We start from the raw sequence: 223,497 nt of genomic DNA, 5'->3' as shown, positions 1-223,497 counted from the left end.
CCCCCGCCATATCATCCACCATCACTGATTTTAATCCACCCCTGCAACCACTCAAAGCGCAACTACCCCTCCCCCCTATTGGAAAAACCGGATATCATCCCCGGTGCAGTGGGTCAGTTCACCGGTACTTCCACCGTCATCCACGCCGGTAGCCGAACACCTACACACCTATGCTCACACGACACGACACGTAACGTACATCTCCTCCACGGCGCGGCTGGCACCGACGGGTTGGAATCTCCACGATCGGGCTTGAGTGGGGAATTCAAATTGGTTGACTACATACATAGTACTCCGTAAATCGATACCCATGTATTCGATTCATTAATATAAACGCCACTGGAGATTGTGAGGCAAAGAGTCGCTTGCGATCGTAGGACTGAGGCAATCTGGGTCTCAAAGTTGATAAACTACTTCTACTTCGGGGCGGACTCAAACACACGCAATGTGATGGTAGGATTCAAGGGGAGTGAGTAAGTTTCCGGATGAAATCTGAATAACATGCAGAAGAGCTTGATACTGCGGACCAACCAGTAAACAAGACGAAGCAAATATGACCCGACCCCCTTGTCGACTCGTCATGCGACCTGATTCGTCCCCTAAGTATCGTTCGGTGCATGTTTACATGTATGCAACATGCATGCAGGGATATGTGCATGCAAGGCCGATCCCCCTTCTAGAATGTTCGCCCCAGCAATCGGCCTAGCTGATTCCATGGACTCAAATGCAGCTTGATAGCCATGCGACGCCGTTAACACCCTACCCCCTATCCAGCGACCTCTATATAACTTCATACTCCTTACACTCCCGCCAACTCCCGCGACAACCCACTGCGCCGCCGAACCCACCACCCATACCGATAGAACACAAACGGGATCGGAATCAGCGCCACCTCCACCAGTCCCAGTAGCGTGCCCGTCCACGCGATCCCCACACTTGAATACAGCCGGCGGCCCGCCAACGGAAGCGCACCCGCAAAGACGTACCGAACCATCGCGTTGCCCGCCACCGCCGAGGCGGCGTAAATGGGGTAGCTCCCCGCCAGGTAATGGGCGGAGTAGATGAAGATGAGGGTATTGCCCATGCCGAAGGGGACGCCGGCCAGGATCGGATAGATCCAGTGCGTGTACGCGGGCGCACTGGTGGATTGAGTTGTGGTCGTTGTTGCTACCGCTGTCCACGAGAACCAGAATTCACCCATGGGGCTGAGAATGGCCCCGAGGCAGACGGCAATGATGGGGGCCTCGGGCGTGACTCGGCCTGTGCAGGGGTCCCGCGGGTGACTGGCGATGATGCGGCGGAGGACTCGCTGAGGACGGCGAGGACAACGCCGGTGCGAATACCACAGTAGCCTAGTCCTGCGATGCCGGGTGGCCAGCCGCGGTGCTCTTGGAAGGCAATCGGGTAGCCGATGAAGCACAGGAATAGAGTAGCATATATGACACCGACGTAGAGGTTCCAGAATAAGCTGGTCGGGCCGCAGATGTTAAGGGATCAGTGAGACTGTTCGGCAGACACTCACGCGTCGACGGAGCTTGGAGGTCAAAGGCGTATTAGACGGGCTCACACACGGCCATGATAATAGGTCTTACCACATGGCTTCGCACAAGGTCCCATCCCACTTTGGGGCTATCATAGCGACACCACCATCGCAAGTCCCCAGTCTGTTCCTGTTGCTTTCTGGTTCGTGCCCGCAGTATCGCAGGCTCATATGTCTCCTTGAACAAGAACAAAGCCACAGCTGATACTCCTGCCCAGCAAAGTATGATCCAGTTGATCCAGCGCCAGCCAAGATACTGGTAGACAAATCCGTCGAAAATGGGACCTGCACTTCTGTTAGTTCTGTGCAAGAAACCGAGAAGCTGTTCCCAGCACTCACTTAGTACCAACTACCGGGCCAGTCATCGCCTCAAGACTCCAAAGACTGAAAGCCAGCGCCCGGTACCTTCTGCTGGTCACGTCGTTGATTGTACCCGGACCGCCCGCAATAATCGCACTACCGAAGAATCCTCCAAGTGCTCTGCAGACAAGAATGGTATGTATATTCCGAGCCAGGGCCACGGGTATCACCGAGCAGGCGAAGGCGAGGGTGGTGATCAGGTACACCGGTCGACGACCGTACAGCTCCGACAACGAGGCGAACACAAGGCATCCGAATGCCAGACCGAGCATATAGGTAGTTAAGCCGAGCAACACAACAGTGTCCGATGCGATCTCAAACGATTCTTTGATCCCTGGATTACCTGGGGTATAAGATGTGGAATATGATATCCTCGGGGACAATCAGCGTTGCCATCGAGTCACTATTGGATATGTCTATAGGATACTTACGCGCAGGCACTTGACACAGATACCGCCCCGACAATGAAAGCCCTGTATGCGGCCGACCAAGTGCGCGGGTCCTCCTGATCATCTGTTTCTCAGTAGACTTCAAATCCGGCATCATTCGACAGAATGGCTTGTTGTGTTGCTTGACTCAAGCCCACCCGATGTTGGTCTGCTAGGTTTCACACAGGTCATCGGTCCGTTTTCGACACTGGACATAGTCGGCCATTGGTATTTCCAAGCAGTTGGATGTCGCATCGTAAGACCACAGAAAGATTCGGTGCACGGTCGGACTGGCTCAAAAATAAGCCGTCCTATTGCAGCCATAGACCCTGCCATCGCACGATCATCTCAAGAAGAGCGAGTAAGACAATGACAGGACCCCCTGACAATAGCAACATATTGCAACAGATAAGATACTTATAACCTCCACAGCGGGTCGTTGCCGACGCATACGGGTGCTAAAACTTGGCCCGACCTTGGTGATATTATACTTTGTTCGACGATGTCATCTTTTAACTCTGCCGAGGCCTTGGAATGGGAAGAAATGCGATTGACATCACAGGTCTGCAAAGGCGATGGTTAGACGTGCAACAGCCCAGAAGCCCGTCGGATCACCTGGATGCATGATGCAGATGTATATAGGTGGAGAAAGGTCAGGCAGGTCTGGCACTTGCAGCCGCCTGAAGGCGAATCACTATTCCCGATTCGGGTTTGCGTCTCTTCCTCCGCGCTGCATTGCAAGGAAGCCCCGTTCGCTTCTTGGATTCAGTCTTCCTTTGTGTTGTAGCTGTCTACATCTTTCCTTCCGAGAATAATCAGTGAAACTTACTGGCTGTATCGAGTCGCACTGTCTGCTCTCCGCAAGTCATGCAGCGCGATTGACCAAGGACAATAGGAGGATCAAACATCGAACCAGGTATCGGCGAAAATCGATCCTCGATTGCTCTGACTACAATGGTCAAACTGATATTAGATATCCGGGGAACAAAAAGTAGTTTACAAGGCAAGGATACCACAGGAAGTCCCTCCCTATCGCTGTCCACGAAAAAAAATACCCAACCTCAGCAATTACACCCACAGCAGCCTACAGTCAGGAAAGTATAGATTGTTTAAACGTTTGTCATTTCATAAACTAGAAAAAAAACATCCTTCACCACAAATCCGATCGAATCTATGCGAGGAGAGCCTTGATACCGGCCTCGAGAGCGGGAGGGTTGGCACCGACAACGTCCTTGACCTTCTCGCCGCCCTTGAACAGCATGAAGGTGGGCATGGCGCGGACACCGAGTTCGGCAGCGACATCAGAGAGCTCGTCGACGTCGATCAAGTAGAACTTGGCCTGGGGGTATTGTTCGCTGAAAGCGGCGACCTTGGGGGCGATGGCCTTGCAGGGACCGCACCACGTGGCGAAGCAGTCGAGGACAATGGCGTCCTGGGAGTTGGTGACCTTCTCTCTGAACTCCGCAGTGCTAGGCGAATGTTAGTATCACTGATGCGCAGCCGATCGCAGCCGAAGGTAGAATCTGAGTCAGGTGGGGGAGAGGGGAAACTCACGAAGTGATCTGGTGAACCTTGCCGTGGTCAGACATGTTGGATTGTGTGGGGTTGAATTTGGCGGAGTGAGATTGAGAGAAGGAGCGGTGGTACAGAGGACTCGCGGCGGGAAAGCGCTGGACGAAGGTGGAACGCAGGAAAGTGGAGGATGGAGTAGTAGAAAATCTAGCGGAGGAGAGAGAAGACAGGCGAGCGGATGGTTTAAGACTGGAGGAAGGTTAAGAAGAGAAGAGATTAGCTCGGAATGGTTGAAGAGGGGCTGAGGCCAAAAAGGAGGGGCTCAGTCCGCAGTTTTTATGGGTGGGCGCAAATGACGTTGCACCATGAGAGGAAGGGAGGGACTGGCTGCTGCCTCTGACTAATCACCGTGGTCGAAGCCTCTCGGAGGCGGTGGAAGGAGGGATTTGGATTGAAAGGGGGAAAGCTGAGAGATGATTCACAGGTAGGTAGGTAGGTAGCTTACCAAGATGTCACGCCGCGGGAGAGACGCAGCAGGTTAGAAGCATTTGTCAGGTTGACAGTCGACATCTTGCAAAATACTAATCAATTTAGAATATAATAGTATTGTATGAATAGTATGTGTAGTATGGAATGAGTGTTGGAAGCAATTGGTTCGCCGTTCGGGACGCACAAGGGTTGGGCTGGAAGACTGGAGTTTCAAAAGCCGGTGCATTATTATTATTATTATTCGGATGACGTGCTCCGTCGCTTATGAATAGCGAACGGTCTGGACAGAAGCTGCCGGGCGTATGCCTGAATTGTGCCTGAATTGTGCCTGAATTGTGCCTGAATTGTGCCTTAGCACGCGGCGTGCTGACTAACTACCTTGGTGCTCAACAAACAGCAGCCCGCTTCCTTTGGCTGACCATCAACTAACTATACTCTTTAGTGATCACTTCACCCATATACCAGTTTACGCAAATTTGTTCGGTTGTGCTCTACGAAATTATGCATCTTTACTCAAATAACTTAGTATTTACGGACAGATCGAATGCTCATACAGACATCAAACAATAGCCACGGTTGGAAATGGAAAGAGATACCATTGTGGGGTGACTGACACCAAACAAGGACAGTCACTATTCTATACGCCAATATGTGCATTGAACTGAAACGGGAGAGTGCTTCACCTCTAATGAAGACGTAGATCCGCACGAAAATCAAATAACAGCATTTGACCAGCGATCGAGGCAAACTCCTTCAAACTCTCGCTGATGTGGGGTATCAACAAATGCAAGAACAAAACCTGCCAGCAAGTCGGGGACGAAGACCGGGCTTGACGGGGCAGCGAAGGAAGAAAAACGGACGTGGCCACTTCGAGTGCCACCAGAACTAAAGGCGAAATCCATCAATATGGGAGGAAGGAATCGCAGTAGAAAAGTCAAGGGAGCGACAAAGGAAAGAAGAGCCAAAGGAATGACTAGGGTCAGCAGGGGAGAAGGGGATTATTACATGAAATTAGATAAACAGAGACTGGGCGACGCGAATTAGGTGCTTCTTTGTCTCATGAGAGGGGGAAAGGCCGTCAAAATATGACCCATTGGTCAAAGGGGTCGGGTGGACGCATGTCGCTCGTACGCAATGCAAATCACACGCTCAGAGGGCGCGCCCTCTATCGTAGTCTTCGTTTGTGTCGAACTCAAATTCAGCAGAGTGTTCTTCAATGGGGCTGAACTCCTCATCGGCAGATAGAATGGTTTTGAGAAGGCCTTCGTTTGACTTGGGACGGACTGCCGGATTCACCAGCACAGGACGCCTTGCAACTTGAGCATGCCAGGTTTCCTCTGCTGGGTCTTGTGTATGGTCCACGGTCATGGTACTATCTCGCTGAGCACCTGCGCCATATCCGACCCGCGGAGGCTCATCCTGCTCAGATCCAAATCTCACGAACGGTTCATTGAGTGGTATTTCATCACCTTTGGGGGAATCCTCGTGGCCTTCCTCCTCAAGCTTGTTCCTCGATGAACTGAGACTGGTCCGAAGGGGGTTACTTGTTTTTTTCTGAGAAATGCGACGAAGGAATTGCCCTGACATCCATGACCCCTCGGAATCGATCGACGCTAGAGACTGGGATAGCGGGACGTCATCCGGGTTACCATCCCAGCTTTCGCCTCCCCACGAGTCGTGATGGTTGTTGCGAGAATCCGGGACGTCGGAGGCAGAGCTTGGAATAGGATATTGAGTGACCATGTTAACATCAGAGGTATCATCGTCCCTCTCAAACTCGTCAGCCACTTCTGGTATATCAGGAGACTGAAGGCGTGAGTCAGGTGGTGATAAAGGTTCGTCACCGAAATGTTCCGTGAATTTCGATTGGGAGCGCTTGATCGTGCCCGTGCCAAGGAATGCCTTGGGCGGCACGTACGGCGCCGGACCGGACGAGGACTGTGTTTGAACTTTGAAAAAGGATTCATGCGACGGGTTCGACGGCTCGGGGCTCCGTTCATGGAAACGTTCTCGGTAGCTTCTCTTGAGGCGTGAGCTCCCACGTCGAAAGATTGAGGTCAGAGTGTTCACACGACCGCTGCTATTGTCTGACAGACGCCTATCCGAGTCGATTATCCTTGAGACATCCGATGTTGATTCTCGACCGAGACCATACAGGTGCGAAGAAGTCGGACTGTAAACCTCCCGCCTCGACGGTGAATGAGAGGGAGTCAGACTGCTGCGAGACATTCCCATCTCTGTGGACGGAGCGAAGCTACGCCGCGGGACAACCCTGCGTCCACGGATAGAGCTATCGTCAAGAGTGCCGATGGCATTAGCACTCTCTGGAGTTTCGCAGCCTTGTCGCTCAGAATCTTTGGAAACTCCTCTCAGCCATGACCCTGACGGGGGGGTACCACCCAGGAAAGTCTTGGTGTCTTCAGATCTAGTGACACCTTCGTCGAAAGAAACCGGTGTAGCCCGAATACCAGCACCAGGCCGGCCTCTTTGCGTTGTAGATGCATCTTCGGCTTCAGCCTGATGCTTTGGTGTGGAGAGGTCGGCAGTATCCTGTTCCAACGGGTGCTGCTGTTGCTGGTCAGCGGCTTGTTGCAACTTGCGTTGCAATTTCTCCTGATCCTCGGCCTGCTTTCTCTCCCTGCGCCGGCGATCTCTTTCCAATAACTCCCGTAGAGCACCGGCGTCCAGAGCATCAGCCAGGTCATTTACCTTCTTATTCGAATGAGCATTTTCGTCAGATGCAGCAAACGTTGGCACCTTGTCTTTCTTGCTCACTGTCTCGGGTGACTTCTGGCTTTTCGAAGTGGGGGGCTTGGGAGCTTCCACATAACGAATAATTGGGCGGGGTGTCCAAGCTGCGAAAGTGTTGACCTTGAACGTGTAGGACTCAAAGATGTCGGATAACGACGACTCAGCTGAGTCACGGACTGACAAACTGACGTCAGACAAGTGGCGGTCTGAACGACGACTTGGAGCCCTGAGGCCTTTGCGGGTTTCGATGGAGAAGTGCTCACTAGGGAGCGGGGATGGGCGACGAGGGATGTCAATCGGTGCGGAAGCCATCAATCTGATCTCTCGTTCCCTAGCAATCTCGTATGCCTTGCGCTTGCTAAGTTTCTTCTTCAGGACTGCTGGTCCGCTAACGCTTCTTTTCGACTTTAGGAGCGATCCTGATCGAGTCAAGGTAGGCTGGTCATAGCTTGTGTTAGAGTGAGAGGTGTAGCTATCGGAATGCTGCTGACCGAGCCGAAAGGACAGTTGCCGGGCTCCTCTTATTGAAGCTGGTTGCTCGCTGTGGGACATGGGCGGAGGATACTGGTTAGACTGAGAAGCTGGAAGGACATCGTGCAGAGAACTCGGGCAATCTTCAGTAGGCGTAATGTGTCGGTTCTTCTGACGTTTCGAGGATTTGCGAGAGGGCTTGCTGCCTAGCTTGCTGCCATCGAAGCTGTGGCGAGGGTCCTGCGGCGGAACCTCCGCCACCGCAGGAGCATCGAGCTGGATCGTGTGCCGCTTGCTCTTACGACCAAACGGCCATATCGCCATGGCGTCTGATGGATTGAAACTTCGTCCCGCTCACGAGTCAAGGTGGACAGTGAAGTTTTCGGAGGCGAAGTTGTAGCGGATGACTGGACTCATGAGGAATGACGGAATGAACTAGACACGCGACCACGGAGCCAAGTCTGAAGCTGAAGCCTAACGCAAGAATAGGAGAGTTCCAAAAAAGAAAGCGGGTGATGGAAAAAATGGCAGATGGGGGAAGAAGGGGGATAAGAATATTTAGAAAGAGGAAAAGAGGAGATAAAGAGGAATAGTCGAAATTTCACGATTGGGATTGACAGGTAGCGGAGGCGAACCGAGACATTCAGAGCGATGGGGGAGAAAGTGCCGGGAGCACAAGGCCGTTCTAGCGTCTGTACCTAAAGAAGGATGCCCCAGGCGGTGGATTTGATAGTTTGATACAGGTAAAGCGGTACGAAGTCGAGACCCGGGGGGGGGAGGGGTGTTGAGGGGGCTTTAGAGGGGAGGGGTGGTGGAGCGAGAGGGGGGTGAAAGGGATGTGACTATTGGTTTAGAACGAGCGGGTAGATCGGAGGACTGAAAGGTATGATGAGCGAGGATTGAGGAAATGATGGCAGTCACGGTTTCGTAGCAATGGTGTAAGTAGGTATGGAAGTCGCAGGACTTTTGACGTAGTAAAGAGTTAGTTAACTTTGGTAGTGAGACCCGGGGGAGCCACGCCACATGGAGTGGCGGAAAATGACCTCCGTGATCACTCCAAGTTATTAGAGGGAAGATGCCAAAGGGGATCAGGAAGGAGGACTGCAATCCTAAAAGAGAGCGATGGGAAAGAAAGGCAGTCCAAAAAAGGGCGAGGAAGTCGGAAAGAAAGGAGAGAAGGAGAAAAAGAGGAAGAGGGGAGAAGAAAGAAGGAGGAAGGGGGGAGATGAAGAAGAAAAAAAGAAGCAGCAACAGCAGCAGCAACAGCAGCAGCAACAGCAACAACAGTGACCGTAGCTTTGAGCCCGACTGGGGAAGAGAATAATAGACAGAGACAGAGAGACAACAGCCCAAAAAAGGACGATGGTCGATGAGGGTCGGCGAGGGACTGTGAGGGCCGAGACAAACAAGCCGCCCGTTTCTGAACCAGGGGAAAACTACGGAGTACTCGGTTGGTTACACACTTTTCTCGCCCTCTGGGGCCGTCGCCGGCCGTCACAACAGCTGTCTGTAACTATGGACTATGGAGCACTTACTCAGTAAGTTACTGCTGGTTAATGATAGATTATGGAGTCGCATGGTATCGAGGTATTATTGGACTCTGCCCTCTCCTCCTTCTCCCTCCCCCCTCCCCCCCTGCCCTCGATTGATTGATTGATTGATTCATTGATTGATCGATAGGATGGATCTGATTCGACTTTGCCTGCATCGTCCCGAATCTGTTCCCTCTCTCTCTCTTTTTCTCTTCCTCCTCATGGGTACAGCACATACATACATGCAGATGCCACCTCCAACCGCCTTGTCTGCCTTCTGACCGTTCTGTCTTGTGCTCCATACCTGGTGGGCAATGTGTCATGCGGGAACTAACGAAAATCACCATCACGGTACGTAGGAGAAAAAAAAAAGAAAACAAGAAAAATACAGAGAAAAAGAAAAACCTCAAAACGGAAAGATAATCATGAAGGAAAATCTCTTCAATTGTGGAGAAGAATCCACCTACGTCGAGAGAGTCAGAGGGAGGCAGGCCCAATCCGAATCATTATTATTGCTTCAAATTGGTGTTGACGAGGAAAGGAAGTGGAAGAAGTTCATTGGTACCTGCCTTAGAGTAACCGCCCAGTGCGTACTAGGTAGGTAGTAGTCATGTATCTGCCGGGTACTCCACATTAATCCACCCTCTCTCTCAGCATCCAGAATGTGGAAGACAAGCTAGGCAGGTAAACCGCTGAACCAGAGATGGGTAATTTACATACATTATACTACGTAGTACGTACTGTACATTGTTCATGCTTCTGATTTAGTTCTTGTTCAGTATCTAGCTACTGCACAACATAAATCTAGATGGCCCTACCGTGCAATTAATTATATGAAGTATGAGTACAGTACATACGTAGCAGTTTAATTCATGGCCATGGCTCGGACAACAGTCCTGTAGGAGAGGCGGCGCCGCGGCGGGCAAGGCGCTTTTCTCGGCCGTTGGAACCGATCATGGTAAATCAACGGGAGCTATGTTCACACTCATCTACATAGTGAACGTGTGCCAGAGCAAAGCAGTGATGCAACAGATACCCATACAATATAAGGGCAACCGCATTGAGCTACCTCGAGCCACAGTTGAGGCCCAAATATGCTCAGCACAATCCCTTCGTCATACTGAAGTCTAAGGCAGATGCAGCTTATTACTCCATCCCCTTCGGGACTCGAACTTAACCGAGACTCGAGGGCGTCGCTCGTGGTCCCTCCAGGGTCCTGGATCATGCAATGACGTTGAACCCTTTTTCTCGATCTTGTCCAGATGGTGAATGAGCATCCGAGCGCGCGGCACCTCTCCCTTGTACAGGCCGGGCGGGATTTTAAGGCGCTGGGCAACATCGACACCAGTATCACGATGATCACTAGGCCACCACGACCATCCACCACCAGTGCTGTGATGCGATGTAAAACTCAAGACGGTAACTAAAACGGGCGCACTCTTACTCATACGAGTAAAGACCCAAATTCATTGCCGCCCACTCCTTGGTGGGGCCTGTGACAAAACCGCAGCCCCAGAGTGTTCTAAGACTAAAGAAGAACGTCCAGAGGGGCCAAATGACGATGCAGTTGGGTTCCTACGGTGGGGACATCTGAACCATAAATGCGGCGCTAACTCTTAGCTCGCTGCCGAGTCAATAGAGGCCAGTCGAGGGATAAAAACATAAAAACACTGGAAAAGGACATACCGGCCGATACAGAGTCAAAATCGGACATGACGGCATGCATAAGAATCAACAGATGTGATGCATTTGCTGCCGACCTTACAGTTGGCAAAAGCACCTACTCAGATCAAACAGGATATTGACGGAACGCAGACAACCTTGTTGTGTGGTTTTCTGTCATGAGGTGGATCAGGACATGACACTTTCTCCCGACAGTGCTACTGCCTCGGTATACTGCCCGTACTGTGAAGAACGTCTTCATCGCGGGAGCTCATTTCCCGCCGTTCGGGCTGCTTATTGCTACGGAGAAGCTAAAAGTCGTTAATATCCCGCCCTGCCGGCCGTGACAGCGTATCATTGACAGGTCGAATGTGCTGTGGTCCAAGCGTGCAGAACCGTAACGAGAGCATACACCACAATTTTTGTAGCAGAGCTCAGCCTGCGAGAGGACAAGATATAGCCACTGTTCCGAGACTCTCTACATGTATAATCCTGCAAAAACACCAGGCATTCTCTTTACTGTAGAATGGTCTATGAGGTGTCGGTCAAGGTGGGAGTGTCCATCGTCTAACTTCCTTAACATCCTGAGAACCTTTCCCTAGATTGAGTCCTCGGCAACACCAACGTCGACTTGCGTCAGTGGCTCACTCGATTTACTTCACCGATCCTTTGGCGAGGGCTAAATTTCAATGACGCTAGGTATGAACAGACTCCTAGAGACTTTGAAATTGATTCCTATTCTCGCGAGTGGTGACTGGTGACGGAATCGATATCCACCTGCTGTTCAAGTCTACACGCCCGACCGCCCGACCGGTCCGTGATTATGCTCAATACCTCGTCATCACTTGAAGCCTAGAGCATGGAGTAGCTAATTGCCCACTCTGCTGCCAAAAAGTCCCCGAGTCAGATCGCGGGCTGACCAGCGGTAAGCCTGAAGGATCCGCTTATCGGAGCGGCGTTTCCACACTCCCTCAGGCTCTGCTGAGATCTTATCCAGTGCCGATTGTCCAGTACGAATTACTGTGCGCGCACCCTTCAAGTCGTCATGCCCATCTTCCTCATACGTACTAGAAATCCCGCCTCAATCATCAAGCAAAAGCAATCGAAATGGTAGTAACCTTAAGTGATAAGACAACCCCTCCTGTCAGAGGAAAGTCAAGGCACTGTATGTACGGAGTAGGTATCCCTCAATACATTCCCAACAGACCCCAGTCTCCGAACTTCCCCCCCGACGGCCAATGCTAATCAATCAATAGTAGATCACCGTTTTCCTGCATCTGAACCACATTACCATCCCCTTCCCCTCCCCAGAGCCAAAAAAAAGACCCGGCCAGATCCCAATCCGAAGGAAGGAACAGGTGAGACATTCCGTCTTACTAATCTTCCTTGTCCACCGTAAGAGAGGGGAGAAAGGAACGGACGGAAGGGGAGAGGATCAAGAGGGGAATGAGATACAGAAAAAGAGTAGAATCGCTGCAACCCGGCCGAGACGGTGTACTGTCGACTACGGGAGCGCAGCACGCACAGCACGCTGGTTAATCTCACTCACATTTTCACTTTTCCACCTTGCATGCTTGTGGTGGGAGAGACAGTCGGAAATTATCCCACCCGCCACAGAAAGCCTCTCATGGGCCGGGTAATTTTATTGTTGGATTGTTCGCCGAAGGGAAGGGGTAAAGGAGGGGGGAAAATGCCAAACCAAATTAGCATTCAGGAACGACACGCGGGAAAGTCTCCCAGGACCATGGTACGGAGCTTTTTATTTTGATCAATCAGTTCTTTAAGGCACTATCCGAGCCTTTCGTAATGCCGACCCCCCTCCCTCCCGGCTGGGTTCAGTCCGCGCGCGCGCGATCAATCTGATTTATCCCCCAGGCTCATGCATGTAATCCGTCACCTTGAAAAGTACGCACCCATAAGAAAGAGACCTCCATGAGAGATGACCCATTCATTGTGCGAGAATCATGAACGATTGCACATCAGTGCACTTGAGTACTAGGTAGTTAGTTGCCTCTCAGCCGCTAACAAAATTCTACCTCGAGTACTGTACCTTACACCAACCAAAAGTCACACTCGCACCCGACGCGATCATCGTTGATGATAGGCGGAGTAATTTTATCTTTTGGTTTTCGATCACCAGGTACAACCAAACTGTGGGCCACTTCTACGATTGAGATTCTCAGTCAAAACCAGAAAAAAAAAATAAAAACAAGCAGAAATCTTGTGATGGGTTTAGGTGTTGGCAGTTGCCCATCCCTCTTTTTGCTTTGGATCACAGATCTACTAGTTTTGTACTACAGAGGTCGGCAAGGGTATGTGCCTGTAGACCAGACAACCTTCTTTGCTTCGGTTCAGTAGCTCGTCTCATCTCCCAGCCGTTGCATGGGGTGAGTGGAATCAGTCTCTGGAGAGTATCTTATGACTAGGTAGCTTACACGCCGCTAAGTTAGTGACTTCATGCTGCAGCCCAATATGCGGGGAGGGTTGGCGGTGACAATGCCGTTGAGATGTATGTACATTTACATGTACCGTGTGGCGAAGAAGTGTCTAATTATGTGCATAGTGCATCGTGAAAACGAGGGTCCAGCTTATTGAAAAATATGGGGTTTCAAAGTCATTTTATTTTCCCGTGTGGGGAAATGTACAGTACTGTTATACCTTGCTTCAATGATAGAATTTGTTGGGGAAGAAGGGGGGGGGAGTGGAGGAGGGGAGGGGTCCAAAAAGTCAACTCAACGACAGCACTGCAGGACACCATCAGCCTAAGTTAAACGGGCTGATCTTCGCAGGGAATAAGGAAATCGGGCCCGGGGGGTTGTTTTGCCCTGTCCACGCAGGGACCCTCTCCCTCCCCTCCGCTAATGATCGAGCATGCGCCCAAATGTAGGGCAGAGGTTGTTGTGCTAGGCTTACAGCTGCAGATCACTTCGTACAGTACGTAACTGCGTTTAATTCTCCTTAGGTTTCTACGAGTATCAGAGTTTAGCTGGTTGATCTATAACCAGTACCATCTGAGAGTAGTACAATATCCTCATAGGTACTTCTCAATCTGAAAACCACCAGTACTGCACTACAAATGCAATACCGACCGTGTACACCCCATCAACTTTGAAATCTTTGATCTTCCATCCCTCAACGGCTGATCAACAACCCCCACTGCCTCCCTGGAATCACATGAAATCTACTGTGGCGATCCAGCACAGTGGCTCAGAACACAGGCAACAACAAAACAACCTCTCCACCAAAGACACGCCAGCATTAATGTGTATGCCTGGGCTGATTGGCTTACCAACCAGGAAACCCACCTGCGTACTCAGCCACCCTACAAAAGACACACAACACATAGCTTGATACTGAGTGCACAGTATTTCATATCTAGGATGTCGATCATTCCTCGCCCCGTTGGAAGCCAAGGGGATTCGCTTTCCCTCCTCAGCCACAAACCCGCCACGTGAGCTGTTGATCATTCCACACAATCAGCGCCAAATGTTATACTCTTACTTAGTGCACTCCGTCTTGGAGGGCACAGACAACCCAACAAAACCCAGACATCTAGTCTATTCTGGACTTGCCCGATGATCGGCACAGGGTCGGTACTGTACAGTAGCCCGCTCTTACTTGATTATTGCAGTATTTGAAAAAGATACGTGTGGGTTAGGTCTGTGGTCATGGTACGTGCGGGACTAGATATGGCAGACCGTATTTCGTTGTTCGCAAAAGCTCATGAGTAGCTAGCAATGGGTTTACGTCCGGAGTCAGGCTAAGCTTAAATTGCCGGGATGGGCTGTAGCGGACCACGTTGGATGGTGCGCTGGCATCCAGCATAACAAGGGTAAGGTAGTTGCTTGTGCCCCGTAGCCATGACTATAAGATGCCCCAATAAGATGCTTGCTGGGGATGCTTCGCGTGTTAGTCTGGTTGTGTAGCTGGATTCTTGCACTTTTCATTATAAGGAAAACCACCAACGCCATCGACCACCGTGACGCTAAAATCAGAATTAGAGCAGCTCTTGGAAAACCGTTCAAGCATCGGACGCCACGTCTTGGATTCGAGCGCCTTTCCCGACAGCATGCATACTCACTGGCTGGGCATCTTCTTGTACGCTGCTGGATCCGGATTCCTCGTCCGCACCACTCTGTGTATGGGCTCTCTCCCAAGACGTGGAGGCACACAGAATGAAAGAAGCTCGCACAGCGTCGAGACAACCCAAGCCAAAGGGCCACTCCAACTCACGCCTACCTACTAAATAATAGATAAGATAACCCCCCTCCCCCCGGGGATAACCCCAACCAATGACGTCAACATAATTTGCGGCAGTCAACTACTTAACCCCATTCGATATCCAAACCACCCTCAACCGACATGAATCAACACTGTTCGCACCAGCAAAGTGGTTACTGAAGACGCGCAGAGATCTAAAATATTCCAAACAAACCGAACTTGACCCCCCTTCCCAGAAAATCCCAGTCAAAGCCAGTAGAAACTCCGGATCTAAATGACCCAGAGTCTTCATGGAGATGCCCCGGGCCTCCCAAAAAACATCACTGCAATTTGAAGCTAACTTATCGGGTACATCGCTTCCGCAATCTATTTGGCTCCCCTTCCAGAACCCGATACCGACGACTCACGTGGCGGCTGAGGAACCGTTTTATGGACCACGAGTCGTGCGTGTCGTTCTTTTCACTAGCAGTAGCAGTAACAGTGGCAGCAGTGGCGTTGCCAGGATGGGAGCTCAACCCGAAAGAAGAGGACGACCCTTGCACTAGCCATCGGGTTTCGTCTCTTGGTTCTTCTTGTCGGAAGGATGTGCTGGTGCTGGTGCTGGTGCTGGCTGCTGCCATTGACGCTGCGCCCATTTGTCTGACTGTACACGCAGCAGGTTTCTGGCGATGTTGACGGGGACAATGGTGGACAATGGGTGGATTGATTTTGAACAATGATGACAATGGGGGCGGTGGCTTCCTCTTTTCCGGGGATGCGCTAATGAGTCCTCCGTGGGAAATAGGTTTGCATTTGCCAGAATAGTAGATTGGCTTGATCTAATCGAGTTATTTCAGGTGGAGAGTCATCTGGCTATGACTCGGACTGGAACAGCTTTGATGAGAAGCTGGGTCCGAAAATTGTACTCGTAGGCAACAACGAAGTATTCGATGGTGGCTGGTGGGCGGCGGCGGCGGCGGGCTTGGATGAATGGACTGGCCAGGTGCGCAATTATTGCTGGGTGGTGCTTAGTTGAGGACTCAAGTGGAGTTTGAAATTCCTAAAATAAGAGCAGTCTTTATTGGAGTGGTAAAATAGGGATTCAAATCCTGTCTCAAGCTGTTATTGAACTCGTTCACAATAGGATGGAAGGTAATTGCTTGCAGTAAATGCGGTAAGCCTCGGAGATACTGGCTCAGCTACGGGACAAGTCCGGTTTGCTTTTTTGATCGAGGTAAAGGTGTCAGTCATATGTTATGTAAGTGTAAGTATCTCACTGTAGGCCGACAGTCACATTGATGATTGGTGTCTTGGCTGGATATAATGAATCGAGTTTACATGTTACTCAGTATGTACTCTGGATTAACTTCGGAACCCTCGGAGGCAGGAACAATAGGCGGGACAGAAATAGAGAACCAAACCACGGTTCGAGGATGGGGACCTTCGCCCATGGTTTAATGAGCCACGCACGTGTTTGCCCCCGTCCGCTATTGTTGCGATTCAATACGAACCACTGGTGGAGATTTAAATCCATGTTCTAGAAGATTGCCTACCTTACCGTTTTGCTTAGTACTGTATATGTATGTACAGTAGCTGCAACTGGAGCGAGCCGGTGCTCATACAGTACTGTCGGTAGGTACTGGTGATCTCATAGCTGCAATCATATGATGTGGCCATGCAATATCCGACTTCTTCTGACCGGGCGCTTTTTCCACCGGTTCACTGTATGTATATAGTAGTAGTCACAATCGGTGCGGTTGACATTTGAACTCATTGGGTACATGCATCTGCTGACTTTTAACACGCCCCCGCCAGCTTCGACCGGTTGGAGGCGTAGTATCCCAGGCAAGGCTCTTACCAGCTGCCACCAAGCATGGTCATTGACAGGCACAGCCCTCCAGCTTCAGGCAGCTCTCTGGCCTCATGTTGGCCAGCTGATTGGTCTCCACCGATCGAAATGAGGGGATTGGAGGATCTAATATTCGCCTGTATTCGCCTCCAGGCTCCCACTCATACTTGATGGTACCTAGTCCGTCAAGATCTGAAAAGGGCAGCTACACCATCAACAACTTGCACCTTAATCTCATGGTTAGCCAGGAAGCATTTCTAGTTCGGGTCTCATATGCTTGACTCTTGGTAGCAAGTTCATACAAATCTGCTGACGCATTGCCTGTCTGGTGTATGGACCGTCAATCCAGCCGGAAGATGAGCAGCTACGTGGATCAGATACGGTTCACTGTGTAGGCTATTATACTGCACCAGTTCAAAAGCCTGGGATGTGGGAGGGTCATGGGAGCTTATGGTTGTGGTGTATCTTTTAGCCAAGGTAGTAGATTTTACGCCTGAAAGATGGGGGGGTGGCTTGCTGGATCAGGCCAACCAGCAACTGAGGTCTCCCGTATGTCCATCTCGACTACATGCTTTATGAACACCCTGCCTGCTGGTCAATAGGTCAACAACCCCCTTCTCTTCCAACGTATTTCCCATCCATATCAAAACCAGAATATCGCCCCCGAAGGGCACATTCGAGTATCAGGTCTTCATCTCGAATTCATGTACGGAGACATACACCATGTAACCATCAACGCCCAAATCCCCGATAACCACCACTAAAGGGTATATGGTACCTTACATTCCCAGAAACCCCATTTTCCATAAACCATCTCACATCATCTCCAACAGATCCATTCTACTATTGTAACACTTTCGCTACTATCAAAACTCAGACCCAAAATCCCACCCATTCGCAACGGACATCAATCCCCACTGCACCCACCTCCAGGCTATACCCAAATGCCAAACTCCCGCTACAACCGATCTACCCAATATCCCCGTATACATACATACCCTTTCCCAACCTCGCCCACGCAGCGCTATTCAGAATTTTGAAATGAACGACAAGAAGTTGCGACTAACTATCACTTTGTACTGCCATGTTTCGCAACACACATATGCAGACAGCCACAAATATCTACATCAACAACCGCGCGCGAAAGAGGGAGGGGGGGAGGGGAAAGGTGAATTCCGGCCTGGAATGAGGGGCAGGGCTTCGGTTTGTTCAACCTCTTTGCCTTGATGTACTGTTGCCTTGATGTACTGTTGCCTTGAAGGCGGGGAGGGTGGAAGAAGTCTTATCTTTGCGAACCCCCCCCTCTTCGTTCTTCCTTCTATGTCGGTCGTGGTCTCGGGCTGCGGATACGGGAAAATCGATGGGCTGGTTTGGAATTGGACTACGGGATAATGGACAATGGGATTGTTGTTTTGAGGGGCTGTGTGCGGAGGGGAGAAAGTTGGGCAGTGGATGCCGGATTGTAAGTGGAGGTGCAGGATAGCTACAGTATAGGTTTGGATTTGGGCTTTGCTGGGGGTTGGTGGGTGGTTGTGCTGTTTGTAGTGCTCTGGGTCTGTGTGTGTTTTGCTTTCACTCTTAGGGGCTGGTTTGGATGAGATGGAAGAAGGGTTGGGTAAACTCGATGGACTCTGGGGACTCGAGAGAGGGTTGGTGTGTTTTGTACTGCTGTAGGTTGGATGATGGGACAGAGGTTTCCCAATGGAATCAGACGAGGATGATGAAGTTGGTTTGATCTGAGGTTTGATCTGAGGTTTGATCTGTGGGTTGTAAGACTAAATAGTAGCATAGCACGCAAGACTATGGAAGACCCCTCTAGTTACCACTATTAATATGTATAGAGGACTATCCATGCTATTATAGTGAACAAGACGAGATTCAGATACACGTGCCGAAGTACGTATGGTATGCTAATTGAGAATGATAATTCAGATTGGGATGTAGCAGTATCCACAGTGGATTTCTTTGCTCTTTGTCCTTAGCATCGAGCCGAGTGCTCGTCATATTGTTGTCTTGCAAGCTCGTGGGGTGTCATTGCTCGAACAAGACCATCAACTCAGTCTAAAAGTCACCATGGGATGAGGGGTGGTATGATGGCAGCTTCTGATACCAGGCGAGCGGCTGACTGGGTGATAAGGCCTTCGCACGTCCAGATCACGTTACAGAAGAAAGACAAGGCAATACAACGTAGTCACAAATCTATTGTACTTTTTGTCTGATTAGAAACAACGAGACACACCATCTTTCCAAGCCGACAAACGCCTTGAGCGTTGGGATATATCATGACCTTAAGAACGCCAAAATCCGCTTCATTCAACTGATACCACAAGCCGCAACTCTCTTGATCGGGCACGGGAAGCATAAACTAGAACCAGATCTTAATCAACTCCTCACTCACCGCACTTGGCGTCAAGACGCCGCTGTCTGTGATCAGTGCGGATATCAGATGGGGAGGCGTGTAATCAACCACGTCCGAGCTGTCCGGCGACTTAACGTTGGGTGTGGGCTGTGCTTGTTGCTGCTGCTGCGTGGCTTCGTCGGCGACATCTTCTTCGGTCTTGAAGTCGATCACGCGCTGCTCAATGGGCAGGTCGTACTGTCCAAGCGGGTAGAGACGGACGAACTTGTGGCTCTCCGCCACGACGTAGAAAGGCTTGCCCATGGCCTTGGCCAGCAGACCGATCTGGTAGGTGCCCATTCTCGACACGATTCCGCCGTTCTCCACGACACCCTCCGCACCGACAATGACCACGTCGGCCTTGCCAAGCGAGTACGCGACGGCGGACTCCGGGATCGTGGCCACGGGGACACCCTTCTCACGCAGCGCGCGGACTGTCTCCATACCCTCGGGCTCCGCCGACGAGCCCTCGACATCGCCCTTGGCCGGGGACAGCACGTAGATCACCCGGAATCGAACGGCGGACGGGCCGCCCTTCTCACCAGCAGCCTGCTGTAGCAGCGAGGCCACGACTCTGGAGCCACCGTTCGTCAGGACCGTGCTTCCGTCCCGCACAAAGCCTCTTCCGAACGCCGCAATCTTGTCTCGGCTTTCCTTCGCACGTCTGATGAACAGCCGGCCGTTGGACAGCAGGTGCGCCCTGATGGCATTGAAGTCTCCGGCGGGTCCGAGCTGGCCCGGTCTCTGTAGCGTAGTGATCAGGTATCGCTGGAAAAGATCGGTTCCAGCGGAGAGGCCTATGGGGTTCGGGATCGACTGTTTTAAGTGTGCGGTGGATTTCTCCAGAAGATCGAGCGTCTCTGATATCGTCGAGGAGGGGGAGTGTGTGAGGAGTAGCACCAAGGCCTCGATAGCGGCGATTGGCATGGTCAGATCTGGATCGGAGCGGAGCAGCTCATTGTACGTCGCGACGATGCTGGCGACTGTTAGCAGCTTCCAAGGCCGCATGGGCTTTCCATGGCGTCGTCAGGTTTGACTACTTACTCGAACGGCTTCGCCGAGGTGGAAGTGGCAGCTGCCATGATGACTGATGATGCGCTGAACAGCTCTGGAGGAATGATGGATCGAAAAGTCCGTAGGAAGCTGTCGTGCAGCAATTATCCGTAACAATTATTGTCCCATGGTCGCTTCGCCGCAGAGTCATCGAAAAAGGGAAGCGTGGAGTAAGTTTGCATCGTTTGTATATACTGCCCCTCTTCTGGTGCGCTAGTCCGCTTCCGGTTGCCATGCGAGGCCCTTCACTGTAAACAATCAATCATAACATCCAGCCGAAACACGACAACCACGTTTGCATCACATCTTCTCCGACGAATAACTTAGGCGTCGCCTCGTGGAGAGGGCTCTTCTGCATCATGTCGTACGGTCATCGAATGAGTCAACAGTTCCACGGCTCCCAGCAGCACCACAACAGAGGCGGCCGCAAGAAAGAAGATGAAAACGATGCTCTGATGCGACTGGTGAGTACATATCACAAATCCGCGCACCCCGTCTGTGACTTCGTGCCCTGACACTTCCAGTAGCCAGATAAAGAGATTGCAGGATGTATCAACGACATCGGCATACCCTTCACCGCCGCCGACCTGATCAAACCGAACCCGCAGCAGATTCAGATGGTCTTCGAGTGGTTTGCGGAACTCCTGATGAACAACACCCGCGAAACGGTGGAACCAGCAATGCGCGCCGCGGCAGATGATGTTTGTGGCGACTATCCGGATATCGTGCCCACGGATACACGCAACTTGATGGGATTTTTCACCGGACTGCGGCGGTTGATGATGGAGGTACCGATCTTGCCCCCTCCCCCTCCCGGTTGTGACTTCTGACTGACTGTTGTGACTGCCAACCAGTGCGGTGTCAACGATTTTACTTTTACCGACCTGACCAAGCCGACCCACGACCGTCTCGTCAAGATCTTTTCCTATCTCATCAATTTCGTGCGCTTCCGCGAGTCGCAAACCCCCGTGATCGATGAGCATTTCAACAAGGCGGAGAAGACGAAAGCACGCATCGATACCCTCTACGGCGAGAATCAGGAGATGGAACAGCGTCTTGAGGAGATGCGCCGGACTCTGAAAGCCAACGAGGCGCAGGTCAAGGAGAAAGTCCGGAGGAACGATGAATTGAAAGCACGGCTCCTCGAATTGAGACGGAACCAGGAGCGAGTTGCGGAGACACTGGAGCGTGTCAAGGCGGACAAGGCCAGACGACAGGCACAGCTCGAGGAGAAGACAGAAAGGGTGGTGCGCACGCGGCAGGAGGTCGAGAAACTACGACCTTACGTGATGGACAGTCCCGCCTCGCTTCAGTCGTCCCTAGCTGAACTGTCTGAGAGTTTGTATCGTGAGAAAGCGCAGATTGATGCCATGGAGAAGCGGGCAAGAGCTCTGCAAACCTCGTCGGATACGTTCACTGTTGTCAGCAATGATGTACAGGCATGTGTGAAGCTCCTGGAGGATATATCCGTTGAGCTTCAGAAAGAGGAGGAAGAAGAGTCCAGAGCTTCTAGAAACAAAGAAGCTATTTCTGAAAGAGGTAACAATGTAAGGGAAGTGGAGCAGACAGAGAAACTGCTGCAGCGACAGTTGACGCGGTGGAACGAGAGAATCGAGGCTCTGCGGAAGAACGCGCAAGAAAAGGCCGAGGCAGCCCAGGCCCGCATGGAGGAGTTGCGGGAAATCCAGAAACAACTTCGCGAGGAGCGAGCAGACAAACAACGCGACATGGAGCGTCGGAGAATCCGCATTGAACAGACCGAAAAGAAGGTCAGTCATCACCTCTAACTGTCGCCGTGCTTAACTGACCGTTATCTAGATGGCCGATCTCAAAGAGAACATTGAAAGCGAGATCCAAGGCGCTCATGACGAATACCTGAAGCTGGAGTCGCATATCAAACTTTACATCACTGATATGGAAAAATGTTTATGATCTGAGGCAATTCTGTCAGGGGCGCGATTTCGGGAGTTTATGGATTGGTTCTAGGATACCCGTATGATTCAAATATTGCATTGTGGGAGTCTTTCATTACTGGGTATCATTGAAAATCTCTGTCCTCTTCTATCTCAGTGTGTGTTTGAGCATTACCCCGTGCATCATCCACGGTGCCTGCAGTGGCATAGTCTTTCTCAATGAACTCAAACCAACGTTCTGCGACTCGTTTCACAGGTACAGTTCGTCGAAAGAGGGCGGTTTCTTCTGAGACACGCACAGTACTATTCAGCATGGGCACCTGTGCATTCCACGGTAAGACTTCATGGTTCGTTGAGTCTTGGCATTCGCAGAGCACAAGGTCCATATCTGCTCTGAAGGAGGTTTCTGCCAGTGCTGCGAAGGTTCTGGACAGGCCTTGCGCGGAGAATTCCGTGGTTGGGGCATGGAGAGATAGGGAATCAAGGACCGCCAATAGAGGCCGTGCTTCGGTCTGCTCATGTGATTCCTTTTCATTCTGAGGGATACGTTGGGACCCTACTACCGACAAGCAAGCGCGTAGATTCTCCAGAGTTGGGCAGAATAATACTCTAACCCGGCTGGATCTAGACAATAGTCCGATGGTTTTGCCGTAGATGTGATGGCGCCCAGCGACTTCTCCCCTGGTTGGATGAGTAGCAGCGAGCAATCGGGTCAGAAATTGATCCCTGGTTGAGCATACAATCAGGGTTGTTGAGATAGAGTCATGTTGTAAAATTGATTGCAGGAAGTCGGGAGTAGAGCCGGTAGAATATACTTGTCTGGTTGAGCCCATGGCTGGGCCGACTGCTCTGTAAGTGCAGCCACTTAGACGAGGGCTTTGTTCCGCTTTGCTAGCACATAAGAGCTGAAGAGGCTGTTTTGACTGCCATATCACTTTGGCAATTGGTGAGTCAGACACCGATAGACGTCGAGCTGGGACGTTAATGTATGGAGTAGAGAGAGGGGATAAAGACCGGAATGAGGCACGGAGTAGGTACTAAGTATTTACTGACTTACTGTACGTGCGCGGGAAAGCTTGAAGGGTGGATCCACCCAATCGATAACTAACTGAAGTTACTTAACCCAAGCACGTTACCTCAAATCGTCATTTCGGCTTGCCCGCCAGAGAATCACCGAGCACCCAACTTCTCTCTAGCTCTGCGTCACGGAGCGTGTCCCCTTCCAAAAAGCCTCGTCTATTATCGCCTTCCCGTGACGGGCTTCGGAGGCAAAAATGGAGACCATTTCACGGATCTCGTCCATGCTGGAAACAGGTACTGTCCGCCCGAGTGTCATTCCGCCAATTGTCCTCGCTGCCTGAGTAGACTGACTGACCGGAATGTTGTGTCAACAGCCCGCGAGCTCACCCTCGAAGCAGCGCAGTCCGCAGCTTTGAATAGAGGCTCCAGCACGGGGGTATCTCCCCGCAACCTGACGGCCTCGCATATCAAGAAACTATTGGATAGTCGGAGTGACCGCGAAGTCCTCGATGGCATGCGACGGGTGATCACAGTACGGACCAGACCCTCCCCACCAGCCGCAATCACCGAAATAAATGACTAACCCTGTCCTTTGTGAGCACTCAAGTTGATGTACCGAGCTGAGCCATCACTGCCTTTCTTCTCCGCGGTTGTCAAAAATGTAGCAAGCGCCAACTTCGAGGTTAAGAAGCTGGTCTACATCTACCTGGTCCACCATGCGGAGACGGAACCGGACCTTGCGCTGCTGTCCATCAACGCCATCCAGAAGTCGCTTACAGACCAGAATCCGCATGCGCGCGCCATGGCGCTTCGTACAATGGCTGGGATCAGAGTCCCGGTCATCAGTCAGATTGTATCCCTTGCTATCAAGAGGGGATGCGGGGATATGAGCCCGCATGTGCGCAAGGCCGCGGCATTGGCCATTCCGAAGTGTTATCGCCTGGATCCAAACTCCCTGCCGCAGTTGGTTGGTTATATCATAACGTTGCTCGGGGACTCCCAGTACTTTGTCCTGGGGCCCGCTGTGGCCGCGTTCCTGGAGGTTTGCCCCGACCGGATTGACCTGATCCACAAGCACTACCGGACCCTTGTCAAGAAGCTGGTTGATATGGATGAGTGGAGCCAGCTTGCAACGCTGCGCCTTCTAACTTTCTACGCCCGGCAGTGCTTTCCTCGCAAAACCAAAAAAGTCAAGCGCGCGACAGAAACCAAGGGATTCTACGAAGATGACGACAATGGCGACGAGGTGACGGACGAGAACGAGGCCGATTTGGATGAGGTACCCGTCTTGGATCCGGACCTGGAACTTTTCCTGCGCGCTTGTCTGTTGCTGTTGCAGAATCGTAACTCAGCGGTGATCGTTAGTGTTGTCCGCTGTTTCCTTCATCTCGGCACGCCCGAGTACCTTCAAGCTGCTGTTGGTCCGCTCATCGCTCTGCTCAGAAGCCCCCAAGATGTGCAGCATGTTGCGCTCTACAATATTGTGGTCGTGGCTTTGAGACATCCCAAGCCATTCACGAAGTATGCCACGCATTTCTTGGTTCATGCCATCGATCCGCCTCATATATGGCGTCTGAAGCTCGAAGTGCTCACGATAATATTCCCCCACTGTGGACAACATCTAAAGAATGTGATCCTGAGCGAGCTCCAGCATTTCTCGCAAAGCACGAACCCGGAGATGGTCCGAGAAAGTGTACGCGCGATAGGACGTTGTGCGCAAGCTGATACCAGCGCTGCAAATCACTGCCTGCGAGTCTTGCTCAGCCAGATCACGAGCCAGGACGATAATCTGGTAGCGGAGTCATTGACCGTCATTCGTCATCTTATCCAGCAAGACCCTCCTTCGCACGAAAAGACGGTCATTCAGTTAGTAAAGCATCTGGGACTGACAAGCAATCCCGATGCAAGAGCTACGATTGTGTGGCTTGTCGGGGAATTTGCCGGTGCTGAACCCGAAAGGAATATTGCTCCCGATGTCCTGCGAATCCTGGTTCAGGACTTCGCCAACGAGGCCGAGGCCGTGAAGCAGCAGATTGTCCTTCTCGGCGCAAAGGTCTATCTCCATCATTTGCTACGGAACCCACCTAAGGAGGAGCCAGAGGCACAAATGCCACCGCCAGCTAAAACGGAGGAGGCAGTCGTCAATGAATGGGCCGACACTCCGAATGAGCAAGAGCCTGAAACCAATGGCCAGGAAGAGCACAAGAGTGAGCCCGAGGAGGACCAGATAGCCTTGCTTTGGCGGTATATCCTTCTTCTGGCCCGATACGACTCCTCCTACGATCTTCGCGACCGAGCACGACTTTACAAGGCTCTCCTTGCGTCTCCTTCGATGACGCAGTTGGCCAACCTACTTCTTCTCGCACCCAAACCTGTTCCCCATGCCCCCAGCCCGTCCGAGACGCGCAAGGATCTCTTGATAGGCTCCTCGACCCTTGTGATCGGGCCAGACGCGGGCATGCTCGGACTCAAGGGTTATGAGAACCTTCCTGACTGGGTCGCAGCCGGGCAAGAGCCCGACCCGCGCCTTCGCGAATCAGAGGTCAAGCCAGACCCCACCGGACGGGCATCGATGACGGCAGGCGAGCGGCTTGATCAGGCTCTCAAGGAGCATGAGCAGAGTGCCTCGTCTTCCAAGAAGGCACAGCTCGGTCGTCCAGGAGGGGCATCTTCGAAGGGCAAGACGTTGGACGAGTGGCTAGAGGAGCCGGAGTCTGAGAGCGAGGATGAAACGGAGTCAGAAGAGGAGGTAACTGACTCTGAGTATGAGACCGATGAGGAGGAGACGGAAGAAGAAGAGACTGAAGAGGACGAATCGGAAGAGGAAGAGGACGAGACCGATTCTGAAGACCAGGGGCAGACGACAGGACTCTTGAAACGGTGATGGCCGGTTTACTTTCTCCTGTAGTGATAGAGCTTACTTTTGTGAACATGTAGATACCATTCAAACCTTGCTTTCCATTCTGACATTCATTTTCCCTCTTGTCCCGCGAAGCACAACACAATTTCGGTAGCCAAACAAACCACGCTGATTTTAGCCAACTGGCGGGAAATACAACGACAACAAATCAGGCGGTGTCCTGCGGCAGAACGGCGGAAAGTGTGAATCCTCTCCCTCACAGCGAGGCTGAGACGGTTCTCAAGAGATCACATCACGCCTCAAACATCGGACCATTCGCTTTCAACTTCCTGGGATCCGTCTGGCTATGGCTGAAGCCAGCTGCGAGTGAGCTGATCGCACATCCCTGCCAATTTTTCCGCCTACCCGCGTCCAAGACTCCGAGTCGCTCGCCAGGTTGTGACCCGCGCGCGCTCCGTCCCCCTGCTGCTCTTCCAGTGGACTCAGCTGTCGGCCACGATGCGAGCTACTGCAGGAACCTCCCTCCAAAATCAACACATCCCTTCTTCGATCGACCTACCTATATCACAGTCTATGCGTCTTTCCTTCTGTGACCGTTACTGAGAACCGATCGTCCGAACCGACCATCCATTTACACCTAATCTTCGAGAGACGGACGCGAAACGACCACATCCGCCTCAGCCCTCCCTCCCTAACCACTTTACTTTCTCAAAACAAAAGACCCCGGCCTCGCCTCACCTTGGCTGTATAACCAGATAGACAAAAGAGAAAAGCTCCCGCCATCAGAAACGGGAACCCGACCTCCACGGGTCACCTGCTCCCAAAAATGCCTGGTTTACCGGGTAAGTCTTCCCCGCTGCTGCGCTTCTTGCGCTACGCCGCCACACCCAAAACCCTCCCGTGCCGAGGCAATTTCGCCTTTGTCCCCTCTAAACTGAATATCATACTCATATTTTTTAATTAATGTGTTCGTAGCGAGTATCGATCTAGATGAGTGCATCGAGAGACTCTATCGCAAAGAGTTACTGGCAGACTCCGTTATCGAGGCAATATGCGCCAAAGCGAAGGAGTTGTTGATGAAGGAGAGCAATGTTGTGCACATCGCGGCTCCGGTGACGGTCGTCGGAGACATCCACGGACAGTTTTTTGATATGATTGAGATTTTCAAGATCGGCGGGTTCTGTCCGAATACGAATTATTTGTTTTTAGGTGGGTTTTCCTTTTTTCCCTTTTCCCCGCGGGGGAGTTCGTGGGGGAAGAGAAGACAAAGGGGTTAGGGGATGATGAAGGCCTGGTGCAAAGAGAGGGATTCGCTGCAGTGCGGCGGTAGACGTTCGAAACAACTCGAATGGCAAGCTGACTTCGGACCCTTTCACCCTAGGCGACTACGTCGACCGGGGCCTCTTCAGCGTGGAGACGATCTCGCTGCTGGTGTGCCTGAAGCTGCGGTACCCGCAGCGCGTGCACCTGATCCGGGGCAACCACGAGTCGCGCGGGGTGACGCAGTCGTACGGGTTCTACACGGAGTGCGCGCGCAAGTACGGCAACGCGAACGTGTGGCACTACTTCACGGACATGTTCGACTTCCTGACGCTGAGCGTGGTGATCAACGACCAGATCTTCTGCGTGCACGGCGGGCTGTCGCCCTCGATCCACTCGATCGACCAGATCAAGATCATCGACCGCTTCCGCGAGATCCCCCACGAGGGGCCCATGGCCGACCTCGTCTGGTCCGACCCGGACACCGAGCGCGACGAGTTCTCCCTCTCCCCGCGCGGCGCCGGCTACACCTTCGGCGCCCAGGTCGTGCGCAAGTTCCTCGAGGTCAACAGCATGTCCCACATCCTGCGCGCCCACCAGCTCTGCCAGGAGGGGTACCAGGTGCTCTACGACGACCGCCTCAGCACCGTCTGGAGCGCCCCCAATTACTGCTACCGCTGCGGCAACCTGGCCAGCGTGCTCGAGGTCAGCGATACCGGCGAGCGCTACTTCAACATCTTCGACGCCGCGCCCGAGAACGACATCCACCGCGGCGAGCAGCAGGCGCAGCAGAATAAGGACGGCCAGAGCCCCGTAATTGATTACTTTCTGTGATGATACCCCCCTTTGTTTTGTCGTGTGTTTTTGTGGTGAGGTGTTGCTTGGTTTTGTCTAGTCTAAGAACATTTTGCTTCCTTTTTTTTTTCTTACGTTCTTGTTCTAACATATATCTATTCTGGGTTGTCCCCCACTCCCTTATCTCCTTTCTGTGCATTTATGATTTCTCAGGGGTGGGAAGTTGGGTAGATATCCAAGCATTTATAGACCGCTGTCAGGTGTTGTCATGTAAAAGAGAAATTTTAAGAGATATTGGATGGGTTGATACTGGAAGAAGAGGGCTTCAGAGGGGAGGGTTGCGAACAGTTCTATCAACAGTTGGGAAGCCAGTCTTAAAACCGACAGATCCTGCTACATACTACAAGTGACGTGGGTTATTACCAGCAACATCACACAACTTTTTACAAGTAGTTATATATATGGGCTAAAGATAGCTTATAGATCTGCATAAACCTCTTGGTGAGGTTACTGGTTCAAGTGCTAGTTACAAAAATTGTCAGATGAATCTTGAGAATAAGTTCTCAACTAGTTCAAATACCAATTGAAGATTACCCGCCAACTTCAACCTTCTTTCCACTATGTTGATTTCCAAGTCAGGTGTGCGTGTGTCCAATAAAGCAAATGGAGCTAGACGGAGACCGGGGAAGGTATGTGGGCCACAGGATCTCCACACTATTACCAACAGAAGGTTCGCATGCAACTCATATATGCAGATATATATATATTTTTGTAGTATAGTGTAGTCACTAAGTCCCAACCTCCCATCCAAAAAAAGCAAGAGAGGTTCTAGAAGAAAAGTAGAATTTATATATATGGAAAATCGGATAGATTTCTCTCAAATGATGTGTGCGAACAAATGCGTCCCAACGCTTGTAAATACTGGCAAGAAATAGTTATGCTGGCCCCATGGGACAAAAAAAAAGATGGGGTGGATCTTTGATCGTGGTTTCATAGGAAAAGAGAACACAGACGGGGGGGGAGGGGAAAGAAAACAGGAACGAAGATGATCTACCAGTCCTTGGCGATGTCAAATGACCACTCGAACTGGAGGTGAGTGTGGTCGTCGTCGTCGATGAACTTGGAGATGGCGTTGTAGTGGCCACGGTACAGCATTCCCGAGGGGGCTTCTTCGGCGGCGACTGTTTCATGAAAAGGTTAGTTGGTTATAGTAGTATGATGGGGAGGGGGTTTTAGCTGGCTCAACTTACACTTCTTCTCGTAGAACTGCTTGTCGGTGGTGTTGGGGGCGTAGCTTCCCTGTGACGAGTTATTAGGAAATTAGGGCGAGGAAGGGGAGGAGGAGGGGGGAAACTTACCAGCATCTCCTCATCCTTGCTGACCCGGACACCCTTGCGCTTGACGACCTGCAGGTACTTGAGGCCGCTGAGCACCTCGTGGTGCACCTGGAAGACGACCTTGATGTGGAAGGTGGAGCCCTCCTTGATCTTGAACGGCTGGTCCTTGAGCCCCTCCAGCGCGCCGGGGGCGGACAGGTCGATCACCACGTCGGACCGGCCCTCGACCTCCAGGGCCAGGGACTTGATGATGCACTTGCGGGGGTCGCTGGGGTCGCCAATCGGGGTGCCGGAGTTGAGGCCGAGCGAGGCCTTCCACCGGTTCAAGGCCTCGTCATCCTTATCTATGGTAAAGGAGAGAGGGATGGTTAGTAGGGGATAGAAACCATTGATGGCTTTGATGTTGTGGAGAAGCCTATAACAGCCGCGATGCAACTAGGTTTGTCTTCTGCATGGGGTAATTAAGCAAGGGGGAGGGGGAGCCGGCGTTAATGGCCACGAGGCAGAAGTAGAGGAAAGAAGAGGAGGGGGCGGAATGCTTGTGACAACAAAAGGGGGAGGAAGAGGGATACATCAAGAACAAATGATCACACATACCAAGCTCAGCATATTCGTTGATGGTCTTCTTCTCGCCGACCTTGAAGCCCTCGGTCTTGGTGGCAGTGAGATCGTCTTCGTGTTCAGGCATGGTGGTGGTGGTGATAGTGGTGGTGATGGTGTTGTTGATTTGGTTGTTTTGGTGGCTCTGGTGGGGTATTTGGATAGCGGATGGGAGAATGTGTCCAGAGGTAAATTGCTGGGGAAGATGCTCGCCTCACAGATGGCGGTTTTCTTGATTAGCCCAAGGACCAATTTAAGACCAAGAATCGAAGAGATTTCAAGTAGGGTCACTCACCGAGATTAAAATGAGGCCAGGAATTGCTGGGGGAGAGAATTGTTTTGGGATGTTTTGGAGTGGAAGGCCAATTGAACTACTAAAGGCCAAGTGGGGGGAAGGAAAAGGCGGTGGACAATCATGGCTATCAATGGATGGCCTTACAGGAGGGGGAGATTTAACTTATGAGTAGTTATCTCGGATGGGCCAGACTCATAGACTCATCACCATCACTAGCACTGGCACTGGCAGTGTGTACTGTACCTGATTGATCGATACCGAGTCATGGAATTGCTGGTCACGCAGTACTCGACCTCACACGAGAGAAGACGACTGCTTGACAAGGTGGCTGTTTACCAAATTGTACCTCGAAGGTGATCAGTCCTTTTTCTTGCCAGGCCATCAACATGAGGATTGCCCGGTCTTAGTCGAGGCTCCAGGAGTCCAGATGAGACATTTCTAGCCAAACATTACTCGCACTATGAAACCCCTGTCAAAATCAGCAACCAAGCTTGGACATGGGGCGCTGTTGGATCTTATCCGCTTCATGGTGGAAGCGCTTACTGTGTTTCTGCTCACTGTGTAGCTCTTCAGAGTGGGGTGAGTGTACAGTAACAGTGCCAGTACCTAGTACAGTACATGGCTCCTTTTCGAGTCGATCAACACTGGTGCTCCTCTAGTCTCAAACTAAATATACCCTTTGACTTCTCATAACATGTACCAGAAACCCTAGTACATATTTATAGAATGGTGTACTGTATATGTCATCTCTGGGTGTCGACTTCTCTACTTAATATCGTGAGTCCATGCCACTAAGGTCATCATCTTACGCCGCGCTAGGGGCCAGAAGGACCGTTCCAAGATCGTGATTGCCAGGTGCCAAGGTGCTCTTATCAAGAGCTACACACTGTGCAGACTATTGGAGGTATCTAATATCGAGGGAAAATATTCTCTGAGATCCTTGAAGCCTAGAGAACTTCATATACTCGCACTAATCGCTCTTCATACGGTCAGTCCAACATCCGAGGGTCATCAGTTGACTCAGAGACAATCGAGCTTTTCTACCCTGAGAATATACCAATCCAAGATTCAGTGTTTTGACAGTCCCCGTTGCCGAGGTTCCATATTTCCCGAGAGGTCTGCGAGTTCCATGTCCAAATGCGGCATTGTTCTGGAAGCGCGGACCAAGGTCTGTATCGAGGATGAAGCGGTGAGCATTGCAAATGTAAGAAAGATATTGCCTGCTGCTAAAAGAGTCCTAAGTTCCCGAAGGGAAGCAAGTAGATCAGCCATTCGAAGCCGTTACAAGAGTCTTCTACAGTGCTATTGGTGCGCATGGCTCGTGGACTGTCCTAAATCTGGTCTGCTTGACTGATAAGAACGAATCTCGCCCAAGCCAGTACTAGAGCGAAAGAGCGAACATATGGAGTAACTACTTGTCAGTTCCCCCAGACGGTAGTTAGTTAGGGAAGTTAGCGAAGTGTCAGCCCTGGCTCTGTGCATGTCTTTATGCATACCCCCATGTCCGGACTTCTGGCAAGGAATTTTGCTATCTAAAATTTTTCTTTGGTTCTTATCCCCTTCTTCTTTTTCAACGTGAGAATTGGGTAAATTCGAATGTGTTATAATCATGTATCCCGTAGCTCGATGACGAGTCGAAAACCCCCGCGACAAACTAAGGTGAGGCCCAACAAACCAAAACAAGAGAAGCGCGTCACGGGGACAACCGCGCTAGCTCAGGCGCCAAGGCATCAATACGTAGTGGGCGTTTCTCTGTAATCATTGATACCGGGGGATGAGCCGGCGGCGCTGGTACTTACTTTTCGGGTTAGAGGATGGGCCAATTGGTACGGATGACTGGTTGATTCAACGGTGATGCTGCAGTAGCGCCGTAACATTAGCCGGGCGGAACCGTCACGTAACCAGCGGAACATGCAATGATGGGAAGCGATTCGCCCGTCCTGTTTCGCTCGACTTTCATTCTCTGATTATTTTCCCTCCCCTACTCCCGAGTCTAGAGAAACCTAACCTTTTAGCGACTGCTGCTGCTGCTACTGCTTATCGACCGAGCGCCGCCTGGACTCCTCCCACACCCCCATTCCTGCCTTTATCATCTGGCTGGTTGTCGCGTATTTCCTTTCAAGCTTCACACCCCATCTACTGTCCGCCCGGTTTCCAAACCGTCGTGTTTGTCACCTGTGCGCTTTCGTCTTGGTGACGTCTTCTCTTCTCGCGATTTGTAGACAAGAGAGCGGCGACAAACGCGCCTGCAACGTGGCCGCCGCTTTGGTGTCGCATCCCCCCATCCATCATCCCACTCACCACCGTCCATCGCCCGAGTCTTTTCGAGTCTCTAAATTGATACCTCCCGCCCAATCCAATTCGTTCATCATGGTGCGCACCTTGCCGAGAAAGAACAACCCGCTCATCCTTAGCGATGAAGCGCCTGCTTGTAAGTTGTGCCTCTGCATCGGCAGCGTCGATTCCGATCTCGACCATTGCTATATCCACTCCACTCCGATCTGAGGTCGCGCCAGACTAACACGCACCTTGCTTCGTGCTTCTGCGATGACAGACGAAGAACTTCTTGCGCGCCGTCGCTTGGGAAAGACAAATCTTGCCGTGAAGCCCACCCAGATCGGCACCTCCAATGCGACCAAACCAGAGAACCTCGGCCCTTTTGAATATGCTCACTTGCGCGCTCCCTTGCCCAGTGATCTCAAAGGATCTGAAATCTTCCCTTCACATGCTCCTCAACAACACCCGGAGACGTACTTCTTGATGGTAAGTCGCGTCCTTCCAGGCCCTTAGCCTTTCGGAATCGGAACGTCACGGAACCATGGTTAACGGAGTGGGTTCCTTTGTCTCTTCCAGCGTCGTAGCAGAGACGGATACGTTAGCGCCACGGGCATGTTCAAGATCGCTTTCCCTTGGGCTAAGCTTGACGAAGAACGATCTGAGCGGGAGTACTTGAAAGCACGGTCTGAAACGAGCGAAGACGAGATTGCCGGCAACGTCTGGATCTCTCCTGTACTTGGTAAGTTCTTCGAACCACCTTACCTTCCCTGGCCTACCGCTCTGATACCGTTCCTCAGCTCTTGAGCTCGCCAAGGAGTATCAGATGTACGACTGGGTCCGAGCCTTGCTTGACCCCACCGATATTATCCAGAGCCCTTCCTCTGCAAAGAAGCAAATCACGCCTCCCCCCAGGTTCGATCTGCCTCCTATCGAGGCCCCGACCCTCCTCACTTCTACGACCCGTCTCAGACGAGGACGCTCGGCCTCCCCTAGCAAGAGACCTAGTTCGCCCCGGAAGCCTAGACAAACCCGAGCCATGAAGGAAGCGAACGCTGCCGCCACCAGCGCTGCAAATGCTACCCTACAGTCTTCTCTCGACTTGACCGCTTCGACCGTGGAAAGCGAGTCGGTGATCAGAGCCATCCAGCCCAGCGTGGAAGTTGATAGCGATCAGAAGCCTGCCCCCACTCCTAGAAAGTTGAAGACGCCCAGACCCTCCAAGATTGCGCGTCGGGTCATTCCTGAGGACAATGTCGAAGAAGAGCAAAAGGAGGAGCAAGAGGAGGAGCAAAAAGAGGAGGAGAAGGAACAGAAAGTGAAGGTCGACGTCGAGACCACCGCCAACACCTTCGACGATGTCAAGACCACCCAGACCACCGTCTCCGTGGAGTTGCCGGTTACTCTTCCCGAAGCACCCTCTGCAGCTGATACCGAGCAGATGATCGCCAAGGCCAAGGAAATGGTGGAAGAAGCTGTCAAGCTCCAGGCAGAGACCGCCGAGCCATCGTCAGCCAAGGCGGCCGTGAAACGCAAGACTGACGCTCTCAGCGACGATGAGGATGAGGAAGATGAGGAAGCCCGCACTCTCCGGACGAAGCGCGCCAAGGTCCTGGAAGAGAAGCTCAAGCAGGAGCGCGTCCGGAATCGTGCTCTTGTTGGTGTTACAGCTGCCTTTGCTCTTGCGTTAGTACCCCTCTACAATACCCGGTCTTTCATCGCACATTACTAACTGGACTATGCAGCGCCTCGATTCCTTACTTCTTCATCTAAAGAATTTAATACATTTCTCAATCACGAGTGGAGCCAAAGACGCACGAGGTCCTTCGTGATCTCAACCTACGCCCGCATCTGTAGTAACCGACACCTGTCTCCGCCATGATCATAGGTTCCGCAGCCTCTTTGACCGTATGTTCACAACTGCCATGGTCCCTGACGACTTTTGCCATGCAATGCCCGCGAGAAGCCTCTTTCCGTGCACTTTTGCTACCCTCGCTCAAATCCGAGTTCGGGCTTTGGTCGATTATCCCCTTGCCAATCACGATTCTTCCCCCAATCATGGTCATCTTGATGTTTACCGTATCTGAACCAGTTTATTTCCTTAGCAATGCTGTGCCTTTTGGTTGCGAGTGATGTGCGTCGAGGCGGGGGAGATTGGTCTGCACAGGTCCTGGAGATCAGAAAGAAAGCCTTGGGTTCGTTTCGTTCTTTACCTGCACCTTTTCATTATCCCCCTTCTTCCTGGATACCTGATATATGCCCCTATAATGTGGTTTTTCTTTTTCGTTTCTACACCAATTGCGCCGGGAAAGACCCCTGGTGTCGTGATGCAATCGGATGGCTTTGACTGGACTGTACTCGGGCGTTGTGCTATTGTTAGGGTAGATTCGGCAGACGACGCTACATGCAAGAATTTGAATGTTGATAAGTAGCGATGTTTATCTCCAGATTGTAGATTGGCGGTTCGGCCTTGTTTTTTTTGGGCATAGTGGGGTAATACCAAGTGAAATTGGCATTTGAGCTGGACTCCGCTGCAAACCAGCAAAACATCGTTATCGGCGGGTGGTTCTCTCTGCCTGACGTCTCCGAAGGTTTGTTTCTTCCATTCTTTGTTCTTCCTTTCAGACTTCTCTCTTACTGTGGTGCAAATAAAATCTACGAATCTACCATACCCATCCCTACGCTCATTGATCTCCTCAGCACCGTAATGCCATGTCTCTTCCGGGATTAGACCTTACACAGCCCTCCGGGGAGAAGGAGTTTGTCCCCGCACCGCCGACGCAAATCACTGTCGGCAAAGGTTCAGAATGGCGGTTTGAGGTCGCGTTCGGCACCGTCGTGCGCGTCAAGGTGAGCACAGCCTTCTCAAGAGGTTCTACAGCTCTCATGCTCGATGGATTTTTGTTTGATCCTCAATTGACCCCTCAGCAACTAACTGACTGATCCCGAGAGAACTAGCTCCTGACCGGCACCGCCGAATTCTTCGGTACGGAACTCGCCCCCTCCCAGACGTACACCTTCACCGGCACGAAAGCCGCGATCTACACATGGCACGGATGCATGCTCGAGGTCAGCGCCGGCGAGTCCTACGCGACACCGGACAGCCTTGCGCCTGGCGGCAACAACAGCAGCAGCAGCAACAGCAACAGCAACAGTAACGAACCACCCACGACGGGTGGCGGCGGCGGCGGCGGTCGCGGCCTGGGCGCCGGAGGCTGCCAGAGCGAGTACACGGCGGAGGAGACGCCGATGGTGGAATACGCGAACGTGCACTTTGCGCTGGAGACGATGCGGCGGCAGGCCAAGGCGCAGGGCAGGGACGGGCCGCGGGTGCTGATCCTGGGCTCGGAGGACGCGGGCAAGACGAGTCTGGCCAAGATCCTGACGGCGTACGCCACCAAGGTCGGGCGGCAGCCGGTGGTCGTCAACCTCGACCCCACGGAGGGGATGCTGAGCGTACCCGGGACGCTGACGGCCACCGCGTTCCGCACGATGATCGACGTCGAGGAAGGCTGGGGGTCCAGCCCCATGTCCGGCCCCAGTGCGGTGCCCGTCAAGGTGCCCCTGGTCTACTTTTACCCGATGGCCAACCCGCTCGAGGCCGAGGGGTCCGTGTACAAGGCGATCGTGTCGCGGCTGGCTGTCTCGGTCATGGGCCGCATGGCCGAGGATGAGGATGTCCGGGAGACGGGGATCATTGTCGACACACCGGGGATTCTCAGTCAGAGTAAGGCGGGGAATGTGGACTTGATCAAGCATATTGTGACGGAGTTTGCCAGTGAGTTTTGATTGATTTGTTGTCACGAGGTTTTAGGAGCATTTACTGACGTGATTTGGGGATGATACAGTTACGACGATTTTGGTGATCGGCTCCGAACGACTCTACAGTTCGATGATGAAGGAGTTTGATAACAAACCTACGGCCAGTGCGTCTGCCGTGGCGTCGGATGAGCGCATCTCCGTGATCAAGCTGTCCAAGTCCGGGGGATGCGTAGATCGGGACGCAGCGTTCATGAAGGCCGTCCGCGAGTCGCAGATCCGCACCTACTTCTTCGGTGACCAGATCCCTTCCGCCGCGTCAGGGGCGCTGCCGCTGTTGGCCGCCTCTTCCAAGAATGTGACGCTGTCGCCGCACGCGCAGCAGCTGGATCTCAGCACGCTGTCGATATACAATTACACCATCGCTACCCCGGAGGAGGACGAGGATGAATATGACCCGGCGTCATTTGGCACCGATTCGTTCCTCCCTGGCGGAGGCAACGAGGCGGGCTCGAACCACAATCAGCAGCAGCAGGAGGACAGTAGTGCAACGTCTGTCCTGCCCGGGTTCGGGAGTGCGCCGTCGAGTGCCACGGCGGAGACGGGCGGCGGCGCAAATGTGCCGTTGAAGAAGCTGCTCCCGCCGGCGCCCACGGGGCTGGCCAATTCGCTGCTGGCGATCACGCATGCGCCGACGACGGCCAGTGCGGCGGACGTGCGGGATGCGAGTATCATGGGGTTCTTGTATGTGGCGGATGTGAACAACGAGAGGGGAAAGATCCAGGTGTTGGCGCCGGTGGGGGGGCGAGTGCCTCCGCGGGCGTTGGTGTGGGGGAAGAAATGGCCGGGCGAGGTGGTCGGATTGGTGGGTTAGCACGGAGTAGTACTGAGTACATTAAAAGCGGTTAGTGTTGATTGATATGATAAGCCACTGGGCACCTACGGATACTCCGTACCTTCATCTCCTCCTCTCCATCAACAACCAACAACCATCCCATCCCAACCCAAACACTCTTTACTTTCTACTTGCTAGATCCATTCAACCGCAAAGACAATGGCCTAGATTATCTCTTGAAAGCTGCACCAGCCAGACGTCTCTCATTTCGACAACAACCACAACCACAACCACCACCACCACCAAGCCCAACCAACAACCGAACAACCACCACTCCTTACCCCCAAACCAACCACCACCACCAAAACAAAGAAATGCCCCGCCTCCACCTAACAAACCATCTAACCCGCCTCCTCACCCGCCTCCTAACCACCCTACCGCGGCCCCTCCAGTCCCTCCTCCCACTGCACCTGCGCACGCGCACGCGCGCCCGCGCCCGCTCGCGCGCCCTCTCCCGGCCCCCAATCTACCCCTACCCCTACCCCGACGCCGCAACCAACTACAAAGACAAACCCACCCCCTCGACAGACTTCCACGCCTCGACGCCGCACAAAACCCACCTCCTGACGCGCCGCACCCTGAAGATGGCCCTCCTGACCCTCTGCCTTCTCCTCACCCTCCTCATCCTCCTCCCGGCATACACAATCTACCGGCCCCCCAACCTCCTGATCCGGTACTTCCAGCACCGCTGGCCGGACGCCCTCTTCCACGTGCCGCTCCCGGCCTCCGCCCCGCCGACGATCGCGCTGACCATCGACGATTCTCCGTCCACGTTCACCGCGCAGATCCTCGAGATTTTGCGGGAGAACGACGCCCGCGCGACGTTCTTCGTCATCGGGGCGCAGATACCCGCTCCCGGGGTGGGGCCGCGCGGAGGGAATGGGGAGGCGATGTTGCGCGAGCTGGTCAGGGAGGGGATGGAGCTGGGGAATCATGCGATGTCGGATCGGCCTTCGCGGGACCTGAGCGATGCGGTGCTCGAGGCGGAGGTGAGGGGCGTGCAGGGGTGGTTGGAGCGGGTGGAGGATTTGGTCTTTCCGGTAGGGGAGGGGGAGGGACGGGGAGAGGGAGGGGGAGCCGATGGGGTGCAGGCGAAGGCCAAGTATAAATGGTTTAGGCCGGGGTCTGGGTTCTTCTCGGATCGGATGCGCGTGCTCATCCGGAAGCTGGGACTGCGGATTGCCCTGGGTAGTGTGTATCCGCACGATGCGCAGATCAATCGGCCGCGGGTCAATGCGTGGCATATTCTCAGTATGGTGCGGTCGGGCAGTGTGATTGTCTGTCATGATCGGAGGGGGTGGACGGTGCCGATGCTGAAGCTGGTGGTGCCGGAGTTGAAGAGGAGGGGGTTTCGCGTGGTCACGCTGAGTGAGTTGGTGGAGTTGGGCGAGCAGAGTCAACTGCCGAAGCAGATTAGTGCCTAGTACCTAGGAGGGTGGCACACTACGAGGCTGCTTTTTGTTGCTGTTGCACAGAGGTGATACATGTATATAGTCTAAGTCTACCGTACAGGCTGGTCCTGAAGCACAAACAATCAAACAGTAAAGATACACACACACACACACACACACACACCCGTCATCCGGCTACTCCCATCGCTTCCACTCCTCCATGTTCTTCCGCATCTCACTCTCAACTTCATACCCCCGACTGGCATCCTCCAGCAGCTCGGCTTGGCGGTCTCGGTACCGCTGCTCGGCCTCCCGACGTCGCAGCGCCACCAGCTTCAGATACGTCAGGTCGTCCAGCTGCACCGCCTCCTGAAACTTCATGCGCATCCGTGGCGAGTACAGCTGGCAGCTCGCCTCGCGACAGCGCGACGGGCCTTCCCCAGGAAGAAGCCGCATCGTGGTCGAGAACTTGCGCGCAATCGGGAGCTTGGCCTTGACCAGCGGCCACACCACATCGTCGTAGCAGTCCTCACACACCGTGAGCTCAGGCAGCTGCGGCATGTAGTGCCAGGTGCTGAGAACCTGCCGGTCCCGCCGGCAATCTCGAAGTACTACCTTGCGCCGCGCATAGGACAGGAACTCGCGGATGTCCGGCCGCACCGCATGCTCCAGCTCGGCTCGGTTGGCGGCCATATCCAGGCAGTCGATATAGCGGACGAACCGAGCACTGTCAGTCACAAAGTCACACGCCCTCTCCTGCTTGGTGGCACTGCGTTTGAATGTCTCCCGGTGCCGCGGCATCAAAGTCCTCAGGTTGCGAACGCAGGAGTGGCATACGTTGAACTGCGGGAGATACATGTCGGTGTCCGGGTCCACCACACGGTACCAGTACTGATCACTGATAGTGCGTCCCGGGCAAGGCTTGCTGCCTGACGGTGGCCGCGTGATCTGCAGGAGCAGATCCAGGTGGTCCAAGTGCTTCTTGAGTGTCTGCATCCATGCCAAGCGCGTCCATGGCTCATTCATGGAACAGCGAACCTTCTCTTCGCGGGGTCGGGGGCTCGCTAGGACAAAGAGATCTCGGAACCGGGACTTGCGCATCTGTTTCATGCAGGATGGACAGATATCCAAGTGAGGGATTCCCTTGACGGTGTGCCAGTCCTGGTATCCTGCCACAGGAACTGACCGAGGGCAAGGCGACAGAAAGTACTGGGGCTTAGGAGAACTTCTGCGCACGGCACCCTGCGAAGAGCTTCGCCGACCAACTTGTTTTCCAGTCTGGTAAGCATCTTCGGGGTCTTCATCGGGTGACACAGGCCGCTGCAACGTGTCATCCAGGAAAGACACAGCACGTCTACTGGGGGTGTGCGAGGACACCGACTGTGCCCTGTCTGAAGACTGGGATCGTCCATCCGGCCTGTTGCCAATCGAGGGCCGCGCTGGGGCCTCGGAGGCCAGCGCTGCAGTAAATGAGGCCGAGAAAGGATCCTCTTCACTCTTCTCGTGTTCAGTAGACTCCTTGGCCGTCGATGTAGACTTAGAAGGGATCGGCTGGTTAGCCTGTGGCGCGCCGCACCCATTAGGGCACGTAATGGATGGCTTGAGGCCTGCTTGCTCAACGGTGGCGATCGGTTGGGTAGCTGCAGCTGCAGGTGGCGGACTGTTCTGATCGTGGTTCTGTGAAGCCTCTTGCGATGCGCGAAGTTCTTGCCTCTGGCGCAACTTCTCCTCTATCCTCTCAGCCAAAGTAGGCCCAGTGGAAGACTTTTCTGTGGGTGAGGCCGGAGGCTTGAGCGAGGAACCCTTCACTCCAATGGCAGCCGAATCAGATTGATGGCCTAGCTTCGGCATGGGAGGCCTGGTCACCTGCTTGGCAGATGAACTGGGCTTCGCACTGCCCGCTCGCTTCAAACCAGGCGGGGATGCCGTGGTTGTGGTTTCGATCGCTTTGGCGGGCGTGTTGAATGTCACAGGGCCAGTCCGGGATCCCTGGGCCAAATCTCTCTTGGGAATACTGTCCCTCTGAGTACTGAATTTGGCTCCGCTAGGCCGGCCATCGACGGTCTTGCTCGGGGTTCGGGCTTGCTGCGGGCGTGCTAGCGAATTTGGAGCGCAAATCTTATCTGAAGAAGCCCATGAGGTCGACAGAGGCACAGCCTGATCATCCTCGACAATGTAGAGCATTGGGTCATGTTCAATTTCCGCTGACGGCGTTGGCGGCCCTGCGTTGTCATCAGAGCCGCTCTCGCGGACTGAGTCGTCATAGATCGTCGTGTGAACAACTGAGGAGAAGGATAGCACATCCACGATCACTGGATGCTGGTCAATAGTTCCCCGAGAGCAGACACCCTCCACTCCGGGCTTTTCTCCTAGCTTGGTCATCCCGTGTAGTTCGCGAGAAAGGGATACCGTCTCGTCTTCCACGGAAGGCGCAGGTGGCCATTGGGTCTGCTTGCGCCAGCGCAAGTGCACCTTGGTCCTGAGATACATGGCGACGAGGGGTAAAGCAAAAATCAGAACAGAAGAAAACTTTGATCCAGTCGAATACAAGGCTCCAATTGGTGTGAGGGCGGCACTCCTGGGGATTTATCCTGCGGTGGCACGTCGGATCAGAATCACGTTCCTGGCTGTTGGCATTATAAATCCGTCGAACGTCGGACTCACGAGAGAAACGTTCTCGAGGAAAGAGCAAAGGATCCAGCGGACGCAAACAATCAAAAGTAAACAGAAAACACACAAGCCCCGGGCGGAGTCAGGGAATCAGCAATTGAGTTGGAATGGGGCCGAACGGCGCAGGAAAAATTGGAGCAACTAGTGAGCAGAAGACTGGGGCAGTCTCTGAAAACCTTCCAGGGGCGATTGGAATTAAGTATTAGGCGAAAGTATGGTTAGTAGTCCTGATGTACAGTTCCAGGGACAAGAAAAACAAGCACAGAGAATACGGAGAGACTATATAAAGTAAATCGACCCCAATGGGAACCCGGTTGGGCAGCGCCTCTGGCCGGGGTACTGGCCCTATCAGAATCCAGCCCCAGAGATTGGGCGTTAACAGCGAGCGAATCAATCACCCCCGACGCTGAAACACGACGATCGTGGCCATATGTCAAGCGTTGGGAACGAATGGTCCTGCCTGAGCCATGTCAACAGGAGTCGTTGAAGATGAAACCATTCTGATCCCCGGACAGGAGAATGGCTTGATCGTGCATGCGTAGAGGTGAAGCTGGCCGTTGATTTGTCCCACCCCTCCTTTGTCGTCGGTTCAGGTGCCAATTGTTCGACCAGGGGCAGGTAAGCAGGCGAAGTTTTAACCTGCGGGAAAGGCGTCATCCCCAAGGCACAGGCGGCGAACTAGAGGGATGGTTATTGGCCTGACAGACATGACAGGCAACTAGAAGAGCAGGGCTTAAGCAAAGCCACACACGATCACGGTCTGTATTGGGCGCCTCTGGCTACATATGCCACCATTGGGATGAGCTGCAGCATTCTTGACCTGTAGATGCTGGTCGTATGGTGCGCATCGACCAATGGGCATCTCATCTGCGGCAAGCGATGCGATGATATCAGCTGGAAAGACGGTGAGAAGAGGTAATGGGTGGCAAGCTGCATTGAAAAGAAGGCGAGGGCTTTGGGAGGGGTGTGCTGGCGTGATGGGTTGAAAAGTTGGGATATACGTCTGACGGTGATGCAGGGCCGCTGTCAGAAGGAGTGCGATGACACCATCGTGGGATTGTGGAAGGAGGAAAGCAACTGGAGCATCATCGATCGATGCATCGAGTAGTTTAGTTCCACTGCGGGCGGGCAAGACAACGGGGTACTCCCGAAAGGGTAAGACCGCCATGCGGGAAGTTGTGCTTTGCTATGCAATACATGACTCAGCTATGCCTACATAGTTATGCCGTCGGCAGTTCGGAGCGATGATCGGGCTGAGGCCGCGGATATCCGACGGTTCGGCAATGATGCCGATGGCGTCACTCCGTCGGATGAAGATTTAAGAACGGTGGACGCTGGACACAATTGCGAAATGCGAGTTGCGAGATGAGATAGAGAAGAGTCAAAGAAATGCCGCGTAAAAGATCTCCTACTCCTACTCCTAGCACTTACTAGATGAATATTGAATGTAATCGATAGGGGAAAACCACCTCGTCGCAAAGCGTAGACGTAACGATAGGTTGAAAGGTGTGGGGTAAAAGGAACCAGAATTATTAATGATAGTAAACACGAGCATTCGAGATCATGACAGAAAACAAGCATCTCGGAATTGAGCCGCCTGAAGATTAGTGATAGTGCTCGTGTTAACTATCCATCTTTTTGATTACGTTGGATATAACCCACCGATCACCCCGTCCCTCCCTCCACTCTCAATCCTTGCCCCTCCAATGCCCCTCAATCGCATCGTCCCTCGTCTACTCCGCACCGCCACGCCAACTGCGTCTTTCTCACCCCCGGCGCTCCGCCTTGCAGCTCTAAACGCTCACTTTCGACCCTCGCCTTTCTCCCCTATCAGCTTCCCCACCCGCACCAACACCACCATGTCCGTCCCTCAGACCATGAAGGCCGTCCAGGTCGAAAAGCTAGGCGGTCCCGAGGTCCTGGAGTTCAAGACCGACCAGCCCGTGCCTAGTGCCCAGGAGGGCCAAGTGCTGGTCAAGAACCACATCTCGGGCGTGAACTACATCGACACCTACTTCCGGACCGGACTGTACCCGTCCGCGAAGCCCGAGATCCTCGGGCGGGAGGGTGCCGGCACCATCGTGGCGCTGGGCCCCGGGCCCAACCCGTACAACCTGCAGGTTGGGGATCGGGTCGCCTGGCTCAGCACGGGCGGCTACGCCGAGTACACCGCCGTGCCCATGGCCAAGACGGTCAAGATCCCCGAGGGACTCTCCGACGAGGACGTGATGGCCGCGTTCCTGAGCGGCCTGACCGTCATCACCCTGGCCAAGGAGACCTACCCGGTCAAGCAGGGCGAATGGGTGCTGCTGCACGCTGCCGCCGGCGGGGCGGGCACCCTCATGACGCAGGTGCTCAAGTCGATCGGCGCCAAGGTCATCGGCACGGCCGGGGGTCCGGAGAAGTGCGAGCTGGCCAAGAGTCTCGGCGCGGATGTGGTGATCGACTACCGCAGTGAGGCCGGCAAGGACTGGCCCCAGAAAGTCAAGGAGATCACGGGGGGTCAGGGCGTGGATGTCGTCTTCGACTCCGTCGGCAAGGACACCTGGGAGGGAAGCTTGGAGGCCGTTAAGCGCAAGGGTACCATCGTCTGGTTCGGTAATGCCAGTGGTCCGGTGCCGCCGTTGCCTCTACAGTAAGGATTGATGAGATCTCCGGGTTGCAATGTCCGTCAAGGCTAATGAATGTTCGTCTACAGGAAGCTCTCCCCCAAGTGTGTCAAGGTTGCTCGTCCTCAGCTGTTCGGCTACATCGAGACTCGCGAAGAGTTTGAGTTCTACGTCAACGAGCTCTTCTCGTTGCTCCAGTCAAACAAGCTCAAGGCTAGAGTTCATAAGGTCTATCCTCTGGAGGATGTCGCCGAGGCACACCGTGATCTGGAAGGCCGTAAGACCACCGGAAAACTGCTTCTGAAGTCGTCTTAAGCTTGACGCTGTTGATCATAATGAGTGTATGTTCGTTGAAGATGACAATGCTAGGCTTCTATATAAGAGATTTGAACAATATTCATGTCGTCTTATTCTCTGAGCTAGTCAGTTACGTAAATTCCATGCGTGGCTAAACCTATCTGCTGCTGTCAAATCCAAGCTTGACACTCGCTTGGAACGTGCTTAGAGTACATCCTGCACATCCGCGATCCCATCACCCTGCTCAGAAGCATCATCCTCCTCGGCCTCCATATCGTCTTCGTCCGCAGTGTCCCTCACCGGCCGTGGTTTCTTCCACCCCAGCATAAGGTCATTTGCAAGAACCGTGTAGATGGTGCCGTAGACGTTGAAGGTCTCTTCAAAGTAATCAAGCCCACAGTTCATCATCCACACCGGTGTCATCACCTTCATACCCGGATAACAGAGTTGCAAAAGAGGTAGCTCCACATAGAAACTGAAAATGACTGGGATCATGGCTTGCTGCCGCTGTTCCGGGGTCATATCACATGCCGGCCTTGCTGGGTCCCAGTAGGATATCGCGGTGATGCGGCCAACAGGAACGAGGTCGGGGGCGTGCATTTTGTAGAAGTCAAGGACAGTATCGTTCGGAGGATGGATAACCATAATCTCAAAGCCGTGGATATCATCTACACGTTTGGAAATTAATTCATCTGTATGAGCTAAATCTCGGAAGTCGACAGCCATTTGATCTGTTCCCGCACCAGCGAGGGCGAATTTCACGACCTTGCGCGCCACATCTCTAGTCATGGGAGGACCGTCCGCCCACGAGCGTTCTTCGTCGTCTTCCTCAGTGTAACAATCATAGAGGTGGCCTCCGAAGAGCGTAGAACAGGCTTTGTTGAAATGGCCGGGCCCTTTGACCATGAACTGCTGATTCTTCCAAAGCTCTGTAGCGGCGATGTCACACGACTTCCTGGCCTGTTCAATGTTGTCCTTGTATTCTGGGCAGACCTCATGATACAGTAGGTAGGACAGGAAGTTTCGAATGGTGACCGTACCCAGGTTGACCATGTCTTCGGTTTCGGGGTTGAAGTAGGATGGGAAGTAGGAGGTCCTGTTCGCTGTCAGCGACAATTTACTTTGAGTTAGGCCAGTGCTTACAGATAGCCCCGGACCACCGCTTCAAAGTCGATGATGAGGTTTGCTGTGTCCCTTGGGATGCTGGTCTGCGTTCTAGCCTGAAGGATCTGCTCGCTGTCGAGGTCCTGAAGGTCTTTTTGATCGGAGCCTGCGAACATCCTCGGAGAGACGTCCACACCCCCATAGGCCAAGTATTTCAGGAATATATCTCTTCGGAAATTCTCGAGGCGGCGATTGTTCTGGTAGCGTTGCAAGGCATCTTCAATCCGACTACCACAGATCAGCATCACGAGTGTTCCGTCAAAATGAAAGGCTTACTGAATGATTGGTCGAGACCTGTGACGTATAATTAGCTGAAAGTGAACTGAAAAACACGGTATAATAACATACGGGTTGTATAAAACCTGCTCAGTCTCATACTGAGCTGGGGTCATGGGAGCATCGACGTAGTATTCCTCAAAGCCAGTGGGCTTGCCCTGTTACAGTCAGCTCAGTCCTCGGACGTGAGTTCTCAGACAAACCAGGCCACGCTTGCTCCTTGACTTTTTGCTTTTCTTTTTCTTTTTCTTGAGCTTGATGATGTTGTCGAAGAATCCCGGAGCTTCTTGTTCCCCGATGCTATCGACCTGCCCCTGCGTGGAGACTGAATCGGTGGATTCGAGGTTCAGGGTGTTAGCCGGGTCCGAGGCCAACTGAGCTTGAGCATCTTCTGCCTGTTTCAGTGAGTCCGAGGTAGAAAAATGAGTAGAAGACGAGGTTTCTTCCTTGTTTTCCATTTCGAATCTTCGAGTAGGAAGGTGTTAAGGTAGTCTGCTAAGAGGAAACTAGAAGCTATGGGATGAAGAGACGAGAAGAGACGAGAAGGGCGGAAGAAAAGAACGAGGGTAAATGATGGAGTTGAGGAGAATGAGAATCATGAGGGAGGAGAAGAGTTGCTGGCAGTGATTTTGCAGTGAAGGAAAGGGCAGGGCGTGGCTCCCTCATGATACCGTCAGTGAATGGGTTGTTGTCCATGCAGGTTGCCTCGGGCTGTTTGTAGACTGGCAGTTATGGACATTTCTGATGGATATACAGGCTGAGACAAGATACGACATCGATAGATACTTGTTTGTTTTGTAGCAAAGTAAGATGAAACTAGTATGAAAGTATTATGATGAGTTTTGATACAATGATTGTATCCAAGACAAGAACAAGTGTGTGCGCTATACAAAATACCTTAAGACAAGTAGTAACTTCCCTCCTACTCTCTATAGTACAGTACATCGCCGGCACATTGCAGAAGTATACAGATAGTCAGTTGCCATGTGATGCTTGAGAAACGGTCCCAAGACAAATGCAGCCATTAAAATCGACACATTATCAGGCAGTCGAGAGTTGTCTGGAGACACCCGAAAGAGTTGAGCGGCAGACGGCAGACCATTCAGAAGTATAGAAAGCAGGCGAGATTAACTTATTCTTGCCTTGTGCCACCAGATCCAGTCAGCATAAGAGACGATCTTATGCTAAAGCGCATCGTATCAGCCAGGCTGTGAAATTCCAGGCTGACTTCCTGCTTTCGTGGTGAAAAATCCCCGTGATGTGGATTTTGAATAAGATTAAATGATGATCGATGCCCCTCAGCCTTGCTTGGGGGTTCAGATCGGCTTCCCCGACATTTTTCCATTTACTTCTCTCATTATTATTGACAGTGCCAACCCAAACCAAAAACCAAACCAACCCGCCTGTTGTGGCTTGTCTCTCCTTTCCTTTCCCCCACCCCCTGCTAGGCATTTGTTTGCTTCTAACAGGAATATATTTCTTTTCCCTCCTTGACCCACTTTTGGAGGATTTCCCTCTCCTTCTCATCTTCTCCCAACCCTCCGACCCTGCAACTTCCCGCCTGCTGAATCTCCGTCCCTTTCCGTGACTCATGCGGAATGCCGTCTAAACTCCATCGGTCTCTGTTGGACAGTGATTGACCTCCCTGTTATTGTGCTCTAAATCCCCTTCATCATGCAATCGTCTTCGCGATCAGAGAACGCGATGACCGCAAAGCTGGACCACGACAGTTTCGTGGCTTTCGACCATGCCGCCGCCGGACAGTGAGTGTGCCGCAACAAATTTCCCTGTCGCATCCCGCTCCCTTGTCGCAACCAACATAACACGATATCGCTTCAACTCTGCAGCCTAAATCCTTGCCGTCCTTAGAATTGAAGCTTCGGCGAACTTACTAACAAGAAACCCTGCTGTAGCGAAGGCGTCCAGTGTACCGTATCCGGCACCTTCATCGCGAAGCCCTGCACCGCTCAAGAAGTCGCGTTCTACGAATCCAGCGCCCTACACCCGGCATTCCAAGAATTTCTGCCCACATATATCGGCACGTTAACTTCCGCGAATGACCAGCAGCCTCTGGCCCTCGCCGCGGCCCAGCAAGCCGGCGCCATCATGCTGCCCGGCACGGAATATTCTTCCGCGTCGGATACCCCTACGGCCACCGTCGCATCTCAAGCCCAAGCGGCCGTAGCGACGGCGACCCCCATAGTGACGGCAGCCCCCGAAACGGCCAGCTCAAGCAGCCCGACAGCAGCAGCAGCAGCGGAGTCGTCGTGGGTTCCCTCCAACGGAAAGAAACTCGAGACGGGGATCTCGATCGTGCTGGAGAACGTGGCTGCGGGGTTCATAAGACCCAATGTGTTGGACGTGAAGCTGGGTGCGCGGCTCTGGGCGGACGATGCGCCGCCCTTGAAGCGTGCGAAGCTGGACGCGGTGTCTAAGGAAACGACGAGTTCCACGCTGGGGTTTCGCATCGCGGGGATGAAAGTCTGGACGGGCGTGAGTGGGGAGACCGACGAAGGGAGCCGGACCGACCCCTATGCGACGAAGTACGAGGGCGCCGAGGGCGCCAAGGGGCAGGTCATCGAGGCGGACGGCTACAAGCGCTACGATAAATGGTACGGCCGCTCGCTCACGGCGAACAACATCAAGGACGGGTTCCGGGCGTTCCTCGCTGGGGCCAAAGCCGGGGCTGTGGATCGGACCCAGCTGGTCGCGCGACGGTTAGCTGGGGAATTGAAACAGGTGCAGGAGGTTCTGGAGTCCGAGGAAAGTCGCATGTACTCGTCGAGTGTGCTGATTGTCTACGAGGGTGATCCGGACGCCATGGAGAAGGCGCTGGAAGAGGAGCAGAAGCCCCAGTCGAAGCAAGAAGAGGACGATGACGACGAAGAGGAGGAGGAGAACGTCGAGTTTGAGATCTCCGAGGGGTCTTTCCAAGTGGTTGATATACCCATTGGCCAAGGCAGCGTCTCTCACCAGGCTATCAATATCAACCTCGGCCCCGAAGTCGCAGAGTTGGGGGAGCTGGATCTCGACGAGGACGAAGAGGACCCCCCTAAAGTGCATGACCTGCGGCTGATCGACTTTGCGCATGCGAGCTGGACCCCTGGCCAGGGACCGGACGAGAACGTCCTGAACGGAATCAGGAGTTTGACTCGGATACTGGAGGAACTCGCCTTGGAGTAATTGTAAGAATAGTTGCAGTTTGAAAACCACTACAGTCGCTGGCGGCTTTAGGAATAGCACCATTTTCCACCATACAACACCCGAGCATTTAGCATCATCAAAATGGAACCCATCGCAGATATATAACTATACCCAAAAAACAAAACAAATATGAAACATCTCTCCTCTGCTAAAATCCCAGTAGTAAGTAGAATAGCGAACCTCACCTGTCCCGCCACATACTTATAGATAGATAGATGGCGGGCGGAAGCCCAAGCAAGATCTTACATAATCACCTCCGCGCGCAGACCTCCTCCGCCGGCCGACCGATTTGCAACTATCCAAAGCCCGCCCAGCCCGCCCGCCCGTCGACTCCAACAATTTTCCCCTTCTCGCAACCAGGAGCAAACCACCTACACCACAGAAGGTTCTCTCCTCTCAAGATGTTCCCCACGCGAGCCCTCCTCAGCCGCTCCGTCTGGAAAGGTCAGTCACTCCTCTATTTGCCCTTCATCCAGTATAATCAACACTGAATCCAGCTCACTAACAATCCCATCAAACAGGCCCGAACATCGTCCCGTACGTTTTCCCTGCCCAGGATCCAAACCCAAGCCCACACACACTCCATGGCATACGGTCCAAGCAGACTGCTACCGCCGTCAAACACCCGCTCCCACCAAACCCCCCATCCCAAACCCAACAACAAACCAATAAACGCCTCGGGCAAAAGCTAAACGATTATAGTCTCCCACTCCCGCGCAAACTGCCCGCTCCCCCGGGGACGCCGCCGATCCGCACGCAGAAGCGCGCCGCGACCATCCTGCCGAACTTCGTGGGGCTGAAGTTCTCGATCCACAACGGCAAGACCTACCACGACGTGCTGATCACCGAGGAGATGGTGGGCCGGAAGTTGGGGGAGTTCGTGCCGTATGTTCCCCCTCCTCTTTATTTGTTGTGTTCTGCTTGGTTTGGGGTTCGGTTTGGACGGGTTTGAGGGGGGGAGAAGATGAGGGTGAGGGTGCTGGGTGGAATGGAGCAAGGATAACGGTTTACCAAAGGAGATTGTGCATGCGCGCTAACCGTTGGGTTTGGGGGTTTAGGACTCGCAAGCGTTTCACCTACAAGATGTCCAAGAACAAATAGATCTTGTCTCTTTCCAGGGGCATGGGGGCATGGGGCATGGGGCATGTCTGGGGTTGTCGGGGGTTGTCTGTCGATACCTTTATTCTTCTTATGGTTGGGCCTTTTGCGAACTTGCGCAGCTTGGAATCTCTCGTCTTTCGCGAGTGGGAGATGGGCTCTGTGCAAGTTGAAACTGAAGTTGCATTCTAGTTTGTGTTTGGCGTTTTTTTTTCTCTCTTTGTGCTTGATATGCTGGAGAAAGGTCTCGGTAAAAGAGATAGAGATGAAAGAGGGATGGCTATGTATATTATGTATTATTTATCTATCCATGACACACGAGGATTCAAGGTCCCAAAGTCTGCTGCTTAAAGAGGATCGATCGTAAGGGTATTATTTGGCATTGCATATACATGTAGAATTGAAACCGCCCCAGAAAAAACACCCATACTCCGATTTGTGCAGGCCCAAGGCCCAGCATGCAGGATATCTATCGTTCAGGAAACACACCACCCCCTCACGCCGCAATATACGCCATCAAACAGACAACCCAGCGCCCCCCGACCAAGGAGGACTGCAAGAAGAGAAAAGCAAGCATGGCATCAACTCAGCAAACCAGCCAGCCTTGCCCCTCAAAAGAGAAGGAAGAGAACTTCATATCAAACGGAGCCCCCGTAGGAAGATCTGCTCACCGACCCAACCCGCTTTTAGTATAAGAGCCCACTGTTCCACGCCTATCTTCAACCGACAATCATCAAGCCCCCTTTACCGATAGAACTCCCCCCTCTTAACACTAACCCCATACTCCGCAACCGCCATGCCCAAATCCTCCATGGTGAGCACCGTCCGACCTTGACCCGACCCTCCGGACCCTCCACCGCCGAACCCGGGCCTCTGGATGCCCAGATGTGTGCCCGCCTTCCCCTTGCCTGCCTCTCCACCCGACGGGCCCGTCGCCGCGCCTGTCGACCCGACACCCCCGGCACCACCGGGCATGCCCAACCCCGAGGCGGCGTTCAAACTGCCCATCGGGTTGTTGGCGGAGGAGCTGTTGGACGCGCGGATGCGAGCGTACTGGTACGAGTCCGCCGCGATATCGGCGATGAACTTCTGGGTGGCGAGGGCGAGGAGGCGCGCGAGGTGCGGCGGGGTCTGGTTGGGGCCGTTGCCGGGGGGTGGGAGGCCCGCCAGCGTGAGGTAGTGTGCTGTTACGGCGTCGGGGATCTAATAATTTGATGTCACTGTTAGAGAAGGACACAGTTGTGAATGGATGGATGGTATGGAATAGTTAGTGACCGGCGGGGTCGGGGTGGATGGAGGACGCTAGACAGTGGGAGAAAAGCGAGGGGAGCAGCCGGGTAGACAACGAAAACGTACAATAGGTGCATATTCATCCATCTTCCCTAGAAACTCCCGGAGACTGGTCTCCTTCTTAGACGGCGCAGCGGCGGCGGCGAGTGCGTCCACGGAGGTCGGCGCGGGAACCGGATTGCCCACATCGTCAGCGCCGCTGATCGCAGTCGCGTTGGCGTTGGCGTTGGTGCTGGGCGCGTTGGTCATGTCGACGTCTTCTTGCTCAGTTGGAGCATCCAAGACCTTATTGGCGTTGCTATCGGCGACGTCGGGTTCTTGTTTGGGCACTACCGTGCCGGGTGAGGTGACAGGGGGTTGGCTGGATGGAGGAGGAACGGGCGTAGAGGAGGAAGCTGCAGTCGATGATGATGTTTGAGGAGGAGGGGGAGGAGGAGGAGGTTGCGATGAAGGCGGAACAGCAGGCTGTGATGACGATGATTCGGCCATGGTTGGCAGTGGCTAATGGGGAAGCGCAAGGGAGTCCAATGGGTGAGAGGGGAAGGCGTCGGCGGTGAATGCAAGGTCAGCAGTATTGAAGCAATTTATACAGGTTCAAGTATAATCCCTGCAATTGTGTTATCGCAGCGCCTGATTGGGATTGGAGGTGATACGGGGGTTTCCTGGGGGGAGTGAATGAATGGGAAAGCGACCTGGGATAGAATTGAATTATCAACTGCCGCGGTGGTTGGGGCGGAGGAGCAGAGCATGGCCTGTCTCTCTTGGCCGCGTTCGGCCCGACTGCTGCGAAATTAGTTACCTACTTGCTACAGGACAGCCAACTGGCAAGCATTAGCTAGACACTTTCATTATCAACAAAGACTTATTTGTTCTCATTTAGTATTGTTCAGTGAAAAGGGAAAAAAAAACACAAAGACAGAAAGTAATTAAATGAGAAAACATGATTATTCAGTTAATGTTGTACAATCCGCAAGATACTCCTACAGCTTCGTGCACCATTCGCACCATATGCATCAACCCTCATACAGTCCCACCAAAGAATCACAGAAATAGACAGTCGTAGACAGTGAAACCGCTCAGAATCCCCGGCGAAGAAGAGAAAAGAAAGAACCATAAGAAATAATACAACTCGATCAAGGGAGGAAAGAAGCACGATCGAGAAGTGAAGTTAATTGGTGTTTGAGCATGAACCTCGATCTCATCACTGACCCAAATGCATATTCGGATCAATCTGATCCTGATGATGCGGGTGCGGGTGATGCTGGTGATGATGATGATGATGCTGGGGTTGTCCGAAAGACTCTCCATGCACCTCTTGACCGAGGGTCTGCATCAGGTTCTGCTCCGCCGTCTGGTCAAAAGCGGAATGAGCATTCGGGTCATGGGTCAATCCAGGGGAGGCAGACATGGCATCGTGTCCGTGACCCAGACCAACTGGCTGAGCATGGGCGCCGGCAAGAGCCATCATACCCTTGATGCCTTCCACATGGGCCTTGTCTTCCTCGCCCTGCTTCTTCTGCCGCTCGCGGGCTTCCCGCTTGGCAGCCTGGGCTGGGGCGCGAGTCTTCAATTCACCCGTGACGAACTTCAGGTAGTAGGGCACCTCGATGCCACTCTTAAGGAAGAACAGCTTCAAGTTGCGAGCCTTGTCTTTGAGCTGGACTTGGTTACGATCTTTCAGGGCTTCACTTATGGTTCCTCCAGGGCCAAACATGGCGAGGATCTGACTCCAGTGAGGTCCCTTGACGCGATCCAACCCTGCCATCAACGCATTCTCCTCTTCAGTAGTCCAGGGACGACGCTGGCTAGGTAATCCGGACTTGCGGCTGCTAGGCGATGACTTGGCAGATGCTGCCATGCGAGCCCGCTCGTAGAGGACCTGGGTGGGTTGCGATTGAGAATAATGTGGTATCCCGGGCATGTATCCGTGATTGGCAGCAGCCGAGTTGGGTCGCGGAATCGATGCGGGGGTCACATGGCTGTATTGCTGGAAATTGGCCTGGAGAGGGCTTGGCTGGAATGTGAGTTGGCTGGGCGGGTGCTGGTAGCCAGACGGCGCTGGACTGTGATGGTAAGGTTGCTGGTGAGTCTGCTGGTGTGGCATCTGACTCGTCGGCTGAGCAGCAGAGTACCCATGCAAAATCTGACCGCCCTGCGGCTGTGCGTGCTGAGGAACCTGCTGTTGCGGCATCTGCTGGGGCTGGTGAATTGTGTGTTGCTGATGGTGCTGCTGGGGCTGAGGTTGCTGGGGCTGGTGCACCTGATGTGGCTGTTGTTGGTTCTGCTGAGATTGCTGTTGCTGGTACTGCTGCTGCTGTTGAGAGCGCCTTAATCCGTGGCCTTGAAGAGCAATCTGCGCCGCACGCGCCGCACGAGCAACAAGATCGCCGTGCATGTTACGATCGACGGGAACATCTGGTGGCTGCGACGAGACCGGGAACTGGCCTTGAAGGGGGGCGCTAGGAGGTTCCTGAGATTCTCCATTCGATGAGGATGGCTGGCGACCCTTTGTGATCTTTTTCGTCTGGCTCGCCGTTAGCACACTGAATAATCAAAGTAGGCAGGGGGGAGTCAGACCTGTTGGTTGCTGATAGTGTCAAAATTCTTGGTGATGTAGGAGCTCAGGTCCCGGAGGAAGTCCTCCCAATGGTATTTGTCTGGCAAAGCTTTCATGGCTTCCTCGTTGTTGACGTCGCTAAGTAGAATGTCACGGCGCGATCCGGCGCGCTTGACAAAGTCGGCCTCGCTGGGAGCCAGCTGGCGAGTTCCTGAGCGGCGGTCCAGGAGCTGTTGCTCCAGGTCATCTGGGAAGAGATCATAGAGCAACTCTGTTCGGGTTCGCTCTGAATTGTTCATGGATGCAATGAATGCCTGAGTCTTGAGTTCCAGGAACAAAGCACCTTGCACCTTGAGAAGACGACCGCCTTCGGGGACAAACACATCCAGGAAGTTGTCGTTGAGCTCAGAAAATCCAATCTCCTGTGTGCCAAAGATGCTGGAGACGAAGGACGCCAGGTTCGCTTTTCGAATGATATCAACTTGCGACGGCTCGGTAAGCTCCAGTTCGGTCGGAGACAGAAAAGACTTCTTGGTGGAGTAGACCTTCTTCGTGTGATCGAACAGCGAGCGCATGGTAGCGTAGGCTTGGCCACTCTCCGTCTCCGGCTCGGAAACGAATGAGGTGATTTCTTGATACGAAGACTTGGCAAGCAAAGAGAGGATTTGGGTAGACTGTGGGAGGGTATTTTGTCAGCTGCTTTCGTTCTTGATTTTTCAAGTACATCTCAAACACTGTTTCACATACCAAGTTGTCCAAAATAGGCAAACTCTGACTCTTCAGGTGTGAGTTGGCCTTGACGAAAACCATGCCTTTTGGGGCTGGACTTGTGGTGTCCGCCAGCTGTTGCTGACCGATCACAACTTGTTCCTCCACACGTTCGGCGTGATTCATGATGCTCGAGATCACAGTAGCCATATCCGAATCAATATCGGCAGTCACCTCGGGCGCAACTGCGGTGTCCGTTGCCGTGCCATCGAGTTGGGCGCCGTCGAGTTGAGCGCCATCGAGTTGAGCACTATCGAGTTGAGCACCATCGAGTTGAGCACCATCGAGTTGAGCGCTATCGAGTTGAGTCGGGGTGTCTTCTGGATGTTCCACCGTGTCCACGATGCTGGGGCCCAACGCAGATGCTAGTTCTTGTTCGATCTGATCTCCAGGAACTTGGTCTGCTGTCAATTCACTGGGGTGTGGCGGCAAGACGAGGTCGGTCGGCTCGGATTCGAGACGACGTTTTTTGGAAGCCCGGGGCGACACCGAGCCGTCCTCTTCCTCGAGGGGATGCGACATTTTGGGAGTCACTTAAGCAGCAAACAAATTAGCAACATAGCAAGGTAGTTGAGCAGTAGTACTGTATAGTCTTGTGACGTCCAAAGCCATGCAATGATTGTTTAGATCGGATTGGGTTGGGTTCAGAGCAAGCAGCAAACGGGGAAGAATCGCCTCCTTCTCAGGTCGCCCCCAGCACAACTCACCATGGCTGTCAGTCTCGGTCGGGAGCGGGGGGAGTTCAGAGGTTATAGAATCCTCAACTTTGGGGCCTGTTGCAGTTATGTCGGCCATGATAGGGACGATTCCCGATGGGAGGGAGATGCCTGTCCTTTCCAAGAGCAGAAATGAGGGCTTAGGGGTAGGGCGCAAGCGTAGGGCTTTAGAAGTGGTTAGGTTAAGTTGAGACGGGCGGAGAGACGGAGGTTCTCCAGCTGCTGACTACTACTCAGTCAGATTTTTCTGTCCCCCGGCCGGAATCCGGCCTGCTTCTCTTTTGGGTCACCAACCTTAACTAAGGTAGGGGGAGCTGGGTGTTACTAGGTAATAGGCAACTACTGGAGTACTCCGTACACTTCGAATGATTCACTACTATGTGTTTTATCTTCACCCTATGTTGATAATTCTTATCACCCCCCTCTCCAGCTACTAGGTACTAACTTTATAATGTATTCCTGCATACTACCTAGGCTACTTCCCAGGCTAGTCTCCAGGCCGCCGGTTGCCAAACTTATAGACCCAGCGATCACCAATCCCGCTTTGGGACTTAGCGTGCCTCCTGGCTGCCTGGCTGCCGTATATTTCCTTTAACACCCAGACTTGACTTCAAGTACTTATCCACAAGACAGCTTGTTGTTGACTGAGAGTCAAATCAGACTCTATCCCTCTTCGTTTGCAAGATTTGCTTCTACTAAAATGTACCCTGTCCTCTGCTACGGCGGGGTGGTGACTCCCATGGTTGCGTCCACTTGAATGCTACCTTCCGTCTAGGCGTCATCGACTCATCAAGTCGGCCATGTAGTCTGCTGCGAAGTTTCACCGGAGTCCTCCAGGCCAATTAGAGACCCTTTCCACCATGAGCAGACTAGTAGGTCATGAGTTTGTTCGTGACTACGATATTGTCATGTTACGAAGTGTATATCGCGTCATGCAAGCTCGTTAAAGTGGCAGCAATGGACATGGCAGCAAACATCCAATATTCAAAGGAGGCCATGCAAGCACTAATTGCGGCAGTTGCAGTACTGACACCACTGGCCAGACTCCTATAGTGGTTGACACGGCTTTCCAATGAATCTAGAACTAGGTAACGACAGGAGCAACTCATTGCATCAACATCGGAACCATGGAAATGAGGCCCGAAGGTCAAGACAGGACGAAGGTCAGGCAGACTTATCAGGTTAAATAGTACACTGGAGGATACTGTTCCATCAGGACGACAATTCCAAGTTCCCAGCATATATGGTGGAGTTCTCCCAGCCCCGTCTCGTTTCTTTCGGCTCTGTCAGTTGGAGTCTTGGAGTGACCAAAGCATCAATCCTATGAACAATATACACTACTAGACTCATTCAAACTCCCAGCCTGAAAGATGCGGTCCTCACGCCAAATCCTCTTGGCTCTGGCTACTGCAGTGCTGCAAACCACTACTCCAGTATCGGCACAAAACCTGAAAGAACAGGTCTGGGCTGTCTTTGCCTATACACTGCACGGAGACAGCGTCCCGACAGCGCTGCCCCGTGAGAGTGTCGTGACGCCCTATGGCGCCAGTGAGCTGTACTCTGCTGGATCGGCCTTCCGTGATCGATATGTTGCGATTCATTCGACGGACGTTAGTCCCAGTACAAGAATCGAACGGATTTCCTCCTATGTACTTGCAGACGAAGACATCGATATCCTGGCCACCACGGACCCCTCTGTGATTGCATCCGCTCAGGCCTTCATGCAGGGACTTTATCCGGCGTTGAATGAGACATACGATGCTCAATTCTTTGATCCCATTTTCCTCATGTCGAATGGCACCGTGACTACGGGACCTTTGGGCGGATATCAGTATTCCCGCGTCGTTAGTGCGAGCCTCGACGATCCCCAGTCCGTGACCGTTGCAGGCCACCAGAACTGCATGTTGCATCAAACTGCCGACCTTGAGTACCGGAATAGCCCGGAGACCCAAGACCTGGTTCAGACATCAGGGGCGTTCTACAACCGCCTGTATGAGTTCTCCTTGAGAGACACATTCGATCGCTCATCAGCCAATTACCTCAACGCTGTTTCCATATCCGAATTTCTCCAGTACCAGTACTTGCACAATGAATCGCTCCTCCGCAGCCTGAACAAAGACGACATTAAGCTCGCCAACTGGTACGCAGACCAGTACACCTTTGCGACTAATGGCAATACCACAGCCTCCAGTCCCATCCAGAGCGGCAATGTTCGCGCTGTGGCGGGCCGATCCATGGCGTCTCGTATCATGGATGCCTTCAACACCAACATCTACAACCGGGGCGACAGCAGCAAATTGACCTTCCTCTTCGGCAACGCCGAGCCGGCGGTGGCTCTCGCATCCCTCCTACGACTCCCATCCCCGCAGCAGTCAAACTTTTACTCGCGACCTGCGCTCGGTGCATCGATCATCTTCGAACTCTTTAGTCTCGAGAGCGACTCCTACCCAACCTACCCCGAACCATCTCAACTGTACGTGCGGTTCCTCTTGCGCAACGGAACCGACGACGAAGCAGAGTTCCATCCCTATCCTCTGTTCGGACTCAGCCCCAGCAACACGGATGTCTTGTACTCGGAGTTTGAGGAGGAATTGACCAAATTCGCCCTAAACTCCACCGAAGCGTGGTGTCTCCAGTGCGGCGCCAGCTCGGCGGTGTTCTGTCCCGGGATTCTGGAGGAGGCCGACGATGCTGATGCATCATCGGCTCAGAAGGGTAGCAAGAACAACATCAGTATAACACCTGGCGTGGCAGGCGTCATTGGCGCTATTGTTACCCTTGTTGTGATTGGTATGGTTGCCGCAGCTGGGTTCTTGTTCTTTGGCATTCGAATGAATCGACGATACAAGTCGAACCTCACCGACATCAAGGGAGGAATCAAGTTGGCCAGTGATTCGAACCTAGCTCTGCGGGAGAATATGTGATCAAAATGGTTTGAGCTGGTTGAGATTTTTGTTTACTAGTACTCAAGCTTGGGTTGTTTTCCTGGGTCGGGCGTTATGGTATGGACAAGAAGTAAAGATACAAGCAATCGTTGATGTTGGTTTACTGAGGGCATAATTAATAATTACTAATAACTAGATTAACTAAAAACCATGATACTAGTCTCTATGTTACTTAAAAATCGAGGTTCTCCGTCCGACCGATGTCAATGTTAGGATGTCAGTTTCATGTTTATTATCATTTCCATTATCATGACTGCAGCAATAGATTATTAGTACACTATACAGCATTACAAAGATAGATCTGATTTTTATCTCTATAATAGAATCACTTGAGTGCTACTAAGCATCAGCTTCGAAGTAAGGAAAGGCCAGCGGGAAGACACATATACTCCATCCTACCAGTTTGTCTCAGTTTTAGTATCAGCTCTATGTTGTGAGCTATAGCATATTCACATTTGCAGTTTGTTATAGGGCGGTAGCCAACACTTTCTCCAAAAAGTCTTGTCGAAAGCTTGTCGTTGTGGATGAAAAGTAGACCTCAACATAGCTGTCTGTCACTTGTACGCGAGAGCTAGGTCGCACCTGTTGTCTCAGGCTCTCTGCTATCACAGGGACATTCAGACCTTAATCCTTTGATTATAACTTTTCTGACATCGGCCCTAAGCTCTTGAGTTATTTTTAACCGCACAATTGACGGACGCGCTTTCCATTCGTAGAGAATCAGTGTTCTGGCAGGTGCGTATCTTACAACAACCTCAACCTCCAATCTTGACCATATCACCTACCCCGATCAATATCTCTGAGTCTTGCCCCTTCCTCTGGTTCTAGCCCATAACACTTGTTTGGAACGCGTCAGAGCCCATTCATTGTCGAGATTAAGCCCTACTACTTCCCTTAATTTCTGTTCTATTCCTCTCCTATCCTCTTTTATCCTGGCCGCATGGCTAGATATGATATCTCTGCTCTTATGGGCATGCGCTCCAATGCACGGATCGATGTCAACAGATTCAGTGAGGTTGGCAGTACGTCCTTCTCGCGTGCTGGAGCAAGAGAGACACCCCAGGAGCCATGGCCGCCCGTGAATTGGACTGACCCTGTCCGACCTTGTGTAGGCAACTTGCTCCGCCAACATAGCACGAGCGTGTTGTCCGAACAATCCATGAACCGGTCAAGGAACGTGTCAAATTTCTCGCGTCAGAGTGAAAGAACAACTGCACCCCCCGAGCCTCCTTTGAGATCTACCTCAAGTCAGCCAAGTGATCCACCGTGCAGCCATCGTGTACAGAACAACTCCGGCTTCGCGCAGTTTCTCAAGGAACACACATCCCCAAAGCATCAACGCGTCACAGCCGGGGGTCGAATCGTTCCGATGGAGGCACCCCCAAAGATGAAGCTGCCTACGTACCAGCAGCAGCAGAAAGTCGGCGACGACAGAAAATGCTCGGTTGTATCTGCAGCAGAGAATCAAAATAATCTCGAGCAGGAAACTCTACCTACCAGGGACACGGCTAATGGCATCGGAGCTTCCAAACATAGTTCCCAGTCTGCTGGTGTACCTGTGGATTGCATCTTTCCCCCATATGGGAGCTTTGATCTGTACCTGCAGACTTCGGGACAAACACCAAATCTTCTCTCTGCTGCAGGGCCTTCAGGACTGCTCCCTTCGCTCGATATGCCATGGCCGACCGATACCCAACAGCTTCTGGAACCTGAGATGCAGGCCCCGGAGTATCTTATACCTGCTGCGCCGGAGTTCCCGATGTTGAACTATGCAAGCCCATGTATCTGGCAGCCGACTCTGTATGATGTTCTGAGCACCCCCAATCCATTACCCACTTTTGCTCCCTCAATCCAGCCGCATCCGACAATATTAACGGCGTCCGACTTTTCGGCGGGCAGCATGGCTAGTAGTGGAGGTGCTACGCCCTTAATGAGCCCGTTTTACTCGGGATATGGCATGTCCCGTACGCCTACAGCAATTCATTGGCATCAGCTCATCAACGGGCAAGCGGGAATGCAGTCTCAGCAAGTTACACCTGCGGTGATGCCGACTCCCCTGTACCAGAAGTCCCTCGATGATGCCACCAAAGAGCATGACAACCTATCGGCTCAACTTGCACGCTTAGACAGATACATGGCGATGCACACCTGGGATCTAGACCCTCAGACTAAGAAGCTGTTGGTCGAGCAACGTGTCGGTCTGGTGAAAGAATTGGATACAGTCCGCATTTACAGAGAGCATCTCGAATATGCCTCTGCAAAGGTCAGAATGAACACGTTGGGCAGCCATGCTGGCATGTCCGAATCAGCACCTCCTACTGGAATGTATCTTGCTGGCAATGCTGCGAATCATCCAGCTTTATTCGGACAAGCCATATGCACTTCCAGCTCAGATAGTACAGTCCCAACGTTCGCTATGCCGTCCCTGGCAACAGCATTTCCGCCACAGCTGTCCAGTCACGAGACAGGGAGTTCAACACCAATGCCATTGATGCCATGGCAAGGTTCGACTGATTATTTTGGTCATCTTCCAGGATCGGTGCTCCAAGAGGCAAATACGAGCAACAAAGCACTCACGCAGTCACAGAGACTGAAACCGAGGAGGCCAATCTCTATCAAGGTACCGCCCGTGGACCCTAAGAATGATACTACATCCGACAACAAAGCACAAGGTGCGAAAGCCAATGAGACTTCTTGGACAACATGTACCAAGGATCTGCCTCCAGAGGTTCTGCAGGTATATCGTCAGATGGGAAAGATCGCCCGGCAAGGTGACACCCTTGACGGTCTGCTTCATGACTTGAAATTAGCCGCCGAGCAGCCCATCAAGCAGACCTCCGATGGGTACTATCAACCAAGCTCGTCGGCTACCAATGCCATTAGGGAACAGAGAGTGACGACTCAATCGAGTGAGAAAGCTGGTACTTTCAAATCCAAGTCCGCTGATTTCTCAGGGCCAGACTACTTGAGGCAGCGCTCTAGCCGGGACTCCCGCAGGTATCGCAATCGGCCTCGGAGCCATGAAGACGTGGAGAAGAGTCATTTTGTTGCTGTGGAGGAAGAAGATGCACGCTCCATGCTTTCCTATGTCTCGACCACAGACTCGTGGGCCACTGTGCATGAAAAAGAGTAAGCTTCAGTCTCCGTTCCCGGCGATTAATCTCGAGGGTCTAAATCAACGCGTAGCTACATGTCCCACAAGACGGAGTTTGGTCGTCAAGCGAGCACACAGAGGCGAGGCCTGTCACATGAAAGGTATGATGTTGCTGATTGAATGTGGCAGAACGCTGATGGGAATATGTTACAGGAGCGCCGGTTCTGCGAAGCGTCCTACGACCCCGTTCTTCGAGATTCCCAACTCCGTGACCCAGCTCGCCCTTATGTCTGGCTCTGGTGGTATAGGCAATCCCAGGACGGCGCACAGACGGAGCGGCCCTGCCCTTGCAGACGACCCTCTACAGTCTAGACAACGGAGCAATGTGGAGAGTGTGAAGCATTCCTTCTCGCCGCTCCTTGCACCGTGCCTGATAAAAGATCGCGGTCTGGCTGGACCAAAGTCAATGGCCTTGGCAGTTCCCCAGAATGTTCATGCACATGGCATCCTGCCTCATTTTGCTCGCATGGAAGATGTGCCTAGAAAGAGCAGGGCGGCTCCGATGACTGGACATGAGGTTAACAGCGAGTGGCAGCCGCATCAACTCCATGATCACAAACAGAAAGACAATCTGTGGTACAAGCCAGATAGAGGGATGGGAACCTAGCGCTGAAGAATGTTGCTTGAGTGGAGGTCTGGGCTAGGCGCTCTACTTGATTCATCTTTCCTGGAGATTGCAGTGTTGATTTGGGTGAAGTTGCTCCTTTGTTACGACCTAGTGAGACATGGTGGAAGACAGTGGCTGGGGGCGGATTAGCGGTGAGGTTGAAGTTGAAACTGTTTCATGCCCACAGCCAGTCTTGGAGAGGGAGGTTTGGCGTCTGCTCTTGTTGTATGATTTTAACATTGTATGGCTGGTATCTGCAAAAGGCCCTCCGATTAGCTATGGCATGTTTAATTTGTTCCACTGCTTCGAGCAATTCTGTCGTCATGAGCTGAAGATTCACAATGCAAGTGTGATTGCTCGATTTTACGTGGTTGCGATTGAGGATTGACACTGGAGCCTGGAGGTATGCTTCCCGGTGGTAGTTACTCCGTATGATATGTCAAGTTCAAGGGCTCATGTGAGGTTTACGGGGTACTCCGTACAGAAAGTGGATTTATTTCCAGCTCAGGATGTAGCAGTTGTAGGAGATGTCATTTTTTCCAATGATGAGATCGACAATATGGATTCCAACATCGGAATCTTAGGTGATCCTACCGGTACTCCGCAGAGTACTAATAATCCCAAGTTATGGGCTGGGAGGGCCGAGAAGCTCCTCCCTTGCGTAAGGCGGTGCGTTTTTTTGCGCTCCTTCTTCCCCCCACACCCCAAGGAACTTATCCCAAGGAACTATGAACGAAACGATCCCCGCAACCAAAAAAAAAGAAAAAAAAATGGAAGCCCAGACAAAACTGGTCGGTCGGATTTACAGGACCGGAATTTACGAGTTTCTAGACTAAGTGCGACAGCCCTGAGTTATTAACGATCATCCATCGAGACGTGACGAGACGGACCAGATAGGGTAGATAGGTAGATAGGGCCTGGGCAAGGCGAGCTGGAGGAGTGAAACGCGCCCTGTAACTGGGTTTCATGCTTTTTTTCGGTGGTTTTTTTCTTTTGTGTGTGTTGATTCGGGCTGAAAGGAAAGTCTTATGTGGATGAGAGAAGCGTACTAGGTAGTCTTATGGCGGTAGTGGTTATAATTCGTAAAGGACCAAAAACAATATAACAATAAATAAATAAATCGAACCCGGCTGGCAGGCCGGCAGGTAGGCGATGTTCAGCCAAGAAAGACCGGCGGAGGAGAGTCGGATGTGTGTGGGGGGGAGGGGGAGGGGATGGATGTTCGTTCCTGGCTGGTGGCACAGTGCGCGATTGATTTTATGGGTTGGAATGATTGGTGTGAACAGACATCATCGGGCTCGAACCTGAGGGTGACGGTGGTTCTCCATGGCTTGACTACGGAGTTATACGGTATGGAAAAGTCCAGAAGGGCTGTTCCAGGACCAATAACTAAGGCAGAGAGGGAAAGAGGAGAGAGGGATTGGAAAGAAGTGGCAAGTGAGTGTTTACGGTGGTACTTGAGTAATTGTATTGGAAACTAGTGGCATAGCCACGGTGAGACTGGTTCAATCCATTATTTGGACTAGTAGTAACTTACTCTGGTGTCTTGAACTTGTTAAGTACTGAGTGACTATCGAAGGACAAAAGTGCATATCATATTCTTTCTCAGCATTAATGACAGGTGCGATGGATGGTTCCCTAATAGTTTGAAATGAGTTGATTGACTAATGTCACTAATGTCAAGTTGGTTTAGGTTCCAGTTGGCTCCGATAGTGGCGGTTCAAAGACTGTATGGTTACGTATGAGGATGAGGATGAGTGAGTGTATCAACGCCGCCTCCAGCCGGGGCTGACTTCACTTTAGGTAAGCTAACTACGGACTGTTCCATCTTTCCCTCCACCTTCTGTCTGTCTGTCTGTCTCTTCTTCCTGTCTCCACTTTTTTACTATCACTACCAACCGTTCATCCCCATTCCATCTGCTGTCTGTCTGGTCTGCCATCGTTTCTCTTGTCTCCTCTTTTGCCTCTTTCTATGCTATCTCTCTAGTTATCACTTTCCCTCTGCTCTTGTTAGTTATCCCATCCAATTTTTCCTTCCGTGATACCTCTGTTTCATCCTACTGTTCGCACCATACGGCCACAACCCCTGCTCCAATTCGTGGCTAATTTCACACATTCTTCGTCTTCGTCGCGGTCGGACTGTTGTCGACCGTGTTGTCGGGTCAAGGCTCCCCTCCCCTCATCATTCCCGGGCTGGAACTGGCACTGGCACTGGCACTGCGTCCCCATTCCAAGTTTCCGGTGCGAAACCCGTTTAGTTCGTTCGCCCACCCACCACCCACACCCGGTGATTAGCACCGCCTTCCCTCCCTCTCTCCCCCGCGGCTTCTGGCCCGTCGCTGGGTCCTCGTCCTCCCGTCGCAACTCTTCCTCTCTCCATCTTTGTGTTCCTGTTCACTTGTTCTTGTCCACCTCCTCTCCGTTCTTACTCTATCTCGCACAACCAATCCTCTATCTGGGCCTTCTGGACCATCCGGACAAGTCCTCGGGTCCTTTTCAGGCACCAGTCTTCGGCCATGACGCAACTTTTCGCTTCCAGTCCGTCCTCGGTGACGAACGAGAAACGCGGCAACTTCCCGAGCCTGTCGCTGGCCTCCAAGAAACAACATTCAAACGATTCAAGTCATTTTCCCACCAAGATTCGAAATTTCTTCCGCATCAACAGCTCCAGCAGTAATGTCTCCCATGCTAGCCACCACAGCGGCAGCGATCGGAGTCATGAAACCAGTAACCTCTCCTCGTCACCTGGCAAACACGAATCCAAATCCACCTTCAGACAGTCCCGATTTCTCCCTACCATTGGTCGCAATCGCTCGACCACCGTCGCCAGTGAGGGAAACCCATTAGACGAAGGCGTCTCGCCCACCGCAACCGCGAACCCATACTTCCAACACCAAGGACAGCCGTCCTTGCAGCATCGTAATGATGGATCCATTCCCTCTTCTCCACCAGATACCCCCGAGTTACAGGTCGAAGGCGTCTCCGCGGCCGAGCAAGCAACCACCGCCAACAAGGAAGAGCTGGCTCGCAAACTCCGCCGTGTCGCTTCGGCGCCCAATGCGCAGGGTCTGTTTGCCCGCGGCCAGGCTGATGAACGGCCGCAAACCGCCGAGCAGGACCAGGAGCCCTTGCCGGTGGGATCGAGTAGTCTTGTTCCTAAAGTGACGACAATTGAGGTGTCTGAAGAGCAAGAAATCAACCTTGCTGTGCCGACACTCGGGGCTGACGGCAAGATCCCCACTCCTGGCCAGATCCGAGACTCCGTTGCATTTCGCCGAACATACAGCTCCAACTCGATTAAGGTGCGGAATGTGGAGGTCGGTCCAGGCAGCTTCGACAAGATCAAGCTGATCGGCAAGGGTGATGTGGGCAAGGTGTATTTGGTCCGGGAGAAGAAGACCAGCCGACTCTATGCTATGAAAGGTGCGCGCCTACGCGAGAAATCGCAGAGAATTTGCTGACTGACTTGACTAGTGCTGAGCAAGAAGGAAATGATCAAGCGTAACAAGATCAAGCGTGCGTTGGCGGAGCAGGAAATCTTGGCCACTAGCAATCACCCGTTCATTGTCACGCTCTATCACTCTTTCCAGTCCGAGGACTATCTCTATCTCTGCATGGAGTATTGCAGTGGCGGTGAATTTTTTAGAGGTATGTCGAGTAGAGATGACCGTCAGGGCAAGGTGCTAATTGGTCGCTCTAGCCCTGCAAACTCGGCCAGGAAAATGCATTTCGGAAGACGCCGCCCGTTTCTACGCTGCGGAAGTGACCGCTGCTCTGGAGTATCTTCACCTGATGGGATTCATCTACCGCGATTTGAAACCTGAAAGTAAGTCGCCCCTCAGGATTACTGCATGAATGTGTCTCACAATGACGTATTTTAGACATCCTCCTCCATCAGTCAGGCCACATCATGTTGTCTGACTTCGATTTGTCCAAGCAGTCCGGACCGGGCGGTGCACCTACCATGATTCCGGCCCGGAGTGGCAATTCGACAACGTCTTTACCAACCATCGACACGAAGTCATGTATTGCCGATTTTCGGACGAACTCTTTTGTGGGTACGGAAGAATATATCGCTCCAGAGGTCATCAAAGGCTGCGGACATACTAGTGCGGTCGACTGGTGGACTCTGGGCATTCTGATCTACGAGATGCTGTACGGAACGACGCCTTTCAAGGGCAAGAACAGGAATGCCACGTTTGGCAATATCCTGCGGGATGAAGTGCCTTTCCCTGAACACTCTGGGGCTCAGCAGATCTCCAAGTAAGATTGCACTGATCCTGGCTGTCATATTCTCGATGCTAACATATGCGTAGCCTTTGCAAGTCCCTGATTCGGAAGTTGCTGATCAAGGATGAGACAAAACGTCTCGGAGCTCGGGCTGGTGCCTCAGACGTCAAGACACATCCTTTCTTCCGACAGACGCAATGGGCACTCATTCGCCACATGAAGCCCCCAATGATCCCACACCAAAGCCGAGGCACAGACACCCTTAACTTCCGCAACGTCAAGGAGAGTGCCAGTGTCGACATCGGAGGCAGCCAACCGATGAAGATGAAGGGGGTCCCCATGGATTCAGGTCTGGCTACACCTAATGCCGAAGTCGCGGATCCGTTTGAAGAGTTCAACAGCGTCACTCTCCACCATGACGGGGATATGTAGAGTGATTCCACAGTGTTGCTGGGATGGATGCTCTCTGCTCCGTCTAAAGACGGCAGAGGAACGAGTTTAGGCAGACCGCGGACTGCTTGGGCTCTGTCACGACCATGACGCATTAAGACGAAGACCTATTGGAGTTCACCATTTCCGACTTTCATACAGTCATTATCCGGAGTACTGGTTCTTTTCTTTCGGGATTTAATTTATGGGGTGTTAATTGAATCATGCTGATGATCAGGTAAATAGATGACATTTGCGTATATTATATGCATGGCCATTCTCGGGATCTTTTGCTTTCTTGCTGGATGTTGCAGCGATGTGATTTCGCCTGCCTTTTTTATTGTGGTTTTATATTGTCACCATTGCAGAAGACGGCGTTTGCGATCTAGGTTGTATCGTACCAAAACACTTTTTCCTTCCTTTGAGCCGGTCGGCGGCGGGTCACATTGCTTGGGAAGACCCGGCCGACCTTTTTCAGTTCGCGGCTTTTGTTGCGGTACCCCAAGAGGCCCGGTGCCTTGAGGGAAATGATACATGCTACTAGTATATGAATGAATCTATGTATCAGTGTTGGTATTGTGATTAATGTAGAGATGGGTGGTATGTGGTGAATTCATTCTTGCTTCTGGCAGCCATATGAGCCGCGGGGCGGCAGTCACATGGTGTAGCCTGGTGTGCTACCTTTTCTAGCTATATAAATTGATAGAATGGTATGCCGCAGGATAGATATAGATCGCTGGATAGATAAGCCCAGTCAGTTAAGGTGCCTTATGCTGAATCGGCAAATAAGTGGGGGTGGAGATGGGTAGTATAGTTTGGCTAGTTAAGGTCAACTCATCTCAATTGAGTTCCCTGGACTCTTGTTGTTCCTTTCTTTGTTTATATATAGGAAATCCGGCTAGCACTGCAATATGTATTAGAGGAGCCGTGGATCTTCATCATTTAGATGCCGAAGTCAGTCAGCTAGAAGGAGGTGTTTACTTCTATGCACCCCCGCCCCAAAGCGGTGGAAGGTTAAGCTAACTTAACCTACGGTGTTGCCATGCATGCCCGGTGATACAATTCTACTACCAAACCGGTTAGTTCCCGCCGCCCTCCAGGCTCAATTCATCCCCCCCAAACAAAGCAAACCATTGTTGAACCCGAAGGACCTTCAATTCCAACCACACGACTCATAACTAAACCATTTGCTTCTCTCCGTACCCGACCAATTGATTCCACCTACAATCATAACTTGCAGCCTACAGCCCAAAACCATTTACACTCCATGAACCCCCCGCCCAGGAAACCACCTCGCAAAAATCAAAGAATGTCCCACCTCGACGACCTCACCACCCCCGACTCCACCAGCGTCAGCGTCAGCATCAAGGACGACCCCTCCCCCGCCGAAGAAGACCATACCAATCCGAAGACATCCACCACTACCAGCAGCAGCAGCAACCCCCTCCTCAACCCCTCCAACCCCCTCGTCACAGATCTAGAGCAGGAAGTCCTCGACGAGTACGCCCGGCTCCTCGGGAACGTGAACGCGGTGGGTTTTTCCTTCCTTCCTCCCCTCCCTCCTCGGCCCTACCTTGAGGCGCATAGCTCAAGCCCATGCCCATGCCTATGCCTATGCCCTCGATACACTCCCACCCCCCACTCCCCCATTCAAAAAGGAACCAAACGCTAATTGGATGAGAGGGGCAAAGCTCTCCACCAAACTCGCCGACCTCGCCGGCTCCCCCGCTTCAATGACCCTCGATGGCCTCCGCCATCTCGAGCGGAAGACCGCCACCGTGTGCACGCTGCTGAAGGCGAGTGTGTATAGTATTGTGTTGCAGCAGCAGATGATCAATGAGTCTGAGGGGCAGCAGCAGCAGCAGCAGTTTGGGCAGGGGCAGGAGGGGCAGGGGTTTGGGGATGCGATGGGGTATGATGAGGGGGAGCTGGGGGAGCAGGGGTATGGGTATTATGATGAGGGGCATGGGCATGGGCAGGGGCAGGATGTTAGTCTTTTGGGACGGTTTTGATTGTTTTGCTTTTTGGTCAAAGAGAGGGGGCAGGAGTATAGCTAGGGAGGGTTGAGTCTGTTCATGGTTTTGTGTTTGTGGGGTTTGTTGTTGGGGGGGTTGGAGTATGGGTTGGGTTGGGTGGTGCAATGGCTCGGAGTTTGTTGTTTATCGGCTTGTTATTTGTTGTTTTTGATATACCCCTGCTTTTTTTTAATGGGTTCGGTGCTGTGGATTGAGGATACTGACTCTCACTTCGGATGGAGACAAGGAACGGGTTATCTCAGTTCTATCATAACCGAACATAGGCTGGATACAAATACAGGTTGACTGAAGAGAGAGAGAGAGATACAAAGTACACCATAAGGAAAAACCATTATTTACACCACCGCCATGGCGCAACCAGAAACCGGCAAATGCGAGAACCAAATCAAAACACCCGTCCAGAGTAGTACACCTTGCGCACATCGACCATCTTCTTCCCCCGGGCACGGGCAACATCCTCCGGGTTACGCTGCGCCAAGAGCGCCTCGTAGGCGGCCTTCACGGTGTTCATCTTGTTTCGGGACCGGTTGACCCGAGCAGCGATATCGGAGATACCGGCGGCAATACACATCTCGTAGATGAGGGATTGGCAGCGAAGTCCAAAGCCTAGTCCCGTGTTAGCACATGACACAAATACAGGGGGGCGGGGGGCGGGGGGCGGGGGGCGGAAAAAACATACCCGGAGGACGAGTCATCAACTTCAGATCCATAGCACCAACCTTGGCCGTCACATCGCCGTAGATGGTGCGCTGCTCGTACCGCAGAATGGGCCGCATATTCCGGATCGCACGGTACTTCGCTTGCTCGATAGCATCGGCGGCTTCGAAGGACTTGGCCTCGCCCAGTCCCAGCAGGCCGTCGCGGTTGCCGGCGACCGCCAGGCAGTAGAACCGCTGGACTTTACCCAGACGCGTCTGGTTGGTGACCGAGTGGAAGACCAGCGACTTGGTGAAAAGGTTCTTGATGTAGTCTTGAGAAAGACCCGTAGACTGGATCAATTGCGCCAACGGCGGCGAAATGCCCTCCAACGAAATGGCGGGCCGATGGACGTTTTCATCCCGGACTAACCCCTCCTTGCCCTCGTCCTCCGGCACGCGCAGCTTGTCGCCCTCCTGAAAGAAGTCCGGCGCCAGCGAAGTGTGCGGGCTACGTTCGGCCTCCTCCTTGCCCTTGGTCAGCCGAGTGGTCTCCGCCCACCGGACGAAGTGGGCCGAGTCCATGTCGCGCGGCATCTCCTGGATGTACTTGGAGAAGTCCTGCATGAAGTCCTCCGTGTTCTTCAACTTCTGGTTGGGGTCCGCGTGGCTCTCCGAGGCCCGCACGTGCTTGTCGACTCCCGGCTCGACGTGCGAGAAGTCGTCCAGGTACTTCAGCCGCATCGGATCCGTGCGAACGGCGAACTGCTCCGCGAAGTCCTTGGGGTCGATCGTCGCCTCGCCGGCCTCGATCGCCGCCATTTGCGCCGCGCTGTACACCTCCCGCAGCTGGGCCAGCTCCTCCTCCGTGTACGGCCGCAGGCTCTCCGGCTTCATATTCCGCGTGATCTCCTGCAGCCTCTGCTTGACGACCGCCTCCTTGTTCGTCTTCGGGGTCTCGGCAGCAACGGGGACGGCAGAGTCTGTTGGCTTCTGGTCGTTAAGGCGGAAGGGAGAAGGGTGGAATTGGCGACGAGGGACGCGAGGAGCCGCCGAGGCTGCTCGCGTGAAGTTGCATAGCATGCATCGGGCGGGACGAGTGAAACTCATGGCGGACGGTGAGAAAAGAAAGAAAGCTCTCTGGCCAGCAGAGGCCAATTGAGAGCTTTAGAGAGAAGAGAGAGGGAGAGAGAGTGGGTGGGTGGGGAGAGGGGGGGAGGAGGAGTTGAGAAGGTGGTAGCTGGAGGCAAGTCCGCGGTGACTGAAGGGGAATTGAAGATTGAGAGAGTGAGACTGGAGAGAAACAGAAACTCCGGCGAAATTCTCAGCGGGCCGAATCCAACCAATCCGCGCCCGCCTTTTCCTGCTCACTCACTTTTTTTCCCTTTTCCATTTCCAATACTTACCTTTCCCCAACTTCTACAATTTCCCACTTTTCCACAACTGCCCCCCGCGAATTTCTCTAAACATCCTTTCATTGTGGGCTTGCTGATCGACGTGGGAAAACTCAGGATCTATAGATGTTTGCATTGCGGTCCTTGCGCCTGCTCTCACCCAGACTCCCGTCTCAGTTCACCCTCCAGACTCCCCGTCTGATCCACACTGGTCTTTCTGCAGATATCAATCGACGATTGGACTTCGTGGTTCAAAGAATGCAGGAACCACCCAAGAAACCCGCCAACCCGCCCAAGAAGCGCAAGCAGCAGCTCCGCGATGAGAAGCGCCAAGGCTTCGACGAGGTCCTCCAGGCCGATATCGATGCGCTCATCCGCAAACACAAACCCGCTACGGAGGTCGAGGTCGAGGTCGAGTACCTGACCCCCCCGGAGCCAACCTTGCCCGAGCCCTTCACCGAGCTCGAGGTCCAGATCGCCGAGATATCTTCGACGGGAGATGGTCTGGCATTGTCGGAGGACCAAACCCACGTCTACGTGGTGCCTTTCAGCGTCCCCGGGGATAAAGTGCTGGTCAAGGTCGTGCGCCACTTCCCCTCGCTAAAATACAGTATTACGGACTTCGTCAAGGTTGTTGAGCCTGGCTCCCAGCGCAACGATGCCGGCATCGGCTGCCAGTACTTCGGGAAGTGCTCCGGGTGCCAGCTCCAGATGATGTCCTACGAGGACCAGCTGGCGCACAAGAAGCGCATCGTCGAGAAAGCCTTCGCCAACTTCTCCGGCCTCATCCCCGAACTGATCCCCGCCATCGGCGACACCTTCCCCTCGCCGCTGCAATACGGCTACCGCACCAAACTCACCCCCCATTTCGCCGCGCCCCCGGGCAGCTTCCGCCGCCGCAACAAGGGCGCCTCGGCCCCGCGCCACACCGAGGTCCCGCCCATCGGCTTCACCTACAAGAACCGGCGCACCGACCTGGACATCGAAGACTGCCCGCTGGGCACGGACATCGTGCGCCAGGGGCTCAAGAGCGAGCGCAAGCGCGTGGCCGAGCGGATCTCCACGTACACGCAGGGCGCGACCCTCCTGCTCCGCGAGTCCACCTCGCGCACCCCGAAGAACGAGGCCGACCGCGAGAAGAGCGAGTGGCCGCGCACCGACGACCTGAACCACATCAACGACTACTCCGAGGACCTGATCCGCACCGAGACCGACGCCTACACCGAGGAGAAGCGGTGCGTGACCAACCCCAACGCCACGACGGTCGAGTACGTCGACGACTACGTCTTCACCAATAAAGCGGGCGCTTTCTTCCAGAACAACAACTCCATCCTCACCGGCTTCACCGACTACATCCGCCAACACGCCCTGGCGCCGCCAGCACCTTCCCCCTCCTCCTCCTCCCCCTCCCCCTCAACCACCGACGAACCCCAACCCCAACCCCAACAACAAATCAAATACCTCCTCGACGCCTACTCCGGCTCCGGCCTCTTCACCATCACCCTCTCCCCGCTGTTCAAATCCAGCCTGGGCGTCGACGTCGCCGGCGACTCCATCCTCTCCGCCCGCCAGAACGCCCGCGCCAACCGCCTCCCCAACACCGGCTTCGCCGCCGCCGACGCCGCCGTCCTCTTCAAGGACGTCCCCTACCCGGCCGACCAGACCCTGCTGGTCATCGACCCGCCCCGCAAGGGCTGCAGCGACGACTTCCTCCGCCAGCTGCTCGCCTACGGGCCCCGCCGCGTCGTCTACGTCTCCTGCAACGTCCACACCCAGGCCCGCGACGTCGGCGTCATGGTCCAGGGCAGCGCCGAGAAGAAGATCCGCTACGAGATCGAGAGCATCCGCGGCTTTGACTTTTTCCCCCAGACCGGCCATGTTGAGGGTGTGGCGGTCCTAAATCGTGTGCCGATTCCCGAGGGTTCGACCTAGTCTTTTTTTGGAAAAGAGGCTCCGGTGGTGGTGGTCGTGGTGGTGGCAGGCTGGGGCTAGTGGGGAGTGCGGGAGTGTTGATGAAAGAAAAAACTTCCTTTCTTGTGTTATATACATTATATTCTAGTATTGGCGTTGTTTTCGGTTGCTTTTGGGATTTGGGGGTTTTTTAAAATAGAGTATTTGAATTACACTTCACGATCTGGGGTTTTTTGTTTACGGAGAAATTATGTATCTGCTTGGGAAGTGATTGCATCTACATTTTACATCCATATTATATACATTGATTGCTGGAGTGAATGACTGGTTCGGAAGCCCTGCAGTCTAAGATCATGTGTGTCTCTTGTGTTTTGTGTGTCGAGAACGGCCTTTCTCCGGCCGGTTTACTATAGAAGCCTTTTGTTTTGTTTCACAATCATGAAGAAGAGAAAAGACTATGGACAAAGTAGAACAGAGCACGATATCTCACACGCCAATCACACAGAGAGACAGAGAAAGACACAACATCACCCTAAGCACTGCCGGGCCCACCCAGGAGAGCAAACCGACGGACGATACTGGGGCCGATCTCGTCGTACTCGGCCTTGGTGTGGCAGTAGCTGCGGAATTCGGGCGTCTGGCCCAACAAGCTACCGCCGAACCACGGGCCGTGGCGCTGTCGCTTGTGCGTGACGACCGCCACGTCCAGACCACCGCTCCGCGCGCCGCCGCTGCGGGCCTCCGAGGCGCGAATGCGGGCGTCTACCAGGTGCCGGATGTCCCGCTGTAGACGGCGGCCGAAGTCCTTGTACAGAGTGGATCCACCGGAGAGGACGATGTTCTTATAGAGGCCTCTCCGGACGTCGATGGGAGAGGACTGGATCACGCCGTCGACGACGTTGGGCAAGGGCGTCAGGAAGTCGGAGGAGTAGATTTCCGGGTTGAAGAAGATCTCAGGGGCCAAGAAGCGCTCGTAGCCGACGTCGATGCTCACACTCCGGCCGTTGGGGGCGGTCACGGTGTGTTTGAGGAAGCGGTCGGGCTCCCGGTCGTAGCGTGCGAACTCCTTCACAATGTCGGGGCACACGTAGCAATATTCCTCCTTGACCTTCTCGGCGGTCTTCAAGCTGCTATCCGGCTCACCGCGGTCACGGAGCAGACTCTGGACGAAGTAGGTGATATCGCGACCGGCGATGGGGATGCTCTTAATCGAGGAACCGATGACGTAGCCCTCTGCGACGGGGATAACATGCGTGACACCATCACCCGAGTCGATGACGGTTCCGGTCAGCGATCGATCGGTGACCTTCGACGAGGTCCAGGAGGCAGCGAGAGCCAGCACGGCTTGGACAGCGATGTAGAGACCGGCGCAGTTGAACGACTCGAACATGATCTCGGCGGTGTTCTCACGGTTTTCGGGGGGGTTCAAGGGCTGGTGTAAGTTTGGATGTTAGTGAACTGATCTCCTGCTGTCGCATTGGCACGGGGTAGTTGGTAGCGTACGGGTTCGGTAAGGAGGAAGTAGTGGTCCTCCGGCTCCACGCGCAGGTACTTGAAGATGGAATTGGACCAGAACCGCTCCATGTGGTCCCAGTTCTCAATTTGACCATGACGGATGGGATAGTTGATCGCGTAACCGGGGCCGTTGGCCGCTGCCAGAGCCTCGTCGCCAATGAAGTAGTCCAAGTCCTCCGTACCACGCTTCGTGGACAAGTGCGAGCTTGCCCCACCACCACCACCGGCCAGGAAAGATGGCTTGTTCGCGACGGGAGGTCGGCCGGGGGCAGAGCCTGCAGCACTTCCGGCGCCCGCCTTGGTAGCAATTGCGGTGGGAAAGACGAAGGACGGCGAGTCGTTACCGGCGAAACCTGGTGACTTGTCAGCCTAGAGCTCCGTGGGGTAGGCAGTAGGCGTAGCTGGAATGATAGCGGGGGTGGAGGCTTACCAAGCTTGGAGTAACCAGTTCCGCTGAGCAGTGAAAGCCCATGGTCAGCTACAATGATGTGATTGAAGAGCAAAAGGGGGGGGGTTGTTGGGCGACTCACTTGTCCATGACAACGGCCGGAGTTTGGGAAGCCATGACGGATGATGTGGAGTAGACGCACTCCCCCTTACTATCAGGTCGCGGACGAAAGGTGTTGGGTAGAAGGGAATTGACGAAATGTGTCCGTAGAAAGGTAGATAAAGAGAAGCTGACCTTCCAAAGAGATTCAGCAGAAGGGGAACAGCGGGGGAGGAGAAAGAAAGAGAAACAACAATCGGAGAATGGGGGAATTAAGATGGGGGATTGAATTGGGGGGGGGAATGAATGGAGGGGAGCAGCAGGAGCAGGAAGAGGGAACGGACCGGGAGGGCGGGCAACACCATGGCTGGCAGAACGGCACGTGTTGGGAGTAGTTAGTGAGTAGTGAGTAGTTTATCCATGCATCGATCTTTATCTTCCATCAATTCATCTCCCAGGGCGTTCTTTTCCTCTCCGCCATTAGAATTTGTGTATGTTCTCTTGAACAAGAACAAAAACCAAAAAAATAATCAATTAATTTCACTATGGAAATTTCTGACAAGACAATGGAACAGCTGTTATTGAAAGCAATTGCAAAGAAGAAGTACAGTACAGTACAGACATACAGACAGTACAGTCTTGAAGGGCAACCGCTGCCCCCCCATAAATCGTCCTTTGCTATAAGGAAGGAACGTCTTCCATCTACTTCTCCAACCACCCAACGATCATGTCTCGAACCACATCCATCATCTTCTTCAACTCTGTCCTATATGACTCCCTAAAGTCCTCTGTCTATCAGTACTGACTGTTTATTCTTTGTCCGGTGACATATGCTTTCTTTCTTCCATCATTCGTATACTGTATTCATAGAGAGAGACAGGTCGAACTACAACCACAACTCCACCACCCTCTGATCATTGCGGCTGCGCTCCCCCTCACGACTGCGGCTGTGCGTTTTTCTGCGGCTGCATTTCGATTCACTTTTGCTCGCTTTCATAATCGTGGCCAATCGCACAACACTTGCTTAGCCCGGCGCAGTGAAGTTCAAAACACGCTCAACCTGAGGGGCGCCGTGTTCCTTTACTTTCTTGCATCCTCCAATTCTGCGCTTCTCTTAAGCTGAGGACTCCAAAACTCAGTCAATTGACCGCGGTAACTTGTGCTCAGAGACTCTGATCATCCGCCTGTCCTTACGGTCAGTGTGACACGCAAAACACCTTCCTGTCTGCCAGGTCTCCACTCAGTCAAGCCCATCACGCGGCCGCGTCTCATTCCAGCATTCATTGCAAGGCACCTTGGCTTAACCATGTCCTCCAACAAGAGTGGTGGGGCTGGTGGAGGAGGCATTGCCACCATTTATGTCCATGCCGGCGCTGGCTTCCACAGTGTGCAGAACGAACATCTACATCTGCAGGCATGTGAAAAGTAAGTTGGCAACCAATCTTCGTTCCCGCACTTTACCTGTCCATTCTAACCTGGAGCAGGGCCGCGCGATCAGGAATGGCCGTTCTGCGCAATGGTGGAACGGCTGTAGAGGCGGTCGAAATGGCCATCATGTATCTGGAGGACACTGAAATCACCAATGCTGGCTATGGCAGTAACCTGACAATTGATGGAGAGGTCGAGTGCGATGCTACGATTGTCAATCATCTCGGGCGAAGCGGCGCAGTCGGAGCTGTGTCCCGTAAGTAATCTTTCTCACTGGTTTAAGCGCCAGGCTAATGCCATTCTGCAGAAGTGAAAAATCCCATCATGGTGGCACGAAGCATCTTAAATACGTCAGGAAAGCCATTAACCCTGGCTCGTGTGCCGCCTAATTTCCTGATTGGACGAGGTGCAAGGGACTTCGCCTATGATCAGGGACTGGTGGTCCTGCCTTCTGATGCTCTCGTGGCTCCGTCTGCAAAAGAAAGATGGCGTCGCTGGCAGCAGGAGCTACAAGCCGCCGAGCACAAGGAAAGGACCAAGCTGGGGAACTATATCCCGTACCAGACTTGTTATCGCCGTCCCATTCCTTTCAACCCTGCCCAATTGGCCAACGCTTCCAGTCCTCGTCTTCCCGCTTTGCCTGCGCCCAGCGCTGTGGTTCCCGGTTACTCGGAGCCTGCAGACCCGCGTTTGACCTGTACCACTGCAAGTCTATCCCCAGTGGAACCAACCCGCACACTTTCCGATGCTTCTGCACTTAGGGATGGCAGGTACATGGATGGAGGGCCTTGCACTTCCGCTGTGGATCTCAGTGGACCGTCGTCCGAAACCTCTGAGGCCACTGTTAGCCAGCCTGCGGAGGTGATGGACTATGTTAGCGATACTGTGGGGGCCATTGCTGTGGATAGCTGGGGCAATATTGCGGCCGGCTCGTCTTCTGGCGGCATCGGGATGAAGCACTCCGGTCGTATCGGACCTGCGGCACTCGTGGGAGTTGGCACAAGTATAATCCCTGCTGACCCCAATGATCCAGAGAAGACCAGCGTCGCAGCCGTGACTTCGGGAACTGGCGAACATATTGCGACTACGATGGCCGCGCATACGTGCGCTATGCGGATCTACTACAGTCAGAAGAAACACAACGACGGCACATTCGAGGATGTTACCGAGGAGGAAGCAATGAGCTCTATGATCGCATCCGACTTCATGGGTAATCAACTCCCACCTTTTCCACCTGATCTTGCTGACATGGCTGGTTCAGGCCATCCCGGTGTTCGTGGAAGCAAATGTCAAGCTGCGATCGGCATTGTTGCTGTCAAGAAGACTACGCATGGCGTCTACCTCTATTTCGGACACAACACTGACTCATTCGTAAGGCCTGGTCTGACCTCGATTGTTTTAGGCTTTCTACTAAGTGCAGCAGGTCATTGCTTCGATGAGCAGCGAGGATAAACAGCCGGTGTGTGTGATGTCCCGCAACAATGGCAATGGTAGCATTGCTCAGGGCGGCCGCGCCACTCGAAGCAAACCCATGTCGCAAGCCAAGTAGTGGCACCCGGTCAAGATCGACATTTGCTTTCACCAATTACCTAGCGTACATCTACTGTTGCGCTCAGAGTGTTGACCAGTTTACAAAGTAAGTGACTTGTTTTTTATCATTTCGTCTGCCATCAAAACTTCGTGGTGTTATGTACCGGGTGTAAAACGCTCAGTATCGCACGCTGACGCCTCCTCCCCTCGAAGGCCAGATTCTCGATCGATGCTTCGTGTCAATTCCATTGTTGGGGCGACGATCCAAGTCTATTCTCGCTCATAGCTCTTCCACCAGTGAACCAGATCCGGGAAACACGGTTTGGCCTGGCACCGAGCGCTCGTTGCTTCGTCAAGTGGAGGTCAGAATGTGTTGAGCTGAGGCGGGCAACAAGAGGGAGGAATAGAGGGTATCCGTTTCCTAGTTAGTTTTCCCAGCCTAAGAGGCCACAGATAATACAGTAATTCCCGTGGCGTGGGTTGCTCTAGATATTTCGTGCCTTGTATACCCAGAACAGTAGCGATGTCGTGACTACCAAAAAGGGCGGCCATAGCATGTCCTGGTCACCCTCACGGACCAGGTGTCGGCGTCGGTGTAGGCGTGGCCGAGGCCCCATTGCCCGGCCCACGAACCTTCTTCTTTTTCTTCTTCCGGGCGACCACCGCCGGCTTGGCCCCGTAGTCGCCCATCTCCAACACGGACCCACAGGTCAAACACTCGCCCTTCTCCAACGGCTCGCAGAAGATACTCAGACAGATCGAGCACACGAACCCGATATCCACGACGCGGCGGTGACAGAAGCACGCGGCGCGGAAATCGACATCCACGCGCGTGGGGAGGATCAGATGCCGGCGGGAGCGCTGGTCCGGCAGAAACGCCATCATCAGGTACTGGAGCAGCCCCCGGGGCTCGGCGAGGGCCATGTACACGCCCTTGGTGGCGTCGGCGGCCTGCTGCAGGAAGACGGCGTCGCCGGCCAGCTTGCACACGTCGATGGGGATCTGCAGGCGCTGGCAGGCGAAGATGGCGTTCATGATGGGGATGTACTGGTGCGCGGCGCCGGTGGCGCTGCTGACGCTGAGGATGAGGATGCGCGACTGCAAGCCGGATTCGGTGCTAGCCTTGTCACCACCAGATGCGGCGGCGGCGCCTCCAGCTGTGTTGGTGCTAGTAGTAGTGGTGTTGTTGGCGTGGGCGTTGGGATCCGTCTCCCCGCCGTGCGCCTCGGCCCAAGCGATCGTCCGGCGGTTGATGTGGCTCAGCGCCAGCGTCAAGGCCCCCGCCATCAGGGTGGAGGTCGTCGCGGAGAGATCGTCGGCCGTGGTGCCGCCGAGTAACCTGTGCAGGTTCTGGGTGACTTGTTCTTCGACGATGCGGAAGGGGCGGTATTTGTTCATTTCGTGGGGCGGCGGGGGTCGGTTGTGGGAGGGCATGGGCGTGTCGCCGTCCTTGTCGCGGGGGGGTTGGTTTGAGTCGGGTGAGGCGGCGGCGACCGGATACAGCCATGTGGCCTTTTGGGTGTGCGAGGCGACGACGGCGACTTCGTTGGCGTAGTTGCAGGCCAGGTGGGCGTTGAGGAAGACGAGGATGTTGGCGACGGCTGTTGAGAGGGGGAGGGCGGATTGGCTGCTTAGTTGGGCCCAGGCGTGCGGGTTGGTGTCGAGGATGACGGTTAGGAGGGAGGGGGGTCGGTCTGTTGTTTTTTTCTGGATGTTAGTTTGGAGGCTTGAGGGGGGTGGAAGGGGAGATTGGGATGGGATGGGATGGGATGTACCGTGGGCACTGGTTGAGTAGTGCTCTGTTGCGTCGATGGTGTTCATTTTTGGGAGTGGTGGCTGGAGGCGCGGTTTAAGGTTGGGTGGGTTGATGGATGGCTTCCTGGGAGGAAGTGAGGGGGCTATGAGGTTCAGTTAAAGGGTGAGAGAATTCATTGTGTTTTGCAGAGGGAAATAAGTTTGTAGGGGGGGGGGTTTTCTTGAGGTAGTGGCGGAGGAGTATAGAGCATCGAATTGATAATGATAAGCCGGAGAAATCGGGAGTACACCGCCTGCGCCACCGCTCGGAACTAGCAGGGCAGCTCGAGTTGCTTGCCGATTCGGGAATAGTGCATCTGGACTATACACTTGCTGACTGGTTTGTATAGCTATCAACTTCCATTCAACTGTCGCTGATATTGGACCCTTTAGATGTGTGGAAATAGTCATTGACTTGATATGAAAGAACATGCTCTGGTTACGAAAGCAGAGACTAGAATAAATGATCACCCCTCCATTCGTACCACAGTGGTCTCATCTGGAATATATAGCTTTGGCATCGTGACCTTTCTGTAGAGAAACAGCCTCGATGATGTCTCCTCTACAAAGCACCCTCCATCCTGTCAGCTTTACAGCAACTCACAGCAGCTAGCCTCCGAGTCCCCATCCCTAAACATCGACAACCAACTCGAAGAAGCCACCCTGCTCCGACTCGAGAACCACAACCTCTAAATCCGCGAAGACACCTTCCACCTCGACGAACTCGGCTCGTGGGGATTATCGGTCTTGGGAAGTTCCGTCTTGATGTCAGGGAGCATGAACGCGAGCCGAGACCGCACGTGACAGAGAATAGGGTCAATGTTTGGGAGGTTGGGCAAGGGCTTTGGCGGGCCCGGGATGGTTAGCTGTCGCGTTTCTTGCTGTTGTTTCATCATGAGGACTGCAAGGAGTTTGCTTTTTCGATGGGTGTTGTTCTTCTCTTATGGAATGGTGTTTATTCGGAAACAAGGCGTTTACAGTTGAACTGGTCACGTTGCGGCTTTTCACTGCGCATATGAGGAGCTATGGGTGTATGGGACTGGGTTATGGTTCTCGGCGTGGGAAGGGATTGCTTATCGCGAAGGCATGAGGTACACAAGCCTATCGAGTACTTCGTATCATTCTGACAATACTTGGAAATGTAGGTTGTATCTGCAGATTTACTACTCATATTACAAGTAGCAGGACGGATGGACTGCGCCAACTTCCAATGATATCATCTCTTCGGGCTGTTCCTCTCCCGAGGGATGTCACGTTCCTACCTCAGGTAGCCTAGGTCGCATCCCCCTCCTTCGTCTCATCCAAGCATGATAACCCAGATTGAGATATACCCACTGTAGTACATTCATATACTTACAACTCCACAAAATCAATAGTCAAATTCTCTCGAACGAGCGCCATGGCCCTCGCCAACAGACTAGCAATCCTCCCCGGAGGTCTAGGTAACTACACCCGCCCACTCACCCATCCTTAATCCACCACCTCCCCCCTACCACACAATCTACAGTCACCCCCCCAGACCCAATGAACTCTACTCAACAGAACCAACCCAAACAGGCGGCCTCGGCACCAGCATCGGCCAGAAACTCCGCCGACAAGGCGCGCAGCTAGCCATCCTCTACGCGCCCTTCGAAGCCGCCCGGCGCGATCAGCTCCTCGAAGCCGGGTACGGAGCAGCTGCTTCCCACCACCATAGAAACATCCACACCTACGAATGCGACATCACGTCGCCCGAGTCCGTGGAGTCGGCGTTCGCCAGTTTAGCGGAAGAGTTGGTGACCCCATTGTCTACACGGTCACCGTTGTCCTCATCGAATCCAAGACCCTTTCCGAGTATCCTGATCAATACGGCCGGGTATGTCTCGTTGAGCGACATGGAGGCGACGCCGCCCGAGGAGACGCTGAAGCATCTGACGACCAATGTGTTGGGACCGATGTTGTGCGCGCAGGCGTTCGCGCGGCTCTACTTTGCATCTGCAAGAACGGCGGGGGCCGCTGCTGAAGGGCAAGATGCTTCGCGATTGACACCGCCACCGGGAAGGATCGTGAATATCGCTTCGCAGGCGGCTCATGTGGCGTTGCCGCGCCACGGGGCTTATTGTGCCTCCAAAGCGGCGCTACTGGGCTTGACGCGGAGTATGGCGTCCGAGTGGGCGGGGCGGGGCATCACGGCCAATTCGGTATCGCCCACCGTGGCGTGGACGGAGCTGGGCAAGAAAGCTTGGGGGGAGGCTTCGGTTAAGAATGCCTTCTTGAAATCTATCCCAACGGGAAAGTTTGCTCTGCCGGAGGAGGTGGCGGATGCGGTGCTGTTTCTCTGTCAGGTAAGTAGTTCTGAAGAAACGCTCTGCAGGGTGGTCAGTATCAACTAATGGCATGATAGGACTCGAGCGGGATGATCAATGGCGCGGACATCAGGGTCGATGGGGGCTTCACTATCCGGTAGTTACCTGAGATCGAATGGGGAAGTCGAGCGGGGGATCTACAGGTGCTGATGTGGTCGCAAAAGGGCAGGGTCGTCGCATCCAAATCGGTCTATCGCTATTTCGTGCCATCGGGACCGCGGTAGGAGTATCTAACAAGCTATGCGAAGCTTACTACTACCCACTATCCGTCCATAAAGGACAAACGTAAACGATCATCGAGTTCTAGATGGGAAGGATCTCCCAGATGCAATCTATGTGTAATTAATCGGGCCAAATGTCCAGCTGGCCGCTTGTTGAATCAGCATCGAAAGCTAGCTCAGAGAATTGCCTCCGGCTTCACGTGAAGACCGTTGTCCTTCTCCTCCGTCTGGTCCAGCACGGGAATTCTGATCGAGTCCTTGAGAGCACTAGGTGTGGGCTGCGCCAAAGGACTGGGCTGCGGTGAGACTCCCGGCGTCCCGCGTTTGCTTTCATGTTCAGTAAGTCCTTTACGGATGGCGAGGACCGAGTCCACAATGACCGCATCGATACCCTCAGCAACTTGGAGCTGTAGAAAAGTGTTAGAGAGGACGGCAGGTTGGTGCGCTTTGTTGACTTACCTTGACGTTGGCCGGGTCATTGTTGATTGCTCCATACGACACACACACCAATCCAGACTCCTTTACCACTCGGACGAGTCGAGGGCACAGAACAAGAGCCTCAGCCTGTGAGACAACACCGAGCAGGTTCCATCGGGATGCAAAGCGGATTGCTTCCTGCAGACTGCTAGCACGAATGTCGCCAACAGGAGACGCTCCGGAGTCCGACAAGAAGAGCACGGGAATAGAGGGTTGTTTGAAAGCAAGCAGCAAGCAGACGTCTGGATTGAAGCTGGAGAAGATCATGTTGCGTCCCTGGCCCATGTCGTAGGCCTTAGTAAGGACAGTATCCACAAAAGAATTCAACTCCACTGCGTACGTGTCCATCTCCTCCTCCTCGCTTTCGTGGAGCATGGGATATTCTGGTGGACGTGGTCAGTGTCTCGTGTGTATGTTCTTTGACCGGAAGGATACTCACTCAGCTCGATGTTAAACCCAACGGATTGAGGGAGCTTCTTGAACAATTCTTCCAATGTGGCGAAAGGCGCTTGAATATGGTTGCCACGACTGTTACCTTTGAAGCCCTTCTTTTTGAAGTCACGGGTGTGCTTGATCTTCTCGTTCAGCTCGGATGGGTCATATTCCGAGCCACCAACAGACATCGACCGCTGGCGAGGATTGAAGTAACCCTTGTCATTGCCGAAAACGTCTGGCGTCTGTGGTGGCGAGCCAGGGCGACGGGCTGGTTTATTGTCTCCCACTTGGAGGAATTGTTCTAGCGTGAGAGTGTGGACAGGAGCATCGATTCCCGTCTCGCTGACAAGAAAATCATGGTAAATGACAGGTACATGGTCCTTTGTCAGCTGGACGTCGAATTCGACGTAGGAGGCGCCTAGATTAGCAGCAGCGATGAATGACTGCACAGTGTTCTCGCCAAGCTGTAATGAGTTGCGGCTGGCAAAGTTCTTACCAAGACCACGATGCCCAATCACCATAGTGGAGCTCATACTCTTCCAGTACGTTCGGTCCCCAGTGATTGTCATGTTGGGATGCTTGAATGGCGTAATGATCAGGAAATTGAATGTGACCGAGCCGATCACATCTAACGTGTTTGCTGCAACAATAGGGACTGTAGAGTCGCCTTTGAGGTTGATGCGGTGGGATCCAAGCGTGGGCTTGATACTCGAAAGCAAGGCAACACCCCGTCCAACAATCTTGTCCTTAGAGCCAGCGTAGGTAGGGACCAGATCAAATAGGAGCCTGACTTTGGAAGCATCTTTGGCGTGAAAAACGATGGGCTCAGTCGAAATGTTATCTTGAACAGGAAGGTCAATAATCTCAGGCTCCCCTCGAGCCCCGCTAGCCGAAACGACAATCGACAAAGCAGTGTCGAGCTGGGTGGAATGGGCGCTCTCCATGGGGATTCGGTCAAGATTGACAGCCTCGATGGAGCTTCGCATGTCCATAGTGCCCAGGCTGACCAAAACCATGGACTCATCCGTGAGATACCGATGACCAAAAGTCTTGATAGGCTCTGCATTGCGCAACGAGGTATTGCTGGAAGGTGCGTTAGACCGCCTGTCAGACAAAGACGACGGTGGAGGAGATGGTGGAGCGGACGAGACGGTTGGAACGGGAATGACGGGCTCCGCTTCGCTGATCTCGGGAGGTGGTGTGACTTTGGCAAGGCATCGAGCGATATCGAGATGGCCTCTCAAAGCCGCATGCTCCTTGGCAGTCCAGCCGGAAGAGTCAAGCCTTTCGAGTTCGGCGCCTGCTTCGATCAGCAATTCCACAACTCTCAAAGCTCCATCAACGCAAGCGATGAACAGTGGAGTCCACCCATACGTCTTCTCAGCGAGTTCCGTGTCGGCCTTCTGTTCTGCATTACCCTGCAGCAGAATTTCCGCGCATTCATAGTGACCAAAGCGGGCAGCGACATGCAGTGCGGTTTCGCCGTGGTCGTCCTGATAATTGATGTCCACTCCGGCCTCAACCAGAAGGCGTACAATGTCCACAAAGTTTGCTTTGGTCGCCAAAGCCAGCACAGCACTCGAGCGCGAGACTTGTTTGCGGATTTTGGCTTTGTCTTTATTGGCCCCATGCCAGTTTTCGGACTCAAGGAGATATTTCGTAGTCAAGGGATGGCCGCCCACAACACTCAGATGCAACGGAGCCCAGCCATCATTGTCCTGCCAACGTGGGCCATCGATTCCCTCGGTGACGTCGAACATATCCCACGCCTGCAGGTGCTCAATAATGACTTCGCACACAACCTTGAATCCATATTGTGCTGCGTAATGCAGCGGGGTACGCCCGGAGATATCCTTCGCAAGCAGGGCTTTGCGCTGGGTAGGGTGAAGCTGATCTAGTATATGCAGCAGCAGCGACACCGATGGATCAGATCTCTCCAGATGCTGAGGGAACTCGTCCTCTTTCACAACCGAACGAGGCGCTTGGAGAGTAGGCATAGCAGCAGGAGTGATGTAATTCGATGTTTCCAGAGGGAAGTCAAGGACCATAGAAGCAGACTGCTCCGAATCGTTGGTGGGTTGCGCTCGACCGATCGAGATCACCAATCGATGGATACAGTTACGTTTGTTGATATCGTCCTCTTCGTCCAGCGTGTCCATGCGGTTCAGCAACACTGTAATGCAAGCGTTCGCGCGATAGTAGATGGATCGCTGAAGGAGACTTTGAAGGACTTTGGGCCAGATGTGTTCTCCCGAGTCATCCGCAGCCACCTTCAAGGTCTCGAGTAACTCCAGTAGAACGTGAGTATCATTTTTGCGCAACGCTTCGTCAACAGCCTGAAGCATACTGGATGGCAGGTTCAAATGGGGGCGTGATCGGCCTGCCTTGAATGACAGGGACGAGTGTGTAGAGCTGGCATCATCGTTGATCTTCTGTTCCCCAAGAATCGACAAGCGGTCGTTGATGGTTTTCAGAGCATTGGTTATATCCGGATTCGACGCGAAGAGCAGTGGGTCGACTTTCGTTTCTAGGTACTTCTGCTGTGTCTGAACGCCGACTTTCTTGTCCAGCTTCTTGGTAATCTTGATGAAGCCCCGCCGATTGACTTCTCCGTACCACTGGAGTTTGCGCCATTGACCACGTAGCTCGAGCAGAGCCGCCAAAAGATCCTCAACTTCCTCGGAATCCAGGCGCTGGCGGCCATCCAGTGACGGACCGTATCGCTCTTCCAAAATCTTCATGCGGCGCGCAAAGTCGGTGTATTTCTTGTTATAGAAGTAGTTGACATCCTCGAGGTTTCGATCGAGCGCATAAAAAAATCCTAAAGTTCGAGTCAAAACAAGCGCTCAACGGCCTAAATGAGTACAGATAGGATCGAAGCTTACCTGTAAGATCGGCCTCATGGCCAGCCTTTACGTTCTCCGCCGAGGCTTTAATGAGCCGTTTCAAGTCCTTGTAATGAATGTAGTTCGCGCTCCATTCCGGAACAACATTGCGGGGCAAATTGCGTCCAAATTTCATTTTCGAGAGAATTTGAGTCGAGGCCAATCGAAGATGTTCGAGATGAGGACAGAAGGTGAAATACAAGCTCTTTTAGAACTCGTCTAGGGGTTTGTTCGGCCAAGGAAGAGCACAGCTGACGAAATGATGATCAAATGGAGAACAAGTGGATCTGGGGCAGACAAAAGAAAAATGACAAGTCAAACTTCGAGCACAGAGCCATGTGTTAGTTTATCGCGGAGTCATGGTCAAGCCAGATGGGGTAGTGAGAAGAACCTGGATGGTAGGATAGTGAGAGAGAGAGAGAGATGGATGCGTTTGATAATTGAAGAAAAGAAGGCGAGAGCCACGGGTGATATACAGTTTGGAATCCTTGGGACCAGGCGACAAAGGAAAGGGACCGAGCTATCAGCACGTGCGAGAGTCGGCCAAGACATATGATCGAAGGGAACCGACAAAAATATCAGTTGCTAACCCGAGTGGGGATGAAAGGAATCCACCCCGACGTAAGATGAAGAGGAATTCCGGGGCGGAATGACCATTGAACGCGGGCGGCTGGATCTGCTGCACGCCGGACGCTCCCTGATTTGCCCGCAATCTCCTCCGCAGAAAACTGGTTCGGCCCAGTGTCTATGAGTAAGATGTCTGTGAGGAATCTGATTCTTAGCAGATGGTTCCGCTCTTGGATCTGTGTGGAAAACAGGTCAAATGGCGGTAACCTTATGTTGATCAGGCCGATTCACTGACTCAATTGAGACTTGTGAGTGAGTATTTGATTAATCGATTAATCGATTAAGGGGGCCATTCTCCGGTTCTTAATCTAAGTCTCACACCAGCTGCTAGTCTGCCAATAGCGCTGACTTGCTCCCCCACCAATTCGCAAATTAAGCCTTCTAGACTGTTTGACTGTCACTGAACCGGCCATAGTGCTTAGCCCGTTGGTGGGCGACTGAGTCCGGTGACCCGCTGCTATCTAGGCCGCGGAGGCTGGCGGATTCGAGAAGCAGAAGTTCTTTCTGGCGGGATATTCCCTCGCAGCGATGATCACCGTTCCCCTCACTGTCACCTCATTCTGATTTGTGGCCAGATGCGTCGGAGGGAGGGGGGAGGGCGAGTCGTGGCCGAACATTGTCCATTCGAACCTCGAAGGGTTGATTAACTATTTTAGCGTTGAGCCTGTGATTGCATGGTTCCAATAAAGAAGGGTTGCAATCTCCCTGATATTATGACCTGAGTAACTTCGACATACTAAGTAAGAAGGAGTTGCATTCCGGGAGTTATTGTTAAGATGGAAAACTCCCGTCAAGTCAGATGACCTCCCTCCAAGCTGCAGGATTACTGTACTCGACTAACGTGACCTGCTCCTGCACACACTAGTGATACACTATGCTGCAAAGTAGACATTCCTCACTTCAAACTTGACTACACTTCTTGGTATTCGCTGCACCTTTGTTTCTCCTTGGAAGTCTGACAATGGCCTTGCTACCGAAGTACACTGCACTATCTTAGAAAGGAGCTGATACATCCTGGTCGCCTGACCTCAAGGTCAATAATGTATAGTGCTCTATTCGATCACGCGGCTTCCTTCTACAATCCGGACTATTGAAGCAAGAACATGGAGGCTTTATATGATTGTCTCGATTCCTAATCGCTTTTGTGAACGACTATGATAAGAACATCAAGTCGCTGCTCTCTTCGAGGTCTTCGGAGGAGAGGAGGCTGATCGCTCTGGCTACTTTGTAACACCTCATTTTGCCATAAATCTCGCCGTGTGGCTGTATACTAGAGCTAGCTTTGACTCAGGAAGACTATAGTAACTGGAATTCCATACTTCAATATCGAACTCGAATGCCCATGGTCTGCTGCACTTTTTTGTCCAAGTGATAGCGAGTCTGCATTCTGGTTGAGTGCAACAACCAGTACTGCTGGGCATCTTGGACGTAGACGCCCGCTTTTTATGGGCCTTAGTACAGCGGGAGGTCTACAAAATGCAACCCCCGGATTCGATAAAGGAACGTCAGAGCCATGCATTACCTTGCCGAAAACTCTCCGATACGAATCTGTATAGCCAAGGACACTCAACAGCGTGTCCACTGGCAGACTTCAGGCGTGGTGAGTCCTAATCAGCGAATAGGACGAACTTTTGAAGGATAGGAGGTGCAGCGTCTTGATCAGGCACTGTATGACTATGCACAATCAACATCAAGTACTCCATCAGTAGTTGAATACCGCCTAGCGTGTAGGCTATCATCTCGCGTCCCACCCGAACGATGCTCGCTGCCTCCATTCCTCACACCCCACGGCTAATAGTCGCTCTACATATCTCCATCCAATGGTGCCGTGGTGGCAACCAAGGACTGGCTCTGGCTACCGCGTTCAGAGATGATCACTAGCAATACGAGGTTCCTCCACTGTTTCGTGGGAACGAGGCCACAAATCAACAAAATAGCCCCGACCATCAGCCTTCTTCCGTTTGACGAAGTCTTGATAACGACATTTCGCCCTTCGCAGGTGGCTTGGATTTTGCGATTCAGGTGCATGGTCACTGTCACTACGGCAGAAAGTCCCTCCAATCAGTGACTTCGGCCATTCAGCTGAATATCATTCGAGGATAATTGCTTCAAAGAGAGGGGTAACTGGGCGACAGTTGGGCCCTTATGAGTTGAATGAGTCCATTGCGGTATTTACCCGACGGCCATGGGTTGAAGCTTGTGAACAGCGTGGGTATGCGGTTTGAAACGTGCGGGCTGGGCCCATCTATGCATGCCCTGGCATACACAGATGTAACCTTTCAATGACTAGCCTAAACACAGGTCGAGGTTATATGCACCTCTAGAGTCTCGTATTCACTAAGGATCTCACCAGAGGAAATGATCATTTTATCAATGCAAGAAGTACACGACTTCTTGCTAGGGAATGGCGCAACTGTATCGTGGATATAGTCATCTTGGATAACGATACCTCAGCTGAAAATCCCGCGGAGATGAGTATATCACAGATGGAGATGACTGGAGGTCCAGGGGAGATTGCACGATGTCACCCTGCCAATACCTGCAGCCATTGTAGCCCGGGTCGCGAGGCTGGGGCACCCAGCGACCGGATTTTAGACCCATTCATGATGTCTGGCCGGAACTTCAAGTATAGTAGGCCCCGAGAATGTGATTCAAAGCAGCGAGAAGACACAGTATGTCTGAGATTGCATAGCAGTAGTCTTATCGTCCTCAAATTGTGCACTTGATTCCTCTGGCCGGAGACGAAGTAGAAGCATGAAGCTTCGCGATGTTCGGATGACGAGGCTTTGCGGATGTTGAGGATGCAACCCAAGAGCAGAGACGAGTCGAGCCATGCGAATAGGCAGATCCATCCTCTGTTGCGAGCAATTGCACCCTCGGGTATGTTCCGTGGTATAGATCAGCTCTGGAGGGTGGAGCAAGCCCTCTATCATGTCGTCTGCAAAGCGCCCCTTTGCGTCTTATGTGCATACACGAGAAAATGGGCTCAAGAGAGTGTGGGTAGCGGTACTGATTCCACCCTGTGTTTGTATAGCTTCAATCAAGTGGATTCGTGATTATGATGCCTGACAAATAATGTCTGATTGTGGAGCTGTGGATCGTGGTACACATCGCAGTATGTCACTGTCGTTCTTGCCGCGTCGATGAGGCTCCATGGCGCGCCAGAGTCACTTGGTGGCTGTGGCAAATCAAGCTAAAGATTCAGCCTGATTCTCCTTAATTGATGAGGTAGTGCTTGTGGTGACATGTTGGAGCTATGAAGCCTTGCACGAGTCAGTATTGGTGAGCATCGCCCGTTGCTGATGTAACTCACTTTCCGTGCTTACATTTGCCAAGTTTATCTCTATGCAGGGAAGGAATGAGCTTAGGCGATAAAAAGTTGTTGATTCTTCAGCAATGTCAGTATGGCGGAATCATTAGACCTGTCTCTCCATGCCTTTTGGATCAAGTCAAGGGGATGAGGGTTCCGTGTAGGTTCCAAAGGTTAATCAGCCTTTCGGGTAGTTCTAGGTATAACAGCGACAAATCCCTTCTTCCAATGGCTCTCTAAGGGCCCCACAACTCGTAGCATGCGGGGTAGAGAGCCTCCTTAAGTTCCAAGTTGACCGCCTTCATAGCCTCATCTACTCACTCAACCCAGTAACTCTGCGGGCATCACGTTCTGCTTCCCAGGAGTCTACCTAGTACACCAACATCAGCCACTTCGACGTCCGGTGCAGTAGCGTATGGAGATATCTCCAAATGAGGAAGATGGTAAATTCTGTTCTATGTCATTTTGTACACAGTGATAACATTGAAATAGGTTAAATGCATCTTTACTGCAACCGTCTGCAGTCAGCCTCGTCCACAATGGCGGCTACTCGGAAATGACGCCGTCCTGAATACGAGACTCATGGCAAAGTTTTGTTGATGAACCCATTATTGTTGCGAGTCAACACTACCACATTCACCCGGGGCCTGCTCAGGTCAGGTTAGTGTGAACCCACCGCGCAACTGGTCTGGTCTATAACTCTCACCTGCTAGGCAGACTTGCCCTCTCTTACTATATAAAGAGGCTTGTTTCCTCTCATAAGAAACATCAATCTACAGAGCTCATCTAGCATTGGACATCCATCTCTTTCTCAACTTCGCTTTTCACACTTTCCTGCTATACTTCTTCTTTTCTGTTTACATCACACACAACAAGATGAAGCAATTCATGACCCTGAGCTTGGCCGCTTGCCTGGTGACTGGTGTTCTGACCCTCCCAACACCCGATGTTGCTTCGGTCTCTACAACCCACGGCGCCAGCGACTAGAAGCGCGGTGACAACACCGTCAATGGAGCGAGTGACTGGAAGCGCGGTGACAACACCGTTGAAGGCGCCAGCGATTGGAAGCGTGACAACACTGTCGACGGAGCCAGCGACTGGAAGCGCGGTGACAACACCGTCAATGGAGCGAGTGACTGGAAGCGCGGTGACAACACCGTTGAAGGTGCCAGTGACTGGAAGCGCAGTGACAACACCGTTGATGGAGCCAGCGACTGGAAGCGTGACAACACTGTCGACGGAGCCAGCGACTGGAAGCGTGACAACACCGTTGAAGGCGCTAGCGATTGGAAGCGTGACAACACCGTTGATGGAGCCAGCGATTGGAAGCGTGACAACACCGTCGAAGGCGCCAGCGACTGGTAGTCCCGAGCGCCGCAACGCAACTACACCTTGAACGCTGCCCGTCCACAATCCACAACCTCGAACCATATCACCAGAAAATTTCCATGGATCATTCCTTATACATCCTGTCATCTTAGTGCATCCCCGACAATCAAGTCCATCACTCTCGCTCAAAGACATCCCATGCAACCGCAATGTTCAAGACAAACTTCCCCAGAATATGGCAAGCACACCTGACATACATGTCAAATTGCCCTATCCATCAGCGAGAAGCCGAAGGAAGATTCCAAGGCCGAATTTGAGTCTAGTCAGCAACAAGGTAGTCTAGTCAGAAAATGCACAATTGACTCCCAACGATCCTTCAAACCCAGAATTTGGCTAAAGCTACAATGAACATCGATAACTAAAGCAAAGCACCTCATTAGATCCCATCATGAAGATCCATCTACACCTGCCCCCTAAATAAAATCTCAGTATTCACCAGTAACCATTCACCACAAACCCTTGAACCCTCCCTCTACCGCATACACCCACCTCTCCCCAAAAGTAAACAACCCCTAAAACCCAACCACTCAGATAACCTACAAATAATAATTCTAACACCTCCAAACCAGGGGGAATAAATCAAAAAGATACGCAAAACCTGCAGAATTACACAAACTGCGTCATAAGTATCCCCAAGGCAGCCCAGCCCAGCCGGCCAGCCAGCGGGCCGGCCGGCCGGGGGCCCGGCAGGGTGTGTCGAACTGACCGGTAAGTTAAGTGTGTTTACCTACCTAGTATGTTTGCATGCGCGATTTTTCGACCACCACCACCACCACCAAGAGCACGCTTTTATTTCCCTCAAAACCTCGCCCTCGCGCCCTCGCGCCCTCTCCCCCTTTCTTGATTCTGGTTTTTCCTTGTTTTTTCTTCCTCTTTTATTTACCTTTGATTCTCTGAATGACTCTACTTCCTGTCAAAAATGAGGGCTCTCCTCCGGGTCGACTATATCGCAGACTGATTCCTGGATAAGTCACCCCTACCTTACCGATATATCAATCGACAGGGGCATTGGGGCAGTCGAGGAGAAAGCTCAACTGGAAGTCAAGCAATAGCCTACTCAATTCTCACCGAGAGAGGTGCATACACCCTCAGCAATTAACTGCCTTGATCGTCATTGAAAAAGGCTTGACTCCTAAAATCACCAGATTTTCCTATACAGATTCCGCTTCGCGGGTGGTTTTCCCAATCTCCTCTCCCTTCTGTCTCTCTCCACTTTTACCCCCACTCAAATCTCGTCACCCCGCATTTTACTTGGGTTACTCCGCATCAACTGTTCAACTCCCTTGCCAATCACCGGAAGGTCATGATTGCACTAATTGGATGGAAGCATTTCTCAACGAGAGAATCATTCAATAAGTAGCTATCAAGGTCGTCTTGATTCGACACAAAAGAGCACATCATTCTGGTCTATGGCGGACTCAAAAAGGGACAAATGCACTCCGGAATCCCCTGACGCATTGAGAAAATCCAGCCACCGTTCCCCACGCTCATAAGACCAGCAACATTCGTTAAACTTGAGCAACACATCATAACACCAAATGTCAGACAGGCTGATGAACGCCGTTAAAAACCACAAACAACCGGACCGAACACCGAACCCTTGACGCGAGCTGTAATACCGCAAACTCACAACGCTTTATCGAGCAAAATAGGTATGAAACACCGAGAATAACTATGGAAACGTGAAAGCTCGTTATCTTCGAAGACAAGATGCCTATGACACCAAAGGCTTGAGGGCCTCGACACCTACTTGGAGGATAGCGGGATTCTTGGTCTTCTTCAGCAGATTTGTCAAGATGTCGATGCCCCCATTCTGCTTGATGGCATCTTTGGCCCGACGAGCAACATCACCGGTGGCAAGACAGGTCATATTCCTGATACAGGCAACACCGCGATGTACAAGCCCGTCGTTTTCTTCCTGGCACAGACCAAGCAGCAACTGAACACCACGAGGCCGTTCGAGAACTCCTGCCATCGCTGCATCAAACTCAGTGAGCATGGCGAGAGCTCCACCCGCAGCACTTTGTGTGGCGAGGTCGTCAGTATCGGTAAGGGCCAAGAGGATATGCAGACGCTGGGCAGCACGTTTCGAACCATCGGCAAACTTGACTACGCCTGATTCGCAAGTCATCAAGTTACAGACAAGCTCACATGCAGCACGCTGTACCAAGGGACTATTGGAAAGAAGGAGTTCCTCGATAACAGGCCAGGCTTGGCGAACAATGGCTTCAGGAGCGGACTCATCAGGGTGTGAGGCCAAATTTGTCAGAGCCAACAAGCTCTCAAAGACAGGAAGCAAGTCCCGCGGCTGCTCTGTGGAAAGGCTGGTTGTCTCTGGAACGGAAAGCAGTGCAGTCAAAGGTCGAATCGCAGATGTGATCTGGGGGAAGCCAGAGCTCGGGAAAACAAGCGCAGGATTGACAGAGATCAAGATTCGCGCCAGCGCATGTGAAGCATTGCTGACTATCTCAGTTGGCGACGAGCCCTGCTTCACGGTCGACATACCAATCAATAGCTTGACGGCTCCCTGCTGTGCTAGAGCACCGCGAGACTTGCGATCACGCGAGAGAGAGAGAAGAATCTTGCTCATGAGAACTTGTACAGAAGGCAGGCTGGTCTTGACACAGTCGACCAGAAGGGGAACAATTCCTGCTTCGACAAGTGCGGTGCAACGAGCAATGACGTGTTGCTCTTCGTCCAAGGGATCGGGGCCGTTGCGGGCCTTGGGCGATGCTTCAGCGTATGACTTGAGCTGTGAGACTTTCTTTTGTTCCTCCGTCAGGTTGGGAAGAAACTGAGTGAGGTTCATGATGATCATGAAGCCACCATAGAGGACTGACGGAACAGTAGAATTTTCGTGTAACACTCTAATGAGGTTCTGCACAAAGACTGGATCCTTGGCAAGCTGTTCCTTCACGGCGGGTTTGACAGAGGCATAGGCCAGACCCTCAATCACATTAGCCATGCTCTCACCCTTTCGCTTCGACATCGAGTCTTTGAACCGATCAACCAGCTCGATAACCCGGGTGTCCTCGTCCTGGAGTTTACCAATGGTTTCGGAGGGCGCGACCTGCGCGGCAGTCCGAACCTTGGCCAGGATAACCGCTGCCAACTCAGAGCTTTGGTCACTGCCATTGGTAAGAAGATGAGAGAGCCAGGTAGACAGATGTTTGAAGATCGCCTCACGACAGTCTTTGTTGACGCAGGCTGCATTTAGAAGTTCCAAGAACGATGTTTCGACTTTCCGGCTCTTCGCATCTCTGGAAGTCAGAGGAGCCAATGCAGCCAGAAAACTCTCCGAAAGAAAAAGAGCTGCGGCAGCCTCCGGAATCACAGGAAAGACGGCAGCAGTTGCAGAGAAGGCCTCAATCAGCCCATCACTGCGGCCCTTGATCACCTTGGAAGAGACCAGGTTGGAGAATCGATTCTGGCCAACTTCTTTCGAGACCTCGAGGTACTTGACTGTTGCCAAAGTAGCCTGGCTTCTCCATTCAAGGGGTAGGCGAGAATCCAGGGACGACAAAATCACATCCAGACTCTCATCATCCACCAGATCCTGCAACCTGGCCGCGTCAACGGCGAGCAGCCGCGCAATACCTTTGAGCGAGCGGCCGTCCTCATCATGACCAGACTCCATCAGCTTGGCAATGAATAGCTGGAAGAGCTCACGTTCACAATGCAGACGAGCATCCTGCGATAGCCAAACGGAGGGGTCTAGAACAACGGTGTCGAGGCAAACAGCAGCTGCGTCGCCCCTTTCGTAGATCTCGTCAAAGAAGGTGGTGACGGAGATTTGAAGCTGGTTGGAGAAGTGCTGACGCACGCTTGTACTCTGGCGAACCAGACCGGAGATAATGTCGTCCTGCAGCGAGGACAAGGCATGTGGGCGTTGCGCCAAGATAAATTTGACACAATCCAGTGCGACCTCCTCGGGCGGTTTGAGGCCGTCGGTGCGCAGATAGAGGGCGGCATCTTTACCCGCGGGTTCGTCCTTCCCTGAAGTATACCGGCGGCAGAGATCTAGGAGGTGATGGCCATTTTCCTCCTCCTCTTGGATCTTCAGGAAAGCTTCCTTGACAGCTGGATGTTCGGGCGCTAAGGTGAGGGCTTCTCGAAGGTTCCGCGAAGCGGCCTGCGATAGATGACATTAGCCACCTGAAGCGGTCGCAAACTAACGCGACGACACGGTAGACTCTCAGGTAGACGAAGTACGAAAGAGAATCGTGTAAGTCAGACATACCTCACGGTGACCAGCATCTATCAATTCAACAGCCTCTCGAGTCAAATGTACGGCACGTTCTTCGCTCGTTGAGTGAACCATGTCAGGCCTGGAAAGTGGATAAGGCGGGAGCGGAAGGATTAATTCGCAAGTGAGGAGAACCCGGTCGGTAGAAGGATGAAAGAATAAAACGGGACAAAGCCACGGTCGGGCGGGAGAGGAGGAGGAGGAGGAGGAGGAGGTGGGAGGAGAATAAGAAGGAGAGAAGAAGAAGAGGAGGAGAGCGCGAGTCAAGCCAGGGGAAGTACAGTACAGGAGTTGTGGTAAAAAGTGGAGGGGTGGAGATTGTTTTGCAGTACTAGTAGCAAGAAAGTAGTGAGGGTTAACCAAAGAGCAGCTGTGTCAACCCGCAGTAGTGGTGGTGATGATGGTAGAGCGACGCGACAGCCGGACAATCATCGGCGGAGGAGAAACCTTGGAAGATAAGGGAACTGACTGGGTTCTGTTCTATTGATGTGATGTCAATAAGAACAAGAGAACAAGAGAATATGAAGAAGATGGTGTGGTGGTGTGGTGGTAGAGGTGGTCTTCGTGGTAGTTGTACTGTAAAAGAAAACCGAGCTGGGCTTATCTTTTTACTTTTTTTTTTGTTTGACTTTTTTTTTGCCTCCAAGGCGTGGAGGAAAAGGATGGAAAGAGTGGATTCCATTGAATGGAGACTGGAGAGGATAAGAAAAGGTGGTCCGTGTGACTGGCTTGCCTTTTCTGGCACTCACTCACTCTTTCCAGTTCTCCAAGTTCCATCCAATTTCTCTCTCCATCCAAGCTCAGTGCTCAGTGCTCAGTGCTCACACTTGCTCACACTTGCTCTCAGCCTCTCTCTTTCTCTCTCGTTCCCTGCCTGCTTCGGACCTCCGACGCTCGTTTCCTGCAACCATGAGACACACATCTTCATTTCCACCGCCCGCCCCCCCCAACTGCATTCTCATTCCAGTCCTCTTTCTTCGGTGATCATTTTCCAGACTTCTATGCATTATTCATAGCTGCATTATCATGGAATACCCTTACTCCGTACTTGGCCTTAGCATAACCAGGTATTCCTCCAGTACTTCCGCCAATCCGCCTATCCGTCCCGACAGTCGGAGCTCCCCCTCGTTTCGGCAGCCGCTCTTCGGAACTTGGAAGGCGGCTTAACTCCGACCACACTTGCCTATCGATACGCTATCGTTATCATCAATCATCGTTATTAGAATACAACAATGCCGACTGCCAATTGCGAGATTCCGGCCCCTAAAGTGTCTCTCCCCCGCCCGTCAGACTGTCACAGAAACTGGACATCGACTCAGCGTGCAGCAAGAAATCCTCACTGACTGGCTACTCTCCCGGAGCAATTTGGTTGCCGCGGGGAATCTGTTCCGTACCCCCTCTTCTGTCGTGGACGATAAGATGAGCCGGGAGGAGGGGACATGGGACAGATCGCGACAGCGTCTAGGAATAAGCAAACCAACTCGTCGGCCTGGAACCGATTGCCAACTCCAGTCAAACTCACAGCCGTGGTCCAGACCCCCTTCATCCCAGCATGAAACCAGGTAGAAAACCACCGTAGCCAACTGGACTAAGTATGCAACTCGGTTCCCCTCCAGGGCCTGCAGTAACTGCAGTGCAGCAAAGATGACGACGATAAGGCAATGCAGCAGCAGCAACTAACTATTGCCAAAGAGGGAGCACCAAGGAGTGCCAACCTTGAGTATGTGATGCATATCCAACAATTAGCTGCACCATCAATTCGATATCTATCTAATCGGAACCTCGCGCTCCGTCAAGACATGAAACCAACCACGGCAGTCCACGGCAACACGTTTCTCACTCTGACTCTCGTTGTGGTAAACGTGAATCCAATAACTCCTGGAGCTAACTCGTCATAATCAAGGAGGTGCTTTTTAGGCTGTTCCCAGCTTTTGATCCCCTTCTCTACCTTCCCATCTTTCGCCAATAGTCCTTCATACCGCGACACTAGTTCCTGTCTTGGCTACAGACTACAGTTCCTCCGATCTGCAGCTTTACAGTTTGTTCCACGGAGGTGCGCCCAGTGTGACGACCCGCCGACCGAATTCGGTGTTTGCTTTGCTAGGCTGCGTTGCTTATGCTGACCTTACGCCTACGGGTGGGTACAGTCCCAGTACCCCGTACGTTGTTTTGTATCAAACTACGAAGTACTCCGTACTCAGTAGATGATTATCACAGCATAACATAGCCCCCTCTCAATCCCCGGGAAGGGGGATGGGGAAAGGGGGACATCGCTAAACACGGCGAGGCCACCACCATCGCCGAGGACCCTCCCCTTCCGGCCGCGGGCGCGGACGCTTGGACGCCGAGAGACCAACCAACCCAGCCAAACAAACCACCGTGAATCAACCCAAGGATAATCTGTCGGGCCAAGAGCCCTGAGCCATTACTGAGTCCTTTAACCCCCCTTCCAAATTCGGGCCGCCTCGATCCAAATCACAGGAAGCAGCTGGGCACGTCCACCCTTCCCCCATCGATCATCCATTGCCAATCGCTCTCGCAGGCGGCGAGACGATCGCTTCTGTGTGGTCCGTGCCAATAACATTTAACTTCCCATTGGAAACCATCGCCTATATCCCCAATCCAGCGAGCTGTCCGTCGGGAGGGAAATTCCCATTGACAATTGTCCGTCCGTCTGGAACCCGTCCAGTCGGTCGTCATCGTTTATAGAGCGGACATTAATCCGCGGTCATATTTTTTTTTTGTTTTCTGGGTCACTGTACTTTCTTGGCTGGTCTCAACACTCGTAAGCGGAGCACAAGTCCGAGAATGGATAATCTCAACATCTCAAACCAACTGTGTGAATGTATATGTGGTTCAACCAGCGAAGAGTGAGTGAGAGGCAACCAACTCCCCTCCCCTCAACTCGATTCATCTCAATGTTCTAAGTTCTAGTAGGTGGCATGTGTACTAGGCAACTTATACTATACTATGCCTCCCGCTATTTTCTCTGTCTCTCCCCACTCCAGAAATTTGACTACGTATGTTCATTTCATCACACATCACACATCACACGCAGCACGCCTCACACAATGACCAACACCAACCCGTGATGATTCATCCACTGCAGTTATCCTCCAACCCTCCCCTTCCACTAATACTACGTCATGATAGCCCATGATCTCCCCCGAGGATCAACCACTACACTAAAGAAAGAGGTAGATGGTCATGTCAAAATCACATGAGACACCCTTCCTTGATACTGGAGTGTAGATCGCTGTTACCAACACGCACGCGCCGGACGCCACGTGATCTGGCCGCCGCCGCCTTGGAGCGCTCCCGATCGGGGCTGTTCACGGCAGCGGAGGCGCCCGCCGTCCGAGCACCGCTCATGACCGGAGCTGCCATCAGCTCCACGGCCGTGGAAGGCTCCGGGTTGCCTCCTCCTGATGCTGCTGCGCCTTCCAGCGCGAACACCTCCACCATCCACTCATACCAGACCTTGCGGTTATCTGTTTGTCGGTACATGGTGACGACCACTTCGCCGTTATCGGGGACGTTGAGAGGGGTCTGTCATTTTGTTTTGCGGATGTTAATTTCAAACACAACAATTCCCAAGGATGTCTCGTAGATGTGAGGTTATACGCAGGGTGATTTCGAGGCAAAAACTGACCTTGAGAGGGAAGTAGATGGGAAACCAGCTAATCATATCCTGACTCTTGGCGTCCATGGTCACGGGATTCGTCGACAGTTCGATGTCGCGGTAGAGCACGGTCTCGAAGTAGCCTGCCAGGCCGTGGCAGACGCCGCGGTTCTGGACGGGGAACGTCAGGCGGGTGCGGCGCACGTTGTGGGCGTTGGAGATCGTCGAGGAGGACGGGGACTGCGGCGGGATGTTGAGGTTCGGATGTTCGAAGGACCAGGTCGTCTGGACGAAGGGGATGGGCGACTCGCTGGATCCCCCGCCGCCGGGCAGCGTGGATATCGAGTTGCGCACGCTGTGGTGGTGGTGGCTCCCGGTGCCGGAGTTCATCAGCGCGGTGGCCGAGGGCTGGTTCGTGGACAGGAAGTCGATGGCGTGCAGCATTACCACGTACGGCGTCTCGGGGGCGGCGGGATTGGAGATGGACTGGTTCATCACGTCGGCGTGCAGCTTGGGCGCCGCGATCGGGGTGAGATGGGCGGTGTATGAGGCCGGGATGGAGATGCCGTGGACTGGGGTGAGGAGGTGGGTGACGCCGTCGAGGCATTCGGGAGAAAGCTCGTTGTCGCCGAAGGAGCCTAGCAGCTCGGAGACGAGGATGTCAATCGTGGTAGGGACGAGGTCGGGTCCCGCGGTGCCGGAGGTGGGTGATTGCGTGGAGTTCTGAATTTAAGTATAAGCGTTATGGCGGGAGCTCTTGTCATTTGCATATGGAGGGGAAAAGTCTGGCTGTTCTTACCAATGCTGACTGCGATGCTGGAGCGGCTCCCTTCGCGATTTGAGGGCCCTTCCAGCTTCGCATGTCGGAGTGGACCAACGTGACTTTCCCACCCCAGTGATTCTTGTTGTGACGCTGGAGAAGAACAAATGCATTGGGATTCTTCTCCACCGCCCAAAGGTCAATTTCCACGCCTGTTTCGGCGCTGGCTCGAATGGCACGGCCGACGAGCGGTCCTCGACCGGCTCCAACAACAGCGACCGATACTTTGCCATCTGGCCCGGATTTCGGCTTCTTCGACCAGTCCGTCAGGGCCTTCGCGATGGCTCTTTCATACCAGTCGTACTTGATGGGATCTTTCTCGAAGACCTCGTAGGTGATACTCTCCAGATTGACGGTCAATGGCTGCAGGGGGGCTTGGAGATAATCCTGATAGCCTGTCCCGAACCGTTCCATAGCGCTGCGGGGAGGTTGGCGGGACTGGAGGTTTCTGACATAAGATAGATGAGGGGTGGGATCGTGGTGCTTCTTGTTCGAGACTGCAGCCTGCGCGAGGCTAGGATACTCCGAGCCTGGTGCATGTGCATCAGGGTTCTCAAACGACTCGTCCACCTCCACTCCTGGGATAGGGCCAACTTCACAAAGGAGGATCCAGGGGGCGGTTCGGAGGCGCATGAATCGAGCAATCAGGGCTTGGTGTGCCTTTGACAGCACGGGGTAGCCTTTTTGGTTCTTGAGGAAGGTATTACCATGAATCGTGAGCATGTGAGTCGGCTCCGAGTACCAGCGGGACTGCACGGACATCGGAGGAAGTTGCTTGGGCAGTGCGAGTGCTAGTACAATGATCAGCAAGGCTATACAAGAGTAGAATCGAGCCTACTAAGATGAAGCTGAGTACCATACCTACGACGAGTCTTGTGTGATATTTACAGACTCTTCTGATGATATCCCAGGCATCCCAGGTGCCGAACGGATCAATCTGTGACACCGGATCGACCGAGCCACTGACAAACTCCTTGCGCGCGAGGCTGGCCAAGTCAGTAACCTTATCTCCTTGGAGATCTGGGGTGTCGGCCATTTGCGTCCAGATGTGGAATTGGATATACGGCGCGACATTTATGGCATCTTGCACGGCTCGTGCATAGTAGATGATCTGCTCCGAATGGGCGTCATTGTGATGGAGTTTTGGCCCCGGAATCAGAAGGTATCCAATCCCACAGAAGGCCGCATAGTTCACTTCCAGCATGAGGACCTGGCGAGAGATGTCTGCAATGAGAGGGTCCGGAGAGCACAAGTCAATCCAGGAGCTGGTTACGCCAACGAGTTGGGTCATTGCCTCGTTCGGGGTCATATGCGTATCAGCGGGTCCGAGCTCAGGGATCACGAGCGGCCGTGTGTTATCGCTGGTCATCATCGTTCCATTGGAGCCTGGTGCCGAAGGTTGTAAGCTCCCTTGATAGGTCGAGAGAAGAGCGAGCACTCGGGATTGGAAGTGGGAAGTGGTTACCGGCGCAGTCAACATGTCATACTATCCAGGAAGAAGAATTAGTAGATGCTTGCATCCTAGGGTGGTAGTTTCGTACATTACTCTCGTGTGCCGCTTGTACCATTTCATTGGTGATGGGAACCTTTCGGTCCTCCTCATGTTGCCCGATGCAGAAGGTCATGTTGACAGTGTCGGAGTTGGTAAAGGACTCCATTTTGGCGGGCAAAGAGATATCAGGGAGATGAGTGGTGGTTTTGTCTGCGAATTTCAGGGCGATGGAATTGGGTGGAATGCGTGGAGAGCGACTGGAGTTATCCCAACTGTCGTATAGATGGTGATGGGCTATATATCGTCGAGAACGCCTTGTTGATCCGATGAAGATGATGGTCCCACCTGTGGTCGATCAATTGAGTTTCAATTCAAGAAGTGATTTCAGGCCATTGTAAGAAGCAGGGAGTTGAGGGGTGTACAAAGAGGTGAGTACTAACACAAGCCAGTCGCACAATAATTTTGGAGGGGAGAACTGCCAGCCTGGGCTCACCAACGATGTGTGCCTTCGTGGATGGAGCTGGCTGTCAAACGTGGTTCTGTTGCTCTTTTTCCCCTTGCCTGTCCGAACCGCCGTGGGGTAAATGACGGCAGAATACTGGAGCGGTGAGCGGGACAAAAAGTATCTGTGGCGAGGTCCGGCCGACTTGCCTATCAGGGCTGCCTTTTTTTCTTCAAACTCGCCTCCAACAACAGTTCTGCGACGGACGAACTCTCTCGCGACTTGTTGTCCACCCCGCCTTTTCTCTATTTCCCAAAGTCTCCCGACGCCATGGTTGATCGTCGCTCGGATTCTGAGAACGGTTCGCGTGCTAAGCGTCAAAAAATGGACAAGGCTGAGACAGATCCCAAGAACAACCCGTACCTGGCTCACATGTATCCCGACAATGGCGGTGCCGACCTTCACCCGGCCTTTGGAAAGATGAAGCGCCATCAGACGACTGCTGCTCTGGCTAAGGAGGTTGAAGATGGCGAGATCAACCCTTTCAACGACCAGCCATTCTCCAGCAAATACGTCTCCATCTTACAGACTCGTCGCGACCTCCCCGTCCATGCCCAAAGGTTGGTTTTCGCATTTTCCCTTTATGCCCTGCCCGCGCTGCGCTGGTGCATTCTCGGTTCCAAATTGTCTAATATTTTTTTTTTCGCAGAGATGAGTTCCTAGAGCTTTATCAGAAGTCGCAAATCCTCGTCTTCGTCGGTGAGACGGGTTCCGGAAAGACGACGCAAATCCCTCAGTTCGTGCTCTTCGATGATCAGCCGCAGACCCAGCGCAAGATGGTTGCTTGTACCCAACCCCGTCGTGTCGCTGCCATGTCCGTCGCCCAGCGTGTTGCTGCAGAGTTGGATGTCAAGCTCGGAGAGGAAGTCGGTTACAGCATTCGTTTCGAAGATATGACTAGTTCCAAGACGGTGCTTAAGTACATGACGGATGGTATGCTTCTGAGAGAAGCCATGCACGACCACGACCTCAACCGCTACAGTACCATCATTCTGGACGAGGCTCACGAGAGAACCATGGCTACTGATGTTCTTATGGGTCTTCTGAAGGAGGTTGTGGTTCGCCGACCCGACCTCAAGATCATTATCATGTCTGCCACTTTGGATGCGCAGAAGTTCCAGCGTTATTTCAACGATGCCCCCCTCCTTGCTGTTCCTGGTCGTACCCACCCCGTCGAGATTTTCTATACCCCCGAGCCTGAGCAGGACTATGTTGAAGCCGCCATTCGGACTGTTCTTCAGATTCACGCTACCGAAGACGAGGGTGATATCCTGCTCTTTTTGACTGGTGAGGAGGAAATTGAAGATGCCTCTCGAAAGATTTCTTTGGAGGCGGACGAGATGATGCGCGAGGCAGACGCTGGACCGATCAAGGTCTACCCTCTCTATGGTAGTCTTCCTCCTCATATGCAACAGCGCATCTTCGAGCCGGCACCGCCTCCTCGTCGTCCAGGTGGCCGCCCCGGTAGAAAGGTCATTGTGTCCACGAACATCGCCGAAACGTCGCTTACCATCGACGGTATCGTCTACGTGGTCGACCCCGGTTTCTCCAAGCAAAAGATCTACAACCCTCGTATTCGTGTCGAGTCTCTTCTGGTCTCTCCGATCTCCAAGGCTTCCGCCCAACAGAGAGCTGGTCGTGCTGGTCGTACCCGTCCCGGAAAGTGCTTCCGTCTGTATACTGAAGGCGCCTTCAAGAAGGAACTGATCGATCAGACCTACCCCGAGATTCTCCGATCTAACCTTTCTTCGACGGTGCTGGAGCTTAAGAAACTTGGCATTGACGACCTCGTCCACTTCGACCTGATGGATCCCCCGGCCCCCGAAACTCTGATGAGAGCCTTGGAGGAACTCAACTACCTTGCCTGTCTTGACGACGATGGAAATCTGACCCAGCTGGGCCGCCTCGCATCCGAGTTCCCCCTTGACCCCGCCCTTGCCGTCATGCTTATCAGCTCCCCCGAATTCTACTGCTCGAACGAGATCCTCTCGATTACGGCCCTTCTTTCCGTGCCCAACGTGTTCGTCCGCCCGGCTTCTCAAAGGAAGCGCGCAGACGAGATGAAAGACCTGTTCTCCCACCCCGACGGTGACCACCTGACCCTCCTCAACGTCTACCACGCCTTCAAGAGCCCTGAAGCCCAGGACAACCTCAAGCAGTGGTGCCATGACCACTTCCTCTCCCTCCGGTCGCTGCAGTCAGCCGACAACGTCCGCATGCAGCTCCTGCGCATCATGGAACGCGAGGAGCTCGAGATGATCTCCACCCCCTTCGAGGACAAGAAGTACTACGAGAACATCCGCCGTGCGCTGTGCGCTGGTTTCTTCATGCAGGTTGCCAAGAAAGAGAGCCAGGGCAAGAGCATGTACATGACCATCAAGGACCACCAGAACGTCCTGCTCCACCCATCGACGGTGCTCGGCCACGAGGCTGAATGGGTCCTGTATAATGAGTTCGTGCTCACCACCAAGAACTACATCCGTACCGTGACCGCCGTCAAGCCCGAGTGGCTTATTGTAAGTTCAATCCTCCCCCCTCCTTCCAAGCCACGAGCTCGTTAAGAGAAACAAAGGATCAATTGACAGATTTACTAACTGTCCCGTGTCAATCTAGGACATCGCCCCGACCTACTACGACATTTCCACTTTCGCGAAGGGCGACATCCGCTCCTCGCTTCTCCGCGCCGCCGAGCGACTCTCGCGTCGTGAGAAGATCCGCGCGGAAAAGAGACGATAGATGGGGTAGCATATTTTGTCGCGTTGTTTTTTTAACCATTCTCATGAAATATAATAGACTCTTTTTTTCTCTTTGAAACATGATATCATACATCCCCATGTCCTATGGGCAAAAACGATCTGGGCATAGGATATTGAATCTATCCACTTTCCTAACATTTAAGCATCCCTTAGCTATCAAGCAGCGCGATATCTTCTGAAATCATCACGAAGCAGTAGTACGGTGTATCAAATCCCCCGCGAAAGAACGAGAGAATGATCCCCGTCCCTCCCCCTCCCTAGCTCTGCATACCTAGTTCGAGAGGCACCACGATCGCCCAACTATATCCCCAAAAAACACAAACCATCTTCACCATATCGCGCTATCCCATAATCAAAAGATAAAGGATGTTGGCAGCCTAAGGCGCCCATAGGGCTGAATCTAATGGCGTTGTGGCCTCAGGCACACAGAAAAGTGGAGAACGGTGGGTCTATCACCAAGTTCCGAATTGGGGTATACAACGGCAGCCGCGGGGGTGTAGCGGTCTTCACCAGTGCCACCGTAGTCCAAATCGCGGTGCGACGGCAGTGTCTGAGTTCGAATCCTAATCGCGGCAAGACTGCTGTTCTCTTATTTTTTTTGGGGGTGCTGCGTGGCCTGGAAGGCCGGAAGGGGCGTCAGAGAGATGTCATTTGGGTTTGGGTGCCTGGTGGTGGAAAGGGAAGGCGCGGTAGGCCGCGGCGCTGTCGGATTGCTGGAGGTGTTCGGGAAGATGGGGGAGAGGGCCTCCTCCGGCTCCGGCTTCGGGTTTGGGAGGTGTCGTCTGCAACTTCTTATGGGTCGGGTTATCAGAGAAGAAGCAGTAGTAGAGAGGGAACTGAATGATGAAGTGAGGGGTCTGGTGTTTTGATATACTCGCTCAGCTATCCAGCGTGAAGGTACAGGTACAGGTACAGGTATAATATACAAAGATTGAAGCGCAAATGTGCCTCCCACTCAGAGCATTTGATCAAGATCACGTCATGTCGAGTGCATGACATCAACGGGAACCTAAGCTTCACAACCCGGCCATCCCATGACTTTTGAAAACCTCGCGTAGTGAGCATATGGTATATACAGTATGCGCCGCACGCAACTTGGTTATACTGACGCCCCGATCCTCTCTCGGTCTTCGTTTTCCTTAAGCCTTCCCAGCATCAGCAATACCCCCCTGGATGCAAAATAGTAGGCTCGACGAGAAGTACAAGACAGTACCAAGGCGCCAATATTCCGGACAAGAGTGTGGTCGCCCTGAATTGTCCTGATCATGGCTTGGACGAAGGCATCATTCCAAATGACATGGTCCATTTCTTCTTAGCAGGTGAAACTTGCTCTCCCTGGGTGGGGCTGGGTGATGATGAGACAAGATTATGTGCCAACCCGGCTGGCAGGTGGGGATGAGACACTGTAACATGAGGCGGAGGAGGGGGGGATGTGGTATCAACAGGCGTGGGACGAGATAAGGGGGCAGACGTAGCAGTATTTGTTGAATGTTTAGGAGAAGAAGACGGTGGAGAAGGTGTTTGAGGAAGTGGGTTGGAAGTGGTGACTGTCCGGTGCAGATCGAAGACCATGCGCTTGAGCTGAGCAATCTCGGCTTGTAGGGAGGCGATCTCGGTCTTCTGGGCGTTGACGACTGCGCTGTTGTGCTGCTGAATATCATGGGCTTGCTGACTGATTTCCTTCAAGAGGGTGGCGCGATCGTCTTGAACGAGGTCTCCAGTACCGCCCTCTTTGGCGGCTTTGTGCATAGCCACCGGTCCGGAAATAATGGCAGAAAGGACATCCTGGGCGTATGTTTTCATCATATCTTGCCATTGAGTGGTGGAGGCTCGCTCGGTGGTCAGACCGTCGAGCTGCTCGCCGACAGCTTGGACAAAGGAATAACACTTCTCCCACATCGTCTGTTGTGAGGCCCGGGCGGCTTCTGTGCCTGCTGCGGTCTGAGCGGCCTTCCAGCGGTTGTAACGCGGATCGCGCTCGAAGGTCAAATCTAGCTGTTTTTCCGCCCACTTCCAGTCAAACCCGCTCTTCACAAACGCTTGAATGATTTTCTGGGAGATTTCGGTTTGCTCGCATTCATCACAGAGGTAAACCATCTTGACAATCAGGCGCTCGACGCGCGTCGGCCTGTGTTCCGTTGTCGACCCAATAAAGGCGACGGTCCGTTGCAGGGCCTGGATACCCTTTGCCCAGTCAGACCGAATGGCGTAGAACCCGAGATAGGAGCTCAAAGTCGCGTAGTCGTCCATATACCCAGATGCTCGAGATACTTGGAGGTAGGCGTCCGCACGGTCGGGCTGATTAAAGCGTAGGCATGACCGAATCAGAGTGCCGTAGATGACGGCGTTCGCACTGTCGACTGGTGGGACCTGAATCTCGATGCCGTTGACCACCACATTCTTGTAGTGGCCTAGGTTACCCATGTCCAGCGGATACCCATCCCCGGCTAATTGGCGAAGAAACAAGTCAAAGGCCTTGAGGTTCTTGGATTTGCGGAAGAAGTTCAGGATCGAGATGATAAGAGACGATGTGAGCGGGAATTTATGGGGTATGATGGCGTGTAGAATCATTTCACAGATGTCGTTCTCTCGGGTCTTGGTAAATGCCAGCAACATGTGCTTCAGACCTAGACTTCGGTCAGGATTGGTGGATTTCGTGAGGTTGTTAGCTAATCTGAGGAGAAGCTCTTGAAGAGACATCCTGTTCGCTAGGTAAAGATTGGTATCTCGGTATAATTCCCCGTCGAGCCTCTGGCGCTCCGTCATTTGATCTTGAGGTGAAAGCGAGTTCATCTCCGCTTCCAAGTCTTCTATGCTGGAACGTGGGGAAGCTTTCACGCTCTTCATTCGGTTACGGAGCTTGTTTAAGTGGGTAAGAAGCTCCGGAACGTTGGGCGCAGGCATGGAATAGTCGACTGCGTATTTCATCTGCAGACCCTGGTAACTATGAGCAATTCCGCGTCGGAGTAGCATCCGAATGGCCAATTGCTTCAGCGCCATTTTGCGGATAGCTTTCTGGCGAGTACCGTTTTCCTTGAGCCATTGAGGCGTGTCAAAGTCTTCAAGATTCCACAAGTTATCCTCATCCGTGACTTCCAACAATGGGTCTTCGCTGATTTTGTTGAGCTCTTCTAGGCTGTTTTCGTCTCGCCGTTGATTGCTCTTGCTGAGAGCGAGGTTCCGACTCGTATGGAATGAGCGACGCGAGATATTCGTGGACGGCCATCGGTACCGGTAGGATCTTGGTCTTGCTTGTGTGGTGGTTTGTCGGCTCGGAGTTATTTCCATTCCCTCGTCGCGACGGGCGAAAATGGCCTCTACCAGGCGTTCCTCCTCATCAAGCAGCGCATCGACCTCACCCTTGGCCGCTGCGATCTTCTCCTCCCACTCATGGCGGCGCTGACCTTTGGCCTGGGCGTCTGCTAGGGCCGCTGCGGCGAAGATACTCGTGTACAGAGCTGTGACCGAATTGCCTAGGCGGAGACGTTTCTTGCTGGCTGCTGTAGCCCCACGCGATGCTACGCCTTGGGAGACGGTGCTGAGGCAGGAGACGCATCGGCACGTTGACTGCGCCGGGGTGACGCGGGACCAGAGACCTTTCATTCTCCGGTCATTTCTGCGCCCTGAATTGAGACTAACAAGGTAATTCCAAGATATGCCAGGATCCAATTGACCGGGCTCTCTGACGAGCGAAACCAATGGGCAAGGGAGGGATAGGCGTTCAGTGGAACTTGTGGACTGGAGGAGCAATTGGCCGATATCGAAGTTTGGAACTTTTGCTTCCAACAGGACTGCATCGGCAAAAGTCGCACCACCACACCGCTTGCAAACGGTGCAAACCACCCACTAGTCAGTTCGGCCCCCGGCCGGACCCCCCTTCCTATTCCCCGATTGTCATCAATACATACGGTTACGGCAGTCCACTTTCAACTTCTACCTACTCCGGCGAAGAATTGCTTTGACTAGTGAACAAATATTGATCTATCAGATTTACAGGTCATTCTTGGGAAACTGGTCTTGTCATTGCTTCTGTTCAATCGATATTATTTGACAAGCCGGTGCGATTATTGCTTGACGTGACCATGCTCGTCACGGTAGCTACTGCTCTCCTGGCCCTAAGCGGCACTCTGGTCAGCGCCCACGGTTCGCACTCGAATGACCAGCCACCCTCGTCCGACTGGGCAACACGGCATATGCAGGGTAAGCACCTTGTGGAAACCTCGGGGGATATTACCCGAAAGCCAATGCAGTGTCACTGATTCAATTGGGTGCGTTCATAGAGGAACATCACATCGATGCCTTCGATCCCGCCTCCTTCTTCTCCCTCCACGATTACGATGCCTCGGGAGTGTGGACCCCTGAGGAAGTGCGCAAGACCTACGGCATGGACGACGAGTCCAATGCGGGAGTGACAGAGGATAGCAAGTTGCAAGGTCTCCGCGAAGTCTTCGGCATCTTTGATCCCACCAACACGGGCGTCATCGGTCGCGACAACTGGATGCGTCTCATTGCGGACGGAGCCCGGCTCCCCGACCTTGGACTCGGACCGGGCCATCATGGTGACATTGAATATGAATATGAGATCCATCACTTCGAAAAGTTCCACGGTGAAGATGCAAAGGAGGAGGACCTCACCCACCCCGAGGATATCGAACACTTCCGGAGACATGATGAGGAGGATCTTGCCATGGAGCGCCTCGAACAGCTCGAGAGTATGCAGATCGTGGAGGCGAACATACCCCAAAAGTTCCTCAAGCGGAGCTGAAGATCTGTACTGTAGAGTTCTTGCGCTGTTGCCACTGTACTGTACATATGTTTCATGAGATGATCTTGAGCGTCGATTGCATCACCCGGAGGTTGGGGTTCATGGAGTATTGGTGTGCGTGGTTCATTTGCCACGAGTGTCGGAGCCTTCTATCTCTTGCCTCGAAGATAACCGCACATCGAAGACGCAATGCATCACCCCCGGCGCATAAGTCTTGACCTGCTCAACATGCCGACACCTAGCAGCAGCAGCCACCTTTTTGGCCTCTACTTCTAAGACTTCCACTCGCAGCCTCCCCAATTCCGCGGTGACCTCGTCCTTCTTCTCCTCGATGCCCTGCACATCGACATTCTCATGAACATGCACCCACCCACCCTTCTCAGCATCCACAATTTTGCAGGCATTCGCATACGCGAAGCAAGATGAAGGCAGCAGTCCCAAGTTCACATGCCTGACCCTACTCCATTGCCCTGCTCCCATACACTCCCTAATTCCCCCCAGAATCTCCGCCGCAAATCGATTATCCCCATGGAACACCACCACGCGATCCTCCTCCGTCAAACCCTCCACCACTTTCTTTAGTGACTGTCCCCCCAGTAACGGTCCATCCTCTCCAACGCGGAACACCTTACACCCCCACCCATTCTGTTTACACCCTCTCCGCAACCCCTCCACCGACCACCCATTGATCTCAAACCCCCACACCCTCTTCACCCCACTCTTCAGATACGAGTACACGAAATACCCAATCCCAGCATACATGTCCACCACGCTGATCTCCGAAACCTTCTCCCCGAGTTGCTCCTCAATCAACCCCTCAAACTCACTGCCCAGAATCCGCGCTTTCTCAGTAATATTGCCCCGCGAGAACATGGTATACAAGGGCGCCCAGATCTGTACGATCCCATGGTTTTGAACAGTACGTACCCAGAACGCCTGCTCAAGGTCTGTGGCGCTCGGACATGCTATCGCCGCTTCACCTTCCCCCTGCCCCTGCGACGCAGAGGCATCCGGTAGAGGCCCGAAGTCCCCGTATAAGGGGATCAACCCTCCCGGACTGCGGATCCGGTTCTCCGCCCCGGAGTTGGGGTCCGTGAGTGCAATGGGCGCGTTCATGGCCACGTGGGTGAGGCCGTAGCGGGCAAAGGACTGGAGAAGGGTGGTATAGAGGGTTTGCCGCTGCGTCGCGGTGAGATCTTCGTACAAGGAGTGCCAGGCGGGTGGAGTGGTGAAGGCGTTCACCGGGAGGAGCAGAAGAGGTTCGTAGATGGTGAAGCGTTTGGGAAGGGAGGTGAGGGTCAGGTTGTGCTTGGCTAGGGTATCTGCAGGGAGGTGCTGAGTGATAAAGGCTTGGATGCCATGGTGGAGGGGGTTGAGGGTCTGTTTCCTTGGCTTTCTGGGGGGGCGAGGAGAGGATGTGTGTGGAGCTGGGGCTGGGGCGGGCGATTGAGCCTGGGAACTTGTAACAAGCTCCTGCTCTGGAAAAAAGGTGTTTGACTGCATTTTGTCTTCAAGCTGGGGCTTGATGGTGGATTATAATGCATGGAGCAATGTATGATTCTGGTTGATACCCACGCGGTGATGTATTGCGCGTTGATGATCTGTGTGAAAGTTTTAGCGAAGTGAACTGTTCCAGAGCAATGCTGTTTACTTACGCAGCAGAGAAACTCAGATACTCCTTCAATTCATATTCTTATTGTTACATTGGATATCAACGAGGTTCGCTGCTTTTAGTCCGGATGTTTCCCGCATGGAGATAAAAATGACATGTCATGTGACCATGCGTGTTTATAGCTAGAGGATTTAATTGACTCCGCAAGATCTAGACAGCTTACTGCATGTGTAAGGAGATCAAGGCCAGGTCTTTGTGTCCTATCCTGGAAATGGAAGATCTTCTAGCAGTATGCCAAAAATCGATCTCTGCCTACTTACGTGAAGCGATCGCAACGCGACAGAAAGGCGGCGACGCGAGCGGACACGCGATTTGCCCGACTTATTCCATGGCCCGCCATGGCTTTCTCATCATCGCAACAGTCTTCGAGACAAGGGAACTTTTGAAAGGGAACTTTTGAATAAGAGTATTGATCACTTGGTCTCTGCCCTGCGTCGGACGAGACTTACGAAAAGCACTGAAACCTGTCTGGCGAGGGTTGATTGCTTCGGTTGCGTCATCGATCGAAACCATTTAGCCCTCTGTCCCGCCGCCCTCGCCTGGTCACCAGAACAGCCACGATGGATCCTGATATGGAGGTTGACACGTTAGAGCCACGGGGTACTAAAAGACCAGCAGAAGAGGTCGAGCAAAATGATGAGCCGAAGAAGCCCAAGAGAATCAGGGTCAGTGGCTCACCCGCGCCGTCTCCGGCGTTGCCATACTCACAACCATAGGCCCTTGACCCTGATGTGGTCAACAAGATTGCAGCTGGAGAGATCATTGTAGCTCCCATGCATGCCTTGAAGGAGTTGATAGAAAACGCCGTTGACGCTGGCTCGACTTCTATTGAGATTCTTGTCAAGGACGGCGGCCTGAAGCTACTCCAGATCACGGATAATGGCCACGGCATCGACGTGAGTTTGTGCCAGACTTCCGTGACTTCGATCCGCTAACCAGACGAAGCGAGACGATTTACCCATCCTCTGCGAGCGGTTTACTACATCGAAACTGAAGGCTTTCGAGGACCTCTCCTCGATAGGCACCTACGGTTTCCGAGGCGAAGCCCTGGCCAGTATCAGCCACATCGCCCATCTGACCGTCACCACGAAGACGGCCGGATCCAGCTGTGCCTGGAAAGCGGTTTACAGTGATGGAAAGCTTGTTCCTGCGAAGCCAGGCCAAAGCGCTGCCCCCAAAGCCACTGCCGGCCGCGGAGGCACGCAGATAACCGTGCGTATGATGATGATGGCGCAGCCCTGGCGGACAATCTGCTGACTGCTGACCTGCGTAGGTTGAAGATCTCTTCTACAACGTCCCAACGAGACGACGAGCGTTTCGCTCCGCGAGCGAAGAATACGCTAAGATTCTGGACGTTGTTGGACGGTATTCCGTCCACTGCGCGGGGGTGGCCTTCTCGTGCCGCAAACACGGCGACTCGGGCGTCAGCATCTCCACCCCGGCCAACGCAAGCACGATCGATCGCATCCGACAGATCCACGGCAGCGCCGTGGCCAACGAGCTTGTAGAATTCCAGGTCGAGGACGAGAAGCTCGGGTTCCGCTCGTCGGGCCTGGCTACCAACGCCAACTATCACGTCAAACGCACGGTCATCCTGCTATTCATCAACCACCGCTCGGTCGAGTCGACCGCCCTGAAGCGAGCCATCGAGCAGACATATTCAAATTTCCTCCCCAAGGGCGGCCACCCCTTCGTCTATCTGGACTTGGAGATCGAACCCCAACGGGTCGACGTCAACGTCCACCCCACGAAGCGCGAGGTAAATTTTCTGAATGAAGACGAGATCATCGAAAGCATCTGCGCCGACATCCGCTCCCGGCTGGCGCAAGTCGACTCCAGCCGGACATTCCTCACGCAAACCCTCCTCCCAGGCGTGCGAACAATGGCGGCCGAAGCAGAAGAATCAGACGATGACGACGACAGCCCCGGAGGGGCCCCGAAACCCCCGAAAACACCAGCAACCACCAAGAAACCCTACGAACACAACCTGGTGCGCACCGACTCGAAAGTCCGCAAGATCACCTCCATGCTCACACCCGCGACCATCACCACCACCACCACCTCTTCAGCCGAAAATCCAACCACCAGCGCTGCAACCGTCCTCGACGAAGAAGGCCTTCACTACGAAACCACAACGCGCGAACCCCTCCGCATCGCGCTAACCTCCATCAAGAACCTCCGCGCCGCCGTGCGCAGCAACATGCACACGACGCTGACCGAGACCATCGCGGCCCTCACGTACGTGGGGCTGGTCGACGAACGGCGCCGCATCGCCGCCATTCAAAGCGGCGTGAAGCTCTACCTGGTCGACTACGGCCTCTTCACCCACGAGTTCTTCTACCAGATCGGCCTCACCGACTTCGGCAACTTCGGCGTCATAACCCTCGACCCGGCGCCGCAGCTCATCGACCTGCTCCGCATCGCCGCCGACGCCGAAGCCGCCGAAGCCGCCGCACACCAACCCTCGCCCTCCACAACCTCAAGCCCACCCCCACCCCCACCGCCATCTTCAACCCGGACAGCAACCACAGCAGCGCAAGAAATCTACACCAAAGCCCCCGAAGTCATCGCACAAACCCTCATCGCGCGCCGCGAGATGCTGAACGAGTACTTCTCCCTGCACATCACGCAGGACGGGCGCCTCGTCTCCCTCCCCCTCCTGCTGAAGGGCTACCTGCCGTCTCTGGCCAAACTGCCCAAGTTCCTGCTGCGGCTAGGGCCCTACGTCGACTGGTCGAGCGAGGAAGCCTGCTTCCGGAGCTTTCTGCGCGAGTTGGCGGCGTTTTACGTCCCGGAGGCGTTGCCGTTGCCAGCTCCGCAGACACAGGCACAGACACCCGCAGCAGCAGCGGGGGAGCATACCGTCTCCACCGCTACCAATACCACTACCAATCAAAACAATCACGAGAACCCTGGCGAGAAGGAAACTACACCGCAGGAACCCGCCGCAGAAGACGACGCAGAAACGTTTATTCAGCAGCGCCGCGCGCAGATAGCCCGAATGCTGGAGCACGTAGTGTTCCCGGCGATGCGGGGCCGGTTGTTAGCTACGACGCGGCTGTTGGGCGGGGTGATCGAGGTGGCGGATTTGAAGGGGCTGTATCGGGTGTTTGAGCGGTGTTGAGGTTCTGCGGTTCGTGGTGGTGGTGGTGGTGGTGGGATTTGTTTTGTGGGTGTGTGATGGATGTCTGTATATATCTATCACGAGGAATCAGGCTGCTTAGTCGACTGTTGTCATGACTACCTTGAGAGCCGAGGTGGTTCGAGGTGTGTAGAGTATAGTAGGGATTGTTTGGGCTGATGCTGGAATTCAGAAGCAGATGGGAAGGAATGACACAGTATACTGTCTATAGAATCATTCGGCAAGATCAACTCCGCGGCAGAAAGCATCGTGCTTCACTGGACAGACATACCTACCCTTCACCGCAGGTATGTACTGTACATATGAGCCTACATCCTGGAAAGCGAAGAACACAAGTGTCTAATGCCAATCTGAACTCCAACACCAACAGAAATCAGCCGGCACCTACACGTACCATCACCACACCATCTAATCAATCCAAAAGTTCCAATCGAAATCATCGTCTGGTAATAAATAAGGTAGTATAAGCAAGATGAGATACCACTAAAAAGGCTTCCAAACCTAGCACACAGCACGAGAATCCCATTACCAGACGCCCACACAACCCAGCCGAACACACAAAGATAACTAGTCTCATACATCCCTAGCATATATCCGGATGCATGTATCAGATGAACCACAAGAAATTCAAGTTACTTCTCACGCGGGAATCAAATCCCGTCCAACGCCAATCGAAAATAAAAAAAAAGCGGATTTCCATTAAATCGGTTCAGTTCATGCCCTCGTAAAATTTCCGTTTCAACAGTCGTCATAAAAAGGTTGTGCAGGTGTCAGGTGTGAGCCTGTCTTCCCAGCTCTGAGGAAACGATCCCTGCAATCTTGTTCTTCTCGTCTGATCCTGGTTGCATTGCAGCTCCTATACATCATGCAAAGCAGGGCCTGGTGAGGTACGTGCTTGTCTGCAGGGGTGGTCCTGCAGGAGGTGCGCATGTATACCATGCAGAGTCGCTCCACTATCGGGAATATGGCTTGTTCATAAGCGCGATCTCGCGGGCCACAGTCGGCCATTCTAGTTCTCTTCTGGGCGTCTTGTTGCGCTTTTGTACTTGCAACTCCTCCCATTTGAGAAGTTCATATCTGAGTACCACGTTAGCATGGCGGAACGGCATATAACCGTAGCAAACTCGAAAGACTTACACGAAACGCAGGTGAGGTTGGATTATAACATTGAGTCTTCTTGCACGAACGAAGCAACTGGTATAGATGTTAGCAAAGATATCAGACGCGATCTCTGTCAGAACTTACTAAGCTCTAGGGAACGACAAATTAAGAGACGACATCACTTCGGCTATGCAGATGGTAGCCGAGCGTGAGACTCCCACACGGCAATGAACCAAAGTAGCCATACCATCGCGCTTTCCTTGACCTGGAGAAAGGTAAGCAACATAGCCTTACTTGCTGTGACGATGACTCTTACGGATGAATTCCAAGCACTTTTCAAACTCCTGAGTCAACGGATCAATGCCGTTATCCTGGACCTTAGTTATGTGCATCACATTCTTCGGATCCATCTTCGTGGTTTCGGAGGCAGTCCACGTCACCGATTCACCAATACTTAAAACACGACGGATACCGAGCTCCCAGAGCATTTCCGGATTGTTCGCATGGGAGAGGTTACCAAGGTACATATATGGTAAGATCCGACTCGGGAGGGAGCCGTCACAATATCTGAACCATTGCGGGTCGGGGAGGCTGGTAAGTTTGTGAGACTTGGTGGCCGGACTCTCTTGCAGGAGTCTCCCTTGCACGCTGCTCAAGAACGTGACATCAGAGGGATACGCAAAGAAGTTCCGCTTCTTCTCACTGTGGAGGCGGAGCCAGGCATTGGGGGCGGAGATGCCTTCGGCGAACATCACGTATGCGATTGCTAGGAGTGAGCTCTCAGTGTAACCGTCGGGACAATGAATCAGGATCTTGTGTGGCCTTCTGCTGAGAGGCGGCATTGAGATGTCGCCATCGGCGTCAACAGTGTGCTCCGGTTCATCCGGGTTTGCCAAATAGTACAACCAGCGGATCGTGTTGACCAAATCATCAACTTCTCGGGTCTCACTCGAAGGTGCGAGGATCGATCCAGATGAGGGGAATTCCAGCTTCTGTGGGCCCTCTTCGAGTTTTTTATTAAGGTTTGCCAGGAAACGAGGCCCAGGAATGCTTGCTAGCTCGCTTGTTTCGATCAGTAGGTCAAAAGTCTCCGCAGATGGGCAACCACCGGGTCCAGATAATAATAAATAGTCGGATGTCGGGCCCAACCATATGTTCCTCGAGATCTCGGATGCACGGGACATCTCGCACATCTCGAACCGTTCCCATTGAACTGTAGGCGATTAGCTGCGCTCTCAACTCGAATACGAGGTTTACTCACAGAAATCCATCACTTGGTTGGTGAGCTGACCGTTGCTACCGATAGCGACCAGCTCCGGGGACTTCGATTCTATCTCGGAGAAAGGACCTGTTGGAGACTTAGTTTGACGTTCAAACACCGACCAATTCAACTTACAAGCAAGGATAAATGTGTTGTACGAGGGTAAGCTTTGCTCGAGGTCGTTCTTGAGTCTCCAATGATATTGTGCTGTGGCCAGTCTTGCCGCAATATCCAAAATCTGATTTTGACTGACATTATCCTCACCATAGACGATGATATCAGATAATGGAGCCAGCTTTGCAGTTTGTATCTGGAAGTTGCGCACTGAGAAGCCTTCCCGCGGGTCTACTGCAAGGAACTCTCTACCTGACGGGCCTAGCACCTCATCCGGAGACACTGCGCCCTTGATGCGTGCCCTGCTCAAGTCTCCGCCGACCTTGACGATGGTGATGCCTCGCCAGCATATGGGAAGCCGCCTGAGGGAGCGCCGGCGGTTGGTGAAAAAGCCGACCTGCAGATGATTGGCTGGATGAAGTCCATGAAGCCACGGGAAAACCTGAGATGGATCTGGTAACGGTTGAGAAGCCCAATGGTCCAAAGCAGCCGCCAAGCTTGCGCGATCTAAGGAGTATATCGGAGGAGACTGCGAGAGTTGGAGAAATGCATCGGGCGGGTGTAAAAGCGAGGGAGCTTGAAGGGTAGCGTTTCCGCTTCCAGCGGGGGAAGGGGTATGAGCGGAAACCGGAGAAGGGCCCGTTGGGCAAACAGGCAGATGCTTGTTTGGGATAGGCGACGAGGTTCTGTTGAGGTTCAAGGCGGGGGTGATCCCCGACGGTGGGGGAGTCGAATGTCGCAGCGTGTGCTGCTGCACCACAACTGTCGCCATACTGGTATTTGCTCCAATGATTGCGGCCGGGCGAAGGTATGCACCCAAGAACAATTGTTACACCACAAGAAGCCAATCAGTGGTGCATCAGTGTCGAGTGGTCTCAGCGTTCAGCCCCGGACGATGTGGTGGTATCTGCGGGAGAGACCTCCCGTTAGCAATGAATCCGCAATCGCAATGAATACCAAAACAAGCGTATTATGTTCCGCGCGATCGAATGACAGGTGGGGTTGGGGGGAGTAAGGTGACATACGCCAGACTAAAAATGGTTGAATAAGGTTTAGAATGATGATCTAATTGAACCCGACGGTATCAGCAAGGGAACAAAGAGACAGGAGGTGAGGCAGAAGTCGAAAAGATAAGGGAAGGCTTTGGGACCAAGCAAACGGGCAGGCGATCGATTGTGGGTGCAATCGAAGGGGAGGGGGGGGGTTTAGATCAAGGAACTGAGTGGGAAGTGGGCATGGAGGAATACCCACCGACAAATAGCTGATAGCAAGCCTCGGAGGCGCCCAACCCCACAAATGATACGGGAAGCTGACCACGAGTGCTCTGTACCGGCGGGAAAGGGTGGAGCAGGCCAGAAAGAAAGAATGGATGAGGATGGAAGAGTGAGGGTGAGTGAGTGAGTGAATGAAAAGGATCGAGGGAAAGAGAAGGACAAGAAGAGAGAGAGGGAGGCAAATGAGAAGATAAACTGAAAAGAGAAATAGATAGACGCAGTAATAATGGCCCAACTGAGAATCAGGCCGGATTATTTCTGCACCTGGATTTCCTTCTCCTGGACTTTGTTTCTCCCCCACCTTTTTTTGTTTTCTTTCTTTTTCTTATTTTGGGTCTGATATTTTAGGCTTCTGTGCTGGAATAAAAAGAAGAAGATTAAGAAGAGAAGGAAGGAATTAGGAGGAGAAGGAGGGCAAGAAGTGGTTGTTGAAGACGAAAGGAGAGGTAAAGTGAATTAAAATGATAATGGAAGATGATGATGTTGTACAGAGCGAACAATAATACGGGGGTGGGGAGGGGTAAAAGGGCACTAAACGGACGGTTAGAACAGTGGGCACGGAGCAGTTGGCACGGGCGGCGGGACTGCCTCCACTGTCCAGTTTCCCCCCCCTCCCGTTACATTAATTGGTATTATGACTAGTATTATTTTATTATTGACCACCGCCTTATTGACTGACTGCTTTCATTCTTCCTCGAATATTCAAACATCACTGTTCGACAGGTTTCATTTCCTAAACTCGAATTACACCTACAACACCACCACCACCACCACCACCACCACCTTCAGAGCAACTGATAAGAAACTCAGCACATCTTCCATCGAATGCGATCTGTACCCAGTGGGCCCTTGAGATCGGGCAGAAGATCTCCACCGAGGCACAGTACACATACCGAACTGTACAAATCAACATACCGTTTGCGGCCAATGAATCCTCGGGGCCAGGCCATTCCAGCCCAGAATTTGCGGCGCTTTGATAACACCATACGCTCTCTCCGGACTGATCATCGATCATCATAAACATCCCTTTCCAAATCGCCACATTATGGAGCTCGCATCCTCACCCTCTCAAACGAGGCAGAATGCAGAGAAAACGACCACAAAGTCTTGACGCAAGATTCCCAACAACAAACCGATGAAGGCGCAAGAAAAAAGAACCACTCCTCTACTGATCCAATGAAACCCTTGACTCTCCGTCGGACCAAGACGTGACACGGAAACACAGGGAAAGCTGCAGCAAAGCCGTGCGCACACACACACTGTCTCGAATCAAATCAAATCTCTTCCTTCTTACCCTTGGCCCCCCCTCCCCTCCCCCCTCGCCAACCATGCAGGGCCCCTAGCAAAGAAGTGTCCTGAATGGGATGGTGTCGAAGGTTGAGTGGTCGGAAAGTGATTAGCTGGTTCTTTTACCCTGAGGTATCTACTTCTCCATCCCTGAACAACGGATTCAATAAGGGAAGGGGGCAAAGCATCCATGGTTCTTGTCAAGTCATGCGTTCTTTGTTCCCCACCTGTTATGGGGAACATCCAACCAGTCGCACGCGCGCTCAAAGAATATAGAATTGGCGATGACATCGAGATTACAAAAGCTTTTTCGCCCTCGATGTGATGATTAACTTATCATTTGGGTCTCGGTTACCATGGACACCCAGATAAATAAAGCAGTATCAAATCTGCTCTTCCAGCACTCATGATAGCGTTCCGCTTGAAAATAAATCCGTTGTGCTACATCAACTCTGCCTGCCCCTGCTTACTAACCACAGTGCTTTTTCTTTCAACCACTTCCAGCTAACGGACTATCATTTGCATTTCCTGTTCTCCCCATCAATACTTCTTTCCCCTTCTCACTCCCGACCTGATAAATCCACATCCTGGTTTGCTGGGACCTTGCATGGGACTAACAGTGCAGTGTGCGGGGTTCCATGTAGGAGCGTTTGTGGTTTTTCCTGTTCTAGAGTCCCTCACTTTCCCAGAACATATCCCTTAGCCCTTCTCCGGGAGCACGCGATCATCGACTTCTAAATTAACTCATGACGACGACAAGACCGCGTGTCGCCGAGAACCACCGAGATTATCCCAAGTTATCAACTACTCGCTGTATACCCCCACATTTCTCAACCACGAGCAGTAATCAACCATCAATCCCTCCCGAGCAAAACCAGCCCATAGTCTTCCACTCAAATCTTCACTCAAGTTAGTTCTACATAACACTCATACCCGAAACCCGAAACCTGAAACCCACCACCCCAATGCTAGCAGAATCGGGCATCTGCTTCGCATCTCCAGGCTCTCCATGCCACCGAGTAAGTAGACTAGACGTCAAGTTTGACCCGGCCCAAAAAGCACGGACCCCAATGGACTGGCTCCATCCAGCTCAGGACTGTTGGCTCCACCCCATGAATCGGGAGTCGAGTCTTGATGCCTTGCGCTAAGCCTGCTTTATTTACTCCATAGTTCTACTGGACGCCTCCGTCCCGCATTGGGCTTGCTGGCGCCACCTGTAAGTACTGTACACTACATACGTATATCCGAAAAGTTATATATACATATCTACCTGAACTAATGTAAGAAGTCTTCTTCTTCTCACACCACGTGCGTAAATCCCACACACGTACAGGGATTCCGCCCCCCACTTCCGACTTCGTGTTCGCAGCAAGCGTGCTTGCATTGCAGGTGGAGGGGTGGGTCTTGTTGTTGGGGGGGAGGAGGGGGGCTTGGCCGTATACTAACTAAGGTAGGGAGGGCCCGGGATGTAGAGGGCATGCCTAGTGGGTCGTGGCCCGAACCACCTTCTCATTCCTCCCTCCTCTTCTGTGTCTTTTACCCATACACTCCCCGAGTCAATCCCTCTTGCTTTCTGGGAGTGTGGAATTTGCTGCTGATATGATCAACATCAACGACGACAACAAACCATGACATGAAATCCGCAATTCACCCCCCCTGACCAAAACCGGTAACCAAAACAAACAAACAATCTATTTTGTCCCATCATCATCAAGGTGATATATACTGTACTATACATTCATAGACAAGCACTCACAGCTCCTCTGCCTTCTCCCTCAACTCCTTCGCCAACCTCAACAAATAAAACCTCGCCATGTCTGCCGGGACGCCGTCGAACGACCGCGCGATCTTCTGCACGTCGGCCCTCGCCTTCTCGTAGGCCTGCAGATCCCGGTTCCCGTAGACATCCCGCCCGGCCGCATAGCCGTGGCTCAGGTTGCGGAAGAAGACGTTCACGGCCACGCTGACCTGGTCCTTCGCGGGGCTGGCCGTGTGCAGCCACAGCGGCGGCAGGAAGAGGATGTCGCCCGCGCGGAGTTGCGCTTCGTGCGGGGAGGTGTGTGGGATCGCGGCGATCGTGCTGTCGTCTCCCGTCTGGAAGACGTTGAGGGTCGAGCTGGAGGCGCCGGCGGGCACCTGGAGGTACTGGACGTCGCTGGGCGGGTAGAGGATCAGTCGCTTATCGCCTCGGACTTGGCAGAGGACGTTCGCCATGACCTGTTTCCATTGGTGATTAGTTGTTTTTGTTTGTTGGTTTTCTTTTTCTCTGCGTTGGTTGGAGAACATTGGGCCTTCGTTTTCCTCTTCTGCTAATACAAAGACAAGCACAACTTACATCGTAATGAAGCCACAAAGTGACGGGCCCCGAGATCCGCAGCGGGGAACTATGCGCGTTCTCCGAAACGACCGAAAAGGCTTCGGGCAGGCGGAAATCATCCTTCAGTCCCGCAAAGTCCACGGCCAGGTTGGCGGGCAGTTTCGTGGGCTGGTCAGCCGAGATGCTGCGCAGGTATTGGCGGCCCCCCGCATGCACCTCGTCCAGGAACGTGCCAAACTCCTTGGTCGTGTAGGCGAAATTCTTCGTCTGGAAGCTCATGTGCTCGGACTGAGCCTCATGCACGACAACCTAATTTTACCGGGGTTCTTAGCTTGAGTCCAACCTTACTAATTGATTTCCTGAATGTACATACCTTCCGGTCTCTGCCCACCGCGTTCGCTAGATATTCCTTGGTCCAGAGGTGAGTGCACGGTCCGATGTCCGACCCTTCTATAATGACGGGCTTTCCCTCGGCGAGGATCTGTTGGAATTGGGCAGCGGTTTGGATCTGGACGCGAGGAATAGGCGTTACATCCTTGGTTGTGGTGGTGGTATCGATGCTGGTATTTGATGAGGTCGTCGGCAGTCCCTCTACTTTGGGAGGCGGTACTGTCTCAGGGACCATTTTCCATTCGTTGTCAACGCTCGAGTCGGCGCGCTTCAACAGCCAGGTGCCCTCCGTCCAGAATGTTCCGAAGGAGAAGCAGACAGCACCGCCGCCTAGCAGGAGGACCTGATCCTCGTCTACTGCATAAGAGGCATGACCCACCAGCAGAGGCCTAGGTGCTCCGCAGTCTCTTCCCAGTCCTATAGTAGATAGAATGCTGGGGCTCGACGACGAAGGAGACCCGCTGCGAAGCTGGGTGGCGAGCTCCTTCAGATTAAGCAGTAACTGCTCCTGATGCGCAGGCACAAGCTGACGAGGAATGCTGCCACCAGCAATCACTAGTCCCCACGAAGTCTGGCTGGCGGTCGCACCGAAGCGGCTGAGGCTACCGGCAAGGGGCGAGAGCCCTCGCAAGTCTTTGGTCTGATCCTTGACCTCCAGACAGTAGGACCTTTCGCCACGGCGGTGCAATGTCCAGGTCCAGAAGTCTTCCAGAATGACCCCATCATCACTCATCCCGCCGAATAAGATGCCGGAGGTGTTGTCGATGTTTGCCAGGCAAGCGCCGAATCGAGCCCCGGGGTTTCCGCCGCTGATCTCAACCGGTAGCCATCCGTCCCCGTTGTTGCTCCACACCAACCAGGTATCAAGGGTACTGCCATCGCTAGTCTTTCCACCGTACACGAGGACATGATCCGAGTCGAACGCCACTCGCGCCGCACTATGTCTGAACCTTGCCGTCGGGAGACTGTCGGTCGGGCGCCACTGATCGCCTTGTCTTACCCAGCAATCTTGAAACCCTGCAGCTGGTGAAGCACGACCTCCGACAAGCAAACAATCGCTACCAGAGAGGTGGGTGATTGTGTGACACATTCGGGCAGAGACGTCACGCGGAGGGAACGGCCAATGAGGCTTCACAGCATCCTTGGATTTGGAGTACAGATCCGTCGTTGCCAATCGCGTCTGCCGTCCTAGTCCAGCGTGGTACCCAATAGAGCTGTTCTCGTCTGCAATAAGCGCCCCAAATCTTCTTTGCCCGACTCCGGCAGTATGGACTAGTTCGAACTCGTTCGATACGTTGGCCGAAGAGGCAGATAGTTCGATCTGTTCGGTGGTCGGCACCAAGAATCCATCCTGGGTCGAGGCGATCAAGAGGAAATAGTGGGATGAGAAGAGCGCGAACTCCTCCCACTCGTCGAACGGTTCGACCTCGTCCAGTGAACGCCGCAGCGACCTGCTCACGAAATTGTCATCTGACCAGATATCCCAGAGACTCCTTGCGTGTGCATGCTGCCACCCGGCATTCTTGAACCGCTGCTCTTGTTCGTTTAATGAAGGGTATTCGTGGATCGAGAAGAGAGGCGCGCCGAGCTTCTTGAAGTGTTTCATCATGGTTGACGCGAAAGGATGGTCTGGTCCGTCGGGGAAGAACTGCTCCAGTATGCAGAATCGGGCATCTTTCAAACTTGGCGTCAGCAACTAGATGCAGTCTTTCCAAAGGGGCTCAGTCGGGCTGTCTGACCATTGTTCAGCTGCGCGGCCCATTTCAAAACTTCATTGGCAGACGTGACATCCATGTACGTCAAAGAGACCTCCGCGAGGAAAAGAACCGAGCACTCGGCCGGAAGGATCTCTTTGCGCAGGACATCGTCCAGCTTCTTCAAGTTCTTCAGATCACAGCCGATGGCAATATAATGCTCGCTCTGGATCTGGATGGCACTATCGTCCGGCAAGAACTCTACATTCTCGAGGAGCTGCGTGATCTCCTCGGTCCTCCTAATGGCCGTTTTCTTATTGAGCATGAGCTTCTCGTAATCAATATCCACGAACCGCGTATCTCTACAAAGGGACTTTTCCGTGTTGAGGAGAATGAACGGTAGAGGATCACTACGACACCCCGACTTAGTATACCGATTCCAGCATGCCGGGCAGTTTCCTTCGACTACGACTCACAATCCACATCCTAAGTTCAGGACGAATTTCGGCTTGCCAGAGGGTTCCGCCATGAATTTGCGCACTGTTTCGGCCATTGCGTGCATACGGAGCCAATAGCCACGGTTGATCAATGGCGACCGGCGCTGGGGCTTCTTCACGAAATACCGAAAGTAATGCGGTTTAGGGTAGTAGAGCATCTCGACGCTGCGTTTCGACACGATACTGCTATTGTTGGTCTAAAAGAGTCAGGCTCGTAATTTATAGATTAGAGGAAATACATGGGTGGACAATGTAGATCGTGGCCAAGTATCGGCGCCGGCGCATAGTAGCAACCCCGCGACGGAATGGATAGAACTTACTCCCATGACTAGATCGGCCTCTCTCTCGGCCTTGGAAAGAGCTGGCGCCATGCCGGGCTTCTTAGTAGGAGCCGTCGCAGGGCTAGCCTCCTTCTGCGCCGTCATCATAGGCGACTGTGGGGGGCGGGGGGTTTGGGGAAACACCGAAAGAAAATTGATCGATGAGAAGAAAGCGGGATGGGAATAATATTTTAGACTAGTCTCTCCGTACTGTAACTAATTGATTCGGAGCGGCGGCGGGCGATCAAGGTGTGGCCCGAGCGTCAGGTGCTCGCTTGCCGCGCCTGACGCAAACCGCGGCAAATACGAACGAACGGCTGTTCTCCGATCCCTCCGCATCCAACCAACCAGTCCGCTACTCACCCATCCCTCGCTATTATTGTCAACTGGAACGACTGCGATCGCTTTCCTTCTTGAGCTCGTGCAGCATCGGCTCTTATCGATCGTCGAAGTCTATCTTGCGTCTTAACCACCAGCACCCACGAGATATGCAAGGCGAACATCACCAACTGTGACGGAAGCGGTCCTAGGACGGGATCTGTTTAGCCCCTCCATCCAGCAACACTGAAGCTTGTCTAGACCCCGCAGTTGTCTCAGTCCAAGTCGAGAGTATCTTGCATCGCTTGCTTCTCGGTCGCCCACATAGCTCGTCAATCCACACGGTCATAGATTCTTTGCGCAGAGTGGGACGCGGTCGATCACAGCGATCGGCACAGACAAGATGGCGATGAATTTCGTGACGTTCAACCAGGACTATAGCTATCTGGCCGTCGGTAAGGGCCCTCGGGATCATCCTCCAGCTTAACTCATGGAATATCTCTTGACACTTATCAGCGACTTCCAAGGGATTTCGTATCTTCACCACTGATCCTTTCGCGAAAAGCTATGAGACGAAGGAAGGGAACATTGCCATAATTGAGATGCTTTTCTCGACATCCCTGGTTGCGCTGATTTTGTCACCACGTCGCCTTCAAATAACTAATACCAAGGTTCGTAGGACACCCTTGTGCACATTTGTTGGGCTTCGCGGGTTCATGTACCTTGACGAAATAGCTGCTTTGTTTGCTACCTTGCGCACATGACGTATTTGGCTAACACTTTCTTCTTTCTTGATCCCACCTATAGCGCCAGTCGACGATATGCGAGTTGACATTCCCTACCACCGTGCTCGCGGTCAAGCTGAATCGCAAAAGACTTGTGATAGTTCTGGAGGATCAGATCTACCTCTACGATATTCAGACGATGAAGCTATTGTATACCATTGAGACTTCCCCAAATCCAAATGGTAAGACAACGCTCGTTGCCGCGCATTCCTTGTATGTGGTCTAACTTCACTTAGCAATCTGTGCTCTATCCCCCTCCTCCGACAATTGCTACCTCGCGTATCCCCTTCCCCAGAAGGCGCCACCCTCGTCGTTTACTCCTTCTCATGCGCCTCCCGGCACCACACATATTTCACCTACGAGTGGTGAAGTTCTGATCTTTGATACTCTGAAGCTGGAAGCTATCAACGTTATCGAAGCGCATCGATCTCCACTGGCGTGTATAACACTTAACAGCGACGGTACACTGATCGCCACCGCTTCCGACAAAGGAACCATCATCCGAGTGTTTTCCGTCCCTGATGGTCACAAGCTATATCAGTTCCGGCGCGGATCGATACCGTCTAGGATCTACAGCATGTCGTTCAATACCACCTCAACACTTCTCTGCGTATCTTCCTCCACCGAGACCATTCACCTGTTCAAATTGAGCCAGCAGTCTCAGTCATCACACACCACTCCGTCATCGTCTTCGCCCACTGTTGCGGACCGGAGATATAGCCAAAGCTCCTTTGGCCAGTCCTCGGACCCGGACGATGTTGGCGGAGAGTCGGGCTCTTCTGAGCTAGCCTCCAGGAAACATAATGGAACCTTAATGGGGATCATCCGGCGCACCTCACAAAATGTCGGCAGCTCGTTTGCCGCGAAGGTGGGCGGGTATCTTCCCAAGGGTGTCAGTGAGATGTGGGAGCCCGCTCGTGACTTTGCGTGGATCAAACTGCCCAAAACCAATCAAGGCCCCGGCGCCAACGGCAGCAATGGTCCGCTTCGCAGTGTCGTTGCAATGAGCACCAACACGCCCCAGGTGATGGTGGTGACCAGTGACGGAAACTTTTACGTTTTCAGTATCGATCTCTCGAAAGGTGGTGAGGGAACGTTGACCAAGCAATACTCGTAAGTTTCCCTGTTTTGTCTTCAACCATAAATGGGGTCCATACTAAGCATGCAAACCACACAGTGTCCTCGACGCGAACGACCGATTGGGATACTCAGTCATGGATTACTGAATTTGTCTTAGATACCATTCATTTCGATTCTTGCTCTCTTTGCCTTTTGCTTCGCTAAATCAAGTCAGTCATTTAATGAGCCAGTCGCATTTTGTTCTTTCCTTGAGCGTCTGCATTTCAACCTCTGTGTGTCTGTGTCCCAACATCAAGCCCGTCTACATGTGCAAGTCACTATCTCTTCACGCCGTCTTTTTCTTGCTTCTTCTTTTCAGGTACTTAATTAGGGTTCCCTTTGTCCAGACTTCCGAGGACTTATTATATATTTGACTTATAATTCACCTGTGGTTGTGGCTGTGGCTGTTGTCTCTTTTGAACTGCGCGCCGCGCAGAGTAAGCTTCCCTGTTCCGGTGAAATGAGGCTTCTGATGGAGATGTTTGGTGTGTATGCATCCTCGGGCTATACTACGAGGTTTCTGTAACTTAGTTCGCCTTTTGGTTAGTTCTCTTCATCTCTTGCTTTATCGCTCGACTCATTGTATGCCTCTTCGGTACGATATATCTAAATAATGTTATGGACCTCTCCTCGCTCAAGTTAAAGATTTGTTCACTACAAGTTGAAGCACTCATTCGTCACCGATGGTGCCCTACACTCCACACCAGTCACGATATCGGAAAGCAACGTAGTGTGCCTATGTATGACCTACACTGGTGAGGAGAGCACTTTCTCTGAGCTTAAATCAAGCTAATCATATTCGATAGTCACGCAAACTGCCCGGAAAAGTAGAAGCTAAACGAAACCGAAAAACTGAAACCCGACTTTTAGTATGAATGATCAAGCCAAAACACACCGGAGCAAAGAGATTGCAAATTCTTGGGCGAGATGCGGGGTTGGTTGCTCTGTCGAGAGGCTCAGAGCTGTCGACTCTTCTTGTAGCGCTGCCACCAGAACATAGGCAGCAGACAGACCCCCAAAGAACTTAGGTTACGAAGTACAGGGAACTTCTTGTGTCGGTGGACTTGATGCTTGGGATCCTGCGGTATCTCCTTCTCCGAGACAGTAACCTTTTTCTTGGGCTTGGAGTCAGCAGCAAGGGGAGGAGGGTTTGCGGCCCGCTCGACCGCCAGCTGCAGTACCAACAAAGGGATTATGGGGAGATTAGCTTGGTCCGCGTCAGCCAGGACAAAGTCTGAGATGCCCTCGGCGTCCAACGCGTTTAATCCACCGGTCCAGCTCTGACAGTAGGTGCTGGGCAGTCCCCGCAGATGGGCAGGGATTGGTTTGCTCTCAGGCGGACAGCCAGGCCGGGCAAACTTCGCTCTGAGCCTCGTCCCGTCGCGGGATACGTCGAGGGGCTCGATGCGGAACTCTTCATACACGTCGCAGTGAGGGTGATGAAGACATGCCGCCCACAGCGCCTCCTCGTATGGGCCAGGGATGGGCTGGCCCAGGAAATCGGCCTCCAACGAGATAAAGCGCTGGGGGCTCCAGAAGATCTTCCGCGTGACCCAGAGCTTGCAGCCTTGTTGGCTGAAGCCGACATGCTGGATGTATGGGTATTCCTTCAGGTGTTTATAACGCCGCTTGCATTCACTGTCCGTGGACTAGACTACTGTTTAGCGCAATTGTAGGCCGGGCATTTAAGCACAAGAAGGCTCACAGGGACTGTTACTTCCGTACTTTCGAACGTCTGGGGTTGTCGGGATGATTGAGACTAGTAACACTTTAGCAGGCTATGGGACCGTGAAAGACAAGAAGAGGGCTCACTGGGGCTGTAGTAACAGTGCTCTTGGAAGTCGGGGGCTGCTGGAGATCACTGGGTTGCTTCGTGGTCTGCGGCTTCTGTGTGCATCGATTCCCTTGGGATTCCTGCGACTGGACAGTAGACTTCTTCCTGGAATGCTGGTCCCCAGGAGCTGTGGTATTGATGTTTTCAGAGGTCTGCGGCTGCTGTGAATTATCGGATTGCTCTGTAGTCTGCAGTTTCTTTGTGTATTGATCCCCCTGCAACTGCCTGGCCTGGCAACCCGAGACCTCGCTGGATCGTTGGGCCCCAGGAGCTGTGGTATCAGTGCTCTCGGAAGTCTGGGGCTGCTGGGGATCATTGAATTTGTTTGTGGTCTGCAGCTTTTGTGTGCATTGATTCCCCTGGAACTCCTGGTCTGGAAAGTAGGTTCCTCCCTGGATTGTTGGGCCACTAGGATGACACATGAATTAGACGCACTGAGTGGGATATTACAACGCCGATACAACGATCCAGCTCACAGGACTTGATTATCTCTTCTGTGTAGATCCGGGCATTAGATGACGGCCCGATTTCATGGGGCATTTGCGCCGTTGGCACCAACGCTTCGAGAAAAGAATTATCGGCGCAGCAGAGAGAAGCTCGAATCCAAGGTTCCAAGCTGCGGATGCAGCAAGCATCGCAGAGGCTCTGGATATGACGCTTTTTGGCCTCCTCCTCCTTGTCGTTGTTTTTCCTAGTGCGACCCATGGTTGCAAAAGTCCAGCAATGATGATTATGGACCGGGCTGTGAACAGAAAAAGATGAGGCACATGGGCTTATATATATCAGCTTTGCACCCCCTCCATGGGGTACACCTCTGAAGAGCAGGATCCCCGCAGCTTCCTGCAGTGTAACATGTGCCAAAGGTCGAGTGTAGGCTTAAGTTCGCATGACGAGATGGTGACTACGCCTTGGACGACAAGCGCTGCTTGTGCGTTTGGAATCTGCATTCCGTGGAACTGTACTTTTGACAACCAACAAGAGATTGACTTGGGGAGGGGAAACGGAAAATGTGGGCAATCTCTCAAAGCGCAGGACTCATCTCAAGTTCCGATTTGAGAGGCGTTCGTGTCCAGGGATGACTGGAAGTGATCTAATCAGTGTTGTTTCTGCTGTATATGTGCTCCGGGAGCTCGGATACACTTTCCGGTCCATAACTGGACAGGAAGAGTTGGTGTGTACAAACGAGGCGATTGTAAACTCCTAGACGGTGAACTGAGACGCCGTCATTCGGTGGAAATGCCGCAAAGATACTTCTTCAAGAAGTTGGTATGAGCTTACCTTCCAGCTGCAATCAATATGCCTTAGTTCACATTAGTGATATAGATCATTGGAATATTAAATTTGTGGATGGTATTAGTGCAGCATAGCTATGCGAATGGTTCCAGCTGTGCCAAAAACATCAAAGCATATGATATAATTGTAGAGTTATTCACCCTACAGTATCTCGAGGCAGGAGTAGAGTAATATTAAAGTACCTTGGTTAGTTGATGATGCTGACATACATGGATTGTTTCATTCTTCTATTGGAGTCGAAGGCTTGGCGGTGCGGCCTTACATAAGCAGCCTAGCTCCACAGGAGCGCAACGCCCGCCCGAGCGGCGAGGAACTGAGAGAGCTTCCTCTGCTTCCCCATCAACAAGCTTATGATTCCACCCCCCTCGTCATCGCCTGCTCCGTGAAGGTTTATTCTGTTCGACCTTTAACACCTTGGATACCCCCGTCAGAGCATCTTTCAACGCTCTAGTCTCCCCCCCATCCCCGATACCACACAGTCCTACTCGCCATATAATCGTCAGCAATGGCGCAAGATGGCGAGCGGTCAGCTCCCGCCGACAAGGGCAAGGGCAAGGTTGACGATGTGAAAGATTTGGCTGGAGGAAAGAAGGCACAGACCGGCGAGAAGCCTCAAGCCGACGGAAAGAAGAAGGATGATGAGCCCCAGGAAGGTAGGCGATACATTGAGCCCGTGGCATGGGCGGGAACATCCCGACCCGACGCCGCTTCTGGCACCAGCTATGCCAGCCTGCTGTGGCAGTGCTAATCAAATGATATAGAGGAGCTCAATGAAGAAGATCAGCAATTGAAGAACGAGCTGGAGATGCTTGTGGAAAGATTAAAGGTATGGACACAGCAGCTGTTGCTACAGGCCCCGATCGATGACGTTAACGCTCCGCCTTCCTGCCTAGGAGCCGGATACATCCCTCTACAGCCCTGCCTTGGATGCGATCAAGAATTTCATAAAGACCTCGACATCTTCGATGACCGCTGTCCCTAAGCCCTTGAAATTCCTCCGACCTCACTACGATGACCTCACGGCGCTTTATGACAAGTGGCCGGCTAGCCCGGTTAAGGTGCGTCTTCTGTTGTATGACGGCGCGGATCGGAGCGACAATCTGACCTTATCTCAACTAGGACTCCTTGGCCGACATGCTATCAGTTCTTGGAATGACATACGGAGACGAGGAGAAGCTGGAGACCCTGAAGTACCGCCTGCTGACCAAGTCGGAGGATCTCGGCTCATGGGGCCATGAATACATCAGACACCTGGCCTTGGAGATCGGCCAGGAATATCAAAACAGGCTAAATGCTGAGAAGGATGTACAAGATTTGATCGACCTTGCTCTTTCTCTTGTTCCGTACTTCCTGAAGCACAACGCTGAAGCCGATGCCGTCGACTTGCTGAGTGAGCTCGAGATCATCGAGGAAATCCCTCGCTTTGTGGACGAGAACACCTACGCCCGAGTCTGCCTGTATATGGTTAGCATGGTTAACCTCCTAACATACCCAGAAGACCAGCAATTCCTCCGCACCGCGCACGAGATCTATGTCACCTACAAGGAGCTCACCAAGGCCATTGTCCTCGCTATTCGCCTAAACGACACCGAGCTGATCAAGAGCGACTTGAACGCCACCTCGGACGATTCTATCAAGAAGCAGATGGCGTTCCTTGTTTCCCGACAGCAAATATGGCTCGATCTTCCGGAATATGAAGAAGATCAGCTATTCATGGACTGCCTCAACAACACCTCGATCCCCAAGCACTTCAAGTCTCTTGGCAAGGAGCTCAACATTCTGGATCCCAAGATGCCCGAAGATATCTACAAGACTCACTTGGAAAGCTCACGTGGCGCCGGCCTCACCAACGTCGATTCTGCTAGACACAATCTCGCCAGCGCTTTCGTGAACTCGTTTGCTAATGCTGGATTCGGAAACGATAAGATGATGCTGGTCGAAGGTGACAAGGGTCCTTGGGTGTGGAAGACGAAGGATGACGGCATGCTGTCGACCACGGCTTCTCTGGGAATGCTCATGCACAGAGATGTCGAGATCGGCCTGGATAAGATTGACAAGTACACGTACGCCTCGGAAGATCAGATCAAGGCGGGTGCTTTGTTGTCCATCGGTATCCTGAACTCTGGTGTACGGATCGACTCTGACCCTGCCCTGGCTCTCCTGAGCGACCCCGAGAATTTGGAGGCGAAGAGCGTGCCCATGCGGGTCGCATCGATCATGGGTCTTGGTCTAGCCTATGCTGGCTCCAACAAGGAGGAGCTGTTGGAGGTTCTCCTTCCGATCGTCGAAGACAGTGCGCTGGATATGCAGCTCTCTGCCATGGCTGCTGTCTCTCTGGGTCTCATCTTCGTTGGCTCTTCCAACCATCAAGTCAGTGAGGCGATTGCCTCGACCTTGATGGACGAGGAGAGACAAAAGCACCTGAAGGACAAGTGGACCCGTTTCATGGCGCTCGGTCTCGCCCTTCTGTACTTCGGTCGTCAAGAAGAGGTCGATGTTGTTCTTGACATCCTCAAGGCCGTGGATCACCCCATGGCTAAGCCCACCTCTGTACTTGCCTCGGTCTGCGCATGGGCAGGCACTGGCACCGTCCTGAAGCTTCAGGAACTTCTTCACATCTGCAATGACATCATTGAGGAGAACGACGAGAAGAAGGGCGACGAGCTCGTCCAGTCGTATGCTGTACTTGGCTTGTCGCTCATCGCCATGGGCGAGGAGGTTGGCCAGGATATGATCCTCCGACAGTTCGGTCATCTCATGCACTACGGTGCCAGCAACATCCGGAAGGCTGTTCCCCTCGCTATGGGTCTGATCACCCCTAGCAACCCCCAAATGAAGGTCTACGATACTCTTTCGAGATACAGCCACGACACCGACAACGACGTTGCTATCAACGCGATCTTCGCCATGGGTCTTTGTGGTGCCGGTACCAACAACGCTCGTTTGGCCCAGTTGCTCCGTCAGCTGGCTAGCTATTACCACCGTGACCAGAACTCTTTGTTCATGGTTCGCATCGCGCAGGGTCTTCTGCATATGGGCAAGGGCACCATGACTCTGAACCCCTTCCACACCGACCGACAGGTCTTGTCGCGTGTATCAGCTGCCGGTCTGCTCACCGTCCTGGTGTCCTTGATTGACGCCAAGCAATTCATCCTCGCCGAACACCACTACCTCCTCTACTTCCTCATCACTGCCATGTACCCTCGCTTCCTCGTCACACTCGATGAAGACTTGCAGCCTCTGACTGTGAATGTCCGGGTCGGTCAGGCCGTGGATGTCGTCGGCCAGGCTGGTCGCCCGAAGACGATCACTGGCTGGCAGACGCAGAGCACGCCAGTTCTCTTGGCCTATGGTGAGCGGGCCGAACTCGAAGACGAGCAATACATCCCTCTCAGCAGCACTCTGGAGGGTTTGGTAATCTTGCGCAAGGTAAATATTGCGATCCACCATGTTTTCGCTGAATGAAGTTTGCCTGCTAACTGGAATGCAGAACCCCAACTGGGAGGCGGAGACTTCCGCATAAATGAGACGAGAACTGAACATGAAACTTTGCGAGCTTGAATGAGCGCCGGGCAATCACAGCTTTGGGATTCTTGGACTTAATGTATTCAGAACGAACCGGAAATGCCTTATATCAATTAGATCAATGGATATAGGAAGGGGAGTGTTCTAAGTTAAGAAGTTTACTCTTAAGATAGAATTAGTTTCGAGGGCCCAGGTTGATTGACGTAATGCTTCCGTGTTTATGTAGTGTAGATTCTTGTCATCGTCACAGCGGTTCATCAACATTGTCCGAGTTGTATACAGAAAGATCCCGAACAGGAAACTAGGGCATAGGGCAGTGGAGCCCATAAGTTTTCCCCGGGTACCTTCAGGGACGCCGCCGCAATCACGTCGAAGGCTTCGAGATAGGCGTCCGACTCCACTCTTGAAAATCCGACTTGCTGTTAGTTATTTTGTACCTTTTCACCAACTCCGAATTTTGAGGATTTCTCGGCCATGAAGCTCGACCCCAAAGCGATCCGTTACCTGACGGCGGAGGACTTTCGCGTTCTCTCGGCGGTACGCTACGCCCCTCCAAGCATTTCCCCGCCTTGACTTTTTTTCGGTCGTCCATTTTATTTCTCGGAGCAAGCGCATGATGTATTGACCAAAGCTAACAGACAAATTTGTCTTTCTTGAGGAGAAAAGGTTGAACAAGGCAGTCGGAACCATGAAATCGTGCCGACGCCGTTGATTGCGCAGATCTCGGGCCTGCGCGGGGGCAGCGGGGTGCATCGATCGATCTCGAACCTTGCGAAGACGAATTTGATTGCGAAGGTGAAGAATGCTAAATGTACGTCTGCCTGCTTGCCTTGTAAATCGGGGGATATTCGAACCTTGTCTACGTTTTCTTTTTACTTACCATACATATTTTCTTTGGACAGACGACGGCTACCGGCTCACCTACGGCGGGTTGGACTACCTGGCGCTGCACGCGCACCAGAAGCAGAAGGTGATCTACTCAGTGGGCAACCAGATCGGGGTGGGCAAGGAGTCGGACATCAACGTGGTGGCCAACCACCAGAAGCAGCAGTGCATCCTGAAGATCCACCGGCTGGGCCGCATCTCCTTCCGCACCGTCAAGACCAACCGCGACTACCTGCGGCACCGCACCTCGGCCTCGTGGATGTACATGTCGCGGCTGGCGGCGATGAAGGAGTTCGCCTTCATGAAGGCGCTGCGCGCCAACGGCTTCAGCGTCCCCGAGCCCATCGCCCAGAACCGGCACACGATCGTCATGAGCCTGATCGATGCGTTCCCGCTGCGCCAGATCTCGTCGGTCGCGGACCCGGCCGGCCTGTACGCCGAGCTGATGGAGATGATTGTCCGGTTTGCGCGGTATGGGTTGATTCATGGTGATTTCAATGAGTTCAATATCTTGATCAAGGAGGTGGTCGAGGATGATGGCAAAGGGAAGGGGCGTGAGGCTGAGGACGGCGAGGAGAAAGTGACGCTGGTGCCCGTGGTGATCGATTTCCCGCAGATGGTCTCCATCGATCACCCCAATGCCGAGATGTACTTCGATCGCGATGTCAACTGCATCAAACGGTACTTCTCCCGCAAGTTCCACTTCGTCAGTGATGTGCCCGGTCCCTTCTTTGCCGACGCCAAGAAGCAGATGATGGCCAATCCGGGGAAGCGGTTGGATGTCGAGGTTGAGGCGTCCGGCTTCTCGAGGAAGATGGCCCGTGAGTTGGAGAGTTATATGCAGGAGGTTGGGGCGACGGGGGATGGGGGGAGTGATCGGGAGGATGGGGATGATGACGAGGAGGAGGAGGATGAGGAGGAACAGGGAGAGGAGGATGATAGGGAGGAGTCGCAGTCGGATGAGCTCGACGAGAGTTCTCGACGGCTAGGCAATTTGAAGGTGTCGGAGGGGGGACAGTAGGGATCTGCTGCGATGGATAAAAAGATATGATACGATCATGACCATAATGAATAGAACTTTTCTGGGACTTGTAAAATTCTCTCTGCAACTCACGTAGCTAGTTCTGTCGTAGGTGTTACCTTCTTGTTGTTTGCGATTATCCAATAACGTAGATCTTGAGATCTAGAAGTATTACTGAGTGCCACTGGCTGAAGTCAGAAATTGTCCGACTATGAACTTCCACTTCAAACATCTCTCGACCCCGTCCAAGGCATCCAATTGATTTGCACATAAGTGCAAAGAACAGGTAACTGACAATTACCGCATAAGCATTGAGCCAGCCATCTATCCCTCCGCATTATTCCCGGAGTGGAGTAAACTCCCAAGTACCTAGTACTATCAATTTATACTACGGGCGCCGAAGCGGCCAAACGACGCAAACAACGAATTGCAAGAAAGTTCCGCTCCGGAAGATAACCAAACTATTCCGCACCTCCAAATCCACCACCACATTTCGCAGCACTCCTCCTCTTCTCCCCTCTCCCACCCCCGACAAGGACCAGACACCACCAAAAATGGTCCGCAAACTCACGCAACTCGCCAAAAAAGTGCCCACCCGGCCGGAAGGCTGGGTCGGTCCCGGCGCTCCTCTGGAGGCGCGCAAACAGGTCTTTCTGTAAGCCAAACCCTCAATCCCACCCTTGGACGCAAGCCCCATACCGCATACTCCCCATCCAACCGAGAAAACGAGCCAACGCTAACGTGTGCTCGATGCCGGCCAAGTCCCGACTTCACGATCGCCCTCATCCGCACCCCCTTCCTCCCGCCTCGCTACGCCTCCTTCTACGTGCCGCTCAACCTCAACAAGCTCGACATGCGCGACTACCTGCAGCGCGCGTACGGGGTCGGCGTGCTGGCCGTGCGCAGCTTCGTCGAGCAGCAGAAGGTCACCCGCATGAAGTCGCGGGGCCGGTTCGGGTACGGTCCGCTGCGCCGTCCGCAGAGCAAGAAGCGGATGACCGTTGAGATGAAGGAGCCGTTTGTGTGGCCCGAGGCGCCTAAGGAGATGGATAAGTACGTTGTCTTTGCCCCCCTTTTAGTTCTGGTTGGAGTGGTTTGCGTATGCAATCCGCAGCCCGTGTGAGTGGTGCGAACGCAATGCTAATTCTCCGGCACAACACAAAACAGGTGGGAGAAGGACCAGTACTACAAGGCCGCCAAGTGGCAGCAGGAAATGCAGGACGCCCAGAAGCCCGAGGCTGGCATGTTGGCCCCCACCAAGGAGCGCGAGTCGTACGCCGCCGAGGCCGAGAAAATCCTCAGCGGCGAGAAGCCCTGGCGCCCGACTTGGCAGGCCCTGGGGTTGAATTACGACCGCGCGGTGCGTGGGAAGGCGGCTACTAGTCCTAAGGATGGGTCGAGGTCGTGAGTGTTGAGGTGAGGTTTGAGGGTTGTTTGGGGTGGATATGAATGGGTTGGGTACACTGAATGGATGGTACCCAAGGAGAGGATGAAAGGCGGCGAAAAATCCTAGACTTGGGGAACAGGGCTGGCTTGTTCCTTTGGGGTTATGTATTTTCTTCTGGGGGTTTTTTCTTTCATGGTCGCGCTGTATTATATCGCTTTGGGTTTATAAATACATTTTCTTTTTCTCTTTTGGTTCGTTTGGTTTGCGGAGTTGGGATGTGGGTGGATTGATAATAAGTGTATTGGATAATATGCCGTTAAAATTTGAGTATTGGGTGATAATAAGACAAAAGTGGGCGGAATAGCAAAACGCTGCATCGAACAAAACCCCGCTGGCTGCTTAAATCATAAAACAAGAGCATTATCTACAGTTATCCCATTCTGAGAGAGTATCAAACCGGTCTACAGCCGGCTCTCGATGAAATTGGCCTGGTGTTGCCCCGGCCAGTGAGCGTCGGGCCACACCTGTCGAATGGCTTCCCAGATGTGTCTGATAGCCAAGCATTAGTGAAGGTACCAAATCACTCGAAAAGAGAAACTTACTTGACGTAGATGATCTCTAACCCCTCGTTGACCTCCTGCGGTACATCCTTCACATCCTTCCGGTTGTGTTGCGGCAGAAGGACGGTCTTCACGCCTGCACGCAGCGCTCCGATCAGCTTCTCCTTGATTCCGCCCACCGGCATCACCTTCCCGCGCAGCGAAATCTCACCGGTCATGGCGAGGCTAGGAGGCACAGGCTTGCCGCTGAACAGTGAGATCAGGCCGATCGTGTGGGCGAGACCGGCGGAAGGACCGTCCTTCGGAACTGCTCCGGACGGGCAGTGCACGTGCAAGCTGCGGTTCTTCATGATGTCCTCGTTGGGGTCCGCGGACAGTCCCAGCTCGTAGGCATGGGCTTTGACCCAGGTCAAAGCAACTTCAACACTCTCGCGGAGGACGCCACCCAAGTTACCAGTCAGCTGGATATTGCCGTTGCCCGGCATATCAGCCACTTCGATGAACAGGATACTGCCTTGACCTCCGGTGGAGAAGGCCACGAGGCCCGTGACCACGCCGGGCCGGCCATGCTTCTCCGCCAGTTCCTCGTAGAAGCGCTCGATGCCGAGAATATCCTCCAGATCCTCGAGGCTCACCACGGGATTGTACGCTTCCAGTCGGCCGGCGTCACCTGCGTCGGCGTACTGCACGGCCTTGGACCGGCAGATCGAACCGATTTCACGCTCCAGGTTCCGTACTCCAGATTCCATGGTATACGACGTGATGACTTTGTCGAGAATCTCGTCCGATAAGATGACTTGGCCTTCAGAGAGTCCGTTGGCCCGGACCTGCTTGGGAATAAGATGTCTCTTGGAAATGTGTCGCTTCTCGATGTTCGTGTAGCCAGACAACTGTATTGTCTCCATACGGTCGAGGAGCGGGGCGGGAATGGTCTCTAGCGAGTTGGCCGTGGCAATGAAAAGAATCTTGCTCAGGTCAATTGGGATGCCGATGTAGTGATCGGTGAAGGTGTGGTTCTGTTCGGGGTCCAAGACTTCAAGCATAGCTGCCGAGGGATCGCCCTGGAAGTTCGCTCCGCCCACCTTATCGATCTCATCCAGCAGGAAGACCGGGTTAGCCACACCGACCTTCTTCAGACCATTGACGATCAAACCAGGCATTGCGGCAACGTAGGTCCTCCGATGACCACGGATCTCTGCTTCGTCCCGGACACCACCTAGGGATATCCGATGGAACTTGCGACCCAAGGAGGCAGCCACGGACCGTGCCAGACTTGTCTTTCCGACACCCGGAGGGCCGACAAGCAGAAGGATCGGTGATTTGTCGCCGATGCGCTTGGACTCCAACAGGTGTAGCTTGGTCTCAAGAGCAACCCTGTCTGCTTCCGATAGCGTCGGAACATCCTTTTCGATGTCGCCCGCATCGGAAGCATCCAGTTCCTGGGTGAGGCTCTCGATCTGGCGTTGCACATCTTTGTTAGAGGTTCGCTTTAGACGCAGCACCGCCAAGTACTCGAGAAGCCGCTTCTTGATCTTCTCCAGGCCGTAATGGTCGTCGTCTAATTGCTGGCGAGCTCTCTTCAGAGTCTCAGGACCAAGCTGATCTTCGGTGACCTTGGTCCAGGGAATGTCGGCAATATTCTCGAGGTAGCTTCTGCACACACCGTACTCTGCATTCGCAGGGTTCATCTTCCGGAGACGACGCAACTCCTTATCCGCGACTTTCCTAGCTTCAGGGCTAAGCTCAGCGTCATTGAGCCTTTTTTGGAGCTCGTCAACCTCGTTCGCTTCTTTTTCATCGCCGTCGTTGTTCCGGCCGCTTGTCATCCCCGGCGGCGTCAATCCCGCCAGGCCTGCCATTGCTCGTTTGGCCAGCAGCTCCCGCTCGCGCGGATCGATCTGGCTGATATCAAATGAAGACCCGGGGAATGTATTGGTAGTGATGGTCGTGACTTTGACGTTGCTCTTGATATTCTGTACCTGCCGACTCAGAATCTCGATGGCGCCTTCTAGCCTGGCTCGGACATCGAACGAGGCCAGAATGCGGAGCTTCTCCTCAAAACCCGAGTCGGCAACATCGGCCATGAAGTCGGCCAGTCTACCTGCGTGGGAGATATCAGACTTGGTGATGAAGATCTCGAATTTACGAGCGATGATGGGCGATAGGCGGGTTCCCGCCGAGGGCAGAAGTGAGGACAGTCGCAGAAGAGTCAATAGCTCCTTCGAAAGCTGTCTTAGCTGTTGGAACAGGTCGACCGTCTCAGTGTCGTTGATGACTGCGATTTCAGATGCGGATGATTAGTCAAAGACGTCATATAGCATTAACAGAGAAGAATAATGCAATGGACACAAACCTTTATCGTCATGGATGATGGTTTCGGCCTCAAAAAACGGCCGTTCCTTGAGGACTCGTTTGAGGGTGAAACGCTGAATTCCCTGGACAAGGAGGGATGGTTCTGCATAGGCACGGCGTTGGATGCCGATCACCTTGCCCACGGTGCCATACCGGAAGAGGTCCTCCTTGCGCGCTTGTCCCGCATCTATCATCTCGTACTCCTCCCGCTTGTCCTCCTCCAGGGTCCCATCATCGATGACCCGCTGGCCATCTTTGCTGAGATACGGGGAGCTGAGAGGGATGCATCCGAAGGTGACGATACTCCCATCCCGTTTCGCTGCGGGGGAGCGGTCCAGCACGGTAGTCAGGAGGTTCGCGATATCGGGTCGGTTGGAGACCGGAATCCGGAGAGTCACTCCGGGAAGTAAGACAGAGCCTTTGGGGAGCGGTACCAAGGCAAGCTTGGTGGTTCTGCCGCTGTGGGAACCCATCGCGGGATGACGGATGCCAGATCAATTCAAACGTGGGTCGCAAAGGGTACAATGATTGAAGCTGAGAGAGGAATGACAATAAGAGAGGTAGGGTGTGGTCGTTTCAGCTGAGCCAATCTTAAGAGAAAGAGAGAGAGAGAGGATAAGGAGGTGGGAAAACGTGGGATAGAATAGATTGATGGGTAGTTTAAGGGGAAGGGTTGAGAAACGTGAGGAGAGAAAGTGATTAGAAGCTCAAGGGTAGATGGATGGATGGATGGATGGATGGATGGATGGAAGAAGGCAGGCAAGCGTGACACTCCCGTCTGGGGTTGGGGGTGAGGCGGAGAGGAGGAGAAGATCGAAAGATAAGCGCACTCCCTCCCGATCATGCCGAGGTTCGCAGCCGTCAGACGACCAACCCTGAGTTAAATAACCCCCCAAAACCTGGGGGATTCTCCTCTTGTCTCACTTGCTCCTTGCTCTTCCACCAGCTTCTATCCCCTTTGGGTTCGATCTGATAAGAGTACATTGTCGATCAAGATGGTCGCAATTATGAGTACGGAGTACTACTGAGGATACTAAGTTAGTCCAGTTAGTCCACACTCACCATGACGTGTATTGAACAGTAGGATCGCTTATCGTGATGCTCTCTATCGCGAAGAGGCAAAAAGGGCCCCAGTTGTAAGATTACCGCTGTAAGATTACAATATCCCATTATCTTTGCCCCGGACCGGACAGTCCAGCCGGGTCGTATGACAAAACAGAACCCGCAAAAAATACCCGGAGGAAAATGTGCTCGAGCCGGAGATCCAACTTTAACCATTAAGTTACTTGACAGCACGCTTTCTATTGCCACTACTCTGACACCCCCCCCCCCCTCAATTTTAATTGACCCCATCTATTTGTTTGTCCTTTCGGAGCGCATTCCCGTTCTATTCTCCTCTTTCACCCACCCGCTTCTAATCTCCTCTTCCCTGCTCTTATTTCCCCCCCCCAAACACCGTCGGAATGGCCTCTACCCCGCTCGCCAGCGCAAACGCCGCTGATCCCTCCTCCCGCAAGGTCTTCACCATTGGAACGCGCAAGTCCAAGCTCGCTCTGCTCCAAACCGATTTGGTCCAGGCCGCCCTCAAGGCCAAATGGCCCGAATATGAATTCAAGATCCACTCGCGTGAAACCGCCGGCGACCAGAACACCACCATCGCGCTGCGGGACTTCACCACCAAGAATCTGTGGACTCAGGAGTTGGAGGAGCTGTTGATGGCCGGTCATGTGGACCTCATTGTGCATTCGCTCAAGGGTAAGTGTTGTGGCGTGGCACCCAACGGAAGAACAAGAAAAGGCTCCGGGAATTTCTGGGCTGACATACTTGTTGTTGTTGCAACGTAGATGTCCCCACTTTGCTGCCGCCCTCATGCACGCTGGGCCCGATGATGGGTCGGGAAGATACGCGCGACGTCTTGGTCGTCAAGCAGGGATTGCCGTACAAGAGCCTGGCCGACCTGCCTGCGGGTTCGGTGGTGGGCACCTCCTCCATCCGCCGGACGGCCCAGTTGGCGCGGCGGTACCCCCATCTCAAGGTCACGGATGTTCGCGGAAACATCGGCACTCGTCTGTCGAAGCTGGACGCCGAGGATAGCCCGTACGCCTGTCTGATCCTGGCGGCCGCCGGACTGCTCCGTCTGGAACTGCAGGATCGCATCACCGCCTATCTGGACTCCCAGAACGCCGGCATGCTCTACGCCGTTGGGCAGGGGGCGCTGGGGATCGAGGTCCGCAAGGATGATCGGCTTGTGCTCGACATGTTGTCGGGCATCGGTCACCAGGAGACGACTCTGGCCTGTTTGGCGGAGCGCAGCCTGCTGCGCACCCTGGAGGGTGGCTGCAGTGCCCCCCTGGGTGTCGAGTCGGAGTGGGTTCGTGATGCCGATGGCTCGTCCAAGTTGAGGATGCGGTCGGTTGTCGTCAGCGTGGATGGCAGTGAGAGCTCCGAGGTGGAAGTGGATGGCTCTGTGGATACCCCTCAGGCTGCTGAGGAGTTCGGGGTCACGGTCGCCAATGCTCTGGTGGCCAAGGGCGCTGGAAAGATCCTCGAAGAGATCCAGCGGAACAAGCAGGCCTCTCAATGAGGTCTTGTACAGTACAACGATGTTGTGGTGGACAACGATGTTGTGGTGGAGATGCTGGTCCTCTCCTTCACGGAAGGCATGAAGGATATGAAAAAGACGGATACCCATACAAGGAAACGGCACGTGGCAGGTTTAGATAGATTATGATATAACAACGCGATTCATAAGGCATGTATCTGCGTCGATGGCAGATCTAGCGAGAAAATATATGCATTCATTATATGTGCTCGTCTCATGGCAAGACCCAGACCAAGAAACCAAATCATCAGTATCTATGTAGCATTCATGACAATCATCCTCTATTCAGAGTGTTTCCCGAGCCTCGGGGGTTTGCTTCCTTGAACTCATCCCAGGCCCGGGCCTTCATAGTCTCTCCATCGGCGATATCGTGGTCGTCTTCGTCGACCTCTGGTTTGATCCCGGACGCCTCGCCTCCCCCTTCGATAACGTTGCCCCGCCTTCGCTCCTCTTCGAGGTATTCATCGATTGTCATAGTTGGCAGGTTGTGCCCGGAGCGGAACACGCCCTGCTGCAGCTGGGTGCGGCGATCCAGCAGTGTAAAGGGCTGCATCGGCCGTCCCTCCTTGCTCAATATCGGCCCGAGCCTTCCTCCTCTCAAGAGCTCGGCGATCGGGCGATCCAGTCGCTCGGAGTAGCCCGATTCGGCGTCCCCATTGCGTCTCCGGGGGTCATCCTGCGACAGCTCGGTGGGGTTGGGGGGTGCCGTGCGCATCGTGGCCAACATAGACAACTCCTGCGACAGGAGGTCGAGCGACTGGAACGTCTGGTGGGCGTAGAGCGCCAGCTCCGCCAGGTACAATGCGCGCACATCGTCTTCATCGCTTTGCAAGCGGTCTTTGTTCTTGGACAAGTACTGTTTTTGGGGGGTCACATTGAGTAAGCGGGGCGGTCTCGTTCATGTCAAGAAAATTTAGTAGTGGTGGTGGTGGTGGTGCTGTCTAACCTCGAGTTTCTGCTTCAATTCCTTCTCCTCCCGGAATCGGGTGATCTTCACCTCGCGCCGGACCGCCGCATCGTTGGTAGGGGTGAGGGAGAAGGTGGACGGGTTGGCCGCGTACCGCTCGTAGAGCTTCTTGTCGCTGGCGCTGAGGATGTCGTATTCGTCCAGCCGGGAGAGGAACTTTTCGTATTGGCTCAGTGCACGGCGGAGGGAGGCTTCGCGGTCCGATGTGTAGGTTCTTTGGAGGAGGTCGGCGAGCAGGTATTCGACGGTCAGGTATCTGCAGTGAGAGAAAGAGGAGTGTGAACAAAAGACAATCTCAGTTCAAGTGTCGAAGGGATGGGGCCAGTACTGTAGATCTCCGGTGGAGATATCCTCGAGAGCTTCGTTGGAGCTAAACAGCGACAGCAAGCTCACTAATCGTTGGCATTCCTCAAGCTTGGCTATGACTGCGTTGACATCACTGCGATAAGCATCCGTGTTGCTGTCGAACCGCCCTTCCAGCGCGGACTTTTCGGCTTTCGCCTCGGTGAACAGGGTGCGTAGGTTCTGGGGTTGTTCCATTGGGTGTGATTTTGCGTCTTGCGGAGGGTGGTGCTGGGAGATTTGCTGGAGGGAGTTGAAGCTGAATACGGAGGATGGCCTCGAAGAAATAATTCCTGGGCCCGCCCCGCGGCAAGCCCCGCATCTATCAGTTTAGGGGTGGATCCTTGCGCTCCATCCCGGTTGCTGGGAAGTATATATATTCAACACTAAACTTATTGCTCCGGTCTAGTCCTGTCTATGTTATTGGCTTATTTGCGAAGGCTAGATACTTGTAACGTCAGTTGTAACGAGCAGATACCTTTGGCGAAGATCATTTCGAAGTTGTGTAACGCCCATGTATCTTTTCGAAGACAAGTCTCCAGCCGGGGTGTGAGACATTCACCCACTACAAACAGACCGCACGTTTGTTGTATGGTTTGTATTCACTGCACGACACGGTAACACTGGCAGCAGCTGTTGATGTGAGGTTCAACCCACTGCAAGACTTGACCATTCCATTGAATACTCACTTTACCTCTTTCTGCATCTCTGACACGAATAACTTCCCTCTCGCCGCCACAATCATCCTGCTCCGAGTCGAGAGCAAAGCATGAAAATGACCGGGTCAAACGTCGAAAACCTCAGCGCCGAATTTCTGGGCATCCCTGCCTCCAACAGTAAGAATCGCACCTCAAGCACCACTAACGAAATCAGTGGAGTTGAAATCTCCTCAGAGGACGTCGAGAACGCTTCCAGCTCGTCTGACTCGGATGAAAAAGAAGAAAGCATCAACCCAATGGATGCCTCGCAACGACGGAGACTCCAAAATGCCAAGTTCAACGTCCTGTTAGTTCATTCCATCACTTACCCTTCATTTCTGGATGTAACTAACACTCGCATAGCTTGTCCAAGCGCGCTGTCACCGATCCAGTCGCCACCAACAAAAGGGTGGCTCCTGATCTGCCGGATGCTCAGCTTTCGACCGCTCACTTGATAGTCAAGCATGATCTTGCCACTGGTACCTTGGACCCAAGAGACTACCAGGTGGAACTATTCGAAAGGGCCAAAGCACAGAACACGATTGCCGTTCTCGAAACTGGTATAGATTGACATCCACTCATCAAGTCTGGCATATCTGATCCATGTGAGTTATAGGCTCGGGAAAGACTTTGATCGCAGTGCTGCTGCTGAGGCATACACTGCAAAACGAGCTAAATGATCGTGCTCAAGACAAGCCGCATCGCATATCTTTTTTCTTGGTGCGTATACCTCTCCATGGTTATATGAGAAAGCTTACTCGTCTACAGGTTGATAGCGTTACTCTCGCGTTTCAGCAAGCGGCAGTGCTGCGTCACAACCTTGATCAGAGCGTTGGTCAGTTCTTCGGCGCCATGGGAACTGATCTATGGAACAAGGAGATCTGGGATGAGCATTTCAAGACAAACATGGTCATTGTCTGCACGGCGGAGATCCTGCATCAGTGCTTGCTCAATTCTTACATCAGGATGGATCAGATCAATCTCTTGATCTTTGACGAAGCTCATCATACCAAGAAAGATCATCCGTATGCACGGTTGGTGCATTGTATGACAAAACTCAAGTACAATGTCTAACTGGGCTTAGGATTATTCGTGACACATACCTGAAGGAGGTTCCTTCAAAACGGCCAAGGATATTTGGGATGACGGCTTCGCCAGTGGACACCAAAGGTGATGTGGTCGATGCTGCGATGTATGAACAAGCTTTCCTCTTTCTCTCAGATGCACTTGCTAACGTCTCATAGGAGACTCGAAACGTTGCTTGACAGCACTATTGCCACAACATCCCAGGCTACCTTACTGCGCCAATATGTCAATCGTCCAGTCGAAGAAACGTGGGAATACACGAGATTGGAGCCCCCGGTAGCGACAGCCTTGTACAAAGATCTCAAGCAGCGTTTTGGTGATCTCGAGTGTCTCGAGGGCATTTTCAAATTTGCCTGGCAGGCAACCTCTGAGCTAGGTAGTTGGTGCTCGGATAGAGCATGGCTACGTGCTTTAGCAGATGACGTTCTGCCCAAACTCGAGGGGAAGATCAACAAGTCGGTTGAGTCTAATAGTTCACTCACAGAGTCCCAGGACACGCATGCACAAATCTTGCGAATCAGAGAAGCCAGCGACCTTGTCAAAAGATATGAGCTCAGTAGCCCTCTCAGTCCAGGGACGTTAAGCTCTAAGGTGCAGCTGCTCCGTGCAGAGCTGCAGAAGCGCTTTCTGCATCCAGATCAGACAAAGTGCATTGTCTTCACAGAAAAACGCTACACTGCCTTGATGCTGTTTGAGCTTTTCAACAACCTATCTATCCCTTTCCTTCGACCTGGTGTGCTTATTGGAGTTCGATCGGGTGACGTTGCAGGAATGGGCATAACCTTTCGTCAGCAATTCCTTAACCTGATCAAGTTCAGAGAAGGAGAAATCAACTGCCTGGTATGTGATGATCCTGCATACAGAAACAATAATGCTGACTAGATAAGTTCGCTACCTCGGTAGCTGAAGAAGGTCTCGATATCCCGGACTGCAACCTCGTTGTTAGGTATTCAGAACTACACATCCACCATTGAGAGCGTCTGACTTATAGCATAGGTTCGATCTTTATCAGACACTCATTCAGTACGTGCAGAGCCGTGGCCGTGCCCGACACTACAGGTCAACGGTATGAGAGATGACTCCCGATCCGCCGAGGTCAACGCTTATGTCATTCACAGTATGCAATTATGGTCGAAAAATACAATCCGCAGCACCAGGGCCGACTGTCGGAGGTTCGAGATGCCGAGGTAGGTTTACATCGTGCTTACAAGAGCCGGGCTAATCTGATACAGAGCATAATGCAACAATTCTGCGAAGCTCTGCCTGAGAACAGATTGTTGCATGGAAACGATGACCTAGAAAAGGTTTTGGAGAAAGAAGCCGGCAAGCGGACTTTCACCATCCAAGCATCTGGTGCCAAGTTGACCTATCACTCCGCCATTGCCATACTCGCTCGCTATGCTAGCTCTCTGGTAAATGCGATCCATGTGATAGAATGTCATTGTGCTGACGTAGCAACCATTCAAGCAATATGAGAAAGAGCAAGACGCGAAAGTGCACTATGTGGTACTTCCTGTCAACAATGCCTTTGTTTGCGAGGTTATTCTGCCTGAGAAGTCGCCAGTGGTAGGGCTCACTGGGAGCCCGGAGATCCGAAAATCGAGAGCAATGCAGTCTGCAGCATTTGATACCTGCATACGGCTACGCAAAGCTGGGTTGCTCGACAATCACTTCAAGTCAATGTTCCACCGTCGCTTGCCTGCGATGAGGAATGCCAAGCTTGCCATAACCTCCAAGCAGACTAGCCAGTACGACATGATAGTCAAACCGTCATTCTGGGAAGACAAAAGAGGCGAGCGTCCAAGTAGTCTTTACATCACTGTAGTCCTGTTGAAACCTTCTGGTCCGCTGACAAGACAACATGCAAGTCTCTTGTTGCTAACTAGGAACCCCCTTCCCGAGTTTCCAGCATTTCCCATCTATCTCGATGAGGATATAGAGACGATTGTGCATCTGGTTCCTTTGAAAGAACAGCTAAGAATCTCAAAGATGGAGCTGCAATATTTGACGACATTTTTCCTTCGAGTGTTCGGTGATATCTTTCACAAGACCTATGATTACCAACCCGAGAGGATGACATATTGGCTAGGACCGACACATATACAAGTAATTCCAGATCGAGACACCAACCCCAGGGACTTGATTGATTGGAAGACCGTGATCCATATGTATAAGAACGAGACTTTGCCGGTTCCAAGCAACGCAAATTCCAATTATCTGCTCGATCGCCTGGTCTTCGATAACTGGAACGGAGCGTGCAGATACTTCACTCTTGCGGTTGAGAAATCTCTACACCCCTCAGATCCCCCACCTCCTTTCGTGGCACGGCGCAGGTACATGAACGATATCATGAATTACAGCACTAGTCTTTCGAAGAACTCGCGTGCCAAATTCCTCTCGGGTTGCGATTGGAACCAGCCTGTCTTGAAAGCGGAGTTAGTTCGCCTTCGCAGAAACCTGTTGGATAAAATGACGGACGCAGAAAGAGACGTCGAAACGAGGTGTTATATTTGCGTAGAGCCACTTAAGATTTCTGCTGTTCGTGATTTCTTCTGCCCCGTTCTCAGCTGCTTTCTGAACTGACCATAACAAGATTCCTGCTTCTGTAGCAGCCTCATGTCTGGCTTTTCCTGCCATTATATCCAGGATGAACTCGTATCTGATAACCCTGGAAACTTGCGCCGGGTTGGATCTTACGATCAAGCTTGAGTTTGCACTCGAGGCTTTAACCAAGGATTCTGATAACACAGAGGAGCATCGAGCCCAGCAACTTCACGTGCAACGGGGTATGGGGAAAAACTACGAGCGCCTCGAGTTTCTTGGGGACTGCTTTCTCAAGATGGCTACCTCCATTGCTCTTTTCTCACAAAACCCAGACGATGACGAATTCGACTACCATGTCAGCCGAATGTGTCTTGTCTGTAACAGGAACTTATTCAACACTGCGGTACAGAAGGAACTCTACAAGTATATTAGGACTCAAGGTTTCTCTCGGTATGAAGCCCCTAGACATATTAGATGGACATAATTCACTAACAACTACTAAAGACACACATGGTATCCTGATGGCTTGAGCCTCTTGCGGGGAAAGAACCACAGCAAGCAGATGAGCTCGGAAAGTAAACATGCACTCGGAGAGAAGACCATCGCCGATGTCTGTGAGGCGTTGATCGGAGCATCTCTGCTCACCGGGGGACCCCGGCATCGATTTGACATGGCAGTAAAAGCAGTGACTGCTCTAGTAGACGATGCGAGCCACAAAGTTACCTCCTGGAGGGCTTACCAGAGTCTATACAGCATGCCTAGATATCAAGTCCAGACCCCTGATGGTTTCGAGCTTGATTTGGCCCGACAGGTCGAGGAGAAGCTCGGTTACAGTTTCAAGTATCCCCGGCTCTTGCGATCCGCGTTCACACACCCTTCCCTGCCCTCCGCTTGGGCTAAGGTTCCCTGCTACCAGCGACTGGAGTTTCTTGGAGACGCTTTGCTTGACATGGTCTGTGTCGAGAATATATTCCACCGTTTCCCAGATCGAGATCCTCAATGGCTCACCGAGCACAAGGTAGGCGACTGACCGCCATGGAACTGGCAAGAACATTATTGACAATTGAGCTGCAGATGGCGATGGTGTCTAACAAGTACCTCGGTGCCTTAGCGGTTAAGCTGGGCCTTCACACGCACTTGAAACATTTTAGCAACCCTTTACAGTCACAAATCACTCTTTATGCGCAAGCAATTCAGATTGCGGAGAGTGATAGCAAAGGTGCAGTAGATTACTGGGTTGATGCTAACGATCCTCCGAAGGTAGGGAGATGTCTGATCCAGATGTACCGAACCAGGCTAATTTGACTGTCTAGTGCTTGCCGGATATGGTGGAGGCCTACTTGGGAGCCATCTTCGTTGACTCGAGCTTTGACTTCGAGGTGATTGAAGACTTCTTCCGTCGCTTTATCCAGCCCTATTTCGAGGACATGGCCATCTACGACACATTTGCTAACAAGCATCCAACCGTAGGAGCCACTTCCTTGCTTGTTAATTTGAGGTGATGACTGACCTCGGCTAGACGTTCCTCCATAACCGACTCGGAAATGAGTATGGTTGTTTGAACTACTGCCTGAAAGCTGGAGAGCTGCCCGGCGCCGACGGGACTCAAGCAAGTGTGCTGGCAGCAGTCTTTGTGCATGATGTGGTCATTGCCGAGGGTATGTCGTCGTCTAGTCGCTACGCCAAAGTCAAGGCCAGCGAGAGGGCATTGGCGGCTCTGGGGGGAATGACGCGGTTGGAGTTCCGCAAGAAATATAATTGCGATTGTCGGGAGGTGTGTGATGCGGCGGACCAGGAAATCGGGACAGCGATATGAGGAATGATGTGCTTTATGAAGTCAAATCAGTCGACAAAATGTTGAATGAAGAGTTGATGTGGCTGTCAAGATCTATGATTATAGATGTGGTGGTGTACTCCGTAGGCAGTCTAGACTGGGCGTGCAGATCCGTGGTAGGCAAGAGCTGGGGCACGGAGCGGCTAGTCTTAAACAGGGAAGGTGGCAGGCATGCCCCCTGACTGACTGACTGACGGTCTGTTGTTCTCCAACCCGCGTCCGCTGGTTGGGAAAAAAAGTGCCTGGAACCACAATAAACTGAAAGCCCGATCGGAAGATCTTTGGTGTTATCATACTACCTACAAAGCCCTTTTATGAACCCCTGAACATACAGCTTCTCATTTCATTTCCTCACTTTCAGCTCGCTTCATTCATTCGATCGCTCTCTTTTCTGCCATGGTATTCTAAGTTCCGGCTAGTTATACCTAGAGCTTAGTTTGATTCCGCGCACCCGAACCGATACCGCGACTTTCTGGTGTCAACAAATCCGCATCTTCTCCCGCTCCCCCCCCCCCCCCCCCCCCCCGGCTCCTCTTTCTCCCGAATCTAACAACAAGAACGAAACCCATCCTACAAACTCTATGACATTCGCGCATCGTTGTACATAAGGCGTTACAGATATGGAGGTTGCCAGTGCGGAGGTCTCAAACGGGGCCCCGCCATCGGCGCAGACGACAGCTTTGGTGGATCCAAGTGCTGTCATTCAGTATTTGATCGGTGTGTTGGAGGTGACTCTCGGCGCTCTGAGAACCGAGCTGGAAAGCACCGGCAGCTTGCTATCCGAGGCCAAATACAATGAGACTGTGCAGCGCTGCACCCGGTTTGCCTCAGAGTCGCAGGTCGCTCTCTATGTGCAGAAGGACCTGGTGGCCGCTGGAGAGGCCAACGGGGCCGACGTTGACGAGGGTACCTACTCCTCCTGGGACAGACACCATGCTGCTTTTGCGATCAATTCCAGCTAATCCATTATCTTCAAATTGCGCAGAATCGTCAAGCCAGTACGTGTACAGCCTCGCCGCAGAAATCTCGTCCGCCCCGACAACCGTCGCCTCCGTCGCCTTCATCAAGCGGCCCTCGGCCATCGATCCCTCGCTCCCCATCTCGTCGCAGATCCAGGTGCTCAACCTTCCGGGTGTCGCTTCCTTGAGTACCGATCCGACTCAGCAGAGCAACGCCCTTTCACCCTACGAGATCCTACACCTGCTGCTTCGCCACGCGCTCAGCCCTTACTTCGAAGCTCATAGCCGCACCCAGGACGTCGCTAGTGGAGCAAAGCCCCGGACGGATACGGAGGTGAAGACTGGGGTCCCTGGCACCAAGAAGAAATTCGCGGAGCTGGAACTCGCGTTTCAGCATTTACAGCAGAATGTCGAGATCCCCGCCTTGAATCTGCCGCTTCATGAGGTGGTCCAGGGGGCGCTGCTCGAGGCAGAAAAGCGCGGAGTCAGGCCGTCGGTGGAGCTGATCAGCCCGACGATACTGGAGAGCAGCGCTTTCATCAACAGTATCCAGAACAACGTCAACGGCTGGATTCGGTCGATTCAGACCATCACCAAGATGTCTCGTGATGCCGATAGCGGGTCCGCAGCTCAAGAGATCAGCTTCTGGCTGTCAATGGAAACTGCTCTCGAAGGTATCGAAGCTCAACTGCGCGGCGACGGCGTTCAGTTGACGATGGACATCTTGCGCCATGCGAAACGTTATCAAGCGACTCTCAGCTTCGTCGCGGACACGGGCTTGCGCGAGGCAACCGATTTGGTTCAGAAATACAACCAGCTTATGCGGGACTTTCCCCTGGATGAGTTGCTGTCTGCAACCACGTTGCAGAAAGTCCAGGAATCCCTGAACTTGATCTTCAACCATCTGAACAAGAAGTTGAAGATCTGCCCCTATCCCATTAAGCGCGCACTTTCCTTGGTGGAAGCTATCTCTGGAGACCTTGACAACGTGATCCATTCCCTTCTACACGGCCCTACTATCCTCCATCTCGATTACCGTGAGTTCCGATCGTTGATGAAGACAGCCGGCGCCATCTGGCGAACCTGGGATGAAAATTTGAAAGAGTTCACCAATGTCGCTCGTGAGTCTACTCGACGCCGCAATGAGAAGTTCATTCCGATCAAGATCGCCGCGCGCCACGAGAAGACCCAAGAACGATTGAAGTATATTAATACCTTCAGAGTCAATCATGAGCAGCTTCAACGTACAATCGTGAACGTCCTCGGTCCAAAGACAACTTCTGCTGGGGATGCGGTTGCCGGAGCTGGTTCTGATGGAGCCGTCATTGTCGAGGAGATTGGCGACGTTGACGCTGTTGAAGAAGTCGCTCAAGCTTACGCAGCCCTGAAGAATGTTGACGTGTTGGATGTCTCTCCTTCTGGCACCCAGCAGTGGATTAAAGAAGAGATCGCTTACAATGAGCGTACGTCCCGTGTCGAGAACTCTATCATAGCCCGTCTTCGAGACCGTCTGGCAACTGCAAAGAACGCCAATGAGATGTTCCGTGTCTTCTCCAAATTTAATGCTCTTCTCGTCCGCCCTAAAATCCGGGGTGCTATCGGCGAGTACCAGACTCAACTCATTGAAAACGTCAAGCAAGATATCTCATCCTTGCATGAGCGTTTCAAGCAACAATATGGTCACTCAGAAGCACATGCAATGGCGCAATTGCGCGATATGCCCCCTGTTGCCGGTGCCATTGTTTGGGCGCGGCAGATTGAGCGTCAATTAGACGGATACATGCGCAAAGTTGAGAACGTGCTTGGAGAAGATTGGCACCTTCATTCTGAGGGGCAGAAGCTCCAGGCTGAGAGTAATCTGTTCCGCAAGAAACTGGATACGCGCCCGGTCTTTGAGTCTTGGCTCCACGATGTACAACGGCGGCACATCACCATTTCCGGCCGCCTGTTCAACATTGTGCGCAACCGTGCTGCTGGAAACACGCTGGAACTTACTGTCAATTTTGATGCCCAGATCATTGCCTTGTTTAAGGAAGTAAGAAACCTTATCTGGCTTAATTTCCAAGTTCCCCATGCGGTCAGCAACATTTCCAAAGAAGCCAAGCGCGTCTACCCATATGCCATCAGCCTGATGGAGAGTGTCCGCACCCTGCTACAAACAAATCGCTCGATTATGACCATGACCGATGTTGCAATCCTGTTGAATGGATACGTGAACGACGCTCAAACCATGATCATCAAGGGTGTTCCCCTACGATGGGAATCGTTTGTCCACTCATATGAGCTCCATGTTAAACAGTCTGCGTTGGCTAACGGAGCCATTGAGACGGCCATCCCAACCAGGGGAGAAAGCAAGCATGTTCAGTTCGTCCGTGAGTTCGCTGGATCAGCATCCGTACTTCAGTCCAAGACAGCGGTCCTGGCTTCGATCAATGAAATTATCCAGAAGGCAATTCATGAGCTGAAGACCTGCCCTTATGATGCTACTGCGTTTAGACAACGCCTAGATGCTATTCAGGTCGCAGTCGACAAGCTGAACTTAGAGAACTATGTGAACCTGGGATACTGGGTCGCCAACCTGAACCACAAGATTGAATTGATTCTGCGCGAGCGCCTTCATCGCGCCATACGCGAATGGATTCTCTCTTTCCAGGACGCAACGGACAGTCATCACACCATGCAAATCTCCAGTAGAGTACAGACCGGTGAGAACGAAGCTTCTTTGTACAGCATCGAGTTCCCCGGCCTCGTACACGAGATCTCCATGCGCAACCAGGTTCTCCACCTTGACCCACCTCTGCAGTATGCCCGCGCCAGCTGGTTCGCTCATTTTGACAACTGGCTTGGTGTCATCTGCAATCTTGAGAAGATTAAGTCGTCTAGATACCAGATTTCAATCGATGTGCAGAAGATTCAGCTCTCTGAGGCATGCTTCGCTACTCTTCCCCAACACTGCACCAATGAATTGAACCAGGTCTACAATGCTATTGAGTCGAGACTGAAGGATGTTTCGGCGTACGTGGAAAAATGGCTGCAATTCCAGTCCCTCTGGGACTTGCAGTCAGAACAAGTCTATGACATCCTTGGTGATGACCTGTCTCAATGGTTGCAACTCCTCCAAGAGATTCGAAAGAGCCGTGCTACCTTCGATACCTCGGAAGTGAGCCGGTCATTTGGCAACATTAAGATTGACTACGAACAAGTCCAGACGCGAGTGAATTCCAAGTATGATCAATGGCAGCATGAGATCCTGCTCAAGTTTGGATCTAAGCTTGGAGGCCGAATGAGGGAGATTCATTCTGAGATCGCTGCTGCTCGCAGGGACCTGGAAGGACAAACTTTGGAGGCAGCCTCTACGGCCCACGCTGTCTCTTTCATTACAATTGTTCAGCAGTGCAAGCGCAAAGCCAAGGTTTGGGAACCAGAGGTCGATCTTTTCCGTCAAGGCCAAGCTACACTTGCTCGTCAGCGCTATCAGTTCCCCAGCGATTGGCTTCACGTTGAAAACGTTGATGGCGAATGGGCAGCCTTGAACGAGCTCCTTGCGCGGAAGAGCAAGATCGTCCAGGACCAAACCGAAGGACTGCGTGCGAAGATTGCGGCCGAAGACAAGGTCATTGGCGACAAGATCACGGAAGTCATCAGCCAGTGGAACGAAGAGAAGCCCGTGTCCGGTACAATTCCGCCCGAAGAAGCGTCTCGCACACTGAGCTCGTTCCAGTCTCGTCTGGAGTCTCTGCAGTCCGAGTATGAGATGGTTTCGAAAGCGAAGGAGGCTCTCGACCTTCCAGCGGGCGTAGAGTCTGCGTTACCCGCCATTTTGGAAGAGGTGCAAGATTTCATGTCTGTCTGGGCAGCTCTGTCGACCATCTGGAAGAGCCTTAACGACCTGAGGGACATGCTCTGGACTAGTGTTCAACCGAGAAAACTTCGTCAATCCATTGATGGATTGATCAAGATGACAAAGGAGATGCCTAGTCGCATGCGCCAATACGCAGCCTTCGAACACATCCAGAATGTGCTTCGCCAGCTTCTCAAAGTGAACCCCTTGCTCTCGGACATGAAATCTGAGGCCGTTCGCGAGAGACATTGGCACAAGATCTACAAGGCATTGAAACCCGGCAAGAGGTTCTCACTCGTTTCCCTGACCCTCGGAGATGTTTGGGATCTTCAGCTTGCGGTTAGCGAGACAATAATCCGTAATATCATTGCCCAAGCACAGGGTGAGATGGCCCTCGAAGAGTTCCTGAAGTCGGTCCGTGAAACATGGCAGAACTACTCCCTCGACCTTGTCAACTATCAGAACAAATGCCGTCTCATTCGTGGCTTCGACGACTTGTTTGCCAAATGTAGCGAGAATTTGAACTCTCTCCAGGCAATGAAGCATTCTCCTTACTACAAGGAATTTGAGGAGGAAGCTTCCTCTTGGGAGGACAAGCTTAACAGAGTTCATGTTCTTTTTGACGTCTGGATTGATGTTCAGAGACAGTGGGTTTACCTTGAAGGAGTTTTTACTGGTAATGCAGATATCAAGCACCTGCTGCCACTTGAATCTAGTCGCTTCCAGAACATCAACTCTGAATTCTTCGCCGTCATGAAGAAGGTCTACAAGTCGCCCTTCGTGCTGGATGTACTCGCTATCAATGGAGTACAAAAGTCTCTCGAGCGTTTGGCCGAGCTGCTGAACAAGATCCAAAAGGCTCTGGGAGAGTATCTCGAGCGGGAGCGTGTGTCCTTTCCTCGTTTCTACTTCGTTGGTGATGAGGATCTGCTTGAGATCATTGGTAACTCCAACGACGTTTTCCGCGTCGCAAAACACTTCAAGAAGATGTTCGCTGGTCTCTCGGGTGTTCTGATGGACGATGATAACAACATCATTGGCTTTACCTCCAAGGAAGGTGAGGAGGTTCGACTCAAGAAGGAGATCAACCTGGTCAAGACGCCTCGGATCAACGACTGGCTCAGTGCTATTGAGAGCAACATGAAGCTGACCCTTGCCGAGCTTCTGGCGGAAGCGGTGGAACAATTTGAACCGCTCTACAATGCCCCAGAAGTTGATCACACTGCCTTTAATGATTTCCTGGCCAACTATCCCGCACAAATCGTGGTTCTTGCCAGTCAGGTTGTGTGGACCGGTGCTGTTCAGAGATCCTTGGAGAGCGGCGGAAGCAATCTTCCCGCATTGTTTGAGTCTCAAGTCCGAGTATTGGAGCTGTTGGCCGCCACGGTCCTTGGCGAGTTGGATGGAATCACCAGAAAGAAGTGTGAGCACATGATCACGGAATTCGTCCACCAGCGAGATGTCATCTCTAAACTCATCTCCATGAATGCTTCCACACCGACTCACTACTTGTGGCTCCTTCAGATGCGCTACGTCTACCATCCTGAAGGAGACTTCCTCCAGAGATTGTATGTTCACATGGCTAATGCTAAGCTGAACTATGGTTTCGAATATCTGGGTGTTCCTGAACGGCTTGTTCGCACTCCTCTTACCGATCGTTGTTTCCTCACCCTCACCCAGGCTCTGTGTCAAAGACTGGGAGGTTCTCCTTATGGTCCCGCCGGTACCGGAAAGACTGAGTCAGTTAAAGCACTTGGCCTCCAGCTCGGAAGATTCACTCTCGTTTTCTGCTGTGACGACACTTTCGATTTCCAGGCCATGGGCCGCATCTTCCTGGGTATCTGTCAGGTCGGTGCCTGGGGTTGTTTTGACGAGTTCAACCGTCTCGAAGAGAGAATCCTGTCGGCCGTGTCTCAGCAGATTCAGAATATCCAGATCGGTCTTCGGACAGGTGAAGATGACGAAAAGGCCCAAATAGAGCTGGTCGGTAGACGTCTCTCCGTCAACCCCAACACTGGTATCTTCATCACCATGAACCCTGGATATGCGGGACGTTCCAACCTCCCAGACAACTTGAAGAAACTCTTCCGGAGCGTGGCTATGTCCAAGCCAGACAAGGAATTGATCACGGAGGTGATGCTTTTCTCTCAGGGCTTCAAGCAAGCCAAGCGTCTGTCGAAACAGACCGTTCCCTTCTTCGACCACTGTTCCTCGCAGTTGTCCAAGCAGGCTCACTACGATTTCGGTCTTCGTGCCCTCAAGAGTGTCTTGGTCAGTTCAGGAGGTCTCAAGCGTACCAGAATAGCCAACTCGGGTGGTGATCTGGGACCTGATGAGATCATTGAGCCGCAGATCATTGTCCAGAGTCTGCGCGAAACGATTGCCCCGAAGCTGGTTCGTGAGGATGTCGATAGAATGCTGGATATCCAAAGGCAAGACTTCGCAGGAGTCGAATACGTGCCTGCCAACTATGAAAAGCTCACTGCAGCCGTTCGTGAAATCGCCAACGAGCAACACTATGTCGACAGCGAGATGTGGATTACAAAGGCCCTGCAGCTCTTCCAGATCCAGAGTATTCATCACGGTGTGATGATGGTGGGTAAGTCGGGGTCCGGTAAATCTGCTGCATGGAAGATTCTGCTGCAGGCTCTTCAGCGCATCGAAAATGTCGAGAGCGTTTCTCACATTATTGACTCCAAGGTCATGTCCAAGGAGGCACTATATGGTAGCTTGGATCCGACGACTAGAGAATGGACCGACGGTCTCTTCACTGGTATCCTCAGAAAGATCGTAGACAACCTTCGAGGTGAAGACGCGAAGCGTCACTGGATTGTTTTCGATGGTGATGTCGATCCGGAATGGGTAGAGAACTTGAACAGTGTCTTGGATGACAACAAGCTCCTGACACTTCCGAACGGAGAGCGTCTCAACCTGCCACCCAACGTTCGTATCATGTTTGAAGTCGAAAGCTTGAAGTACGCGACTCTGGCGACGGTCAGTCGTTGCGGTATGGTCTGGTTCAACGACGACACGGTTACTCCTTCCATGATGATCTCGAACTATGTCGAGTCGCTCAGGACCCGAACCTTCGAGGATCTGGACGATGACAGTGCTCCCGCGGGCCAAGCTGCCATCAAAACTCAGGATGCCCAGGAGATGCTTTCCAATATTCTCAAACATCTGCTGCAGACTGATGAGCTTGTCTTGAAGTCTCTCGACGAAGCTAAGAACTACAATCACATCATGGAGTTTACCAGTATCCGTGCACTGAACACTCTGTTTAGTCTTCTCAACAAGGCCTGTCGCAACATTCTCGAGTACAATATCCAACACGTTGATTTCCCCTTGGACTCTGAGCAGATCGAAGCCTACATTTCGAAGAAGCTTCTCCTTGCCCTTGTGTGGTCTTTCACAGGTGACTGCCCCCTGGCAGACCGCAAAGCCTTTGGTCAATTTGTGTCTGCGTTGACGACAACTGATCTTCCACCTGATGGAACGTCGTCTATCATCGACTTTGATATTACTCTGCCCAAGGCTGAGTGGACAAGCTGGCAATCACAAGTGCCCTCCGTGGAGATCAACACGCATTCCATCACTCAAACTGATGTGGTCATTCCTACTGTGGATACTGTTCGCCATGAAGACGTTCTGTACTCCTGGCTCGCGGAGCACAAGCCTTTGTTGCTGTGTGGTCCTCCAGGTTCTGGTAAAACCATGACACTGTTCGCTGCCCTTCGAAAGCTGCCGAATATGGAGGTTGTCGGCCTCAACTTCTCTAGCGCCACTACTCCTGATCTCTTGATCAAGACCTTTGAGCAGTACTGTGAGTATAAGAAGACTCTTAACGGTGTTGTCATGTCTCCAAACCAGATTGGCCGCTGGCTGGTCATCTTCTGTGATGAGATCAACTTGCCTGCTCCCGACAGATATGGAACCCAGCGGGCAATCTCCTTCCTTCGCCAGCTTGTGGAGCAAAATGGCTTCTGGAGGACCTCAGACAAAACATGGGTCACTCTCGATCGCATTCAGTTTGTCGGCGCTTGTAACCCTCCCACCGATGCAGGACGTACCCCCATGGCCGAACGTTTCTTGCGTCACGCTCCTCTTATCATGGTCGATTACCCGGGAGAGATCTCCCTCATGCAGATTTATGGAACCTTCAACTCTGCAATCCTCAAGATTCTTCCTTTGTTGCGCGGATACTCCGAATCACTCACAAAGGCCATGGTTCGATTCTACCTGGAGTCGCAGACCAGGTTCACGCCTCAAATCCAACCCCACTACGTTTACTCGCCGCGTGAACTTACCAGATGGGTTCGTGGTGTTTACGAAGCTATTAAACCGCTTGAAACACTTTCTGTCGAGGGTCTCGTTCGGATTTGGGCGCACGAAGCATTGCGTCTCTTCCAGGATCGACTTACTACCGAGGAAGAACGAAGCTGGACTGCGGACGCTGTGCGCCGTATTGCGCTTGACAACTTCCCCACAATCGACGAAGAGCAAGCATTGAAGGGCCCGATCTTGTTCTCCAACTGGCTCTCCAAGAACTATGTTCCAGTTGAGCAGGAGCGCCTACGTGACTTTGTTAAGGCACGCCTCAAGACATTCTGTGAGGAAGAAGTTGACGTGCCTCTCGTCCTGTTCAATGATGTCCTCGAGCATGCCTTGCGCATTGACCGCGTATTTCGTCAGCCTCAGGGCCATCTCATTCTTATCGGTGTCAGCGGCAGTGGTAAGACCACGCTGTCTCGTTTTGTAGCCTGGATGAATGGTCTGAAGGTATTCCAAATCAAGGTGCATGGAAAGTACTCTTCCGAAGATTTCGACGATGACCTTCGGACTGTTCTTCGCCGCGCAGGTTGCAGGGGTGAAAAAATCTGTTTCATCATGGACGAAGCAAACGTCCTCGACTCGGGATTCCTTGAACGTATGAACACTCTTCTTGCCAATGCCGAGGTTCCGGGTCTGTTTGAAGGTGATGAATTCTCCTCCCTGATGACAGCTTGCAAGGAGGGCGCACAGCGTCAAGGTCTCCTGCTCGACAGCCAGGAAGAATTGTACAAGTGGTTCACGCAGCAAATCGTCAAGAACCTTCACGTCGTGTTTACCATGAATCCGCCAGAGGAAGGGTTGTCATCCAAGGCTGCAACAAGTCCCGCGCTGTTCAACAGATGCGTTCTCAACTGGATGGGCGACTGGTCGGACCAGGCTCTCTTCCAAGTTGGTTCTGAGCTCACGCAGTCGGTCGACTTGGACAAGCCCAACTTTGTTGCCCCTGATAGCATCCCTGTTGCTTATCGCGAGCTCAGCCTACCTGCATCTCATCGGGATGCTGTTGTCAACTCTATGGTGTACATTCACTACTCGCTACAAAGATTCAACCAGCGCCTGCAGAAGCAACAAGACCGGACCACGTATCTGACTCCTCGCCACTACCTCGACTTCGTCGCCCAATATGTCAAGCTTTTCAATGAGAAGCGAGAGGACCTCGAGGAGCAGCAAAGACATTTGAACGTGGGTCTTGAGAAGTTGCGCGATACGGTCGACAAGGTTCGCGATCTTCGAGCCAGTCTTGCGCAGAAGAAGACGCAGCTAGAGAAGAAAGATACGGAAGCCAATGAAAAGCTGCAGCGTATGGTTGCCGATCAACGAGAGGCCGAGCAGCGTAAGACTGTCTCTCTCGAAGTACAAGCAGCCTTGGAGAAGCAGGAGAAGGAGGTTGCACTCCGGAAAGAGGTCGTTCTGAACGACCTTGCTCGAGCCGAGCCGGCCGTCTTGGAGGCTCAGAAGAGTGTCAGCAATATCAAGCGTCAGCATTTGACCGAAGTCCGGTCCATGGGCAATCCCCCTGCCAGTGTTCGGCTTGCTCTGGAAGCTGTCTGCGCTCTACTGGGCCATCGGCCCGATAGCTGGAAGACCATTCAGGGAATCATCCGCAAAGATGATTTTATCGCAAGCATCGTGAACTACGACAATGAGAAGCAGATGACGAAGCAACTCAGGGTGAAGATGCAAGCTGAATTCCTTTCCAAAGAGGACTTCACCTACGAGAGAGTGAACCGCGCCAGTAAGGCCTGTGGTCCTTTGGTGCAATGGGTCGAAGCACAAGTCAATTATTCCGAGATCTTGGACCGTGTTGGACCCCTCCGTGAGGAAGTCGACCAGCTGGAGGAACAAGCTCTTCAGACCAAAGCTGAGGCCCAGACCATCGACAAGACTATCAGAGACCTTGAGAGCAGTATCGCCACCTACAAGGAGGAATACGCAGCACTCATCTCCGAGACTCAGGCTATCAAGGCAGAAATGGAAAGAGTACAATTCAAGGTCGACCGCAGTGTCCGTTTGCTGGACAGTCTCTCGTCGGAACGCATTAGATGGGAGGAGGGAAGCAAATCGTTCGAGACGCAGATCAGCACGCTGGTTGGTGATGTGCTCATCGCAGCAGCCTTCCTTGCCTATGCTGGTTTCTACGATCAACAGTTCCGCAAAGCCATGATCGACGAATGGGTCAATCAGCTGCAGCAGTCAGGTATTGGCTTCAAGCCACACAACCCCATCACCGAGTACCTGTCGAACGCCGATGAGCGCCTCACTTGGCAAGATCACTCGTTGCCCGTTGATGACCTTTGCACGGAGAACGCCATCATCCTCAAGCGCTACAACAGATATCCCCTCATCATTGACCCGTCTGGTCGTGTTACGGAGTTCCTGGAGAAGGAAAGCACGGATAGAAAACTTACCGTTACGAGCTTCTTGGACGACTCCTTTGTCAAGCAATTGGAAAGTGCTCTGCGTTTCGGCAATCCCATTCTCATTCAGGATGCCGAGCATCTGGACCCCATTCTGAACCATGTTCTCAATAAGGAGTACCAGAAGACTGGTGGTCGTGTGCTTATCCAACTTGGCAAGCAAGAGATTGATTTCTCTCCTTCGTTCAAATTATTTCTCTCCACAAGAGATCCGTCTGCCTCGTTCCCTCCGGATGTTTGCAGTCGAACAACCTTTGTCAATTTTACTGTCACGCAGAGCAGCTTGCAGACGCAGTCTCTGAACGAGGTCCTGAAGTTTGAGCGCCCCGACGTCGATGCCCGGCGTACCGATCTGGTCAAATTGCAGGGAGAATTCAAGATCCATCTTCGTCAACTCGAAAAGCGACTTCTTCAAGCGCTGAACGAGTCTCGCGGCAATATCTTGGACGATGACAATGTCATCGAAACGCTCGAGACATTGAAGAAGGAGGCGGCTGAGATTTCGAAGAAGATGCTGGAGACCGAAGGCGTCATGACGGAAGTCGAGAACATCACCCTCAACTACAGCATCATTGCTCGCTCTTGCAGTGCTGTTTTTGCCGTCCTGGAGCAGCTTCACCATATCAACCATTTCTACCAGTTTTCTCTGCAGTTCTTTGTTGATATTTTCAACTCCGTCTTGTACCAGAACAAGCGTCTTGCTCAGGAGAAGGACCATGCTGCGCGAGTTCAGATCATCCTTCGGGACCTGTTCGTTACGACCTATCAGCGTACCTCGCTTGGGTTGATCCAGAAAGACCGGATCACACTCGCTATGCTCCTTGCTCAGGCTGCGCCCTACCCGATGGACAAGAGTCTGATCGATATGATCCTTGATGAGTCAATGGAGGGCGTGGATCTGTCTACAGCGACTGAGCGCAAGGCTGAAGTGCTCAACAAGATCTCCAACATGTCAATCTTCAAGTCAACCTTCCCCGGCATTTCTCCTGAGCAGTGGGACCAGTTCCTCGGCGAGGAGCTGGCGGAGAACTTCATCCCTGCTGTGTGGGATGACAACATGCAGAACCTGGACAAGCTGCTTCGGTCACTGTTGCTGGTGAAGCTATGCCGCATGGACAGATTTGTTCCCACTGCGGAGCGCTTCATTGAGGCAGTCTTTGGTCGGGAACTATTCGAGGGAAGCACGGATCTGAAGGACATTGTCGAGCAGGTCAACGCCACCACGCCAATTTCCCTGAGCTCGAGCCCTGGCTTCGACGCGAGCTACAAGGTCGACGCCCTTGTCGAGCGGATGGACGCTACCTGTGCAAACATTGCCATGGGATCGAACGAAGGTCTGCAGAGTGCCGACAAAGCGATCAGCAACGCCGCGGCGGCCGGCACCTGGGTCCAAGTCAAGAACGTCCACCTGGCGCCGTCCTGGCTGCAGAGCCTGGAGAAACGCCTGGAGTCGCTCAAGCCGCACAGGGATTTCCGACTCTTCCTGTCGATGGAATCCAGTCCCAAGATCCCGGTCAATCTGCTGCGTGCCTCGCGCGTTCTCATGTACGAGCAGCCCGCCGGTGTCCGGGCCAACATGAAGGATTCTCTGTCCTCGTTGTCTACCCGCGCCTCCAAGGCGCCCGTCGAGAAGGCCCGTGTCTACCTGCTCCTGTGCTTCTTGCATGCCGTCGTGCAAGAACGACTTCGCTATGCTCCGAACTTGGGATGGAAGGGATTCTGGGAGTTTAACGACAGCGATGTAAGTTTTGTTGCCGTGTATTTCTTTTCGCTCACACACTAACCCCGTACAGTACGAATGCTCCGCGCACATCATCGACTACTGGGTCGACACCGTGGCCCAGGGCCGCTCTAACGTCGCCCCGCAGAAGCTCCCCTGGGAGATGATCCGCACCCTGGTGACGGAGACGTACGGCGGCAAGGTCGACGACCAAGGGGACTTCGCGCAGCTGGAGTCGCTGGTGACTAACCTCCTCACCCCGGCCGCCTTCGAGGACGAGCACAAGATCGTTTCGGGAGTTGGCGACAGCCCCAGCGACAGTTTGACGTTGCCCGGCGGCACCAGCATCCGCGACTTCGTCGACTGGGTCAACAAGCTCCCCGAGCGCGAGCCGCCGACCTACCTGGGTCTGCCGGCGAACGCGGAGAAGCTGCTGCTGGTGGGCCACGGCCGCAAGATGATCTCCGATCTGGCTAAGGTGACGACTTTGTTGGATGAGGGGGAGCAGTTGATGATTGAGTCTGCTTAGTTGGTCTGTGTTTGGTGGGACTCATCCTACAATTTGTGACGAATGGGGAGCGGGAGATTCGATTGTGTATGTTTGACTTACTCTGCTCTGTGAGGGAGTAGTCTGGTCTCTTCTTTTCTTGTCTTCTTACTTTACTTGTTTAGTGGACTGGGTACTTTAGAGGAGGGGGGTAAATAGATCGGTATTCGAGGTGGTTGATTGTATTCTAGACGTGTACGGAATATTATATTGTATGTTTAGGAAAGGGGCGGTCTAGATGAACGTGGAATGGACGGAATACTACTTTGTACCGTTCAGAGAATATGAGGTCTAGACTATAACTCGTTACGTAGGTTGCAGCTCCTCCCAGGAACAAGCCATCAATGTTTACCACGGAGGAAAACGAAACTTAGTACTATGGGAGTCAGTATCACCACTGAATTGCAAGACACTGCATCGACAAATAAGAACACATGATCATTCCCAGAGAAACAGCCATCAGATCAACCCAACCCACTTAGTCCCCAGGCCAGAACTTAACCCCCCCGTCAGCTCCTAAGCTCCCAACCCATTCAAAGTAACCAGATACAAGCCAACATCATCACCGTCATCGTCAATTTCTTCCACGACCAGACAAAGTCAGACCAAACAAAGTTCACTCCCACCAGAAGGCTGAAAGTCCAACTCACAACACCACACCAACCAAGCACCGCACTGTACCGCACCAGACAAGACAAATCAAACCAACCCCACCTGCCTGCCCCTTTACCACAAACATCAACTAAGCCCTCCACCCCCGCTCTGCTGAGTTGTCAAGACAGGATGAACCCCAGACCAGTGTAGTCCACAAAACCGCTGACCAAGCCATTTTCACGAACCCAACCCTAGGCTAGATCCAAAACATCAATATACCAGCGAGAAAGGTCACGTCAGGCCAATCAAGTCAAGTCAAGTCAAGTCAAGGTACGTGAGGCTTGTGTTACGTGTTCCTGACTTCTGGCTTTTCGAAGGGGGGATCGAATGGCTTCTGAGGGTATAGGTATGGGTAAGGGTATGGGTATGTATGGGTCCACGGACCGGGACGGGACAGAGAAGGGATAAATCGTAAGTCGTAAGTCGTGAGTCGGGTTGATTTGGTTGTTGATTTGGTCGTTGAGGTACATGTACATGTACTGTCTGTAGGTGCAATGGAAAAAAGAAAGAGGTCGTGACGAAAAAAGTGGGCGAGAGATGTGGATTTGTTTCGGGTTTGGACGGGTGGGGTTTTGGAGATGCTACTGGAAGCCGTAGATGGGATTACCCATCTTTTGTTTTCGTGGGGTTAGTTTGGTTTCTAGTGGTATCTCTGAGACTGGGATGGATGGACATGGAGCTGGGGGAGGTATGGGATTGGGAGGGTGAGGGTGAGGGTGTGCTTGTGCTTGCTTACCTGGTTCAAAACAAACGTCACCTGTTTGTTGTGTTATTTCAGTTAGCAGTGTGGGTTAACTTATAGCTCGTTTCACTTCTTTAGGTTGGGGTTGCCAGTTGTGCTGCTGGATGCTGCATTGTTTCGTAGAAGGGGAGAGTCGGGGGGAAGAGGGGAAAGGGACGTACGTCTCTAGTCGTCACCACCTATAATTATCCAGTGTTTTGGTTAGTGGATGTGTACTATCGTTTAGAGCAAGGCATGCTTTGATCATTTCTTCTGATACAAGGGAAAGACAGATGAAAAGAAACTAAGACCGGGGGATGGGCATAGATGACACAGAGGACAGTGCAGTGCAGTACAAGTGAGTGCGTAAGTGAGTGAATGAAGTCAGGATCCTCTCCTCTTCTCTCTCCTCCCAGGGGTAAAGTAAAACTATAAATGAGATGACATGAAAAGAGGAAAGCTGACCTTACGCTCATGGCCTGGAGTGGTTCCGCTGTCCATAACGTGCACAATGCGGCGGATGATCTTGTCGTGAACAGTTAGATGAAAGAGATGAGAGGTATGGGTTTGTGGAACCGGTGATTCGCTGTTTGCCGAAGAGATTGGGGAATAGGGACTAAGGTTTTGAAGTTTGAAGCTTGCAGAAGTGTGATATGGGCTGGGCTTACTTCAGTAAGACGATCTTTGAGGGCCCTGCGCGCTTCCTCATAAATCTCGTTGCCGATGCGATAGACGCCACCGCGGCGGGCGAGACGGCTAGGATGGGAGTGGTTAGTTTGGTTTGCTTCAGGATGAGTGATTGCTTCAGAGCTGGTTTTTTGAAATGCTGCTGAGCAATCTGATCCTCGTATTGCGGTTGCAAGGCAAGAGGATGGAGGACGCATACCGGATCGCGGGGCGAGCTGATTCCTGTCAGTCTGGAGGTATCATCATATAGCTTGCAGCAAAAGATGCAACTTACTGACACCCTGGATGTTGTCTCGAGCCAATTTGCTGGGACGTTGAGAGTGAGGTTAGTGGCAGTGTAGCTGGGGGATTGACACTGGCTGTACTGTAGGCAAAGACAGCAGCTCGAGTTAAGGCAAAAGCAAGCAAGGCGAAGGCATAAAGCGTACCGGAATCGGCGTCTGGGCATGAAGGCCCGATGCTTGCCACTCTCCTTGAGGAGATCGAGGTCCATCTTGAATAGGCTGGGCGACGGGATGATGACTAGCTGGGGGCAATGCGAGGGTGATGTGAGGGTAATGCTTTCGTCGGTCTTGGGTGAGGGGATGTGATGGTTGGCATGAGTTGAAGCTTGGAGGTCTACAGCCAAAGGGAAATCTGGTGATGTGTTGTGCTGCGATGATTATGTCGGCGAGGGGAAGTCTCGGCGTTGCCCCCCCAAAACCTCCCATACTGAAACGCAAGGGAACACGCTGGAAAACGGTAACACATGACATAACATTAGATATCGTGGTAAGTTTATAGGCTATTAGAATCAATATCACGTTGCGGTGCGTATGGATGCATGAAAGGGGAGCGTGAAAATTCAACACCACTCAAAACGCCGGGACAATGTCCGCATCATGTCCTCCCTCTATGAGATGAAAGTCGCCTCGGAGAACAAAGTACCCTCTTCGGTGATTTCTTCATCGCCGATCTTAAGCTTCAAAGATAGCTTCTCCTGGGGAGAGTACTGTCCGTCAATTAGTTTGATGTTGACTTCACATAGTTCGGAGGATACATACCTGGAAGATGTACGGCCGAGTACCGGCAACACTGCCAGCAATGGTCTTGATGAAGCCTGGGACCTCGGCCATCACGTCAATCCGGTCCAGGCGGCTGCCCAGAGCTCCATCGACCTCGGCGTGAACCTCCTTGCCATCGTTGGACTTGCCCTCCCAGACCCACTTGATGGATCTCGGCTCGGGCCAGTCACTCTCGGCATCCTGGTTCGATTCCGTGTGGGTGGCAGTGTTGGTGCTACCAGCATAGACGATCTCTCCGTCCTTGACAATACCACCGACGTTGACCACGGTGGATCCGTACGAGGGAGGGGTAGTGTATTCCATCATGATGGCCGAGTAAGTAGGGGTCTGGAAGTTGAGGAAGTTCCATCTCGCAGCTGTTTCCTGTCAGCAGGGTCCATGGACAACCCCAGATCCGACTTACCCGCGTGGTGGGGCTTCATGCCCTGGAGCGCGTGGATGAACAGGCCGCGACCCTTGAGGTCGAAGTTCTGTTCCTTGGTGGTGATGGTTCCCTCCACGGCGCAACGAGGCCAGAAGGCATGGCTCATAGAGCCCCAGGGGTTCTGCGGATCCGTGCCGAAGAATGAAGTACCGTCTTTGCCGACAACAAAGCCCGGAGCGGTGCGCTTGAAGGTCAAGTTCACCAGACTGTCCTCATTCACCGCCGACTTGATAGTGTAGGTATCTCCTTCCTCATTCAGCGTCACGGCGAGGTTGTCGGCGCCAAAGGAAAGCATGCTCTCGTCGAACATGAAGTTGGAGAGAGGGTCGGAGTGCCAGTTGTGGGGAGCGTCACCCTTGAGGTTGAAGATCTTGGAAGTGAACTGGGCGGTAGTATGAATTCCACTGGTCCGAGCACATCCCAAGGTCAGTGATGCAGCTACCGAAAGAGATCCGTCCAAACTCACACAATGTTGCTGTAGATGACCTGGCACAGTGCTAGGGTACCATTGTCGCCCATGACATAGAAGACATGAGTCTCGACGTTGGTATATTGGTGAGCACGCCAACGGAGATCATCCTTGGTGAGTTCGGTGTAAGGGGTTTCTTGCGCCTGCTGGGCAACCGATCTGATAGCCTCCGGACCATAGATCGGTTCCTGAGTGCCAGCAACGCTCGCGAGACTAGACAGTGCAAGTGATTAGTAAATGCGGCGATGCTATGGCTATCAGCCGCTAGAGTCACCAGCCACCAACTTACGTAGACTTAAGCCAGTTCATGGTGGGCTGTGTTTGTACGAGTGAAAGAGGGGAGGAATATGGGTAAGAGAGGATGAAGCAGCACAAGCGGTGGGGGGGAGAAAAGTAGCAGGAGGATTGGAAGGTGGGCGGGAACTGGAAATCGATAGCGGGCGGGGCCCAAAAGGGTCGATCACCGTCTGGGTCCCGAGAGGTACTTTCGAGAGTTGGTGAAGGACGCAGTGGTCAGGATTGTCTGATATCTCTCGTACAAGTGATAATTAGCTGGTGCCAGCTACTATGGAGTATGCCAACACTGCGAACCAGGCGAAGAACCAGAAATGAGGATTGGGCGGTTCATAGATCGTCGAAGGGACGAAGAATGACGTCCGCATTGCAAGTCGGGATGGTTTCGCTTGTCGCCCAAACGGAAAGAAACTCCGGCCTCCGCCGCGCCCTTTCCCCTTTGGGAACCCCAAGAAAAGTTGCAGTTCCTCAATGCCGCATTCATCGGGTCCGCCGCGAAAGTGTTAGATTGTTGACTACCTGAGCAGCCTGTCAATTGCCCCCTCTTCTCGATCTCGAATATCTGTCATCCCACCTCCGATAATCACTCATCATGGCGAAGAAGGCATTGCCCAAGGATCAGATCGTGAAGCTGATCGTGGGAGCTGGCCAGGCCAGCCCCAGTCCCCCCGTCGGTCCGGCCCTGGGTAGTAAGGGTGTGAAGAGTATGGATTTCTGTAAGGTGAGTTGAATGTCCACATTGGATCGATTACAATAAGTTATCCTTTTTTTCCATTGGTATTCCGGCTGTATTTCCTGGGGAAGCGAAATACCGGTGCCCGAAAGAAAGAGAACACATGGCTCACGACAACCACCACTATACAGGAGTTCAACGCCCGCACTGCGCACATCAACACCGGTGTCCCTATCCCGGCCCTCGTCACCGTTCGTCCCGACCGTTCGTTCCTGTTTGACCTCCGGACCCCGACTACGACCTATCTGCTCCTGCAAGCCGCCAACGTCGAGCCGCGCAAGAACCGCATCCGCGGGGCCCAGAACCCCGGCCACGAGATTGTGGGCAAGGTCTCTCTCAAGCACATCTACGAAATCGCCAAGATCAAGCACACCGAGACGCGACTGTCCGGTCTGAGTCTGCAGGGCATGTGCAAGAGTGTCATCGCCCAGGCCAAGTCGATTGGAGTGGAGGTGGTGCCGTGAACGGCGGACAAGGGGGAAGTCGACTGTATTGTATATGGGATCCTTGCTACCGGGCGATCACTGCTGCTAGCTGTCTGGGACTGATGATCATGGCGTTCTTGGGGGACTGGGTCTGTTGTCATTTGTATTAATAGGCATTGCATGTGATATAGAAAGCGTTGGCTGGTGCCTGAAGCGTTCTACACAAACAACCTCGATCCTGCTTCGCAAACCGTAAGAGTCCATTGAGTGGGTGGCAGGGTCAGCGAGTTAGCTACTCTGGACTGGTAAGAGACCATCTACGCTCGCCAATGTTGCAGGCCTAGTAGGGCATCGGTCTTGGCTCAAGCAAAGCGACTCCTCCGTGTCACCCGCACGGCTGCTACTGTCACTATGCCAAGCTCTTTCCGCCGTCCATCGTGCGACCTGAGGGCGGAAGAGGAGACAGCAGGAGGCGAGAGTGCGAGTCGCAAGGAGCCAAGAGGCGGACAATGACTGCACCAGGTGTGGTGAGGCATGAAACGGTCATCCACCATTTCTGCCGAGCCAGGCCAAGACAAGGAGGGTACGCAAAGTGTAGCAATCCCGTCGACGATCATCGCGATCACCTAGGATACAGCGAGCGGACTTGGTCACTTTGAGGGTCGCAGAATGAGGCAGTGCAAGTCGTTCCAGGCTGGGCTAAACCACTTGGGCTTGGCAAGGGCGGGAATAGCCCTTATATGTTGCTTTGCATGCAAGTTTGGTGATGATGCGATGCTTGGCATTCTACAAGGGGGATTGCGGAGATGCGTCAGAGTGAGTCGATCACATTCCTGCCTCTATTTCCGGCGGCGCTGCAGCTCCTTTGTTCTCCGCATTTTCTGGTTTGACATAATCTGGGCGGCGATCGCACTCGAATCGTCGCTGAGTAGTAGACTGGTCTCGTTACCGCTTGATAGGGTTGGACTGCTGATTGGGATCAAGGAAGCGAATTTACCTGTTTATGATAGTGCCTCGATTCGGAAAGGCCAAGGATGGTCGGAGATTGACTTGTTAATGCTCTGAGGTCTATCCAAAGTATGCTGGTGTTGCAGCAACTCGAATCAGTCTTGTTGATATTTGATTAAGACAGCGCAATGGCAGAAATCCACTTCGGTCAGCCTTATCGCATTCTGCCAAAGTTTTGGTGGTTGATGCACACTGGTCATCGACTGGAGGATAGATGGGGATATTATAGCCTAAAAGGATCCGCAACGACAGGGTTTGCTGGTGATTCTTCCTGTCGACGCGGACAAATCAATGCCGGCCTTGCCTCCAAGGCTGCCGTTGAGCAGCTGCAGCATCCCCGCTCCGAATTCATCGAATTTTCCATCTTCCTTTTTTTACTGGCGTTTTGTGCTGTCATCATTGTTACAGAGATGTCAACACAGAAATGTCCAGACATTAATCTTTCTCAATCATATAGCGAGGAATCACGATGAATATCAGCACCAAGCATGAATCGTCTACACATACAGTATGCCTATTCCCGGGGTGACCCATGATCCCAGCTAGGGCTGCCAGTTCAAGCTCTGACATGGGATCTTTTAAGGACTCATAGATAGTAGTTAGATACATAGTACGATGGATACGGAGTAGTGGGGACGGGCTAATATGGTTCATTCCGGCGGGGTGGACCGGTCAAATAATAATGTGCATGGCAGGGAAGGGGCTGGTTTTAAGTCCACGCCAGTCAAGATCCAGAAGAATCTAGCGGGGTACGTACGCAGACTACTAGGTAGTACTCCGTAGACTACCATCAACCGGCAACTCGGCACCAGTCATTATTAACAATCATGATAACAATGATGATTGGAACCATTAGCAGCTGACTGCCAACTCCGGCCAGATGACACTTTCCTTGCCCTTCCTCTCTGATAACAAGATGATGTCGACATCCCAGAGTTCATCCGGTGACCCCCAAGAATCGATCGATTTTATGGTTCTCTCCGCAGAATCCCGAACCCAGAGCCGGTCTTGGTCTTGGTCTTGGTCTGGTCTGGTCTGGTCTGGTCTGGTCGGTCTCTCCATGGCCAATCTTCTCCGCACGGGGTCGCTGATCGTGTTCCCAAGTTGCGATGAGGATGATGGAGATAGAGAGAATTAAGTACTTGAATACTTAGAGAAGTTGGTGAACCGTGCATGCAGGCGCAATTCATTCCCCCTTCTACTCTCCCGATAATAATAGATTCCCCCTTTGGGAACCCCAGGATTCTAGAACCGGAACCGGCTGGAGAGGAAGAAATTCCCGGGCAACTTTCCCATTGCAGCCAGAATAGCTTTTCCAACTCCATCCATCCTGAGGAATATCATCGGTCGTTAAGTTAGCTTGACAATATCGAGTCACCCTAGAGAGTAGAATCAAGTCATCTTCAAGTGAAGAACTAGAGATGAACCAGGTACAGTACTTACTTACTGTACATTAACTAAGTAGTAGAGTTGAAAGCAGACTCAGTCCGTGCCGCCGCCGCTATTGCCGCCGCCCGGCTGGATTTCCTTCGCCGAACGGCTGCTTCTCTTTCTGACTTTCTGACTTTCTCTTCCTCTTCTCTCTTTAGGCTCTCTAGTCTGGTCTCTGTTTCTAGTCTCGCTCTGTCTTCTCTCCTTCTCTCTCTATCTCTCTCTCTCTCTCTCTCTCTCTCTCTCTCTCTCGCTCTCCCTCTTCCACTCTCTCCATCTTCTAGCCCGGTGGAACCTCCTCCCCCCGTCTCATTCCTGTTGCTGCCTTTCCCCTTCTTCCCTCTTCCAACCAACCCTCCTCCCCTCTCCGTTTCCTACCTACTTCCAGACCCTCTCTCCACTTCCCACCTTCCCCTCCTCCTCTTTTTCCTCCTCTTTTTCCCCCAAACTCACTCCTCTCTAAACTTCTCCTCATTTTTCTACTTCCTCTCAATTTGTCACAGGGCCACTCTCGGATCATAATTCCTGTGGTTGTCGAGTGGGATAAATCTCCCTCATCCTTTCTATCTCCTGTCCAGCGTCCAAAGTTCTCCGGGTGAAAGTGGTGACCGTTTCTGGACAAAAGATTTGCTCCGTTGTCGTGCATGGGAAATCCTCCGTGCAACTCCCCCGTTCTGTCCTACTCGCCCGCCTTTCACAGCAGCCCGCTGATCGCAAGAGTGTTTCATTTCTGAATTTCCGATTCATTTAATTAGTTCTGGGGTGGTTACCAATCGCGGTGGTCAAGGGATTCCACAGGCATCAACCGTGGAGGGGCATGCGTCCCACAGCGTGGTCTTGAGCCGAGTATGACGTCTGAAGCGACCGATTTTGCCCAAGCGAGCAATCCCAGCGACCCTGGTAAGCTACTCTCCCACTCGCGGCCAAGCAACCTCCCCGCCTTCCAACCACCCTCCTAATGCCATTTCGCTCTCATTTTTAGCACCTCGCTCTCCCCAATCTTCCAGCCCGATGGTCCCTGGTCCAAACATGGCTTCGGGAGATGTCAACCCCAGCCTCAATCCTCAATCCGGGCAGGTCCGGTTCTCTACGGTAACGGAGGAAATCGAGCCTACCGATCCGTCGTCTTCCGTCAAGTCTCCTGGAGCAGAGTCGATCAAGGATACGCAGCATGAGGAGGAACTGCGGTCGCTAGCTGCCAGCTTGCAGCGGTCCCAATTGCAGGAGAATCGATTGCGGCAGTTCTCTTACGATCCCATCTCGTTGCCGTCATCTAGAGTATGTATTCTCGATCCCTGAGCGGTGATAGGTGCTTGGGGTCATGCAGCATACAGCAAAGAACATTCCATTTCCATGGATCGCTTTCTCCTCGCATCGAGCCTGCATAGCCATTCCAGATCTGGCCAGAAGCTGACAGGCATCCTTCCTTACAGGTTGCCTCCCGGGAATCGAGCGACCGCAGTGCACGCGAAGCAAATGGATCGGGCTTCCCCTCGCCCCGAGGTTCCCCACCAGTGTCCGCCATGCAATCACCCCCGCTGACGCCCGCAGCCACACATTCACGGGAATCCAAGTCGATTGATACTTCTTCCACATCCAACACCACCGATCGGGCCGGTAATGCCGCCCAGTCCACCCATATGACTCCCGCAACCTCCCCTCCAGCCAGCGCTGCCGCACAACATAAGGCTCCTCAAAGCGCCCCCTCCTCCCGTCCATCCTCGACCGATCAACTGTCGAAGCAGAACCAAGTGGCACAGACCTCTTCTCATCCGAACCACGGCGCGCGGCATCGGGCGCAGTTCTTTATCGGTCCCACTGATGGATCCCAGGAAGAAAGCCCACCAGCCACCCCTCGCGGTGATCCCGAGAGCTATACCCCTCCGGGTGCGATCACGCCGGTGGGTGAGCCGAATGACCCGTATGCTCGTAGCAAGCGTCCTCCGCAACCGAAGAATCTTGCCCAACTTGACCAGCGCTTCATCTTCGGCAGCCGGGACTCCAAGCGTCGCACCACGACATCGGCCTTCTCACGCCCATTGAGCCCTCGTTCTTCCAGTGCCACGGATCTCCGGTCCAGTGAAAAGCGCAGTGGCTTCTTCAATTCCAAGCGAGAACCACGACAGCCGGATGCCGAGGGGAAGACCCATGGCCATATGTCAGAGTTGAAGCGCTTCTTCAAGCGAACCCACAACAAACACAAGCGAGGTGACTCACCGTCGTCGATCCCATTCAAGAAATCGAGTCGAACCTCAGGCAAGGGCGGCCCATTCCACGCGGCAGCCGACAGTGTCCCGTTCGCAGACGATCATGGTCTTAACTCGAAGTATGGAAAGTTGGGCAAGGTGCTGGGGTCGGGAGCCGGAGGCTCGGTTAGGTTGCTTAAGAGGAATAGTGATGGGGTGACTTTTGCGGTAAAGCAATTCCGAGACCGTCATTCATGGGAAACTATGAAAGAATATTCCAAGAAGGTGACTGCGGAATTTTGCATTGGGTCTACCCTCCACCACGGCAATATCATCGAGACGCTGGACATTATTCAGGAAGGAAACCATTGGTACGAAGTCATGGAATATGCGCCCTTTGATCTGTTTGCCATCGTCATGACAGGAAAGATGGTCAAGGAGGAGATTGCTTGCTCTTTCAAGCAGATCCTCAGTGGAGTCGCCTACTTGCACGGAATGGGCCTGGCCCATCGCGATCTGAAGTTGGACAATGTGGTCGTCAATGAGCATGGCATCATGAAGCTTATTGATTTCGGAAGCGCTGTGGTGTTCCGATATCCTTTTGAGAATGATATCGTCCTCTCTTCTGGTAAGTTTGGTCATGACGTACTTTGAAGGTTCATGCTCACAGGGTTTGTTAGGAATCGTTGGCTCGGATCCATATCTCGCCCCCGAAGTATACGACGAGAAGAAATATGACCCTCGCCCGACTGATATCTGGTCCCTGGCCATCATCTTCTGCTGCATGACTTTGCGCCGATTCCCTTGGAAACAACCCCGTGTCAGCGATAACTCGTACCGACTGTTCGTTTCCACGCCCACTCCTGGAACTCCAGTGCCTGAGGTCGACCCGAAACGCCACCGGGCCGTCAAGTCATCTCCTGATCTTATCACCGCTGCTCAAGAAGGCAAACCCGCCCAGCCCAGTATCAATACTGACGTCGCTGGACAATCTTCCCAAGGGAACGGGCAGCAAGCTCAACAGCCTACTGCTGCCGGCGAAGAAAACCAGCCGCCGAAGAGTCCTCAGGACAAGCCGCTGGTCACCAAAGCACCTACGGATAGCAAGAATGCTAATGCTACTACTCACAAGCCTTCCCGTACCACGAGCAAGGAGGCCCCTCCACTTCCGGCGAACGCCCAGGCGGCGGCTCAGCGGCAGGAAGTCATCAAGGGGCCCTGGCGCCTTCTCCGGCTCCTGCCCCGCGAGAGCCGGTACATTGTTGGCCGGATGCTCAAGGTGTCGGTGAAGGAGCGCGCTACACTGGATGATGTCTTGACTGATGAGTGGGTGCGCAACATCAAGGCGTGTCGGCAGGAGTTGACCGGCGAGGTCATCCATGCTCCAGGCCACACCCATGTCTTGGAACCCCCTTCGGCCAGTGTGCCAGTTCCCAGCAAGGCCAAATGATCTCTTCTCAAGTGATCTATCTCTATTCCCCACTGTATAATTCTTATTTTTCCTATTTCCTTTACCTCTCTCTCTTTTTGTCAGAGCAAAAGGGTGTTTACGTCCCACATGTCTTATAATCTTCCTCGCCCGGACTACACTACCTCTTCCCTGTCTTCTTCGATTCGTCTGTTTTACATTGATTCCCTTCGACTAGGATGGTTGTCTCAGTGACCTGGCACCATCCGGTCGATTGTTTTTTGCGCTTCATGGCGGGGCTCCTGTGCAGTGAGATATAATTGCGTGATCGATGGTATTCTGTGCTCATGGCTCTCTTCGCGTTGGAATGAGGGTCTGGGGGTTGTCTTTTGTTGTTGTTTCTTGTTTTCTTTTCGATCTAGGCGTTGCGGTCACTGTCCGTGGAACGGAGCTGCTTTAGGCAATCATTCTTCCCTATAGAGGGTCAGCTGCTAGAAATCTTCCTTGTGCCTTGTGCTGTGACAGAGCCTTTTTCTCAGACTGTTTTCATCCTGCAAGGTTTCGATTGTGTTGAAGAGCAGTTATAGGCATAGTAAATATTATCGTGGATCAATGAGAGCATCACCATGCGGAGTTGGGGCTTGACGTAAGGCGGAGATTGCGGAGTTTAGCCCGATAATCGGAGGTTGTCGATCCGCCGACTTCTCTCGGCGGGCGACTTCCCGGCCAGAGCTTGCACACCACTACCACCACCACCTTTCAACAATTTTCTCAACTTTGTGATTGGGAGGGACGAACATAGTCGCTTGCAGGGTCGTCACTATTTACTCTGGGTATATCGGCTTCAAATTTCTGGCCAGACCGCCGACTTCCTTCCCAGACCCCAGCACCATGGCTACAGCGCAGGAACCCGAGCCATTGGTCTCGCTGTGGACGAGATCATTGATCGTATGCTTTCCCTGCCCGGGTACTGCTTCTTCAACTAATGCCATGTCTTGTGTTCCAGTCCGGAGCCATCGCCGGCCTCACGGTCGACTGCTCCCTATACCCCCTTGACACGATCAAAACCCGCCTCCAGAAAGCGCGCACCGCGACGCCGGCCAGTACCGCCGCCGCCGCCGCCCCGGCGGTCTCCCTCCGCCAAACCATCCGCGGGATCTACGCCGGTCTGCCCTCGGTGCTCTTCGGGTCCGCCCCCTCGGCCGCCTCGTTCTTTATTGTGTACGACGGGGTGAAACGCCTGCTCCTCGAGCCGCCTACCGCTACGACTAACTCCTCCGCCGCCGCCGCCGCCCCCTCCCCGTCCCGCACGCACATCCTCCTCACGCACTCCCTCGCCTCCTCGATGGGCGAGATCGCCGCGTGCGCCGTTCGCGTCCCCACGGAGGTGATCAAGCAGCGCGCGCAGGCAGGTCTCTTCGGGGGCTCCAGCGCCGCGGCGCTCAAGGACATCCTGGCGCTGCGGCACGCGCCGGGCGCGGGCTACGGGTCGGTGGTGCGGGAGCTGTACCGGGGCGCGGGGATCACGATCGCGCGCGAGATCCCGTTCACGGTGCTGCAGTTCACGATGTGGGAGAGCCTGAAGGACGGGTACGCGAAGCGGAAGGGGCTGGAGATGGTCCCCGCGAGCACGAGCGCGATGTTCGGCAGCGTGGCGGGCGCGATTGCGGCGGGGTTGACGACGCCGTTGGATGTGGTCAAGACGCGGGTCATGTTGGCGAGGCGGTCGTCCGGGGAGGGGAAGGTGCGGGTGAGGGAGGTGGTGCAGGAGATTGCGCGGGAAGGCGGCGGGGCGGCGTTCTGGAGGGGCATTGGGCCCCGCGTCGCGTGGATTGGGATCGGCGGGGCGGTGTTTTTGGGGAGTTATCAGTGGGCGTGGAATGGGTTGGAGGGGGGCAGGAAGCAGCGGGTACTGAGGGAGGGGGATGCTTTGTAGGGTTTTTCCGTGGGTGTTTGGTTGGGTGGGTCGAGTGGGTGGAATTATCTTATAGATGGATGGATGGGTTTTAGACGGGTTAGATGTATATTTTATTTCCTGGAATACAGGTTGCATGCATGCTAGAAAGATGGTACCTCAGGATGATTCTCCCGCAACATCCACTGGAGTTCCTGCGTCTGCGCCTCCGGGAGCATCTCCTCCATCTCCGTCCGCGAGAGGAACTCGTGGTCCTCCATCTCGAACCCAGGCACGACGGTCAGGGGTGTTGTCAGCTCAACTCACCCTTATACCTTGACACTGCTAAATTACATCCAAAGGAAAAGAAAAACGAACCTCACTAATCAACATCCCCTCAAACCCCTCCCCATCATCACTGCCAATGTCCCATGTTTCCCAAAAACACCCCTTCCACACCCCCCCCCTCAACCACCCACTGCATCCGCTCCCCGTGCTGCGTATCCATACCCACCACGAAGGTTTCGACGGTAGCTTGGCCTTGGCCTTTGCTTCGCCTTCCCCTTCCCTTTGCCCCTGACCCATCCACCTCATCCTCATCCTCATCCCCATCCTCATCCCCATTACCCGATGCATCCTCCCGCAGCAGAACGTATCGCCCCCGTCCCCGATGCAGCGAATGCACCGTCCGCCCCTTATTGCGGTGGAAGACGCCCACCGCGGAGGAGGGAGTGAGGAGGTAGGTGATTGTTGTGCTGAGGGAGCGGGAGCTTCCCTGGGGGGAAGACCACAGGGTGGGCAGAGTGAGAGGGTGGCGGTCGGTTTGGTGGAAGTAGCCGCCTTCGGGGTGGGGGTGGAGAGGGTATGGGAGGGGGTTTTGGGGGGTTTGGGGGGGGAGGGTTTGGGTTTGGGGATGGGGATGGGGATGGTTGTTGTTGTTGGTGGGGTTGTGGTTGTGGTTGTGGTTGTGGTTGTGATTGGGGGTGGGCATTGTATTGTTGTGGAGGTGGTGGTTTGTATTGTATGCTGTGGTTGTGGGGAGTGCGGTTGTAAGGTTGGAGATATGGTAGTATGAGATATGGTAGTAGTGGTTATCTTAAGGAGTTCTTGTACTTGTAGTAAATCTTATACTTGTACTAAATATACTAACCTTATCGTAAGGGGCGGATCAGAACGTGGCATCAGGATGATATCAAGGTTGTTGTGGGGCTGCAGGATGCCATCGGATGGGATGCATGGCTTGTGGGGGACTTGGTGTGAAGATGCGGGCATACGGCAGGTACTATGTGCAGTATAACTATCTCTTGGGGTTCCGTTGACTCAGTATGGCGAAAGCCGCAGTGATGTAGGTATATCGACTCTAGTGTTGTTTGGACCAATGAGTCGTTATTGGGACAGTTGACAGTGCACTGGCACCCGTGACTTTATATCGCAGGCTCCGGATGAGAGTAGTGCTTGTGATTGGCTATTGTCGAGGTCGCCTGGCATGGATAAGTTGTTGAACTCCTGAGTTGGAGGACATATCCGAGAGTTATTTCGTTGGGGGTGGGCGTCTAGGGTAGGCTGGACACTGACTTAAAACTTGGTATGCTGATAGCAATTATTCTTTCTAATATTCAAACTGGATATGATGTAGTTTAGCTAATAATATATAGTTATAATTGCCGGGCAATTCTCTTCTATACGTTTTAGAGTATTTTTATGGAATATTAAGAGTTTAACAGCAGAAATAATTGATTTATTGATTTATATGATCTAAGCTATTATTTGCAATTCTGTTAGAAAAATCTGTTTTTTTTTTTTTTTTTTTTTTGCTTCAGCTGTTTAAAATACTAAATCCTTGTCGAAAGGGGTCTCCATGATACCAAACAAGATGTAAGTTCTTCTTAGATTGACTTCCTAAATACGCTGCGATTGGAGACTAAAGATTGCTTATGGCATTAGCCGGAACCGGAACCGGAACCATGAATGACATACCTAGGGAGTGGGGCATTAAATCTGTACGGCACGACCTTAGATCTCGAATGCACTCCATAGGTTGGTGGCAATACCTTTACCTGCTCTCTTATCCCACAAAGAGCGGCTGTTTTTGTTTCTCTGGTAAACATGGTCGATCGTGGATCAGTAACGCCTTGAGAGTGGTTTGCACTGCGAAAAGAAAAAGAACTACAGGGGGGAATTGGCGGGTTATCTCGCAGCTTTGTTTGAAACTACCGCATGAGAGCCCGCAGAGGAATTTCCTAGATGTTGCCATCTCATCCCGTCTAATTTCAACCAAGGACGGACTGCCATGGCAAACATGACCTTTGTCTAGAGGCATCATCAGTGGGCTTCAGACAAGGCTAAATTCCGCTAAGTCCACTAATCCCGCCCAAATTCTACTATTGCTGACTTGAGGTCGCGCCGGAGCAGCCGTAGCTATTTCTCTTCAAGCAATCTTTCTCATCAACTATAATTACTCCAATTGCCGCGATCAGATTTTGACGGTCCAAAAACTCCTTCATCAAATTTCTATTTACAGGCGTCCGTATCACGAGCGACAATGATCCTCAAGGCAATCGTGTTTGGTGGAAACGGCACAATCGGCCGGTTAATCACGAGGTATATGCTGGAGCGCTCATGGCATGTTACATGTGTTGTCAGAGACCCTAGGCAGAGCGTCGAAATCTTGCAACTAGGAGACGGCCTTGGGAACAGCCCCGATGTGGTTGTTTGTGACCTTCTGAGTCTTTCTGAAACAATAGCCGGGGAGATCTTCCAGCGAGTCAAACCGGACTGCGTTGTTTTCACCGCAAGTGTGTTTCTAATTCTTCAATTCTCATGCTGTTCTTCTCAAATTGACCTTGAAATAGGCAGTTCGGCGAACTATGAAGCTATCGACTGCAACGCTGCCAAGATGCTAATCAAGGTGTCCGCGGGGCACACCAGCGTGAGAAAATTCTTGGTCATATCATTCCCTGCTAGTCGTCGGAAGCGGGCACCTTGGTGGAATGACAAGGAGTGGGCGGATCATCGGAAGGAAAAAAGTATGTTTCCTGTCGCCGCCAAAATGAAGGTGCAAACGGACGAATATTTGCTATCCGTGGCAAATGCGAAGCAGGCAAAGGGCCAGCATTTCCAAGGGATCTCTCTGAGGCCGACGTGGTTCGTCAGCAGACCTCCGACGGGCAAGATCACGTTGGGACACACCACGGCATTAGGTCAAATTGCTCCGGGCGATGTAGCCCTGACAGCTATCAGCCTTTTATCAAGGAATGACACTAATGGATGGTTTGATATCAACAAGGGATCCAAGGACATTGAGGAGGCCGTGGAAGAGGCCGTGTGCAAGAGTTTGGATGCCTTCCAAGGGGAAGAGCTTGATCGCATCTATGACTTAGCGCGAGACGACGTATGATGCGATGTCTGCAGTTCAGCTGCAGGTATCTCTGGAATAAGATTAGCAGTACAGTCTAGTGGAAATCGCAGCTTTCAGTCGCCTTCATACTGCTTATAGTGATGAATCACCGCGGATCAAAGATTACTTGTCTCATCTGTTCAAATACAAGGAGGTCTCCTTTTACGATAGACTGTTTCCCGGATACGTTTCGGTGGCATAATTTCTTCGACGTTATTACCTTACTTGCAACCCGCACAATACAATCCCAAGGGTCCCGTCACCCGTAGTTGGGGTGGGGTTCTTTATCACCTCAGAGTGTAAGCTTCTGATATAGTTTGGATCTGTTATGCCGAGAGGCAAGCTAGCGGGCTAGCCGGTTGGGATCAACCCTGCATTCTTGATTGGCGCCATTCGATTCGATTCAAGTCCGCATGCTCTCCGTCGCTAGAGAAGTATACTGTCTCTTCTTCAAATACAATTGCAGAATATTGGGGCTTTATGATCTCTCTTGATGCATCAGCAAGCATTCTGGATTGCATCTTCTATACGGTGGCTCAGTTGTCGCGACGAAATCGAAGCCTTGCAGTTTTAATTTCCTGGAAGATAAGTTAGTGGTAACTTAACTTAGGCTTTGCTCGGAGATGGGGTTGCTGATGCGCTAGCCTAAATAGGCATCATGAGGGGATCGTCGGCAATAAGAATCGGAGAACAATGACGATGACAAGTTTCAATCCGTGTCAGCTGACATCCAAAGACCATCACGAGTATACACCATAATTTGAACCTGAATTGGTGTTTTGCCTGCGGCTTCGATGTGTGAATAAGTTCACCTAACGACTTTCAGGTTAATAGGTCTCGTTCTGAAGTCATTTGAACTCAGAATTAGAATCAATGGGGTCGTCGTTCAGAGAAGGAAGGTCTTCATGTTGGATAGCTTGACTTTGGAAATGTACTTTCCCATCAGTGTTCACTTCATTCGAGAGGAGATAGAACCATCTCCTATGATTGCTCAACAAGAAATTGATTATATTGAAAGCTGCTACATAGATAAAAGTAGGGTGATGTAGTAAACAGGTTATTGAAGATGAGCCGTTTTTCACCTCGCTGGTCAAACAACCCGGGCAGGTTACAGCAGCATGCTCAGCCATCGGTGATTAAATAGCGGCCCAAACTAGTCGCTACGGTCGCTTATGGCGCTAGCTGGAAGTGGTAAGCACCGAGTGACACTGCAGGCAGAATCTCTCGATGTGTACTGCGTACTGTCGAGACATCGAAACCATACATGGCAGGGCTCAGCATCACCGCTGGGATCATGCTATCTCTGGGACTCCATGCCGAGGCGGCCAAATTGACCGTCGGACTGGAATGGGGGTCTTACCCCGCCTGCGTCTGATGATAACAATCCACTATAATTAACTACGTCCTGGACAGGCTGTTGTCATTCTGGTCAAGGGTTGAAATGCTTTCCTCGGCCGTCTACTTCCTTCCTGAAACTTGTGTTGATGGCTTTTTCGATAGCTATGAATTTTACAAATTTCCTCCCGACAACTACTGCCCTCATGCGGGGCGTGGTCTGGACAGGGACGCCTTTCAATGTCAGTGTCGTTGAACTGCCGGTTCCACTCCTTCAGTCCGCTACAGACGCAATTGTAAGGGTTTCAGTCGCAGGCATTTGTGGTACAGATCTGCATACCTATCGTGGCCATTATGGAAGTGCAACAGTCCCGTGGGTCATGGGTCATGAGGCCCTTGGCTTCATCACTGACCTTGGGATGCTGTTAGCAATTTCCGGGTGGAAGATCGAGTAGTGATCTCGGACACTGTTCACAACGCGCAGGTGGTTACAGAGCCTACTACCTCGTTTCCTTTTGGCATGGGGCCTGACCGGGGGGATCTGGGTGGCTGTCAGAGTAAGCTTCGCTTTACAACCTCAATGTCTTCTGTTGACTAGTTCTTTCCCGTCCAGGCGAGTATGTGAGGGTTCCTTTTGCCGAGCAAAACTTGATTCCTATCCCGTCGAACACTTCCATCCCGTCAGACAGTGATATCGACTACCTGTTTTTGTCTGATATCTTCGCTACTGGCTGGGGTGCCCTTGATTACTCTGGTTTTGAACCAGGTGATACTGTCGCCGTCTTCGGGGCTGGCCCTGTGGGCCTCCTGTCGGTGTATTCAGCGGTGCTTCGTGGTATATCCAAGGTATACGTCGTGGATTATGTGCCTGAACGGCTTGAGCTGGCTCGTTCCATAGGTGCTGTGCCCGTGAACTTTTTGACATCGGACCCTGTGGAGCAGATTCTTGCTCAAGAACCGAACGGCGTCATTCGCAGCGTGGACTGTGTTGGATTCGAAGCAGTCAATCAAACGCTCCAAATGGAATCTGACATCATCATTCGCCAGATGGTCCATGTGACCGCAAGAAACGGTGGAATAGGTGGTGTCGGCATCTATGCGGACGTGCATAACAGCACAGGGGTTCCACGAGGAAGCTCTGTCATGAACGATATCAGCTTCCCTGTTGGCACATTCTTCTCGAAGAGCCTTCAGTACAAAGTCGGTGCTATCTACCCTCCAGACTACGCTCCCACACTGTTGCCTCTGATAAGTAGTGGTCTCGCTAAGCCGATATTTGTTATCAGCTCCCTAGTCCGCATCGAGGACGCACCACAGGCCTATGCACGGTTCAATGCGCACCAGGAAACTAAGGTTGTCATTCGTTTCCAGTGGTCTTAAGTAGGGCTTTTGGCTCCGTCGCACTCGGATAGGGTACTGAGAAGGTTTGAAGAGTGTGAATTGCTCGATGCACTGTCCGAGATTTATGATATCAGCTCAAATACATGATCTCCGTGGTCTGGTAATTCCTACTTAAAGAGGGCATTCCCGGCTGTTATAGGAGAGCCTTGGCCGATCTGGGACAGGTTCCATACATGACCCAAGCCGTAGAGACAATATGTCAAACACAAGTTGTTGGGATGAAGAAGATTTTGGAAATTGTTTGACTTAACTGACCGTAGCCTGCTCCAGCCTTCACCTTGCAACTTTGAGCGTTTACGTTCGAGTCCCGCCATTTTAGTTGTACGCCTAGGTAGACTCAAGGCTCTGTGTAGAAGGGGGCGCTGGCTTGATAGAGAGACTGTACTAGTCGAGGTCTAGTTACTGTTTAGTAGACGGCAGACATCAGTATTAAATCACGGGGACCGTTTGAATAAGCTCTGAGATTATAGATATTTTTTAATCTTCTGAATAGCAGCTAATCATTTTAAGTTTTTATAGTACAGGCGAAGACTTGATTATAATAATAAAACTATTTTTGAACATATTTTTTTTATATATTAAATATTTTGTTTTATAATATTTCATATTATCATAAAGAAAAAGATTACTAGTATCAAGCTATTCTTTTTCTGATCTTTAAAAACTGCATATATTATACATTCTACATGTGGCTATTTTCTATAGAACTCGTATATGGGGCAGCTGCAGCTGGCAGCTGCAGCTGGCAGTCCACCAGTTGCCGACCCGCCGGCGGTTGGGTTTCGTCTCGTCATCCCATCATTCCACCTTCTCCGGCTCCGTTTCTCTCCATCTTCATCTCCCCGACTTCTCCAATCCTCCTACCTTGCTTTCTCATCAATAGCATTTGCGCTTCTACCTGTCTTCTACTGACCAATTTACCACCTCTCGCCTGAAACAGTCGCCCCCCGATGAATTCCCCACCCCTGACCCTCGAATGATCGTCTCTCCGCATCCTGCATCGACCTCCGCATTTCCTCGTTATTCTGCTCTTCTCCGCCTCCACCCTGCTGCATGGCGAGGAAACTCAGCCACCAGAGGGTCACGTATGGTATGTCTCCTCTTATTGATTTGTTCCTCAATGACCGCTGTCTTCCCCATATCACCATTGATTCTGATTATCTGAATCCCCCGCTTATCCGACACTCCTGGCATGCTGGGGAATGCAGATCCCAACTAACCACCATCCCCCGCTCTATAGTGCTCCCTCTGCCTGATGCACCCGGTGGCCATCGCCTAGGTGTCAATGGCCTGGCAGTCGACCCCGACCAATCCATCCTGTAAGCACCACTACCTGCGTCTCTCGGATCGCTCGGTTGCCTAGTACCGCTTGCGCCCGGCGCAACCCTCTGTCCCCGCCACAACACTAATACCACCGGTCGCACCAGTTACTCCGCAGGTCGCGACGGCGTCGTCTGCTCGTGGGATCTTAACTTCTCGCTCACCGACCCCTCTAACCCCGGCAAAACCACCTTTCGCAACCAGGTCCAGGCGCACAGCCATTGGATCAACGACATCGTGCTGACCAAGGATAACTCCGCGCTAGTCTCGGCCTCGTCAGACACCACCGTCCGACTCTGGCGCCCTCACTCCGAATCCACCGAGGTGCCGGCTCCCATCGGCAAACACGCAGACTATGTCAAGGCCCTGGCCACCCCCGGAAACCATTCGTCGTGGGTCGCGTCGGGCGGCCTGGACCACAAGCTCTACCTGTGGGATCTGAACGGTGGCGGCGAGGTGCTGGGGATCGATGCGTCCGGGGATGATCGCACGGCCAAGGGCTCCGTTTATGCTTTGGGCGCGGTCTCCTCCGTCCTGGCGAGCGGCGGTCCGGAAAACGTGGTTCGCGTGTGGGATCCGAAATCCGGAAAGCTTATCACCAAGTTTGTCGGTCATACAGATAACATCCGCGATATCTTGATCAATCGCGATGGTGACACCATCATGACCGCTTCGTCCGACCAGACCATCAAGATCTGGTCCCTTACCGCGGGAAGATGCATGCATACCTTGACCATGCATAATGACAGCGTCTGGTCGCTGTATTCCAATCACCCGCAACTGTCGGTGTTCTATTCCAGCGACCGGTCCGGTCTCGTCGCCAAAACAGACACCCGGAATTCTCCGGACATTGAGCAGGGCACGTGCATGGCGGCTCTGCAAGAGCACGAGGGCGTCGTCAACGTTGTAGCCGCAGGCGATTACATTTGGACGGCAACCCCTAAGTCGAGTATTCATCGCTGGCGGGATGTGGACACCACGGCTGAGATTGAGCCCCCTGCACGAGACCGCAATGTGCAGACTCAGGCGCCTACGTCTGCGCCATCAGACGGCCGGCCCAAGAAGATCCCATATGAATCGGTTCTGTTGCTGTCGCCTACCTCCACTTTCCCTAATGCGCGCCCCCTAGACGGTGAGACGCCGCGCTCGGGGCCGAATTCTCCCCGGCTCTTGTCTGGTCCTGACCTCGACGATGAGTTGGGGTTGACGCTGCCTATACAGGCATTGCCCGAGGAAACCATCGAAGGTCAACATGGATTGATCAAATACTCCATGTTGAACGACCGGAAACGGACATTGACTCAGGACTCCGCTGGTGAAGTTGTTCTGTGGGATTTGCTCAAGGTATTATCGCCAGTTCTTCAATTGCGGTGACCGCTCTAACCCACCACTAGTGTAAACCAATCCAATCTTTCGGTAAGAGACATATGGACGATGTCGCGTCCGAGATCAACACAACCGAGAGCATCGCTCACTGGTGTACCATCGACATTCGAACCGGGCGTCTTTCCGTGATTCTGGAGCCTGGCCGTTGCTTCGATGCTGAAGTGTATGCCGACGAGTCGGATCTGGCGGATCAGTCGCAATTTCGGGAAGACCAAAGGAGTAAGTTGTTTCCCTTTCGCAGGGTTCCAGGTACTGACAATAATAGTTAATCTTGGAAAATGGATTCTGCGTTGGCTATTCGCACCTCTGGTGCAAGAGCACGTTCAACGGGACGCCCAGTTCCGTGCTGCGATGGTAGCCAAGGCGGAAGAATTGGCTCGCTTGACCAGCACTGGCGCGTCAGCCCCGGTCGACATTCCATCGGCAGATCCCTCGAGGCTGGTGCTGGGCTTGCAGTCGCCTCTAGACCCCTTCACAGCCACTTTTAGGTCTGGTTACGATTCGATCGGTAGCCCTACGACACCCGGCGGGTTCGGCATCGGGTATGCCGGCAGCCCGGCGACTATGGGATCACCCATGTGGACTTCCAGTTACATCAACAATGCGAGTCACCTGGGCACCTCTCCTGGAGATTCGACGTCGGAATATCTCATGTCGCAGTCGCAGCAGAATGCGGACATGACCCGGGCCTCTTTCTCGGACCGCTCCAGCGACTACTTTTCATCGTCACGAAACCAGGGTATGGGCTCGCTCGACACCGATAAGGTGCCGACTACCCCAGGCGAGCCGACCCCGACGGCTCTCCCGCAGTCTCCGGTCGAGCCCGACAAGGAGGAGCGGAAGCGCGGTGCGTCGTTATTTGGGAAGAAGTTCCGCATGGATTTCCCCAAGAAGCTGGGGCGGACCTCATCGGAGGTCAAGCCGCAGGTCCCAGAGGAGAAGGTGGAGGAGTCGGATAAGTCGTCGATCAAGGAAGAGAAGGTGTTTGAGACTAACCTGGGAGGGTTCATTGAGCGAACGCGGCACGAGTATGAGGAGTTCATGTCTGCCAACCCTGGCCGGGAGTTGACGTCGGCGTTCACTCCGAGCCCAGATAATGAGACTCCGGTCCTGGACATACCCCCGCGCACAGTGGTATTTATTCAAGAGGAATCGGGTGATACGGCTGTGGCGTCTGATCTGTACCGAGGGACGGTTGGCCGGATCAGCGAGGAGATCGACAAGCTGGAGAAGTCGATACCCTTATGGCTTGCTGAGCTGCTCCTGAAGGTAAGCACTTAGCTAGTATTTGCCGGTCAGCGACTCACAACCTACAGAACCAAGTGCCAGTGAAAGAACCGGTCAAAATTGCTTTCACACTGAAGCCATACGATGATCTATTGCCCCCTGTAGCCAAACCAGAGTACGTATCCTTTTTTTTGGTCTTGTTCGAGCGAAGCTAATGAGAAAGGCCGCCCGGGAGCCCCAATGCCAACAACAATCGCCTCAACGCGAATCGCATGCTGCGCGCCAAGAAAATCCTGGCCTACGTGGCGGAGCGGATCGATCCTCCCAACCCCCACGAGCCGGAAGCAAACCCCATGAAAGCCGAGGAGTATCTGGAGCTGTATTGCCAGAGGATGGTACGTTTCCGGCCCCCCCCGGGTGTCACCGCATCGACATGGCTAACGGGCCCAGCCCATCCCCCCGAACATGACTCTGGCGACGATCCGGGCGCACATCTGGCGATCCTCGGGCGACATGGTCCTGTACTACAAGGCCAACGGGAAGAAGGAGATCCGCATGCCGGCGCCCGAGGAGGAGAAGGAGACTGGGACTGGGCTTGGGACGGCGTTGGCGCTGAATCGCGAGGCGGGCAGTGCGCCCCCGGCCAGCATTCGGTCGCACGCGGCTTCGGGCTCGGCGGTCTCGGTCAGCAATGCTTAGGGGGTGGAGGATTTCCTGTTAATAGTTGGTTGGGCTCGTCTGATGATGGGCCGGTACATACACCTGTGGATTTGCGATACCAAGATATTGTGCGATCTGCGCAGCGAATTGATTTTGATATTGTGGATGTTGGATTATAAACATAAAGTACTCATAATAACTCGTAGTTGTGACACTGCATAGTAGGTTGACTATAGAATGCAGCGATAAACGATGCCAAGAGCGGCAATCTGATCATATCAACTCATACACTATCAATTTCGCTCTTCCGCTCTTCCGTCATCCTCCCCATCAACATTTTGAGTGTTTGGTCCCTTGGCCAGCCATGGCCATTTCCGAAATACTGCACCACAAGAAACCCACTGCAATAACTGTCTCACAGTTCGTAAACTCTTTCCAGCGAATATGGCACGACTCAAGGACGCGCGGGGGCCAGCGAGCGCGGAACACCCGTTTCCCATCCCGACTAGGTGCGTCCTTCCCCAGCCTCCACTTGGCCAAAGAGAAACTAACAAAACACAGGCCTAGCCATCAGCGGCGGCGCCGACAGCATGGCGCTGGCCTACCTGTGCCGCGAATGGGAGAAATCCACTCCTGAGGTGACCGTGACAGCCTTCATCGTGGACCACCGCGCGCGCGAGGAGAGCTCACGCGAGGCCGCCACCGTCGCCTCCTGGCTCGCAGACATGAACATCACCACGCACATCCTGCCGCTCGACTGGTCCAGCCTGACCACAAGTCCGCAGACCCTTCCCGCCTTCGAAACCCACGCCCGCCGCCTCCGCTTCCAAGCCCTGGGCCGCGCCGGCCGCGCCGCGGCCATCGACGCCCTCCTGACGGGCCACCACCGCGACGACGCCGTCGAGACCACGCTGTGGCGGCTGTGCACGGGCGCACGCGGCGCCGGGCTCGCCGGGATTCCGGAATGCACGGGCATCCCCGAGTGTCATGGGATGTTTGGGGTGGTGGGGAGTCGGGGAGTGGAGTTGTTGAGATCCGCATACCCTGGCCCTTATCCTTCCCATTCCCGTCCCCGGGTGGGTTATGGCCAGCAGCAGCAGCAGCAGACAGCGCCAATGGCCACCGGAACCCTCCCCATCATCCGCCCGCTCCTCGCCTTCCCCAAATCCGACCTTCTGGCTACCTGCGCCACTCACGAAATTCCGTTCGTCTCCGACCCGACGAATTTCGATCCCACGCTGACGCCCCGTAATGCCATACGGAGTCTGTTGGCACAACAAAAGTTGCCGCGGGCGCTGCGCGAGGGATCCGTGTTGGGATTGATGGGGGCGAGTCGTCGACTTATCAGGACGGCTGAGGAGGAGTCCGAGCGGCTGTTGCGGTTGTGTGGGGTTGGGGGGTTCGTGCCGGAGACGGGGATCCTGGGTGTTAGGTTCCCTTCGCTTGCATCTTGCGGTGATTCTGTTGGTGGGAGTGAGGGTCAGGGTGATGCTGCTGTTGAGCGAAGTGTACACACCCAAATACAAGCCCTCGCCCTCCGCCGCATCACGGAGCTCGTCTCCCCGTTCCCGGATAATCACTTCCCGCTGCGCGCGTTCGAGCCGTTTGTGGCGAGGGTGTTTCGGGGCAAGCAGGAGCAGGAGCAGGAGGAGCAGCCGTTCACGCTGGGCGGCGTCTTGTTCCAGCCCCTGTCGTTGTCCCAGGCCCAGAAGAAGAAGGGCGAGGAGAGTTTATTTCTGAGAGCTGCTGCAGCTCCCGCCCAAGGGTCTGATGCCCCCAAGAACAGCAACGGCAACAACCAAAACACATGGCTCCTCTCCCGCCAACCGTACATGAAGAACCGGCTCCCGGTTCTGGACTTCCACCTCTGCACGGAGGGATCCGTCACCACTACTGAACGGCAGGAGCAGGAGCGAGAGCAAGAGCAGGAGCAAGAGCAAGAGCAGGAGCAGGAGCAGGAGCAAGAGCAATGGCACCTCTGGGATAACAGATACTGGTTCCGCGTGGGCTGGTCCAGCAGCAGCAGCAGCAGCAGCTCCGCACCACCAAAATCAAACCCCAACCCCAACCCCAACCCCGGAATCAGTTCTCAAAACCCAGAACCCCCGAAAATCCACCTCCGCCTCCGCCCCCTCCAGAAATCAGATCTCAGCATCCTCCGCCAGTTAATCCCAACACAAACCGCCCACCACCACGATCTCAGCAAGCACATCAACAAGACTGACGGGGAGCATACCCTTTCACAGACGGAAACGAAACCGAAGACCGGAGCGGACCGTGATACCAACACCGATGGTGATAGCGATGATGTACAAGACAGAAACCAGAAAGGAAGAATAGCAGACCCCAAAGCCCTCACCCGCCTCCTCGCGCAGGTCAGCCCCGGACGCACGCGGTTCACTATCCCCGTGCTGGTGCAGGTGCTTGTTCGGCGGCGGCAGCAGCAGCAGCAGCAGCAAACCGTCACTGTCGAGGATGGGCAAGAGGAAGTAGATATCTCGACAGTCGCGGCCCCGGTCTCGGGTACAACAACAACAACACACACACATACAAGCACAAGCACAAGCACAAGCACAACCCCACCTCTACCTCCCACTACCGCAACAAATACAACTCCAACTTCACATCCGTATCCGACTTCCCCACCATCCCCATCCCCAAACCAAATTCCCAACTCGCAACAGGGGTGGAACACGCCCAAGACACAGGCGCCACCACCACCAGCGGCAAAAGAGGAAGAAATCCCCCTCGCCCTCCCGACGCTGGATCTGTGGCTTCCTTCCTCGCCGGCACTCAAACAACAAGAATGGCCGGAGGGGAAGAGCATACGCTGGGAATGGCGGTATAAGATGGTGGATCGGACGGGGACGCTTCGATTAATGGGGTGGGAAACGGAGGAGTAGTCGCTTCACCTAGTCACTTCACTTCACCTATCACTGTATGTACACACTGTATAACCTCTGTATAACCTCTGTATATCATTTACAAACTCCACATAATCCAAGCTAGTACCTTAGGAACTTCTACGAAATGTCCCGGAAATATTAAGATATCATGCTCAGTTGATGATACGCATGCCAGAACCTGCCAGCAGCAAACAACCTACATCTACAATAACAACCCCCCATAGAAAAAGACCTTTGGATTCTGATTAACACACCAGAAGTATCAAGAAAGTTCGACACCCATAGGGCTATACACTCCGTAACCATGCGATGGTTGAAAAGCCCCAAGAACCCAGCCCCCAGAAAATCAAACCCCGCCATTGCCCCCAGACTCAAAAAAAATCAAAGACACGGATGCTATGCCCCATCCAACAAAACAATGCCCTATAGACACATAGACACACACAAGAAAAGTTGTTCAAGGAAAGACTCAGGTCGATGCACCAGTTCGATGAACAAGAAAATCAGGCGATTGGCCTGATGGTGACACAAGACAGAAAATATCTACTCACTCGCCTTCAGCAAGGCAACGGCCGCCTGCTGCGCACGCAACCCTCCCACCTCACGCTTTAGTCGGAAATTCTCCTTCTTCAAGCGGCCAATCTCCTCCAGCGCCGACGACAGCTGCGACTTCAGCGACTCTTCCCCGTTCCCCGTCCGCATGTCTTTGGCGATCTTCTCCAGCTCCGTGTTGAACCGATCATACAGAGCCTCGTTCTCGGCGCTGGCCTCCCGGTAGAGCTCGTCCAGCTTCTTGGCCCGTCGCTCACTCACCACCAACGATGACTCCAAGTCTCTTTCGATCGAGGCAGTCCGGCCATTCATCTCCTCCGAGAACGTCTCGAATCTCGTCTCGAGGCTACGGACCCGGGAGGCCAGCGCGGCGTTGGCGGTCGAAGGGGCAAAAGGCTCGTCAAGGGAGTGCAGCTTGCCATCGCCCTTGTACGGCGTCGGGTTCAGTCTCAATGCATTGAGTTCCGCGCCGATAAGCTCGAGCTCATCCTTCAGTCCCAAGGAAGCGATATTTTGGGCCTTCTTCTCGCTGTTGAGGCGATCCCGGAGCTGCAGCTGTTAGAAGAGTACCACACACAACATAAGAAAAAGCTCACCTTCTGTGGGCTCTGCAGACGTAGTTTCGGCGTCTTCTGTGAGCCTAGGGTCGGTTGTAAGCGTCTCGCGTCGGAGCCATTGATCTGCATCGGTCGCTCCTTCAAGCCAGGCACTCTAGAGGAAGGGATGCTGGTTGCCCGCGATCGTCTCTTGATATCCGGGGGAGGAGAGCCCGTTGCGTCGGCCTTCTTTCTCGGGGCCCGGTCGGTTTGCGGTAATTTGGGGTCAATATTCTCCTTGCGACTGGGTGTGACGGGGCGGGTCGGGGATCGGCGGGTTGGAGACGCCAGCCGCGTGGGCGAGGCACTCTTTGCAGGGGACGTGCTGCGGACCGAGCCCGAGCCGTGACTTGTTTGCGGCCGTGTCTGGCCCGCTGGCGTCATCGCCTCCGCTCGCGGCTGGGTGGGAAGCGACGATGACGGAGTCATGGGTCTCTGTCCTTGGCTGGTAGATAAGATCGACACGTCAGATGACGCCGTGCCTGGTCTGATGTCGGACAGAGAACTCCGCCGTCTCCTCCTGATCCTTACCACCCCATTAGTTGAAATACCTCGAATTGAGGATAACGAGGAAGCCTCATCCTGAGAGCTTCCAGGACGACGAAGATGCTCCTGTGATGTGGATGCACCCGGGCGATCGCGGGAGCCTGGCCGCAGTAACGAAACCAGCCCCGTGTCGACATCGATGGACTTGGACCGGAGCAGCAGTGACCCGCGCGGCGTCCCGGGCTCAGAATCGCCCGATCCTTTACTTTTGCTCAGCGTTCGCAAAATGGACGACACTTTACTCTCTGTTTCCGACTTGGAGTTATCGCGGTGCAGGCTGAATCCGAAACGCTTCCGAAACGACGACGCATTGGAGTTCATCGAGCCTGCCGTCTGGGACACCGATTTGGTTTGGTCACAATTGAGCGTGCCTTCCAAGTCGGCGCCTCCGGGGATATATTCGTCAAACAAATTATCAAAGTCATCGACAAGACGATCCAACAGGGAGATGTACTGCATCGGATCTCCTTCGACCGTCAGGACCTCTGCAAAGGCTGCCGTTAACGCACCACGGTCGCCGTCATTCCCCGAGGCATCAAGAAGCTCTGCAAGCAACCGAATCATAGAAGCGAGCGCACGGCGATTTTGGGGGCTCATGTCGGCAAGAAATCTGCGGAAGCTCTCCTCGAAATCTCGCGGGAACATGCTGTCAAATTGGCTCTGCAACGAGTTCAATGAAGACGAATCAATTACGGGCCCCATGTGTTCGCGCCATGCATTGGCCATGAACGTCTCAAAAGCCACGAACAATGTATCGACCGACACCTCGGCCGCAGCTTGGATCTTGCCGGGGTCTTCCAGGAGGATATTGTACAGCTCATTGACGGACGAGCGGTCCACGTTGTCTCGGCCACGTAGAGAGCGTCCAACAATGTTTCCACTCCGCGATTGCAGGGCGAGAGCGAACGCGGCAAAGGTCTGCTCCAGGGCGCTGAACGGGCTTTCCTGCCCCCTCGAAGGCGGCGCGCCAACCACCGAAATCTTGACCGGACTCTCTTCCTTCCCTGGAAACGCCGAAGGCAGCGTATTGGAACGCGGAATATTCCCTCGAGGCGGCGGCATGCGAGGGAATTCCCCCAGCAGCGCTGCTGAGCTGGGCATTTTTATGCTGCCCGCGCTGTGTTCCTTGGGTTGGTGGCTTCCCAGCAGACTCGACAGTAGCTTCGAGGCTGATGGCGGTCGGAATCCCCGCGGGACCTTGAAATTGGCCATGAGATGACCGGCGAGATACCGCAGAATTTCGAAGTTGGAATGCACTATCGATTCAGTCATCGTGCGGTTCTGCGGGCCATGCAGCGGGAGTAGCACATTGGACACTAACTGCGGTCAGCAAACAATCTCACGTGCAGGTATTGATTATACTTACGGCGCTTAGACAGTACTGCAACGAAGCTGTCCGCGGTCACAAGATCGGAGGATGCATGGCCCACGACGGAGTCAATGTCCACGCGAAACTGGTCCTCGCTCGACACGGAGACCGACACAATAACCTCAAGATCGGAATTTGATAATGTTTGGCTGCAGACTGCGCGGGGAGTATTGAAAACCATCCGGATTTTCGATGCACTGGGTCTTTTGGCGGCCGTCTCCTCCTCCTCGAACACACATGCCAAAACACCAAGATTGGCCACCGTCCCGGATGGACTGCGCAATGTCCACTTTCCATTCTCCCGCTCACTTTCTGAGAATCGACCTTCGATCTTGGCCTTCACAATCTCCTCGATGATGCGACTGGCGCGTCCTTCATACATGGACACGGGCTCCAGCGCAAGCAAGTCGACGGTGGTGTTTTGATTGGGTCGCGACTTCACCGACATGGGCGCCAGGAACAGAATACGTCCACAGTTAGACTGCATGCATCGAACATTGTGCAGATCATACACTTGGACCACCCGCAGCTCGGGTACCAATGGAATATTGGTGGCTGCCGGAGTGGCTGATGCGGCGTTGTCCAGGTCCGCCAGGAGACCACGCGCGGTTGTTCGACCTCCCATCGCTTTAGACAACAACACCAGGCAGTTCTTATAAATCAGCATGATCCCCGGGCTGGGCTCCTCTGCAAGATCGAGATGGTACGGAGGCGACAGCTCGTTGAAATCCACCGCTGTGATGAGACGGCCGGCTGGCAGTATGGTGGATGGCCAGCCGTCGACCAGCTCCTTCAGCCGCCGGAAACTCTGATCATGGTTGGCGGTCGAGGCATCGTCGAGGGAGCAGATGTCTTTGATGACATCACGCGCCTTCAGCAGTGGGCGCACGGCCGGGTGTACCAACGGCAGACTACTGGTCATGGTGTCGATGAGGAGACTATATCGGGGTAAACGCTGGACAGGCTCCATGAGGAGTGAGCGGAGTTTCTGTTCCCCGGTCTCGTATACGCGCTTGGAGAAACTGGAATTTTTATCTTTCATGAACGAGTTCAACGTCTGAGTGAAGCCGGTATGGGCCCGCATGTAGTCCGCATACGGCTCGGAGAATTGTGGGAACCAGTCCAGGAGTGCGTCCGCAAATGCCACAGCACCGATAGTGTCTTTGTCCTCCTTGGACGATGTCCGCTGCGACATGGACGATGAAAGCTCCGTATCTTCAGTCATATCTGCAATGGCGTCCTTCTCTGTCTCTTCCAAGACTTGACGAATCACACTCAAAAAACCCATGTTCACCTGAAGGATTTCATTCAAGCACGGGGGGAACAGAGTCGCCAAATCAGCCTCGTCCGGACTCGTACTCGATGACAGGCGCAATTGTGCTTTCATTCGGTATTCCTCCGCCACCTGGCAGACGAGGGTGTAAAGCTTGTTGACGTAGCGCTCCTCTGTATCCACCAGCTCGCACATGGTCAATCGCAGAGCCTGTTTTTGACTGGCGGAGAATATCTTCGATTTGCTCACGTTGGTTGGCTGGGAAGGTGCGCGCTTGAGTCGGGAGGTGGGAAGGAACATGGGGGCGCCCAGGGTCTGAATAAGGGCGGTATATGGGCCGTATCGGAGGTCGGGGCCGTCATAGAAGTCTGCATTACCATCATAAACATTATCATCATTATCGGGCTCGGGAGCTTTGATCGTCCCGGCGGGCAAAACGACATCGATATCGACCCAGGGCACCTTGCGCTCCTGAAAGGCGCCTCGGATGTCGCGCACCAACTCGGAGGCATGTTCAACTTTTGTCATTCGATTCGCCAAATCGGCCGCATGCATCTCGTCGAAGAGTTTGGGAACCTTGACACCTGGTTTCCCTGCGCGAGCCATGGCCTGGAGGCATTCTTTGGCTGGGTCGGACAGCTCTGCGAAGTACTTCAGCATGCTGACGGCCAGGCCGCGACTGACCTCGTCGCCTTGCTTCTCGCGGGGCAGGTGGTTGACGGCGGCGTACAGCGGGGCGGCGGGAGAAATGGTGATGCGGGGATAGCTGTGGAAGCCGGCGGGGGTCACGATATGCGCCTGGATGCGCGAGCTGCTGACGGTGGCATTTGCGGTCGCGACGGGGCCGTAAAAGACGAAGACGGAGGCAATGTAGGGGTCGGAGGCGTGGTAGAGCGACAACTGCTCGAGCGGCAGGTCCGCGGGGGCGTTGGTGACAGTCGCCATGTTGGCGGAGATGGCAGGAGCTGAAATCGCATACAACCGCGGGCGGAGGAAGGAGCGAAATCACACAAGCACGACAAAATTAGATTAGACACAAAAGTATAAGTCTGCAAATGATTATAGATGATGATGACAAGAGAAAATGTTGAGACGGTTAGTCACGGCAGTTGGTGCTGGACGACAAGTCCAGGGTAGTCGGAGAGGGGAACAATTAAAGAGGGTCGATGACAAGCGAAAGATTGACCAAAGACATAATACTATTGGGTGTGGCGCAAAGGAAAAGAAACGAAGGACAGGCGTTATAAAATGCGAAGGACGAGAGAAGGACACCCCTCCATGGGCAGGAGATGAGGAGAAGAGATGAAGAGAAGGAACAAGGTAGGGTGAGAGAAAGAGAGGAAGAGGAGGAGGAAGAGGAAGAGGAAGGGAAGAGAGTGCGAAAGTAATCGGAGAAGAGGAGAACGCAGGACGCAAGACGCAGGACGAAGCCGGGAAGGTTGGGTGACAACCTGAACTGCAGCCAGCAGTTCGAGGTGGAGGTGGAGAGGGGACGCGTTTCTCGGCGGGCGCAAAGCAAGAAGCCGGAGAAGTGGGCAGTGTGAAAGGAAGTGGCAGTACGAGTGATAGTGGAGAGGAGGAGGAGGAGGAGGAGGAGGAAGAAGAAGAAGAAGAGGGGCAAGACAAGGCCAGACCCGACAAGACAAGACAAGGACAGTGCAGGGGTGGTGGAGGAAGAAGAAGAAGAAGACTGATTGATTGATGATTGATGATTGATGGATGGATGTGATTGAGTGAGTGAGTGTCTGGAGTGTCTTGAGTGTCTCTAACAAGGCCGAGTGGCTGGCCTTCAGCTCAGCTCCGCATGGATCTGGCCGATGGACTAGTGCTGATTGGGTCGGATTACAAGCGGCAGATAGTAGTTATGGAGATTATTGTATTAAATTTAGTGTAGATTGTCGAGCGCTGATTGTACTCGAAATAGTCACTTATAGCAAACACTAAGTATCTAGAAGTGATTGAATAGTTATTGACTAACTACTGCTTGTTGCAGTGTCCCTGACAGAAGTGTATCCATGGACACGGACGCGACACGTGTAGAACCAACACAAGTGTCAACACACAACGGTCTAGAAGAAGTGGATAAGTTACGGGCTTGACATCATTTTCCGACTGCAGGGGTTCAACGGGTTCAACTGGTGACTGCCCTGACTGCCCTGACTGCCCTACGCCGGGCTGAAATGGCAGCTTTGCCCGACGGGTTTCTGACAGTAACGAGATGGTGACTGGTGAGCTCGTGAAGAGACGGAGTCGACGTTAGAAAGGGTAATCGATGGTGGAGCCGCAAAAAAAAAAAAAAAAAAAAAAAGCGGCCGACCGCCTTCAGCCTGGTTGCTTCTTCCTTCAACCATGGATGCGCCCTTGGCGTCCAGACAATCTTATTTCCACCCGATTTTTGAGGAGGCTGGGAGGCTGGGAATAACTTCGTCATCCCGAGCTGAGTTCTGACTTGATTCAATCCATTCCGTCATCGGCTTTCGCCTGCAACACGCGTTTCGGCCCCCATGTAAGGAAAATGTAGAACTATTTCGAGACACAAGCTGCCATCCTTGCTTATTTCTTCGGGATTAGCACGTTACTCCAGTGATGCCTGCATGGTGGGGGAGGAGGAGGATGAGGAGGAGGAGGAGGAGGTTGATGACAGGACTTGTTGAGGTGGATATATGACTGGGGGTAATGAGTTGAACGATGAGTGGTCTGTATCCGTACTGCGTGTCAGTAGGATAGTTAGTTGCGATAATGGAACTTCAATGCACAATCTGATAAGTCACTGAGTAAGTCACTCTCGATGTAAATTTGTACGGTGCAGTACCTCCGATGTCTTCCCCGGGGTAGCCCATGGCGCTAATCCCAATTGGGACTGCCGCGATCTCTCCGCCTCGGAGCAGCAGAATACTGACCAGCTGTTGAGTTCCCGCCCGCATACATGCCCTTGCTCTCTATCTCCATCTCTCTCTCTCTCTCTCTCTCTCTCTCTCTCTTGCTCTCTGTTGCTCTTCTCTTGCTGAACTTCTTCCCCTCTAGTAGGGCCATGGTTTGACATTGCTCCTTCGTTGAGCAATCTTCTTCCGCTCTCTTTCACTCGACCTCGACATCTTCTCTCCCCTCTTCCCCCTACTCCCCCCTCACTCGTTATGTCGTCCTCAACCCTTCCCATCGCGGTCGACCCGGTCGCGCTGGTGATCACAGAATGTATCACCGTTACCTCTGCCATGCGGAAGCACACCCGCTGGGCTCATTCTTCCGTTTCGGCCATTCTGGGAGGGGGCGCTGTCTCACGAGTCTACGACCGTGATACCTCGACCCCTCCGAGCCCGCGGAATGGCAATACGCCCACTCGTCCATCCTCCCGCCTATCCTCCGCCGACGATGATCATGCCTTAGCCAACCGATGGGGCCTGAGAGGGAAGAAAGGCAAGAGCATGCAAGATAACCCTCTAATCTCCGCCTTCGCCAGATTACGGAGCAATCTCAAGGGCTGCAAAGATATCCGAACCTTCGATGCCCCCGCCTTGCTGCATCCGTTCCTCCAGGTCGTCCGTTCCTCGTCCACCTCGGCCGCAATCACCTCCCTGGCCCTGGTGGCCCTCACCAAATTCTTCGCCTACGAAATCATCAGTCGCGACTCACCCAGGCTGCCCATGGCCATGCAACTCCTCTCCGCCGCCATTACCCACTGCCGCTTCGAGGCCAGCGACTCCGCCGCCGATGAGATTGTCTTGCTGCGCATCCTCAAACTGATGGAAGGCATGCTGTCGCGACCGGAAGGGGACTTGCTGGGAGATGAGAGTGTCTGTGAGATGATGGAGACCGGCCTAAGTATGTGCTGTCAGGTCCGTCTATCGGAGGTCCTGCGGAGATCGGCTGAAATGGCAATGGTCAACATGTGCCAGGTCATCTTCTCCCGGCTGACACACCTGGACGTCTCGCAAACCCTGGAAACAGACTTGGAGACCCGGGCACCCAAAACTCCGGAGCAGGTCAATCTCAAAATGGATCCTTCCGTCGATGGAGACACAGTGACTTCTCAGCACCCGTCCGCCATAGGTTCGGACACGGCCGTTGCCGAACGGGAACGCAGCAGTCGAGACAGTACTCCCGATCAGTCGCTGAGCGGAGCCGCCGTGACCGCCCCTCCCAACCCTCAAGATGATGATGGCGAAGATATCAAACCATATTCACTGCCCTCCATCCGCGAATTGTTCCGAGTTTTGATCGATCTGTTGGACCCGCACAACCGCCAGCATACCGAGCCAATGAAGGTGATGGCCCTCCGAATCATTGACGTGGCCCTGGAGGTTGCTGGTCCCTCCGTCGCGAAGCATCCGAGTTTAGCCAACTTGGCACAAGATGATTTGTGTCGCTATCTCTTCCAGCTGGTCCGGTCCGAGAACATTGCCATTCTGACGGGATCGCTCAGGGTGGCAGGCACTTTGCTACTCACTTGTCGCTCGGTGCTGAAGCTTCAGCAGGAGCTTTATCTGTCGTACCTGGTCGCCTGCCTCCATCCCAAGGTAGAAATACCCAAGGAGCCAGGAATAAACCCGGCTCTGTACGATGGGGTACCCCAAAGGCCCAAGTTGGTGAAGCCCTCTCCTTCACAGTCGAACAGTGGCCGCTCGACTCCGGTCCCTGTGAAAGACCGCCAGAAGCTCGGTCTCGAAGGAGGCTCTCGGAAGCCGGAAACTCGGGAGGCGATGGTGGAGAGTATCGGCGTGCTGGCACGGATCCCAAGTTTCATGGTGGAGTTGTTTATCAACTACGACTGCGATATCGACCGCGCGGACCTCTGCGAGGACATGATTGGGTTGCTTTCGCGGAGTGCTTTTCCCGATTCAGCCACCTGGAGCACGACCAATGTGCCACCTCTGTGCTTGGATGCTCTCCTGGGCTATGTCCAATTTATCTACGATCGCTTAGACGAAGAGTTTCCGTCAGAGGGCTTTCCATCCAAGGATGAACTTCACCACCAGCGTCGGACTAAGAAGATCATTATCAAAGGAGCTCAGAAATTCAACGAGGACCCCAAGGCGGGAATCGCCTATCTGGCCTCTCAGGGGATTATCGAAAATCCCGACGATCCGGTCCTCATCGCTCGTTTCTTGAAAGGGACCACTCGATTGTCAAAGAAGGTTCTAGGCGAATTCATCTCCAAACGTTCGAACGAAAAGCTGCTCGATGCCTTTGTCGATCTCTTCGATTTCTCCGGCCAGAGTGTGGTCGACGCCCTTCGCGATCTCCTGGGTGCGTTCCGCCTGCCCGGTGAATCGCCGCTGATCGAGCGTATCGTTACCACCTTTACAGACAAGTACATGCAAAAGGCTAAGCCTACCGAGATTGCGGATAAGGATGCCCTCTTCGTGCTCACTTATGGTATCATTATGCTGAACACCGATTTATACAACTCGAATATCAGATCGCAGAATCGCATGTCCTGTACGGATTTCTCTCGAAACCTGCGGGGTGTCAACGCAGGCCAGGACTTTGCGCCAGAGTTCCTGCAAGGCGTCTATGACTCTATCAAGCAGAATGAGATTATCCTGCCTGAAGAGCATGATAACCAGCATGCATTCGATTATGCATGGCGGGAGCTACTGCTGAAGTCTTCTTCAGCAGGCGAGCTTGTGGTGGGTGAGACAAACATTTATGATGCGGAGATGTTCGAAGCTACTTGGAGACCCGTGATTGCGACGCTGTCGTATGTCTTCATGTCCGCCTCGGACGATGCCGTCTATTCTCGCGTGGTGACGGGCTTCGACCAGTGTGCGCAGATCGCTGCTCGCTATGGTCTGACGGCTGCCTTTGACCGCATTGTCTTCTGTTTGGCTTCGATCAGCACTCTAGCCACGGAGAAACCTCCCAGCACCGCCCTCAACACAGAGGTGCAGGCTGGAGAAAAGAGTGTGATGGTCAGCGAATTGGCCGTCAAATTTGGACGCGACTTCCGAGCTCAGTTGGCCGCGGTGGTCCTCTTCCGAGTTCTCGCGGGCAATGAGGCTACGGTTCAAGAGGGCTGGACCCATGTAATCCGCATTCTCAACAATCTTTTCATCAACGCTCTTATTTCCCCCTTCAGTTCTAGTCTCAACGCAGAGCTCGAGCTGTCTCCGATTCCGCTGCAGAACCCCTCGCAAGTCGTGGAGCGCGACGGACGAGGCGCTGAGACGGGCTTGCTGTCTGCATTCACCTCATATCTATCCAGCTACGCAGCGGATGAGCCTCCCGAGCCGTCGGATGAGGAGCTGGATAACACATTGTGTACGGTTGACTGCATCTCAGCTTGCTCCATCGATGAAATTCTGGCCAACATCAGGTGAGTCGAATGCATCCGTTTGTGGTTGTTGTGTACTAACGTTTCAGGACCCTTCCCTTGGAGACGGTGACGATACTGGTGGAAGCCCTTTTGGACCAACTCCCTGAAGAAAGCGCCCCGGCCGTTATCGTTGTTAAGTCGGAGCGTCCGGCAGCTGGACCCAGGGGGGCTAACGGCAGAGTCAATGCCAGTAAGCCGAAGTACGATCCGGGCATGCTCTACCTCTTGGAATTGGCCACTGTCCTCACTCTCCGGGATTCCAAGACTTTGGAAAGCCTTGGCGAAAGACTTTTGACCTGTCTGCAAGCTTTTGTCCGAGATGCCCGGAACATCCACTCTTTGGCGCTGTCACGGATCATTTACTACCTCATGAACTTGCTGCGCTTGAGCTATGTATGCCCCCCTTTGCTAACATTCATCATACAAGTCTGACGGACGATAGGACCAGCCTTATATGCGTGTGCCGGTGATTCTCCATGGGATTTCTGGCTTTGACCAGGACATTCTTGAAAGCATTGCCATTCCTGTAGTCAAGAGCCTTTCACGATGCATGTCTGATGCGGAGGCTCTGCGGAATGAGGTCTCCGCCTCGCCGGACTTCTGGTCCATCTTGCAGAGGCTGCACCAGCACCAGGAAGCGGCTCCGCTGGTGTTCAGCCTGCTGCAGACCATTGTGGAATCGAACCCACCGATTGTCACGGCTGATAACTACGAGTCTGCTGTTGGCCTGGCGAACGACTTCATCAGCGCTGGCAGTGTGGGCTACATTGAAGAGCGACAGAGGGATGCACACGGCCGACGCAAGGCTGTCAAGCATCCTAGATCTAGTACCGAGAACGAGGTGGTTGCGAGGGGAGTCAAGGCCATTAACTTTGTCTTCCATTTGACAAACCGCATCCCGGCGCTGATCAAGCAATCGCACCTCGAAGAGAACGAAGGTATGTCGCCAGCTCAGCCAGTCGAAAACACTCATTGACACAAAACAGCCTGGTCAGCCTACTGGTCTCCGATTTTCCAGTCTCTCACGGCCCAGTGCATCAACCCCTGCCGAGACATCCGTCACCACGCCGTTTCGACATTGCAACGAACGCTCCTTTCCCTCCAGATCAGCGCCACCGACGAGAAGGAATGGACCGCGATCTTCGACCAGGTGCTCTTCCCTCTGATCCTCCGCCTCCTGAAACCCGAAGTCTACCACTCGGACCCCGTGGGGATGGGCGAGACGCGCGTGCAGGTGGCCACGCTGGTGTGCAAGATTTTCCTGCGGTATCTGGACCAGCTTCCCAACTGGGACGGGATGCTCGACCTCTGGCTGCGGATCTTAGACATTCTGGATCGGATGATGAACAGCGGCCAGGGCGACAGTTTGGTACGTTCTTTCCTTTGGGATTCACGGAAACAAGACTAACAACCCCACAGCAAGAAGCCATCCCCGAGAGTCTCAAGAACATTCTACTGGTCATGGCCGACGGCGGATACCTTATGCCGCCGTCCCAGGACGCAACCAGAGAAAAGATCTGGACCGAGACCAAGAAGCGCCTCGACCGGTTCCTGCCGGACCTGTTCCAGGAGATCTTCCCTCCGCTGGATGAAACAAAGGCCGCCGCGTCGGCGCCTGTCTCGGCGGTGCCGTCGCCCGCACCAGAGACGAACGTCGAGCCCGAGGCGGAAGTCGCCGTCGCCAACGACGAGCCCGAGGCTGCTGATGTTGCAACCAGCGCTGAAGAACCCGAACCCGAAACGCCCAGCGAGGCTCCCTTGCCTGTCGACAAGGGCAAAAAGGCCGATTAGAACGGCAAAGCCAAGCACCATCCAGTCCATCATGCCTCTAGACAGCCTGCAGACGTGCTGTAGACCTCTTTCTTTCTTTCCATCTTGAGGGGGAACAAACAAACCCAGACCGGCAGTTGAGTTGAGTCGACACATTTCCATTGCAGCCCAGCTTGGGGTTATGTATGAGTATATAGCTTCAGGCCTTTCCATTAAGCGTCGGTGTATGATTTTCTGTGGTTGGTGGATTTCTCATCCTGGCCGTTCGGGGACGCGACGCGATGTGTGTCCGGTATGGGTAGTGGTTGAGGTTTTTATCTATGTGTGTGTGCATACTCCTGTAAATATACTCGATCTTCGCCCCCCCACCCCGCGCTAATAGATCTAATCCTGTTGAAGCTATGTGTAATGGATGCATGCATACATGTACAGTACTTCACCTCCCAGCGGCTGTAGGGGTTTGATTGCCGGACCTTATCGATATGATATGATGCTAAGAAGAAGAAAGCTGGCGTGTCACCCTCGGCTGAACGTTTGCTCTGCTCTGCCTTGCCCGAGACACACCGCACTGGAACTGTACAAATTACATACATACTTACTTATTCTACTTATGGATTCTCACTGCAAGGCCTATATATCCAAGCAAGACCCTCTTCCCCTCCCATCTTTTTCGTTTGGCACGGCACGGAAGACCGGGCTTACAGTTGGTGCATGAGATTCATCAAACGCCAATGGATGGATGGATATATAGACAGATAGGTAGATAGTGTGGACCGTACTGTGCCCAGCATGAGACAACCCACCTCCAAGCAAGGAAACGACTTGAAACTCCCACTCTATGGCCTGGTTCTCTCCATCTCAAAGCTCCCCTCTTCTTCAGCGGTCTCAGACCCAGCCTGCTTGCCATACTCTCCGAACTCAAGTGCCTGCACACGGACCCCTTTCAGGCTGAGCACGATCAAGCCGGCCGATATCACGCAGATACCGAATAGGGCTGCGAAGGCTGCGGCGTAGGCGTTGACCACCACCAGTGAGAATTAGCGTATGCCGTGGATTTCAACACGTTAATAGATCGGTCGATCGGTCGATCGGTAGTTAGGTAGACAAGATAGCGCGTAAGTAGCTCAACACATACCAATCGAGCGCTCCGGCTCCGGCAGCGTAGGTATCATCTCGATCGTGTGGCGGGCTGATTCGATCATCTGGACCGAAACTTGGGCGTTAACAGGCCAATGTCACATTTGGGTGTAGACCCGAAGAATAGAGCATGGCGTACACACCTCTCGAGATGACCCCTCGATTGTCTGCTGCGCTGCTGCCACCGTCCCCTCAAAAACATTCTGCAAGGTCGTCGTCCCCGCAGCAACAGCCATGAACACCCCCAGCGAGCGCATCATAATAAAGCATCCGTTCGCCACGGCGTGGTCGTCTTTCGTGGAGGAGCTTAGCAGCGTCAATACCGCGCTGGGGGCCATCATGCCCATGCCTAGAGTTGGGAGGAGCAGGGCCAGGTTATAGATGGATTCCGGCAGACGGGTGTGAGCGGAGGTGCATGCCACAACTACAAACAGGGCTAAGGTTCCGAGGGCGAGGAGGGCCTGGCTTGCTGGAGGGTATGCGCGGGCGTCTTTAGTCGTGCGAATATCGATGAGGTTGTCGCGCTGGTGAGGGTGAAGGCGAGGGAGGGAATGAGGAGGTGTAGGCTGGCCTTTTGGGGTGGTTCGAGGAGGACAGATTGGAAGTATAGGGCTGTGTGGTACATTATCTTCGTACCCTGTCAGATTATGGGAGAAGGCGAGGAGGGCTGGGCAGTTGGGGGGCCAAGGGGGGTTGTACCAGGTAGTTGATGAGGGAGAATAGGAAGCCGGTGGCCATTAGGTTTCTCGTTGGATGGCAGGTGAATAGCCGGAGCGGAAGTATTGGCTTGTAGCTCTTCGTTCGACTATGATTAATAGTCCTGTGGAGACGAGGAATGACATTCCTAATGCGATCTCGATCGGATGGATCCACGGGATGGTGCTACCACCTGTGGTCAAGAGACCAAAGAGCAGGGTCAAAGTGGATAACTTCCGTAGCAAATGCTGTGAGACAAAGCAGCCATGAAAGAAACACACGGTTATGCAGTCAATACTGACCAAGAGCATGGATCCCCACCAGTCGTAGTTCTGAAGAAAGGCGGTTTTCTGATCATCTTTGATCCCATTCATGGCCGTCAAGCGAGCGCGGGACGGTATGGAAACGACCAAGAGCAAAAGGGCAGTGGCTGCGAATGGTATCTGCGCCTTTTTCGTCAATGAGCGGTGGTTGTCGATCTTGGAGCTTGACCAAGCATGCATACCTTATATACCATATTCCAGCCATATCTGTCGACCAGAAAGCCTCCAAGTGCAGAACCAAGGCTAAAAACATTTACTACCGTCAAACGATGTTCTATGGAAGGCGAGGGCTGATATCACTCACACCCCGAACCTACCCCGTAGACAGCGTAGTTCATCGATTGATAATACCCCCGCTTCTCTACCCCGACCACATGGGTCAAGAGAATCGACCCTAGACCGTACAAAAATGGTCAGCCACAGCTCATTGGGGAGGGTATCCAGCAATACCCATGGTCATGACGCCCGCAGTACTAAACCCAGAGACTGCGCGTCCCGCGATCAGACCAGCCCACTGCCCTGTGCTACCGCATACCAGTAGGCCGCCGAGGAAACGGGCTGATGTCGTGAGGTATGGTGTTTTGCGGCTGAGGTGGTCCGACACCCGGGCATGCAGTGGTTGAAAGGTGGTGGACATTAGAAGGAAGGCGTTGACCGGCCACGACGAGAGATTGGTTCGGTCGAAGGCGGATGCAACGGACACATGGGAAGACGCCGAGAGACTCGAGTCGATAGCTGTTGACTAGGGATTTCTTGCATGAGCTTGTTTCGAGGAGAGATTGGACAGAGGAACAGACATCACGTACCAAGTTAGAGATGAGCATCCCTGCGAAAAGGGTTATCAGCAATTAGGTAAGTTACATGGATTTGCCCGAGAGGCATCTTCAACAGACCTGCAATGAGAACAATGATCTGAGATTTTGGTAATCGACGATGTCTGCATAGAGTTTGCTCTGTCTCTTCATTGATTTCATTGATTTAATTGATGTCATTGATGAGGGAGGTATTCGACGTTTCGTCAGTGCGCCTGATCTCTCCAAACATGGTTACCCTCGTTACCCTCGGGGGAGAAAGGACTAACGGAGAATTACCACATTCTAACCATCGTTTGTCTTTGTCTATATACCGTATATGTGAGACGTGCTGTGGAAAGTCATAGACTGAGATTGGCAAAAGGTTTGCAGTCGGTGTTGGTGGCCCTGCATTAGTGAATGCAGCGGGAGCCTGCCAAGAAGCTCGATGATGCTGTAGTATTGAAACAAACAAACATATAGTACAAACTGTACAAACTATACACACATCTCTCGATTAATTCACAGAACGAACACGACCACCATTGTCAACTAGAGGATTTGGTTCATTCATTGGTACTGGTGGCCTTGCATACTCACCTTCAACCTTGACCCTCTTGAGGAGTGCAGGGGAAGTCTTGAAGAGGAGATAAGACTCTGGTATATAAGCACCCCCTCCCAAGTCTGGTTGTCGATAAGAGCTGACTGCAGAGCACATCAACGACAGCGAAGCCTCCACTACAGGACCACAAGATGGAATCCTTCAGCATCCACAGCATCCAATCCAACCTCCTCCCCATGCCCCATCACCAAGCTCTGGAGCGTCTCTACTATGCCTCGAGAAAGCCAAAGGTTCACGCCCAGATCAAGACCACTGAGATCGACATCGAGTCCGACGATGAGAAGACTCCACCCAAGCTGTCCGCCCCGAGGCTCTGGCGCCACCCAAGCAGCTACGCCGTGCAGGCCCTCCGCAGCCCCTGGCACCGAACCCTCCTGCGCCTCCAGAGCGCCGTCTTCCACACCTCGATCGAATTCTTCCCCCACACCATGGGATACGAGTACCTCGTCGTACCCGTCACGACCGGCAGCGTCAGCTCGCCCATGGGGCTGGGCTCGGACTCCCAGCCCGTCACCATCTGGCTAGACGACCAAGCTACATACCTGGCCGACTCGCAGCAGTTCCTGCTCGAGTACGCGCTGCGGCTGCAGGACCGACCCCACGGCGTCTACTACGCCGGCACCTCGTGCCGCGGCGAGGACCCGGACGCGACGCACCTCAACCAATTCTTCCATGTGGAGTGCGAGCTCGTCGGCGACCTGGCGCAGGCGCTGCTCGCCTCGCACGGGGCCGAGATCGCGCGCTGCGCCGGCACCACAGCGCACCTGCAGCAGCTCCTCCGCCTCTTTCGGACCAACAACCACTCCTTCCCGCGGATCACCCTGGCGGAGGCGATGGCGCTGCCCGAGCTGACCGACGGGATGTGGAGCTTCGTCGTGCCCGGCGATCCCGCGTTCGGACGGGCCCTCACGCGCAAGGGCGAGCAGATACTCATCGCCCGGTTCGGGGGCGCCTGCTGGCTCACGGAGATGGATCACCCGAGCGTGCCGTTCTACCAGGCTTATGTCCCCGACATTGTCCCGCCGGGCGGGGTGGCCAAGGCCCAGTGTGCGGACTTCCTCCTGGGGATGGGCGAGGTGCTCGGGTGCGGGAACCGGCATGTCACGGTGAATCAGGCGCTGCGGGCGCTGGGCAACCACGGGGTTGCGGCAGGAGACTACCAGTGGTATCTGGATATGCGTCGGGAGATGGAGGTGAATACCACGGGGTGGGGGATCGGGACGGAGCGGTTTCTGTGTTGGGTGTTGGGGCATGGCGACGTGCGTGATGTGCAGATGTTTCTGAGGTTGAAGGGGATGGATAGCATGCCTTAGGTCTGGTGGATTGGCTTTGGATTGATTATTGTTGAAGGTAACTGTTCGAGCCCGTACAGGATCTGGTGTGCTGCAGCCGCTTTCTGTATCCATGTTTTGTTCGAGGTATTTCAGATGACGTTCCTCGTGCTCCGTCTTGCCTGCTGTCATTGCCTGATACCATAGTGGGAAAATAGAAATCGAAGGTCGAAACAAGGTATAGTTGATACTGGTTTGCGGAACAGTGGTAACTAGATAATGAACACGCCTCTAGCTTTGGTACAGGTGAGTAACAGTCCCTATTAAAGTAATTGTGTTTATTTTTCCAACTTATCTCTAGCTGGTTCCAAGCTGGTTGCAACCCAGTTTGCTGGTATCTATACATGATGACGAGTAACAGCCTACATCACCTTGGAGTCACAAGGAGCGAAAGAATAGTTCTTCTGGCTAGTCTCTCAGGTGGTTCAAGCTGCTTCTTTGCCATATGGGGGAAAAGAAAAACATGGTTCTCAGATATTGATATCTATCTAGAAATGTCTATCACTATTTAAGACTAGTTTACAGACCTTACCTCCACGGCCCTCTCTCACTATCCACTGTGCTGTACTTGGATGCTACCTTTTCGTATCGGCTTTGTCCCCTCCATACTGTATTCTGTAGCCGAAGGTCGTCTACCATTGGAGCATGGCCTAATCTCAACGACTCAGCGTAGAATCGCCCGGATATGCTGCAAGACGTGTTGTGCTGGGTATCATATCGACACTTGACTCTACAGTATACAGATTTTCAAACTACTTTGAGAACAAATACAAAATGTGTATTGGACTGTAAACGCAACTTTCATTGGAGATCTCTGGGAAAGAGAGCAGGCGGTGCACTGCAGGATCACAGTTCTGCGGGGCTATCAAGCTCGGCCCGCGGTGAGGAGGTAGCGGTGGAGGTGGAGGTGCCCTTTTTCTCGAGGCATTGCTCCGCCTGCAAGGACGGGGAAACAGATTATTCTGGGAGAACTCGTGCATCTTGCGGAAATGATCTCTCTGTTGGCCATTCGCATTCGCAGAATGCCTTGGTGATTAGTCATGTTGGGAGTTGAGAGGTCGAAATTGCAGATGAGAGAAGAAAAGGATATGGAAACCAACCATGTTATCGATTTTTTCCCCCTCCAGACTTGATTAGCTTCACTTGCAGGGTACAAGCAAACGGGGTCTAGAGGCAGGAAGGAAACAAAAACATACCAACTCGACTGAACACTCTCGGACACCCCAGAGACTCGGCTGCCGGACATGCAAGGGTGGGGCGGTGGGATCTCATATGTCGGCGGCAGTCCTTGCTGGAAGAGAAGCCGGAGAGAGACCGCGGACAGTCCCGCTCTTGGCAGAAGTAGATCCGCTGGTGGGAGCGGTAGTGCTTGCGTAGATCGCAGGCGCGCAGGAAGACCTGGTTGGAGATACATTGGCTGGTGTCGCAGCGCCAGTCGCCGTTGCTGTCCCGGTACCCGATTTCTTAGACATCTGCTGGTGTCCAGGGGACCGAGTTGCTTTCGGATGAGGACGAGGAGGGGGACTTTAGGACCGCCAGCGGTGATGGTGGTTGTGGTGGCTGCGAAGTGAGGGAGGGCTGGGCGTTGAGGTCGGATTCGTTTACTTGTGACCAGAGGAGGTCAAAGTCCTCGTTCAGATGTGATGGTGGGGGTGCTTGTGGTGCGTGATAAATGGAAGGATTGGTGATGAACTCGTCGAGTAGCCATGGATCCAATAGGTCATCTTGGCTCGAACTCTCCTCAAAGAGGTGCGGAAAGTCGGATTCGAGGGGCATACTTCTCTTGAGAAGCGCACACTCGCACAGAGAGCACGTTAGTCATTGACAGGGTGAATTCAACCTTTCGTGGTACGGTATTTATAGGGGCATTGCAGCATCGCTGATCCGACTCTACAGTGGCAAAAGTCTTGAGCATCTGATGGCTGTTGACCTGCCCCGATAAGAGGATAGTCTATTAGGGGGGCTCAACTATGCAAGATGCAAGGTCTTAGCATAGGACATGCATTTCCTTTTGACTCTGATTTCCGACATGCTTCGACACCGCCGAGCAAACGCGGTGGTCGATTGGACTGGTTGGGGGTGCCAGATAAGTCGGGGCGATTATGCAAGGCCAGTCATTCCTCATACTTACTAGATACCTAGATGTATTGACAACATCGGTCGACCTGGGGTTGTTTTGATCACTATGAGACCGACAATTTAAAGCAAGTCCTACCTCCGCTGCGGGCTCGCCTGGCACGCCTGGCACGCACGGTCAAATTCACATATTGTACCTGGAAAATCTGTTTTCAAGCCATTCGAAAGTCGAACCATGAACACGACGAAAGTTCAATATTCGCCATGCTCCGACTCGTCTGAGGAAGAAGTGGCAGCCAGAAGCCTCGGGGAAGGGTGCGCCTGGCTGTTTCCAACGACCAATGACGATTCCAATACAAGAAGACACTGTGACTGCAAGAAACGGCAGCAGGCGCTCTGGGGCTCACTGTTTACTAGCCTCATCCTCTTGGCACTGCTACTTTTGGGCTCCAATGGACTCTTGCTCTTTTGGGTAAAGTTATCAGCAGCAGCAGCATCAGCAGCAGAGATGCCAGAGCACGGGGCTTCTTTTCGTGAGTCTGGCATAAACCTCAATCTCAATTCTCAATTCTCAATCAATCCTTTCAGTGTGTCTTACTCAAGCACAATACAACCAACAGTCCACTCCGCCACCGGCGAAAAGCAGCACCCGAGCATTGTGGAACGCATCTACCATGATTACGATGATGATTTCTTGAACTTCAATACTACCGTGGCTCAAGAACATTGGCGAAGTCTTTTTCCAAGTAAGCTTCGCCTTTTTGCCGTCGGACATGTCGGGTAGCTGATGTGCGATGTGGTTTTGGAAAACACAGCTGGCGAAGGCATGATCGGCTTGACGGACCAAGAGGTTACCGAGATGAATCTCCACCATTCCGTTCGGGGGGGGGCTCAGATCCGAGTCGACACATCTATATGGTTGCTGTGTTTCATCAGCTGCATTGCCTAGTAAGTCGCTCGCGCTTCACTTGCTGCAGGACGGAGTACTGTTTATCTCACTACATTCTCCGATCACCCTGCATATACACCCCGACTCGCGCGCTAACAGTTGCCTTCCTCCCACCAATCTAGAGCCAAGCGCGTGCAATTATCATGCATCTCTTCCAGGACCCAGCCTACACCGTCCGCGAGACAACCTACCATCACACAATGCACTGCGTGGACATTGTCCGGCAGGCGCTGATCTGTGCCGCCGACTCGACTCTGATCTGGAGGGAATACGATATCAAATGGCCAGGCGCGGGAGGAACCAGGGTGTGTCGGAACTTCGACGCTTTGACACAGTGGGTGAGTGAGCACAAATATGTGTCTCAGTCGTTTGACCCCGCTCTATTGCCCCACACCGATTACTGAGGGTCTGAGCCTCTGAGGACCCGAGGACCTTCGTGATCTGCCACTCTCAACAGTAACTACTCCGTAGTCTGCGGTGACGGCGAATTTCTTGAAGCGGTATAGCGTTCCTGCTTAGGTATAGTGCTTTTTGCATTTAGCTATCTGCTACGTGGAAATACAGATCACCATCTTGCTGTCTTTCTGCCTTAGGAACTCGCTTAGATAAGAAGAATACTAAGTAGATAATACAGAAATCTATGTACCTGATGGCGGTAATTATCCGCCCTACTGAGCTGTTATTAGTAACCCTGCCGCTTGGATCATCAATCACGTAGGTACGCCGTCATGACTTTTTCATATCCCTCAATCTCTACAATGTGTATCCATATTTCCTAAGATATAACATGACACAGCGTCCTCATCAAGAATATTTGATCTCTCATGGTTGCCGACCCTACTCATACTAAACTCGCGGTTCTTATCGACGCGGACAATGCGCGGTTCTCCATCATCAAGCTCCTACTTGCAGAAGTCGCAAAATATGGCACGGCTCATGCAAAACGAGCCTATGGAGACTGGAGCAGTCATAGTCTCACAGGCTGGAAGGAAAAGCTTCTCGAACATTCAATCCTGCCTATACAGCAGTTTTCGTATACCCATGGCAAAAATTCCACTGACTCAGCTATGATAATTGACGCAATGGATCTGCTATACTCGGGCCGCTACGATGGGTTTTGTCTCGTCTCCAGCGACAGTGACTTTACCCGACTCGCCGCCCGGATCCGCGAGGCAGGGCTCGTGGTGTATGGTTTTGGGGAAGCCCACACGCCACAGCCCTTCGTTGCGGCCTGCGATAAATTCATCTACACCGGGAATCTCGTGCATCTCGATGAGCTTGCGCCGCATGCCGATCGCATTGTTTCGCCTGGGAAGTCGGATCGGGCTAACCAAGCTCCACTCAATCCAGAGCTAGCCAGTCATTTACGGGCAGCGGTAGAAGCAGCCTGCAATGACGAAGGATGGGCTAGACTCTCGGATGTCGGTCAGCTCCTGACCACAAGACACTCGGACTTTGACTCTCGTAGCTACGGGTATCACAAGCTGAGTGATCTGATCACTGCCTCTTCCTTATTCGAAATTAGCCGCCGCTCCTCACACAAGAGCTCATTTACGGAGATTTTCGTACGGGATAGGCGTCGGAAGTGATATGCAATGGGTCGATTAGTTACATATAGGTTATCTTAGTTATGCTTTACTCTTTCGTCTTCCTCGTCGGGCGCCCGTTGTAAATGAATTACACACGTATAAAGACGAGGTGAAGGAGGTAGTAGTGGTGACCGTTAGGGCCACCAGTGCATGGCATTGCGATAGTCCGACGGGAGCTCGTGGTCGGAATTATGATCGCCTTCCCCTAAAAGCTAGGACTGCAGTAAAAGAACGGCCTCGAGGCGACAGGCGATCCTCGAAGGGGGAGCTCCCGAGCCAGTGCGCCAGCGAATTCACGCACAAGGTCACCTGCTGAACGAAGAACATGCCTAGGATCCCGGCGTTAACCAGTCCCCCTTGCCAGTCATCCCAGCCCAACCTCTAGGAAGATGAAGACGTAATACCGGTGTTGCCAGATCACGACGGGATCCTGGTCCGGATCCGAGGTCTCGATCCTTCCGATTTGCTTCCTCAGCCAACCCATGGGTAGATCAAACCCTTTCTCACTGAATAGGGGTCTCTCTCGGTATCAGTGTATCGGAGTTTCGTCAGTCTAAGCAAAGTATGAATACTCTCAGAACAGCGTGCCCTCTCACCACCGGTGATTCCGATACCCGTGCAGAAATAATACAAGACTGGCCAGCCCGCAGTCTTGCGGTAAAGCGGAGTGGACAGTGCTCTAGACCAACCCATGAGGAGAAGGAATATGGTTGAAGTGATATTCTCCCTGTTGAAAAACTTATACCAAGTCCACCAATTTTCCGCAGTTTTGGTGTAGGCCCGCTCATTCGCCATCATTCTCGATGAGGTGAACGAGGTTTGTTCTGAATATTTGTTTCGAACCTGTGTGGCTGATTCAAATATGCCCTGAGCACTTCTATTTCACTCGAGTTCGATGCTATATGGAGGGGTGAATGAAGTAGTCAGCTGTGTATGATTGTCCTTGCCACACATCTTTCTTTCATCCGGCGCCTAAAAAGCGTAGTACCTAGAGTCCCGTTCTCGGGAGCCGAGTCGCAAGAGAATTTGTAGTAGGGGTATGACACCTGGACCTGGCAGGGATTCTCGCTGGAGTAGCGATCATAATCGGAGTTCCTGCCCCGGGATGCGAGGCTGGTGTCTTCGCCCACGGGAGTGGCGGTTGCTGCGTGGAGGGTCAGTGGGAGGAGGAGGGTGAGGGTGGTGACTGGGGATTTTCATTTTCAAGGTGATTTAATGGCAATTGGTTAAGTTGAAATTACAAGCGATTGAAAACTTGTTGGTGAGTGTGAACTATACTGGTGCTGATCTCGAGTTATGGACTGGGAATGTCAGAATTTATATAGAGCATTGCTGCGCACGAGTGTCTGTAGAGGGATTCTAGATTGCAAGTGACAAAGTGCCAGGATCATTACTCTGCACTCAGCTGACTACTTTATTCACCCCTCCATATAGCATCAAACTTGAGTGAAATAGAAGTGCTCAGGGCATGTTTGAATCAGCCACACAGATTCGAAAATTCCGGGAATGTCCATACTCCTAAGCCATGGGAAGTAACCTCTTAGGGCTGTGTTTTGTCGATTTTATGTTTGGGGATGATGCTCTCAGGTCTCGGCGGAATCGGAATGTAGTTCCTGGGAAATACTTACATGACCAATTGTTCTTTATTTGTCCGTGCCATTCTTCCTCCCTTAACTTACGAAATCGCCCTTCGTGATTTGAGCCTATGTGTAAGACACCAGCGTCTGGTTTGCACTATTGCTGCTTTCAAAGTGACATTTCGCCATCTCTTGGTATGTAGTACTTTTCATACCTCAAGTGCGAGCCGGGAATTTTGATGTTATCGCGACCCGAGACCCCGATACCCTTTCAATACGGTAATACACAGTACAAGTAGTAAATGCGTTCCGAGCCAATCACCCGCGGAGACGGACGACATCGCTAATCCTCGTAAAACACCCCCCTCCCCGCCAAATCAACTTAAATACTAGGTACCATGCACCCAACGAGATTATATTGCACGGCGCGAACATAGAGTATAATCTGGGTTTACTTCATCTTGATATATATATATTAGAATTTGCGTCAAAAGAGTACGCACGGCCAGCAATCCTCCCAAGACGAACTTCCAGTCTTGGAGCTTGATGCATTATCCCTCCTCCAATTGAGAAATCGGATTGTAGAATTTCTCCGAGAGGGGTCTCGGCAAAGAATGCATAGGGGCCGAATGCAGCTTCACGGCCTCTGTCAGATCAATTCTGGATCCGCAGGCAGCCGCTGCTTTGACGCCCACCGCGCTAGGGGAGACCACGTCCCCGGATATCTACGACTTGGCGCAGGATATCCAGGACAACTGGAATTATGATTATAAGAAGCTGATTGGCGGGAACAACATTGCTGAGAACAACAAACCCTGGTTAATCATGGTTACGGCCATCGTGGACAAGGTCCAAGCCGCGCGTGCGGTGGTGCCATCGGCGGATCTGGTCAAGAAATGCACCACGGCGCTGCGGTGGGCGCAGGCTGCGCGCCTGACGGACCTGGTTGGGGACGTGACGGCAGACACCTTGACGGGCGAGCGCACCAAGACTTTCATAGACAATTTCGAAAATATTGAGCCGAAAAGCGTCACGCGAGCGCTGGGGATTGACGAAACTGGCAGCGAGACCCGCGCGATCGAATTCGAGGATTTGGATTATGAAGGCATGTCAGGGGGTGACGCAGACCAATTAGCGGAATTCATGGCGTGGACCGAGACGACTCCGTCCAAGAAAACCTGGCCCAGCCACAGGAGACATCGAGAGTGGGCGCTGCTCTATGGAGAAAAGGCGACAATAATGGAGACAGCGTGTTCAAATTGAAGGCTTCGTGTTCTGAGTGTATGTAATCGCGGGTTGGTTCAATAGTGCATCCGCTTAGTGTATCCGTACTAGTGAAAATATGACCTATTCCTTCCTCGCTTAAAATTTGAAATATGATAGATTTCTAGCGCATCCACACGGTCAATATTGAGCTAGCCTCCGATGGCAGAGGTTTTCTCTGTACGCTTCCAGTGGAAGTTGAAGTAGCGTCAATGTCCCTGAGCTAAGCCTTGGCTCCACTGGAACTAGTCAGGGTCCCACTACCGCGCAACTCTGTAACCAAAGAGAAACCAGAAGTGGCAACGCGAGATCATCCTTGCTCCCCGAGCCGAATAGGAAGCCAGAAATCATGAGTACGCACCCCTTGGGATTGGGCACAGATAGCACGTTCACGCTCTACGGCTGACTGCTCCTTGAACCCCACCGCCTCATCCAATCCCATCGGCCAATCTTCTGTCGCGCGTATAATGAGATCTCGTAGCTCTTGTGGCAATCCAAATTGGGATCCCAATCGATCGAGCATTGTATCCTCTCTCCACCAGGCATGCTGTTGCGGTGGCACATTACGGGACGAGCAGATGCGGTAGTGCGGATCGACCAGCCAGATAGTAATAAAGCGCTGATGACCCGAGAGATAGGGATCTTGAAGCGAGAAGGGCAAGGTCCTGTATCTTAGGGTATTAGGCCAGGCTAAAAAGCATCCCTGATGAATGGTGGTTACAGATCCCAGAGTCTGTAGTTTTGGAGGAGCATCACCGAAAGTTGCTGGATCTTCATCCTCCCGAGGCAAACCAAAAATCTTTTGCATTGCGTGGGGCTCCAGTGTGATCTCGAACGCATCCAGGTCGACTTCTTGCTGGAAGGAGATACGCGCCTCGGTAATATTTTCGACGTCGTAATAGTATCGCGCGGTGGCAACGATATGCTCATTCAGAAGCCCGTCAATATGATAGTCATTGTCTCCGGAGAAGATCGTTTGCTCTGCAGTAAGCTCAATGCTGCTGACCCGTACGATCACTTGTAATCCCTGGTTGCGAAACTGGTTCTGCAAACAGACTGATTGATACTGGTGGTTATGGTCTGAAGAAGGGAGCCGTTTTCTATATATATCTTTCGAGGTTCTTCTTTTACCAACAATTGGCTGCGCGGTTTTTCCTAGTTTCCACTCATCGTAGGAGTATAGACGCCAGGTTCCGGATACTGGAAACTGTGAAGTCTAAAGCGTTTCTCTGATACAACCTCCTGCACTTGTTCGACAGACTTCCACATCTCTGGAGTCATGAAGCCCAGCAAATCCTTGGGATAAATCGATTCAGATGGATCGTCGTCGATGATTCGAAATTTTAGGTCGGGCTCGGGGGTTGCAAGATACTGTTTGATCTTCTCGCAGTCCATGGCCCAGGTTGGCCCGGGCCAGTCTTTGCACTGACGCCACTCAAGAACTTCCGATTTAAGTTGATTGTATGGTTCATTGAGCCCCGTCTTCGCAAACCCATATGTTCTGATGGGGGGGGATAACGACTAACAGGATCCCTGATCAAAATATCGTTCCATGGCTCAATGCAGGCGGAAATCAGCTTCTCAATCATCGCATAAGCTTTGCCGTTACGTGGATGAAGATTGTTGATGTATGAAGTGATTCGCACGTTAGTCCCCTCCGAGCTAACGAATTCTACTTCACATGGTAGCCACTGGAATCGGTGGGACCAGCGATAAAGGGACCCGATTGAGTCGTCTCTTGGCGGGCGTCCATGTTGTGTCGTCCATATATCTATAGGATGCTGAAGCGAAGGCGCAACGTGGAAGTCGGAGCTGGTGGTAGGATACGATATGCCGGCAGCAGTCATGGTGACTTGGCCTCCCTGACTGAGAACAGCAGTACGACCATAGATCAGCATGTATAAGTCAGGGTCCACCAGGTCATGGTAACCAGGTGTTTCCTGCAGGAGTGGCTGGAATGCTGCTTGTAATTCCTTTTGCAAGTCCTCGTTGACAAGCACGGCCGACTTGCACACCCCCGAATCAGCATTCAATGTAATGATATAATCCTTTTCACGGAAGCTGACAGCCTTATCACGTAGCTCCGCAATGCACCAGTCCCATGTCTTTGAGGTAATAAGGTCTAAGTCGATGTTCATATCTCCCCATTCCTCCGGTCCCGATCGGGCTTGAAACTGAACGAGAATCTCCCTATACCATTGCTGGATGATATCTTCATCAAACACGTCAACCTCCCAGTTCTGCCGCTCTGTCAGCATCTCTATGATGCGTAGCATGAAAATCTCAGGTTGAGTTAACCGAATTGCTCGACCTCGGCTTCCAGTCCAATCTGGCAGAGCTCCGTGCGCAAAGCGTTGACCAACGGGTAATTCATAATCCACTGGGATATCATGAAAGCCGGGGACCTGCAACTGGCGATTTTCGGTATTATCGAATTGAATGGAAGACATTTTTATCTGGACGTGTTGGTTCAGACTGGGTCGCTACCCAGAGCAGAAGAAAAGGAGAAAGGATTGGAGGTTCGAAGACGGCGCAGCCCGATGCTGGTGATATAGTGCGTGTATTGTATACCACCATAGCCCCCGGCAATAACGGCAGTCCGTACGCTGGTGACAGTGGTTCCATACCGTGTATTACCGTATTACAGTCGTACGAGCGATTGGAGTCAACGATGATTAAATACATGGCTTCAAGAATTTCGACTCGCACTCGAAATATGAAAAGGGGTGGATCGCGTTTGGTAAAGATTGGGGAGATATATTTGAGACGATAGAATGACTGCAAGACCAACCTCGGGTGCTTCTTTCCTTCGAATGTTATAGCTTCTTGCTATGTCCTTTCTCTCCTTCCAACCTTCACGTTTCCAAGCCCATTCATTCATTCATTCATTCATTCCTTCCTTCCTTTTTTCATTTGTTTGTTCCTTCTATCTTTCTTATTGCATCCGGTTGTTCATTTTCCCAAGTTCGTTACTACTTTCACTCGTCAGGATGCTGCTTGTTGTGCAATTCATTCTTTCCCTTTGCCTGGCAACACTTCAGGTCCAGGCTCGGGCTGTCTTCGCCCACTTCATGGTATCTAATACTCTGAAATATACCGTGGACAACTGGGAAGATGAGATGACGCTGGCCAACGAGGCCAATCTCGACGCCTTCGCTCTGAACACTGCTGTCGGAGATGCCACCAACACTGGTTCGGTTGCCAACGCCTTCTTGGCGGCCGGAAATGTGGGCTTCAGTCTGTTCTTCAGCTTTGGCTATGCCGGAAATGGGGCCTGGGCCGAGTCCGACGTGGTCAGCATGATTTCTACCTACGCGCTGACCGGGGCGTATTTCCAGCATGCCGGCAAGCCCCTCATCAGCACCTTTGAGGGCCCGGACAATGCGGCTGACTGGGTCTCCATCAAGGAGCAGACGGGGTGTTTCTTTATCCCGGACTGGTCCTCAGTCGGGGCAGAGGCAGCAGCAGGGCTTGCGGACGGTGTTGCAGATGAACTGTTCAGCTGGGCGGCGTGGCCGTACGGACCCAGCGACATGAACACGTATACTGATGCCTCGTATATCGATTTTTTAGACGGTAAGCCATACATGATGCCGGTCTCTCCGTGGTTCTTCACCAATATGCCTGGATATGACAAGAACTGGCTTTGGCGGGGCGACGACCTTTGGTATGATCGCTTGGAACAAGCTATATACCTGGCGCCCGAATTCATTGAGATCATATCGTGGAACGACTTTGGTGAGTCCCACTATATTGGGCCTATCCAAGCTTCTGGGTCAGATCTTGCCAACTCGACATACACAGCATTCGACACCGGCGAGGCCCCTTACAACTACGTGCTGGATATGCCGCACGACGGCTGGCGCGTATTCCTCCCCTGGTTGGTTGACATGTATAAGCAAAACATCTCGATCATCACCCAGGAGGGAGTTCAGGCATGGTATAGGCGCAATGTTGGGGGAGAGTGCGTGTCGGACGGCGGCACCACGGGTAATACTGCCAGCCAGCTTCAGCTGAAGTATTGGCCCTATGAGATTGGACAGAACAAGGTCTTCTTCTCTGCGTTGCTCGAGTCGGCGGCAGATATTACAGTAACCATCGGTGGTGAGAACATGAGTGCGTAGTGGAACAGTACTCCAAGCGGGGGTGCAGGTATATACTACGGATTTGTGAGCTTTTCTGTGCAGGATGGCCTAGTTGAGGTTACAATCTCGCGCGACGGAGCTGCTATTGCTAGTTTTACAGGCGCGGACATCGTGATCGGGTGCTCGAGTAGCATAAATATCGAAAATCGGAATGCCTGGGTGGGAAGCGCGATAGCCTCGGCCACGATTGACGCGACGTCTACAGACTCTCTCCTAGACGCCGTGTGTATCGAGGGGTGGGGTGCGGGGAATTTCGATGGACTCTGTGCGTTTACCTGTAGTCTCGGGTATTGCCCGGTGGGTGCGTGTCTGTGCAAGAAGATGGGCCCGCAGCCAGAGCTGCCCAAGAGTCTGGGAGTAGTGAGATATCCCATTACCGGGGAGACAGCAGATTATAGTGGACTTTGTGTCTTTGCCTGCAATTATGGCTATTGCCCGCCTACGGCTTGCGGGACCACCGAAGAAGCCCTAACTGTTACTACTGCTTTGCCTTTTATTCCGGCCACCTGTATTTCCGGCCAAGGGGAGGGTGATCTCGTTGGGCTCTGTAGTTATGCCTGCAACTATGGATTCTGTCTTATTTACAATTGCACATGCACCTCCGCAGGGCCCTTGAATCTGCCCCCTGTCGCGAACACCAGCATTTACGGATTCTACAGCGGTAGCGGCTCTGACAGTGGCTTGTGCGGCTTTGCCTGCGAGAGGGGATACTGTCCGTCTCCCACATGTCTGCACGATACATCCACCACCAGCACTGACGACGACGACGATTTGGTTTGTGCAGACGATGGAACGCACACACGCGCCGTGTGTAACGAAGAAGTTTACACGGGTTGCGACTACAGCATCTCCTTCGCCAGTTTTACCGACCTTTGCGCCGCGGCCGCGAGCTACAATGCCAGCTGTGTAAAATACTATCTTATCGGGGCCCTGTCGAGTATGCTAGACTCCGCCCTGGCGAATTACACGCAAATGAACAGCAGCTATCATGATAAGTTTGAAGAATATGTCAGCTTCGTCAAGGGGAGGTGCCTGAGGTACTGGACACGCTGATGGCGGCGGGAGGCGCGGGGAACGCATACTTCGAGTGCATCTACAGCGCCGGCGGCATCACAAACATCTCCACCACCAGCTGCCCGTACCAGGTCCCACAGACCACAGACGACGTGAATGTCAACAGCGTTGTCTACTACGACCTGGTAAATGCGATGGGATGGTGGAATATGCTGTTGAGCGACTACGGGCTGCAGTCGAGTTGGGTGCAGCTGGGCGAGCGCGTCATTCAGAATCACTGCTCCTCAACGACCAACACCCTCTGTCGCAGACCCGGCCACCATCGTCCAGTCGACGTTGCCCAACATCCAGAACCTGACCAACACACTCACCCTCACGAGGATCCTGATCAGCTCCGGCGCGTGGGGCGGGCCCCTGGACGACATCGTGCTGAGCGTGTCGACGGCTGTGTTCACTCTCGTTCAAGCCGTGCAGAACATGGCCCAGATCGAGACGATCGCGACGCAGTACGAAGAAGCCCAGAAGAAGGAGCTGATCGAGGAGATCATCGGCGCGCTGTTCCTAGCTGTGCCCTTCCTCGGTGAGATCGACGTCATCTCCGAGAGCCTGGCGGGGCTGGCCGATATTATCACCATGATCGGCGACACGGCCATGCTGGCCGACAGTATTTATGAGGTGGTGTCGGCCATAAGCGCTAAAGACGCCATTCTGGGCATTTTCGGGGTGCTCCTCCTCGGCGGAGTCAGGTCTGTCGAGGAATTTAGCGATATGGCGAATCTCCGCCCCGGGCTGTCGGCGGAGGACATTGCGAAGATCGGTCCGGACTGGGAGGAGGCCGATACGGAAATGAACAAGTTGGTAGATGTTTGTTTCTAGCTGATACTGAGATTAAGCATGTATATATATACATCCTGTAGAATAACCCTGAGGAATGTCATAATTTGTTCGTGAACAGGGATCCAGGTCGGTGGTTGAGAGTCATGTGAATTTATAGTCACACGTGCTGAGCTGAGGTACTGGCAATTGTTCATGTCCCTCGTTTGCAGCATATCAGAAAATCGCATATCTTTTTACTGCGTTCTAAAGATTGCAGCTTTGTGCTTTTTGATTACACAGTGGGCATGACCAGGTTGAGCGAAGCATGTATACTTACTGGTCTCTCAGGCATAGCAATAGTCACAACTAGTTTTCTCCATACTAACCATACCCCTAGGCCCCGCATAAAATGCACAGTGCATCGTGGTTTTTTTTTTCTTGGAATTAAATTGATATTATCATACAGTAGCTCAGATATATGAGGTGCCAGCTTACACCAAGATTCAAATATTCGCTCGGCCGACATGCAAAAAGATCAGGCTATTGCGTACGAATTTGCCGGCAGATTTCTTGTTTGCCGAGTGGCCGTGATGGTCTTCCGTATGTCACTTGAAATGCCATAGTATCGCAAAATCTCCGGGTTGATATGTCCATAGTAATGAGGATTATTGCCACGCACAAGCGTGCCAATCCCGTCATCACCTAGACCTACTTCGTAGTCCCGTGGACTTTCGAGCATACTTCCACCTGGGGAGTTGCCGTCGGGCCTCCGGTACTGTGGTACTGTGGTGGGGGGCTTAGATCGGAGTTAAGATGGTCGTTTGTTCCCCCTTTCGACTATCCCTCAGATCTCAGAGGTTTCTACTCGGGTGACTCTCATTGGACCACTTCTGGTACCTCTTCTGGTAGGAGTTCTGGTCTCAAAGTCCGGATGCTACCTTCTCGGCCTCGGCACGGCCGCTAAAGCAGCTATTTTAGGCCTCAATATAGAACAATGCATCGCTGGTTCAAAATGATGCGATAACGTGATTGTTTGGATAATCACTGGAGAGGGGGGCCCTGCATAAGGTAGATGCAATGAGCCCCTTTTTGCGCTTTGGTAAATGGTCCAAACGAAGGAAATGAAAATGTCGGCAGGAAGTTGTGTATCATGTTGTGCCGGACTATCCAGGACAAGCTTGCAGTATTGTTGCAGAGATAAGTGAATTACTCTCTGGAAAAAGTTGATAAATTCTTGCTGATGAATTGATCGCTACCATTGTTGGCCCTAGATTCTTCGAATAATACTGATTTCTTAATTAACGAGAATGATATCCACCGGGTCTCTCTGCCAGATACAGTACTTCTATGTAGAGTGAGTGCACTTCATCCTCACCCAGTATAAATCCTCTCCACGCCGACAATCCTGATTGCATAAATAATTCTGACACTTCCCTCTCTCTCTCCTCTCTCTCCTCTCAGCTATCGGCTCCTAGAACCCTGCATCATTTGCATCTTACTTTGAGCTAAACAGACATCTCCCACTCTTATTCTCAAATCGGACAACAATCCATCTTCGAAATCGAAACCCAGCTCACCCCTCCTCTTCCCTCCCTACCTTGAACTGCTACACTTTAGATTCCAGCAGCACGGTCTCATCCAACCCAACCGTCGCACAGCATCTCCCTCCTCTACCCCACATATACTTCACGCGAACAATGCCCACTCCACCCCCCAAGCCCCTTCCTATAATCCACATCAACGGCTTCCCCGGCACCGGCAAACTAACCATCGCGCAACACCTCGTCGCGCACTATCCCCCTCCCTTATCCATCACCACCACCGCCTCAGATCCACCCCCAGCAAAACTGAAACTCATCCACAACCACCTCCTCATCGACCCCGCCGACGCCGTCCTCCACCGCACCCAACCCGGCTACCAAGCCCTGCGCCACGCCCTGCGCGCCGCCATCTTCACAACCCTGACACACGAGCCCGCCACCCACGCCACCGCCTACATCTTCACGGACTTCCAGACGACCAACGCGCAAGGGGCCCAGGTGTGCGCCGAGTACGCGCAGGCCGCGGACGACCGCGGCTGCGCCCTGATCACCGTCGTGCTGACCTGCGCCGCGGACGAGAACCTGCGCCGCATGATGCACGCGGACCGCGGGGTGCATGCCAAGTTGCAGGACGTTCGGCTGCTCGAGGCATTTCGGCGCGGGGCCCCGGTGTTCCGGTTTAGTGATAGGAAGGAGTTTTTGGAGGTCGATGTGACCGGGTTTGAGGTGGCGGAGGTGGCGGCCAGGATTTGGGAGCATGTGAGTGGGGTTTGTCCTGAGCTGCTGGGAGGGTAGGGTGGCTTTCTGTATGGGTGGCTGGGGATGGTTTGGGTTTTGATTGTAGGATGGTAATTGGGGGTT

The 223,497-nt window shown here is 53.0% G+C and overlaps 69 protein-coding genes across 69 annotated transcripts; 37 read left to right on the top strand and 32 right to left on the bottom strand.

The window, feature by feature from the left end:
• Positions 1–772: 772 nt before the first annotated feature.
• BO95DRAFT_474448 (synaptic vesicle transporter) lies at positions 773–2,544 on the bottom strand (the record flags this gene model as incomplete). Its single annotated transcript, XM_025589801.1, has 6 exons — positions 773–1,283; positions 1,307–1,468; positions 1,570–1,825; positions 1,887–2,272; positions 2,332–2,413; positions 2,487–2,544. 6 exons carry the CDS (start codon positions 2,542–2,544, stop codon positions 800–802), a joined length of 1,428 nt encoding a protein of 475 aa, XP_025441001.1. The 3' UTR covers positions 773–799.
• Positions 2,545–3,499: 955 nt separating this feature from the next.
• Positions 3,500–4,365, bottom strand: BO95DRAFT_416369 (thioredoxin family protein; the record flags this gene model as incomplete). Its single annotated transcript, XM_025584385.1, has 2 exons — positions 3,883–4,365; positions 3,500–3,797 (listed from the first exon to the last, which is right to left on the bottom strand). The coding sequence occupies exons 1-2, from the start codon at positions 3,915–3,917 to the stop codon at positions 3,500–3,502; spliced, it is 333 nt and encodes a 110-aa protein (XP_025441000.1). The 5' UTR covers positions 3,918–4,365.
• A 1,113-nt stretch (positions 4,366–5,478) lies between these two features.
• Positions 5,479–7,875, bottom strand: BO95DRAFT_365980 (uncharacterized protein; the record flags this gene model as incomplete). Its single annotated transcript, XM_025582723.1, has 2 exons — positions 5,479–6,814; positions 6,890–7,875. The coding sequence occupies 2 exons, from the start codon at positions 7,873–7,875 to the stop codon at positions 5,479–5,481; spliced, it is 2,322 nt and encodes a 773-aa protein (XP_025440999.1).
• A 4,742-nt stretch (positions 7,876–12,617) lies between these two features.
• On the top strand, positions 12,618–13,490 carry BO95DRAFT_444102 (uncharacterized protein). The gene has a single exon (XM_025586813.1). The coding sequence runs from the start codon at positions 12,843–12,845 to the stop codon at positions 13,101–13,103; it is 261 nt and encodes an 86-aa protein (XP_025440998.1). The 5' UTR covers positions 12,618–12,842; the 3' UTR covers positions 13,104–13,490.
• Positions 13,491–14,125: 635 nt separating this feature from the next.
• BO95DRAFT_433069 (uncharacterized protein) lies at positions 14,126–14,991 on the top strand (the record flags this gene model as incomplete). Its single annotated transcript, XM_025585081.1, has 4 exons — positions 14,126–14,196; positions 14,404–14,416; positions 14,481–14,577; positions 14,699–14,991. The coding sequence occupies 4 exons, from the start codon at positions 14,126–14,128 to the stop codon at positions 14,989–14,991; spliced, it is 474 nt and encodes a 157-aa protein (XP_025440997.1).
• A 3,995-nt stretch (positions 14,992–18,986) lies between these two features.
• Positions 18,987–20,384, bottom strand: BO95DRAFT_444099 (translation initiation factor eIF2B subunit alpha). The gene is made up of 2 exons (XM_025586812.1): positions 20,237–20,384; positions 18,987–20,168 (listed from the first exon to the last, which is right to left on the bottom strand). Exons 1-2 carry the CDS (start codon positions 20,272–20,274, stop codon positions 19,160–19,162), a joined length of 1,047 nt encoding a protein of 348 aa, XP_025440996.1. The 5' UTR covers positions 20,275–20,384; the 3' UTR covers positions 18,987–19,159.
• An 18-nt stretch (positions 20,385–20,402) lies between these two features.
• nuf2 (kinetochore-associated Ndc80 complex subunit NUF2) lies at positions 20,403–22,230 on the top strand. Its single transcript, XM_025580833.1, has 4 exons — positions 20,403–20,709; positions 20,773–21,033; positions 21,100–22,014; positions 22,064–22,230. Exons 1-4 carry the CDS (start codon positions 20,605–20,607, stop codon positions 22,175–22,177), a joined length of 1,395 nt encoding a protein of 464 aa, XP_025440995.1. The 5' UTR covers positions 20,403–20,604; the 3' UTR covers positions 22,178–22,230.
• BO95DRAFT_173124 (uncharacterized protein) lies at positions 22,158–23,194 on the bottom strand. The gene has a single exon (XM_025580834.1). It carries the CDS (start codon positions 22,989–22,991, stop codon positions 22,284–22,286), a length of 708 nt encoding a protein of 235 aa, XP_025440994.1. The 5' UTR covers positions 22,992–23,194; the 3' UTR covers positions 22,158–22,283.
• Positions 23,195–23,323: 129 nt separating this feature from the next.
• Positions 23,324–26,062, top strand: BO95DRAFT_474444 (AP-3 complex subunit beta; the record flags this gene model as incomplete). The annotated part of the gene is made up of 4 exons (XM_025589800.1): positions 23,324–23,472; positions 23,553–23,710; positions 23,786–25,385; positions 25,410–26,062. Exons 1-4 carry the CDS (start codon positions 23,433–23,435, stop codon positions 26,060–26,062), a joined length of 2,451 nt encoding a protein of 816 aa, XP_025440993.1. The 5' UTR covers positions 23,324–23,432.
• An 802-nt stretch (positions 26,063–26,864) lies between these two features.
• On the top strand, positions 26,865–28,132 carry BO95DRAFT_464965 (serine/threonine-protein phosphatase; the record flags this gene model as incomplete). Its single annotated transcript, XM_025589101.1, has 3 exons — positions 26,865–26,880; positions 27,014–27,247; positions 27,420–28,132. 3 exons carry the CDS (start codon positions 26,865–26,867, stop codon positions 28,130–28,132), a joined length of 963 nt encoding a protein of 320 aa, XP_025440992.1.
• An 878-nt stretch (positions 28,133–29,010) lies between these two features.
• BO95DRAFT_173039 (rho GDP-dissociation inhibitor) lies at positions 29,011–30,472 on the bottom strand. The gene is made up of 5 exons (XM_025580832.1): positions 30,326–30,472; positions 30,028–30,226; positions 29,452–29,774; positions 29,344–29,392; positions 29,011–29,274 (listed from the first exon to the last, which is right to left on the bottom strand). Exons 2-5 carry the CDS (start codon positions 30,116–30,118, stop codon positions 29,144–29,146), a joined length of 594 nt encoding a protein of 197 aa, XP_025440991.1. The 5' UTR covers positions 30,119–30,226; positions 30,326–30,472; the 3' UTR covers positions 29,011–29,143.
• A 2,223-nt stretch (positions 30,473–32,695) lies between these two features.
• On the top strand, positions 32,696–34,372 carry BO95DRAFT_366052 (KilA-N domain-containing protein; the record flags this gene model as incomplete). The annotated part of the gene is made up of 5 exons (XM_025582727.1): positions 32,696–32,763; positions 32,842–33,088; positions 33,179–33,341; positions 33,400–34,285; positions 34,345–34,372. The coding sequence occupies 5 exons, from the start codon at positions 32,696–32,698 to the stop codon at positions 34,370–34,372; spliced, it is 1,392 nt and encodes a 463-aa protein (XP_025440990.1).
• An 822-nt stretch (positions 34,373–35,194) lies between these two features.
• BO95DRAFT_391952 (cleavage polyadenylation factor subunit CLP1) lies at positions 35,195–37,288 on the top strand. Its single transcript, XM_025583635.1, has 3 exons — positions 35,195–35,449; positions 35,558–36,377; positions 36,448–37,288. The coding sequence occupies exons 1-3, from the start codon at positions 35,312–35,314 to the stop codon at positions 37,230–37,232; spliced, it is 1,743 nt and encodes a 580-aa protein (XP_025440989.1). The 5' UTR covers positions 35,195–35,311; the 3' UTR covers positions 37,233–37,288.
• Positions 37,289–37,837: 549 nt separating this feature from the next.
• On the top strand, positions 37,838–38,677 carry BO95DRAFT_366131 (chitin deacetylase CDA4; the record flags this gene model as incomplete). The annotated part of the gene is made up of 2 exons (XM_025582730.1): positions 37,838–38,293; positions 38,345–38,677. The coding sequence occupies 2 exons, from the start codon at positions 37,838–37,840 to the stop codon at positions 38,675–38,677; spliced, it is 789 nt and encodes a 262-aa protein (XP_025440988.1).
• A 162-nt stretch (positions 38,678–38,839) lies between these two features.
• Positions 38,840–41,134, bottom strand: BO95DRAFT_366025 (uncharacterized protein; the record flags this gene model as incomplete). Its single annotated transcript, XM_025582726.1, has 2 exons — positions 38,840–40,001; positions 40,182–41,134. 2 exons carry the CDS (start codon positions 41,132–41,134, stop codon positions 38,840–38,842), a joined length of 2,115 nt encoding a protein of 704 aa, XP_025440987.1.
• A 2,039-nt stretch (positions 41,135–43,173) lies between these two features.
• BO95DRAFT_365955 (quinone oxidoreductase family protein) lies at positions 43,174–44,238 on the top strand (the record flags this gene model as incomplete). Its single annotated transcript, XM_025582721.1, has 2 exons — positions 43,174–43,949; positions 44,013–44,238. 2 exons carry the CDS (start codon positions 43,174–43,176, stop codon positions 44,236–44,238), a joined length of 1,002 nt encoding a protein of 333 aa, XP_025440986.1.
• Positions 44,131–46,118, bottom strand: BO95DRAFT_499430 (uncharacterized protein; the record flags this gene model as incomplete). Its single annotated transcript, XM_025590957.1, has 4 exons — positions 44,131–45,316; positions 45,364–45,612; positions 45,733–45,818; positions 45,864–46,118. The coding sequence occupies 4 exons, from the start codon at positions 46,116–46,118 to the stop codon at positions 44,425–44,427; spliced, it is 1,482 nt and encodes a 493-aa protein (XP_025440985.1). The 3' UTR covers positions 44,131–44,424.
• Positions 46,119–47,334: 1,216 nt separating this feature from the next.
• Positions 47,335–48,954, top strand: BO95DRAFT_483175 (inositol polyphosphate multikinase; the record flags this gene model as incomplete). Its single annotated transcript, XM_025590281.1, has 2 exons — positions 47,335–47,423; positions 47,574–48,954. 2 exons carry the CDS (start codon positions 47,335–47,337, stop codon positions 48,841–48,843), a joined length of 1,359 nt encoding a protein of 452 aa, XP_025440984.1. The 3' UTR covers positions 48,844–48,954.
• Positions 48,955–49,209: 255 nt separating this feature from the next.
• On the top strand, positions 49,210–49,994 carry BO95DRAFT_444083 (mitochondrial 37S ribosomal uS19m domain-containing protein). The gene is made up of 3 exons (XM_025586811.1): positions 49,210–49,308; positions 49,386–49,749; positions 49,923–49,994. The coding sequence occupies exons 1-3, from the start codon at positions 49,266–49,268 to the stop codon at positions 49,963–49,965; spliced, it is 450 nt and encodes a 149-aa protein (XP_025440983.1). The 5' UTR covers positions 49,210–49,265; the 3' UTR covers positions 49,966–49,994.
• Positions 49,995–50,318: 324 nt separating this feature from the next.
• On the bottom strand, positions 50,319–51,956 carry BO95DRAFT_444081 (putative TFIID and and SAGA complex TAF10 subunit). Its single transcript, XM_025586810.1, has 2 exons — positions 51,319–51,956; positions 50,319–51,165 (listed from the first exon to the last, which is right to left on the bottom strand). Exons 1-2 carry the CDS (start codon positions 51,739–51,741, stop codon positions 50,707–50,709), a joined length of 882 nt encoding a protein of 293 aa, XP_025440982.1. The 5' UTR covers positions 51,742–51,956; the 3' UTR covers positions 50,319–50,706.
• A 165-nt stretch (positions 51,957–52,121) lies between these two features.
• On the bottom strand, positions 52,122–55,392 carry BO95DRAFT_444080 (putative MYB DNA binding protein (Tbf1)). Its single transcript, XM_025586809.1, has 3 exons — positions 54,557–55,392; positions 53,830–54,483; positions 52,122–53,776 (listed from the first exon to the last, which is right to left on the bottom strand). Exons 1-3 carry the CDS (start codon positions 55,097–55,099, stop codon positions 52,454–52,456), a joined length of 2,520 nt encoding a protein of 839 aa, XP_025440981.1. The 5' UTR covers positions 55,100–55,392; the 3' UTR covers positions 52,122–52,453.
• A 1,113-nt stretch (positions 55,393–56,505) lies between these two features.
• On the top strand, positions 56,506–58,385 carry BO95DRAFT_172881 (uncharacterized protein). The gene has a single exon (XM_025580831.1). It carries the CDS (start codon positions 56,664–56,666, stop codon positions 58,215–58,217), a length of 1,554 nt encoding a protein of 517 aa, XP_025440980.1. The 5' UTR covers positions 56,506–56,663; the 3' UTR covers positions 58,218–58,385.
• A 793-nt stretch (positions 58,386–59,178) lies between these two features.
• Positions 59,179–61,999, top strand: BO95DRAFT_515501 (uncharacterized protein; the record flags this gene model as incomplete). Its single annotated transcript, XM_025591758.1, has 4 exons — positions 59,179–59,260; positions 59,351–61,367; positions 61,425–61,493; positions 61,546–61,999. 4 exons carry the CDS (start codon positions 59,179–59,181, stop codon positions 61,997–61,999), a joined length of 2,622 nt encoding a protein of 873 aa, XP_025440979.1.
• Positions 62,000–64,372: 2,373 nt separating this feature from the next.
• BO95DRAFT_172827 (putative serine/threonine protein kinase (Nrc-2)) lies at positions 64,373–66,783 on the top strand. The gene is made up of 5 exons (XM_025580829.1): positions 64,373–65,422; positions 65,474–65,647; positions 65,700–65,825; positions 65,881–66,262; positions 66,316–66,783. The coding sequence occupies exons 1-5, from the start codon at positions 64,516–64,518 to the stop codon at positions 66,659–66,661; spliced, it is 1,935 nt and encodes a 644-aa protein (XP_025440978.1). The 5' UTR covers positions 64,373–64,515; the 3' UTR covers positions 66,662–66,783.
• Positions 66,783–67,231, top strand: BO95DRAFT_172851 (uncharacterized protein). Its single transcript, XM_025580830.1, has one exon. It carries the CDS (start codon positions 66,905–66,907, stop codon positions 67,178–67,180), a length of 276 nt encoding a protein of 91 aa, XP_025440977.1. The 5' UTR covers positions 66,783–66,904; the 3' UTR covers positions 67,181–67,231.
• Positions 67,232–68,090: 859 nt separating this feature from the next.
• BO95DRAFT_332802 (DASH complex subunit DAD3 family protein) lies at positions 68,091–68,523 on the top strand (the record flags this gene model as incomplete). Its single annotated transcript, XM_025581916.1, has 2 exons — positions 68,091–68,193; positions 68,342–68,523. Coding segments are annotated over 2 exons (285 nt in total), but the record flags the coding sequence as incomplete, so codon positions are not given.
• Positions 68,524–68,784: 261 nt separating this feature from the next.
• BO95DRAFT_444076 (mitochondrial 37S ribosomal protein uS5m) lies at positions 68,785–70,596 on the bottom strand. The gene is made up of 2 exons (XM_025586808.1): positions 69,374–70,596; positions 68,785–69,300 (listed from the first exon to the last, which is right to left on the bottom strand). Exons 1-2 carry the CDS (start codon positions 70,437–70,439, stop codon positions 69,080–69,082), a joined length of 1,287 nt encoding a protein of 428 aa, XP_025440975.1. The 5' UTR covers positions 70,440–70,596; the 3' UTR covers positions 68,785–69,079.
• Positions 70,597–70,981: 385 nt separating this feature from the next.
• On the top strand, positions 70,982–72,655 carry BO95DRAFT_366071 (tRNA (uracil(54)-C(5))-methyltransferase; the record flags this gene model as incomplete). The annotated part of the gene is made up of 1 exon (XM_025582729.1): positions 70,982–72,655. The coding sequence occupies one exon, from the start codon at positions 70,982–70,984 to the stop codon at positions 72,653–72,655; it is 1,674 nt and encodes a 557-aa protein (XP_025440974.1).
• Positions 72,656–72,909: 254 nt separating this feature from the next.
• On the bottom strand, positions 72,910–74,932 carry BO95DRAFT_444074 (actin-related protein 3). Its single transcript, XM_025586807.1, has 4 exons — positions 74,680–74,932; positions 74,580–74,602; positions 74,138–74,502; positions 72,910–74,066 (listed from the first exon to the last, which is right to left on the bottom strand). Exons 1-4 carry the CDS (start codon positions 74,712–74,714, stop codon positions 73,167–73,169), a joined length of 1,323 nt encoding a protein of 440 aa, XP_025440973.1. The 5' UTR covers positions 74,715–74,932; the 3' UTR covers positions 72,910–73,166.
• Positions 74,933–75,680: 748 nt separating this feature from the next.
• On the top strand, positions 75,681–77,889 carry BO95DRAFT_172740 (threonine aspartase 1). The gene is made up of 5 exons (XM_025580827.1): positions 75,681–76,061; positions 76,121–76,320; positions 76,372–77,274; positions 77,326–77,435; positions 77,488–77,889. The coding sequence occupies exons 1-5, from the start codon at positions 75,943–75,945 to the stop codon at positions 77,611–77,613; spliced, it is 1,458 nt and encodes a 485-aa protein (XP_025440972.1). The 5' UTR covers positions 75,681–75,942; the 3' UTR covers positions 77,614–77,889.
• BO95DRAFT_444072 (TFIIH/NER complex subunit TFB4) lies at positions 77,805–79,576 on the bottom strand. The gene is made up of 2 exons (XM_025586806.1): positions 79,370–79,576; positions 77,805–79,288 (listed from the first exon to the last, which is right to left on the bottom strand). The coding sequence occupies exons 1-2, from the start codon at positions 79,413–79,415 to the stop codon at positions 78,165–78,167; spliced, it is 1,170 nt and encodes a 389-aa protein (XP_025440971.1). The 5' UTR covers positions 79,416–79,576; the 3' UTR covers positions 77,805–78,164.
• A 1,106-nt stretch (positions 79,577–80,682) lies between these two features.
• BO95DRAFT_444069 (putative short-chain dehydrogenase/reductase) lies at positions 80,683–81,906 on the top strand. Its single transcript, XM_025586805.1, has 3 exons — positions 80,683–80,830; positions 80,946–81,712; positions 81,772–81,906. The coding sequence occupies exons 1-3, from the start codon at positions 80,788–80,790 to the stop codon at positions 81,832–81,834; spliced, it is 873 nt and encodes a 290-aa protein (XP_025440970.1). The 5' UTR covers positions 80,683–80,787; the 3' UTR covers positions 81,835–81,906.
• Positions 81,907–81,945: 39 nt separating this feature from the next.
• On the bottom strand, positions 81,946–86,000 carry BO95DRAFT_172684 (glycerophosphocholine phosphodiesterase). The gene is made up of 4 exons (XM_025580826.1): positions 85,752–86,000; positions 82,871–85,687; positions 82,414–82,814; positions 81,946–82,361 (listed from the first exon to the last, which is right to left on the bottom strand). Exons 1-4 carry the CDS (start codon positions 85,885–85,887, stop codon positions 82,131–82,133), a joined length of 3,585 nt encoding a protein of 1,194 aa, XP_025440969.1. The 5' UTR covers positions 85,888–86,000; the 3' UTR covers positions 81,946–82,130.
• A 4,224-nt stretch (positions 86,001–90,224) lies between these two features.
• BO95DRAFT_444066 (uncharacterized protein) lies at positions 90,225–91,387 on the bottom strand. The gene is made up of 2 exons (XM_025586804.1): positions 90,406–91,387; positions 90,225–90,348 (listed from the first exon to the last, which is right to left on the bottom strand). The coding sequence occupies exon 1, from the start codon at positions 91,117–91,119 to the stop codon at positions 90,526–90,528; it is 594 nt and encodes a 197-aa protein (XP_025440968.1). The 5' UTR covers positions 91,120–91,387; the 3' UTR covers positions 90,225–90,348; positions 90,406–90,525.
• A 1,008-nt stretch (positions 91,388–92,395) lies between these two features.
• BO95DRAFT_172500 (UNC45-central domain-containing protein) lies at positions 92,396–95,606 on the bottom strand. Its single transcript, XM_025580825.1, has 2 exons — positions 95,318–95,606; positions 92,396–95,209 (listed from the first exon to the last, which is right to left on the bottom strand). Exons 1-2 carry the CDS (start codon positions 95,396–95,398, stop codon positions 92,792–92,794), a joined length of 2,499 nt encoding a protein of 832 aa, XP_025440967.1. The 5' UTR covers positions 95,399–95,606; the 3' UTR covers positions 92,396–92,791.
• A 2,620-nt stretch (positions 95,607–98,226) lies between these two features.
• Positions 98,227–101,790, bottom strand: BO95DRAFT_444062 (protein arginine N-methyltransferase). The gene is made up of 6 exons (XM_025586803.1): positions 101,698–101,790; positions 101,307–101,602; positions 100,627–101,251; positions 99,745–100,556; positions 98,976–99,668; positions 98,227–98,872 (listed from the first exon to the last, which is right to left on the bottom strand). Exons 2-6 carry the CDS (start codon positions 101,421–101,423, stop codon positions 98,540–98,542), a joined length of 2,580 nt encoding a protein of 859 aa, XP_025440966.1. The 5' UTR covers positions 101,424–101,602; positions 101,698–101,790; the 3' UTR covers positions 98,227–98,539.
• A 153-nt stretch (positions 101,791–101,943) lies between these two features.
• Positions 101,944–104,614, top strand: BO95DRAFT_444061 (DEAH-box ATP-dependent RNA helicase PRP43). Its single transcript, XM_025586802.1, has 3 exons — positions 101,944–102,319; positions 102,409–104,275; positions 104,373–104,614. Exons 1-3 carry the CDS (start codon positions 102,030–102,032, stop codon positions 104,493–104,495), a joined length of 2,280 nt encoding a protein of 759 aa, XP_025440965.1. The 5' UTR covers positions 101,944–102,029; the 3' UTR covers positions 104,496–104,614.
• A 760-nt stretch (positions 104,615–105,374) lies between these two features.
• On the bottom strand, positions 105,375–108,267 carry BO95DRAFT_391883 (uncharacterized protein). Its single transcript, XM_025583634.1, has one exon. It carries the CDS (start codon positions 108,116–108,118, stop codon positions 105,779–105,781), a length of 2,340 nt encoding a protein of 779 aa, XP_025440964.1. The 5' UTR covers positions 108,119–108,267; the 3' UTR covers positions 105,375–105,778.
• A 330-nt stretch (positions 108,268–108,597) lies between these two features.
• BO95DRAFT_365922 (nucleobindin SSP120) lies at positions 108,598–109,280 on the top strand (the record flags this gene model as incomplete). The annotated part of the gene is made up of 2 exons (XM_025582720.1): positions 108,598–108,715; positions 108,796–109,280. The coding sequence occupies 2 exons, from the start codon at positions 108,598–108,600 to the stop codon at positions 109,278–109,280; spliced, it is 603 nt and encodes a 200-aa protein (XP_025440963.1).
• A 13-nt stretch (positions 109,281–109,293) lies between these two features.
• On the bottom strand, positions 109,294–111,142 carry BO95DRAFT_172343 (tRNA(Phe) (4-demethylwyosine(37)-C(7)) aminocarboxypropyltransferase). The gene is made up of 2 exons (XM_025580824.1): positions 110,936–111,142; positions 109,294–110,881 (listed from the first exon to the last, which is right to left on the bottom strand). The coding sequence occupies exon 2, from the start codon at positions 110,781–110,783 to the stop codon at positions 109,404–109,406; it is 1,380 nt and encodes a 459-aa protein (XP_025440962.1). The 5' UTR covers positions 110,784–110,881; positions 110,936–111,142; the 3' UTR covers positions 109,294–109,403.
• Positions 111,143–111,159: 17 nt separating this feature from the next.
• Positions 111,160–114,460, top strand: BO95DRAFT_444058 (mismatch repair ATPase MLH1; the record flags this gene model as incomplete). Its single annotated transcript, XM_025586801.1, has 4 exons — positions 111,160–111,617; positions 111,669–111,848; positions 111,898–112,164; positions 112,226–114,460. Coding segments are annotated over exons 1-4 (2,393 nt in total), but the record flags the coding sequence as incomplete, so codon positions are not given.
• A 587-nt stretch (positions 114,461–115,047) lies between these two features.
• pps1 (tyrosine/serine/threonine protein phosphatase PPS1) lies at positions 115,048–117,342 on the bottom strand (the record flags this gene model as incomplete). The annotated part of the gene is made up of 6 exons (XM_025585080.1): positions 115,048–115,171; positions 115,232–115,288; positions 115,340–115,460; positions 115,512–116,408; positions 116,457–116,543; positions 116,592–117,342. 6 exons carry the CDS (start codon positions 117,340–117,342, stop codon positions 115,048–115,050), a joined length of 2,037 nt encoding a protein of 678 aa, XP_025440960.1.
• A 1,118-nt stretch (positions 117,343–118,460) lies between these two features.
• Positions 118,461–119,001, bottom strand: BO95DRAFT_172335 (uncharacterized protein). Its single transcript, XM_025580823.1, has one exon. It carries the CDS (start codon positions 118,866–118,868, stop codon positions 118,578–118,580), a length of 291 nt encoding a protein of 96 aa, XP_025440959.1. The 5' UTR covers positions 118,869–119,001; the 3' UTR covers positions 118,461–118,577.
• A 1,564-nt stretch (positions 119,002–120,565) lies between these two features.
• On the bottom strand, positions 120,566–124,454 carry BO95DRAFT_416262 (tRNA methyltransferase PPM2; the record flags this gene model as incomplete). The annotated part of the gene is made up of 6 exons (XM_025584384.1): positions 120,566–121,348; positions 121,467–121,757; positions 121,822–123,512; positions 123,578–123,942; positions 124,009–124,226; positions 124,350–124,454. The coding sequence occupies 6 exons, from the start codon at positions 124,452–124,454 to the stop codon at positions 120,884–120,886; spliced, it is 3,135 nt and encodes a 1,044-aa protein (XP_025440958.1). The 3' UTR covers positions 120,566–120,883.
• A 310-nt stretch (positions 124,455–124,764) lies between these two features.
• BO95DRAFT_172282 (phosphoinositide binding protein ATG18) lies at positions 124,765–126,870 on the top strand. The gene is made up of 5 exons (XM_025580822.1): positions 124,765–125,122; positions 125,184–125,338; positions 125,475–125,634; positions 125,689–126,565; positions 126,630–126,870. The coding sequence occupies exons 1-5, from the start codon at positions 125,071–125,073 to the stop codon at positions 126,676–126,678; spliced, it is 1,293 nt and encodes a 430-aa protein (XP_025440957.1). The 5' UTR covers positions 124,765–125,070; the 3' UTR covers positions 126,679–126,870.
• Positions 126,871–127,358: 488 nt separating this feature from the next.
• On the bottom strand, positions 127,359–129,016 carry BO95DRAFT_172260 (uncharacterized protein). Its single transcript, XM_025580821.1, has 3 exons — positions 128,384–129,016; positions 128,277–128,330; positions 127,359–128,220 (listed from the first exon to the last, which is right to left on the bottom strand). Exons 1-3 carry the CDS (start codon positions 128,825–128,827, stop codon positions 127,528–127,530), a joined length of 1,191 nt encoding a protein of 396 aa, XP_025440956.1. The 5' UTR covers positions 128,828–129,016; the 3' UTR covers positions 127,359–127,527.
• Positions 129,017–130,013: 997 nt separating this feature from the next.
• Positions 130,014–133,372, top strand: BO95DRAFT_444051 (proteasome regulatory particle base subunit RPN1). Its single transcript, XM_025586800.1, has 5 exons — positions 130,014–130,351; positions 130,460–130,524; positions 130,592–130,756; positions 130,818–133,127; positions 133,189–133,372. Exons 1-5 carry the CDS (start codon positions 130,204–130,206, stop codon positions 133,219–133,221), a joined length of 2,721 nt encoding a protein of 906 aa, XP_025440955.1. The 5' UTR covers positions 130,014–130,203; the 3' UTR covers positions 133,222–133,372.
• A 233-nt stretch (positions 133,373–133,605) lies between these two features.
• On the top strand, positions 133,606–135,129 carry BO95DRAFT_515478 (protein kinase RIO2; the record flags this gene model as incomplete). Its single annotated transcript, XM_025591757.1, has 3 exons — positions 133,606–133,760; positions 133,890–134,034; positions 134,126–135,129. Exons 1-3 carry the CDS (start codon positions 133,698–133,700, stop codon positions 135,127–135,129), a joined length of 1,212 nt encoding a protein of 403 aa, XP_025440954.1. The 5' UTR covers positions 133,606–133,697.
• Positions 135,130–135,602: 473 nt separating this feature from the next.
• On the top strand, positions 135,603–136,737 carry BO95DRAFT_416251 (mitochondrial 54S ribosomal protein uL23m). The gene is made up of 3 exons (XM_025584383.1): positions 135,603–135,784; positions 135,892–136,182; positions 136,297–136,737. Exons 1-3 carry the CDS (start codon positions 135,684–135,686, stop codon positions 136,535–136,537), a joined length of 633 nt encoding a protein of 210 aa, XP_025440953.1. The 5' UTR covers positions 135,603–135,683; the 3' UTR covers positions 136,538–136,737.
• Positions 136,738–136,977: 240 nt separating this feature from the next.
• BO95DRAFT_366008 (putative LON domain serine protease) lies at positions 136,978–139,901 on the bottom strand (the record flags this gene model as incomplete). Its single annotated transcript, XM_025582725.1, has 3 exons — positions 136,978–137,065; positions 137,119–139,351; positions 139,424–139,901. 3 exons carry the CDS (start codon positions 139,899–139,901, stop codon positions 136,978–136,980), a joined length of 2,799 nt encoding a protein of 932 aa, XP_025440952.1.
• An 853-nt stretch (positions 139,902–140,754) lies between these two features.
• Positions 140,755–142,232, top strand: BO95DRAFT_444049 (porphobilinogen deaminase). Its single transcript, XM_025586799.1, has 2 exons — positions 140,755–141,183; positions 141,273–142,232. The coding sequence occupies exons 1-2, from the start codon at positions 140,892–140,894 to the stop codon at positions 142,010–142,012; spliced, it is 1,032 nt and encodes a 343-aa protein (XP_025440951.1). The 5' UTR covers positions 140,755–140,891; the 3' UTR covers positions 142,013–142,232.
• On the bottom strand, positions 142,223–143,537 carry BO95DRAFT_515475 (IGBP1/TAP42 family protein; the record flags this gene model as incomplete). The annotated part of the gene is made up of 3 exons (XM_025591756.1): positions 142,223–142,886; positions 142,977–143,253; positions 143,326–143,537. 3 exons carry the CDS (start codon positions 143,535–143,537, stop codon positions 142,305–142,307), a joined length of 1,071 nt encoding a protein of 356 aa, XP_025440950.1. The 3' UTR covers positions 142,223–142,304.
• A 4,105-nt stretch (positions 143,538–147,642) lies between these two features.
• Positions 147,643–163,574, top strand: BO95DRAFT_483143 (dynein heavy chain). The gene is made up of 10 exons (XM_025590280.1): positions 147,643–147,661; positions 147,717–148,117; positions 148,172–148,685; positions 148,742–148,927; positions 148,981–149,133; positions 149,187–149,441; positions 149,593–149,617; positions 150,120–150,407; positions 150,430–162,791; positions 162,844–163,574. Exons 2-10 carry the CDS (start codon positions 147,771–147,773, stop codon positions 163,297–163,299), a joined length of 14,586 nt encoding a protein of 4,861 aa, XP_025440949.1. The 5' UTR covers positions 147,643–147,661; positions 147,717–147,770; the 3' UTR covers positions 163,300–163,574.
• A 1,547-nt stretch (positions 163,575–165,121) lies between these two features.
• On the bottom strand, positions 165,122–165,872 carry BO95DRAFT_464922 (uncharacterized protein; the record flags this gene model as incomplete). Its single annotated transcript, XM_025589100.1, has 5 exons — positions 165,122–165,217; positions 165,361–165,448; positions 165,579–165,594; positions 165,654–165,685; positions 165,808–165,872. The coding sequence occupies 5 exons, from the start codon at positions 165,870–165,872 to the stop codon at positions 165,122–165,124; spliced, it is 297 nt and encodes a 98-aa protein (XP_025440948.1).
• A 246-nt stretch (positions 165,873–166,118) lies between these two features.
• BO95DRAFT_444044 (survival factor 1 family protein) lies at positions 166,119–167,963 on the bottom strand. Its single transcript, XM_025586798.1, has 5 exons — positions 167,626–167,963; positions 167,334–167,549; positions 166,847–167,271; positions 166,423–166,799; positions 166,119–166,370 (listed from the first exon to the last, which is right to left on the bottom strand). Exons 1-5 carry the CDS (start codon positions 167,643–167,645, stop codon positions 166,272–166,274), a joined length of 1,137 nt encoding a protein of 378 aa, XP_025440947.1. The 5' UTR covers positions 167,646–167,963; the 3' UTR covers positions 166,119–166,271.
• Positions 167,964–168,107: 144 nt separating this feature from the next.
• On the top strand, positions 168,108–168,984 carry BO95DRAFT_444043 (mitochondrial 54S ribosomal protein uL11m). The gene is made up of 2 exons (XM_025586797.1): positions 168,108–168,351; positions 168,495–168,984. The coding sequence occupies exons 1-2, from the start codon at positions 168,223–168,225 to the stop codon at positions 168,825–168,827; spliced, it is 462 nt and encodes a 153-aa protein (XP_025440946.1). The 5' UTR covers positions 168,108–168,222; the 3' UTR covers positions 168,828–168,984.
• A 2,402-nt stretch (positions 168,985–171,386) lies between these two features.
• Positions 171,387–172,056, bottom strand: BO95DRAFT_172045 (uncharacterized protein). Its single transcript, XM_025580820.1, has one exon. It carries the CDS (start codon positions 171,871–171,873, stop codon positions 171,508–171,510), a length of 366 nt encoding a protein of 121 aa, XP_025440945.1. The 5' UTR covers positions 171,874–172,056; the 3' UTR covers positions 171,387–171,507.
• Positions 172,057–172,238: 182 nt separating this feature from the next.
• On the top strand, positions 172,239–187,480 carry BO95DRAFT_454168 (Pkinase-domain-containing protein; the record flags this gene model as incomplete). Its single annotated transcript, XM_025588255.1, has 12 exons — positions 172,239–172,505; positions 172,661–174,041; positions 174,094–174,836; positions 175,828–176,753; positions 183,910–183,938; positions 184,089–184,167; positions 184,276–185,512; positions 185,563–185,773; positions 185,820–186,823; positions 186,871–186,956; positions 187,005–187,176; positions 187,232–187,480. The coding sequence occupies 12 exons, from the start codon at positions 172,239–172,241 to the stop codon at positions 187,478–187,480; spliced, it is 6,384 nt and encodes a 2,127-aa protein (XP_025440944.1).
• A 292-nt stretch (positions 187,481–187,772) lies between these two features.
• BO95DRAFT_483134 (tRNA lysidine(34) synthetase) lies at positions 187,773–190,399 on the top strand. The gene is made up of 2 exons (XM_025590279.1): positions 187,773–187,950; positions 188,003–190,399. The coding sequence occupies exons 1-2, from the start codon at positions 187,806–187,808 to the stop codon at positions 190,342–190,344; spliced, it is 2,487 nt and encodes an 828-aa protein (XP_025440943.1). The 5' UTR covers positions 187,773–187,805; the 3' UTR covers positions 190,345–190,399.
• Positions 190,400–190,414: 15 nt separating this feature from the next.
• BO95DRAFT_171916 (uncharacterized protein) lies at positions 190,415–190,798 on the bottom strand. Its single transcript, XM_025580818.1, has one exon. The coding sequence runs from the start codon at positions 190,705–190,707 to the stop codon at positions 190,486–190,488; it is 222 nt and encodes a 73-aa protein (XP_025440942.1). The 5' UTR covers positions 190,708–190,798; the 3' UTR covers positions 190,415–190,485.
• BO95DRAFT_171920 (putative Rho guanyl nucleotide exchange factor) lies at positions 190,799–195,732 on the bottom strand. Its single transcript, XM_025580819.1, has 3 exons — positions 193,408–195,732; positions 191,496–193,357; positions 190,799–191,448 (listed from the first exon to the last, which is right to left on the bottom strand). Exons 1-3 carry the CDS (start codon positions 195,626–195,628, stop codon positions 190,891–190,893), a joined length of 4,641 nt encoding a protein of 1,546 aa, XP_025440941.1. The 5' UTR covers positions 195,629–195,732; the 3' UTR covers positions 190,799–190,890.
• A 1,934-nt stretch (positions 195,733–197,666) lies between these two features.
• Positions 197,667–203,161, top strand: BO95DRAFT_515461 (Sec7 domain protein). Its single transcript, XM_025591755.1, has 5 exons — positions 197,667–200,996; positions 201,044–201,389; positions 201,439–201,934; positions 201,983–202,365; positions 202,416–203,161. The coding sequence occupies exons 1-5, from the start codon at positions 197,818–197,820 to the stop codon at positions 202,785–202,787; spliced, it is 4,776 nt and encodes a 1,591-aa protein (XP_025440940.1). The 5' UTR covers positions 197,667–197,817; the 3' UTR covers positions 202,788–203,161.
• A 441-nt stretch (positions 203,162–203,602) lies between these two features.
• On the bottom strand, positions 203,603–205,914 carry BO95DRAFT_433012 (uncharacterized protein; the record flags this gene model as incomplete). Its single annotated transcript, XM_025585079.1, is given in 10 exon segments — positions 203,603–203,769; positions 203,902–203,968; positions 204,047–204,515; positions 204,744–204,847; positions 204,902–205,085; positions 205,105–205,165; positions 205,227–205,316; positions 205,458–205,684; positions 205,729–205,748; positions 205,816–205,914. The coding sequence occupies 10 exon segments, from the start codon at positions 205,912–205,914 to the stop codon at positions 203,603–203,605; spliced, it is 1,488 nt and encodes a 495-aa protein (XP_025440939.1).
• Positions 205,915–206,466: 552 nt separating this feature from the next.
• Positions 206,467–207,648, top strand: BO95DRAFT_499362 (asparaginase like 1; the record flags this gene model as incomplete). Its single annotated transcript, XM_025590956.1, has 2 exons — positions 206,467–206,565; positions 206,632–207,648. 2 exons carry the CDS (start codon positions 206,467–206,469, stop codon positions 207,646–207,648), a joined length of 1,116 nt encoding a protein of 371 aa, XP_025440938.1.
• Positions 207,649–210,866: 3,218 nt separating this feature from the next.
• Positions 210,867–211,116, top strand: BO95DRAFT_444032 (uncharacterized protein). The gene has a single exon (XM_025586796.1). The coding sequence runs from the start codon at positions 210,892–210,894 to the stop codon at positions 211,093–211,095; it is 204 nt and encodes a 67-aa protein (XP_025440937.1). The 5' UTR covers positions 210,867–210,891; the 3' UTR covers positions 211,096–211,116.
• A 399-nt stretch (positions 211,117–211,515) lies between these two features.
• BO95DRAFT_464906 (NYN domain-containing protein) lies at positions 211,516–215,120 on the top strand (the record flags this gene model as incomplete). Its single annotated transcript, XM_025589099.1, has 2 exons — positions 211,516–212,256; positions 214,443–215,120. 2 exons carry the CDS (start codon positions 211,516–211,518, stop codon positions 215,118–215,120), a joined length of 1,419 nt encoding a protein of 472 aa, XP_025440936.1.
• A 310-nt stretch (positions 215,121–215,430) lies between these two features.
• Positions 215,431–217,623, bottom strand: BO95DRAFT_515458 (DUF4246 domain-containing protein; the record flags this gene model as incomplete). Its single annotated transcript, XM_025591754.1, has 3 exons — positions 216,647–217,623; positions 216,287–216,545; positions 215,431–216,200 (listed from the first exon to the last, which is right to left on the bottom strand). The coding sequence occupies exons 1-3, from the start codon at positions 217,568–217,570 to the stop codon at positions 215,431–215,433; spliced, it is 1,953 nt and encodes a 650-aa protein (XP_025440935.1). The 5' UTR covers positions 217,571–217,623.
• A 487-nt stretch (positions 217,624–218,110) lies between these two features.
• Positions 218,111–221,155, top strand: BO95DRAFT_433005 (glycoside hydrolase family 71 protein; the record flags this gene model as incomplete). Its single annotated transcript, XM_025585078.1, has 4 exons — positions 218,111–219,236; positions 219,273–220,302; positions 220,365–220,481; positions 220,516–221,155. 4 exons carry the CDS (start codon positions 218,111–218,113, stop codon positions 221,153–221,155), a joined length of 2,913 nt encoding a protein of 970 aa, XP_025440934.1.
• A 1,245-nt stretch (positions 221,156–222,400) lies between these two features.
• BO95DRAFT_483127 (uncharacterized protein) lies at positions 222,401–223,431 on the top strand (the record flags this gene model as incomplete). The annotated part of the gene is made up of 2 exons (XM_025590278.1): positions 222,401–222,449; positions 222,557–223,431. The coding sequence occupies exon 2, from the start codon at positions 222,793–222,795 to the stop codon at positions 223,429–223,431; it is 639 nt and encodes a 212-aa protein (XP_025440933.1). The 5' UTR covers positions 222,401–222,449; positions 222,557–222,792.
• Between the last annotated feature and the right edge of the window lie 66 nt (positions 223,432–223,497).

The sequence above is a fragment of the Aspergillus brunneoviolaceus genome, assembly GCF_003184695.1.
Source record: "Aspergillus brunneoviolaceus CBS 621.78 unplaced genomic scaffold BO95scaffold_44, whole genome shotgun sequence".
NCBI lineage: Eukaryota > Fungi > Ascomycota > Eurotiomycetes > Eurotiales > Aspergillaceae > Aspergillus > Aspergillus brunneoviolaceus.
This window is presented reverse-complemented; position numbering and strand designations above follow the sequence as displayed.

Excerpts from the sequence above, each read along its gene's own strand:
- BO95DRAFT_444102 (XM_025586813.1), top strand. The coding sequence starts at position 12,843 with ATGATAGGCGGAGTAATTTTATCTTTTGGTTTTCGATCACCAGGTACA.
- BO95DRAFT_444099 (XM_025586812.1), bottom strand. The coding sequence starts at position 20,274 with ATGGCAGCTGCCACTTCCACCTCGGCGAAGCCGTTCGA. Across the intron at positions 20,169-20,236 it reads ACCTCGGCGAAGCCGTTCGA|CATCGTCGCGACGTACAATG; the intron begins GTAAGTAGTCAA and ends AACAGTCGCCAG.
- nuf2 (XM_025580833.1), top strand. The coding sequence starts at position 20,605 with ATGTCGTACGGTCATCGAATGAGTCAACAGTTCCACGGCTCCCAGCAG. Across the intron at positions 20,710-20,772 it reads ACGATGCTCTGATGCGACTG|CCAGATAAAGAGATTGCAGG; the intron begins GTGAGTACATAT and ends CACTTCCAGTAG. Across the intron at positions 22,015-22,063 it reads TTGAACAGACCGAAAAGAAG|ATGGCCGATCTCAAAGAGAA; the intron begins GTCAGTCATCAC and ends ACCGTTATCTAG.
- BO95DRAFT_173124 (XM_025580834.1), bottom strand. The coding sequence starts at position 22,991 with ATGGGCTCAACCAGACAAGTATATTCTACCGGCTCTACTCCCGACTTC.
- BO95DRAFT_173039 (XM_025580832.1), bottom strand. The coding sequence starts at position 30,118 with ATGCCTGAACACGAAGACGATCTCACTGCCACCAAGACCGAGGGCTTC. Across the intron at positions 29,775-30,027 it reads CAACGAATATGCTGAGCTTG|ATAAGGATGACGAGGCCTTG; the intron begins GTATGTGTGATC and ends CCTTTACCATAG. Across the intron at positions 29,275-29,343 it reads GCAGTTCTACGAGAAGAAGT|TCGCCGCCGAAGAAGCCCCC; the intron begins GTAAGTTGAGCC and ends TTCATGAAACAG.
- BO95DRAFT_391952 (XM_025583635.1), top strand. The coding sequence starts at position 35,312 with ATGTCTCTTCCGGGATTAGACCTTACACAGCCCTCCGGGGAGAAGGAG. Across the intron at positions 35,450-35,557 it reads GCACCGTCGTGCGCGTCAAG|CTCCTGACCGGCACCGCCGA; the intron begins GTGAGCACAGCC and ends CGAGAGAACTAG. Across the intron at positions 36,378-36,447 it reads TATTGTGACGGAGTTTGCCA|TTACGACGATTTTGGTGATC; the intron begins GTGAGTTTTGAT and ends GGGATGATACAG.
- BO95DRAFT_444083 (XM_025586811.1), top strand. The coding sequence starts at position 49,266 with ATGTTCCCCACGCGAGCCCTCCTCAGCCGCTCCGTCTGGAAAG. Across the intron at positions 49,309-49,385 it reads CAGCCGCTCCGTCTGGAAAG|GCCCGAACATCGTCCCGTAC; the intron begins GTCAGTCACTCC and ends CCCATCAAACAG. Across the intron at positions 49,750-49,922 it reads AAGTTGGGGGAGTTCGTGCC|GACTCGCAAGCGTTTCACCT; the intron begins GTATGTTCCCCC and ends TTGGGGGTTTAG.
- BO95DRAFT_444081 (XM_025586810.1), bottom strand. The coding sequence starts at position 51,741 with ATGGCCGAATCATCGTCATCACAGCCTGCTGTTCCGCCTTCATCGCAA. Across the intron at positions 51,166-51,318 it reads TGGATGAATATGCACCTATT|ATCCCCGACGCCGTAACAGC; the intron begins GTACGTTTTCGT and ends TCAAATTATTAG.
- BO95DRAFT_444080 (XM_025586809.1), bottom strand. The coding sequence starts at position 55,099 with ATGTCGCATCCCCTCGAGGAAGAGGACGGCTCGGTGTCGCCCCGGGCT. Across the intron at positions 54,484-54,556 it reads TGCCTATTTTGGACAACTTG|TCTACCCAAATCCTCTCTTT; the intron begins GTATGTGAAACA and ends ACCCTCCCACAG. Across the intron at positions 53,777-53,829 it reads ACACTATCAGCAACCAACAG|ACGAAAAAGATCACAAAGGG; the intron begins GTCTGACTCCCC and ends ACGGCGAGCCAG.
- BO95DRAFT_172881 (XM_025580831.1), top strand. The coding sequence starts at position 56,664 with ATGCGGTCCTCACGCCAAATCCTCTTGGCTCTGGCTACTGCAGTGCTG.
- BO95DRAFT_172827 (XM_025580829.1), top strand. The coding sequence starts at position 64,516 with ATGACGCAACTTTTCGCTTCCAGTCCGTCCTCGGTGACGAACGAGAAA. Across the intron at positions 65,423-65,473 it reads CCGACTCTATGCTATGAAAG|TGCTGAGCAAGAAGGAAATG; the intron begins GTGCGCGCCTAC and ends TGACTTGACTAG. Across the intron at positions 66,263-66,315 it reads GGGGCTCAGCAGATCTCCAA|CCTTTGCAAGTCCCTGATTC; the intron begins GTAAGATTGCAC and ends ACATATGCGTAG.
- BO95DRAFT_172851 (XM_025580830.1), top strand. The coding sequence starts at position 66,905 with ATGACATTTGCGTATATTATATGCATGGCCATTCTCGGGATCTTTTGC.
- BO95DRAFT_444076 (XM_025586808.1), bottom strand. The coding sequence starts at position 70,439 with ATGAGTTTCACTCGTCCCGCCCGATGCATGCTATGCAACTTCACGCGA. Across the intron at positions 69,301-69,373 it reads GTTGATGACTCGTCCTCCGG|GCTTTGGACTTCGCTGCCAA; the intron begins GTATGTTTTTTC and ends ACACGGGACTAG.
- BO95DRAFT_444074 (XM_025586807.1), bottom strand. The coding sequence starts at position 74,714 with ATGGCTTCCCAAACTCCGGCCGTTGTCATGGACAA. Across the intron at positions 74,603-74,679 it reads CCGGCCGTTGTCATGGACAA|CGGAACTGGTTACTCCAAGC; the intron begins GTGAGTCGCCCA and ends TTCACTGCTCAG. Across the intron at positions 74,067-74,137 it reads ACTTCCTCCTTACCGAACCC|CCCTTGAACCCCCCCGAAAA; the intron begins GTACGCTACCAA and ends AACTTACACCAG.
- BO95DRAFT_172740 (XM_025580827.1), top strand. The coding sequence starts at position 75,943 with ATGTCCTCCAACAAGAGTGGTGGGGCTGGTGGAGGAGGCATTGCCACC. Across the intron at positions 76,062-76,120 it reads CATCTGCAGGCATGTGAAAA|GGCCGCGCGATCAGGAATGG; the intron begins GTAAGTTGGCAA and ends AACCTGGAGCAG. Across the intron at positions 77,275-77,325 it reads GATCGCATCCGACTTCATGG|GCCATCCCGGTGTTCGTGGA; the intron begins GTAATCAACTCC and ends TGGCTGGTTCAG.
- BO95DRAFT_444072 (XM_025586806.1), bottom strand. The coding sequence starts at position 79,415 with ATGAACACCATCGACGCAACAGAGCACTACTCAACCAGTGCCCACG. Across the intron at positions 79,289-79,369 it reads CTACTCAACCAGTGCCCACG|ACCGACCCCCCTCCCTCCTA; the intron begins GTACATCCCATC and ends AAAAAACAACAG.
- BO95DRAFT_444069 (XM_025586805.1), top strand. The coding sequence starts at position 80,788 with ATGGCCCTCGCCAACAGACTAGCAATCCTCCCCGGAGGTCTAG. Across the intron at positions 80,831-80,945 it reads AATCCTCCCCGGAGGTCTAG|GCGGCCTCGGCACCAGCATC; the intron begins GTAACTACACCC and ends CAACCCAAACAG. Across the intron at positions 81,713-81,771 it reads CGGTGCTGTTTCTCTGTCAG|GACTCGAGCGGGATGATCAA; the intron begins GTAAGTAGTTCT and ends ATGGCATGATAG.
- BO95DRAFT_172684 (XM_025580826.1), bottom strand. The coding sequence starts at position 85,887 with ATGAAATTTGGACGCAATTTGCCCCGCAATGTTGTTCCGGAATGGAGC. Across the intron at positions 82,815-82,870 it reads TGGGTTTAACATCGAGCTGA|AATATCCCATGCTCCACGAA; the intron begins GTGAGTATCCTT and ends CACGTCCACCAG. Across the intron at positions 82,362-82,413 it reads ATGACCCGGCCAACGTCAAG|CTCCAAGTTGCTGAGGGTAT; the intron begins GTAAGTCAACAA and ends ACTTTTCTACAG.
- BO95DRAFT_444066 (XM_025586804.1), bottom strand. The coding sequence starts at position 91,119 with ATGGTTCGAGGTTGTGGATTGTGGACGGGCAGCGTTCAAGGTGTAGTT.
- BO95DRAFT_172500 (XM_025580825.1), bottom strand. The coding sequence starts at position 95,398 with ATGGTTCACTCAACGAGCGAAGAACGTGCCGTACATTTGACTCGAGAG. Across the intron at positions 95,210-95,317 it reads TAGATGCTGGTCACCGTGAG|GCCGCTTCGCGGAACCTTCG; the intron begins GTATGTCTGACT and ends CATCTATCGCAG.
- BO95DRAFT_444062 (XM_025586803.1), bottom strand. The coding sequence starts at position 101,423 with ATGGAGTCCTTTACCAACTCCGACACTGTCAACATGACCTTCTGCATC. Across the intron at positions 99,669-99,744 it reads CAGCATCGCAGTCAGCATTG|AACTCCACGCAATCACCCAC; the intron begins GTAAGAACAGCC and ends ACTTAAATTCAG. Across the intron at positions 98,873-98,975 it reads CCATCTACTTCCCTCTCAAG|ACCCCTCTCAACGTCCCCGA; the intron begins GTCAGTTTTTGC and ends ACAAAATGACAG.
- BO95DRAFT_444061 (XM_025586802.1), top strand. The coding sequence starts at position 102,030 with ATGGTTGATCGTCGCTCGGATTCTGAGAACGGTTCGCGTGCTAAGCGT. Across the intron at positions 102,320-102,408 it reads CTCCCCGTCCATGCCCAAAG|AGATGAGTTCCTAGAGCTTT; the intron begins GTTGGTTTTCGC and ends TTTTTTTCGCAG. Across the intron at positions 104,276-104,372 it reads TCAAGCCCGAGTGGCTTATT|GACATCGCCCCGACCTACTA; the intron begins GTAAGTTCAATC and ends GTGTCAATCTAG.
- BO95DRAFT_391883 (XM_025583634.1), bottom strand. The coding sequence starts at position 108,118 with ATGAAAGGTCTCTGGTCCCGCGTCACCCCGGCGCAGTCAACGTGCCGA.
- BO95DRAFT_172343 (XM_025580824.1), bottom strand. The coding sequence starts at position 110,783 with ATGCAGTCAAACACCTTTTTTCCAGAGCAGGAGCTTGTTACAAGTTCC.
- BO95DRAFT_172335 (XM_025580823.1), bottom strand. The coding sequence starts at position 118,868 with ATGTTTATGATGATCGATGATCAGTCCGGAGAGAGCGTATGGTGTTAT.
- BO95DRAFT_172282 (XM_025580822.1), top strand. The coding sequence starts at position 125,071 with ATGGCGATGAATTTCGTGACGTTCAACCAGGACTATAGCTATCTGGCC. Across the intron at positions 125,123-125,183 it reads CTATAGCTATCTGGCCGTCG|CGACTTCCAAGGGATTTCGT; the intron begins GTAAGGGCCCTC and ends GACACTTATCAG. Across the intron at positions 126,566-126,629 it reads ACGTTGACCAAGCAATACTC|TGTCCTCGACGCGAACGACC; the intron begins GTAAGTTTCCCT and ends CAAACCACACAG.
- BO95DRAFT_172260 (XM_025580821.1), bottom strand. The coding sequence starts at position 128,827 with ATGTGTCATCCTAGTGGCCCAACAATCCAGGGAGGAACCTACTTTCCA. Across the intron at positions 128,331-128,383 it reads GCACTGTTACTACAGCCCCA|TCTCAATCATCCCGACAACC; the intron begins GTGAGCCCTCTT and ends AAGTGTTACTAG. Across the intron at positions 128,221-128,276 it reads GTACGGAAGTAACAGTCCCT|TCCACGGACAGTGAATGCAA; the intron begins GTGAGCCTTCTT and ends ACAGTAGTCTAG.
- BO95DRAFT_444051 (XM_025586800.1), top strand. The coding sequence starts at position 130,204 with ATGGCGCAAGATGGCGAGCGGTCAGCTCCCGCCGACAAGGGCAAGGGC. Across the intron at positions 130,352-130,459 it reads GGATGATGAGCCCCAGGAAG|AGGAGCTCAATGAAGAAGAT; the intron begins GTAGGCGATACA and ends CAAATGATATAG. Across the intron at positions 133,128-133,188 it reads GTTTGGTAATCTTGCGCAAG|AACCCCAACTGGGAGGCGGA; the intron begins GTAAATATTGCG and ends ACTGGAATGCAG.
- BO95DRAFT_416251 (XM_025584383.1), top strand. The coding sequence starts at position 135,684 with ATGGTCCGCAAACTCACGCAACTCGCCAAAAAAGTGCCCACCCGGCCG. Across the intron at positions 135,785-135,891 it reads GCGCGCAAACAGGTCTTTCT|TCCCGACTTCACGATCGCCC; the intron begins GTAAGCCAAACC and ends ATGCCGGCCAAG. Across the intron at positions 136,183-136,296 it reads GCGCCTAAGGAGATGGATAA|GTGGGAGAAGGACCAGTACT; the intron begins GTACGTTGTCTT and ends AACACAAAACAG.
- BO95DRAFT_444049 (XM_025586799.1), top strand. The coding sequence starts at position 140,892 with ATGGCCTCTACCCCGCTCGCCAGCGCAAACGCCGCTGATCCCTCCTCC. Across the intron at positions 141,184-141,272 it reads CATTGTGCATTCGCTCAAGG|ATGTCCCCACTTTGCTGCCG; the intron begins GTAAGTGTTGTG and ends GTTGCAACGTAG.
- BO95DRAFT_483143 (XM_025590280.1), top strand. The coding sequence starts at position 147,771 with ATGAACTCGTATCTGATAACCCTGGAAACTTGCGCCGGGTTGGATCTT. Across the intron at positions 148,686-148,741 it reads AATGGCTCACCGAGCACAAG|ATGGCGATGGTGTCTAACAA; the intron begins GTAGGCGACTGA and ends ATTGAGCTGCAG. Across the intron at positions 162,792-162,843 it reads GGGAGTTTAACGACAGCGAT|TACGAATGCTCCGCGCACAT; the intron begins GTAAGTTTTGTT and ends AACCCCGTACAG.
- BO95DRAFT_444044 (XM_025586798.1), bottom strand. The coding sequence starts at position 167,645 with ATGAACTGGCTTAAGTCTAC. Across the intron at positions 167,550-167,625 it reads ATGAACTGGCTTAAGTCTAC|TCTCGCGAGCGTTGCTGGCA; the intron begins GTAAGTTGGTGG and ends TGCACTGTCTAG. Across the intron at positions 167,272-167,333 it reads GTCATCTACAGCAACATTGT|TGGAATTCATACTACCGCCC; the intron begins GTGAGTTTGGAC and ends TGCTCGGACCAG.
- BO95DRAFT_444043 (XM_025586797.1), top strand. The coding sequence starts at position 168,223 with ATGGCGAAGAAGGCATTGCCCAAGGATCAGATCGTGAAGCTGATCGTG. Across the intron at positions 168,352-168,494 it reads AGAGTATGGATTTCTGTAAG|GAGTTCAACGCCCGCACTGC; the intron begins GTGAGTTGAATG and ends ACCACTATACAG.
- BO95DRAFT_172045 (XM_025580820.1), bottom strand. The coding sequence starts at position 171,873 with ATGCACGACAACGGAGCAAATCTTTTGTCCAGAAACGGTCACCACTTT.
- BO95DRAFT_483134 (XM_025590279.1), top strand. The coding sequence starts at position 187,806 with ATGGCCATTTCCGAAATACTGCACCACAAGAAACCCACTGCAATAACT. Across the intron at positions 187,951-188,002 it reads CCGTTTCCCATCCCGACTAG|GCCTAGCCATCAGCGGCGGC; the intron begins GTGCGTCCTTCC and ends AACAAAACACAG.
- BO95DRAFT_171916 (XM_025580818.1), bottom strand. The coding sequence starts at position 190,707 with ATGGCGGGGTTTGATTTTCTGGGGGCTGGGTTCTTGGGGCTTTTCAAC.
- BO95DRAFT_171920 (XM_025580819.1), bottom strand. The coding sequence starts at position 195,628 with ATGGCGACTGTCACCAACGCCCCCGCGGACCTGCCGCTCGAGCAGTTG. Across the intron at positions 193,358-193,407 it reads TGCAGTACTGTCTAAGCGCC|TGTCCAATGTGCTACTCCCG; the intron begins GTAAGTATAATC and ends GACCGCAGTTAG. Across the intron at positions 191,449-191,495 it reads GTCTGCAGAGCCCACAGAAG|CTCCGGGATCGCCTCAACAG; the intron begins GTGAGCTTTTTC and ends TAACAGCTGCAG.
- BO95DRAFT_515461 (XM_025591755.1), top strand. The coding sequence starts at position 197,818 with ATGTCGTCCTCAACCCTTCCCATCGCGGTCGACCCGGTCGCGCTGGTG. Across the intron at positions 201,390-201,438 it reads ACTTGCTGCGCTTGAGCTAT|GACCAGCCTTATATGCGTGT; the intron begins GTATGCCCCCCT and ends GACGGACGATAG. Across the intron at positions 202,366-202,415 it reads GCGGCCAGGGCGACAGTTTG|CAAGAAGCCATCCCCGAGAG; the intron begins GTACGTTCTTTC and ends ACAACCCCACAG.
- BO95DRAFT_444032 (XM_025586796.1), top strand. The coding sequence starts at position 210,892 with ATGCACTGCGTGGACATTGTCCGGCAGGCGCTGATCTGTGCCGCCGAC.